General features: G+C 41.2%; 4 protein-coding genes and 1 long non-coding RNA gene across 11 annotated transcripts; 2 read left to right on the top strand and 3 right to left on the bottom strand.

Annotated features, from left to right (window-relative positions):
* The first annotated feature begins 1528 nt into the window (after positions 1-1528).
* RNF138 (ring finger protein 138) lies at positions 1529-6138 on the top strand. 3 transcript variants are annotated; one of them, XM_042833817.1, is made up of 5 exons: positions 1529-1620; positions 1883-2009; positions 2892-3057; positions 4544-4659; positions 5661-6135. In XM_042833817.1, exons 2-5 carry the CDS (start codon positions 1903-1905, stop codon positions 5731-5733), a joined length of 462 nt encoding a protein of 153 aa, XP_042689751.1. In that variant the 5' UTR covers positions 1529-1620; positions 1883-1902; the 3' UTR covers positions 5734-6135. The 3 variants fall into 3 exon arrangements, with proteins under 3 accessions (XP_042689751.1, XP_042689758.1, XP_042689746.1); XM_042833824.1 differs by lacking the exon at positions 1529-1620 and having other exon boundaries at positions 1764-2009; positions 5664-6138; XM_042833812.1 differs by lacking the exon at positions 1529-1620 and having other exon boundaries at positions 1766-2009.
* Positions 6139-16906: 10768 nt separating this feature from the next.
* LOC122155225 lies at positions 16907-26076 on the bottom strand. The gene is made up of 2 exons (XR_006167178.1): positions 25904-26076; positions 16907-17620 (listed from the first exon to the last, which is right to left on the bottom strand). It is a non-coding gene; the product is annotated as an uncharacterized LOC122155225 (long non-coding RNA).
* A 365-nt stretch (positions 26077-26441) lies between these two features.
* MEP1B (meprin A subunit beta) lies at positions 26442-51674 on the top strand. The gene is made up of 15 exons (XM_042839885.1): positions 26442-26545; positions 29704-29722; positions 29908-29958; positions 30047-30090; positions 31108-31186; positions 32799-32916; positions 36471-36649; positions 38056-38274; positions 41455-41607; positions 42731-42946; positions 44841-45308; positions 47503-47685; positions 48175-48502; positions 50876-51089; positions 51481-51674. Exons 1-15 carry the CDS (start codon positions 26486-26488, stop codon positions 51496-51498), a joined length of 2349 nt encoding a protein of 782 aa, XP_042695819.1. The 5' UTR covers positions 26442-26485; the 3' UTR covers positions 51499-51674.
* A 19695-nt stretch (positions 51675-71369) lies between these two features.
* GAREM1 (GRB2 associated regulator of MAPK1 subtype 1) lies at positions 71370-167009 on the bottom strand. 4 transcript variants are annotated; one of them, XM_042839970.1, is made up of 6 exons: positions 166836-167009; positions 146490-146630; positions 91078-91208; positions 82181-83359; positions 76867-77033; positions 71370-73908 (listed from the first exon to the last, which is right to left on the bottom strand). In XM_042839970.1, the coding sequence occupies exons 1-6, from the start codon at positions 166954-166956 to the stop codon at positions 72999-73001; spliced, it is 2649 nt and encodes an 882-aa protein (XP_042695904.1). In that variant the 5' UTR covers positions 166957-167009; the 3' UTR covers positions 71370-72998. The 4 variants fall into 4 exon arrangements, with proteins under 4 accessions (XP_042695904.1, XP_042695905.1, XP_042695906.1 ...); XM_042839971.1 differs by having other exon boundaries at positions 71370-73905; XM_042839972.1 differs by lacking the exons at positions 146490-146630; positions 166836-167009 and adding an exon at positions 114433-114516.
* A 7191-nt stretch (positions 167010-174200) lies between these two features.
* Positions 174201-204681, bottom strand: LOC122155242 (ras-related protein Rab-10-like). 2 transcript variants are annotated; one of them, XM_042809066.1, is made up of 6 exons: positions 204500-204681; positions 198353-198413; positions 197460-197598; positions 188802-188891; positions 183523-183624; positions 174201-174560 (listed from the first exon to the last, which is right to left on the bottom strand). In XM_042809066.1, exons 1-6 carry the CDS (start codon positions 204660-204662, stop codon positions 174486-174488), a joined length of 630 nt encoding a protein of 209 aa, XP_042665000.1. In that variant the 5' UTR covers positions 204663-204681; the 3' UTR covers positions 174201-174485. The 2 variants fall into 2 exon arrangements, with proteins under 2 accessions (XP_042665000.1, XP_042665001.1); XM_042809067.1 differs by lacking the exon at positions 188802-188891.
* Between the last annotated feature and the right edge of the window lie 22630 nt (positions 204682-227311).

The raw sequence follows: 227311 nt of genomic DNA, 5'->3' as shown, positions 1-227311 counted from the left end.
TAGGCTTATACTTTCATTAGGCTGAGGTGCCACAGTCAACTTTCTCAGTATGCCATGCTGCAGCAGCTGCCTAATGTACACCATAGAATAATCTGAGTTGGAAAGGACCCTAAAGATCACCAAGTCCAACTCCCCTGCAATGGACAGGTACACCAACAGCTAGAACAGGTTGCTCAGCGCTCTGTCCAGCCTGACTTTGAATGTCTCCAGGGATGGGCATCCACCTGTCTGGGCAACTTGTACCAGTTTTTCACTATTCTTATTGTAAAACACCTTTCCCTTATAACCAGTCTAAATTTCCTGTTTTAGTTTGAAACCTTATCACAACAGACTTTGCTAACAAGTCTGTTCCCTTCCTTTTTATAGTCCCCCTTTAGAAGGCTATGAGGTCTACCTGGAACCTTCTCCAGGTTGAACAGCCCCAGCTCTCTCAACCTGTCCTCACAGGAGAGGTGTTCCACCCCCTGGATCGTGTGTGCAGCCCTCCTCCTCCAGCAGGTTTATGTTCCTTCTGTACTGTATACCCAATTTAAGTTTCCCAACATGAAGTCCTAAATTTATTAGTGCTAGAAAGGGTAGCAGAAAACATTCACCTAGTTAATAATCAAAGCTTCTGAATGTTGTAACGTATCTTAAGTGTGTTTAATGCTTTGTGAATACCCCCATGTTTGAACCACTACTTTATCATAAAGAAGAGTGCAGAAACGTCGTCACCATTCATGCAGAAGGTGCTTGCAAACACTTTCCTCTGAGTTCATACTGTCAGCAAAAGTCAGACTGTCTGCCTGCTACTGCTACTTGAATGAAAGGTGCCAATGGCTCAGCTGGGTTGGCCATGGACTTGTAATCTCCGAGAGCCTGTACTACATCCACTTGCTAACCTGTAGCACTTCCCCTAGCCACTGTGGGGACCAGCATTTCGTGGCGTTTCTCCACATCTGCATTTGCAGCATTCTCGACATGGGCACGATGACGGGGGACAGGGACATACAGTAGGGCAGGATCGCCAGCAGCACCCGCAGGGCCCCAAGCGGACATCTGGACGTCAAGACCTTTCCCAGATACGGATTCTCTTAATTCTAGAAACTTTGGGAGCCGAGAAGCTTTAACAGCAGTGCAGGATTAGGTGCGGGCGCAGCGCGCTGCCACAGGACCAGGCTCACAGCCGAGCTCTCCCACACGCCGCCACAGAGGTCGCGGCCTCCGACCAGCGGCGCCCGCGGCCGGGCTCGGCGGGACGAAGCTCCCCTCGGTCGGCCGGAGCCAAGCGGGGCGGAGCCGCATCTCGGGGCCGCTACGGCCCGAAACCCAACGCCGTACCGCCACCGGAAGAAGGGAAAGGGAAGAGACACTCAGCCCGCCGCGTCCCTCCTCCGCGGGTACGCCCACGGGACAAGGGAGAGAGAAAGGGGGCGGTGGCGCCGGGCAGGGCGGGGCGAGGCCGCCCCGCGGTATCGTAATAGTCCCGCCGGGCCGGGAGGCGATCGCCATGGAAACACCGGCCCGCCCCGGGCCCGCCCCTGGCCCCCGGGTGACGGCGGCGGCGGGGCCTGGGCGCTGTTTGGCGGCGGTCCGCAGCGGCGGTTGAATCCGCCGATCTCCGTCCGCGGGCTGGGGCAGGTAACAGCAGGGCCGGACGGCGGGAGGGAACGGACGGCGGCGGCGGCGCTCCCCGGGCCGGCGCCAGAGGGGCGGGGCGGGCGGCGCGCAGGCCCGGGCCCCTTCCCCTCCCGTCCCCTCCCCTCCCCCCGCCGTCGCCGCACCCGGCGCCCACCTGGCGCCAGGTGTCCCCGCCATCTTCCTGCAGTCCTCCGGCCCGGCCCCTCGGGAGCGGAGCAGAGCTGGCCGGGTAGAACTGGCGTCTCATCCCCGCTCCGCACAGACAGACCCCGACGTGTTGCCATGGCTGAGGAAGCCGCCGCCGCGCGCTTCAGCGAGGACGACTTTTACTGTCCCATCTGCCAGGAGGTGTTCAAAACGCCCGTGAGGACTATGAACTGCCAGCACGTGTGGGTATCCCTCCTCCCGCCCCCCTCCTTCCTACCGAAGCGCTCGCCTCACCTTCTCCGCCTTCCTGCCTTTATTTATTTCTCTGTCTTCTCCCCCGGTCGGTTTAGCAGGTGCGGGGCCGGGGATGGGACGCAGCGCAGCCTCCGCCGGCCGGCCCGGCTCTTTCCTCGCCTGTTTCTTTTGTAGCGAGCGGGGCCGTCCGTGAGCAGAGGCACGCCCCGGAACGAGCCCCCCGCGTCTCTCCAGCGTCGGGCTGTGCTGCAGTTGGAAGCAACTTCCAAACATGACTGAAATTGCATTTTTAGCTTTATTTATAGCTTCCTACTCGTTTTCAAAGCGATCGTAGCGGAGTTGTCTCCTGCAGTTCCTGCGTTCGTAGTGGAAAGCTGTGCATGCTTTTAGGAACGTGTAATCGCCAAGTGCTGGCTGGTAGAAATGCAAAATAGCTTGGGTGATTGATACATTGCTTCGAGGAAAAGAGGCCAGAGCAGATCCGGGAAGTGAAGTCTTCGCGAAAACGGCAGGAATGCAGCTTTGCAGTATTTTTGGCTCCACTGAAGGACGATAAACAGAAGTTACTCTGATAAGATTTCCAGCACCACGTGTCTACTGCACCATTTAATATCTCATTAATGATCAATCTAGTGTCCGGCTCAGGAATAGTAGATAGATAATAGTCAGTTTTTACCAATAATTCCCCTAATTTCCATATACTTCTTTTTAAGCTGTTATTTAATTTTCCTGATGTTTATCTTGTAAAGATTTTCTGTTTAGTTGGGGGTTAAACCTCCTTTTGAGGTGGTAATCACTCATCCCTTTTCAGGGACAAAGTATCAAATTTTCTTCACTTTACTAATCTGCTTGGTAACTTTTTAATTCAGATTTTGCAGGAAGTGCTTCTTGACAGCTATGCGGGAAAGTGGAACTCATTGTCCTCTCTGCCGGGGGAGTGTGACTAAAAAAGAAAGATCATATCCCAAAAGGGCTCTAGATGTCGAAAACAGTATGAAGAAAGCTTCCGGGGGCTGTAGATGCTGTGAGAAGCAGGTAGAGTAAAACTTTACAGAAGTGGAATAATAATTTTCTTAGTTTTAACCAGATGCTTCTGCTGTGTGCCATTCATGTATTGGGGCTAACATAGCCTATAGTGTTTTTCTTTGTATGGCTTATGCATGTAGCAGGTGCACAGTGCCTGCCATCAGTTATCAGTTGGGTGTGCTTGATGTAGAAGAGGACCTTGAATTCTCTACATGACTGAGTGGAGTGCCAGTTTTCCCCACAACAATGAGAAAACTGCATACAGCTATAAAACTGTTACGAGTGAGTTAGCTTACTGAAAGTGAAAGCTGGAGATATAGGGAAAACCTCAGAAACTTTCACTGTGGAAGTAAAAGCAATCACAGCCACTCTTATTATTTTATTTATATAAATTTATTAAAATTTAATTTTAGGATGACAAACATGAGTTGGTTGCTCTATGTATATCTACGTTCACATGAAGTTTCTCCCTGCCCTGTATTAAATCAGGCTGTTTACTATGCCTTTGTAAAGCAGATATTATTTTCAGAACATTGAGTGAAATTCTGACTCCACTGAGCTCTAGAGTAATCTATCTTCTAATATGATCGGATCCCAGATTTTAGCCACATATTTTATTTACCAGTCCAGGTAGCCTTCCTGTCAGCTTGGTATCACTTAGGGCGTGGGTCTGACAGTTTGGAAAGAGGAGCTTCTTGCCTTGTTCCTAAAGATACATTGTTATGTAAAAGCTGGGAGAAAGAAACACTAACAAGTTGATAAATCAAAAGGGAGAACCAAGCAGATTCCAGGATGAACTCTAGGCCCAGGCTCATGGTGTTGTTTTATTTAGCTTCTAAATCTGTAAGCACTTCTGACAGTGCTACTGAACCTGAAGTTCTGATATGGGCCTTGTCCAGAACATTCAAATTCTGACAAAATGCAGGCAACTCATCACCGTCTTACCTTGCATGTATGTTAGATAGGCATCCTTAAGCTGGTGTTCATTCCCCTCTTTTTTTTTTTTTTTTCCTTTTTTCCTCAAATAGAAAAATTATGTATTATCAGAACACAATATAAAACAATTTTGCTCTGCACAAAATAGGAGTGGACTAGAGAAGGATGAAGGAGCAGTTGTGCATTATCCCATCCTCATGGCCCGTCTCTGTGCTAGCTCCTCAGTGATTGATCTTCAGCGTGAGAGTTTGAAAGTCCTGCAACTTTGTTTCAATCAAATGGAGTTTACAGGCAGGTTTCACAGCTAAGAGCTCTCAAAGTTGTCTGGCTGTTAAGGGTGTGGGGGGTGGGAATGCTCCCCAGTCTCATAGGGTGACAGAAAAGATCTTATCTTTGGGAAGAAGGCATTCATCCTGAGAGGAGAGACAAAAGTTAGTTTTTCTGTTGTGTGTGACGCCTAAATAATCCCTGCACACGTTACTTTCTGTTTGCAGAATTATTTTCCTTCTATCCTTGGATTATTTAGTATAATTTCAGTAATTTGGCATTTCATTTACAGGTTAGGTTTTCGTGGATGAGACAGCATTATAAAACGTGTAAGAAGTATCAGGATGAATACGGTGTTCCTTCTGTTATTCCAAAATTACAGATTACCCAGGATTCAACAGGGAACAGGTAATCATGGTGATTTCTGTGTAACAATGCATTTCTTTCTCCTAGCAGAAATTATTTGTTTGTTTTTGGTGGTGGTGGTTTGTTTGTTTGTTTTTCCAGGACATGTTTTCTTCTATAATGATTATTGTCTGTGTTCTTAGGCTTAAAAAAATGACAGTTTTTCCAGATATTTTTCTTTATTCAGCACACAGAAGAAAACCTTTCTACATGATGGTTTGGAATGTCTTCTAAGGGTCTCTTCTAGAAATGGTATAATATTTCCAGCTTGCTTGCTTTGCTTTGACAGCACTTGAGCAGCTTGCTTTGTAGCAGATCTCATAATATCTTGCCCCAAGGAAGTTCCCTTCTCCTTTTGTTCCTCTCTCTCCTTTCCCAGCTCTGTTTTAGTGGTTATCCTGTTTCAAAACATTATTGTGTAAGCTTCTGTTTTCAGATTGACTTTGCTTAAAGCTGATCCTTTATGAAAAGTATAAGGAACCTTCAGCATATTACACACCATAATTCAGATACCATTTACCAACTTGCTTTCAGACAGTAAGGCTGAAGAACTTTCTTCCTCATACCTTCTTACTGATGTGTTTTGGCTTGGGTATGGGGTTATTATTTTTGTTTGTTTGCTTTTGGTTTATTTTTCAAGACCTTTTTTATATGCTGTTTTCACTGACCTTTTGTTATATATAGATTGTGCTTTATGCACTGTGTTGACAGTCTGTTTTTAGCAGGCTGAACTTCTCTGCAGTTTTCAGCCCATCAGTATATTGCAGAAGTTCATTCAAACTGCTACCAGAACTAGTTGCAGCAGTGCTTAACTGAAACACCTGAATATTGTTATGTGATTAATTAGTGACTACACCATAGCAGAATATTAGTGTTATATGTTTTGTCTTGAAATTCATATTTTCTGGTATTAATGAATTTTAAGAACTTTTGATAGCGAAGTACGATAACACCAGTTTTCTTTTTTTTTTCTCTCTCTTTTTTTTTTTCTCCTTCAAATAAAGTAGCAGGAATGATGCAGTATCAGCTAATGGAGAGATGGCTACTAATCAAATGCGCCAAGGAAATACAAGGTAAGCTGCTTATTTTCCTATAGTTATTATTAAACTAACTATAGTGTAAGCTTATGCTATCTAAAACAAGCAAAACTGCAACAAATTATGTTTTAAAAAAGTATTTAGTTTCTTCTTTGTTTGCATCCATACATTAGGATTTTTCACTACTTTCTTGAAAGATTTGAACGCAGAAGTGTTACCAGCAAGTAAGAACAAGATGCAGCTGCAATTGGATAAAAAATACTTTGTGAATTCCACGTCTCAGTAGGATGCATTTAGACATACAGATAATAAATTTGCTTTAACATTGCTATTTAGAAGTAGTGATGATAGATGCTCTGTTAGGTCTGCTATTAAATCAATAAAAGTGGTCTTTTTTGTTGTTATCAAAATATGGGAAAGTAATGACAAGCTGACAGATGAATTAAGCTTTCTGTAATACTACTTCCAAAACTTTTGTCTTTTTTTTAATAAGTTTTTACTTGTATATAATTCTTTCTATTTTCATTCTGATTATATGAGGGATTTTAAGTGTGCAGCATCTATTCTATATCTTAATAGACCACTGTGATCCGAGAAAGTCATAATACTTAAAGCACTGCATATAAATAGAGGAATGGCTTTCATTTGAAAATGCTTCTTGTCCGGCACCTGATGGGTTTTAGGGCATTTCTCACACAGCTGCCTCATTTAGCTCAATTTGAAACAAACTCAGCTCTTATGCTTGACGTGCACTCCTCTTCTTCATTTGGTAACTGAGTTATGTTTTTATAGGATTCCATTTGTAACATAACTGTTGTTTTATTTGAAACCTACAGTTAGAAAGTAACCTTAAGGTAATCAATAGAAGAAGACGAGGAAAATCTATTTGGTTTTCTATTCTTTTCATCTGTAGAGGATGAGTTTTCTTTATGCTAGCTTGATCATCTCAGGTGCATGAAAATCCTTGTAAACAGTGTCAGATGTAGCAATTACTTCCTTTTCCAAATTTTATACAGCAGGAATTAATAGAGTGGCAGACAGAAGTGTGATAGTCCTCCATTCCTTAGACAAGCACTAACAAACTTGGAAAGCTGTAATGTAATCTTGAATATTACTCCCCTGAGATAAAGAATATCTAAAATGATATTTCTGTGTAACTGTAGTAAGACGTAGTTCTACTTTAGACTGGTTATTCCTGTAGAACGTGTTTTTAATGCATTCTGTATTATTACCAGTAGCTTTTTAAAAATTTCTTTGTTGTGTTTTTTTTTTTTCCCCCCAAATTCAGATCTGTCCTATTTGTGTATCTCTCCCTTGGGCAGATTCTAGCCAGGTTACCAGAAATCTTGTTAGCCATCTAAATCTAAGACACCAGTTTGACTATGGAGAATTTGTGGTAAGCATTTCCTTCTTTGTTAAGCAGGGGAGTAAATGGTAATTTTTTTATTAGAAATACAAATGCTAAAAAAAGAAAATTGGTTATGCACTTTGTTTCTGCTCTGGACAGAAGCTGGAAGTAGTGTTCTTAACTTCCTGCTATCAACATGAAACGTTGCCAGGAGTAGATGTTGCCAGCAGTTAAATAAGCACAACTCCAAGCTGTTAACTTAAGCATTCTCAAGCTGTTAACTTTTCTTTTTTTTCCTGTGACAGTTCATTTTCCTCAGGAGAAGGAATAACATAATGGGTGATACTCTGTTTTATTTGACATTTTTTTTACCTAATGTGGCACCAGAGTTTAAACCATAGTTCTCAGGACTCAAAGTTCAGCTTGAAGAGCTGGTATGCTGCTACACCCTCTCTTCCAATGTGTTGTGAAAGGGGCTGCAACGTAAAAAAGAGGTGTAGAGTTGGTATTCTTTTGGGCTTATTTTGATTAAATGGACATTGAGTGGATTAAAAGCTGCATACCCATATGTAGTCACTGGGTGGATCGTAACTGAAGCCAACCAGTTGAGTCCTACACATGAGCTTAGAGATTTTGGAGAGTTCACTCTGTAGTTTCAAAAGTGTTAACAAAGTTCAGGATATGCTGTGTTAGCCTCGTATAGAAGGAACGTAGTATTTGAGACATAGGCAGCCTCACAGGTTAAGGAAGGCAAAGATTCAGTATGTACTTTGTGGTGAGTCACCTGTGATGAAGGCATGGAAGAGATTGACACAGGGAATTGAGATGTTGAGCTTGAGTGCATCTTGAGTGCTTGAGGATGCAGACCTACTGATTGGAATAATGATTTGGGAAACCTGCCAGAGTTGTACCAAAGAGATGTATTACTCTGTAATTCACTTACAGAGATATAGTAACATCTTAGAATACATCTCTTCAAAAGAAGCAGGATTAACCACACATCTTTTGCGATACATGTGATACAATCTATGATTACTGTAGTCTGGGGATAAGGTTTTATGTCTATTAATGGAAAAGGTTATGGCTAGTTGGGAGCCCAGGTAGAAGAGTTGTGGGATGCAGTCAGCTTTCCTGAGCTGACTGTTCTGCAATGTAACTCAGCCAGGAAGAGTAGGTGGGCCCTTCTGCTCAATGAGCTTATCCTGCTCATCTGAGTTCTCTGTCTCCTGGTTCTTGGTTAAAAAAAGGATACTGTGCAACATAAACAAAGTAAATACTTAGAGAAATAAAGAGCCTGAAGTGGGGAAAATGAGTTATTGAACTAGAGATTGTGGTACCTGATTATTTGACTATTTTAATGACATTTTCATTTTGTTTAAAATTATCAGCTTGATGAAGAAGCCCAGTACCGAAATGCAGTTCAAGAATCCTGTCATGTGAACTTTTAAAGAATGGATTTCTGTCTTACTGGTTATCCTAGAGGAAAAATTACATGATTTCTGTTGATAATCTGAAACCTGTATTAATAACAAATGGCTTAATTTTTTCCATGTTGATAAGAACTTTTTATATATCACAGAATCACCCGGGTTGGAAGGGACCTCAAGGATCATGTAGTTCCAACCCCCCTGCCTAGCAGGGCCACCAAACACACACATTCAGATCAGGTTGCCCAGGACCCCGTCCAACCTGGCCTTGAACACATCCAAGGACGGGGCATCCACAACCTCCCTGGGCAGCCCGTTCCAGGGCCTAACCACTCTCCTTGTATAGAACTTCCCCCTAACATCCAACCTAAATCTTCCCTCCTTCAACTTGGATCCATATATAACCATATATAACCATTACATATGGTTTTACTGAAACTCAAACTTGATATTTTTAATGAGATCAGGCTCTTGGAATCAGAGACCTTCCTGGAACAACTTTGTCTTCATTGTTTCTAACTTCTACTACTCTGTTAATCACACAGTTTCTTTTACTAATGCTGGATATTCTGATTGACCAATAACAACTTTGAAAACAGCATTTTTAGAGATGCGAAGATGCTCTGCACTGTTGAATTTAAGTTCATCTTTTGTCTCTAAGATAGCTGCAGGTTAACAATTTGTGTTGTCCTCCTGCCTGAGGACAAAGTTTTATTTGATGTTGTGATTTGTTCCTTGCCATTACTATGTAAATGAAAACAGTGCCAGTGTAAGAAATCAAAATACTTGTTTTGTATAGATTAGCAATGCAGAGGTTTCTTTCACTAAGAAAGAATGGTGCCATTGCCTGGGAATGATTGCATCTATTTTCTTCCCCTTTTTGAGCATAACTGAAGTAGAACACTTGATTAGACAACTGAATGGAGAGTTTTCTCCATCCTCCTAACTATCAGTGAAGGTAGCTCCCCTGCTATACTTTCTGAGCAATTCATGATGGCATGCAAGAGGTGTACTTTCTTGGTATGTGAGTGTGTGACTAGCTAGTTTTTTGTTTCGTTGGAGGTTTTTAAAAACTTCAGTAGTTTTAGGAATTTAAGTCACCGTCTGTGCTGTCTCTCACAGCAGACTGTGTAAGTAGAGCATTTATTGGCTTTGGACAAATTGGTGCTCAGAAATGAACTTGTTTATTTTGGTAAAGCTGTTTGATATGTGGACATCTGCTGCATTCAAAGGCTTGAAAAAACACTTGAGGAGAATCTTGCTGTAAATTAATTACCAACATTCTGTTATTCTTGATATCCACATTCTCAGCAAGACTGCCATTAAAATTGGTGGGGGGAAAAAAAAAAAAAAAAAAAAGAGAAAACCACCAATTTTGAATTTAAATAGGAAATGCGTTTTTAAAAGAAATTCCAGATCTTTAATATTAACAGGAGGAAGGGGAAATAAAAAAAAATAAGTCATCTGCACAGATGACATTTTTGGGGATTTAGACAGAGACACTTCTGAATGTATACCTTTGAGGACTGAACCTTCATGCTACGTGACTATGACCCAACGTCAAACTGTTCTTAATGTGTACTGTATGTGTGGTGAAGTACACACCTGCTCTTTTTTTTTGTTTTTACTTATGCCTAGTTGGTGATTTATATGTAACGATAACCATTATGCAGAAGTACAACCTCCAAATCCTGTCTGAGTATCCTCACTCAGTCTGTTTTTGTGCTCTTTTGACCACATACCGCTTTGGAGCACTTCACTGAAAGCAGTGAGAAAAGTTTATTTTGATTTTCTTTTTTTTTTTTTTTTTTTCTTTCCCTTTGTTCCTCTGCAAAGCCAACTATAAAACAGGGCAAAGGAATTTCAGTGTAGCCTGATACTGAAGATTGAATTTTTTACAAGAAAATGATCATGGTGTGTATTTTTTATTGCTGTGTAGATTTGCAAATTAATTTAATTAGTTATGTGAAAGTTTGGTTAACTTCTTTAGATTCAGTAAGTTATTTATATAATCTGGCAATAACTGCCTATAGCCAATACAGATTCAGAACACCTCATGGACACTGGAACTGGTTATTTCTGTTACTTGAGCGTACTTGGAAAATTGCAAACGGAATTACATCTGCTTTAAAAGTCTGGGAAGCGAGTTCTTCTATAGCAATAATTAGTTGCCACTTGATACATGGTTGCTGAAGTAGCATTTTGTTTGCATTTAAACAAAGAGGCTTGAATGCATATGTTAAAGCAACAAATGTGTGTCAATGCAATATTAAAAAAAAAAAAAGAAACTTGCACGGTGTTTATTCTCTTTATTTGCATATGGTGATATCTGTATTGGTAGGCACTGCCTTGCTTTTGATATTTTAAACTTATAATATGAAGAGAGTGCATCCAGCACATTCACTAGGTAAGCATTTCTTGAAAATGAAACAGTCTGTTTAAGTACACTGCTTCTGGTCATGATCTTTCTTACTGAAACTCAAACATGCATAAACCATTGTGTATTTGTAATGAGCCATGCTTGTACTCGAAACATAAAACCTCTACTAAGACATTGCTGTTAAATAATATGTTCATGTTGCATTGTGCATAGCTGAAATATGCTACATTATGTTTTAAATTTTTCCTTTATTATTTTTTCTTCTATTAAAGTATCTTATTTTCTATTTGTTTCTTTGTTGCATAATAAAGATGATCAGTCCGTTTGCTGCTATTTCTTTTTCAGATGCTTTTTAAACTCCAGTTCACAGTCATTTATATGCTTTCATAGTTTTAAGTTGTGAAATAGTGTGTATGTTACTGAAACTAATGGTTTGTGGCCTTAGCTCACAATCCTCTCATGTCCTGACAGGCTGCTTTACATCACATCTTAAGATTTTTTCATGAAGCAAAACTAAAAAAAGATGATAGATTGGACAAAACTATTCCTAATACATCTTTTTTCCCTCTCCTGTTAGTATATTGCTGTCCCATGCAAAGTTAATAGAGGTGAACCTCCTAAAAGGAAGAACACTTGCTGCCAATAGCAAATCTTGTTATTTAGTTAGATTTAGTGAGAAGAACTAAGGTGGGCTTTTGTTTGCTTTTTTTCTTTGCTTTTTTTTTCCCTGTGAAAAGAATTTCTGGTTGCATTATTGGACCAGCATGGTGGTATGCAGGTGTTTGTCCTTCTGCCCCTGTGTTTCTGAGCTGAAAAGCCCTTCCACTGTTTTTTGTTTTTTATATTTCTAAGGTCATACGCAGAATAATATGGTTATGAAATTTAAGATCTTGTTTTGAGTGATAGAAGTTGGCAAGATGTATAAATTTACTTTTTGTTATTAGTTTAGTGTTCTTTCTCCTTGTAAGCTCTAAATAGATTATTGTACCACTTTAACAAAGGGCTTGTAACCATGTTTGAGATTCCATTTAATTTTCTTTTACTGTAACAAAGTGTATCCCATTATTTAGAGAGAATGCACTTAGTGTGTTTATTTCTCCTTGGCTGCATATTCATAATACAATAAGTGAGCTCTGTAGAATTCCTCTGTCCTGCTCCAGTCCTTACACAGGATTTCATTCCCAGGAAGAGAAACATCTCTCTGTCTGGGTCATCTTCTGACAAGTAGTCAGGCCTAGAAGGTATCCACATTGCGAAGCATTTTTGGATTCTTGATGTTATTTTTCAGACCAATGAGACTTGAACATATGAGTTTGTTAGAACTACTATAAATATATGTAACATATTTTTAGGGTATATTTTCAGTATTTTTTTGTTTTACTGGGCACAAACTGGAACAGTGGAGGCTCCCTCTGGGCACCAGGCAGCACCTCTGTGTTGTAGGGGTGATGGAGCACTGGCACAGATTGCCTAGAGGTTGTTCATGGGATTTTTTCCTGACCCCGTGCTCTGGGTGTCCCTGCTGGAGCAGCGGTTGGGCCTGGTGAACCCAGAGGTGCCCAGAGTGCCCAGAGAAGCACCTTCCAGGTTCTTTTAGAATTGTTGGAACTAGCAATTTAATGACAGAAACTCCATAGTTTCTTCTCAGTACAGAATGCGTTGAAGCTAGATCTAGATATCAGGTCTCTTCTAGGTCCTGTTACATACACGTTTGAATGTACGTAGAAGACAAAGTTCAGGACGACTACTATAAAAAGGCTTTTGCTGCGTGTTGTGATTGCCACTTTCCAGTGAATTGCCAGCCTGACTTTGCTTTTTTTTTTTTTCTTCATGCATAAAGTTGGTTTGGATTGTTATGGTGCTTAAACTCTATGTCTGCTTTGGGAAGGGCCAACGTTCTCCCTTTCATTTTCTAGCCTTAACCTCCATTGTTTTGTCTGTGAGACTTATTTTTTCCTCATTATCATATATCTCTGTCTTCATGGTCAGATCAGAGCTAAAATAGAATATAATCACTGCCAAATGCATTCAATAGAAAGCATCTAATCCCACTTTACATCTTGAAATCTTCTCTGTATGTTTAAGATGAATTTTTCAGTTCTGTAGAGCTGCAGGCCGTTTTCCAGGGCTTAGTAATACAGTGCTGTTCTTATGCACTTGCTTTAGCCTATGGGAATGCTTAGTCTGAGAAAACTGTTTTCACTATTACTTTATATTCTCTTTCTTTATTTTTGGATTTCTCTCTGTCTCTTTTTTTCCCTCTACATATCCTTCCTTGCAGCAACTCTCATAAGATTTCCCTATCTAAGTATTCTTCCCATTGTCCTTTCTGTTTTTTATTCAGCAATTACACAGATAGGATTTTATTTCTTAACTTGTAAATATTGTCTCCTATTCTGTATACTTCAGAAGCTCCTCTGGCTGTGCCCTCAGTATCTTGGAGCTGATGTGGACCTTAGGAGTAAATAGAATAACTAAGAAATTTAGCATCAACAACTTTCAGGGTTAGCCTGCTAAGGTCTGTTTCCAGGACTGGGGGAGTTTTTATTTCTTAAGATGTCTTACCAGTCAGATTTCATATTCAGAGTTGTTTTCTATCATCTCCTTTCACCTCTTCAAACTGAAAGTATTTGTGTGTGTGTGTGTTTTTCTTGGGAGGATATCCTTTTGGGTTGTGTATGTTAGGATTTTGCTTAAAAACGAACACATTTCATAAAGACCAGCCCATTAGCAGTGACAGGCATGTGTTTTGCAAAAAACCTTGTTCTGAGTGTTCTGTTTCTGCAAGTGTGCATCAAAGGCAAAAAGAAACCAGTGGCTTTTTCCTCAGAATGGCTGAGGCTGGCAGGGTCCTCTGGGCTCAGCCCCTGCTCCATCAGGGACACCGGAGCAGGAGCCCAGGCCCACATCCAGGCAGCTGCTGAAGGTCTCTGAGGAGCAGAGCCCACACACAGCCTCTGGGCAGCCTGTGCCAGCGCTCCATCACCTGCACAGCTCAGAAGGTCTTTAAACTAGGTAAGAAGGGGGAAGGGAACAAAATGAGGGCTGCTGAGGTTGTGCAGGTAGTTCCAGGTTCAAAAGAGAACTTGATTGTTGATGAGGGTGGAGTTTGAAGGGATGGAGTGTGGCAGGGGAATGCTGCTTCCCTGAAGTGTCTATACACTAATGGAAATGTGGGATAGATGAGTGGACAGTGAGGTGGGTTGCAAACTGGCTGACTGGCAGAGCGCAGAGGGTCGTCGTTGGCGGTGCAGAGTCCGGTTGGAGGCCTGTAACCAGCGGTGTTCCTCGGGGGGCAGTGCTGGGTCCAGTCTTGTTCAACATCTTCATCAATGACCTTGATGAGGGGATAATGGCCACCCTCAGCAAGTTTGCTGATGATACGAAGTTGGGAGGATTGGCTGACACACCTGAAGGCTGTGCTGCCATTCAGTGAGATCTGGACAGGCTGGAGAGCTGGACAGAAAAAAAACAGATGAGGTTTAACAAAAGCAAGTGTAGAGTCTTGCATCTGGGGAGGAATAATTGCATGCACCAGTACAGGTTGGGGGATGAGCTGCTGGAGGGGAGCTCTGCGGAGAGGAACCTGGGTGTCCTGGTGGATGACAGGTTGGCCCTGAACCAGCAGTGTGCCCTTGTGGCCAAGAGGGTCAGTGGCGTTCTGGGATGCATTAGAAAGAGTGTGGCCAGCAGGTCGAGGGAGGTGATCCTCCCCCTCTACTCTGCCCTGGTAAGGCCTCATCTGGAGTACTGCGTCCAGTTCTGGGCTCCCCAGTACAAAAAAGACAAGGATCTCTTGGAAAGAGTCCAGCGGAGGGCCACGAAGATGGTGAAGGGCCTGGAGCATCTCTCCTATGAAGAAAGGCAGAGTGAACTGGGTCTGTTCAGCCTTGAGAAAAGAAGACTGAGAGGGGACCTGATCCAGGTCTATAAATATCTAAGGTGTGGGGGGCAGAATGGCGAGGCCAGACTGTTTTCAGTGGTGAGTGGAGACGGGACAAGGGGAAATGGCTGGAAACTGCAGCATAGGAAGTTCTGCACAAATGTGCGCAAGAACTTCTTTACAGTGAGGTGACGGAGCACTGGAACAGGCTGCCCAGGGAGGTGGTGGAGTCTCCTTCTCTGGAGACGTTCAAGACCTGCCTGGATGCCTACCTGTGCGACCTGCTGTAGGGAACCTGCTTTGGCAGGGGGTTGGACTCGATGATCTCTGGAGGTCCCTTCCAACCCCTACAGTTCTGTAATTCTGTGAAGTGCTCCTGATGCTCTGAGGGAACACCCTGTGTTCCAGGTTGTGCCCATTGCCTCTTAGTCTGGCAGTAGGCACCACTACAAAGAGCCTGGCTCTATCCCAGCAGATAGACTTAGCTGGGACCCCTCAGCCTCCTCTTCCATTGGCTGAACAGTCCCAGCTCTCAGTCTCTCCTCACATGCTCTGGGTCTTTCAACAGGCCTTTCTCCAGGGTCATGTTTGTGGCACCAGTGTTGTGGAAGATGTGATGGATGTGCCACCTCAGCTGTGAGACTGTTCAAACTTCAGTAGTTCCTTTTATGATTTTTTCTTCTTTCTTAACGTAAGCCACAAGAGGGCACTGAATATTTTCAGGTTGTCTCTGAGCATAGTACTTAAGAATGCTGATTTAGTCAGTGCTTGCACTCCTTGATACTTTTAGTTGTAGGATATTTCTACTCAAATATTTCATAAAGTGTAATACGTCTTAAATGGTTTAGGGGTTAAGAGACTTTATTGTGGATTGGAATGATCCCAGCAAGAATGTTTCTGATATGCTTTGAAGCCTCAAATGTAAAGCTGTACCTGTGTGTTTTATCTTCGGGACTGTGTCTACCGAGGGAGAAGCGAGTGCTCCCCACTTCCCAGTGGGACACAAAGTGCAACATAGCCATGCAAACTCTTTCTTTGCGATTCCTCTCCTTCCCTAAAAATACTCTTCATAGGTTAAGATGAAAGAGTTGCAGTGCAGCTGGAAATCACCAGGGGGCATCTGAGGACTGTTGCTGTCTGTGCTAGGAGCAATGAGGCTGATGCTGATTTTGACTTCGCGCTTCACGGAGCTGCGCTTTCGCCATCCACCCACCTAACGGCTTAGCTGCTGCAGTGATGAGATGTCAAGTCCAGGTACGCCTCGTCCCTGTGGTCTTATAAGCTTTGAAGTTGCCTCAGGCGTCCGCAATGAAGAGAGAGGTTCCCCTAGTGAAGGCTTCCCCATCTCACATCCCTAGAGTGTGCTCCTGGAGCTGTAGTATGATATGGCCAGCTACAGTTGCTTTGGGGTGCACACTGGTCACAGTTAGTTTCTCAGTGTAAGCCCACTCATAAAACATGATTGTGAGAAAACACGTCAAGTGTAGTTCAGGTTCTAGTGCAGGGGAAGAGGTGTAATCTTGTGAAAGAAATTACCTTGCTTACAAAAGACAGTTTTCTTACATAAATGACAAGATAGCAGTTAAAATACACCTGAAGTGGCAATGGGCAGTAGAGTGTGAAATGCTGTACACCTGAGTTTCCTCTGGTTGTTTTTTTAAGTTGCTTTTTAAATTTACATTTAACTAAGCAGTGGGAGGAAATGGAAGGTTTATTTCCTTTTCTTGATAACTCCTCATCAAAGCAAACATGTCACATTTGCTCCTCTGTAAGAAGGTGGAATCTATTATAATTTTCACTTTATGTTATTTCCTCATGGCTCCTGCAAGATTTGTAAACGTTGGAGTTGTGTAACTTGGCATACATAGGTGTCTGACTTGAAATACCTTGGATTTGATTGAAGGTCTCTTATCTCCTAGGTTTATCTGACTGCTCTTATCTTTACTGGTGCTTGTGCCTCATCAACTAACATGGTAGTTTTGCAGTGTTATCCCCTCTTGTGAAATTAACTGAAAAAAGTGGAACAGATTTGTGTAAGATAACACATGAAGTCTGAGACAGAACAAGGAACATCCAGCTATCTGAGAATGATGGACCACGTGAACATCATCCCGCTTTTTAGAAGCAGATCTGTAAGCACTGCTAAGTGAAGTACATAATGCTCTACAACAGCCAGCAATTTTCAAGATTATTTAATTAATTGATCTCATCTAAGTTCACATTGAAACTCAGTCAGTCAGGTTTCACCTAAATGTCAACAAGCAGTCCTGACTCTCAGTTGCTCACTGCACTATACAGATAGCGAAATTATCAGTGTCTGTGCTGAAGTATAGAACAACAAAACTAGCCAAGTATAAAAGTAGCCACCAAAAATGCTAGAAAATCTTTGTCCATATAGAGCTATTATTTTGACTTCTAAGTGGTTCTTTACAGTTTACCATGAATTTAAGTTGCTCTGACGTCATAAAGAGCATGTGCAAAGATAGAAAGATATTTTAGTGCTCTCCCATACTCTTTTTCTTTTTTTTTTTCCCCAGTATCTCTGCCCAGCATTATTATCCCCTAATATAGCTTTAGTAAGCAGGTGTGGCCTTCTGTCTACACTGGAAAATGCCTGATGAACATTCATTATTCTGCAATAAAGCCACAAGATACAAACTGCAGGATTATTATTACTATACGTGCTACAGTAATGCCCACCTTTGATGGTGCAGACATAAAAAGACAGTGCCTCTTCAAGGGAATGTGTAGCCTACTCTGCATTGCTGCCCATCTGTCTGGTGCTGGAGATCTTCCTGGTCACTGCAGTAGATCTGTAGCAACCTCCACATTGATTTCTAATGTCTTTCCTTGTAATTTCTTGTACTAGCAGCATGGGAATGTGTAGGTCTGCAGAGAAAGAAATTTAAATGACTAGCAAAAGCCTAGATTTTGCAGGTGTCTCTTATATTTACTAGGGCTTATTAGATAGCTTAGCACCCATAAAAGTTGTAAAACATGTTTAAAGGCAAAGAACTGTAAAAATAAATAAATAAATAAATAAATAAAAGAAAGGAGCAACCTGCTAAAGACCTGTTCCTTCTTCTTTGTGTTTAATGTTCTTTTCCCTCAAATATAGAGCTTCTAGTCAGGACACTGGACTCTACTTGCAGGTTAAACTGAAAATGTAAACAACATCCTTGTAATCCACAGGCCCCTGACTGTGTCAAGAGAGAACATGAGTTACTTTTGGCTGTTATAGGTCTTGGTAATTGTAGAATAAATGCACAATTTAAAACTGCCACTCTTTTTATTCATCAGAAAATGCATACTGTGTAATCAATGGATATTAAGATATTACAATCACAAAATAAACAAGAGTTAGGCAAAGCAGACTATGATAATGAAAGAGAATAAATGGAAGGCTTACCCTTATGCTGGGCTCACCCACAAAACACCAGAAAGAGGGATCTCCAGAAGAGACCCTTCCCCTCTGGTAGCCAGCTCTTAAATAGGTCTAGGAGGGGTGGAGCCAGGCTCCACCCCTTCCAGCAGCACAGGTGAATTGCCTTCACCTGTGCTCTTCTGGCTGACTCATGGCTCGCCTCAGGTGATCAGAGGTTCAGGCCATGACTCAGCAGTTCCCATACACTCCACCCCTTCACAGCATGAACCAATGATCAGGTTAACTAAAGGGTAAGCTTTCTCTAATACAGAGATCCGGTATATCGCGACGCTTATACAGTTTTATCGCAACATGTGTTGGTACAATTCAAGACGAGTGATGATCAGTGGATGTCCATATTCTTCTATGGGCCAGTGCTCGATGATGTGACTGGAGACATGAGGTCCTGAGGTGCAGGTCCGTTCTATGTCCCATCAGTCCCATGCAGACCATCACCGGGTGTTGTACGTGATCTGACAGCAACACTGGAACGCTTGATGGCATTTTGTTCCTTCTGGTGGTCCTGAAGGCTCACAGACTCACAGGCAGTAATACAGATGTTTCAGAGGTACTAGGAGGGGGAAGGTCTGCTCTCCAGGGCAAGATACAGGCCGTATTTCTATCCTGGGTCAACACTTCCACCTGTACTGGGGCACATCCTGGCCGCCTGTACCACACCTTCTGGCCGGATGTCTATAGCTGCCTAATGATATCAGGCACCAAAAAAGGTGTCCTGATCTGCCACAGGGACACAATGGGGATCCCTTTAGCGATAAAGATCGGAGTGTTGACCACAATATCAGTAGGCCATGTACCTCTAACTGGAGGGACTACTGAGCCTCCCACCTCCAATAGTCTTCCCCAAGGTGCAAGTAGGCCACACCACTTGGGTCCTACCTGCACCTTCCAGGGCCATTTTATTTTATGGGTACCCAGATCTAAATTCTCAGGGGTAGGGAGCAGAAGATTATTTTTGTTACCAAAGTGGGGTCTTACTTGATGATCAGTGCCCATAATTTGGATCCTAAGCGGGGTGGCCCATGTCATCTGCAACATTCTCAGGGCACTGGGTCTGCCGCCTTGAGGTCTTTCATTCAGGTCCCCCAAGGTTTCATACAGTCTTTTCATCCATCCCTGCAGGGACTGGGAGTCTGTCTTCAGGGCAGCCTTAAGGAATACCGTTATAACGTTCAATGAGGCCTGCTCCTGTTGGATTATACAGCAGGTGGAATCGCTATTCGATGTTATTTTCTTCTGCCCAGCGCTTTATCACTGCACCAGTAAAATGAGTCCCTTGGTCGCTCTCGATGACTTGAGGTGTCCTGTAGGCAGACATCAGTTTAGTGAGTGCCTTGATGGTATATGCCTGGTTTGCTTTCAGTACTGGATAGGCCTGCAGCAGCCCACTTGCAGTGTCGACACAGGTCAGGGCGTATCTTGCTCCTTCGGAACAAGGAAGGGCCCCGATGTAATTGATCTGCCATCACTGGAGAGGATTGTGTCCCCTAGCAAGATGGGCTGTTGTTTTGGGCAACGATCTCAGTCTCATCTTGGAGCAAGCATCGCAATCCTGGCATGCCTGGACGATATCAGATGGTTGTATGGGCAGTCTCCATGCTTTAGCAGCTGCCCACATTGTCTTTTGTCCAGCATGCTGTAGCTTCTGATGTAACCTGCGGGCGATGTTCTCAGACGGTGAATTCTCAATCCATTGAACTCGGGCCAGTGTGTCAGCTTCATCATTTCCAGGTGACTGTAGGGGCTGATGACCAGAAACATGGTAGACATGTACAGTCCTGTGTTTGACCATATTCCATATATCTAACCACATGTCTTTGCCCCAGATCGGTCAGGCGTGGATAGTCCATTCCTGGGTGGCCCACTGTGCAATCCAAAGAGTGAGCCCCCATACACAGCCCAACAATCTGTGCAGATGTTCAGGATACCATCACCAGGTTCCTTGGTTATAACCATCCACACAGCTTACAGTTCTGCCCATTGGCTGCTCTGACCATCCCCCTTGTCAAACCAGATTGTCTCGGTAGAAGGATGGTATGATATTGCTCTCCACTTGCTCGAGTTGCCCTTGCTGGACCCATCTCTGTACCAGGCATCTTCAGGGATAGGATATTTTCCCTCCTGAACGGGACTCTTCTCTGGTGGAGCGACCAGTATTTCTTTTGGTGCATCACTGTGATACGTAACTGGGCCTAGGATCTTCTGGAGTTCTTCTTTCAAGGGTGATGAAGACAGACTTGTCCTTTGGCTGAGGTAGGCGACCCATAGTGCCACTATTTGTGCTTGGGCCAACCCTGTCTTAGGAAGGTGGGTCAGATCTTTCACCCACCCCTGAATTGGCAGAGTGGTCTTGACTATAACTTCAGCTGTTTGAGTTATTGGCTCTACTGCCTGTAATGCCGAATAGGCAGCCAATAACTGTTTTTCAATCATACTGTATCTTTCTTCTGCTCCGTGCCAAACCTGAGACCAGAAACCAATGGGGGTCCAAACAGAGTTCTGGCGTTGCCGCAGGCCCCAACCAAAGCCGTCTTGAGTAACATGAACATCCAACTCAGCTGGGAGGGTAGAACCAAATATACCCAATGCCTGGGCTTGTTTAACTGCCAGTTACGCTTGTTGGAAAGCATCCTGTTCAGTTTTCCCCCAGTCCCATAGCTGCCCCTTTTTTGTGAGTCTGTATAGTGGCCTTAGCAGCTGCGTTAGGTGAGGTATAAAGGAACGCCAGTAACTCAATATACCTAGAAACTCTTGCAGCTGCTTTGATGTTGTAGGGACTGGGAACACCTGAACCTTATCTATAACAGTACTGGGTAGCACTTGGGTCTTTCCTGACCAAACCACCCCCAGGAATTTTACAGACAGGCCTGGACCTTGCACCTTTTGGGGATTTATAGCCCATCCCGTCTGTTGTAAATAGGCGGTTAATGAATCTGCTGCCTGTCCTACTGCATCCAGTGAGTCGGATGTCAGCAGGAGATCATCAATATAATAATATAGGTTAACATCATCAGGTTTTCTCCAATTAGCCAGGTCACGTGCCACTAGATTATGACAATACATTGGTGAATGCACATACCCGTGTGGCAGGACCTGAAAGGTCCACTGCCTGCCTCCCCACGTAAACGCAAACTGATCTTGCGATTCCTCAGCAATTGGGATACTGAAGAATGCATTTGCTAGATCTAGGACACAATGATAGGTTTTTATCTCCCTACTCAATGTGTCCATTAGGGTTATGGAGGCAATATTGGGTACAGCTGCATGAATAGGCAGCGTGACCTTATTTAATTCTCTGTAATCTAATGTCATCCTCCGTGTGCCATCTGAGTTTCGCACTGGCCATATCGGGGAGTTATATGGGCTATGTGCAGGTCTTATAATACCCACTTTTTCTAATTCCTGCAGCGTTCTCGATATTTCATCTTGCCCACCCAGGAGTATATACTGCCTTACATTAGTAATCTGGTGTGGTTTCAGCAGGCAAACAGGCTCATGTTTCGCATGGCCTCTTAATATTGCCTGCACCACCCGGATACCGATACATCTTTGTCGAAGTCTGAACTCTCCCACAGTTGTTTGGAGAGCCAGACCCCACAGAATATCTATGCCCAGGATGTATTCTTGGACTGGGGCAATAGACACCTTGTACTCCCGGGATGGGAGACGCCCAACCCCCAATTTTAACCATGTTTGGGTGACAGGAATAGTCTGTCCCCCAAAGCCACCAATCATCACTCTGTCCCCATCAAATTTCCTTGGATTTCCATAGATAATTGATGTTTCTGCTCCCATGTCTACCAATGCCATAACTCTCTGAATATTTTTCCAGAACCAATAAATCGTTAATTCTACATAGGGCCTCCGGTCCCATCTGCAGGCCCTATGGGGACTAGCATCCCTTGTCACACCATGAACTGTGTTATGGCCAATTCTTTTGCTTCTGGTGGCTCAGGCATTGTGGTCCGAGACATCTGAGGTGGCTTTTTTTTTTTTTTTTCCTATTTGGAACAATAAAATCTTCTAGATTCCATGTTGTTGTTGGTACCCTCTCTATAACCCTCACCCTTGATTTCTTAGGGTAATTCTGGAATTTTTGATTGTCCTTTAGTTGTTTCCAGAGCTGGAGAAGGACATGGTTGGGCTGGCAGTCAGTCTTAGCAATTTGGACCCCAGCCCAAATTAAGTCATTAAACATTTGTTTTCAGGATACCTTTATGGGTCCTGATCGAGGAGCTCGAGTAGCCGGCATTTTGGTTTTATTTACCGGCAGGACCTCTGCTTCTTCTAATAGCCGAATACTGCGCCTAGTCCGCAGGCGTTCTGTTCCTCCCAAGTCGGCAACTAACTGGGCAGCCTGCTGGACTATGGCTTCTGAGGCTACAAGGAGATTTAATATAGAGACTAAGATGCCGTAGAGATGGGAGGGAGCTTGCTGTAAAATTAAGGCTCTCATCCCTGCTGAAAATTTAACCATATCAGGGCCATCAAATGTGTCTTCATAGATAGCCTCTCTTACACCCAGTTCACGGATATAATTTTGAAGGTCCTCCATGGAGGACCACATGCCTGTATGTAAAGGTATGTCCGATTTATTCGGCCACACCATACGGCAGGCCGCCATTAACCATTCTAGTATAGAATGGTTTTCATCACGATGTTGATTACCCACATATAGCCTCTGTCTGAGAGCAGGATGGACAGTCATGGTGGCCAATTTCTGGGCCATTCACCAAGACACTTTCTGCCCCAGAATCCCACAGTCTTAATAACCAAGCCGGCACTTTTTCTCTAGGCTTCTGCCGAAATCACTGTACTAAATCCATTAATTCTGTTGCTCCGTATGGCCGGGCCGTTACTTGTCGATGAGTCTGGGCAGGGGGCCACTGATCAGGCGGCACTCCTGCCGGTCTGCCCTGCACTTTTTTTGTTTTCTGGATTACAACAGGACGGACTTCTAGTTGATCAGTCAGAACTGGATATTCAAGATCTAATTTAGATGTTTTCTTTTCCTGATCAACGAAGTCTGTTGATTCAGGAGTCTGGTCATCGTTTATTGAAATGTCACAAATTTCGCCTACGAGAAGATGTAGAATTGGCTTCTTCCCTGTTAAAACGCCAAGTTCATGCTCCAGTTTTTCAATGCAATCTTTCAAAAGTTGATTTTCAGTCTCTAAAGTATCATTTCTTATATCCGCATGATTTAAGGCACTTAATAGTGGCCATACCACTGCGGAGGCAGCCAGTTGCCTTTCTTTAGTGATGAGCACATCCTTGCTAAGTCCTTGAAAGTAGTCTCCCCGGACATGGGGAGATATTGCCCATAACGTGTTTTTTTTTCATAACACCCATTTTTCAATGATAGCAGCTAACTCCTAATAGGGGGATCCCTCAAATCCTGGGATCCGCCCTGGAATTATTTTCTCTAGAAGAGTATTGTTCTCCCCCTTGACCCATTTATAGAAATTCCAAAGAAAAGACATGATGTAAGTTTTAGTATATTTGGCCTGCCTGGCTCGCCAAGTGTATAATCAATGGATATTAAGATATTACAATCACAAAATAAACAAGAGAGTTAGGCAAAGTAGACTATGATAATGAAAGAGAATAAATGGAAGGCTTACCCTTATGCTGGGCTCACCCACAAAACACCAAAAGGAGGGATCTCTAGATGAGATCCTTCCCCACTGGTAGCCAGCTCTTAAATAGGTCTAGGAGGGGTGGAGCCAGGCTCCACCCCTTCCAGCAGCACAGGTGAATTGCCTTCACCTGTGCTCCTCTGGCTGACTCACTGCTCACCTCAGGTGATCAGAGGTTCAGGCCATGACTCAGCAGTTCCCATACACACACTATCTATTTAAATAGGTTGCACTGTCCTTTATTAATTCATTTCCATTAATTCTCCATTATTTCCTACTGTTTGTATTGGTTTTAGAAGTATGATGTGGCACATAGTTCTTTTATTCTGTAAAGTAAAATACAGATTCAACTCTTAAGTAAAATAAGGGATAGCTATATTGCCTGAACACAATAAGTCAGCGGTAAAACAAAGTGTTGGTCGCTGTAGAGAACACGGTCACAAAAGTAGATAAGCTCCATATAAATGATTGTAAAAACTTCTTTAAACTGCCTGCTTGTTTACTGCCATTGCCTAATCACGTATTAAAAATCCAGTTTGCTACCTCATGGGAGACACCTCACGCAAAGAACTTTCACCATTTTTTTTCACATATTGCTTAATTATCTGTTTGTAATGTTTGCTTATTAGCAGATTGCTGACTGAGATGTCAAAACTGAAACTAGTTGAAAAGCAGAGTAAATAAGGAGAAAAAATGAGTATGGACTGTATAACAATTCAGGGTCAGGTACATTGGTTAACTTCATCTGTACCTTCTCTCTTTGTTCCAATTGTTGGAATTACCAATTCCAACACTTTTTACTGTTTTCTTTGATTAACACATGTTAACAAATGTGTTGATTCTTTTAAATTCTTTGTAAGGTACCTATCAGGTGCTCTAATCACAGAATAATGGATGTAGCCATTGCAGTCTTTTACTTCGGACCAACAGTGCATTTTTCAAACAAGTATTACCACCATCTTCACTTAACATGCTTTAGTTCACATCACAAAGGAGTACTGGTGTTTATGAATTTAATTCCTTTGATATGAAGCTAACAGAGTCTGCTTAATGCAGTCCAGTTGCCACCACTGACTTGCAATCCTTGGGATCAGATCACAGCTTGGCCAAAATAAAACTCTTTGAAATGTGTATGACATAGAAACCAAGTTCTTAGCACCAAATACTTTGATTTACAAATCTGTTCCAGTTAGTAACTGTTACTATAGGCATAGCCAGCCTAACCTAGAGAACCTCTGAAAGGAGAATTACCAGCATCATCCGGTAGTTGCAGAAGGAATAGGGAAGAATTCAAGAACTGGTGAACTTGCAGAAGCAGCTTTGATAAAAAGTCTTTTCAGCCTTCCAAATATCAGTGATTTGGTAAGAACTAGCAGTGTGATTGTTGGATAGAGGATTACATTATTTGCTATTAATTTTTGTAGAAAATGCTATGATGTAGGAACAGTGATATCTACAACTACTGCTTCTCAGTAGTTAAACAGTAAAATAAGCTTGGAATTGGGCAGCTGGAAATTAGTTTGGCAATTGCCTGAGAACAATTAGTTGTTTCTTACCAGCTCCGGTACTTGAAATTTTATGAGAAATGTTATTAATTTTGATACAATCATGTGGAAATCTGTTCTTTGCAATCACCGTACAAAATCCAAATGTCACTTTAGCTTTTCTGAAATTCTAATCAGGCATTGGATCTGGGGAAATAAACAGCTAGCCAAGTCTGATCATAGAGTATCCGCAAGTGTCTTAAATTTAAGCGTAAGAAGAAGCCGGCCAGTTCAGTGCTCACTGGCTGTTAGTAAGTAGGTGACTGAAGTCAAAAGAAACTCAAACTCCACACAGTAACAACAGCAATAATACAAGGGCAAAAGAGACATTTTAAAAATTAATTTGTATGGATTTTTAAAATAATCCAGAAGAATAGCACCACCTGATTTACTGACAAATTACAGTGCTTCATTTTTATCAACAGTATAGATGACATTGCCTTTTCTAAAAGCAAGATTCTGAAATTACATTGGGGGTAGATCTGTGCACATGTTTATTGCTGCCCCTTTCTGCCAAAAAATACATACAAATGTATTAAGGTCTTACCTGCCAAGTGCCTTACGAGCTTTCAGTTTTTCAAAGGGATTTAGTGCCAGCTTTATCCACAGATGTACGCATTGGCTTATGTGGGAAGATGGTTCTGGCGACCCCCTGCTGTGACCCTTGTGCTCAAACAAGGGTCCTCACAGCTGTGACCAGCTGGGTTTTGAATATCTTCAAGAGTGGAGACTCTACAACCATCTAGGCAACTTATTCTGATGTTTAATCACCCTCATTGTAAAAAAAAATAAAAAAATAAAAAAATAAGGTTTTCTTATGTTTATTTGGAATTTTGTATATTTGTATATGTATTCCATTTCTTTTGAATTTCTGTTTTCTTCTGTTCATTTCTTCCTATATTTCAACTTGTGTTCAATACATTTTCTCACAGCAGTGCTTAAAACTGATTGAACTATATGTCAGTTGCCCTAGTGCAGTTACGATGGACTTCACTTTTAAGACAAGGTAGAGGTAGGGAAGTTAATCGTTGATGAAAGGACAAAGGTTTTGGTTTATGATATTTACTCTCTTAAATACCAAGTTGGTCTGAATTCTATCAGTTCACCTGTTTGCTGACTGGATAAAAACATGGACTGGCTTTCTGTGCTTTTGCTCCTAAGCTGTCTTCTTCAGGTGGTCTGGAATCAGGTAAGAAAGCAAATAGTGCATTTTCTTTATGTGCTCAAATAAGCAGTACAGATCGATACGAGTCTGAGAGGAAAAGACTTAAGTATATGATTGTTCCAAAATTAGAATTCTGTTTCTTCTGTGTGGAGAAGAAACAAAGATTTCTGTTTTCCTTGAGCCACTGTTCTTAGTAGGCTTGGGTATGCATTGGAAGAGCATACGTTGTGTTCCTTGCCTAAGCAGAATTTCACTGATATTCAAAGTAATATTACCAGAGTTGTAAATGCAGAGTTAGAACCAAGATAAATATTTAAAAGCATTTTGCTATTCCATATCTGAATGGAATTTATTTATTTATTTGCTATAACTTGAGGTATTTTACATTGAAATCAATATCTTTTTAGCCACTGGATGTACTTTTTAATGGTTGTTTTCTGTTCATTCTGTCCAGCTAAACTATTTATTACCCCCAGAAAATGACACCTTTGAGATTTTGTACTTCATGTCTTTTTTACAGAAAGGTAATATTTTGCTGCTCTTAGGATAATTCATTGTTGAGGCCAGATGTTGGAGTGATATACAGTATAATTAATTTGGAGAATGAAAACCAGTGAGTTGTTTATGCTCACTTCTGTTGTAAATTCATAATGGCTTTGGGGTAACTTACAGAGTAAGGTATTACTTCAAGTGAAACAGTCTTATCTATTTTAATTAATGCAACTTAGCTGTCTGATTCTGGGAATCCAGGTGCAAAATCTTACTGTGACAGTCATAGTCTGTCCCTCTCATACATTCATACACAGCTCATACAGTACATCACCTCTCTAAGTTAGGAGCTCAGACCCAAACCCCAACTTTCCTATAGCTCTCCTGTATCCCCCAAGTTCTGCACTCCATTCCTGTTTCCTCTGTCCATCACAACTCCCTCTTCCCCTGTTCTGAAACTCTTGGAGACTCAATCCTCAGCTTTGTTTACATTCCTCTACAGGCTTTTGTAAAGATGTAATGAGTGGTGCAGACAGCTACCAACATCTACAAGTTATCTCTCCTCAAGCTGACTCACAGTTACTAGCTCCTGTGTGAGGGGGGTGTCTTCAGCACAGTAGGGCTACTTACTTGATTTCCATGTTCATTGTGGCCAGGAAGATCTTCTTTCACATTTCTGGATGCTACTACCAAGAGTTATGTAGTCCGAAGGAAACACCAGTAAGTTAGGAGTTCTCATCCAAACTGGTTGACCATATTCCAGACTATGTCTGTGGTGAGACTGGAAAGTTTTCACTGGGTGATTCATCACATCTTTGAATAGAAGTTCAGTGAGGTCTGTCATCTTTTAGAGATGCCAGGACATTGTGATTGTTCCATAACTATCTTAGAGACAGATCAATTTTGTATGCAATAACTCATTTATTTCTCCACCGATTACCACCAATACCTAATTTTTACAACTAGAATAGGTGAGATGCTTTTCCTGCCTATTTGAGGTGTACGTGAATTATAAGCGAGTTAAACATGCCGGCAAGCCATGGTTTGACCAACCTCCAGTGCAACTTAATTCTCATAAGTCGTGTTGTCTGCCAAAGTTAGGCACTAATATTATAAATTTTGCAGGAAAAAAACAAAAACAAACAAACCAAACAAAACAACCGTACCATTTGGTGTAGATGCATCTAAGTAGCTTTGGTTAGATTAAATCAGTTTCCTCATTGGAATACATCATAGGTGTACTTCCCCTTCATGTGCCTGTGAAATGTGAATCTCTTATTTGTTTGCAAAATTTTCAGAGGCTAGAAATTCAACAAATGGGTCTCAGCTGTCAGGTTGGTGCTAAGACTGAAGCTGTTCCTACTTGAACAAGTAATACACAGATACTTCTTTGGAAACTGAGTAATTTACTATTGAGATTCACATGACTAAAGTTCAAAATAAGTAAAAAGGAATGATGAAAAGAATTCCTTCCATGTATAACATTCAGTGACAATTTTCAGATCCAGGACCAGCCTGGATTTCAATTGATTGCTTTTCTTCGGTAATGGATTTATATTTTGTTTTATACACGTTAGATACCACTGGGCTTAGCTACACTGAGCTCTGAATGCAGATACAGGAGCATTTTTCATGAGCTAGCCAATTTTTACCTTTAGCATAGTTATGTTTTCTGATTAGTAGATATGAGAACATAGAAGTTCGTAATTACTGAAACTACAAAAATGTTTGCTCTCCATTAATCACTGTAAGGCTGTTCAGCATAGAATCAGAGTCATAGAGTATTAGATACGTACATACATAGATAGATACATTCATAGAATGTATTGTGTTGGAAGGGACCTTAACACTCATCTAGCTCCAACCTCCCTACCATGTGCAGAGCTGCACCCCACCAGCTCAGCTGCCCAGGTCTCCATCCTACCTGGTCTTGAATATCTCTAGGGATGGGACATCCACAGCTTCTCTGGGCAGCTGTGCCAGTACCTCACTGCTCCATTAGCTTTCTTTAATAGAAAAGAAAACGTGATTTCAACTTTTTAATATTGCAAGCTTTAATTCTCTGATGGTTTTTTTTTTCTTTCACATTAACAAAATACTGGTGGAAAAGTAGAAATTTAAAACCAAATAAATTCTTGAAAACATGTATTACATACTGAGTAATTTCAGTTTATTTTACCAGCTCCATTTTCATTTCAAATTTTGAGTACATGGACTGGAGACTGTTTTGTAGATATCTTGCGGTAAAGGAAGGTAATGCTAGGACATAAAGGCAATAAAACTTTAGAATGTAAGACAAGACTATTGACACTATGGATTTACAGGGGATTTGTTCCCCAAATACTGCTTTACAATTGAAAGTTAAGCATGCCTTCCATAGGTTCTGGGCAATTTTACTAGTAGCAATATTTGTTTTCACAGAAGTACTAGATTGTGAAAACTTTACAGGAGCAGTACTTGTTGACTTGCCCGTTGGACGGCTTGGCGTGGAGTGGGCAAAAAACTGAAACAAGCAAATGAGCATTTGCAGTCAAATGAGAAGACAGAAGGTCCAATCAGTCCAATACAAGCAATGTGATAAATACTGTTATTTGAGTATAAATGCATCTCTAGTATACTGTAGAGAGAATAATGCTGACTGCATTTCATTGTGTGCCTTTCTAATAATATATCTTTTCCTTTCTTCTCCCCAGCCTGCTCTGGAAACTACTGGTGAGTTCTGTTTAGAAATCAATTTGTATGCATGGGAAGCAATCAACAAAAACAGCTGCTCATAAACATTGCTAGGACAGACACAGATTTATAATTACTGTTATTGTTATTGCATTAATTTTCACACATCATAAAGATAACAGCAAGGGCTCATGTCCTACCTCACTTGTCTTTTTATTTTTCAGAATTAGACATAGATGGAGGAATTGATCAAGACATCTTTGACATCAATGAAGGTTTTTTTTTTAAATTCAGTTTCTCTTTTTCTTGTTGGTAGCTGTAGATCAATATAATAACTTGATGTTAATCTCCTCTTCTCTTTAGCTCTAGGACTGGACCTTTTTGAGGGAGACATCAAACTTGATGGGGTGAGTTTGAATATAAAATATAAAACCAGAACTGTGTCGTTGACTCATGCAGTGTAAAGTATTAGTGGCATGAAATATGACTGATGCATCCTGCTCATACTATCAATAAATGCTGTTTATGTTATGATAAACTGAAAATGTTTGGAGATACATTTCTACAAAGTGTCATAAGCAATGAAAAACTTGGGTGCATTTAAAGAAACATTATCCAGAATTAGGTCAGTTTAGCCAGTAGATCAATATCATTAGCATCTTGTTTTCTTTGCAGTGGGTTTTATATTTGTACTTGTAGGATATTCAGCAGCACAAATCACATCCAGACAGGGTTATATAAAACATTCTTAATTTATCTGTGGAATATGCATGTAAATTATGAACCAATTAACTTTATGGACCAGTGCTGCAAAACTTTCATTGTGTAAACAGATAAACCAAAACCAATAGAAAATTATACCTGTGAGTAATACCACATTTTAAAACATCTGTCCCCTATGCCTGTTCAATCAATAAGAATAAAAAATATTTGCATAGCCAGTTACATCTCAAAGATATGTAGTAGAAGCCCAAAAAATTGTCTTGTGCCCCTGAAAATCAGTGCTGATTTTCTTTTCCTTTTTGGTGAACTGCTTATGCCTGGGCATGTCAGTGGAAGCAAGGAAAGCATTTGTTAATGGCATAGGAGCAAGCCTTTGCATTATGAAAAATGCAGAATTATTGATGTTTGTGCACATCTCAGGACTTTGGAACTTTATGCTTCCCACAGTAGCTGAAGCTCTCCTCAAATATGCATCAAAATCACAAATAATGTACGGAGAAAATGCTGCAGAAATGGGAGACATGGTTAGAAATGTGTTTCACTTCAAACCCAAGCCGTAGGCCTTTCAGTGATCATCTTATCTTTCTTTGATTTCTTATCTTTCTTATATGAACTCATAAGAAACGTAACATTAGCAGTATCTTAGTCTTTGACCCCAGATCATTTTTTACAGAAAACTGCACACTTACTTTCTTCCTCAGGTGCAAGAACGAAACTCCATCATTGGTGATGAATATCGCTGGCCCCATGTCGTCCCCTATGTCCTTGATGATAGCCTGGGTACAGTATTTGTCCTTGACAATGTCTGTATGTTACTTTGATTGAAATATTGATTACAGATCAGTAAAGATCCCTGTCATCCTTCCCTCTTCCTACTGCCATGCTGTTAGTCTAGAGCAGGCCATTTCCCCCAACAGGATTTGGTCTGGATATGCAATAGCAGGATATCTCATCTTGGTCTTGGTATTGGGTCCCACCTCCTCTCTGGATGCTCTTAACCCGATATTGTAATGACCCAGCAGATTGATTTGCTTTGAAAAGCATATGTCCAAGACATGAAACCATAGTAAGATGAAGAAATAAAATGACACCGATGATCTTGTTAAAGCCAGGCAGCTTACTTGGCTGTTTATACCACCTAGAGCACTGCGGGCAAACTGACATTCTGAGTTATAATGCAGTTTGCAGTGGTCTGAGTGAGTGTTCTGGGGTTGGGCTGATCTCCATCCCTTCAGGTACAACCAACTGTGGCTCTGCATGGCAGAGGGGAGTGGTGAAAGAGGGAATTCAAGTTCTCAAAATCATGAAATTGTAGAGTTGGGACGGAGCTCTGGAAATCATCTAGTCCAATCCCCTAGTAAAGCAGGTTCTCTACAGTACATTGCACAGGAGTGTGTCCAGGCAGGCCGTGAATATCTCCAGAGAAGGAGACATCACAACCTCTCTGGGCACCCTGTTCTACTGCTCTGTCACCCTCGTAGTACAGAGGTTCTTTCTCACAGTCGTGGTTTTCACTGCACATGAGGAGACTGTGGGAGGGAGGGAAGGTTTAGGGTGGATGTCAGGGGGAAGTTCTTTACCCAGAGAGTGGTGAGGTGCTGGAATAGGTTGCCCAGAGAGGCTGTGGATGCCCCGTCCCTGGAGGTGTTCAAGGCCAGATTGGGTGGGGCCCTGGGCAGCCTGGTCTGGTATTACATGGGGAGGCTGGTGGCCCTGCATGTGTTGGGGGGCTGGAGATTCATGATCCTTGAGGTCCTAACAACCTTGGCAATTCTGTGATTCAGTGGTTCTGTGGTTCTGTGGTTCTGTGACCGTGCCCTCAACACACAGTGTGAGGTCATTTTTCTGGTCTATGACATGAAAAAAAAAATTACTCATCCCCAGTTTAGGCTAGGATCTAAGATAGTAAAGAATTGAAACCACATAAATTGCTCAGAGTAGATAAGCCAGACATACAGTTAGTATGTTCAAGTCCCAGAGAGTTTCTGTGAGAGATGCGTAGCCTACAGTTAGCCCTAGGTGAAATCTGATGTCGTCATTCACTATCTACTTCATTCATGTTCAAGAAAATCTCAGTGAAGTAAGTGAAAAAAATTACAAAATGAAGAGCCGTGTACTATGTGTATTATATACTCATCATGTTGTGTCTTATACATACATACTACAGAAAAATTACACAGAAACAGAACCAGGTGAAGATAAAATGTCACAAGAGCAATTTGATGGTTTCTAGACCCCTACATAGGTCTTAATCTAGCAAAAAGTTTATTTTGATTAAAGATTGCTGGAGTAAGAGCCACCCTTAAGGTATGGACTCTTTGGACTTGCTCTGTACAGGTAACAGTACAAACCCAGTGGCTCAACACTGACAAAAACACTGTTTACGTTGCAGAAGTTAATGCGAAGGGAGTCATCCTCAAGGCTTTTGAACAATATCGGCTCAAAACCTGTATTGACTTCAAACCTTGGGAAGGAGAGGAGAATTACATATCTGTGTTCAAAGGAAGTGGGTAAGAGGAGAAGTATAAAATAATTCTCTTTTTTTTTTTGGCTACAGACTGTATTCATGTCCAGCATTCTCTCCAAAACTCATCTACCTGACTGTAATTCTCTGGTTTTCTTTGTGTCTATTTTCTGTCTTTTTTTTCTTAACTAGAAAATGTAATATCTTCCAAAGCAAGTATTACATAGTATTAATTAACAATTTCTCACTGATACTTGCTTCTAAATATAATAAGTAATCAGATTCTTGAAGAGAAGAAGATCTGAAACAAGCCCTTTAATTTCTTGACTGATCTTTGGCTATATGGAATGTCACTTTCATGTAATCACAGTAAGCATACCTTAGGTTTTAGGAAAAAAAATCCCATTGAAAATGCAGTAGGTTTAACTCTGGGACAGTACATATGCTTCATTGTAACAAATTGAACTGCATTTGAACAATATCACGTAAGCATCCAGATTATTTTTCAGTGCTGCCTAGCACTGAGACATTACACTAAGATCTCTTTTTATTTGTTTCTATCAGTAGTTATGCTATTTCACCTTAGTTTTCACAAAATAATGTTCTAAGAAAAAAAACAAAATTGTACCAGCTGCTTCCCTCTCTAAGACAGTCTTTATCAAAGCAGTGTAACAGAACAAATATGTTCTGCACACCACGCTGGCCCATTTCTCTCCTGTTAGAAAAGGAGACCAGGGAAACCTTGATAGCATGGTGAGGAAATTTACTTTCAGAATATGATATCCGGATACGAGAAAATGCATTCATAAATGGGGAAAGATTTTCTGCAAGTAGAAATGCTTCCTATTCCCTTTAGCTTGTTCTGAGATATTTATATCAGGTAATTGTTTCAAAAGTTCTTCATTCTCTGACTCTGTATTTTCTACTCTTTGTGCTGTGCACCTGACATTGAAACTCAACCCTAAAAGATGTGTAAGTGGAGACATAGAAAGTAATGTATTTTCCTAGTGTCTGTGAACCAAGTGGAAAACTCAAGGTGAAAAATGCATAAAGCAGCCCATTTCCAGTCTTCTGTTTCTAGATTTCTCCTTATTAGCTAGATCTTCAGTAGCTGCAGGAGAACTCAGTCCAGAGGGCACAGTGCACACAGAAGTGCAAAGTTCCTGGCAGCCCCAACTGTATTCATAAAAATTTATGGCACCAACAAAAAGACAAATTGTCTTTGCATTTCTGATCTGTGTTGCATCTGTGAAACATACAGAAGAAGGTGAGGGAACTTTATTTCAAAAAATGAAAAAAACCTTCTGACTAGTAGGCCAGAATTGTTTGAATTATCTTTTTGAACTCAAAATTAGTCACAAAGGAAATCAGCTGTCAGTTTGTTGGCTACCCTGTATAAAAACAAGCTTGTAGTCTCTGATGAATGTACACAGTGCCATCAAACCCCAAGGAAAGAGCCCTTTCCCCCAAGGAAAGAGCCCTCTCCGTATCCCTATAGTTTATTTAACACATGCCAGGGCTTGGCTACCACTCTACTATATTCATAAATACATATATCACTAAGCAGGTAGCAACTAATTCAAGTCTACACATTAGCTACAGAGGTTAGACTGAAAATCTGTTTAAAGACCTCTTCTTTCCTCCAGTTCCTACAATAAGCAAAATATCTGAGAAATATTTGTGAATGACAGAAGTTCAAGAGCATCAGAAGTGGCACATACCTGCAAACTCATCTAGCAGTCTGGAAAGTGCCATTGCTACCCTTCTCGTGAAGGACAAGGCTCATTCACCAGGAAAACTAGCATGGTATGATAGAGTCAAATAGTTAGCAGACCAGAGAGGACCAGCCCTGTATCATGTATTTCCAGATGGGAAACCAAGTTTTCATGAAGTTTTTCTAAGAGGTCACTTTGGCACTGTGGCATAAGGCAAAGGGTGATCTGGCTTACTGTAAACAGGAATTTGCTAGCAGGATGTGAGTATAAAAACAAGCCTGGAAAAACTGCTGGCTCTTCAAGAACAGCATTGCTACTGATGGCATGTGTCTCCTTATGGTCTGCCTTCCAAAAAGCAGATTGGTAAGATTAGTGAGAACAAATACTACCCCACATCTCTCACCTCTGATGGAGCAACAAACAGCAGAAAGCACTGAATCGACAGAGACAGACTGTAACATATGTGAAGAAGCTGGGATTTTTTTTCATTTTCCTCTTTCCCTGAAGAAAGACATCATTAGTATGTTGTATCTCCAGTTGTCCTTGTCCCACTCACATGGCTTTATTCTCAGCCGTGAGTGACACAGAGTGTGCATTTACTCCCTCTGTGGTTGAAGAATGATGGTATCATAGGCAATTGGCAGAATGAAGGCAAGGGGAAGTCACATCCATTGGTGTTTGAATATTGATTTTACCAAGTGTCCAGGGTGTGCTTGTAGCCTGCTGTGCTCTACACAGCAGCCATGAAGCCAGAGGCATCTGCTGTGGTATGAAGTATACCCAGAACTATAATGGACTTCTTAGATTTTTGTACAACTAGAAAAAGCAGCATAATCAATATGAGGCCTTGCTCAAGGGAAGCCAGTGAAATTATGGAAGCTGTATGTCTCCCTCCCAGGCCCCATGCTGTAATTTTAATGAGTAATCAATAGCTAAGGCTTGTACTGCTTTTTACAAAGAGAAATCCTGTGGAATATGCTTCACTAATAAGTTGCAGGGTCCTACCGTGCCTGGTATGCTTGCTTTTTACATTTCTGGGGTGATAGAACTGCAAATCCTATGGAGTATTTTGTGCCTGATTAATTTTATGGAGTTCATTGGGTAAGTGTTGATTTATTTGCTGTGTAAAACATCAATTTAAATGTGCTTGCTAGTTTGTGGACATGGGGTGCCACTTTATTGGTTTGTGCAGATAGCTCACAGAATTTTTTTATTCTTTAATAAAATCTTCCAGCATAGCTGCAGTTTGGCACTGCCTTGTGAGTGTATGCAGGCAGCAACGGCCCCAGAACTACCTCTCACAAATAGCTAGAAAGAAAAGAGACAAACAAAAGCCCTCTCAGATGTACTGGACTTTCAGAGTATGGTTTCCAGGGGTGACCTGACCTAGCAGTCACAAGCTGTCACCAAAGCAAAAGACCAAAATAGTATGGGGAGGCAGTTGTGATGGTTGAGGTGAGAAGTGGCAAGGCAATGGTTTGTCTGGCACTAAGAGATGTCCAAAGTATGCCCACAGGTAGTTACGATGATCTAGCCAAGGAGCAGCAGCTTGTTAGTTTGCAGTAAATCTTAGGTCTTAAATCATGTGCCCATAATCTTCTTTTTTTTTTTTTTTCAGTCATAGATAGTTCAACTTCTTTTCTGCTAAAGAAAACCCATTAAAAAAAATCCATCTGGAGTGGGAGAACTGATTACTCATTGAAGCAGAGTTTCATATGGGAGAAAAGGATCCAGTAATGAACAGATCAATGAAAAAACACTCATAGCAAAATGTATCTCTAGCGCTGAATGAAAGGCCTGTTTATCAGGCTCATTCTGGATTTATTATGGCATGGCGGAGGCATGTACTTCACAGATTTGTCTTCCAATCTTATTTCCATATTAGTTGCTGGTCCTCAGTGGGAAACCGGAAGCTGGGCTTGCAGCAGCTCTCAATTGGAGACAACTGTGACAGGATTGCAACAGTTGAGCACGAATTCCTTCATGCGCTAGGCTTCTGGCATGAGCAGTCACGGTCCGATAGAGATGACTACGTGTCCATCATCTGGGACAGGATTCAGTCCGGTCAGTCACTCTCCTGATTTCTCACTCAGGCAATGGACATGTTTTGGGTAGGGAGCATCTCTTTCAGACATCCTCCCATTGCTCGAAGATTCCCTCACCTTGAATTAAATTCAAGTTCACCATATCAATAAACAAAACATCCAGTGGCATCTGTTTGGGATGGACAGCCTTATTTGTTGTCACTGCCATTATTACTCATGTCACAGCAGTTCCTAGAGGCTTAACTGGAGATCTGACTCCTGTCTTGTTAAGTACAGTACAGCCCAGCAACAGAAAAGAGTAACTTGGTTTGTTTTAATGAATACTAAACTCACTAATTACTATGGGAGCCTGTAAAAGTAATTAAAAATAATCCCGCCTTACAAAACCCAGTACAACCAAAGCCAGCAGAAAATCTGAAGGGAAGGGATTGACCTTTCTTCTGAGAGAGGGCTCACGGGCCAGAGAGACCTCTTTTGGTGTCCCCATCACACAAGCCATTACTGTGGCAACATGGCTTCCAAGTGCAAGCACCGGCATATTTGTCACAAGCCTGAGTGTGGCATAGGTTTTCCTCAGAGTTGGGATTGATGTCTGCTTGTTCAGCATTCTGTCATCCTCCGTAGTCCCTACACAGTTTGAAAACAGGGATGTGTGCCCAGACATGGTACTGGCCTGGTGCAGGTACACCCTGAGCACCAGACAGTAATTAAATCTTGCATTCGTATTTAGTTCTGATCAATAGCCAGGTGCACACACAAGTATATATTGCAGAAAATGACTTAGAGTCTGTTATTTGATTTCCATTATACTTTGCTGACTTCTTAATAACAAGTTATGCTATCGTTAGCCACTTGCAACTGCTGCAGCTTTTTTATGCTGACCTGAGTCTAGTTACTGTATTTTGGCTAATTGTCATTTAAAACATTTATAACTTTGCCTTACTTTAGAGTTAATATTGCCTTTCACTGATTCTTCAGAAAACATCTATAAAATTAAACTTTGAATTGTTTACCTAACTCCAATTTAAACTTGTTAGAAATGACCAGCAATTAAAATTCGGAGAACATGGATTAGAAATAAAGAGGCATTCCTGCAGGTGCATAACTTGAGCACTGAAATGGCATGTCCACTTTGGGGTATCACAAGCCCATCACAGTTTATGAGTAGATTCATGATGAAAAGATTTCTGATAGGAGAAAGGAGAAGGGCTTCATGCAGCAGAAGTCATCATGTTACATTCTGATAGCTGAAAGAGGAAGCTAAATAAATTTAGGACAGGAATAAATGCCTTTATAGAACAATTACATAAAAATGATTACCAAAAAGTACTTAAGGTTCTAAAAGATTTTCTTTTACTTTGAGCCTGTATCTCAAAGATTGGTAGTCTTTCTGGAAATAAACAATCTTTTATTTTTCCTTTTCAGGTAGAGAACATAATTTCAATAAATACGATGATAAAACATCAGACTCTCTGAATGTTCCCTATGACTATACATCTGTGATGCACTATAGCAAAACTGCTTTCAGGAATGGAACTGAACCAACCATCGTAACAAACATACCGTACTTCATGGATGTAATAGGACAGAGGATGGATTTCAGTGATTATGATCTTCAGAAACTGAATCAGCTGTACAATTGCTGTAAGTTTTTCCACTCATTTTACATTCTTTGCTTCTTATCTTATTATCCAGCCTCAAGTAAAAAAAATACATGTGAATATATTTGGAGAAATGAATTGTGTTAAAAACACCAGAAATAATGGTACAGCTAGAAATAATATAGCCCTCCTGCAGAAACACTGCTGTGTAGTAGAGCTTTCTGTGCAATTTTATTTGACCTTTAGTTAAAAATCAGCTTTGCTCAGTAGATGATTTTTGTTCATCCCTTGGGTGGCTGTTTAAAATGTGTGCTTCTACACCAAGCTTTTTGTTTCTCCCCCTGCATTATTGCACAGCTGCTGCTCTACAGAACTGAGTGTCTTTGCTGTGGCTCTCATACCTGCTCTGCACTCATACAGTCTGTCAGACAGAGCTTGTTCATGCAAACAAGAGACGGATGCTGTTATGAAGAAAAAGTGAGCCTTTAAAATTTTTGGTTTCCATTTCAAACTCAGCCTATTAGCAAAGTGATTGAAACTGTTGCTTTGCTCATATGGAATTCATTCTAGAAAGTTGAGTGAAAATAGGGGTCTGGGGAACATAATTATGTAATTGTGACTATCAGAAGTGTCCTGGCACTCAGAAGATACTTTTACTTCACTGCCTCAGTATACCAAGTAGAGTGTAAGATCTTACATCACGTTTTAAACCTCACTGTAAGTATACTTTAAATAGTAATCAAACACATTTATTGGAACAGTGTCTTTTAATGAGTATACGATTCTGATAAAGGTACTTATCTTCACGTGGGTCTAAAATGAACACACATGCAGTTTTAGGCATTGTAGCATTTGACACACAGTCAATTAGCTCTTACGTAAGTGCTTAAAGCTAAGGATGTCTTTAACAGCAGATAGGGTTCTTCTTCATCTCCATTATCTTATATACTTTCCATCATTCTCACGCAGTATATAAATACTTCTTGACTTCATAACTTTATTCTTATCCAACAGACACGTTTGCTCAGCAAAATAAGCCCCAGTCATGGTGAAATAAGTGATGAAACTCCCATCGCTTTCAGGGCAACCAGAATTTCCCCTACTCCCTGCTCTGTCTCTCGGCATAGCAGGGGTGTATGATATTTGCAGAGCCATAAGTGGTCTTCAGACGATTCACTGTTTGCCCAAGAGGCTCCTGTGCCAGGGAGAAGAGGTGCTTCACAGGTCCCAGCTCTCAGCTGCTGAATGACCCTTCCAGGTTAGAGGAAGGACCAAGAATGACAAACATGCTTTAGGTTGCAGATGTCCTCACAGATGTATCAAAAAACTGCTTTTATTGCTGAGCAGAACTTATGAAAGGCTTTAACCTGAATTCCTGCTGAAAATCTGCGGGGTTAGAAATTGATGATTAAAATTGGAAGCTTCAAAATATTTATATATGACTGGCCATGAGTTTCCTCATTCATTGAAAGTTAGGATTCAGCAGTCATGCTCCTCATACTGCCAGCCTCTCACTAAGCAGTGAGAAACTTACTGGCATTTGGTGCAGATGGAATTCAAAGCCCCCTACTCTTGTCTCAGTATTTAATCTAAGAAATAGATTGTATGCTATTGGGTCTTGCTTCTCTCTCTTCTTGTCCTTCAGTTTTATATGCCATCACTTTTTTACAGCTTTCCTGTTCGGACAAACTGATTTCATATCTCGCTTTATGCTTTGATTTCAAGGAGTTCTTTCATCATCCCCTTTTTTTCCTTACTTTTTTGCTAACATCCTATTTTTTTTTTTAATTTTCTCTAACTGTCAATAGAACAACTACTGTGAAAATCTTTCTTTTCTTGTTTTTTTGCGACATCATACCAAAAACATCTCTTAAAAGGTATCAATTATACAACACTTCCCTGAGCTAGGCTCACTGAAGCATTTAGCATGCTACTGAGGTTGATTTTTGTGATACTCAAGGTTCCTATTATTAGTGCAATGTAACCTTTAAAACTGTCACAATATTTTATACATAGGTTGAGAAGCAATAATCACAAAGCGTTTTATTAACAGTTGTTTTCAAATAATGGCTGGTGTTGCAGAGAGCTCAGATCTAGTATAACAGGAAACAAATCCAAAAATAGGCATAAGCCTGGGTTTATTACTTCTTTTGTTAACTTCTGACTTGTTAATATGAAAACCAGATCTTCAGAGTCTGTATGAGGTGAGATAACCACTGGTTTCAAATGTATCTTTGCCAAATGTGTTTTCAATTCAGCATTTTGAAAATCAAGCAGAATGAGCAAATACTGCAGTCAAATAGCTGCTGCTGTGCTGTATTTTGAAGTTGGTGCTCCGGTAGATGGTCTGGTGAAACTTCTTTCAAAAGCTCTGACTATGTGTGAAGTAAGCCTAAAGAAAGCAGAGGAATCCTCAGACCTTTTGGTTGTGTGAAGTTTGGTAGGTCAGGGCTGGTGTCAGTGCTCCTTTTGTAAACAAAATATAATAGAACCATCGAATGGTTTGTGTTGGAAGGGACCTTAAAGACTATTTGGTTCTAGTTCCCCCTTGCCATGGGCAGGGCTGTTCCCCACCAGCTCAGCTGCTCAGAGCCCCATCCTACCTGGCCTTGAGCACCTCCAGGGATTTAGCACCCACAGCTTCTCTGGGCAACTGTATCAGTGTCTCACTACCCTCTGAGTATAGAATTTCTTTCCAACATCTAACCTAGATCTCCTGACTTTTAGCAAATGCTATTTGCCCTTGTCCTGTCACAATCAGACCATGTAAAAATTTGGTCTTCCTCCTGCTTGTAAGCTCTGGCTGCAATGATGTTTTCCCAGAGCCTTTTCTCCTTGAGACTAAGCAAGCCCAACTTCCCTTACTTTTCTTCATAGGAGAGGTACTCCAGTCCTCTGATCATCTTTGTAGCCTCCTCTGGACCCACTCTAGTCATTTTGCATCTTTCTTGTGCTGGAGGCCTCCCTCCTTGTGCTTGTTAAGTGCACAGAGCTGCTGCCCTGATGATGTCTTACTAGTCAGTGTTAATTTCCAAATGCTTTGAGTTCCTGAATGTTACAGATATAAAAGTTGATGGTGTTTGATGTCACTGATTGTTCTGTGTTTGCATTTCTTAGTGTCTCTGCTCTTGACTTATTTTGTATTTTGTATTAAACACGCGCTTTGTAACAGAGATTCAGAACTTTTTTTTCTTTCTTTTTTTTTTTTTTTTTAATCTTGTAGCCTCCTCCCTAAGTTTCATGGACACGTGCAGTTTTGAACTTGAAAATATCTGTGGCATGATTCAAAGTCCAGATGATAACAGTGATTGGCAACATTTGTCTCACATTTCTGCTGGGCCAAATACTGATCACACTAACATGGGAGAATGTGAAGGTACGGGAAAACATTCTCCTTATCTCTTTGGGAAATATTTTATGCAAAGGCAAGTCAACTGACTTTGCTCTTGGCCTTGTTCTATGTTTATCTGTTGAAGAACCACAGTTAACTTTTGAACTAAGCAATATAAAACTGCATGCTTGGGAAAACCAAGTGACACATTCTGTTTTCTGCTTACTTGAGAAGATTGAATGTTCTTATCCCTTTTGATCTTCTCTAGCCTTAATGTCACATCCTCACAAGAGAATTATGCAAAATGTTCTAAACTACGCATCAGAAATATCAGGCACGTCAGAGATAGTGCTGATTTTCTGAATAATTGCACAGTAATACTTCAGAAAAGACTGGCATTTAGAAATTTCATCTATTCCCAGAGCTCAGATGAACAATTTGTTGAGAATCATAGAACCATGATGTATCCTGAGTTGGAAGGGACCCACAAGGATCACCAAGTCTAGCTTCTGGCTCCACACAGGACCAGTCAAATTCAAGCACTGTGTCTGAGAGCATTGTCCAAATGCTCCCTGAACTGTGACAGCTTGGGGCTGTGCCCACAGCCCTGGGCAGCCTGTTCCATGCCCACCGCCCTCTGGTGCAGACCCTTTCCTTAACCCCCAGCTGCCCCTCCCTGACACAGCTCCATGCTGTTCCCTTGGGCCCTGTTGCTGTCATTAGAGAGCACAAATCACTGCTGCCTCTTCACTCCCCTTGTGAGGAACAGTAGGCTGCCATGAGGCCTCCCCTCAGATCCTCTGCTCTGGGCTGAATAGAATGTAGCTAATTATTTACGAAGCTGTTAAAGAAACTTGTGAGTTCAGGAGCTTACACCAGTCCTCCGAAGAGAATGTCAAATGTGAATTACCAGCACTGCATGAACAGTTTCAAGAGAGCACCCATTGTGTGTAAATTGCTAGAGACAAGCGAAGGAGGAAAAAATGTCCAAGGAGAACAGCAAGTCTTCCTCTGAAGAATGCAGACAGGTAACAGCCCTCAGTCTGAAGATTTGTACAGGATCTAGTTTGCTGTGACCCTTGTGAACTCGACTGTATCTTCTAGCACTGTTACAATATGATGTTAAGAATACATGTTTTACCACTTGCTTCTCTTTTACTTTTGACAGATTCTGGCTATTTCATGCATTTCGACACCAGTGCTGTATCAGAAGGAAGCACAGCTATTCTGGAGAGCAGAATTCTATATCCCAAAAGAGACTTCCAATGCTTGCAATTCTATTTCTATAATAGTGGAAGTGAAAGTGACCAGCTCTATGTCTTGGTCAGGGAGTATTCTGATGCCCATCCAAATGGTACTTTGAGACTAATTGAAGAGATAAAAGGTATGGAATAAATAAAGCTGCATTTTGGTTTAATCTCATAATGCTTTTCAATGTACTGAGGGAAAACGCTGTAGCAAAGTGACTCATCTCCTAGTTTTATTCTTTATCTTCTTCTCTAACAAAATAATTGAATTTCTGCTGGTGGTACTACACTTGATGAATCCTCGGTCAGCCATTTTCCTATAATATGCTAAATTACAACAAATTAAACTCTTGCACTATCAAGATAGTTCTCGTACCAAAATAGGTAAAATTCCATGAACAGTCATTTTAAGTGTTGTAGAATTGCTGGTATCAACAGCAACAGATGAAGTTGGTCATTAGAATAAATTACAATAAATAAGAATGAAAAACAATAAATAAATAAGAATAAATAATAAATAAATAAGAATAAAGATGAATAAAGAAATGGAAAATATAAGTGCCCTGGAATACCCCAAATATCAATTAAAAAAAAAAAAAAAAAAGATGAACAAAATTCGACTTAATTTTTAAGTCACGTTTGGAGTGGCTGAACTGAAATACATGGGCAGCAGAACACAATTTGCATCGTACTTTGAAAAAAAAATCAGTTTTTGTGCCTTTGGGAGCCCACAAAATGAGCAACAGAGGTCTGCTGATGGAGTTAAACTAGAATTGCTGAAGTCACTTAAGATTAAACTATATTCTCAAATATTTAACTATTTGTTGATCTCAATTACAGCTACAAATAATTCAGTCCATTGAATGAAGTAGTCTGAGAAAGTTCTTTTGCATAATAGATATAAAGTCTGCTTCTTTTACCTTTTTTTTGCTCATTAAGGCTCAACTGCTTCTCATGACTGTTTTTCTTTTCTTTTTTCCACTCATTACTTCACTTTGATTCTTTCATCATCTCACTGAACATGAGTCAGAAATGCCAGTCTTGTGTACTATGTTTGCAGCTCAAATAGACATTAGTTAATGCAAAAGTCAGTTTAATAAGATAGTGGGGTGTTCTTGTTTCTGAATTTGTTTTTCCCCTCTCAATTATAACAATAATGAAAAACAGCAAGAAATTATGATTCTTATCTGAAATCCATTGTGCTGTTTTTAGAACAGTTAGGAAAGTGAATTCTGTGCTTGGATTTGGCACTTCCTAGTCCAGAAATACAGCTGAAAGTCTGGCCTTTCATTCAGGGGAACATAAGCCAGACAGCTAAAAGAATTGTTTTGCTGCATGTACTGTTAACAAAGAATGTCCTACTTTCACTTGACTTAAAAGGCCTTTGTGCAGAATTCTTTGTTTTTGTGCAAACTGCTCTTGGAGTCAAGTGGGATTTACTAGTCAGGCATGTCTAGAGGCGGCATCAGCCTTGCACTGGGATTTGGTCACATGTAGTAGGTCTTGCAAATCTCTGGCTTTAATTTTAACTTAGCAGCCATTTGATGGGTGAATAGTGCTTCTGTGGAAGCAAACTTCCACAGTGCTAGGATCCCAGAATTCTCTGCATGTTTTTTTTTCTTTCTTTTTTTTTCTTCCCTTTGAGATATGTTGTTATTCAGTTATAGATACTTGGTGCCAACGGTTTTTTTATATCACAGGTGACAGCCGCCTTTGTGCATTTAATTATCACAACTTTTCAACTATTTTAATGCAGTGTTCTTTAAAACATAAAAGCAAAAGCAGTCTTAGAAACATTAACACTGTTTTCACTCTAATTAAGGAGCTTCTATGCGTATCTGTAATCTGTAGAAAAATTGAACTGGAAAAATATGATCACGCACTGAAAAAGCAACGTCTACAAGAGAAATGTTCCATCATCTCAGTGCTGGTGGAGCTGAGAAATTCTTTCATAGCATTGGAATAGACACTGTGGATGTGTACAGTGTTTGATTGTACTGCTTACTTAGAAATCCCTACCAATGTTTCCAGGTTCACCTGTGAATTACTGGCAGCTCCATCACGTTTCCTTGAATGTCACGAGTAAATTCCGGGTTGTGTTTCAAGGTGTGAGAGGAACTGGCTTATCAAATGGAGGTCTCTCTATTGATGACATCAACTTGTCAGAAACACAATGTCCTCACCATGTCTGGCACATCAGAAACTTCACGGATCTCCTAGACACAAGTCCTGCAGGGACAGAAGGAAAAATATACAGTCCACCCTTTTACTCTAGTAAAGGATACGCTTTTCAGGTTGGCTTGTATATAAATGGTACTGCTGATAACCCACTTAATTTAGCAATATACTTGTACTTGATTTCCGGAGCAAACGATGATCAGCTGCAGTGGCCCTGCCCATGGCAGCAAGTTACCATGATTCTGCTTGACCAGCATGCTGATATTCGTCAACGGATGTCAAACCAAAGAAGTGTAACAACAGACCCTCTGGAATTATCAGGTTAGTTAAAAGCAGATGTACTATCCAGTATGCTTAAAAACAATCAAACAAAAGCAAACATAAGAAAAAGAGGCAAATTTTCTCATTGTATAAATTAGTGCAGCTTTTTTTTTAACTTCTAGAATGGATGATTTCCTTGCAGCAGCAGTATAATTGATCAGACAAGAGAGATTTGAATATATAAGCAAGTTAAACTGGAACCTTTGATTTCAAAGGTGATATGCATGAGAAACAGGTGGATCATTCATGCCTAGCATTTCTTCCACAGGATTGTGAAGATGCATTTATATCTGCTTTAATGTGAATGAAAGCCTTCCAGAAAGCTTGAAACAAACAAACAAACAAAAAATACTAAATTAAGCAGTTGATACCAACTGAAAGTGCAGCTATTAAATACATAGCCTCCTTTCTTGCAAAATGAACTGTGGTGTCAGCGCAAATCACCAGATGGACAAAGTACTGATTTGTGTTACATAATCTATCCTTGTTCAAGGTGTGACAAGATAAGGAGCAATTGTCCACAGTACCTGGGAAAGGAGGCAATTTAGGTGAACGTGTAACTCTGAGAAATGGTAGGAATCTTAGTAAAAAATATTAAAATAAAATCCCATATTCACCATTTGATAAAGATTGAATTAAGCCAAAATAACTTTCTGCATCAAAGGATTTTGCCAAAAGAAACAACCTCCACTACTGAATTAGTTTTGTGGGCTTTCAGGCTATAACATTAATGCAGGAACAAAGGCACTAAAATGTCTATTTCTTGATATATTTTTAAAAAAACCTTGATTTACATAGGTTGCTCCAAAAGTAGTGCCTCCTATTTATTTCCATGGAAACTACAACAGATACAAAGAGCACAGTCACACTATAGATTGAGCAAATTCTCAGCTACAAAACACTATTTTTCAACATAGTCACCACCATTAGCCATGCACCAGCAATGAACAAGAGCCTGCATGCCATGCTCTTAGAAATTTGTTCCAGTAGAGGTGACCCACTGTTTTGCAGCTGCTATGACGACATAATTGCTAGGAAAATGTTCCCCATGCACTCCATCTTTCATCAGCCTGAAGAGATGAAGCCGGAAGGTACCATATCTGAACTATAGGACATGGATTGTCAACATGTCACTGTTGACACTGCTGAAAAGCACCAACCACTACTTCACTGTGCTCACATCCACTGTTTGATCTCCATGAACATTCATAAAGCATCAATGAATGTCAATGTATGCAATTTTTTCTGCATGGAGGAATTCAGTTCCACACCTTTGCTTGATATGCACTTTCACGTCAGACACCATTCTGCCAGACTGCCCCTCTGCTGCTGTCACATGGCAGCAAAATGTAATGAAATATTGGTGGAAAGGTTCAATCTCTACTACCATACCACCAACAATTACTTACAGAACAGTCCTCATACATTCATTTTTTAACGATGTTTTCTACATGAAAAAAATAAAAAAAGTAGTAATCTAGAAAGACCAACTCTGTATTTGAAGGATGATTATGGCAATTTCCCCATGGTTGGCATTTACGCTCTCTACTGTTATGGCCACAGCACTCAACTTGTTTCCTTCTGTGATGCTGAGGACTTGCAGTCTGTTTGTGCTCAGCCACTTCTCCCTTGTTCATGTTTTGCTTGTAGCCTCAGATTCCCAAGATAAGCCTTGTAACTACATCTTTCTCTGACCAGCCGAGATGTTGGAGCAAGCAGTTTCTTCTCCCAGTCACATCTTTCAATACAAAGTCAGGCTCAACTCTGAGATTTATGACAGGATTTGATGGAAGGGATAATAATAGCCTGTGACCAATTGGGTTGTTCAGGTGCTCTCTGTCCTGCATCCCTATCAGCAGATGCTCAGTACCTCAGACGAACTCACACAGATCTTCTTTGTCTTGTGTCCCATTAGTGTGGAATCTCTGTCAAATAAATAAATAAATAAATAAATAAATAAATAAATCTATTTTAGGCAGGTTCAGCACTGTTTCTGCTCCTTGAGTTTCAGGTAATTTATTTCCATCTCCATTATTTCCACGAGCAGAAACAGGCAAGGTTGGAACACAATCTGTCTTGCTTATGGAGAGAGTGCCTAGTATTACTTTGCAGCAAAAATTAGAGAATGAAGGAGCTCTATTGAGAAAAAAAATCTAGAGTAATCCCACACTCACATTCAGTTCATTTTTTTCAGATTCCTCATCAAATTATTTTTGGGATAGGCCAGATAAAGTGGGATCAACAGCTTCTTTCCCAAATGGAACTACATTCATGAGAGGTCCAGGACGTGGAACAAATGCATTCTTAACTCATCAGAGACTTAGAAGCCGTGACTTTATTAAAGAAGGTGGTGCTTATATTCTTTTAACAATGGAAGGTATGTAAACACTGATGATAGCTAATATTCTTTATAATACAGGAAAGTACATAGTGTCACATAGTAAGTCACTGATTCTGTGGATATAAATACACATTATGTACTTTACATTATGAGCAATTCAGGTACTACTCATATATCTAAAGTCAAATTATGTATTTAAATAGATGTGAGGGTAGATACATTCTTTTTTAAATCCATTATCTCATAGGTAGGTTAAAATTTAAATGTATAAAATGATGCTACTCCTGTGGAAATTACTTTGACTAGAGTACTTTGAATAAAATTGTCTGTTTAAATTTTTTTAAAATTACAAGGACCCTTCCAAGATACATAATGTTCCTGAAAGGTAAAAGAAAAGACTATTCATTATAGCAGAGGAATGTAAAACAGTTCAAAAATTCTCTGATCTTTACTATTAGAACTTATCATTAGAATCTAAGATCAAAAAGGAGAGATAAAGCAAAAGCCTTTTTTCTTCTCATGCAGATGTATCACATCTAGTATCAGCTCAGCCAAGCGTGTCACCCACCATTACTGCAGACACTTCTACTGTCAGATCTACCTCTACTGCCACCACCACTACCACTGAGCCCACCACCTCCACCAGGCCCACCACTACCACCAAGCCCATCACCACCAAGCCCACTGTCACCACCAGGCCCACAGATAGTCCTACTGCTACCAAAACACCCATCACAACACCCCCTGTGACCCTGACTGAAGAGCCAGAGACGGATGCACCGGAGGCCTGTCCAGACAACCCTTGTGAAAATGATGGTGTCTGCATTATCGTAGACAGAGAAGCAGTGTGCAGGTAACTGTATTTATTCACTCTCAAATCCAATTTTAACTGGAGTGATGAAAGCTTCTAGTAGAATAACTATTTGTTTCTAACAAAAGGAAGGGACTATAACTAATTGAGGCAAATATTTCCAGCCACTTACTGCAAGTGACATAAGATCAGCTAGGACAAAAAGAAATTCCTATCCGCAATACTTGGAGTACGCTGACTTACCTGTAAGTTATATGTAAATTATATATAAATATACTTCCTATTTTCAGTAATATATTAGTCCAATGTGATAAAATGGGCTGTGCATCTCCACAGATGTCTCTATAGCAAAATAGTTAAATATGAATGTAGCTGAAACAGAGTTCTGATATCAGAAGAAAATATATCAAGAGTTCCCAGGCAGTGTATGTAGGATAACTTTGTTTTAAAATCGTATATAGAAGCATAGAGTATTGCAAATCATGATCATGAATTAACAAAGTACAGTCGCTTGTCTTTGAAACCAGTGATGAAGGCTGAGGACCAAAGCGACTGTTTACCCTGCAGGAAAATATGTAACAACTTCAATTTATTCCTCTGTTGATTCATTTATGCAGCCCACCTGGCTGATTAGCATTGTTCCAGCTCTCAAACAAACTCTGAGGCTGAAGATAGTAACAATGTGCTATGAAGCTGTGCCAAGGCAGGTAGAGCAGGGATGGTAAATGTCCAAAGGCCAAGAGCAATGAGAGCCATGTATGACTCACTGACTGTTCTATCTCCCCATTTAGAAACCTTTTAGAAAACAGTTCTGCAAAGGGGCTTGTGCAGCACGTCAGAGACAGGTCACAAATATCAGAAAATGTCAAGAAGCTGTTCCAAGAAGATGGAAATAAAAGAGTCATGCTGAATGTTATGCTTGATTTTGGAATTATGAAAAGATTTATTTTCTGACATCTCCAGACTATTTGTAGATGTGGCCTACTTTTTATCCAGGAGAAGTGTGTAACCAGCAGTCAGTTTCTGCTCTGATTTTCTATTGGAAAACCAGGGAGGATGTGATACATAAATCCATTTAAGCTTGATCACATTAAATCCCTAAACAGCCTTGCAGTGCACTTCAATGGATTCATTTTCAGGGCCAAACATAGAGTTCCGAACAAATGATTTAGACAGAAACTATAAAAACAGTAACATAAGGAATGACAAAGGTATTGAGAGAGAGGTGCAGATGTGAACTCAGCAGTGTTGCCCATAGATGTTTTTTTTTCAGTTAGATCATTCATAAATTGTTTGAGCTAGTAGTAACTCTGAATAAGGTGAAGGAATCAGGGCTTGGAGGTTGTGTTTAGTGCACAACCAGAAGGTTTCCAGAATGATACTCCAGCCTTCTTTTGGGGGAAGGCAGAGACTGCTCACACAAGTTCTTAAAATTTGAAAACAAACCCCTTCTGGAAATGAGAATGTCTGTTCAGAATTTACCACAGCTACTAACAGAGAATTCCTGAGCGTGGAAAATGCAGTGTGATGGAAGCATCTTCAGCTATGTCTGTCCTAGTATGGTTCAGGTATGATCAGATCACTGATGCCTTGAGGGTCTGCCCTGTGCTCTCCGCTCTATTTATCTTGCCAGTTCAAATTGCTGCAAAGGTGAGAATTAAGAAGGCAAAGAACACAAGAGGAGTCAGTACAGTGAAGTTTCTTGGAGGGTGATAAATGTGGCTTGATGGGATAAAAGCAGCATAAAGCTTCTGGTCTAGCTCCCCATAGATTTTATTCAACTCCTTCTTATAAAAGCTTTTTTAAACGCACTGAATGAATACGGACTGAATAGAAGAGCTTTGTTTAAAAGCTGAGCACGTGAAAAGGCAAATTTGCATCAGGATATGAGGGCAATTAGCATAGTGGAAGCAACTATTACATGATAGTGGCCCTTGGGACAGGTGTCAGTTTTGCGGAGCAGAAAGTGAGTTTTCTATCAACTGAAGTGCTGTAAACACAAAGGAAAAGGAAGCAGGCAAGTGAACTTGGGTTACCCAGAGGGCTTGTGTACTGGTAGCAAAACAGCATTTCCTAGCAGCAGCTGCGGCCAAACCTGAAGCACTCAGAACAATCAGACTGGAGCTCACGTTTTCTGGCAATGGCTCCCTTTGTTTCTTTCAGAGCAGGGACAACCTATAAAACGTGGAAGAAGTGGAAATAGGAAAACCTGTAAAAAGTGGAAAGCTGAAGAAAGGAACCGTATATCCAGATATGTAAGGAGAGTGGGCCACCCAAGGCAACTCTAAAATAGACAACTGTTTTGAGATAACTTCATTATGGTTTGGGAGATAGAAATAGAGCATCAGAAATTAAATATTCTGAGGAGTCCTTTTCATACCTTTGTTTTTAATCACATGTCCCTTTACTTTCTAGATGTCCAGCAGGAAATAACTGGTGGTACATGGGGGAAAAATGTGAAAGGAAAGGCACAACTCAAGAAAATACCGTAATAGCTGTTTCTTCAGCCATAACAGTATTTGTTGTTATGCTAATTGTCACTATCACAACTGTGGTATGCCTTAAAAAGAAACACAGCAAAGGAGAAGGAAAAAAAAAAGAAAAAGTGGAGAACCTAACTCCTGAAGAAGTAAGTATTTCCTCTTTTTAAAGTAAGTAGTCAACTTCGGTAAGAAGTAGATTGGAGGGTCTCAATCAATGTCTTAATCTTGGAAATAGCAAGAATGGCGTAGATTAAAGGGACTCACAAGGGCCAGGAGAAATTCTCTAAGCTAATTGAAAAGGAATAGCCTTCCAGGGAGCAATTTGAATGTGGTCCTAATATCCTTTGTGTGATGACCTGTTGAAGTGCAGTACTTCTTCGCAATGACAGATACTGTCACTGTTACTTTATGTCCTCCCAATATGTTATTTTGATTTATTTGAAAGTAATGCTTCTACATTACACATGTATTTCCTTTCCACACTTCTCTTTTAAGATGTGGGTTTCTTTTTCTTTCTCTTTTTTTTTCCTCGTTTAGAATATAACGTACTTCTGAAGGTAATGCAATCAAGCATCAAAGACATAAAATGAGCATCACTGGAAAACCAAAATTATGCCATCATTCTTTCTGATACTTTTATGTCAGCTGTCATGATAAAGGTTTGTAAAGTCCAGAAAATAATACATCCCCTCTGAAAATATGGCTTATAATAAATTACTGTACTAACATCAGTGAAGTTTCTGGCAATGTTGTGTATTGCTGTGCAATGGAGAAAGATAGAAATGTGTTGTTTGACAGACTTTCCCTGTGTTTTAAGTCTACCTGAACATGAAAAAAATGTGCAAAACTGCATCCTGACATTCATTCAAGACAGAAAAGTCTAGGTTTGCCATTTTAACATGGAGCTGCCCATCATAAAAGAGAACTGGACTCTAATTCAGAGGAATCCAACCATTCTGCAGCAGTTGTCAGTAGAGTAAGAGTGTGTGGACATCTGTTTCATTAAGTCATTTGTGTTCACAGAATCACAGAATTGTAGGGGTTGGAAGGGACCTCCAGAGATCATCGAGTCCAACCCCCCTGCCAAAGCAGGTTCCCTACAGCAGGTCGCACAGGTAGGCATCCAGGCAGGTCTTGAACATCTCCAGAGAAGGAGACTCCACCACCTCCCTGGGCAGCCTGTTCCAGTGTTCGATCCAGTAAATATAAAATAAATAACAAGTAATGAGGAAAGTGCTAAATTAACCATACAGACACACAAGCATGACAGAGATGGTAACGGGGACCCATTGATGATTGCTGGTGATGAAGGAACTGCTAAGGCATATCTTTGAAGAATGTCAACCTGAACTACAAATTGCAGTTGATAAGAAAGGGAAACACAATCAACACAAAAATTATGGGATATTTGAGGCTATTTGGGATATCGGCTATCAGAAGGAAATTGTGGGTTAATGCAAAACTTACTATGGGACATGTAGGAGAAGGGCTAAAGGGTCCATAGGAAAAAGGGTCCATCTGATCATGATGGATCAGAGGGGAAACAAGCGTAGAAAAATGGTGCTAGCAACTGCAGAGACCGACATACAGAAGAGTCAAGCACAGAGATCTTACGGCACCTGGGTCTAGATGTTATCATGTAAAGGGCTGGGAATGCAGGAGGTCTGTGTGCCAGCAACTAGAGGGACTTGGACTGTGTGTCGAGAGGTTCAAGCAACCTGAGGAGATGCCATGGGCATCACAGCCTTAGGTTGAGGTTGGCAGGAACTGGAGATCTTGGGGCACTTGTGGGTAAGTCTAAGTGCAAGCAACTGGATAAACCTATGTTTTTATTTCCCCAGTGAATTTAATTCTGTTCGTGTGTACGAGTAATCTGTTAGAAAACTTCAATCTGAACTAGCTGGTGAGTAGGAGGAAAACCACATCTGGAAAGACTTTTGCTGTGAGACAGTGGTTTAGGTTACTGAACCCAGGGTTCAGTCACGGATATTAAGCAAACCATGAGCTGCTGCCTACAGTGCTCTGCATGCGTAGCAGTCTGTGTGGACAGCTGCACCTGGGACCTGTATGTGTCTGCCTTCCTACAGGCCAGGCCTGCCAGCACAAAGAGCAGCAGCAGCACCCCTGCGACTGGGATGGAGTGATCACCTGGGCCTGGGTCTGCTCCTGGCTGGACACAGCAGCCACGAGGCAGCATCTTGGGTCTTCTAGGTTTGGTGGCAACTCCCCTAGCATTCTTGCTGATGTACCTTACTGTACATCCTTACTATAGCCTTAGGGCTACAAATGTGGTCAGGTTTTAACTGTAGACCAGGCTTGGAGATAGAAGGGTCAGAGGAATTAACTTTTCTTCCCAAAAACACTTTTCAGGGAAGATGTCAGTCAGCATGGCTGAAGATCATCACATTTTACAGTGTGCACAACACAAAGCAACAAATGTGTATGGCTCTGTAATGGCATTACGCATATAGTCTTCCTCTGATTAATATTCACTGAAATGTAGTTATATTTAAAGCTTTCATAGCTGGTTTTATTAGCTTTTGTTGGAACTCAAAGATTCATGAAAACAGCCAGACAAAATTAACTAACAATTGTCAGAGCTAACAAACATCCTGGAGAGGGAGATATCCTACTATAGCTGTCTTTAAATAACTTTCTTATTTTGACATGTCTTCATCAGCAGTTTTCATGCAAATAAATCTCCAAATGTGCCTTCAACTAATATATGCACATAGATTTACATGGAGTTAAGAAGATACAAATGAGACTGTTCATAAATTCAACCCTGGCTAAAATACTTAACATTACAAACAGTAAGCATTTGATCATTTCAAATAGGAGGTTCTGGATTTGTGACTACAGAGGTTGTTTATATTTTTTGAAATACAGACTCTATGGAATGGCATAAATACTACCTGAACTGTAAATGCCTTTGTGCTTTCATTAGGAAAAAAAAGAAGTCTAATGCATTATAACACATTGTATAAGACAAAAATTCCATAGAGTACATCCTGAAATGGCAAACTTCCATGGAAAAAGCCTGTAAGCTTCTGCTTATTCATTTCAAACAGGAACCAGTGAAGAGCATACTTTAAGACTGAACTGTCACAGTTCAAATAACAACTCACTTTTCAGTGCTACGCAGATTTCGTAGAGCCAAAAAGGACTTCTTGATTTTACTAGTGCCATTAACTGACCTAAGGATTTGATCAGTCTGATTTTTTGTGAAAAATAAATAAGCCTGTGAATACCCAAGTAAGGACAGGTGCCAGAGGAAAGTTTCAGCGCAGAAGAATGTCTCAGGAAGTCATGTGCCAGATTCAAATATTGCACTTCATTGCATATCGCAAAAGCTATCCCACTAGCTCAAGTTCCTGAACACCAGAGTCCCTTACAAAAGCGGTAGCAGAATACAGCGATGGCATTTTTCTGTGAAGAGGTGAGATATTTAAAATACACACACAGTTTGGGAATTCAGTGGTTCAGCTGGAGTTTCCTTTACAAGTCAATGCTTTACTCGCATTTGATATTCAACTGGTTGGCCTTGCAATGCTCAGGAATGGTCACCTCTTGTATAAACAGCAAGGAGGATTCGCCAGCCCAGGTCATGAGGCCCCCCTCTGTGCTTCACCAAGACTTTTCCCACACATTTACTAGCATCGTACTTGCTATTTTTAATTAAACAACTTCAGTGTGGAGACATACATATAACGCATTTACAGATAATGTGGATGTTTGCTGCAGATCAGATACTGTGTTGGTCAGCTTGAGAGCTGTACACAAGGTAGCAGTCCTTCACAGGAAGACTGGGTGTCTCTTTTTTTCCTAAAGAAGATTTATTCACAGAATTTTTAGTGTAAGCTTCTCTGTGCAAAATCAATGTGATGATGACAGATGCTAGATGGATAAATACTAATATGGTACAAAACACATTAAATCACCACAAAATTCGACTTCTTTTTCTCGTCCTTTTCACCCTATTTAATGAGTCATACTAAAATTTGTGCAAGGAATTGCTCTGCCTGTATCCCTGGAGTCATGTAAGGCAGGCATACTCTGCTCTCTACTCATCAGGATTTGTGTAAAGTGGATATTAATGGGTGGAAGAAGGGCTTGAGCTGATAACATTGACTCCTCGGTTCAACTACCTTGCTCCTGTCCTTTATCTGAGTGTGAAACTCAGCTGATACCCATTGATGAGCTCCTGGAAGTGACCCCTGTTTAAGTGATGGTGGTCTTCTCTGCTCCTCCTTTCCTGGGCTCCAGTCTGCCTGTGCAGCTGGAGCCAGCAGAGGAAATGCATGCTGCACTGAGAGCTGTGTGCATGACTCATCCCTCAGTCTGTTGGGAGTTACTGCATGGGCTTAAAAATAGATAAATAGGTAAATAAATCAATTTCAAGCCAGCAGCTCAGGTTTGGGGAAGAAAACACACGCATACATACACAAAAGAAACCCAGAAGTAGGTTATCCTGTCTCCTTCTCTGTCTTTCTTTAAGAATCTCAATACTGCAGAAAATCTTTCCGGCACGCCACCTCATATCTATGCTAAACAGTACACACAGCCTCCCACTCCTGTTCTAGGCAAACCAGACCAATTTCATTGCTATTTGCATCACACAGATGGATTAACTTGCTCATCCTAGCTTTTGCACAGGTAGCAAATAGCTGAATCATAATGCTCTGGCTGAAATGGCATTGTCTAAATGCAAAGGGAGAACTGATCCCAGGTGGGCAGGTTCCAGCATGACGGAGTCTGGAAGGGCCATTTTTTCTGTGCAAACAGCCTGTGAGATCAGAACAGAGCAGTGGCATTTCTCCATTTTCACTCTTTGGAGACTTTTCTTAAGGCACAGAAGCCATGCTAAAATGCTTGTTATTTTCTTAAATACGATCTTAATTCTCCTGTGTGCTCAGACTGCATTTTCAGTCTATCTGCCACTGCAGTGAGTGCAGGTAGGCAAGTGTCAGCAGGAGAAGCCAACCACTGAACAAACTGCCTTTTCTAAGAAGCAGTCAACTGCTGTTTCTAAAATCCAGAGCTTGATCTCCGCCTTTGACTTTGCCTCCCATGAAGACGAAATAGCATCAAAGAAGTAGAACTTGAATGTCTGGAGCTTAAAAGAACAAAACCAAACTTCATCATTTCCCAAGGTCGCAGTGCTTAATCATACAATACATAAACATCACTGCTCCTACTGTGAAATACTCACAGGAAAAAAAACAGTTATGCACTTTTATCAGATGTGAATCTTATCTCTGAGCAGTTTGATGGAACATTTAGATTAACATCTTAATGACAGCATTTCTGCTGCGAGGTTCCTGTCACATAACTAGAAGCAGCCATCCTGCTCTGCTAGAGCTCTGTGCACGTGCACTTCCCCTTCACGTTTCTCTTTTACCGCCATCTGGATAGAGGCAGACCATGCTACAGAAAACACAAATCCTGTCAGCAGCACGTCTCCCTCTTCAGCTCCGATTTTGCTTTTTTTCCCATACTTCTCATCATGTTGTAGACACCTGAGGTTGGAGGCAGCTTTCACTCATGCAAATGATGTTGGCTCGTTCAGAGCACTGAGTTATGAGTTCCATGAAATACCATTGGGACTTCGGTTTAGTTTGTTAAGTAAGCTATTAGTTCATTAAATGATGAAGTCATTTAGTAGACTTCACTTCATTAACCATGGTAGGAGTCAGTGTTGCCACTCAGAAGAATCATGCTGCTACTGCATGCCTGTTTCCCTGGCAGATATGTGTCAGGGTGAGGTGGAGGTAAGGAGAGAGGCAGGAGCTGAGAGCATCAATGATCTCAGCTGGTGAAGGGATCATCTCTGTGGGCACTTAAGATAACTGCAGGCTTGCCTTGGCCAAAAGAACAATGATCTTGCCTTTACTTTAACAGCAGTGATTTCATAGCAGTGAAAAAAGAAAAACCATTGGATTAGAAACTTGTTTATTCTTAAGTGACCAAGATCTATAAGAAAAAAAAAAAAAGAAAAAAAAGAGAAAAAAATTAAGATAGAAATCCCCGACTGCGAGTCCTTGCATGGCAGTCTATGACCAATTCTCCCCAGCAGGTGCGCTGTTGGAACATGAGGCGTGAGCAATTTCTGCTGCTCCAGAGCCCAGCCAGCTGCTCCACCTTTCACATGCCCCCACCCCCCGGCTCCTTGGGCCAGCCCTGTCTGCTTGCATGGCTGTTCTGGCCGACACGAGCACTGTGCCCCAGCTACAGCCCTGCCACAGAAGGCAGAAAAGCTACGAATCCTCAACCCTGGAGCACATTTGAATTCCTGAGAAATATAAACAGCTGCAGGCATGTTCATTTTGAACGCGGAACCTCCGTGGTGATTCTGAACTGAATGGTGGGGCAGGGAGGAAAGGAGAGTGATTTACCATTTTCTCCCTAAAATGATTGGGATGAGCACAAAAGCAGCTCTGAACCCGAGAGCAGGGGCTAGGTCTAACAAGTCGCCCATCCCTTTGTGCTGGTGGAGCCATGCATGTGCTCCCAGCTAAGCCACAGCCATACCCCAGTGCCCAGCTGAGGAGGTGCCACTTGCTTTTCCAAGCGCACGGTGTGTTGCCCTCCGCCTGCCTCGCTCTGCACCCACACACACAAACCACTTCTCAGGCCTGTCAGCTCTCTCTCAGGATGGCTGCTCATGGACTTGCTCACATCTCTGCTTTCTGTCTTGCTCCCCACAGCATCTCAGTGATCTGAGTGACAGCCGAGGCCGGTGTCCCGGGCAGAGGCAGTCCATCCATGCTGCCCTCCTTTGGGGCACAAACAGCAATGCAGGTCCAGCAAACCCACCCCTGCGGAACCCTGACTTGTTCCTAGGCTGCACCCCTATGGGGAGGGATTGGTGCTGGTGGCACTGGACATGTCAGTGGAGCCGTGCACCATGGGAGGGCTGCAGGGATCAGGAGATGGAAAGTTTGCTGGCTTTGGAAACGCAAGACTGAGCGTCAGTCTTGTAATCAGCAGTTACAGCTGCTGTTTACTGCCTTCCCTGAGACCCCCTGCTGCCAGTGGAAGCGATGTGGGGGATATTTTGCAATGCAGAGATCACCTCTTAAAGGGGAACGCAGGGCCTTCCGTCACTCTTCAGCTAAAGCCCTGCTCCTGGTTGCCCTGCAGTACCATCTTCCCATAATGGCTGCAGGATTCTATTTCCTGTATTGTTTGAAAACACAACTTCCATACAAATATAATGGGACATCATTTTCAACTTTGGAACAGGAGAAAATACTGAGCAAATTTAATCAGCAGCTTTTGTTACTGCAGGTACAAGAACCTGCCACTTTCCAGGGTCTCCAAAAGAAAGTTCAGCCACTGGAAGAAAAGGCATTATAAAGGTTTGTGAGATTAGCACAATTTAAGCCTTAAAGCTCCCAAAGCTGAATGACACACGTAAGAAATCCTTTGCACTTTAGATTTTTAGTTTGTTTTCCCAGTATTTCCTCCCTAGAATACTCCCAGTTCTTAACAAACTTGAAAATCTTGCACCACAAATTAGCTACTAATTTGCTTTAGCTAGTGATAAGGTTACACCAGTACTACTGGAGTATGAGAAGTATTGCAATTACTCATTTCAGCCTCAAACTGAGAAAAGAGAGAAGCCTGCTTTTCTAAAGCCTATCTATATATAAATAAAAGAAACTCAATTGCTTTCTTAAGGAAAAGCCATATTACTACACTGTTATTACATATACCTACCAGTGCTCCAGACATTACAGATCACAGACATCCCCTGAACTCCTGCTGTTTCACTGATCAGACAGAAATGCTGAAGCTACATATTCTTCAAGTTCTTGCTTCAGGACCCTTGTAGAATAAGCTTCTTTTTCCCTCTTCTTATCTATCTGTCTATCTGTCTATCTATCTATCTATCTATCTATCTATTTATTTTCTTTGGGATCCCATTCCTGGATGTATGCGGCAAGTACAGGCTGCAGATCACCCACGAAAACATCTACCCCTGGGACACACACAACCCGCACCTCAAGCTGCTCTCCTGGTCTTTGCCCTAGACCAGGACAATTGCCTATGTCCATTTTAGCTTCCCATTTTATTACCAGACCACCTTTTGGCATTAACAAGTTAAACAGGTAGAGCTTTGGGTTACACATCCTGGTGAATCTGCATGTCATTGAGAGCCATTACATGATCAAGCTGAGGTTTTTTTTGGCTCTGTATGCACTATATTTGGGTACTCCGTGAGGTAATTCAGCTGCTGGGCAAGCTCTTATGAAATTAAAACTTTGGATCATGACAAATCACAACAGCTCCCACTGTACTGATGTGGCTAGAATACTGGGAGAGCTGTGTGGACAAAGCATTGTCCCAGTGCTGCCAACCAAGTAATGGTGCAAGCAGTCCTCTGCAAGAGAGAGACTGTTTATGCAAGGAGAATCATAGAATCATAGAATCACAGGGTGGCCTGGGTTGAAAAGGACCACAATGATCATCTAGTTTCAAACCCCCTGCTATGTGCAGGGTCTCCAACCACCAGACCAGGCTGCCCAGAGCCACATCCAGCCTGGCCTTGAATGCCTCCAGGGATGGGGCATCCACAGCCTCCTTGGGCAGCCTGTTCCAGTGTGCCGAAGATTATTGTTTTAATTAGTCACTTTTTAAAGTACCTCCTCAACATTTGATTGAATCTCTGCAGAGACTCACTGAGCTTGATGCCTGCAAGAAAGACAATACCTCTTCCAGGAGCATTTCTGCATTGTCAGGTTAATGTAACTTAATTGTGAGTGCTGAAAACAAAGCATTTAGAAATGAAGTAACGACTGAAGAGCTGATGTGCCTACAAGTGACAGAGGCAGAATAGTTCCATCAACTTGAGTGATAAGCTAAAGCCCCTTCATGAAAGCAGTGGGTGTCTCGCCCGAATAAACAGTGCAGGATTGGACTCTATTGCGCTTCGTGCCAGCGCTAGTTAGAAACACACAACAGATGTCAAGCAAATAGGGAAGTGTGGGACAAAACAGAAATAATTGTAAAAATGTGCCCAAGGATAAAATAAATTGATCCTAAGACACTAACAAACATTCTTGTATGAGACAAAATGAGTCTTTGTACTGGTTTAGCTTTTATTTTCTTGCTAATATTGCATAACAGAGCTGTGCTGGCACAACAAGGAGGGGGGATAATAAAATAACTTATCAATGCACTATTAACTCTACACACTCTTACCTAATAATAAGATATGGATGTCTCTTTTAATGCGTGTCGCATTGTCGAGAACTTTCTCATTACCCCGAAGTAGAATACACAAAATGGCTTTTTTAATATACTCATGGCCGTGAGTGTTTGGTGCTAAAGACTTGCTTAAATGGTCAAAGATATCCTATTTAAAAAACAGCAAACACTTACATTGCACATTACCAACATTAGAATGGAATCTCATTATCCATTTGCTGGTATTAGTGCAATTTATAACTTACTTTAGTTTGAGCTTTGCAGAATTTCTTGATCTTTGCCACATCATCAGCTGAGAATGTGGGTGCTGTTTCTTTGCTCATCAGTTTGATATTATCAGCCAGCATTGTTATCCCGGGTATTTTCCTTCAGATTAAGAGAAATGTCACGAGATTAACTATTAAATAGGTTAACTATAACATACAAACCGGACCATTGTTTTCATGACATCAAAAGCTGCTTAGGAAGGAGAACGTGCAAGTGGAATCAAATTGAAAGAAATTATTAGGTTTATCCATTCTATTATGGCTTAGCTAGTGAAATCCACACTAAGAAAGGATTTAACAAAGTTTCAACCCCAGAATTCGGAAGAACCGGAGTGATGCAGTGCAGCTCCATAGCACTGGGGATTTCATTCCTTCTTTACTGCTAAATGCTAGAGACTTGGCTATCTGTGTTTGGTGAAACCAAATACATCCTGGCAAAGGATGTGTTTTGCAGCTAGGGCTGACCTCAGCTTTGGCTCTGGGGAATCATCGGTCTCTGATGGCGTGCAGGATGCAGAGCTGCCTGGGGAGGGGTGGCCAGGCAGAGCACTGCTCACAGGACCAGCGCTTACCCAGCAGGACCCAGCACATCATCGTTCAAGCAGGAAGCAAGCTCCAAAAAACGTGGGGTCTTTCTGAGTGGGTCCTTAAGAAAAAGCTCTTAAGAGGTTTTGGTAATAATTGCAGGAGAAAGCTACAATGGAATTAGGAGTACTTGCAGTCAAGCTAGCAAGCATCTAACTGTTCAGATAAGAATCCCAATCCCACCTATTTGATGCCAAGTTCATTTCAGGCTGGCCCTGCTGGAAGCTGCTTTGCTGGTGTGCTCAGCTGTGCTGCCAGCCAGCAGAGCCCTGGGAAGGGCTGCTTGGACACAGGCACTCAGACTCCAGGAGATGTTTCTGAGCATACGATCCTCCTGGATATTTTCCAAAGTGAATTAATTTTCCTGTAAGTGCCTTCCACACAGTCTTCGCAATATTGCATTAAGAACTGGTTGCTCCCGGGGCTGGTGATATCTGGAGACTTCCATTCTTCGGTCAACAAGGATGGATGTCAATGGCAGTCACCCAACTGCAGGGCAGGGAAGGGAGCACGCAGCCCACAACAATGTTTAAGTTGCTGTATCATGACTTCCATTGCTGCACTCCTCTGAGCTGTGGCTCGCTCCCAAGGAACAGGAAGACCCCAAATGTGAAGAAATGTCCTCCAGTAGGGATGCATGTTGGCTCTGCACCAGGACCCGCAGCCCCAGCAGAGCAGGGGGAGATAACAAAACCCCGCCAAGCAGCACGCACTGCTTTACACAGCTGAGGGGAAAAACACAGACGGAGCTACAACAAAGCTTAAATCCAAAATAATTACATTTTGTCACAACTCCTTCCACACGGCCCAAGCTACCAAGGAAGCAAGCCGCTGGTGTAGGAGGGGAGACACGATCTGCTCCACAGCCTCCTTCAATCCCAACACGACCAGTTCCAAACGTCTGAAACAGGGAGCGACTAAATCTCTTAATGCTCTCTGAAAAGCAATCAGCTCAGCGAACGCATCATTCAACAGCCTCCAATATAAAATAATTAAACCGTGAAAAGCTGCTGCCGTAATCTGACTTTGAAATCCTAAATTGCTTTACATGCGGAGGATCTGATGGCAGCGAGCACAGCCAGGCGCAGGCAGCCAGCATCTCCAGGCTCAGCCTCACGTGCCTCCACTCCCTGAGCAGAGACAGCTTAACTCTGTGAAGATTTGTGGTTGCAGCAGAACTATCTAGGAGATACAGCTAAACCCCAGTGCATTCAGTTCCTCAGCCAAATTATATTTTGATGCAGATCGCCAGGAGCTAATCTTTCATCTCTATTTTTTATAAATGAAAATGAAAAACCAAAAAGGAAAAAAAAAAAAAAAAAGGATTTCAGATTAAACAGCATTTATCATACTAAATAGAATTAAATCAGATGGAAAATTGCATAAAGACGCTCAGTTAAAACAATCAAATTAAAAAGCCCTTTACCTGTGCGAGTAAAGTCTTTGATTTTGTTAGAAGAGAAGCCTGTTATTAAGCAGGCTTGAAAGGGAGGTTCGGGCAGCCCTGTCCCATTCCCTTGCGCTGGAGCTGTCGGGCTGTCCCCTGGCACAGATGGTGCTGCTACCTGTTTGTCAGGCAGGGTCACTGCTTCGCCCTCACCTGCGGGAAGAAGATGCGTTTTCAGTACTGCAGCGGCACAAGGGCTGCATGGTAATTATGCAGCAGGTTTATTCAGCCAGGCATTTTTCTCAGCGACGTGCATACGCACACATCCAGGTGCACACACACACCTGCACTCAGCACTGGAATGCTCTCTTGGCCAAGCAGGGCCAGAGGCTTTCAGCAAGCCATACTGACGTGCTGACTGTTAAAGAGCTCTCACCTTAGATGGCTCCTGGTGAGGGTTAAAATGAAGAAATAGCAAAGCCTTCTTGAAGGAACCTATTTCAAATTATCTCAGAAATAGTATTTCAGTAAAACTGAAGGAATTATAATCCATCTTTTCAAAAAAAACTCCAAGTTATTCTTTCCATCAATTAAAAATGCACTTATGAACTTGGCTTGTGGCAAAACTGAGAGCAAAAAACAGTGGCTGTGATGGAGAACAAATGTCTGGAAACAATTTTTCTGATATATAACATAGGTCTAAGAGGCTCAATAATATCTTTGGCCAGATTTTGCTGATGAACATTGTCCTGGATTCTTGGCTGGAACTCCCTTTGGCTTCAAAAGATCCTATGTCATTTCAGGGTGAGTTTGGTCAGAGCAAGAAATGCAGAAACCCCTGCAGTAAGATTGATTTCATAAAGAACTTGAGAAATGCTGAAGGTTGGAGTCCAAGGCAACATATATGCTATTCCTTGGTATCCAGGGTGTTTCCTTTAGAACCACATGAACGAGTGGGTGTAAAGTGCTCCTCTTGAGAACTGGGACGCTTTTTTGTTCCCAATTATAGAATCATCTGGGTGGAAAAGACTTTCAAGATCACCAAGTCCAGTTGTCAACCTGAGTGCCATCACTTACCCATCTCTCTCATCCACGCACCTCTTGCATACCCCACAGGACAGGGATTCCATCACTCCTCTATGCAGTCCTTTCCAGCCCTTGAGTCAGAATCAAGCATCTTGTAACTGAACATGCTCCACACATTACTGCATGAATCCTCTGCGAGGACCTACAGAAAGCTATAACATGCTTGAAAAGGTTGCATGAACAGTACAGACACAACATGCTAATGCTACTCTCGTGATCTGCTGGGGTCTTTGAATGCATCTGTCATTTACACGTCCAGCTCAGCTTAGTGCTTCTGGATAAAACCCAACTTCTGGGTCTATCAACAGGAGCGATATTCATTTTCAAGGATCGCCTATATAGTTTTACTTCAGGTAGATTTTTTTTTTTTTTTTTTTGGTGAAAGCAACAGTTTAAGAAAATAGGAACACAAGATATTTGGCCAAGGTACAAAAATCAAATGCCATCTGCTAGCTATCACAAATAAGCAAAGCGGTATATGCAGCCAGACAGTAGTTGAGGCTGACTCAGTGTTCCCCAGAGTGGGGAAAAGGCAAACTGCTTTCAGGGCAGTAGGAGAAGAAATAGCAGGCCGTGTTCTGGACTTGGGGATGGGTTGATTTTCACATGAACAGCTGGAACCGTCAACTGGAAGCTTCTTGGCTCTCAGAACAACATTCAAGAAATCAGTAGTAAGGCAAAGGAGCCACAGACCTCCATGAAATCTATGGAGGCAGAGGGCTGCGCTCATCTCTACTGCAATCCCACCAAAGGGAGAGGCACTAACCCAGGACATCTTCCCCAACTGTTTGAGGAATAAGGATATCCATTGTCTTCCAGAGGAAAGAAGGGGCAGCAACAGGGACAGACCTTGTGTTGCCCGCCCAGAGCAGGCACTGCCTGGCACCAGCATCTCTGATCATTTCTAGCTGTCAGATGCTTCTCCTGTTTGCTGAGCTGCAGTTAAACAAATACGATCAGCCAAGATATATGAAGCTCTCCAGAGCTCTTCCAGCCCTCCTGACAGTGCTGACTCATTAGAGTTTCCTCCCACATTCTGCAAGAACACCTGAAACCCAGCCCCGATGGCATGTCTCACTGACCTCTTATTTACTAGAGGTAATTGCTGATGCTGGATAATGGAATGGCAGCAGCACAGTCAAAATAAATGCTTCTTGTGGCAGCACTTTATGGAGCTGGCAGTGAGTCCCAATGAGTTCTTGACCCCATCAGCCGCTGCCGCAGGTCTCCTGTGCCAGCAGCTGGGTGCCAGCCTGACCCAGTGTGGCACAACCAAGTACTGCATGAAGCAAGGACGGCTCCTCCCTGCCACCTCTGAACTTGGCACATTCTATGTGTCCTGTCCTTCCTCCCTGTTTCCCTTTTCTTTTGTTCTTCTTCCTTCCCCTCTTGCACTCCCTCTGAGGAATGGTTTTCATTTAATTCAAGTGTGTTTGGCAACAGATTTCTTTTGTCCCGCCCAGGAGTCAAGGTCATGTTGAGGTCTTGTTGAGCAATATATCAAGATTTGAAGCTTATTTCTGTTGATCTGATGTAGTGCCCTGACTGCCCAGCTTGAGCTTTCCACCTTTGGCATTTCATGGCAGGAATGAAGAGGAGACACCCCTCTGCTAAAGCCACTTCACTCCAATGAGTGGAAATGGGCTGCAGTGCTTTGTCCTGCTTCCAGGCAACCAAATAAAAATATAAATAGTTAAAAAAACAAAACCAAACAACAAAAAAACCCAACTTGCCTTGTTTGAGCATGAGAACCACAGGCCAGGGATAAACAAGAAAGAAATGTATATGCAGAATACAGTTACCTTTGATTTTTTTTTTCAGCAATCATTAGAGTTGGCATTCCAATGCCCACCACAGGGGCAGGGTTAGCAAAGGACACCAGGGCTCCCCTAAAAACCGGGGTAGCATTGGAATCCCTGTCCCTGGAGGTGTTTAAGAGACATGTGGGCATGGCCCTAAGGGATTTGGCTGAGCGGTGGGTCTCAATAGGTCAGCTTGATGGTTGAACTTCATGATCTTGAAGGTCTTTTCCAGCCCTCATGGTTCAATGATTCTGTGATCTGCTCAGGCATGGAGCAAGCAGAGCAGAGCTTCACCCAGGTTTATAGATTTTGGTGGCATGGAGTAAGCAGTTGAGCACAATATATGCACCTGCCAATACCCAGCATACCTGCACCAGGGCAGCAGAGCACAACAAGTGTGCCTCAGGCTGCTGGTGACCTGGGTTGACACAGCTGCAGCCAGCGCTCTGATAGTGAGTCATTGCATCTGTACAACAGCTCAAGCCTGAATGCTGCATCTACTGACCCCAAGGAGCGAGCCCCAGTGAGGCAGAACAGGTATGTAGACATTTGAAGATCCAGAGGAGGCTCAATTAGTGAGCTACGCAAGGAGGGCAGCATGAGGACAAGCAATGAGCTTGCACTTCTCAAAAAGAAGGGAGCTGCATTTTCAGGCTGCTCCTCTGCTGTAATCCTCATCCATATTTACATGTAGCCACAGTGACTACAGGCAGATGGGAGACGTGTTAGGTCTGAACCTAACACACATACATCAGAAGTGCCTTCTTAGCACAGCACTTTCCTGTTGGGGAGGCAGAGGCATTCTGCAGTGGACAGAGACTCTCTTTCCCCTTCATGCATTGAACACTTCCCATCAGAACCTTTCACACAGCCTGGAGCAAACCAACTGCAACCAATTAAATAAATGGAATAGTTTCCTTTCCTTTCTTCAAGGTGTCCTAGACCGCTTTGCTGCTGAGCAGTGGGGTTTTTCTTGACTTCCCACCCCAAGTGTCCTGCTGCTCACCTGCCCCAGATGGGAAAGCTGGAGGAAACCCCATCCACCTCACATCCAGTGGTACTTGCTGTGAGAAATTCCACCCCACTTAGTTTCTCACAAACACAGTCCCAGCAGAAACCCTTCCACAACTCCCGCTGTGCTGGAGAGAACTTCCTTCTGGCCCAGCATTAGTGAGCAGAGCTTGTGCTGAAGGAGGCTTTGGCACAACAGCATCTTGTCTGCATGACTCGTGGATGGTTATAAAAGTGACTTTTTCCCCTATTGCTGACACTGGAGGAAACTTAGGCAGGCAGCCTTGCTGAGAAAATTGCTCCCTCCCATTTTCTGCCCTCTTCAGAGACTTCTTGTCAATCAGAAATACTTACGTGTGGTCTCGTGCTTAAAAATACACCCAAATGACCATTGAATGCATTTCTCTAAAATGGAGATAAGAGGCTGAGGGCTCAGGAAAATACCGTTTCTTTTTTTTCCTGCTGGAATCAGGAAAGCTGTCCGGCAACAAATCCTTTCGGGAACGTACAGCTCTTGCTAAGGGGCACCGGGTGAAACTGCAGGATGGAGAAATCCAGCGCTGTGTGGTGAGAGGTCAAAGGTAGAAGCCTGATGGCTCTTCTCATCTCTCCCCTTTTGGAGGTGGTTATTTCTGACTTACACTGAGATGAGCACGGGGTTAAGTCAATGAAATTACTGAATGAAAAGCCACAATTTTACAGAGCATGTGCAACCCAACCACTCTGGTACAACAAATCCCATACACGCTGGAATTATCATGAAAATAGTGTCTTTAATATACAGTTTATATACTTACAATACGCAGTTTAGATTTGTTCATATACATTAAAAGGAAATTTATTTGCACCTGGTTTAAATAACAATCCGCCTTCAGCCTCTTACACAAACGCCCAGAAGAGCACAGAGTTTCCACAAAACCATGCTTCGTTTCGTAACGGAAATGCACTAAGCTGAAGTTTGAGAGTTCTTTTTTCTTCTTCTTTTTTCTTTTCCCCAAATGTTACTTCTTTTGACCTACCCAAAGTGAATCTAAAGAGCTAAGAACTAACATTACTTTTAACATACTTCAGGAGATTGTCCAAGTCAAGAGAATCACTCTGTAGATTTTTGCTCTGAAAATTTGGTTATTATGCACAGAAATAGTAAAATCTGAGCAACTCCTGGATGAACAGGAGTTTAAGACATAACAAACAAAGAATCATTTATTGCTAGGTCTCAACAAGGAGCCTGAATTTCCATCCTGCCCCGATGCCCCTAACAACGCAACTAAAAGCATTGCTTGGATTACCTTTTCATTCCTACCTTCCACTCTGCACACGGTTGCACTGCAGATTTTGGACATCGAGGAGACGAGGCAGGGGAGCGTGCTCAGCCCTCACCCTGACCTGCTTTGAGGCAGTCTGGCCCCTGGCCCCTGCATACAACTGCTTGGTGCCAGCACGCTTTATGGAGCAGGGAGGCAACTCCAGGAGTCAGTTCAAGAAGAAAACAGGAGAAAACACTTCAAGTATTTACAGACAGATTGGAAGTATGCTGTTTTTGAAACTGTATTGCTATTTACACTGTTTTTTTTTTCTTGAAGCTGTTGTGGAATGAAGTCAGCTAAAGTGGCAAATAAAACTGTTGTATTGGGAAAAAAAAAAAAAAAAAGCATGATGCAGATTTACTTCAAACCCATGCTTCTAGCGGCAAGAACACTTCAAAACACATTTTCCTTGTAAATTTGGAGGGACCAAATGCTTTCTGTCTCCAAATTTCTAGCTGTGGGCAATTTTTACAATACAACAAGAAGGCAAATATGCATTTTCAGTTGATTTCAATACAACTTTGGTTAGCCAGCCAGGCAGCAATACAAAGCTGCAAAGAAGCCCTGTGGGGAAGGTCTCAGCCCTGCAGAGGGCTTGGGCATCCTGGTGGATGAAAAGCTGGACATGAGCTCGCAGTGAGCTCTTGCAGCCCAGAACAACGGTATCCTGGGCTCCACCAAAAGAGGGGTGGCCAGCAGGGAGAGGAGGGGATTGTCTCCCTCTGTCTGCCCTTGTGAGGCCCCACCTGAAGTAGTATGTCCAGGCCCAGAGCCTCCAGCACAAGAAGAATGCAAAACTGTTGCAGTGGGTCCAGAGTATTGCCACAAGATGATCAGAGGGCTGAAGCAACTCTCCTACGAACAAAGGTTGAGAGAGTTGGGCTTGTTCAGCTTGAAGAAGAGAAGGCTCCAGGGAGTCCTCATTGCAGCCTTCCAGTACCTGACAGGTGCTTACAAGCAGGAAGGGAACAAATTTTTACACGGTCTGACAGTGACAGGACAAGAGGTAATGGCTTTAAACTAAAAGACAGGAAATTTAGGCTAGCTGATGGGAAGAATTCTTTACTCAGAGGGACACTGGAACACGTTGCCCAGAGAGGTTGCAGATGCTCCATCCCTTGAGATGCTCAAGGCCAGGTTGGAAGGAGGACCCGGGCAGCTGAGCTGATGGGTGGCAGCCCTGCCCATGGCAGCGGGGTTGGAACTAGGTGATCTTTAAGGTTTCACTCCAACCTAATCCGTTCTGTGATTCTACGATGAAGAATCTCAATCCTAGGCACAGTGAGTGTTTAAAGGAAAGCATTTCCTCTCAAGCTTTCTCCAATCCCTCCTCTTGCCAATTCTGTTTCCATTCTGGAGAAGCACCTGTGCTAGACTGAAATTTTCACAGCTGAAGGCAGCATCAATGCTTTGCCACATGAATACTGCATAGAAAGGATTAATTTCCCAGAGCAGAGTCAAAAGACAATTCCATACATAATGAGAGGCCAGAATTTTTGCTGCCAAAATCCCTAGACAAACAACATCCTCAATGATAGCACACTACTGCAGACTCCACTAGCTAAATAAGCATCAGAGGCCTTGAATTTAAATAACAGGAGAAAGGAAACCCAAAGTTAGGACTGGCCAATATTAGCAAAGCATCTCCAAAAAGTTTTACTTTAGGCCCCCTCTGACATGACATGCATTCTCTGCATTCAATAGCTCCCTTGCTATTAGCAGATAAAATGGACCAGAATTCAATCTTGGATCCCAGCACACCTCACATCAGCCTGGTCAAAGTCCAGACCAAGAGACCAACTCTGCTGCCCCCCAGATGATGGCTCGACTTCACCCACCTTGCTTCCTGGGAACAGTCACTGCTTCCTCAGAGCTAGGCCTGCACCAGAGCCATACATGTGCCCAGGCCAAGGGCACAGCTCAAGGGGCCCAGATTCCAGCACTGCTCAGGTTCCCAGTACAGACGTAAGTGAATGCACAGTTAGACCTTGGGGCCAGTTAGAAAGCAGTGAGTGGTGAGGAAAGGAGCTAGTACCTCTTGCCAATGACAAACTGGAGTCTTTAATACCATCATGAAACTCAGTGGTATTCAACAAATCTGGCTAACACTAGTCTGCATCCTATTTAAGCTCAAAAACACATCAGCAACATGCACATGTGCATGAGTCATTAAATGTCTCCTAAATCATACCACACCTTTAAACACACAAAGCATACCTGCTGCGAACAACACAAGGCGACCAACCAGCTCAGGAGGAAATGAGATTCTGTGGGCATCAGCACTGCCCTATGCTGGCTGCTACATCTAAGTCCAAGCAAGTCATGACACCCCAGCTGTACAATTTGCAATTTGCTCTCCTGATTTCACCAGCACAGACGCTTCTACTCTGCTTGGGCATGCACACAGTGGCTCGATCCTGCAGTCCTCTTATTTACACAAAGGTTAGCAATGCATGAATTGCTATAAAAGGTTTGGAAAGTGAAGGTGATGGGCTGCTCTGGGCTACAGTAAAGGTCAAATGCTAACATATTATGCATAAAAATAAGTAAGCAGTGCTAAGCTAGAATAAGACAACTGGCAGGACATCAGTAGCAAGTTTGCAATTAAGAGGTTTTAGCTGTACTTTTGTACATAAGATCTGCTTCTGAAATCACTGCACATTTCTGCACCTTTCTACAGGCCAGTTCTATTCTGGTCTATGCATACATTATGTTAATGCAGCAAACTTATGAATGCAGATTCCATCACACTCATTTTGTAAGGAAAAAAAAAAAAACAACACAAAAAACATTCCAAGCAGGTAAGCACGGAAACATGGTATATATCCATCTGTAGTCAAAGAACACTATTTTCCCAGGGATGGCAACTTGCAGAAATATTTAACCTCAAGATTGCAGTTCCAAGGAGAGAGAGACCACACACTTTTTCATCCACAATTAACAAGCCAAGCAATAACAAAGAGAGGTACTGGATATTTAAAATTTGCCCCTTTAACAAATGAATGTTCTTTTGACATAATGAGGGTCAAAACCAGCTGATTTGAATTTGCTTGTGCCTACCAACAAGCACACGTATCTGACCGTTACTCTAATTTAATCCAGTCTTAACTGCAGTTAAAATATTTTAGGACACTAATTAAAATGCATTCAGAAGTTACCGATCTGTTCTAAAAGTCAATACATTAACACAGAAGAGTAAGATCATGAATTCTTGGGTTTTTCTATAGGGATATGTTTTGGCTCACTGCCTTCTGGTACCCACATTTAGTTGGGCCTTACTCTCTGGTTAGAAACTGATGGTTTCTATTATTGCAGGACAAACGATGCGTCTTGGCTTCAGTATGGAAACATGACTTAAAATTTGCCCAGGCAACAGAAAGCTTCCTTTGCAAATATGTTTGTTTTAATGAGTCTGTTTTGTTGAGGAAAAAAAGGCAAAACGAGCCTCCCATTTTTGCTCTCAAGATGTGCCTTGAAAGATGCTCTTTGTCCTTCAGAAAGGACAGAGAGGCAGTTGTCAACCCTTTCAACTGCAGGACAAGGGGAAATTTTAGTGTTTTAAGAGGGGAGATTTAGGTTGGATGTCAGGGGGAAATTCTTTACCCAGAGAGTGGTGAGGTGCTGGAACAGGCTGCCCAGAGAGGCTGTGGATGCCCCGTCCCTGGAGGTGTTCAAGGCCAGATTGGGTGGGGCCCTGGGCAGCCTGGTCTGGTATTACATGGGGAGGTTGGTGGCCCTGCCTGTGGCTGGGGGTTGGAGATTCAAGATCCTTGAGGTCCCTTCCAACTCTGGCCATTGTGTGATTCTGTGATGGTCACTCCATGCAGCGCTCTGCTCTGTGGCTGGTGAAGCTGCTCCAGATTCTCTGGCTCTGACTGCCAGAAGGTACTGGACACGCAGCATTGAGGATGGGCTCTACAGGCTTTCCTGAGGACAAATCCTTCCTTCATGACTATGAAGGCAGGGGGACCTCGGGACCTTGGAGTTATTTAGACATTTTTTAGAGCTCTGCCAATGACAAGAACTCAGCAATGGACTACCAATAATGAATCCTACTTCTGACTTCCCACACTTCAATTCAAAAGGTGGCCAGGGGCAGCCTTATGCCTCCTTCCCATCTCTGAGCTCACTTTTGGCTGCTACTTTTGCCTGGCATCTATTGCCGCAAGTTTTTGTAACCAGGCAGTTGAGTTTGCACATCTCAATGAAGCTACTGTCCCTTCCACTTCGACATTCACATTTTCCTAGCCCACTGCAAGTGAAACAGCTGAACTTAAGCACTGCAAGCATTTCCTGAGGCATGGCCCAAACTCTCACTGGGCCCCTTCTTATCTGCGTGGCAGGCACTGCTCCTGGTTCTTTGCACCTCACCAATGTTTTATTTCAAAGGCATCCTGCTGTACTATCACCTTCCCACACAGATCTGACTCCAAGAATAGCACAGCACATTTTCAGATGATGGTAACAACAACAGAGGAAACGTAATGGGTTTCCCTCAGGGCAGAGCAAGGTAAATGGAAGGGCTGAGCTACCAGGCTGCTCAGACTGTCCTTGTGGCTGTGAGGGGCTGGAGCCACTGAGGACAGGGTTTGTGTAGGGAGCTGCATTTCACATAGGAAAGCTGCATGACCCAAACTTGTGCCACTGACTGCAGCTATCTGACTACAAAAGCAACTTTTGAAATCTACAGGTCATAAACTTTTAGTTGGCCAGGTCAGAGCGGCTCAGTAGGAAAATCCCCCTTCTTCCTTCCCTTTGGGCACTAAGCTAAGCAAGCTCTTTTCTCTGAAAGTGAGGTGGAAAACATACCCACAATTATAGGTAGTCATGAAGACACTGTTAATAAAAACAAGCTGCAAGAGTAGTGTATTAGTGGCACTTCACAGCAATTCTTAACATTTTCAGATGTAGTGTCAAAACCACGTTTTTCTATCTCTGACCACGCTTACTGTTAGCAGAAAAGGAAAAAAAAAATCACAGCATGTTGTCAAATATTATTTGAAGAAATACTCCCATAAGAAATACATTTTTTTGCAGTTAACTCAAAACTGTAAACTGGATTGGTGTGTGTGTGTGTCTTTCAGCATCAAATTGTTCAGTAATAAATATGACTAAGTCTTAATAGAGTACAGAGTGAAAGTTCCCTTAGTGTCCAGTTTTTAGCAGCTGTTGAACATTCAGGGATGCACAAGGCACACCTCTGCAGATTCTCTACCATTATTATTGACATACAAAAAAAAACCCCACCGTTCACCACTCAAAAACTTCTATCTGCATAGTTAAGAATTTTTCTATTACTATTTACAGGAAGGGCTCTTAGTGCAAAAAACAGGAAGTGATGTATTAGCTGAAGTGCCTCTAGCACACCTCATACAGTTCCACTGAAAACTAGTCAGCATCACATCTTGGGCCGCCAGCCATTAATGAACTGTAGTATTTTCTTAACCTGCAATTTGCTTAGCTTAAAGTCTTCTGACAGGATTTCTTCCGTTAGCTGAACCAGTAAATTGCCATCAATCTTCTCTGTAACAAAAAATGAGATGACATCTTCAGACAGACCAATAAACCTCAGCGATTTAGACACTTCCTCTATTGAGAGTCCAGAAAGGTCTGTGGGTGGCTGCCAGGGAGAGCCATCCCCACAAGACCTTGGCGCTAACTGAAGGTGGAGGGGAGATGAGAAGGGATAAGACACAGAGAATGTATCTTGCATGCCCTTTTTAACCAGATATTGATCTTCCAGGAGGTCTGGAGAATCCGTTTTTGATTCTTCCTCGGCACCATCTATTTTTAGTGGCAAAGTACACATGTCTGTAACTTGTTTCTCTTCGCTTGACTTTGGTGCCCGAGGAGGTAAGGCAGGACATGAATGACTCTGCTTTGCATTGCTGTCTCCCAGAGTTTTCTCATCAGTGCTGCCTAGAGAGTAACTTGCTGACTTCGGGCAGCTGGAGATGTTGAACTCTGCTGGGGACAGCTGGGAGTACCCCGCAGAGAGCTCACACCCATCGAAGTCAAAAGTCAAAGGTGCTGGGCAGTTCCTCTTTGGCGTGCCTGGAGTCTTCTGTCTGGGGTAACTGTAGCTCCTGCTTGGATCGAGCAGGAAATCACTCCTATTCTGGCCTTCCATAGCTCCTGAAAAATGGTTCGGCCAAGATAATCTGGAAGGCAGAGCTTCAATTGAGGGGCTTCCAAAAGGCATTGTGTTCTCAGGCTCTTTGGATTCAGTTTTCATCATGGTGCAAGGGTAGCATGAAACAGGTGTGCTGCTCTCAGCTGGGTTCGTGCTGTCACTCTCTGTGACGCTGCTTAAGGAACAAAGCAGAAAGGATTTGGTTAGCACCAAAGTAAAACGTGAATAAATACATTAATCATCATACAAAATCAGAAAGTTGTTGTTGTAAGGAAACAATCTTTTTTTCTGCTGTCAGAATGTTTCAGATTTCAATTAACAATACAAACGTAGACGGTTCTTTTCTACAAGCCAGATGAGATGCTGATATACCCCAAAGCCTCACGAGATAGATTCATGTTTTGCTTCTTTAAGCTCAGAAAAAAAAAAACAACAAACAGATGTCTCAATTCTGTTTTGTGTCATCTCCCAAATATTCAGATTTTCACTGTTAAATTCCTGAGGAACATCATCATGGTAAACGAATAGCTTCATGCATACTAGAGGATTTTCTAATCCTGTCTTTTATTTTTAAACACCACAGATGTGTTACAGTATGTAAAAACTCGTAACAGAGGCAGGTCACCACTGCAGTAGTTACAACCTTGGTAGACATAAGAGATGATCAAAAGCCCTTTTGGGGCCAGTATTTTCATTTGCTATGGCACTGCACCAGCGTACAGTACAATAACATGGAACAAATTATTGCTTACTGCCAAAGGAAGATTTTTACCTGGAAGGGTAAGTAGAGAGAGCTGTATTCATTGAAATACCAGATTTTAAACTTAAGCCACAGTAAACTGCTTATTCATATCTTTAAAAAGTTCTGACATAAAGCCCTTGCTTTTCAAAGGCACCTAAAGAAAAGTTATCCTGACCTACTTCCAGGCAGTAAATCAAACTCAGCCTGTCCAAGGAAACTGACTGTTTATATCCAGGCCTTTCCAAAAGACTGAGATGCTAACAAATACATACAATCTGTTACCAGAAGTGAATGTTCTCTGCTTTTATGCCACTTTCTAAAAGAGAGTCTGAAGGATTTGGCTGATGTTCGGAATTCTGGCCAATTAAGCTAGAACACTGCAAAAACAATTAGCAGACTTATAAAATCCTTACCTAATACAGCAGAGGGAAACCAACAGTTGAAATAATTGTTTTAATTACTCACCTCTCTCTTAGAAACTAATTACTCAAGAAAGAAAATAGGCAGTAATTCTGTGGCAGCTCAATGAAAACTGTTTGAGGAGGGAGACAGCTTCTGAATAGGCCACAGTTCTGAATAGATTGCCACAAAAAAATTACTTCCCATGTACTTACAGCGAGTTAAAAAGGAAGCCAACCTAGACTTGCTTAGCAAAAAGTAGATGCATAAATGCAGTTCTAATCTACATCACTGAAAAATCACAGTTCCCTCAGTTTCCCTCTCTGACAACTTGCTCTCCCACTCAGTGATCTCCAAATATTTGTTTTTTTTTTTTTTTTCCCTGCACAAAACTGCCAGTAAAAACAGTTGGATTATAACAATGCCACACTTAAAAAAAACAAAACAACAACAAAAACAAAAAATACCACTCTCATCAAGGATATACCTTCAACTGGTCAATTTACTCAAAAACATTTTTCCAAAAATCAAGACACTGGGCTGTCTAATTCAGAGTAGACAGTCAACAAGCTGTTATGAACAACTGACCATACAGAGGAATTACACTGACTGATCCTGCTTCTGTTCTCTAATCCAATGTTAGAAATAGGAACATTTAAAAGATTAACATTTTAGAAGTTCAAAAGATTAACAGAATTAACAAAAACTGATAAAATATTCACAAACCATTTCCTCATACTGCACTAAAATTAACCTGCCGAGGCTCAGAGCCAGAGGATGCGAGAAAAACCTCCAAATTACAGGGTTTAATAGGCCAAAAAGGAGAAATCATATTGTTCTTTTTTGTTGAAAAACTAGTTGCAACCCTTTAAGATCCAGAAAATAAGATAAAAATGTCAAAACTTGAAAAGTAACTTCACCAGAAATCTGGTTACTCCACATGATGTCTACTTTCCACCTGCTTCCTCAGCAGCTCCAGATCAATGACACCAAATTGGAGATACCCGGTATGGACCCAAGATGTACATTAATTTCATGTGAATTTCCAGGCAAAAAAGTCACCTGCATGAGAAACTACTCATTGTTTTCTTGCTTTCTTGGGAGACAGATGCGTTGTTAGCTATCAAGAAAGAAAACAGCATTTGATGGGCCCCAAATTCTGGGAGGTCTTGTGCTTAATCTCCTACAGAGTAGACTTTTATAGATCTATCCAATAGGCTTCCAGAAAAATAAATGACAAGCCTTGATCTAGAGCGATCATTGCCAGGTACACAACACTTAGCTGAAAATGTGCAGTATGGCTTAGAAAGGCAACTCCAGGAATTATTATACCATTGCACCTAGACAGAACCAATTTCAGCGGCAGTTCTGATCAATCCATAATACCCAGGCAGTACCTTGGAACTTTCTTAGCAACAAAGCTGAAGAGGTACAAAAGAATCATGACATCCAAGTAAAAAAGGAGGTGAAGTTTCAAACGACATACACAGTTTCTAAAGCCAAAGGAAGAACATTGCATTGCAAAGAAAAGGTATGCAGCCAGGAAGTTCAAAATCCAATGTCAACTTCTGACTAGCCTAAACAGATTTTCCAGTCTGTGGTTTAAGTTTGTGCTGAAGTGGGTTTGATCCACAAGCTGCCTGGATCCATTCTGCCTTTTCCTCACTTCATGCTCAGTGGCGTCTTCCAGCTTCACTGCTTTCCATCATACTCACCTGTAGGTTCACATTTGGTTGGCACAAAACATTTCCGGATTACCACACCCTTCTATGCCCCCAGTTATCAAGAGCAGGTAGCACTACACGCGTGTGAGACTGAAATTCCACTTGAAAACTAGCTTTGAGATTATCTGGTTTGAAGATTCAAGCCATTTAAGAATTATACAGAACTGCACAGGATTTTCCAGTCAAACAGTCTCTGCCATCTTACGGTGAGATTACCTATAGCAGTAGGTATTTAATACGAATTGCTATGTCCTATATAATAACATACATGTTGTGCAGTCCTGAAGAATAGTAGGACAGAGTAGGGCTAGGAGAGCGCGTCTGCTGTCGTGCAGGTTTGACTGTGCGAGGAGGGATGGAAGGACTAGTGGAAGATGGTTTTGAACTCCGTGGTGGGACAGGGGGAGCGTTCAGGAGCCTGCATTCCTCTTTTACCTGTTAAAAAAAGGACATGTAAGTAAGCAGCCAGAAAACTCGGGCAACAGTGCTCTCCAACAGATGAAACACATCTGCTTCAGGCTTATTCTGTGAAAGGAAATAATTAAAAAGGGAGGGGAAGAGAGAAATGATGCTAAGTATATACATTTGTAACAGTATGTGGCTGTCATAAGAAAGACAGAAGAATGCTTTACTACCAGTAGAGCTACTACCAATCTTTTAGGGGTGCTTTGCAGTAGTTTGAGATCCACTCATTTATAAGAAGGAACAATGAAACCATATAAAAGAACCTTCCTAACGAAAACAAAACCAGACAGACTGTTCCAGATATTTTATATTCTGTAAGAAGCAATTCATTAGAATCAAACTCCATTAGTGTTGTTTATTTAGATGTAATAAACCAAGCTTATGTAATGAAAAGATCTCAGCAAATCTCGATGTTTCCTGACTTACTTCACCAGTGATACTCACCATCCAGTTCCAGGATAATTCCCCGCTTCCTCCCTCAAGGAACAGTATACATATTGTAGATTTACCAGATGCACCCAGGACACATCTATCTGCAGGAAAGCACTGAACAGAAATGACCTTGGTGGCCACCGCTCCGTCTTTTCCTGGGGGCTACCCAGCAGAGGCCACAGCACCACTGGCCATGCTCCTTCTCCTCAGTATATTTCATGGTGTACATACTTCTAATGCCAGACTTGATAAGGCAGATATGCGGAGTGTTTTTCAATAGATAAATTATAAACAAAAAATCCCCTTCCCTCCTTTTTTTCTCTCCATCCTGTGTGTACAAACTATGAATGGACCACAACCTGGGTTCAGACTGGGAGACTGGAATGCTCTAGCTATCTGAATGCTGGAATTAAAATATGGAGCTTCAGTCCTTATGTCAAAGTAGTCCAGGCTACGGTTAACTACAAAATGTATAAGGTAGAAAGTGCAGAGCAGAAAAAGCTGTTAAGATAATGCATCCATGTAAATGCCAAGCAGACCTCTTGTTACCAGCCACACAAATCTTGTTTCTAGGATCAGAGTAGCAGCAGAAAGGTAACGCAAATGAAATGGGTGGGGGACTACAAGGATAGATCTGGGCATAAAGCAAAAACCATTTATGAGTTGTGTTACAAAAATACAGCATGTCTTCTTTAGCCTACGTTTCCTCAGAGCTGACTTTGATATTAAACACTAACAACAAAGCCAACTGGTCTACTCACTGCAGTCAGCTAACTTTGCAGCTTAAAACACATGACTGTAGCACTGTTTACATTGATTTAGCTTGGTCCTGCCTAGGGAGGAACAACGTACCAAGATAAAGCTCCATCAGAAAAATGATGGACTAAGACCTTAATCTCATCAAGACATACAAGGGAGAGCAACTTGGTGGGACTAGAGATGTGTGAGGCTGCTGAGAACAAGGCTGCCAGGCAAGCCTTTTGAGGACTCACCACTTCCCCAAGGCAGCAGCAGATCTCCATGTTGTCCTCATTTGAAATCATCTCAGATGCACCAGAATAGGAAAATTCTCTTTGTGTTTCAAACTTAGTTTATTTTTAAATTTACCAACACTGCAGAACTAAAAGTTATCTTAGCAGTTTTGCAACACATAATTAGCAATTAAAGTGATTTAATTTATTTAAAAACAAAATAAATGTGGAACCTTTTGCAATCCACTTCAGTGCATTCAGAATGCAACAACCCATTTAGTACTAAAGTAAAATGGAAAACTGGGGACTGGGACATTGTAGTACATTTTTCCCTAATTCAGAACAAGACAAAATTACAGGAAATGCCTGACAGCATAAAATACTGAAATAAATCTTGCTCTAAGGGTTCTTATTTGCTCTTTCAGAAAAAAAAAGGAATCAATTTTATTCATGTTTGTTATTGAATTCAGGCATAAAACTCTTCAACCATTTTAGTGCTGTGCCCCAAGGATGCATAAGGACTTCATTTTTTTTTTTTTTCCAAGTCAGATTAGGCAAAGTTAATACTGCATGCCATGGAACACACACCCATGGGGGTCAGAGACCATTCAGGGGAGCTCTTAGGGCACAGCAGACAGTCATGAGGTTAAAGAAATTCTTTCCTGGGAAGAACAACAGCATTCAAAGGTACTAGCAGACCTAACTACACCCAGCTCCTCTGCTGACCTAGATTGCAGATCAGAAGTGGGCCGTAAATAATACCAGTTTGCAATCCCAGTTGGTCCCTGTCACAAGACTGCGATTACAGCTGCCAGGCACAGCTCTCGGTAAACACAGCAGAGGAACAAAAAGGAGATTTTGCACATTAAACCGACAGCAGCATGGGGAAACTTCACAGGAGATCTGCGCTCGTGGGGAGAACAGCAATGAAACAGTGCGGGAGAGGAGGGGAAGAGTGGCGGTGTGACACAGCGCCTGCCTTGGTGACTTGCTGCTGTTACACAGAAACACTCTTTCACCCAGCAGCGCTAGATGCCACATGCGTGCCAGGGAGAGATAAAGTGCACTTGCAATGAGAGCCCCGGGACATCTCCTCCCACGCTCAAACACTCCTTCCCATGGTAAGCCTGGTAACGGTGACCCCTTCCTTGCATGAGGCGCTGCAAGGATTTTAGGATGCGCTGCAACTCATCTCTCCTGGGGTGATACCACCCATGCAAGCGGCCCTGGCTGTGGTGCCAACCCAACCCCCCTGCTACCAGCACTGCCACCAGCGTAACGCAGCCTGCAGGAGCACCAGCCTCCGGCATGCTCCATCTGGGCATGCTGTAAATCAATCAGGAAAACAGCCCCTGATATTATGCAAATTAGTGTTCTGGGACCAAAGCAATTTCTGTTTTACAGGACTTAATTCAGAGGTCATTTTCTTTCTCTTTTTCCTTCATGCTACTTTGATTTTCTGAAAGGTATTTAGAAAATACACACTGCATCAGAACATTTTGCCCTGTGGGTGAAAAGAAAGACAGAAGAGCTTCTGAAACACCTGAATGTCCTTTTCTCCTACAACCAGCTCCTACACACACACTTTAAATTTAGTGCATGCAAAAACACAATTGCCTGCCAACCTTTATACAGAAACACTATGGAATATCATTCCAGGGGATGTGATGACTAAACCTCATGTTCACCAGCAGCTACTGAGATCCACTTATTCTATAAATACCCTACATGGAAAGCATGCAAGCATCTCGGCCAGCCTCAGCCCACTGATGAGCTCGGCCGGTCACTGAGACTCATTCCAAAGCTGTTCCAGGAAGCCACAAAACTGATTCTAAATCATTATCCCATCTACAGAGAGGCAATTTTTTATTTTTATTTTTCACGAGGTTACACCCTGCCCAGCTCGAAATGCAACCTAATAGCTTTAGCAGAAATTAGTTCTCCTGCATGGTTAGGAAGCCACGCTGAAAATGCTGACAGCACATGGGTGCATTACCTCAGCCCTGCTATGACGGACATGACAAAAATGCACGCTTTTCAAGCTGATAATAAAAGGCAAAACACACACAGGTCCCCCAGAGGCCATGCTGCTGTCCTCAGAAGGGACTCTACTCCACAAAGGTCCTCGAGGCATGACACAGCGGGGAGGCGTGCCCCTTCCTCTCAGCACCCAGGCCGAGTGGGCCTCAAGGACACGGCATTCCCTTCCCCCTTGGCCCACTGTGACAGCAGTCTTCCTCCTCGCCCTCCCCCTGCCTCGGCTCCAGCTCTGTGCTGAAGCGGTCTGGCTCACAGAAATCAGCAGGAAACTAATCGTTTTCCACATCCAGACCTGGCTCCCTGCCCAGGCACAGGAGTGCCAGAGCCAGCACAAAAGGAAAGCCAAGCCCACGTGGCTGGGAGAGGAGAAGGGTGGGAGCAGCCCCATGCCGGTTTACATTTGTGCAGCTCATCCCGATACAGTGCAGTGGGCACTTCTCCAACACACTTTGGACAAAGCGTCGGTGCAAACCTGACCCTGACAGCAAGGAAGTGCTCATGGGTTCCAGCACTCAGACATAACACGTAAACACTCCTTTTGCTAAGACGACGTAATGTCTTGACTTTCCTGTCTTTGCTGAAGCTGCTGTGGCTGCTTTTTGGGAAAGTTTTGAAGGGCTGCAGTTGTGCTTTTCACACCTGTGCCGGCTTATGCCTTCTCTCTCTCCTCGCAGCACCTCCCTAGTGGCTGCATAGCAGCACATCAATCTACTGAAAGCTGACCCAGCTCAAAGAAATCAATCATAGTTGTCAACCAGGCTGTGATCTGACTCATGATGAAAAGGCTCCTGAAACACTGCTGAGACAGGAAGATGGCAATGGCAGAGAGATCACCACCATGTGCTGCAGTTTGGTCTCGGATGAGCCCCAGCTTGCTGTGCAGCCATGGTTTTGAAAACACTGCTCAATTTGCAAGGACATTTTCCTTAATTAAACTTCATTTTAAAAAAACAGCAAAAATGATTAACTGATTTGTTAAATAATAACATAATCAACTATGTATCACTTAATCTTGCTAAAGTTCCCTAGCCACTCTTCCTTGGGCAAGTTTTCTTTTTTCCTGTTTTTAAAATAAGGTGTAGGACTACCTCAAGAGACCATGCAATGGGTGGACTTTCCATCCAACCCACATAAGCTCCTGTAGGAAAAATGTTTGTAATTTTGTCGCTGAAGTCAATTCAAACAGTTCAGGTTTGGAAAAGTGATTTCTCCCAAGAGTTTTTAACCCTGAGACAGAATTCACTCTATTTAAAACTGAGTCTTCTAAAAGGCTCATTTCTAAACTCTGCTGCAGAGTATATATTTAAGCATGAATTCTTTCAATAAGCACTACCAAAACAGAGCTAAATAATCACTCCGTGAAGTCTGGTTGAAGGTGATGAACCTAATAATCTCCACTCTCACTGAAAATATGAGAAAACAGACCACACGTGGAGAGATGATGTCACCTGAAGTATCAGGATTAAGCTACCAGATCAGCTACATTAAATACACTTTGATGAATTTTAGGATGTGACTTACAGTTGCTATGAGGTTAGCTGAAGTTGCACACCTCTTCTCCCTATTTCCCTGCACGTGCTCTACCCCCTCCAAAGTCTTCCCCATAAAGAATTCCCAAGCAAACTTTTCATCTGCTGAAAAAGAAACAAACCAACATAAGCAACCCTGACTTACTGCTTCTGATTTGGGAGGCACTGGAGGTGGAGGTAGGGAAACATCCGCAGACTTTGTTGCTGCATCGACTGTCCCAGGCACAGGAAGAGACGTACTACCACACTTTGATCGGAAGGATCCTCTGTAATTGTCACATTTGTTCTTCTCACTTAGCGAGCGAGTGAGAGGCTGCTCACCAGGCTTTCCAGACCCTTGGTCCAACCACAGCTCTTCGTAAGGAAGTTCTGGTTTCGTAGGCAGAAACATGGACTCTTCACCAACCTCTGGAAAAAGGTAATCACTGCTACTGTCACCAGAATCCTGGTACTGAAGCGCATCGTGAGAAAACAGTGCCCACTCGTTACACAGGTCCCTGCAGCCGTGGAGGTTCACTTCGCTATTGCCATGCAAATTGTTGCCATAAACACACACCGACAGCCGGTGGAAGGACTGCGTGAGTTCGTCCCGTGCATAGCTGAGGGAGTTGGGCACGTGAGTGTGCCCGCTGCACCGGCTCTTCTTTGGGCTCTTGCAGTCTTCGTTCCAGTCTGTTTTCACATCGCGCACGGCCCGGGAATACTCATCTATGTCAAACTGTTCCTGGCATATATTAAACCAATGCTGGATGAGGGATTCGTGCCACAGCTCCCCCTTCACAAGACTGTCAGGTAGAGTAAATTTTGGAAGTGTCAAGTGCAAGGGAAAATGCATGGGAATAATTTTGTTGCCACGAAGCACGCAACAAACCACCACAGTTTTGGTCTGAATGTTGACAAACTTGTATCTGTGCCCTTCGCGGATAAAATGCAGGTCGTAGGGGTTTCTCGGCGTAGGGCTTGGCACAGTCACATTAACAGGCAGCCGGGTTTTTTCTACTATATTACGAATTGTGTGCTCACCTTCTTGCATCTGCACCTCCAATGGGCTGCGGGTGCTAAACTTGCCCTTACACTGGAATGGGAGACTGATGCTTTCATTGGTCCTGTGGTTCATGCAGATGAGGCAGGGCATTTTGCCTCTGCCAAGTTTGCTAATTGAATTAAGTTTACCAATTTTTTTGAAGATGGTGTTGAGTCGTGACTTCTCCTTAGAAGATTTTGCATAAAGGATTTCTGCTTGTCCCATTAAAGTGAGTTCATCCCCAGTACTAAGGGTAATGTTGTAAACCTCAGTGTCTTCATTGCATTCACCTGAAGCTACCTGCAAAACAGTAATGAAATAAATCGTTTTTACCTCGCTGAAAACAACATCACAAATCATATCAAACCTAATGAGATTGGACTTGAAGGTGGTACTTTGGGAGAAAAACACTACTTTTATTTGAACAGCTGAGTAGTCAGACACACGTGAGGTTTAATGTAAAGCTCAGTCAAGTAATCATTTTTTTACTGTTCTGTGTATTCTCTCATCTTATTAGAGGGGAAGCAGCCACTTGGGAATGACAAAGACACGAGAACAAATATAACAAGCTTTAAAATAAAGGACAACTCCCAGCAATTCAAACAACCAGTTGTGTCACACAGCTATGACAGAGCCTGTCTGGATTTGCTCAGATATCTTCTCTTCACTCCTTGTTTTTGCTGTAACTTATTTGTCAGGCTCTTAAAGGAAGCAAACATTCTTCTTCCAGCTTCATCTCCCTGAGGAGCTGAAAAGGTGATCTCATCACTGTGAATGAAACATATCCCTTTGATATAACCTCTTCACAGCTAGGGTGAATGACAGATGACATCTATTCCCTGGAGGACAAGTCAAGAATATTGGTCTATCCCACATGCCCAACTCCCTCTCTGCCTTCAGACTTCCTTCCTCATTTTTTGATCATAATTGCAATTTAAGATATTAAACAACATATGCAAAGCCATGTGTGTGCTTTTCTACTATAGAAATTGTACTGGAATTTAAAAAAAAAAAAAGAAAAAAAAAGAAAAACAGATGTCCAAGGCTCATTTATTCCTGAAGTTATTTCCTTAAGACTGGAATAACTCTTTACGCACAAGACTGTTCTGCTTTCTATTTAAATGGCTTAATGTGAAAGGCCTTTTTCAGGGACCAACCAGAACTTAATGAGCTCTTCTTCGCAGTAGCAGATACTTATTCTTAAAGGAAGGTGCCTCAGCTAACCACGGCAGGCCTGCTACAGACCACTTTGTTCAGGAATACTGAACATATTAAAAAAAAAACCTGCCAAAAATAAGCAAGAATAATATATCCCTGCCCCATCTACATGACTCCTAAAGATTCCACCTAGCTATGTGAAGTTCACATTCCAGCCTTCAGACTTTGTCACAGGACAGCCACTGCATGAAATCAGAGCTGTAATTCCAATTAGTCAGTAATTGAGAAGTGCTGTAAATAATGCTTCCTCTTGTAAGATGTGATCTGCAATTCACTTGTGTTTGTAAAGTCATTATTATCTTCTGGAAACCTCTCTCAGCAAATGGCCAGGCAGCTCAGAAGAGGTGTGCCTTCAGAGTGTTTCAGCTCAGCACTTCCTGACAGGAAGCCATTCAAGCCCTGAATTATCCAAACAAACTCTAATTGGCCTAATCCAGGAAACCACTGGGATTTTATTGTACACAGTAGTCACAGTTTATGCTGCTGGCCAGACAATATAATGAAAAGCTGCAACATGAAAAGAAAGCACTCAGATTTTTCTGCCGATAACACCAGAATGATGCTTATTGCTATTTTCTCTTCAGAACCAATGAATGCTACGTTTGCATTGCTGCTGGTGAGGCCCTGACCTTAGAGGAGCTAAGGGGGCTGAAGACACAGGACTCTGTGCATGTCCCATGTAGTCCATCACATCTCTTCTCGAAAGGGCACGTCCTATAAGAATGTGGGTTTCTATGCAAATCCCCATAAAGGACTTCTTTGGGCAACACTGTCAGACATTTAAATGTGTGACAGCATTATTACAGCTTCTTCTTACCTCCTGCACACTGGGGACAGAAGCGAGGGAGCTGTTATAATCCATGACTGCAGGAGCTGCTGCTTTGACAACCTGCAGCTTCTGAGCGATTTGTGAAAAGCCCATTCTGAAGGACAACATGGTCACTCAGATGTGCAACCACAGCAGGCACTGAGCAAGCACAGTGACACAGTGAGCCATGGTTATGAAAGCAGTTGCTGATTAGTGGCATTGAATTCAACCAATAGCACAAGGATTGTGACATCAGACAGTCACGTTTAAAGACAAAATTACTTTAAATTAAAAAAAAAATTGGAAAATGTTATTTTCTTTTCTTGGAATACAGTAGCAGTGTAATAATAGACAAAACATGGCTGAATCAAAAGAAAAACTATGCTGCTATTCTATTTTGAAACTGAGAAAAATGATGTGTGTGCCTCCTTCTGAATAAATATCTGTAAGGTACCAGTTGCTGTCTAAAATGGTAACGAATTGAAATGGTGAAACCAAAAGTCTTAGGCTGCACAACTGATTTCATTTCTACTCACAAAATCTTACTCTGGGGACATGAAGGCTGCAGGTACACCTCAGCAGGTCAAGTGTATTTTAAATTTTAAGTTCTTAAAATTCAGGTAGCTAACTCCTCTCTTGTATGAGATTAATTCTGTTATTTATTTACCTACTACTTAACATTCACAACAAGTGCATGGCAGTTAAATATTTGGGTGCAGAACATCAGCAACAAACACATACCTTGACCCACTGCCTCTACTCTTGCTACTACAGCCCCACATGCTGCTGTCTGCCCTTTCCACACCTCCAAGTCTTCCTGCCAGGTCTTTTCTGCAAGCTGTTTCCTGGACAGTCTGCCTGCTGCAGGGCTAATCCCACGGCAGGAACAGGGCTCTGTGCTCACTAACGAACCTCAGGGGGCTCCCACCAGTCCGGGAATCACAGAATATCCTGAGCTGGAAGAGACTGACAATGATCATCAAATCCAACTCCTGGCTCCACACAGGACTGCCCAAATTCAAACGTTATGTCCGAGTGTGCTGTCCAAATGCTTCTTGAGCTGTGGCACTTGGGGCTGTGACCACAGCCACGGGCAGCCTGTTCCATGCCCACCACCCTCTGCTGAAGAGCCTTTTTGTAACATCTAATCTGATCCTCCTCCTCCTGAAGCAGCTCTATGCCGTTCCCTTGGGTTCTGTTGCTGTTACCAGAGAGCAGAGCTCAGTGCCATGAGGCCTTCCTCAGCCTCCTCTGCTCTGCAAGTGAAGCAGTCAGACACAGATGCCCGCTGGTTAAAAGTTTCTAGGAACAGATTTGATTCACGCCAAAAAAGATGCTTAAAAACAAAGCGATCTAAGAGAAATCACAAATTATTTCCAAAAGTATATCACAAATTATTTCCAAATGAAATGATGACAGTGACAGGGATAAGACCATGCCCTCTATCTTCCAAGCTTCCAGCACCAGCCCAACAGGATCCATACCTTCAAGCACCACGCCATGTCTTTATACTACCACCTGAAGCATGTAACATACACTGCCTGCTGTGAAATCACTGCAGGGATGTAGCAGAACCCTGGACTATTTCAGACACTTTGAACTGCTGGCAGCACATCTCACAACATACAATTCCTGTACAAGAGAGACAACAGTGCCCTATCTCAGAGTGGCAGTTAAGGTAGCCCAGACTATAGATGGATGCAGACAGATATATGGTCTGTTTTCCCGGCAAACTGCTGGAATCTCCTCATAACTCTGGAAAATATGTAGAGTTACAAAAGGCACCAGAAAGCCTTCATTCAGCTGTATAGCACACCAGGAGGGCTGACAGATCCCAGTGTGACTCCAGCCTGCCCTGCGCTTTCCGCTCGTCTTCCCTTCCTGCTCTGCCCATATTGGAACCATGCTCTTCTCATCTCCTCAATGGCTTTACCAGGCCTGCTTTGAATCTTCAGCTATAAAAACAGGCAGTCTTGCAGCAGGATGGGAGAGCAGCTGAAGGAATGGGGAGAGGAGGAGGGAAGGAGGGAAGGTGAACACATTTTCTTCAAACCTTTCCTCAGTGGGACAGTGCACTTGTTTTAATTTTGTGTATGCTCTCTTTTTACATCTTCTGTTTAAAACACAGGTTCCACACTGGGCAATTTTAGTGCAACAGCCTGCAGCAGTAACTGCCACACATCTCAATGCCATGATAAACACTAAGTTTTATCTAATTATTAGCCTTGGGAGCATCCTGAAGTAACTCCTTCCCCAAACACATTTCTCTTCTTGTTTGTTCTCTCTTAAAGTGCTGCTTTACACATTAAAACAATCAACTCTGTAGCTTTATTCCACCCTCATCCTTCTGTCACTTTCTCATAATAGGTGAGAATAACCAGTGCTTCTAGCTCTGTGAAAGAAGCAGTGTTTGCCACACCATTCTGTAAAAAAAACCTCGCTAGATGTTCAAACTGAACATCTCCCAGTATGAGAGAAGATCCACACAATCAGAAGCAGTCTGCTTCACACTTCACACATACTGATCCATACTAACAGCTCAGTACTGATGCCAGACTGCTGACCAGAAAGGCGGCTGGCTTGCAGACATCTTGTCAAACATGGGGGGGGTTAAGGCATTCTCATGTTTTCAGCTTGCAATTCAATAACCATTCAGAAGCCAGTTATATCTACTGCAGAAGACAGGCATCAGGAAAGTGATGAATGATGATTTAGGCAACATGTTCTTTTGGGAAAATTCAAGCATATTGTAGCATATTGTTTCTTTTGCTTAAGGAAAGGTTAACTCAGAAAAATAGATTCTGATAACACCTGAGTCAATATCCTGTCTCGAGCTCCGATTGTTCTAATTTGTTACAGTTAAGAGGCAGCAGTCCTTAGTCACTTGGGCATGTAGGAACTCCTTATAAAAGTGATTTGTGGCTTCATACAACTTGTTATACCTGCTAGATCTTATTAGAGCAACGCAAGCATTGCATTGCCAGTACAAATTCATAGTTAGAACCTTTTTGAATTTTTTTTTTAAACAGTGAGGCCTCTGATGCATAGTTACTGCATACAGATCCTATTATTAAAGCCAACAGACCAACCAGAACATATATTTTTTTTTTTCCACAAAGTGTAGAAAGTGGATAAAGAGTTTTATTTAATATAAAATAGGGTATCCAGAAGGGTTGTAAGAAGAAAAAAATCATGATTTTTTTTCAAGGAACTTAACTATTTTTTCTTTTAGCCTCCTTGTTTACATAGACTTCTACCTGTGTGGAACCTCAGCACCCAACTGCAGAAACCTATTGCTGCTTCAGCAAAAGCTAGGGCCCTGGAGTAGCAAAACTTTCTTAAGATTTTTCTTCTAAGCATAGAGAGCTAAGCTTATTCTCATCATTGCAATGTAATGCTGTTATATAAACAAAATTATCTGTCACTATGAATTGAATAGTAACATGGAAAAGGCTATAAGATATCTGTTCACTGAAGAATAGACAGAATGCCCACAATTTTCTACTAGGAATAGACTAGATTTTGACTGTAGGCAATCAGCTTATCCTCAGATCACTCAGATTTACTGTGTCTGTAGATACTGCTGGCTACCAGGTACTGAGGTGACCAACAAGGTATACAAGCACAGATACATGCACAAATCAGAAGAAATTAACATAAGTAGTTCTAATCATTACAAAAATTTGGTTTAAACTCAAATTCCTGCTTGCTGTTCTGTGAAAAGTACTCAGGACTCTACCTTCTAGTCCCAGCTCTGCTTTTGATGGCATGCCTTACAACACTCCTTCAAATACAACACAGGCCCTAAATGTTCTGCCTCAGCACACTTCCCAGAAAAGCCACCTAACTGGGAAACAGTAAGGAGGGAAGGGAGATGTCTCCGTGGCCTACCTTAGGGTAAAATTATAGTAACAAGTGAAAACACACAAAGTAAAATAAAACCTCCCTCTTAGAAAAGATGTCATGGCACTTCATTATGAGAAAGCAGCCGTTCTCTAAACTTCTCTAAGCTGCAAAATACTGCCTAAGCAGCAAAGGAATTAGTTGGAGGACAACGTTTGCATGGAGTCAACCTCAGCAGTGGCACACAGCATGCTCAGACAGATCTCAACACAGACAAAATCATACAGGAACAGTCCAGTGAAATTCTGTAACGCTACCAGCTCTTTCTTCAAAACTTATCCACAGCAGTGGATTTTTTAGAATAAGAAAAAAACCCCAGACATCACAATTCCTCCTCATCTTAAGTGCTTTATTAGATATTTTAGACATGTCTTCTTTTTGTATCAGATTAACTAACTTCTGATAATCTTAATTTAAGCAAACACACTGCTTTGGATAGAAATCAACTGCATTCTTCCCTTTGCTCAAATCACTTCGACACCATCTCTCTTACAGAATCGTAGCACACGTCATTCCCTTGTGTATAGTCATTAAACACTTTTAAAAGTCCTGCTAATTCATTTTTCAGAAGATGACAACTTTGGAATAGTCTTCTATGAAACGTGAGAAACAGCCAAGAAAAATACTGCCAAGATATGTTTAACTAGGTTAAACCTGGATTATTACTACTGTTATTTACATTATAGAGTATGACTAAATTATCTTTTAAAATGTATCTGATATATATAATAGTAGGCTATGCTTAATTCTGAGTTTGCTAAATATGACAAAGAGATTGAGAATACTGGTGCTAAACTCAAGACATAATGTTTTATATTTTGAAAAGCCTTCTTCTTCCAAAAATTATAGCTGCATGTTTCACTGTGCCATGCTCTTCATTTGGATACAGATACATTGAGAAACAATGGCACAGCAGTTCTAAGATAATAATGATCTTCTCGGGTAGAAATGGAATTTTCTTGCTTCCTTCATTTGGCTAAATATATCCTAAAAATTCAAGCATTTCATTTTTCTCCTGTAGTTATCATTCCTGAAAGGCTCTGTTGCATGGTTTCAGCTTAATTAATTAATAGCACAAAAGTTAAAAAAAAAAAACAACAAAAAAACAACTTACTGTCCTGAAAGGCAAAAGTTTGTGTATCTAAATGAATTAACTAATGAGCACTTATAGTAGTCTTCAGCAATCTTGTTTCATACCTATAAAAACTGAGTCTAGCTGATGTCTCCCAACTCTAGCAGTGCAAGAAAGAGAAGAAGCCATTAAAAGATACATAGGTTATAAAAAAACCCACACTACTACACCTGGGAATGTACTATACTGGTTTTGCACTAGCAGCATCAGCCAGTCTTTTCTGTACACAATGCAAATATACACCATTGCATCCCATCTCCAGGATGCTGTTGTGCTCATTCACCAGAACTGACCTATCATGCATAGGTGTCCTGCTATGGAAAGAAAGGAAATACAGGTAAGACAAGGGAAATGAACATGCTCTATTACCATTGCTTCATACCATAGAACTGCAGTTTGGTGATGCAAAGCCCTCTTCTGGCATTGTTGTCCCAAAGATGAGCCCAAGAAGTGTGTGCACAAATACACACACACAGAACAAGGCCATATTTTCTATTTTTGTCTTTTATTCACAATGACACTTTCTGTAGTAATTTTGAGAGAAGCAACACCATCATTTCACTCTGCACACTCTCTTAATGAGGCTTTCTGGACAGGGATTTGAGCAGCTGCTGCTTACCAGAAAATAAAATTCAAACTGCTGGAAGTGGGAGGACAAAGGGGGCAACAAACAACATTTGTTTAAAGTCTGGCAGCAACATCCCAATTAGATGAATTATGGGATGCATCATCAGTACTGCTCCCTGAAGTGCCATAGGATAGGAGAGCCCTTCTAGGACGTGTTGATTTAGCACTGCAAAAATGATCCTGAAGAGCACCACCACAGAAGGCAGAACTAAAGACCCGTTTGTCTCAAAAATCACACTTCCCACACAGCGCTGTTGCTCGCTTGCCATGTATATAAAGGTTGTAACAGTTAATCACTGAGACAGAGATAAATATTTATTCAGGGACTACCTTAACGTTGAATGTTATTTCCTCCATGACGTAAACTCGTTCAGGAAATGCTTTAGCCACCTCCTCCACACTGTTAAAATACTGCACTGGCTCCTTAATATCTCGGTCTTGTTCCAGCAGCTTAAACTGCCCTGAAAACAGATGATAAACAGAAGAGTTGTAAGATATTTACATTGGACAACTGTCACTGTGGCAACTGCTGGCTCAACTTCTTCACTGTTTTCCTCGGTCAATTTTTCCGGTTATTTAGCAGCCAAAATACAAAATGAAAGACTGCAAAGAGCCTTCTGAACCTGCCATGAAGGACACACAGTTTCACTAGGGCAGAACAAAAAGAATGTGCAGGAGCTGCAAATTTTAAAAGATCCTTTTATCACATGCTGTCTAGAAACAGTAAATAACTACTGAGGCTTCTGTGTTTATGTACTTCATTTACTGTAATAGTATCTGCACAGATAACATGTTTGGCCCCTAATAATAGAAGTGTTACAGACAGAAAACACACCCAGCACTATAAAACCCCAAACAGTAAACACTTTTTTTTTGAAGTATATATTTCAGCGTCATCAAAAGGCTATGCAAGTATGTGAGGCTACAATCCTTTTCCCCCAGGCTTTCCTAACAGCGGAACAGTGTGGAACAGCATCTAGTGCTTAATTACAAGCTAAGCCCTCTGAGAACTTCAACACTGCAAGAAACAAAACCATACACATATAAAATCCTTTTGAAGGTGGTCAGCCTCAGACAAGCATTAGGAAGAATCATTTGTTGCTTTCTCCCATGTTTTCAGTGTTGTGAGAAGCAAGGGCCAACACCAAGGATTAATTGCTCTTGTACGTAACAAACACCAAGTTTAGAAGTTTGTTGTATAAATGCAGGCATAATGAAAACTCAGTCAGATATGTTGCTGTTTGTGTGACAAATCAGCAGAGCAATCTCCCCGAATTTAGCAATGTTAACTACTAACATTAACTACTACCAGGCTAAAGGATGATCTCAGTGAGAGAACAGCATAGCAAGCCTCCCTGTAAGGAGCAACTCAAGAAAACGAGTAGAAATCCAATTAAAATCTGAGATTTGTGCATCTTCTGTAAAACATATTTTAAAATTAGCAATCCACTCAGGCACTGGCTTATTGCTCACAGCGCTCAACTTCATGAAAATTCATCCAATACATGTCAGCCACCTACAGAAATATTCCCAGTCCTTCAGCACTTTTGTGCACCACACAGTTTCTCCTACATACCCCCATCAGACAGTTCAGAGGATTCACCTGTACGGAATAGCTAAAGATGCTGTCATCTCCCACGTGCTGTTTTGTGACTGTTTAATAAATTACTGCACTTCAAAATTCAGTTCTCAGTGTTTTTCTAACTCTGTGTCTGCTTCAGGACACACCATCATTTGAAGTCCAGCCAAGTCAGCCCAAGTATTTCAAAGATCAATGCTACTGTTCCTGTCGCAGGAACAGGCAAACCTTTGGTCTGACCTGGTGATGTTGTCCCTATAGTGAATCACACTGCTGTCATAGACTGCAAGAGTGGTTTCACCACATCAGACCAAAGCTCTGCCTCAGAACCTGAGGCTCAAGGACGCCCAGAGCGGAGAAAAGGTTTTAGCTTACTAGCTCTAAATTTCTACCTTATAAATTTGTTTCCTCAAGGTATCTTAAAGTTTTAACGTAAACAGACACCCAACCTGAAAAAATGTTGGCATTCTTCTTCCACAGGCTTTATAGTGCTTTCAACATTAAGAGGAGAAATTTCAGGAGTGGCAAAGCTATGCCTGCCAGACACTACAGGTAGCCATAAGAAATCTACAGCAGATGAGTATTTGAAAAGAACACCTTACATACGTAGTAGAAACATATCAGCACTGTGCAGCCCATTTTGATGTAAAGCGATCAAGGAGGAAGCATGCAACTCCATAAAACTTGCTCTGGCTAGAGAAGCTGGAAGTTGTGTTGTTGATAACGGACAGAGAGCGAGAGATAAAGGAAAAACAACTAGGCTTTTTAATCCCCCAGTCGCTACACACAGACAGTGTAGTTCTGGTTGTGAGACTTCCCTGTCAGCCACTTTCTAACTTGGAGAAAGACGCTCTTCCCAGATCTGCAGGTCCTCCTCCCTCCAGACACACAGATCTCCTATGAAGGAATTTCAGGAGAGTGCACGAACCAAGTGAAGGCAGACCTTTACCTATGTGTGCCAAGACATCACACAGCAGCAGAGATTATGCACGGCACCAGGGAGTGATAGCCTGATAGCACAGAGAAACAACCACTCTGGAGCACAGAACCAGTGACAGTATTCGACAGTATTCCACATATAGTCACTGGAGATTAGATGTTTTTACATTTGACAGAAGTTGTCACAGTGTTCCCCATGCGTTAACTACTGGATGTAGCTCACTCCTGCTTGCTTTGGAGTTGCTCTACAGGGAGCACAGTTGCCCCTCTTCAGCTAATGGCACAGCCACCTGGATGCAACTCTACTTGACTGCCCAATTTGGGATCTAGGGGTTTGATCTGTAAGATTCCCAGCTGCAGTCACTATTTGAGGCAAACTGTGATTAGAATTTATAATAGCATTTTACACTTTAAGTCCCCAGAGGAATAAACAAACAAGATTACTGCAAGTTCTAGAAACCTCAGACAGATGTGCTAAACTTAGTGGGGTTTAACACCCTTACCTACAGAATGAAGTTGAATACAATACTGCACAGAAGCTACATAATAGTTGAAAACGGTGATATATTGCGGAGATAACATTTTGCTAGTTCAGAAATAAATAGGGAAATCTTGCTCAGGAGTGGGAATTGAGCTAAGCACAATGACAGGGTATGAATTCGTATGAATAACGGAGAAGAACATCATCTTGAACAATAACATTATCTAAACAAGACTCACCCAGCACTTTGAGTGAGGTCTTTAATTCTAGGTCCTTTAGTTACTCTGTCTGGAAGTGTACTAGCATTATTTTACTATGACTGTGATGTATTTAAAATATGTAGGTCTGGTGGCAACAAAAAGTCAGTCATCCATTACAACTCAAATGTCTACAAAATAGTCCAAAATTCCTCACCACAGAATAAAAGCTTCAGGCTGTCAGCAACCAGAAGGATCTGCTAGCTACTGCAAGCTTGCACAAGTTCTTGTAAAAAAACCAAAAGCATCAGCTGAAGTATTGCTTCGGTACAAAGAGATGCTCAGAACCATCTATGTAGCTGTCTGTGTCATCCTCCCTTCAGCTAAGCTGCACAAACACAAAGCTGTCTGTGCCTTCACTGCTAATGTTCAGCAGTTCATGACGAGGCTGACTACAGAGGAGTACATACAGATCCAAAAGCACATAATAGAAGGGCAGCATTAATCTTCTCCTGTTACGAAATCAAGTATTCTGTGCATGGAAGCTGTCAGGACTGTATGTTAAAATGCTTTTCCTTTGGAATATTCTCTGGATTTTCTATAGACTTTTTTGGAATTTATTTCTTCATTGAGAAAAGCAGACTTTTCTATTGGAAGGAGAGAAAAAGGGCAGAAGAGGGGCCTGCAAGACACTTACAAGCCAGATGTCAAGTAACTAACAGAGAGGAAGCAGACAATTACTTATTATGTTCCTCCCCAGTCTCTCAAATTGCCATAAAAAAAAGAGCATAGCTGAAACACAAGTCAAATGGACATAAGTCTTGACTACAAGCTGAAATGGAATTTATTATCATTCACAATAGACAAGATTCCATCAAGAGACTTTACAAAACTGACAGCAAGCTTCAATACATTACTGTACAATTTAACTGTGCTAATCAGAAATGTGACAAAAAAAAAATGAAGAAAACCTAAAGCTACACCTTTATAGAACTATCCCCCTTTCTTGTGCTGCTACAGAAAGAATAATGAAATATTCCTCTAGTAAATCACGTTCAGAAAGATCAGAGATTCGTTATATTTGCATGGTCCACTGAGCAAGTGTGGTTACTCCTTTGCAGCCAAATGCAAGGGAGTAATGAACGACTACTGCAAGCCTTATATCTCTTTATCTCTCAGTCTGGCCTCTGGCAGACAGAGTATTGGAACAATTTCGTTCTAGTATATATTATCTACACAGATTATGAAGCCTTATTTCTGTGTGAAAGTACTTACAGCAAAGACTATAAATTCACTACTAAAGGAAATGAATCTGGAAAGATAAAATGCAGGGAAAGAATTAAACCAGGGCTCATCCCCCAGTTTATGGAGGTATTTATTAAAAATGAGTAGGAAGATCAGTCCATTCTGCCTCTTGCAAGAAGCCAAACACTTACGAGCAGGATCTGCCCTAGGTCATTAACCAGACCTTTCTGTTCCAGCCTTCTGGCTGCTTCTGCTACTTCCACTGCTCAGGCTCTTGCAAGTTTATGGAGGTACAGAACTGCAATGCATCTCATTAAAGTATTTCTGCAATGTAAGGTCTGCTGGTCTTAGCTGCAATCTCCCCTTCACACCCAAACACCTCAGCTGTTATAAATGTTCTGACTTATCTCCAAAACAAAAAAAAAAATTGGACTATTCTGTAAATAACAAGAGAAAAGTAGCTGTATATCATCAGTAGAAAACATGGAAGATCACCAAAACATCTGCTCAATTGCGTTCACTGCTAGACGTTTCCCTAAGGAGGCAGCAGTTGTATTGTCTTTCAGCAGCTTTGATTACTTAGCAAGTCTCACAAGGCAAAGTCTTGTGCTTCTTCAGAATACGCAGACAGCACAGCGGGGCAGCCAAAGTACTGCAGAGGTTTATGTTTCTTATTATTTGTTGACTGCTGACTGCACTTCAGTATTTCAAAGAATAACAGACTAGAATCAAAGAGAAAAGACTCACTGCTTCCAGATCACCACAACTTAGGAAAAAGACTATTTCTGACTTTCTGTTTTCTATGCATCAAGATGATAGGAAACAACTTTGTCTTCCACTCCAAAAGGGTAATCCTTGATATAACTGAGCAGAGTTGAATAACAGAAACCTAAAGAGTAAATAAGAAACAGTAAAGAGGGCAAACACAGGTAGCTTGCTAGATGCTAGGGAGAATGTCAGTTTATTTCCTCACTTTTCAACTCCATCAACTGTGTCATATGCAAGAGTTGTTCTTCCCTTCCTAATTTTCAGATAATAAAGCCAGTCAAGAACAATCAGTTTTTAATTTGAATTGACATTGCCAAAATGTCACTGCATAGAGCCCACATGTGGCATTTTAGTGTTCCAAAGAGCGCTGGTGTGACACTGGTTGAAGATGCCTAGACCTGAAAGAACGGAGAAAGACCAAAGAACACTCTGAACATGAGAATGTATCACTAAATCAATAACAAATGGTTTGGCAGACATGCAGAAGTAACAGAGAGCAGAAAATTAATGTCTTCCTTTGCTTCTGTCATTTTCCAGCTTGCGGAAATCCAAAGCTTGTTCCCAGCTCTCCACAAGCTAGATATTTACCCTGGAATTTAGGTGTTTAGTAGCAGAAGTGCTCCTGGGTCTCCACTATAGAGAAGACAGTTGAGGCAGGAAAGACTTATAGAGGAAAATGGCAAATACAAATGGTACACTGTTTTTAAGAACACTATTTTCAACAACTAAGGGAGACAGCAGACCTCAAGTCAACTTGTACAGACAAAGGAAAGGACAGGAAAGCCAGTTCCTTGCTCCATCTAGAAGGATTCCTCATCAAATAAGTTACTGGCTTCATCCTGGACTGGAACCTGCCAGCGAAATGACGTGGGTATGATTCTGTGGAAAGTTAATCCCCTCGTCAAATAAAGAGTAAGGAAAACCTTCCTGGTACAGATTCAGCCTTATCTGTCACATCAACAGCTTCTGAGAGCTATATAAAAAAGGCAGAGAGGTAGGGTGCAAAGATGGAAGTTTTTCTGAGTTATTTGTAAGAATTTATTATGTACTGTACCCTGCTAAAAGCTACAGGAGGTTATAAAAGGGCAGAGAATACAGCAGGAAAATACAAGAGTCTAAGCTTCCAAAGGGTAAAGACTGCCCACAAACTAGAAAAGCTACAATTGAATCTTACACTGTAATCACCATGAAATAGCTTTGAAATACTGTCTCTGTTTTTTAAGAGCCGCCTGTCTATACTTCTTCCTTGAGGGGAAAGGGATAGAAGAGTACTTCCCGTGTCCCCATCTGTCCCCAGTCATTTGGAAATGTTGGGAATGAATTAAAAAAAAAAAAAACAACAGATGAAAGATGAACTAGGGACATATCTAAGTAAACATAATACTATCAGAATTCATCAAGTGTACTGGAGTTAAACTTATGGCCCTGTGAAGCAGAGGGCAAGGCACAATGGCACATTCAGTCAGAGATTGTGCAATGTTTCATGGGGAAGGAGCCCTTCAGATGAATAGCTTTACTTCTCAGAAGTATTATCTAGATTTTGAAGCCTTAAATGCCTTTATTCCTCTCCGTGTTATGTCTGCTATACAATACCCGTTCAACCACAGCAGAATGAGTCAAGCATCAGAACCCAGCGAGACATGTTGGAGCAGAGCATCAGCAGGCTGACGCATCACCTGCTCATATGCATACTGGTGGAGAGATCAAGGGAGGGAATGCAACCAAGTTTCCCCACGCAGAAACACAGTGATTGTGCTTCTCATCTAAACCTCTAATCCCGAGCGGCTAAAGCAATGGAGATGATACAGTCTAGCATTCTATTTTCCAAATCTTACTGTTATGACTCTTAAACAGAGTAAAAATGTATCTGATTCTACTGGCAGCATTAGGCAGACAAATCAGTTCAAATGGTGACTGATGATAGTTTGAAGCAGATTTAAGTAACCGATTATGTATGAGAGGGAAATTTAGGTTACTGATTATGTAAAATGACGGACAGGAAACAAGTCTAACCTCTACCCTTTGTTGCATAAGTTATTATCATCACAAATGCTAGATTACCACAATGAAAGGTTTCATTTTATGGGGTCACGTTGGAGTGTCTGGACTAGTAAGAAGTTGACCAGAGTCAACTTAGTCACTGGGTTAACATTCAATCTAACTCATAATTAACATCATTTCATTCCTTTCCCACATGCTACCAGCAGACACCATGAATGCTCCATATGCAGTTTTCTGTCAGCATTCAAGTTCATACACTTAAGAGGCCATGCAGAGCAGACTGGTGACTACTGCAGTCTGACTTTCCTAATTACTACCAAGAAAAGCCATTGCTGGCTTCCTGTTGAACAGTAGATCATTAACACACATGAAGATGGCACGCTCTCCTAGAGAACAGCAGAGCTAATTCAGACTGCAGCACAAGGCAGCAAGAGCAAGAGTAAAGTTACAGTGAGCCCAGCTAAAACAATCCAGAACTTGCCTGATAGTGTTGAGATGACTTTGTTTACAAGCAGATGTCAGATAAAAAGCTTTCCTTACGCGCTTGCTATTCTTTTCAAGCTGCAGTGGAGTGCCACTTACCTCTCAGTTAACAAAATGTTAAGCCACTAAGAGCTAACAACTCTCATTACTGCAGTGGCAACCAGCATCCTTATGAGAACCCTCTGCTGGAAATGCTTGTCACCACTGATGATTTGAAATGAAGGTAAAGCCAATGTGTCCTCCGCCTAACAAATGCCTCCTCCAGAAACTGTCCCCCCTATGAAAGGCTAAAAAAAATATATAGAACCAAATGTGAAAAAGTATGTGACTACAGTCCTTATTGTATTTAAAATCATTTGTCTTTCTGAGCAAATACATCACTTTCACTTACACTTGATACATCAAAGCTGAGTTAGAGTTAAAAATCAGACCTGAAGAGTAGTGATTCAGTTTAGATATATGAAACCAAGTTCAGGATGAAACTTTGCCTTGAACGGCATTCAAGCCCCTTACCTTATTTAGCCCAGGAAATTGAATGTTGATTTCTAGTATTAATACTTATCAATAAGTGTATGCTTTTTGAAATTAAAATTCTAATTTAGTAATAAGTAAATTCTATTTTTTTGGAATTGTTCTAACCCAAGCAGATTTTCCTATTTTATCAAATGGCATTAAATACATTGAAAGTTAAGAAGCAGTACAGGCTTAGTCGGTCTGCAAACATATTCTTATCTACGTGATCTCCTCTCAGATCATCAGTATACATCAGTTTCAAGTCATTACAAGAACAGGGCTGTCTACAATAGATTAACATTTAATTAAGGCACAGAAGAAAGTTATGATGAGAGTAACAGAATAAACCCCTCGTTAACATCTGAAATTAATACTACTAGGTACAAGCAGGTTCAAACAGGCCATATTAGAATACCTGTTACAGATTAACTAGACAGCCTAGAGATTTTGTATCACAGCTGCATCAAAAAATTCTGCCTTCATCATGGATTTCCTCATTAACATCTATTCAGGCTGATGTTGCCACCAGCAATGGTGCAGTTGTAGCTCATAACATGTGACTCCAAGTTCCAAATTCAGCCTAGTCCCTCCCTCAAGAAGACACCTTCTCATGGGAAATCCACATAGGAAGAAGCATTTCTTCCTTTTCACTCTTGGTTGGTATAACAGAGTTAAGTTTCTTGTGCAACTGAAGTACCAATGAAAAACTGAAGTGTTTTTTACGAGCAGCAGTATTCCACATTCCGAGCTCAGTTTGATTAGTCATCTTCTACTTTTGGTGTCTCACTATGTTCGAAAAGGTAAAGAGGGATTGTATATTGACAGTGAGTTAAAGTATATTAAACACAGATTGTACTTACAAACAGTAGTTCAATATACATCCTTATTACTAATGGCCACAAGAAAATGAGGATGTTTATTTGAGGTTAAATAAAAACCAAATGGCATTCAAGAAGAATTCTATCTACCGATGGCAATGGAGAAATCTTATGCAGACAGACGGAAGAGACATCATTCCTAGAAGAATAACTGAATTTGGAAAGAAGGTAATCACTTTAGTGGACCAAAAGTTTACTGCATTGAAGAAAGCAAACTTTTGCAATTTAGAAACCACCAGGTCCCAGTCTCAGTGCCAGGCTTGCTCTGAACCATATCACTTCATTTTGATTTGGAGAGAAGTGCCTCTACGGGAAGAAAATGAAGGTGTGCAGAAATGGAGAAGCACGTTTTTGGATTTCAGAGACTCTAAACAAGCAACTTCTGAATTTGTATCTTATAAGTTGCTGGATTTGGAAGCCATCTTTCAGAACAATCATTTGATAGAACTGAAGTGACTTTTCTAAATGACATCATGCACATTCTTTTACATCTTGTTAAGCCAAAGGTTTTGCTAAAGTAACAGCAATGGCTGCTAAGCTTAATCATTAACTTTGTCTAACTCAGCAGCAGCTTTTATTTATTTCAAAAACACATAATGCTCACCAAAACTCAAGCTATGAGTGCTCCTGCCCCACCGTAAAGACAGGCCTGCACTCAAAAACCCACCACCTCTTTCTGCACTTTTGCTGACAGAACCTTTTCATCTGACTACTCCCACACTAAAATCTCCATTTCTACAGCCTGACTCTAACTGCATTCATTGCTGTCATGCTGCTTGAGTAGCCTTTTGTGCCCTTCAGGTTCTGACCCCGCTCCCCGTTACGCAGGCCATAGTACGAGTGTAGGCCGGTGTGCGGTAGAACAGCCCAGCTGACAAGGACTGCCATGCATGCAGCACTGCTGCTGGCAGGCACGTTCGGTGCAATAAACAAAGCTAAAGAAAAAAAGCATTCACAGAGCAGAAATCTTTAAAATGTATGCAGTCCAATACTGTATATAAAGTGCTTTTGTTTCATGCTCAGGAACAGGTTTTATAATTAACTGAATGGGAAGAGTTTTAAAAACCAGGAACAATGACTGAGTCAGCAGTTCCAGCTTTTGGTAACTCACAGGGCTTTACACGAGGCAGAATGAAATGCATGTTTCATTCAGAGTTAGACATTTTTATCAATGCGGAGAGAGACTTCAGAGCCTGGGCTTGGTAGCCTGAAAGAATGTCTGTGCATTATAGACTGTCTCATTGTTCCATAGCTTGTATCTCATTCACTCACTGAATACACATGGTTCACAGTCCCTAGTGCTGTATTTCCCCACCCTGCCTCTCAACTTAAATCTATTGAAATATTTCATGCAAATTATTAGAAGTCCTGCTGCTCTAATAGCTCCCAATACTTGCGTATCAACAATATAATGGAAAGGCTGTTGGTTTTTTTTAAGCAACTGAGAAGTATTTTGTTAGGAAAAGCTCTTATTTTTTCCTCTCCCTCATTCCCCCTTCTCTCCCCCCCAAAAGCCTGGCACAGGCTGTATCTTAGCCTACGTATTTATAAAATGTTCAAATTGGGTGTGAATGCAATTTATTATAGCTCTGACCACCAGCAATTATGAGCAAATTCTGGAAAAAAAGTTCACTTTACTTCTGGAACAAATTAGACAACGTATTTCAAACTGAAATGAAGCCAATTTCCAAAGAAACTCCTTATTTACACAGTAGATCCAGCTTTGGCAAGAGACCTCAGCTGAATAAGTGTTAAATCTACTTAAGCTACAGCTAAAACTATGTTATCAAAAACTTAAAACAATTGTAATTGTTTAAGTTAATTAAGTTAAATGATAGGCAATCTGAAAAGTCACAAATTAAATACATGTAATAAGTTATGTCCTCAAACTTTTGTTGTCCATAATGCTGGAATATCCAATAAGTCTGCAAAGTCATTTGCAGCAAACATTTCTAGCATTTATTTACAGCCAACGGTCATGTTTACATCATCACCTCAGCTGAGAAGGTGTTTTGTGACCTGTATTCTGCATGCAGTAAGCCATCTTTTCAGTCACTGTGTATAAAGCCGTAAAGTCTGTCAGAATCATTTATCTGGTTTCCAGTACAACCCAACGCTGATTCAAGGTTGTGCAATTTATCTACATAGTCAAGAAAGCTCTCAATAACAGTACAAAATGAATGAAAGCAGCTTTTAAGAATGAACAATTTGGCATACATTCACAGCATATGTGAAAGTGTCACAAAAAAAAAAATAAATCAGACGAGCTGAAAGATGAGTGAATAGAGTTAGTGGATAAGAGCATACTGCTTCAGCATCATCGCCTCATTTAATTTTCATTTCTCCTTAAAAAACCAACAAAGACAATAAATCTAAAATTCAGATCTAAGCAAGATAACATCTTCCTTAGCATCCAGTCGAACACATTGTTTCATGATCTGGTTCAATAAAGTACCTTGACTAAGTTGGTTATCATCTAAAGCCCTCTTTGGCAGTTCAGATGGTTATAGTTGAATCCAAATGGTGAAAAGAAACAGAACACCCAGCCAATTTTTCCCGTTAAGTCTGTCAGCTTACCGAGAGTAAATGAAACCCATTAATAGAGTCTGCCTGGCCTAAAACTGCCTGACAGAAAGTAAACAATACAGACTACACATTTTGTGCTTTAATTTTTGTGTTTCTAGAAGACCACTCAGGTGATTTTGTTTTCTCCATGTAAGTGATAATGAAAAGTTATACTGTGTATTGCTAAGGCTTCCTGAAATTATAGTGAATACCTTAGTTGTGTTTATAGTGAAATCTTTTCTCTAAAACTGGCTTGGGGCATCTCTGGCTAAAAGCCATTTTTGTACCATTTTGCAGCCTTTCATGGAAAGGGCTGTGAAGTGGTAATTATCAAAGTGTCTGGTCTCCTATTCATCTTTGAATGCACGCATGTTTTCACAGATGCTAGACTCGATATGTTAATACACACTAATTTTCAAGTACAGAAGCTAACATTATCAGTGGCAAATGCTCTACAGAAATTCTCTGAAAGACATTCCCATGGAAAAACTTTTCCTCTAAAACAAGGCCATATCAATGCTACCTCTAAGCCTAAAATAATACTAACATCTCTGGATCAAAAAGAAAAGTAATTCATAGAATAATGAAAATAAATCAATACTAGGCAGTTTGTGTGAGCACAAAGATTTAAGGAGGTGAAGAAGCCATGGATGGGATGGGGAGGGACATCAACAAAAAAGACAGCATTTGAAACACTTAGAATTGGTGTACTAGAGAAGCTGTGAGAGAGAGAGAGAGAGACCAGATTATGCTTAGACACCAGAAAGACTGGTAAATCAAGCTGGAAGCAAACTCAAAATACAGAATTGTCAAAAGATCAGTCTCTGGTAATGTTACTACGAAGTACTGCAATAGTTTCCTCACCAGCCTAATGTTACCTATCAAGAAAACAGCTATTTCAGTCGAGTTTTTTGAACACAGGGAGCAGAGCTGCAAAGCTGCAAAAAAGATACAACTTTCAGATGACACAAATTGCACTTCTTGAATCAGTAATTTCATAAAAAATGTCCTCTTCTTCCTTGTTCAACTACACTCTGCATTCCCAGCAAGAGCAAAGCTCATCAGCATAAGCGGCCTCCCCCCAAATACTGAGCCTTCTCCACAGGTACAGGAAAGCATACTACCATGCTGCAGAACACTTGGAGAAGGGTCACTTGCTGGAAATACCCCAGCACTTTCCTCACACTTTCATGGAATCTCAGAATGGTCTGGGTGGGAAGGAATCTTTAATGTTCATCTAGTCCAACCCACCACCCAGGGATGGGACACTTCTCACTGGATTAGACTGCCCAAGGCTCCGTCCAACCTCATCTTGAACACTTCCAAGAATGGGGCAGCCCCAGCTTTTCTGGGCAACGTATTCTCGTGCCTCATCATTCCCACAGTGAAGAACTTGTTCCTTAATCTAAACCTACCTCTTTTAGCTCAAACCTGTCACCCCTTGTCCTATTGCTACATGCCCTTGTAAAAGTCTCTCTGTCTTTCTTAAAAGTCCCCTTTAAGTACTGAAAGGCTGCAATAAACTACCCCCCAAAGCCTTCTCTTCCTCAGGCTGAACAACTCCAACTCTCTCAGCCTGTCTTCACTGGACAAATACTACAGTTCCCAGATTGCACTTGCAGCTGTCGTCTAGACCCAATCTATCAGGTCTGTGTATGTCATGTGCTGAGGGCCTCAGAACTGGACGCAGTCTACCACACTGTGTTGCCCTGAGGGGATCAGACCCTGCCACTGAAAGAGTCTCCCGTAGAAAACTTGGTCAATAATACTTGTGTTCACACAAAGTAGTCATAGGCACAGCTTTCACAGCCTGGACATATGGAGCTATAGCTAATAGGCTTATCAACATACAGTTTCACTGGTCATTTAACTAAACTGATACACAACACATTTAGTTCAGTCCCTGAAAGATAGTGATCAGCTCAGCTAAGTCAGATACAGTCAGATCCCCATGTCACATTATCAGCAGGAGGCTCTCTGATGGATGTCAAAATCCTTAATTTCAGAGTCCTCACCTTTCTTCCTTGCAATTGTTTGTTCTCTGACACAAGCTTTCCCAATGACTCTCAATCCTGAATTATTCGAGTTGCTGAATACCTGAATGGTTATTCAGCAACTTGGGTTATTCTTCATCATACTCAAGGTGTGGTACTCCTGCTTGGCACTTCATGGCTGATCACACAGCTCAGCTGCCGGCTCCAAGAAGATGCAGCTGAGCCAACTTTCAAAAAACTGTATGCCAGCTGACCCAAGATTTTTCTTGGACAGGAGTCAGGAAACCACACTACACTTTCCATCCGATTCACATTAAATGAGCCTTACAATATCCCAACACCACAAAGCGACTAACATCTGCAATACGACAGGAAGGTGGCTACTTTCCACAGAAGAGAAGATGACTGGTGTATCCAAACAGATTGAAGGCGTACAAGCGTCACATACATTATCGCAGACATCTGCCTCCTTCAACCAACAAGCCTGACAGCAGCCATGCAGATAGAGCAGCACAGGGTTTAATCCTCAGCACTGCACTCTGCCTTCCAGAGACTCCAGGCAGGCAAACCTTGGTTGCTGCCACACACTGAGCCACTGCTGCTTCCCTGTTATTGTCACAGCAAGTCAGTACATGCTGTGAGCTTAAGCATTCACTGTGCTGTGTGGGCAGACCTGAAGAGTCTCACTTTCAGGGCTTACCAGAGCGAAGTCTAAAGCTTATCAGAGAGCTGATGTGCGAAACCTACTCTCCTCTTTTCGCAGAGCTGAAGGTTTAGCGTTGCCCTTTATATTATTTCTTCCCTGTCAAACATCACAAGATGCACCAATACCACTGCTGACCCCCTCCCTCACAAAGAATTATATTACTCTGAAGAAAATGAAAAGCAAGCAAACCAATGTGTTGAAAATACCACCTGTGACTCTCTAGAAATAGCACACCTGGAAATCAGTATGACCAACATTTCCTAGTAGAGTATAAAATGCACAGGGAAGAAATCTATGCCACCAGAAATGATTTTTTTTTCTTCTAGCATTAAAAAAGCTTTATAAAAATTAACACGCATTATATTGAGAGTAATAATAATAGAGGATAACTTTGTCTGTGACCATATAGCACATAGCTCCATAATGATCAACAAAAGTAAACTGAACCAGACACTACCTTCAAAAACAGAAAAACTCTATAATTAGCAGCTTACACGTAACAGAAATAACAACCCGCACAATTAACGTCTTCACACAAGATTATAGCAGAAAGCATGAGGGCTAATCCAGGAAATCCAAATAATGTAATGACACTTTCTACTGAAAAATTAAAGCATACATAGAGCTCACAATATCAAGCTTTCTAACATGTTTCCGCTTTACCCAAACTCTGTTTGAAAATGACATCTTCACCTCCCTTTTGAAATCCGATTCCTCCTCCACAGCTGAACTCAAGCAGTGTTGATGGAAATTACATGAGGGAAACTAAGCAAGTACTGGGTTGCCTGATCCATCTTTACCTGAGAGTTCAATCTCTGCATAGTAGCAGCTTGTTAGAATGACAGCTCTTTCCATACAGATGAAGGGACTAGGGTGATAATAATCCATTTCTTTTTACCCCCATTACTGTACTTCTTCAGCTTCTTCTTTAAGGTCCACAGTTGGGATCTCATTGCTCATTGAGCAATTCCTCCAAACCTATATTATGAGCTCACCAGTTTTGGCTGTCTCCTTGAGAAAAACTTGTAGAAGTACTGCACAGATGCAACTTAAAGACATAGAACAGACGGTATTTCTGCTGGATCAGCTCATCCATCATCCTCAGGAGCTGCCCACAGCACTCTGGCTGCCATCAGCTGAACAACTACACTAAGGAGAACAACATGAGTAGGGATTTGATTAAAAAAATCCTTTTTTTTTTTTTTTTTTTTTTTACACACACAAATTTCACCAACAGATTAATTTTCTGAAGAAGAACATAAGCCTGCACACTTCATCTGCTTTTCACTTTACGCTGGCAATTTTCTTGTCAGGTTTTTCTTTTTTTCAGCAGTCCCTTTCCAAAGGATCTTAAACTTCCTATGAAATCTATTTTGCTGAGTGCACAAACTAGTTCTGTGTTCAGCAATTTGATTAAACTTTTCTGCCCCTTGTGTAGATCAGAAGTGTGGGAGTTACTTCTTTTCTGCAGCAGAACTATTCTGAGACGCCTTCTCAGTGCTTTCCATCCACCGAAAAGATGCATGGATAGAGACCCAGGTCTGGTACACAAACTGGTAAGCAACTTGCATTCATACTACACATCTCTTTCATTCGATTCATTTTAGCTGATAATTTAAATCCAGTCTCTCCCAGCTACAGAATCAATCTTTTTGCCCCAGTCAAAATCATATATACATAAAGAAAGAATTGCTCCAAGCAATCCTTGTAGCAGAGCAACTGATTGCACAATGTTATGGCCAGGGAACCATGAAGATGGGAAGCAAGATGGAAGTCCAAACTTCAAATCCAGTAGGGCAAGAGATGTACATGCTTGCAGCCACCATTTATTGGGTGGTACCATTCTCCATTTTCACTGTGGATTTGAGAAGTCTTTCAATTAAAAAAAAAAAAAAAAAAACACAAAAAACCAACAAAAACAACCAAAAAATATCAACACCAAAAACCAACCAACCAAAAGCAAACCAAGAAAACTCTTCAAACTGAATTCTGTCAATGTAACAGAGAAAAATTAACCTGCATCCCTCTGGTTAAAGAAATGTTTCATCAATACAAGTCAGGCAGCAGGATCTGGAGCTATGCATACGTTCTTTTAATGACTTCCAAGTAGTGTTTGCTCATTACAATAATTAAAATAATAGCTCAATTCTTTCAGGGTCGATAATTTTCTAAAAATTAAACTACTTTATTTCAGCATTCACCATGCAGAGTAGGAAATCATTCTTATACCAGAAGGGGGTTCCTTCTCACCACGCAATTTACAGGATAAGCCTTGATTTTGCAGTTGTGGAGAAGGCAGCCAGCACAAGGGGGGGTATTGTTAGAACCCCCTGCCTTGCATGGGCATGCTGCCTGCCCCTAGGGCAAGGTTCAAAGCCTTACACAAAGCTGTGGAAGGGGCAAGCCACAATTCATTGTCTGCCCTGGTTTTCTCCTTGCCCTGGGTGCCAGAGCTGATGCCTTGGAGACAGATCTCAAGGAGCTCGGACTTGGCTTACTGGCTTTCTTGACAAAATCTCTTGTGAGATTTTGTCAAGGCTGGTGAGAGCTATGCTGCAACTTACCCCTGCAGGAGCAGAGACGTGGTTATGCTGTTACGTGCATGGGAGTTCTGTTTCATTTGGCATCAGGACTGATAGGAAGAATCAAAAGGAGGATCGGAGTAAAGATTTATTTGTACATCAAGAGGAAAAGCCAGAAGCCACTGAAATAGCTTAAAGGGGGCTGGAAGAGTAGTACGAAGATCAAACATTACACTGACAGATATGCAGATGGCATTTGTAGGCAAACCTCAACAATTTTACACCAGCTAAATTTCAGTAACATTTAGGTACCTCTTCAGAATTTTACTTCAAATATTTAAGTACCACTAAATTAAGGAAGTTTTAGGGAAATGTGCATCACTGTGACTGACTGCCCCACTCCCTCCACATCAGCAATGTTTTACAAGAATTACATTGATTTACCACATTTTATTCTTTAAATGTTGAGGAAAAAAAATGTTTGGGGAGCAAGCCTACTGCAGTCACAACTGCAGGGGAAAAAACAGCAACTCAGGAATATAGACAGAGGGGAACAGAGTAGAAGGAAGAACTAAAGGATGCTGATGTGAATTCTTAAAGCTTCTGTGTTACATGGGGTCACTGCAGAGTTTCTCATTCTCAGGAACAGGTTATGTGAAATTCTGGAAAAGGCCAAGCGCAGACATAGCAGGGGAAAACAAATCCATCCATGCCTTTTATACAATCATTCAATTCTTCCCACATAAATTCACCCTTGCAATTTCCCTTGTCATTTGAGAGCCTCATGCCTAGAAGAATGATGACAAATGAGAGCAAAGCATGTAATCTTACCAGGTGCGAGAGCAAATCAGAAGGATGAGTAAAAGATTTTCAATAGTCTGTGGGCTCTCTCCTCAGTGGGAATCACAGCACAGCTATACAAACCTAAGACAAACAGCCATGAAAGCTTGAAATATCCATTCAGAATTTGTACAAATTAAGAGTTTACCAGGCAAACTCTTTCCACAGCCTCATTTTGTGGTTTTCTTCACTTCTGTACCACTGCATTACACACTACAACACTGAAAGGTTTTCTTAGGCACTAGGTATGGATAGCATACAAATACTTTTACATTTTTCCTATCCTTAATTATAGACACTTACTCATTTGCACTTGTCTAAGATCTATATACCAGATATGTTTGATGCTGTCGTTTCTCCATAAATAAACAAATAAAAACAACAAAAATCACCGCAAAATGTTGAGGGGGTGACAGGGAGAAGAACAGGAAGTTTTTTAGTCCAACTTTTTGGCTTTGAGTGTATTCCACATGTATTCCACAGACCTGAATCCCAGCAGGATGGTCTGCACATCCAAGAGTACCAGTGTGCATGCTAGCAGCAGCTTGAGACATCAGAGAAGGCTGCTGCCAATATGTGCATTAGAGCACTCAAACACCCCCTGCCAACGCATGCAGAGCTGCAAACTGAATCTTCCTAGGCAAGAGGTAGGAAAGGATAAAGCAGCAGCACTGAATCCTTTGCTTTTGTGTAATGGCACTAAAGCTAAAAATAGATTTATACAACATTCATAATCCTTAATCTCCCTTCAAATCAAAATGATTGCTAGATTTATTAGTGATTAGAGACCCCAAGAGATTTATTTGTAAATGGCTGGCTCAGACTCTGCTAAATCCTTCTTGCTTTTGTTTAGCCAGTTTGCTGACCTGGTAACTATGCAAAGCATAAATTTTAATAAGAAAAACATCCAACCACCTCCTGCACATTAAACCTTCGTAAAGAAAACCAACCAAACAAAAAAACATCATGAAGAGAAAAAAAAGGTGTGGGGTCACAAACAGTGGTGGGGGAAGGGAGATCTTTTCATAAGTAGATGAATGCTATGTTCAAAAAAGGTCCAAATCTTCCATATAGACAACGTATTTAGTGGTTCCCTGCACAACCAATCTGTTGTTACTCATTCTTTTTTGCTCAGTATAGATGGACCCTGTGTAGCAGGGAACAGGCTTTGGAGAACAGCCCTCATTTTGTTCAGCACAATACAGCCTTCTAAAGCCTCTGCTGCCACTTGAACTATCAAGTTGTATACAGGCGATAGAAGGACAATTTTGAAATGAATAAAGCAAATAACTGGTTTTAGTCCCACTAGGATATAACACTGCATCCCTGCTAAGGGCCAGTGCAACTCTGTACGTGGTATTTTCCACTCTTGGGATATTTCTTAGCTTTTCAGGAGAGAGACAGTTACTAGCACAGGGAGCATACCTACAGTTGGATGTTGGGTGAAGGTTGGCAATAAAGGCACAAAGTAGGCTGCTCATCAGCACCCACAGCAGCTTAAGGGCCAGTTGCATTCATATCATCACAAGGTTTTAAGGTTCAGAGACATTTCAGATCACAGCCCATGAAAGCTTGCTGATCTGCCACGACTCACCCAGATTTATATTCCCCCTTACAAATTTGGTAATACAGAAAGAAATATAAAACACCTATGGTATTCCAGAAAAAAATTCCCACCAAAAATCATTTTTGTTGGACGACGGTATTTTCATATCACAACACCCAAGAATCCAATTCACATACTAAATGTATTCCACTAAAAGTTTTAACATACTTGTATTCATCAGGGCCAAGAGAAATGCAAGCACAATTCCCAGATGATGAAGGAATTCTCATTCTCAGAGTTAGAAGTGAAAGGAGTGGGCTGAAAAGGGAAGTGTCCATAGATACAATTGCCAAGGAGTCTCCAAGAGTGAAAACGCACTGCCTGACCTGAACCTATTCCAGTTTCAGACAGTTTGAGAACAGAACATTTGTTTTCAGGAAAAAAAAAAAGAAAAAAGAAAAAAGAAAAAAAAGTGTGTTCCCATGGCTTTTCTAGGTATTTGAATTTGTTTTCAGGGAATTTTTAACAAAATGGTTCAGATAATATTAAATAGTTCAGAGTACTTCTATAGGTGGTAAATGATAAAGCTGTAAGATTTTTGGCTCACTAAAATAACACTTTTATTGTACAACAAATAGAAAAAAATCCCCTCTTAATTTCAATCAATCAATGACCATCATCAGCACGAGATTTCCGACGATTAAACAGAATGGAGCTTATTGCTCAATTAAAAAAAAATCACAATGTTGCATTTTTGCCACTTCTTACATTCCATGTAAGAAGTTTGCCTTCTTGAAGTGGTACTTGGGAGCTTCAGGCTGCAGAGTCCAAATGTGCCAGAGTACAGACTTGGCACTCTACAAACTCCACCGAGGAGAACGTATGAGTGATCCCTCCCACAAGAACACCTGTGCTGAGCTATGGGACAGGGGTCAGAAAATGTGCAGAAGTGCAGAAAATTCTGCACTAACAGAGATTTTAACATTTTTTTGGCAACTGTTATTACCAGCACTATAACAAAAATTGCAGAAAGTAAAAAAGGGGAAAAAAAGAAATCAAGATCAATCATATTGTTATATGCAGCAAGGAATTAAATTCACAAACTACAATCCTTACTGTGAAGCTTAGAGATAGTGGTCCTTTAGCTAGAAAAAAGGCAAGTCTACACCGCAGCAGCAGTGCATCCATCATATCCCAAGAAACAGGGCTATAAGAGAGGTGAGGATTCAGGGGAAGCCATTTGGCATCTCTCCCAGACAGTCACTAAGTCTTCTCATTCCACTTCTGCCTGAAGCCCCAGTTCACCAACTTGCTCCCGAAGAACTAAATTATGACCTGGCTTAAGGGAAATATAGAAGAGAACATACCGCAAAGGAAACGAGTAGCTCAAACTCAGAATTACTGCATCAGACCACAGGAATGATTGAAGGCACGGATATTTGGGGGGAGATATGAAAAATCTGCAAAAAATCTGTGATAATTCGTACAAAGTCTTAGACTACAGAGCTTAGTTTTTCCTTTTACCTCTTGAAAAACTGAGTGGATACTTGACTAAATTAAGAGGCAACCAGCAGGCAGGTGGCAAAAATTTCCTGTATGGGAGAAAACAAGAGGTTGAACGAGGAAGAAATTATGCACACCAGAACAACCACTCAGATGTGTGCGATTACTTCCAATTTGGGCGCCTGAGGACTTGAACCAGCAGGATCCAGTTTTCACAAGTTAACAGCCATGAGCACTGAGACCTTTGAGAGAAAAGGGAAAAGAGGGGGAGGAAAACAGGCAAGTTAGCCAAGGAAGGCCATCTGGTAAGTGAACTTAGGCTATGAACTCAAGACCTGCCCATACTAGGCTCAAACATCAATAGGATGCCCCGGAAACACCAACAGCTAATGGAGAAAAATTCCTTTACTTCATCAAAACTCACTAAAAATTGAAGTGTCTAATTTAAAATAATTTCACTATGTGCAATAGCCAATTAGTCACAAATTACATACAAAATAAACCTCACAACAAACTACAAAATGAGAACATTCTTAGTATTTTTGAAAGCATATTCTCATCAGTTAGGAATAAGTGAACAGTAAAATCACATGGAAATGCCAAATTATCTTCTGGCAGCATTTGTAAACTTTAGAAAGCAAGGATGCAAGGAAGAAGAGGGAGGGGGAGAAAAAACTCCCACACAAATTCCCAGCTCCTAGCATAAATGGAGAACAAAATGAATTTGACAACAAGCCATGGCCCTGGAGACATTCAAGGCCAAACCAGACCAGGCTCTGAGCAACCTGATCTAGCAGTGGAGGTCCGTGTTCACTGCAGGGGAGTTGGACTAGATGACCTTTAAAGGCCTGTTCCATCTCCAAGGATTCTATGACTCTCGTTCTCTAATTCAGAAGGTAGGGAAACAGAAACATGAGAAACCTAATGACTTCTATCCTTAACATGACACCTTGAAGTATCTCATACAGCTTCCTTTTCAAGGAAAAGGAAAACAAAATAAAACTTCACCAGTGTATGGTAGACAATAAGAGAAGGTTCATTCCTTTTCTCATCTTGCTGTTTAATTCCTAATATCTTCTTACAAAATAACTCTCACAAGAATTGGAATAAAACTTTCAATTTTAAAACTAAGGTTTCAGTAGTACAGGATCAGCTTTTAATCATAAGCAGAAGAGGAATTCTAACACTAAGAAGAAATTTTTCCATAGTCCTTAAAGAACTGTACAATTGGATTTGGAAGGGAGCTCTGGAAGTCATGATGTCTGAACTTTTGATCAAAGCAGGACTAAACTCAAAGGTGGATTCCACTACCTTGTTCCACCAAAGTTTGAATGTGTCCAAGGATGGAGAACCCACTGTGTCTCTAGAAAATCTGCCTCAGGGCTTAACCGCCATCACGGCAATGCAGTTTTTCCTTACATCCAAGTAGAGTTTTCCCCATCAGATATTGCATGCTTTCCTTTCTGACTTGTCTTCCAGAGCCTGAACTGCCTTTCCTATTACTCCATCTGGTTGGTGGAGGACCACTCCCCACCTTTTCCTTCTCCAGGCTGAATTTCCTCCAGCTTCCCTCATACATCATCAACTAAAGCCCCATAACCATTTCACCGACCTCTTGCTGGACTCAGGGGATCACCAATTCCAGACATACTAAAATTTGCAGAGAACTTCGGGATCAAAGTTTATGAACAAAATCATCTTGAAGTCACTCTTTCATCACCACCTAGTTCCCTTTATGCAGTATATTGTTGCAACTTCCCTCAATATCTAAGTGTTGATAGTTTCATGGTCTTCTCTGTAAAGGGTTAACAAATACTGGAAATAAAAGCCAAGCCTCCTCTACTCTCAAAATAAGTCACAATATATGTAACATGAGAAATATCCATACCACCAACTGCTTGGTTCCAGTTTTTCTTCCTTAGTTCTTTTTTATTACTATTATTATTAAAGCTTTCAGGATGCATTCAAATAGTATCTTCTCACTTTTCTTTAATAAGAATGAAATAAAGTTGAATTGGCTCCAGAAACTGTAGTGTTAGGCAAAGTAATTAATTAAACAATTATCCAAACAAAATAAATAATAGTAAGAGTTGATAGAAATTCCTGATGGTAACTTGCTACCCCCTCCTTGCTCCAAGAACAAAAGAGCTAAAAGATGTTCCTCTGACATCACAATCGATAATAAGATTAATTACCTTAAAGAACAGGCAGAAAGACCAAAACAGACACTTTCAAAGAGATATTACAAAATGCCAGTCATGGGAAAACCCTTATTTCACTCCCATGAGAGCTGCTAATCTCTCATTTAACTTCCCCAACATTTTGCAACATAAATCATGAAACCAGAAGGAGCCAACATAATCATCTAAGCCTAATCTCTTTGATAGTAGAAGCCATAGGACTGCAATGAACTATTTCTTTTGAGTTATGTTGCATTGCCTACTACAGAGTTAATGCTTATGGATTTGTGCTTTTTCCAAAAGGGAGAAAAATTTCCAACTTCAATCTTGATTGAAATATTCCCAGGGAAGGAAGTTCAACCCACAAATTCACATTTTTTTTTTCTCATATTCACTGCTAACTTTTTGTTTGCTTTCATTGCTAGCTCTGTCATGACCTGGTCTAGCAGGCATGCTCAGTTCTTACATTACATAGCTTAATTCCACAATTTTGATAAGGTAAAGCTCTCGGAGACCACAGATGAATAAAACTAACTTCCCTTCCAAACCCCTGGAGTTTGCGAGCAACGCATTATTTTTGAGCCCATCATTTTTATGCTTATTCTAGAAACTCTGCTTTACCACTAACTGCTTTAGTGAAAACCAACCACAAATTGTATGGTTGCTGTCGCATCAGTCACAAAGAGAAAAAGATTTGTACATGCTTCTGTTTTATACATCCATTGATTGCATTAGGACCACTTACCACAGAAATCAGACAATCTCACAGCGGGTAATCCAGACATTTTCAGAGCTAGTGTTTCTTAAAATAGCATTCCACTATAAGCATAACTTGTATTTCTCCGTTCCTGGACATGCAGTTTTTATTTTGGTCTGCTTTGAAGTAAATATCATTTTACAGCAGATCAATTTGTAGCCTGGTTTCATTTACTTCTTATGTTCTGTTTGCCAGACGTTTAATTCATTCATAAAAATACTAAAAACACAAAGATGAAAAAGAAGAGATATAAACTCATTTTATACAGCTTATTCTTAAACAATATTCTATTCTTAAACAATAGAAACCAGATGTCCAGAGCTTCTCTTTAAATCCCTTCTCTTCCCTCCCTTTTCTCACTTCCAGTAAAGAACTTACTGTCTTTGCACCAATTTTGGCAAATGTTGGACCTCTTCTAAAAAACATCCAAACCATCTGCCTAGGCAGTTTTTGCCAGTACGTCACATCCTCATATTTGGTAAAGTTTCTGGAATAGTTGGAATAACTTGTTTCCATATGCCTTGCTAGAATTTAAGTCCCCTGTTTTGTCACAGCAGACTGAGGGCGTAATTCATTTGTCACACTTGATGCCTCTGAACTACTTCTCCTTTTCTAGAAGGTGCAAACCAATGTTTCCTTCGAGTGTTGCATTACCTATGCTGTGATTATTTCTGCTGCTTTGATCTGGACGTTAAGGCTCCATGCAGACAATGAAGATTCTACTGAGCTGACTGATGCCTTACCAAGTGCAAAGAGAGCAGAATGATATCATCCTACAAACGAAAAGCTTTCTCAGACACTTCACCCCTCCCCTTTCCTTGAGGCAACATCGTGACACTAATGACTCATGTTCAGATTTATAAACAGAAGTAAACTATTAGAGAACTTGTTTTCCATACTTAAATTTTCAGCTTAAAATAAGGTCTTTGATGTCTGTTGCCAGCAATGTGCTTGAAGCCTCCCTTTCAACCTTTTTTCACACTCTGGTTTTAAAGTGGATTCGCTTTCAGCTGTCAACAATTTTCCAACTGTAACCATCAGTGACTGGGATGGCTGATTTTCAGACATATCAGAAGGTCATTTTCTAAATAAATACAGACATAACATAGTGGTAGATATAGACCATAAATACTATTTGCTTGAATGCCAATTCTCTGTGCGGGTGTAAGGAAAGGCTTTCATTTTGGTTATTGCCAACTACCTTCCAACATAGCAGTTCAGCATGGACAATGTCTCTGCTGTATTTTCAGGAAAATATACCATAAAAAAAAAACAATAACCAACGAAGACGGTATGAAAAAAGTGAATTTTTTTTTTCATAGATAAACTACGAAACTCTAGAACAAAAACAAAAAACACCGAAAGAAAACGTGCAACAGAAAAAGAAGCATGTTCTTTATTTACCCTATTCTTTGAAGTTACAACGAGGTAGAACATCTTAGATAACTGGACCATAACTAGGAAAGAATCACTTGCAATAATCACTCAGTTAAACAACCAGAAGGCTCAGTTTTACGCATTGATTTCTTTCTCTGTAGCAATACAAAAACAGTCTGGGAAAATCCCAGCAAGGAAACACTCAGACTGCAACTCTAAAACATCCCTTAGTTTAGACAGCTTCTTTATGTATAAAAACAACTGCCTTCATCTTCTCTGTTTTAAATAGTTACAAAATTTACTTCTGAACTGTGCTCAGTTTAGAGCATTTGATGGAATAGATGACATCCTTGATGAATACTGCTACAGTAGTTTTCCAAATGGACTGCTGAAATACAAATCAGCAAGGACAGTGCAAAATGTGCACTGAGCTGAAGGGGAGTCAAAGTAAGAGGAGAGGGCAGAGAGGAGCCTCAGGAAGTCAGAGTCCTGAAACTGTGGAGGAATAACCACAAGCTTTAGTACAAGTTAGGCACCAATCTGCTGAAAAGGAGCTCTGAGGAGAAGCACCTGGGTGTCCTGGTGGACAGCAGGTTGACCATGAGGCAGCAGTGTGCCCTTGTGGCCAAGAAGGCCAATGGGGTACTGGGATGCATTAACAAGAGCGTGGCCAGCAGGTCGAAGGAGGTGATCTTCCCCTTTCTACACACTGCTCTTGGTGAGGCCACATTTAAACTACTGTGACCAGTTCTGGTCTCCTAAGTTCAAGAAAGGCAGGGAACCTCTAGAGAGAGTCCAGTGGAGGATCCCAAAGATAATGAGGGGTCTGGTCCCTTATGAGAAAAGGCTGAGGGAGCTGGGACAGTTCAGACTGGAGAAAGACAAAGGAGATCTTATTGATACTTAGAAATATCTAGAGGGTGCGTGTCACAAGGGTGTGACCAATCTCTTCTTGGTGGTACCCAGTGACAGGACAAGGGGCAATAGGTACAAACCGAAACACAGCAAATTCCATATGAACTTGATAAAAATGTCTTCACTGTGAGGATGACAGAGCACTGGAATAGGCTGCTCAGAGAGATTATGGATTCTCCTTCCCTGGGGGTATTCAAAACCCACCTGGATGCTTTCCTGTGTAACCTACTGTAAGGAACCTAGATTGGATGGTCTCCAGAGATTCCCTCCAACCTTATAATTCTATGAGAAGTGTTTTAAATATGCAAAGCAATAGCCAGGAGAGATATTACGCACACTTAAATGGGAGAGTCTTAACTTTCTAATTTTTTTTAAATGCAATTGGACAGATGGCCAGGTAGTGAGTGACAATCTGCTGCTTGAAGATTTTACTCGCCCTTACTTTCTTTCTACTAGTTATCTCCTAAGACAGCTTAAAGTTCTGATTCAGGCCTTGAATTCCTTAAGCTTAATTAATAGAAGAAACTAAGAAAACAAAGAAGCTTCTTTTAATACCCTCCTTCTGAAAGGTGTCAGGAAAACATGCTTTCCCATTCCTCCTACGGAAGTCACAAGAAGCATTAATAATACATAAAAGTTTATTTCTATAAACACTGAAGTAATACTGTAAAAGGGAGATATAACCTAGAAAATTAAGAACTACAAAACAGGACATCTCAGTGATAACTCCCAAACAACAGTTAGTATTTTCCCTTCCTTATTTATCTTACAAGTTCTGGAAGTTTCTCTATGCCAGGCCTTCTTTCTGGAAAGAAACAAAATCCTTGGCTTTCTCTTTTAAAAGCAGCAAGACACAGTAGCAGGAAGGAGTTCAAGTAAGTTAATGTACTTTGTACACTGAGTGCAGAGGCCATCCTTAGAACAGTTTGCATCTTGAAAGCTGCTTTCAAGTATTAGCAATTATAAAGAACTAGTTTCCTGGCCACAGAAAGGTAGATCACTTAAGAAACAGCTTGGCTTGGATGGTTTTCTCAATGGCTAATTAGGACAAACTTTACTGAGTATCTCCAAGCAGAGTATTTCATAACAACATTTAAATCTAACAGGGTAGGGAAGTACTTTTAAAAGTAATGGTAGTAAATACCATTAAAACTTTGCTCATTCATAATGAAAGATGCTACTGGCTTGCATTGCTACTGGCTTGCATGAGAGCAACAGACGTGAGTTGTACTTTCTGTCAATGAACATTGTTTAGCCTTTCCTTCAGGTTTAGTTTCCCACATTCAAACACAGTTTTCCACTACAAACATCATTTTCCAATTTGCCTTTTGCACTCCCATGCTCAGCCGGAGTAAAGAAATGGCCTTACTTAAGATTTCAGTCCTTCACAGAAGCAATGTTATTTTACCAAGTATACCAAGAGAAACACTTAGCCAATTTCAACAGCAAGCCTTGTCTGGCAACAATGTATTTCTAAATCAAAGTATGTAATTATTTATAATGACAGCCAGTATTCTTGTAAATTAAACAATTAGACCCCCTGTTCCCAACTTCTTTTGCCCCGAAATCCATCAACACCAAACATCATTAGGAAGCTTTTGGCTCATCTGATGTTTCAGGATGCTGTCTAAAATTCAGTTTAACTAAACCTACTATTTTCCAGTGAAGATTAATGAAAGAAATCTAGAAAGGTCAAATACTTGCTTTACTGAAACAGATGCACTGCTGTGCTTTTCACTACATGGTTATTAAGCAGCTCTATATGCCTGCATGGCATCTATACACAATCCAACGTACCATATTTGATTTTATTCTCTCCCAGCTGATGTTTATTGTGACTAGTGTTCAGCATCTGAATTAAACCAGAAGGAAAGCAGCAGTAAAGCATTATTTAGAGAGTTAAAATTTTCTTATAGTAGACTTCAGATCTATTAGAAGACGCCCACAGGACTTTCAACATGGTTAAACTGCCTAAATTAAACTGTGGTCTGTAATTCAGATTAATCAACAAATGATTAACCATATGCAGTATAAGATCATGAGTTTGCTCTCTGAACCCTTCTTTTAGTGGCAGCTAGTGAGTGAATATTTTTGAGAAGTCCTTGCAGAACATAAGTCATCTTTCAGCCATTCTCAGTCAGAAAGTGCAAAACAACACTGAAAAAAAACCCATCCTCAATTTTCTACAGGACAAGCTGAGATTAGTTTAATAAAGCACATCCAGTTTGATAGGCACAGATTGCAGTTCAGAGATGCACTATTTCCTTCCCCACTGACCCTCCCCCCAAAAAAAAACAAAACACCCCACCACTATCAGAATTAGTATTTCAAAAACATCTCTAACCGCAAAAAAGAATGTGGTTATTTCTAAGAAATCATTGCATTTTGCTGCCACAGCCACTGGTTCCAGACCCTACAACATCCTTCATTTTCTGCTGTACATCACTACACACATCTTCCCATTTCTTCCTTTCAAGGACTCTGTGTGCCTCATCCCACCCATGTAGTGCAAAAATAGCTGCTCCTCCCTAATGACTGTAAGCCCAAAAGTCTGCCTGCCTTTTCCAACTATATCTGAAATTCCAACTGGTCTAACAAAAATATTATGCCTCACTATGTAAATTGTTGCAGAGAAACAACAGGCATACGAACACTACAGCTACCAGCCCGCTGCACTTGAATTTTTCCTTATTTCTCACTTTTTCCACGGAGAAAGAAAAAATAAGTCATTCCCGGTTATCCACATTTTAAATTTATCACGGCTTTGGCTGCTATGCAAAGAGCTGTCAGTCATCTGACTTAGAGAGAAAGCACCCAAACTGCTGAGAGCGCTACCCAAAGGCCTTGTACCTGCCGATACCTCAGGCACCCCCTGGCATTTGGCATCAGCTAGATGTAGCACCCGCAGAAATACAGGGCTCATAGGGCCACCTGAGCCATTAAGTTCAGATCACTGAAAGACCCCCAAGAGCAGTGCAGCATCAGCTCTGCAGCCTACTGAGATTTCCAAGATCTCCAGCCCGCATTAGTTTTCTCATTTTGAGCACAGGCACTGGAAGATACAGCTCTCAGATGGCCTCAGTTGGGAAGCGGCTCAGATTTCAGAAGTGTGTGCCCCCATGTTCTCCCAAGCACTGCCTTTGCTTTATAGAGAGGAACAGCATCCTCCCTGACTTCACAGCCAGCACAATGGACACTGATTTCTACAACACAAACACCGTGTGACCCTTCAGAAGAAGGAGCTAGCCAGGTTTGGACACCCAGTGCTCACAACAAAATGTCAATGTGTAATTGGCACTGCCTGGGCAGAAACTGGGACACAGGGAAGGTGCAGAGCAGTGCCAACTGAAGGCATTCTATGCATTTTGATACATTAGCTAAACACAGTCCTGCAGACAGAAAAATATTCCATTTTGATAAAGGAATTCGAGAATAGGTTTCAATATTTAAAAAAAAAAAAATTAAAATCATCCTTTCTTTTGGTTTACTTGTGACTTCATTTTCAGCTGACATAAATAAAAACTGTGAAATTTCAAATGGAACGTACAGAGTTACAATCAGACACTCAACTCAAAAGTCTGACCATGTCTCTTTACCAGACTTCAATAAGCTCTCTCTTAGCAGAGAGAAATATCCCTTGCTTCACAACCAAGCCTTGTTCGTGACACTGCTTTTTGGCAAGTATGTACATTTGCAAACAATTGCTTTCAAGGATGAAGTACAGGAAGATTAAAAACACTTTGAGAACTCACTAAGAACTGCAGCCACTGCCACCAAACCAGAGTGATGTGTTTCACACAAGCTGAGCCATATACCCCAACTGTTTTACATTTGGTTGTTCTCTTCCTTTTATGCTTTAGTAGGGAAATATATGTTAAAGAAGTAGTTCTGATTCATACATTTACTATATTATATATTTTGTATGTGGCCTGAGACAATTCCTCTTCACTCAATACAGCCCAGGCAAGCCAAAAGGTTGGACACCCATGAACTAGGTCAATTAACAGAAATCTGTCACCAACTGGAAGTAACAGTCCTACAAGTAAAGCCAGAGACTTTCCTGTGATCACACAAGGCCACCTCATCTCTTCCAGTGTGGTGCTGGCACCCATTGAAAGCCAGTTTTCCTTTGAACAATATACCCTGTGGGCCACATTTCTTGATTTGGCTCACCTGGATGGGATTTCCAGCCTAAGTGCATGAACTGCTGCTTCCCATGTAAGCCATGAGCTGCTCATTTCAGTTCAGACTGAGGACAATCTGTGAATTTTAGCTTATTTCAGATGCTCTAACAATGATACTGACATTTATCCACCCATGCAAAATTGTCAGGCACCTTTCTTAGTTGCGGCAAAACAATTGTAATTACCTCTAAACCTTAGGTCCTCAAAGAGAATTTAATTAAGCATGTTTATAAAATGATTTACAAGACTACAGACACCATCTGAATCTCCAGGAAAGCTCTTAGCAAGTATTTAGTGAAGTAAGAGAACTCAAAAACAAAATCACAACTGGAAAAAAAACAAACCAGAAAACAGTATTTTCACTGGCTTCCAACAATTATTTTCATTTCAGCAACCAAGATTTACCACAGACTGCCTTGGAAGGTGATAAGGCCAATCCAGGAGTCAGAAGTAAAACTGAAATGAAGGTGAGATAGGAAATGTGCCTTTCTCCATTCTTGTTAAGCAAACACTAATACATGCTAAAAAAAAAAAAAAAAAAAAAATTATGCTGCAGAGCACTGATGACAAAAATCAAGCCTTTGGTATTCTAAAGGTATTCTTGATGACTGTGGAAGTAATACACAAATACTTAAATATGGTATAGTGTCATCTCAATCAGCGAGCATAACTGAGTCAATATGCAATCAGGAGCACTCATAAACAAAAGTTTCACGATCTGAGTCTAGTGTGCTCCTTTTCCTGATGTAAGCACATTTCAGTCTGCATAGTAGCTACAGTTTTCACATATAAAGCAACCTGAAAAAGAGTGAACTCTCTACATACTACTCATGCTAGAGAAGAATGAGACTGGGGAACTTGACAGCAAACAACATATTTAGTGACTGAAGCCTGGTTCCTTTCTCCTACTCTGCCAGGTTTTATATTTTGACATGACAGACATCAGTATTCATCAGACAACAGTATTTACTACTGTCAAGTATGCTCCATCTCCATCACTATTTCAACTTGATTTTCATTTGATTTCTTACTTCAATATAACACCTTAGTAAAAATATAATCAACAGACGCATCTGGGGAAGATTTTCAGGCTGTCTAATGCTAAGTAGCTTACACATACAACAGGAAGCCTTCCATCCATACCTTTTAACTAGCTGCCAGACAAATTGATGAGTACCACACCACCTAAAGTACTTGGTTCATGCAGACTTAATCGCTGCAGTGGTGACCCTTAATTTTTGCTTTGTATTTAATTTTCTACCAACTGCATTACATCTTCCTGCAGAGGCTTACAGAAGATACACCTGATGGGAGTTACGAACAGTTCAGTACACAAGCAAGTTATAAAGGAAAGGGAAGATTTCCAAGTTTGCTCCATATGCAACCAAGGCTTTCAATAGTCCATGATTACATTTAAATTTTGAAGAACAGGTTTTTTGTGTGTCATTAGGGCCTATACTGGCCACAGAAATAGGAGGATCTTCACTGGAAAAAAAAAAAAAAAAAAAAAAGATGGGTCAACAAACATCAACCAACACGAATATGCTGTAGCAAGACAGCCTCCTGGGTAGCAGCAATAGGTGTGACGAAGGATGCCTTTCCTTAGCAGGGAAGAAAGGCCATCCAAAAAGGCATTACCACCAATAGGAATAAAATTATACACAGAAAAACTCAAACAAATGATTAGCTAGATTGGGGAACAGTGTAAAAAGGCCTTAAAATAGTAAAACAGGCAATGCCACAGAACAGACAGTTGCTGAATGAAGAAAATTACCACAGAACATTTTCATATCACTACTACATACGTAGGTCACTCCAAAAGTAATGCCTCCTATTTATTTCCACAGAAGCTACAATAGATGCAAAGAGCACAATAACACTACTTGATAGAGCAAATCCTCAGCTACAGAACACATTTTTCAACACAGGCACCGCTCTTAGTGCAGCGCAACTGCACCAGCCATGAACAAGAGTGTGCATGCTGTGATCATAAAAATCTGCATTACCATCTGAAATGTGGCTTGTTCTATATACACTGCTGTTGCCACTGCTGAAACACATCGCCCACCACCTCACTGTGCTTATGTCACAGCAACATGTAACAGAATACTAGCAGGAAGGTTCAATCTCTACTACCATGCTGCCAATATGTGCCTCTGACATTGTGAGCCAATATAATAGGAGGCATTACTTTTGTGGTAGCCCCTGTAGAACACAGCAAGCACAGCTGCTACTTACAAGCAATGAGGTAACAGCTTTTACTTTTATTGTGGGAATGAGGAGCAGCACAGTGTCACTATGCTGATGGTTATACACAGACCAACAAGGGGTCCCATAGGCTGTAACCCAAAAGCTTTCTGCTTTGGAACTGATACCTCCCAGAGCCAGTTAACTTGGCAAGATTTGTCAAGCGTAGCAAGGAATCAGTGAAGTCTAAGACACCTAGTTCTCCACATAAGCATAATTAATGTGTCCAACTATCATGCTTACGACTGACGTTGTCTTGGAAAATCTCCAAGGGTCACAGGCATGGTACAGGAAAGGAAGCTACAGAAGGAGCTACTGTATTTCCCTAATAAATCTACTGCACAGACTGCTGTCAGTGGATTTTGTTCCAAGAAACTGTACAAACAAAACAGCCTTTACAGACAGAGGAGAAAGAAGGGGGCGGGAGAGAGGCAAGAAGGATCTGATCTCGTGATCTCTAACAAAGATGAACAGCTGAACCATTCACAGACAATGTCTGTGGAACTCACGAGTTTTCTGAATTACTGTGACAAACTTCAAGTTTACAATCTAGAGATGAAGGCAAAGCTAAGTTTTATCTCAACTTTTTTTCTCTTTAAAGAAGCCAAAGAAGTGCCACAGTTTGTCATATAAAGTGTGAGACTGCCAATGAAGATATCACTTGTCTTTTATTAAGTCATTACATTCTTCGGTAACTTTTCCATCTTTCTTGGAGTTGGAACACATTCACATACTGACCATCCATATTAGATTTTCTAATAAAAAAAAAAAAACAGATCACGTTTTACACAGTCACCTTTTCACCAGAGAACCTCAAATATAAATTAACATTTGAGTTTTCACATAAATTTCTCAAATCAGCTTAATTTAACTAGAAGGCTTAAACTATGTCCTCTCTGCAAAGACAAGTAAATGACAAGCATAAAAAAAGGTGCAACTTCATAACAACTTTGCCTTAATTTAAAGCCATGCTTACCAGAAATGTAATGGTAACTTACATTTTTTTTTTTACAAGTAGTATTTTGTCATTCAACTGTAGGAATGGAAGAAGTGTTAAAGGGTAATCAGTTCAGCCATGCTGCCCTTCAGTTAGGTTTAGCTAGTACACCCAAAAGCTGCTACTTCCATATCAGACTGGAAAGTCTGCAGAGTCTCTGAAAGAGAACCTGAAACAGAGCCTTTAGCTAATTATGTACAAATAGGATAAGCACTAATAACTCTCCCAAAGTTGTTCTGTTTTAGATATATTATAGACATACTCAGAAGTTCCAGTAGATGGAAGAATACTGTATACTGCCAATTATTAAATGAGGCTTACTTTAAGAAATAATCTCATATATGTGTCTTTTGTAACTTGCGACTTACAACTAGGCTTTAGTGTGTTATTCTGGCAGTGAGTGCCTCCCAAACAAGTTTAATTCTGCAGAAATACTTCTTTCCTTCACTTGTTATTATCAAGGAAGCTTAGTACTGTAACACTTATTGTACAGCTCTCCGTAACAAAAATTTGGTCCTCAGTGGAAGCATCACACAACTTGCAACTGCTAAGAGTCACTAAAAGATGGCAGTTACTAGTAAACATAGTCGTAAATATAAAAATGCACAAACTTTTATATGTGTATATATATAAAATATAGAAATACGTATTTGCACGTTTAAAGAAAAAACAAAAACACAGACCTCACCTTTCAACCAAAAATCTCACTTCAAAAACTCCTTAATAGAAATCCCCCCATTTTCCCATATCCACACCCACGGCAATACACTTAAAGCACGCCTAGATGTCAGAACAGCATATCCCTCCCTCCTTCAACACATATCCCTGACCCACTTCGCAGCAGAAAGCTAGTGAGACAGGCTCCAAGTATTTCGCTCTGCAGCTGGTCGTTAAGCCCTAATAACCGAGGGAGGTTGAAGTCACTCCCTAATCTCCTAATGTGTAAGAATCAACAGAGCTCCCCTTTGAGCACCCAGCCTACGCTGGAGCACAGAACAGATTGTGTCAAATGACAGCTGCTTTCTGGCAGAACACACGATTCCCTACCAAGAAAGGGAGGCAGGAAGCATCACTCAGTTGTTGAAAAGGTTGCCAGCTTAAAAAAAAAAATCAAATCAAATCATATAGCCATTCAAATAAGATCTGTGCAGCATCCAGAGTATGTACTAAATTTAAACATTCTGCTGCCATCTCCTCTCCCTCTCGCCTACCACGTGCCTGTGGGAGGGTAGAAGTTTCCCACCTCCAGGGCTGTTTGCCTCTGTATCAGAGTGGTGCTTTAGATAATGGTCCTCCATAAGGATTATTTGCCTATGTAACCAAATGGTCCTTAAGATGCTAGAGCTGTCCAACAAAGCTACCCAATTCAAACAACTTAAACACAGTTTGAGATCAAGTATTTCATTCAGGTGATCACTTTTGTTAGAAAGGAGAGCTGATAGAATAGTGATCTGCAGCCTGCCAACTGATCACAGACAGCACTGAATGCATGCACACTACCACATGTGAGCATATCTTGTAAACCTAGTAGGTCATGTGTAACCTAGACTCTACCCATTGCAACAGAGGGCATACAAACAATTACAAATGGTTTCATAGCTCCATCTCCTCCCCCACTTGTGCAAGTATTATTTTAATTCGGAAGTTGCCACTTAATACTTTAATTAAACTGCAACCAGTCTTAAGCCATAGGTGAGAAGTTTCTGAAGTTAGATAACCATTTTTTCCCCTAGGTGTTCTGAATCATCTTTAGCACAAGGCTAGAGTTTTTCATACATTGTTTCTGAAAAACAGTGTCTGGAATTGTTTTTTTAAAAAACTTCTGAGCATACTAGCTTGTAAATTGAAAGGAATAAAATCTGGACCAACCACCCTTCCTGTTAAAGAAACCTTCTATTTTCTGTTGAAGAAAAAGAAGTAAAAAGCTCGCCAACAAAAACTTCCTAGCAAATCCACAACTGACTTTTTAAAAGGATCATTAAGATCATTTATCTTTTTATTTATTATATTTAAAAAAGGATAATTTTCAGGTGGCCAAGAAGGCCAATGACATGCTGGCTTGTATCAGGAATGGTGTAGTGAGCAGGACTAGGGAGGAAATCCTGCCCTTGTACTCAGCACTGGTGAGGCCTCACCTTGAATACTGTGTTCAGTTTTGGGCACCTCAGTACAGAAGGGACATCGAGGTGCTGGAGCAGGTCCAAGGAAGGGCAACAAGGCTTGTGAAGGGCTTGAAAACGTGCCCTATGAGGAGTGACTGAAGGAACTGAGACTGTTTAGCCTGGGGAAGAGGCTGAGAGGAAACCTTATTGCTCTCTTCAAACACCTGAAAGGTATTTACAGAGAAAGCGAGGTTTTTCTCTTCTCACTGGTGACAGGATGAGGGGAAATGGCCTCAAGTCGCGCCAGGGTAAGTTTAGGTTGGATATCAGGACAAACTTCTTTACAGAAAGGGTTGTTAAGCACTGGAATAGGCTGCCCAGGGAGGTGGTTGAGTCACCATCCCTGGATGTGTTTAAAAACTGTTTGGATGTGGTGCTCAGGGACATGATTTAGCAGAGGGTTGTTAGAGTCAGGGTGGTATCATCAGGTTGCGGTTCAACTTGATGATCTTTAAGGTCTTTTCCAACCTGAGAAATTCTATGATTCTAAGAAATTATGACTACAACTTAATAAATTTTGCTTTCATAAACTTCAGCTGTATTATTTAAGCTCTCATTAGCTAGATTTTAGTACTGCTTAAAACCTTTGTCAATATGTTTGGCATAAGACATGTCGTAACAAACTCCTATGTGAAATCTACACTTTGTGTAAGCAATAATATACAGATCAAAGGCTTCTCACTGGCCAGCCCCAGCAGAATGAAGAAAACGGAAGGGTACAGAATTCAGTATTTTTAGAGGAAACTGATAATCCAGATGAAAGAAAAATGTCATAAACCAGACTCAAAGCAATTCTGATACAATACTGTCAGCAGACAATGTTAAAATGCAGACTGCAATCCTCCAAGAACTCAAAAAATGGCAAATGGGTGTAACTTAAACACACCAGACATTAACAGTTTAATTTGTGGATGAAAGAAAAGTTCCAGCCCTTACGAGTAAACACATCCACAAACAGATGCCGTAATAGGAACAGTTTTGCAACACAAGATAATACTAATAAAACAGGAAACACGGTTACAACATCCCCTCTTGTAAGCGTCTCGATTACATCATGAAGTTAGGATTATAAATTATTGCTTTTACTACTTCCTGCAGTGATTTACGTTTCGTTTACTGAACAGAAACGGCACATGAGGGCTCTGTGACAGGTGTCCTCCGCCCTCGCCCTCTGGCAGCTGTGTCCCTGTGCCAGCAGAAGGGCAGTGCCTTGCACCAGCTGCTCCAGCCCAGGATGGCTGTGCAGATGAGGCACAGCTGGGGCACAGGGCTGGAGCTCAGATCCAGTGCTTCCAAAAGCCATGGCTACTTGCGAGATGTCAGTGGCTGGACAATGTTTTCCACTGCAGCTACATGATGGTTTTGCATCTACATCCACTAACACTCTGCAACTCAGCACCAAATCTCACAAATATCACCCTCTACTCAGATCACAGAATCATAGAAGCACCTGGGTTGAAAAGGACCACAATGACCGTTGAGTTTCAACCCCCTGCTATGTGCAGGGTCACCAACTACCAGACCAGGCTGCCCAGAGCCACATCCAGCCTGGCCTTGAATGCCTCCAGGGATGGGGCATCCACAGCCTCTTTGGGTTAACCTGTTACAGCGTGCCACCACTCTCTGTGTGAAAGACTTCCTCCTAATATTTGATCTAAACCTCCCCTGTCTCAGCTTAATACCATTCCCCCTTGTTCTGTCACTATCCACCCTCATAAACAGTTGTTCCCCCTCCTGTTTATATGCTCCTTTCAAATACTGGAAGGCCACACAGTGAGGTCTCCCTGGAGCCTTCTCTTCTCCAAGCTAAACAAGACCAGTTCCCCCAACCTTTCTTCACAGGAGAGGTGCTCCAGCCCTCTGATCATCTTAGTGGCCCTCCCCTGGACCTGTTCCAAGAGCTCTGCAACAAGAACAACACTCCGCCTTACCTTCACATGGCTGCAGCCACATAAAGCTTCTTCCTGGAAAGCTCCGCAGAGCTAACAAATCATAGGAAACCTGCCGACACCCTGGACATGAGCAGGCTTCATTCTAACTCAAAGCAGCCTTCAACGCTGTATCCCTGTAATTTTTTAAGGAAGTAATAATGACCTTAGTCTAAATAACATACAAGTCTTCTTAATTGTACAGTGAAAGAGGGAAGCGTTGAAGCATTCAAAGTGGCCAAAAAAATATTCAGATTTAGCAGCTATTCAAAAAAATCATTAAAAATTCTGCTAATTCATAAAAGCATAAAGATATTTTTTAAACTATTACTTTTCACAGTTTTCTTAAAAGGTAAACATTACAGTATTGAATTTGCAGGACAATCAGAGTAATTTCAAAATAAACAGGAGAGAACAATTTAAAAGTGACTTTGCTATATTTAGGAATAGCACAATCAATACAATACAGACATCAACTCCAAAAATATAACTCAGGTCAGTCACCAACGCCTGAAGCAAAAACATACAGGAAAAAAAAAAAAAGAATTCAATCTGAAAGTATAAAAGTTGCAAAGCTTTTTTATTGTAATTTTTCCAAGTGTTAAGTTCTTTCAGGGGATTTTTACCCAATTTCTACACAACCATAGCAATCTCTTAGCAATTTTTCATGTGTTTGCTTTAGTTTTGTGTTAGATAACATGAGGCTGTTGTGCAGTTAAAACATTCAGGTGATACCACATGTGCTCACAACGACAGGAAAAAGAAGAGTCTTCTGAGAACATAACCCTGACTCTGCAGCTCTAAGAGAGATGTTACATCATAACCCAGATGCAATCAGATTTCTGATAGGTTTGTAAATCACTGTCGGTTGTTTACAATACTTAAAAGAATACTGGTATTGACAAAAATAGTCAAGTACTGTATCTGTTAAGTATTCTCAAGCTGTAATTCTGAAAAATAACTCCAATGTAGAAAAGTTTGCGAGTGAAACAAAAAAATACCAAAATCTCCATGGAAAGATCTACCACCAGACTGAAAGAAGTCTACTGAAGCCCTTCAGTGAGACTTCATATTTACTGTCTCAAGGACTTACATATCAAATACATTCCAGTCATGATGAAAAATTCTATGAATTTACATGGCCATCAAAGCAAGCTACCTATGTAAAGCAAAAATTCAGGTGTAGTTTTGTGGGTTTTTTTCCCTGAAGTAAAAAGATATACAGAATTCATCTTTACCAACTAGCTTTTATATCTGCAATTGCATCCACTGGAATGGAAGAATAGAGAAACAACAGGCGAGTGCATCTGTTTCTAAATATTTGATTGGATATGGTTTACTCTGCAGCCCAATCCTTACAAGATGAAGTACTATTAGTAAATAATAGAAGTCATTTGTACTTGCTGTTGCACCTCTTCTTTTTAGTAGAAAACACATTTATATTGTTCTTTACTCCTATGTTTCCTAGACATCAGAGCTGTGAGTAAGGAATCTAGATGCAGCGCTCCCATGGCTGTGGGTGGTGGGGAATGAGTAATTTGGTATATTTTAATGAATTTGTAGGTAGGCATTTTTTATTGTGTTGCCATTCTATTCGAACTATATTTACCATGAAATCAGCTAAACAAACGCATGCATACTTTCTTACCTGCATTAACTACATGCTCCCTTATGTACTAGATTGATTTATATGACATTTATATGACATTTACTTCTGCATGGATAGATATTCTTTTGTAGCCTTCAGATCAGTTTAAGTTGCACAGTTTAAGGCAGTACCTTCTTAACTCTTACTGAGAAAGATTCACACTTCAATAACTCCTACCCGCTCTCATGGCAACAAGCCCCTAGGTCCATGGCAGTTCAAACAGCTACAAGGCATCCATTCTCATCACTTACTTACGTTTCTCAGGTTTTGAGCCACAGTAGTAGCAGCAGAATGGCAGAGAACACAAGTATCTTTAAATAATTAAAAGTAAACTCTTCTGAAGAGCCCTTAACAGTAATCTAACTCTGCTCCCAGGGAGTTCAGTAGTACTTCTATCACACTTACGAAAAAATCCATGGCTCAGCTCAGGAAACATTACATACTTCTGCGAAACTACTTATGAGAGAGAGAGAATAGAGAGAGCTTTCTTCTAACCCGAAATGCCAGTTAAAAGCTTGGTCTAATCACTCCCTGATGCTGCTTGTTTCCTCACTTACTTCAATATTACCCAGAAGTTCTGACGTGAAGGATGAGGCGTGACCGTTCTCCTACGGAAGGAAAAGAATCTCTTCCAGTGAGGAATTACCAAGATGAAAGACTAATGAGCTTTTGACACGAAAACTATAGTTGGTGAAGGACTCCCCAGTGAGAGCTAGAAAGTCCTGAAACTACAAAAGTGATTATTCAAGACAAATTTCTGAATTGCAGCATTTGTTAACCATAAGCAAAATTCATTTGTGAGACTTGTCTGGCCTAGAAGCCGTGACATGGTACAGCATGTGCAATCATGCAGTGCAGGGCTGTAGCTACATACAGGGAACAGACCTCAAATATAAGAAATCGCTACACAAGGTTATTTATACCAAATTCAGAAAGAAAATGTTTGAAGATGTAAGTACACGTTTATATTCTTTTTAATGATTCCTCACATAAAAGGAAACATCTTTACAAACATTTTTGTTTATTTAGTACAAAGAATTCCTGGATGGGAGACCAACATTTATAGCAACACTAGTCAAAGTGTTCTTAGTTCCCAAGATCAACCCTCCAACCAAGGAGAACAACAAACAAAACACTCATCTGCCAAAACCAGCCAAAGTCATTTCTATTGTTGATTTCTTTTGAAGTCAATGATACTGCAGCCTAGGGCAAACATTAGCCAATCAGATTCCACCCTGTAGTTTTCCAAATAGCTATCCATGCGCAATTTTGAGCTTTTTAGCCATCTAAATCAGCCTTTAAAAAGAGTTTGCTTTTAACTGATCCAACTGAGCTATGAGTGTGATCGAGTATTACTCAAGGGCTGCCTTTCCAAATGCAGCAGTTGAAACTTTGAATTCAGATTTTGAAGAGCCAGAATTACAGCTGTTCAAGATAAGACTGCAATCAATAACCTCTCCATTCTCCTCCGCATTATTTTATAAACGTGACTAAAGATTGCTGTGACTGGACCATTAAATTGAAGTACTTAAATAAATAAATAAATAAATAAATAAATAAATAAATAAATCAGTGCTACCCATCAATACACACAACACTGACCATGGGTTTCTATGATGCCAATCTCCCAAAAACATAGCTGTTAACTTATTTCTAAGAACTTAAAACAAAAAACTTAGAATATTTTGCTATTAATGCATTTCAGGATTGCATTCAACTCCAGGAGTCCAAAGAACTGTAGTTGTTTTTTTTTTTGAAAGCTGCATATAAAAAAGAACCGTCTTTTGTCTGAGTAACCACAGACACCAAAAATTAAAAAGCCTGTTTTTATGTTGCATTAAATTTATCCTACCCTTTTATGGATGAATTTAGGACAGTGCAAATAAACTAGATTCCTGAATAGCTTATTCCCAGAAAGAAAAGAATCAGTCACTATTGTTACTTTCTACTGCTTGATATACAGCCAATAGGATGCATCAACTGCTTATTCAACTTACCTTTCTATCAAAGTGTGAGTTCCCCTTACAGTGGAATAACAAACTTTGTTTTATAATAATTTAAAAAAAAATAGTAATCCCTGCACACATCCCAGCAAAGAGCACTGCTCAGCTCAGCTACACTGGCAAAATCAGTATTGCTTTTTCAGTTACTTGTCCATGAAGGAAGAGTGAAACTTCCTTAAGAACAGATTTACCTATGTTTCCCTCTCCCCTCTCCCCAAAATATATATAGTGGCTATTACTCACACCTTACTACAGTAACATGACTTGGCAAACAGAGTGCCAAATGCCATCTCTCCCCTCACCCCATGCTGCAGGGCTATAATTGGGCACCAGCCATTGAAACAGAAACGGCTGCGTGCATACACACAGCTGGCCCATGCCCAGGCCAGGTTGGGGAGGGAGAGCTGTGCAGCATGCAATAGTCACGGCGCTGAGAAGGCCTGCAGGGCTGCAGATTAACAGCCCCAAAAAGAACAAAAACAAAAAACAACATCCAAACATTGCTGGCCAGCTGAAATCTTGTACTCAGATTTCAGCCTGGTCTGCCAGCCACCAGACCTGGCAGCATCCAAGCAGAGCTGTGCCACTCCTCTTCCACTCCGCTTAGATAAGAATGGGCTCAAAGAGGTTATTTTAAGCTGCAATAGCTAGTTCATATCTTATCAGAAGGGCTTGATGTGCACAATCGTTGCTGTTAATTGCTTCCCATCCTCTTCTGAAAGAGCAAAGAATTTTATTCATGGCACCAGGAGATAGAGCAAACAGCACCGAGGTAAAGCACTATATGCGCTCTGTTGCTGCACTGTGACAGTGAACTCCAGCACTTCTCATTCCTCTTGCAAGAAGTCCTGCTGAGATATGTCTGATGGTTTGAACCATGCTTCTCTTTTCTTGCAGAAACGCTTAACCTGGCCCTTCCTTATTGTGACACAGGGCTCAGCTGCGCTCAGTGTGGCAGCACTGCTTAAAGCCGCAGCCTGCAGAAGCAGCAGTCTCTCTGCAGCTATGAGTTGGGTATTTGCACACAGGAGGTAGCGAAGCACTTCACTTTCTGAACACAGACCCTAAACAGCAGGAAGAAATCCTAGGAACCACAGCAGGAAAAAATGGCACAGCTGTACCTGGGATGAGCAGCACAGTGGCAAGAAAGTACTTCTCACTTGCTACATACAAATTGCACTTTGAGAACAAACCTCAGATCCAGTACCAAATGTGATTGCCACAGCACTGAGTAATCCTCACTGGGCAAGGTTAAGTGTTGAAGGACAGCCTGACCTTGCCACAAGTTCATCTAAGAAGGAAGTTGGGCATAAATAACTGGATATGTTGTTATTCACATGACTCCTTGTGCAGCTACACCTTGGCACTGGACTGCTCTTGGATCAGTCAGACAGCTGTCACCAGCAGCACAGACTGGTCACAGTAAATCTCATGCTCCCAGACTAGTGGTACCTACGGCTTAGGAACAATGCTCCCCCCCTCAATCCTCCACACCCACTACTGTCCACTGAAAACAGTATTTTCCATTGAATGTGCCATGAATTAATTTTAACACGATTTTATACACCAGCTCCAATCACACTCTTGCCTTTGGACTGATGTGACATTCAGAAGTCAGACATTATGTCACTTATTTATCATTAGAAAACTCTGGATGCTGTGAAAAGGCACACATGGTAACAATCACCAGCAAGAGGTAAAAGAACAGGTGCATTCCTGCTCCCTAAACTACATTCTGGAACATTTCCTTATAGTTTGGGTAAGAAAGTGTGGAGAAAGGTAATGCAAAGCTTTGTTTTCCTGCAACACTTCATTATGACCTGTCCCCCCATTTCTCCAAAGAAAACCTACCAAAAGGTTGCAGGATTTTTTTTTCCTGGCAGTAAGATGTTGCTCTAACACTGTGCCACACACAAACTGGATGAGCAGCCAACTGCTGAGTGGGAGGCTCATTAAAAAGGGCCATTTGCTTGCCATATGTCTCTTTCTTCTGGACGAGACTAATTCTAGTCATTAGACTTTCAACCAGAAATACAAATCAGCAAAGCCACTCCTTTGCTAAAATGGTACCAAGAAAGAACCCTCAGACCCATCACCTCCTCCTGTTCTCCCCACCCAGAATGCTGCTGTTGCCTCCTGCCTCACCCTGCATCATCACCTCCTTTTCATCCTTCTCCCTCCCCAGCACCACCATAGCATTTCTCCTGCTCGTTCCCACAATCAGTGCAACGACTGCAGGAGGGCAAGCTGACTGAGATGCCTGCTTGCTACTTCAGCCTGAGAAAGCAACACAAACATGTTTGCTCCTGACCCTACACCCAGAGCAGCCCTGTTGACCTCCAGCCCCACAACAGCATCTTCAGCAGTATAGGCACCACATCAATAGAGAAACACAGGTAACATACAGGCAGCCATAGGGCCTGTGGCCAGAATGGACACACAACCATCACCACCAAAAAACGCATCTTAGGATTTCAAGTGCAGCTCTAAGCCTCTTTTTTAGAATAAGGTAGTTTTCCAGATAGGAACATACGCACACAAGATCTTATTATAAATGTCAGCCTCTTCTATTTACATCCTGTTTTAAGACATTGACAGTCTGAAGTCAAATTCAGGTTCTCCATCAGTTCTTAGTTGGCAAGTTTGTCTCAATTCATGCTGTTTCTATAGCAACAGTCCTCCTGAAGATCTGAAAGCGTTTCACAGAAAGACTGGATACCACCACCAGTCACAAGAAATGGCCAACTCACCCACCTACCACATCAGTGCTTAAGGGGGGGTGTGGGAGCAATGGGATAATAAATCAAACTCAAGAGTTTCTCATTGCACAGCAGTCACACCACAGTCCTTGCCCTCTGCTGTGTTTGAAACACACCCCTCACAGCAGCTGGTTCTGGGTTTCCAAGTCACCCTCACAAGAATCAATCAACTCAGACACTCAGGTCAAACACAGCACTATTTTATTTTGGTCAATGCCATGTGTATAGCAAGTATCATAATATCTCCCCTTTAAGCCCCAGTAATCAACAGGAACATAGCAATTACAAAACTGGATTACACAAGCCATCCTTTGCACCATCTTGCCATTTTCCCTATCAACTTCAAAAGGAGTCCCCCTTGCCCTACACAGCCCTTATTTACACTGCAGAGGCCCATGACGTATTTTATCAGATGGCTTTTCCCAGTTGCTACTTCCTCCTGCACTCCCTTTTCTCTACAGATACACATCTCACACTTGTGTTTACAAGTTTATTAATGAAAAAAAAAGAAAAAGATCCACCACAAACAACAAACAAACAAAACCACCAACTATTATTTTTCTTCTGGCAGAAGATGACAAATGCGGTTTCCATCATTTTGATGAAGACCTTCAAAAACCTTCAGGTGTGATCATGCATCCTCTCATTCTCTTCTTCCTTTCTCCTGCACACATGCAGTCACTGTGACAAAAATTGGACCTTGCACATAAAGAACTGGTCCCCAGGCACACTGGGAGAGGGATCAGGTGAGCACCAAAGCTACAACAAATGGACACAGCCAGTGTGAGCTGTTCCAGATACCCATACACAGCCACCCCAGCTAACTATTCTTAGTCTAGCACAACATGGAATCTGTGTGAGGTGAACCAGAATTAGTTAAACCAGTGACAAATATTTAAAGAATGCTGTGAAGGTAACTCCTCTGAAAAACCTTCTTAGCAGCTAGATTTAAAAGGTCTTGCTCTACATAGGGTATGGCAGCTCACCAGGCAGCCAGTCCTCGTTTGGGGACACTCATGAGCACTATGAGCGTATTCACATATGCTCTGTATCTTTGTCCCAACTTTGTCTGCCTTCAGGAATAACCCAGGCACTCTGCTTCACAGGGAAAGCTGGGTCTCAGCTGCAGTGAAGAGAACAGGTAGGAGAAACAGAACTTCATGGCTGCACCTGATGCAAATAAGGCACAGGCTTCTGTTTCCATCTGTTCTAATTCTGAAGGACCTAAAGCAAAATACCCAAGTTTCTTCTAGCCAGGTAAAAGTGGCCACATTACCATTAAATAGCTTCCACCCTTTCTCACACACACTGAAATGAATTAAACCCTTCCACTCGAGAATGGAGTCTCTGCACAGTCATTCAGAAAAAAAAAAAGCCATTTCTTCCACTCTGAAGTTTCAAAGCCCACAGAAGTACCATCCCCAGACTGACACAGCAAAACTACCATATTGGATCACAGGCTAAATTAAACGCACAAATTACATTCCCTATATAAACAGACTTATGCATGGCTTAAATAGCAGGGTTTTATTTTCCTGTTGGCACCAATGGGTACAGTAGCTCAGCTGAAGCTTAAGATGTCTGTGATGTCAGTCGCTTTAATAGGCAGCACTGACGTGACTGGCTTTCGTTCCCAGACGTGAAGTGTGCTGGTTTCCATGGGGAGGATGCTGCCTCAAGAATTCCTACCACACTTCCCATCAGTTGCTTTGCGCACCAAATACCAGCTCCAGGGAAAAAATGTCTGCTCGGGCATCCAAAAATTCACAGTATGACATCATCCCATGCAGCACACTTCCCCACGGCTATCCCCACAGAGAAACACAACCTATATGGAACCCTGCTGCAGACTCCTGTCAGCTGGGTTTGTGTATTTAGGGAAGCGAAAGACACTGGAAATTTCTGCCTTACTTGTTTGCCACTAAGCTCATACAACAGACACCCTTCCAACTCTGAGGAGCAAAAGGACACTCAGTCTGAGAGATTTCTTAGACTAATCAAAAAGCCTCATACCAATTTCTTCCCCTCCCAAATTCCCATGCAGATTTAGAGGCGGCTGAATAAAGTTGGTTTGTTTTTTTTTTTAAGGGTATGCAGTAAGCCGTACCAAAATCCCCTAAACACTCAGAGCTGCAACTTTTCTCCGAAAATCTTCATCTGCTATTAGCACACACTACAATCACAGAATCACAGAATCACCCGGGTTGGAAGGGACCTCAAGGATCATGTAGTTCCAACCCCCCTGCCTAGCAGGGCCACCAAACACACACATTCAGATCAGATCAGATCACATTCAATCCATGTAAGATCACGAGTCACGAGACAGTCAAAGTGGGGACTACACCATTCTTTGCAAGAGTTTTATAGCAGTCACTTGTGCTCCCTTTTTTCATTCTGCATCTATTACTGTTCATACAAAAACACAAGACCCTACTTCACACACCAGAGTTCAGGCTAGCAAAGAAAATCATTACCATTATCAACTATCAACTTGAAACACACCAGTTTTCAGCTGGAGCAGTCTTATGAAAGTTCAAGTTTTGCAGAGAAGAGAAGGCATGTAAGTTTTGCTGTGCCCTTCCAACTGACTTCTCTTCATTCTCTTCTCCCATCAAGAGTCAACTCTGAGGCCAAATGGATCATAGAATGAATCACAGAATGGCCTGGGTTGAAAAGGACCACAATGATCATTGAGTTTCAACCCCTCTGCTATGTGCAGGGTTGCCAGCCACCAGCCCAGGCTGCCTAGTGCCACATTCAGCCTGGCTTTGAATGCATCCAGAGGCATCCAACAGCCTCCTTGGGCAACCTGTTCCAGTGTGTCACCACCCTCTGAGTGGAAAACTTCCTCCTATCATCTAACCTAAACCTCCCCTGTCTCAGCTTAAAACCATTTCCCCCTTTTCCTATCAAATGATCATATTAGACCTGTTACAATTAGGTGAGTATATATATATGCACATGCACACACACCCTTATAAAAACAGATAAAGAGTTCCAGACTTGCAATTACAGACTACAGGCTAATAGATCCTCTCTGAGCTCCTAATTACCCATCAAGCTTTTTAACAGTATTGTTTTCTACCTCCCTACAAATCTACTTTAGGGCATGAAAAGATGAAGCAGCTTTACACTTAATTCATACCTTATTCCACAGACGATGCCTGAAACCAGACTGTTCTTCCACCTATCCCACTTCCAGGATACAGAAGGGAGGTACTCAAGCAAAAAACATAGGGTCCTGCTTTACAGGTGTGCCTTCATCTCCAGCCGTCCTATCTAGAAACTTCTGCAAGTACAGAAGTGCCCATTCCTGCCCTAGCTTCACTGGCACAAGCTTTCAGTGCCAGACCATTCAGGTACATCCTCCCTTATAATGCCTTAGGTTGCATCTCATGGAAGAAGAGAATATCATCCTCTTGGAAACACAGGAGCCATATTCCCCACTTCCTCACAGATAGGACATTCTCAAGTGGTCAGAAACGTGGGAGCAGACCGGAACCTCAAAAGTAGCCCTAAATAGACGTGCAGCTCCCAAGGTGACTCAGACTTATCCCTAGAGCTTCCTAGCAGTTATGTCAGGCAGCTTTTAAGAGCCTTCTCCCAAGCACTTCACCCCAATGCTCCACCATACCAGCCAAGAGCTAAGGCAAAACAATTCAAGCAACAGTGAGCAAATCCTGCATAATTTAGCCCACCTCTTCTGAGAAAGCATTTTCTGGCTGCTATTCAACCTTCCTTCAATTACAATCTTTTTGAAAGTCTTCCTCATCAGTTAATTTCTTTTGTACGAGCCTCTAGAGCTTATCTTAATTGATGCAACTGCTATCAGCTTCTTTGCAAACAGAAAAAAAAACACCTTACAGTGAATGCATATAAGGTCACAGCTGAATTTCAGCAGGCTGCGTATTTGCAGACTTGGTGTAAGAGCCAAGAACCATGTCTGAGAAGAACATGTGATACTTCAAATCAGCAGCTAAAAAATTACTAATTTTCCTCTCTCCTCCTACTTGCTGTCCTTTCTCACCAGTAAAACAAAGTTCTGTGCTGAAGCAAATCTTAAGCTTTTTAACAAGGGTAAGGTTGCAGTGACGTGGAAGTCAAAACAGAGAAAATTAACTGTGTCTAAAATCATACATTTTTCTGCCAAGTACATCACTGAGATAGCACTGAAAGATACCAGGCAGCAGGACTGAATGCAGAGGGGAGCTTGAATGGTTGAATGGAGCATCACCAGAACACTGAATACAAAATCTGATACTTCCACTGGCCTCTGAAAGTTGAGCAAAATCTGCAAATTCCATAGATAGGAGACTCCCAAAAATGTCTCCTAGACTTAAGGCCGTGAAAATATACAAATGAAGAAGTCTGTTTTTCAGTTTGCTGATTTTCCTTTATGAGGATGATAACTTTAAGAAAACTGGACACCACAAAAAAAGGCTGACTCAAGAGCTGTGAAGCTGTAAATACGTGAGAAGACCCTCAGAGGCTCAACCTGATAAGAGTTGCACATTTATTTTTTGCCAGAATCTAGCTAGACTTCAGCCACCTCCCCATACAGAAAGGTATTCCTGATCCATAGCCTGCATCCTAGGAAGCTACTAGCAGATAATCCTAGAAAGTAAGTCCTGTACATACTCAGAACAAACTCCCTGAGCTCAGGACATACTACTGGTGCTAGGAGAAAATCCGGTCAGCAGGCAAGCAACAATAATGGGAACACATGCACATATTCCGTAATAGGTTAAAAAATAGTACAAGAGATTCTCCAATACAGATGAACTTACAAAAGGGGAATATTTAATAAAACTTACGTAAAATGCTGCTACATCATCTGACTCGGCAATGGTGGGCAGGGGAAAAATGAAGGAACAGGAAGAATATGATCCCAAAGGTGCAAGAGAAATAAACAATTTTTGCCAGCATTTCCAGTGCCTGCATTTTTATCTTATGATTTGATATTGAGCTGTAGGCCAGCAGAGATGCATCTGCCAAAGTTTAAACAGACACGGGAACTGAAATAACAGATAGGGCCATGGGGAATCATGGGAAGTCTGACATCAGCTAAACTTGGTGGTAAGTTTATGGAAGGAAAAAGCACCACACAAATTAAGAATACAGAGATTTGTTCATGTATGGAAGAGTAGTCCATCCACTGTTTTCAGGTTTTAAAAATCCAGGAATATGAAGACAGTTGCCAGACAAAGCCTTGATTCCTGCAAACAGAAAAACAGCTGGTGGTAGCAGATGAAAAAAAGTAGTATCACAGAATAGCTTGGGTTAGATGAGACCTTAAAGCACACTCAGTTCCAACTCCCCTGCTGTAAGCAGGGTTGCAAAGCACCGAATCAGCTGCTCTGTGCCTCAATCAACATGGCCTTGAACATCTCTAAGGATGAGACATCACCACCTTCTCCGGGGAGCCCGTGCCAGTGCCCCACTGCCCCCTGAGAGAATTTCTTCCTAGCATCTATTTTAGATCTCCCCTCTTTTAGTCTTAAACCATTCCCCTTTGTTCTCCTACTATGATACCATGTAAAAATTAGTCTCTCTCTTGCTTATTAGCTCCCTTAAAGTACTGGAAGGCTGCAAAGAGGTTGTCCCAGAGCCTCCTCTTCTCTATGCTGAACAAGCCCAGCTCCCTCAACCTTTCTTCACAGGAGAGGTGCTTCAGCCCTTTGATCATCTTCATGATCCTCTTCCTTTCACCAGCAATCACCACCCTCTCCCTGCTGGCTACTTCTCTTTTCATGCAGTCCAGGATACAGCTGGAGTTAACAAAAAATGAGTAGATAAATAGAGATTAAGATGTGGTCACGTCCCCAACAGAGAAAGCAGGGAATGACAATCCATGGACAATTTAAACTGCTTTGGACATTACTATTCTCAAGATTTCTGAACTATGGAGGGAACCTGTAACACCCAGGCACTGTTCCATGACAACACCTCTAAACTGATACTGAAGATACATTTTTTTATGGGGAGAAAAGTCTTGCAATTCTCAGGAAACTTGACAGAATCAAGTGTTTAGTGTTATAAACGTAGTTCTGCATGAAAACTATGAAGGCCATATGCTAGTGGCAGCGCTTTTATTAGCAGTACACATGAGGTAAAGCTTTCACTCCTCTGACTGCTTTTAAGATTAAAAAAAAAAAACCTTTTAAAGAAAGCACAACAAAAACAAAATTAAGAGTACCAGGGGCTAAATATGGGGGCTGTTTTCTGTCTTGGGTTTCTTTTGAGGACATATATTCATTAATCATTTACCAGCCCCTACACATGACAGCCCGCAGTCTTTCAGAAACACTGAATTCAGGCTGTTTTGTGCAGTCATACAGCACAAAAGCCCTAGGAGAACTATGTGATAGTTGGGTGCCAGGTAAAGTTAAAAGCAAAACACAAATTAAAATGCAAAACACATTTCATATCAGGGAGTGGTGTACCTGTTTGCTAGAGAGGACTCACCTAAATAAGCTCTCTGCTCCAAAGCAGCGTCCCTCCCTGCTTCAGATCTCACCCACTTCTTTGAACTTTAAAGTTCCTCCACCAGAGCTGTGCTCCTTCACATACACAAAAGAGCAAACTTAGCTCTTCACAAAACCATAGTTAATTTGTAGTGAGGTAAAACTCAGCAAAAGGGGTCTTCTTCATCTACCTCTACCCTCCCTAACTAGCAGACGGTACTGAGCTATCCCCACAGAAATGAAAATACTAAGCTGAACAGAAGAAAGTAAAGTACCCCTTCTCCAAAGTAATGTAAGTTGGCAACAGCTACTATAAAGTCACTGAGAACGAGCATTTGTTTGTCCATATAACGTCTGCTCCTCTCTCCAAGGCCACAAGGTAAGCATACTCTGAAAAAAGCTAACATACTGCTAAACATCTAACAGTGTTCTGCATTGCCACTCTCCTACACATCTCAGATGGAAGAGATACAAGGGCGATCAACAGCTGCTGTTGCCAACATCTGAAGACAGATGGGAGATGCCATACTTGCACCATACTTCAGCACCCTCCTCCGTTTGTCCAACTTGTGAGTATCCCAGAGCAGGCAACAGTGGGACTGCTAGCACTGCATAGTTGTATTAGAGACAGGAGATGGAAACTGCTGCTGCTGCATGCTATTAATGTCTCCTGCTCCTCAGCTGCACAGGCAAGTTCTCTCTTGAGAAGACCCGCAGAGTATCTTCCTCCTCATTAACAGGATGCAGCGAGGAACAGGCCTATCAGGCACTGCTCTGCGATTAACAAATCCAACTAGTAGAAACAGGTTTCAGTAGGATGTTCATTTACTGGTTCTAAAAAGCAGAGACAAGATTTCTGACTCATTCTCACCAGCTGCCCCACCTGGGGAGGGCTCACATGACAAGGTCTTATATTTCTTCATTTTAAAGACATTAAGAAAGCTATTGGTATACTTAGGTAAGCAACCAGACAGGGCACAAGTGATTGCTCTGTATTAGTAATCAAACACCTTCACTTTGTGGCTGGGAGGCATGAGGTCACAGGAAGAGTATTTCCAACACCCCAGATATGTTACAACAGGGTACACCCTGCAATAGGGTGTTACTTTCTAGTGTCTTAATAGAAGTATTTTCTTTACTAGTTGATTTTCTTTACTAGTTGCTTCACATAAACATACCAACAGTAGCACTGATGCAAGAGCTGTTTGCCTCCAAACCCTGGACAAAGCTGATTAGAAAAAAAAAAGTAGAGAGAGTGTCAATTTTATTTAGACAATACTAACAAGCAACAATACTAATAACAATCATTTAGAGGGAACAGCTTTGCTCTTAGGAGGGAAAAAGCCTCCAACAGACAACACAAGAGTGGAAATAAACTATGAGTCGCAAAACAGAGATAAAGTGCTAAAAGCAATAGTAAGATCTTGTTGCGAAGTGATTAAAAACTGGAGCAAATATCTGGGGCAAAGGAACTCCAATGCTGCCAACTCATCCCAAAGCATTTTTTCTATCACTGCATCTGCTCTGCTCACAAACAACAGTACAGCCTTTGGAAGAAAATGCTGTGCTACACAGGCAACATTGAAAGCACACTGGCTTGCTGCACAGCCCTTTGAGCTGCTTTTCCTGTACTGCAAGTTTCAGAAACCACAGCCAGCTCCATCCCACTGCAAAGCATTGATCTGCCCCCAGAACAAGCTGCAGTCAGTCACATAGCGCAAACATACACAACTGCCAGAACTCAGCCTCTTCGGACAGAGCAGAAGATCTCTGTGGCTTGGGCTGATAAAACCTCCCAAACACTTTTCTCAGTTTCAAACTCTATAACTCTGGAATGTAACACAAGGGTTAGAAAACACCTGAGGGGCATGGTGTTCAAGCCCTGTGCTGAAGGCAGCTTCAATCACTTTCAGTTACGGTAGCATACATGTGAAAAGCGGTCACGAATGCCTGCATCTTTCCACACAGCTACAGAGGAACATGAGACATCACCTCCACAAGAAGCAGCACAGTGAAGTTTAATTCTGCAAGATATCAAATTCAGATCATACCATATTTTCCAGAGGTTATTGAAGGAGACACTCATCAAGATAATGTTCACAGCATGGCCTAAATCAAAACCAATGGCAGCATTTGAAGAGTGTAGATGATGCTCACTCTTTTCTAGAACAGAAATTTGATATTAGGAAAATAGTACCAGAAACACAAAGCTAGCTCTCTCAGCTGAGAGCAGGTAAGATGTATTTGTTAGATGTATCAAATGTCAATAAATAGGCCTTGACAAAAGGAAAGGACACTTGAGCCTGTAAGCAGCAATGGTTTACTTGGGAGGCCTTTGACATCTGCGTTCTTATCATAGAATCATTAAGATTGGAAAAGACCTCTAAGATCATCTAATCTCTTACACCAAGACAGGACACTGTCAGGACAATAACTTTGATCTACTTTTCATCCTAAGTACAAGATGACCTCTTCTGCTGTAGGAACCAGAAATACATTAACCACTTGTTTTTAATTACATGAAAATTTAACTCAATGCTACATTAACTTTAGCTAAAGAGAAACAGACTGGAAAGAGTATTCAAGAGAGAATACTCTAAGACTAACAGCTGTCATATATGAGTGTTATCTGACAGGAATAGCAAAAATTAACCATGTCAGACATCCCACTGAACAGCAACAAACAGGGTAGTAGCTTCCTGCTAACAGTGCTACAGAACAGAGGTTGCTGTAATGAGATTTCACATAAATGTAAAATACAGCCTTTTCCTTCTTTAACTAGGCTTTATTGCATTTAGGTTTAATAAGTGTATCAAAATCTGATTTTATTAAGTAGCAAAATCAGATTTATGCTATACTAGTATTCATATATGTGAGTGATGACTTTGCAGTATGTAAACACAGACCTCAGAAGAATAAAATCAGTTTCAAATTCCCTTTCTATTCAACAAGAGCAATCAAAATCATGCTGAAATCTGCTACTTTAAAACTTCACTGTGGGGGGAAAAGAAAAAGTTTATTTCATTAAAACTGAAAAAATCATTTTCATGAACAGTTATGTTCAAACTCCGCAGACCTTTCTGGATAGCAGTATCAGAAGCAATGCCAATTACATGTTCACAAAATTGTCTTACTTGACAGAAGTTTAAAGTTACTACCTGGAAAAGAAGCAGCAGCAATACAATCCAAAACTTGTCAGTAAATAAGTAAATATGTCCTCAGACAGCAATGACGTTTACAAATAAAATCCTACCTGTAAAACCAAAAACTTAGGGCTGACCTCCATAAATACAGTCTGTCAGTTGTTCTACTTGTGTGTTCTACAAAGATGGAAAGTTCTTGGATGCAAATGGAGAGCTGTGCCAGCAAGTTCCTAGGGCCCTGGCCAGCTGAACAGCCTACCTTTTGGCAGCAGCACATCCTCCTCTGAGAAGCTAATGATTCTGGAGCGCTCCCATCGCCCAGACTTCTAAACTGCTTACAGCACAGCAGATGCCCAAGGTAGTTCCTGAGCTGGAAGTATAACTGCATCAGGGAGTACAAGTCTAACACTGAAGACTGTCGTCTTCACACGGGGTTCTGAGTTACAACAGCATGCCATGAGGCACAATGCAGCGCTGCGCCACCTCACACAGCTGTATCAGGCATCATGTCAGCATAAATTTGTTTTTTGGTACACAGAAGATCTCCCAAAATGCTTTTAGATGTTAGCATCCAAGCACTAGTTTGAAGTACTTTTCTAGCTAAGCCTTCACATCCTTATGTAAGTCTCTCCTTTCTCACAGCTAACCTATTTCACGAGCTCTGACACTGCAAGTTAGCACCCATCAGTCTTGTGAAGTTCCCTTGGCAGCAGAGTCCATCAGATATTTACTAAGTATCTTCACTAAACAGCAATTTGTGAACTTGCCTGTATTTTCATCTCATTAGTGAGGTGTTTAACGTCACAGAACCTTCTAGAGATGATTGTTTGACAGCAAAATGCATTCTGTCAACTAAATACACACCCTCGTCCTGTGTTAACAGAAGTCAAGAAGAAAAGTACATCAAGGTACTTGCAGTATCGTAGGGGACAGGTTTTGAATTTGTATAGATATCTTTAAAAATTAATAACAAAGCTTAAGAAACCTTTTAAGAGTCCAATCTTCCTCCATGCCAACAACCAGGTTATTTGCTGCTCTCCTTCCACAGGCCAATGAGGATTTTATAAAGCACCATTCAGTCTGAAGGAAGTGAAGTGTTTATCTGCCCATGGCACTGAAGTTTATGGAGTCAGGAGAAGTAAAAAACGCTGTTACTACAAACAAGCTCTAGAAACTACTTATACTGAAGAAGTTAAATGTTAATGTCACTGGTCTGAAATCTTAGAATCTTAGAATTAAGCTTCCAGAAGTCAGCTCAAAAAAGGAACAACATTAAGTTCCATCACTGCAATATGGTGCTGTTGTAGCAGCACTGTGATTAAAACATCTCAGTCATCTCTTGTACAATTCAGCCCAACCTCTTTACAGCGGGATTTAAAATGAGACAATAACAGAGCTATGTAGATTACTCAACTGACAAGTGGCTATTCAGAAGACAAAGTGAAAGCAGAGTACTAAGCCCACATACTTCCTTTATAGCCAGCTCTTTTACTTACAAAAATTTTAAAAGCTCAAGTGTGCATTGTAACTGCAGCAGGGCAGGTACTTCCCATTCATTTAGTACTGTTATATTTAGCATGTGAATAAGGATACTAAGCAGTGAGAAACAGTACTAAAATAAAAATGAATAAAATACTTTCTTTGGAAAGTAAAGCTAATTTTTTAAGTTACAAAATAAACATTGATGAGCTATATATCTGCCATATATCTAACCATACCTGCCTACTTTGAACAACGGTACTACTGCACTATCCAAAAAGGCAGACAGCAACAAAGAACTAATGAAAAGCACCAATGTAATACTGCGCTGCTGATCTGAAAGCTCTTGGGCTTTCAACACAGAAACATTAAAACCTCCCTCCAGCTTGAGTATGTAATTAAGTGCAAACTTCATTCCATCTCTGATTGATCATTTCAAAGCATTTTCAAACTTCCCCTACCATGTTCACAGATGACAAAGGCTGGCAATTTGTTATACTCAAAACTGAGATTCTTCTACATTGCTGTGCATTCTGTCAACATGCTGCCCAATGAAACATCTGTTTAATAGCCCTGGGTGTATACCACTATCTCTTGAGCTCTGCAGTGTTACTAAAAAGATAATTCACAGTCACTGATACTGAAGATTTAGTTTCACTCTACCCACTAAAGTGATTAACTTAAGTGGTAGGCAATTCATTCTCTTGAAATTTGTTTTTCAGGTTAACAGCAGCTTTACCTGCATAATGTACAGGGATTTCTATCTTTGGCCCTATGACGTAGTGGCCCTCCTCCAGACTGTGAGCTGTAATTGTTGTCCACTGCCGACACGAATGAATCAGGAGGTAATCACTCTCTCGAAGGCCTTCTACAGTTTCTCCTGAAAAACAGACATATGATTTTAAAATTACACTTTTTGTCTACAGAATTAGGAAGACTTCACAACAAGCATTGTGTTCTTACTACTATTTACTTTTCAGAAATCCGATTTAAATAAGTTAAGAAATCCAGTTAACTAAGTTGCAATTCTAAACAGTACTCATTTTGCAAGGTAAGCACTTTATCTTAAAGAGCACAAACATAAACCAACCCACTGTCTGAATACAAAGTACCAGAGATGTGCTGTTGATCATTCAGCAGTGGCTTTTAGCTTGCTTTTTCAGATTTCTGCTTAAACAGATTTCTCACATTCCTCTTTATGTCTGTCTATCTTTCTTAATACACATACTTGAGAGCTCTTAATCTTTAAATAAAGGAAATCCACACACAAATCGGTTATTACACTTTGGAGGTATCAGAAAAGCATATTTCCATACGTTAAAGGACCAGCACTTCACTAACCTAAAGCCACCTAAGGCCAAATTCTGCTTGTCACTATTAAGCAGCTGAGTACTTCACCTGCAGACAGAGATTTCAGCTCTTTTTATCCCTTTGCAAGCTACTAGGTAAATAGCTATTCCTGTACAAATAAACTTAATCCTATTGCTTGTGAAGAAAAAGTTAATACACTACAATCATCACTCACAGCAGGCTGCTCTTACATTCATACAGTCCTGTTTGTATACACAGAGAAAACAGCCTTCCTCAAGGTGTCTTGAAACCAGTCAAATGAACTATCAGCAACACCTAGCAGACACCAAACACAAGTCAGAATGACCAGAGAGGCTGCGGAGTCTCCTCTGAAGATACTTAAAACCTACCTGTACACTTTCCTATGTCACCTACAGCAGGGAACCTGCTTTAGCAAGGGGTTGGGCTTGATTATCTCCAGAGGTCCCTTCCAACCCCCTGCGATGAACCCAAGAGATGGACCTCACGTGGTCTACTGCCCCATGAGCTATTAAATCCATTTAAAAAAAGTATTTTGACAGCAAGCAGGCACACTTTCAAGTAGGCACAGCATTTCAAGACCAAGGCAGTCCAGCCAGGCAGGCAGTCTGCTAAGCACCAGCTCCTACTCACTGACTTCGAGCATCTTCTGTTCTCTGCTCAAAAGACAACTCACAATAGGCACAAAAATTCTTTTCAGCTTACTCCAGTGAACAGTTATAATTCTGGAGGGAAACATAATGATAATATATGGTCTATTTGAAACTCAAGTTTCAGTTCAGAGTCTTAACCTCATGCTTTCTATAGCCCATGGCAACAAGCAATTATTCCATCCCACAGCAAAATAAAAACAATGACACCTAAGGGAAGAACTAGTATTTTACTAGTTTCATTGACAATAGCAAACAGATTTTGAAGAAAAGCCAAAGCACCGCTGATACGTTCTACTGTGCCTTACAATTTGTAGTTATAATTTCAGATCATTACCTAAAGAAAGCCCGAATTCTACATCCAGGATTTGCAGGGAAATAATTACAGTATAGATCGTTCTTGAGGAGTCTGAGAAAGATGTTTTCAGTAAAAATAAATAACATACACACATAACAAAAAGGAGCTTCCAGCCATGGCTCACAAGCCACGATCTGTTAAACAGGTTACTCCTAAAACTGGGTGGGACAGGTGAGTGTAAAAAGGTATTATGAAGGCAGGCCCAACAGTGACTACCTAATTAACTCTGCAGCTGGAAGTAGTAATTTTTAAGCAGAGTCTTGGAAACCACAACTCTTGCTACAACAACCATTCCCTGGAAGAGATTAAATTGGAAACAAATTCCGTATTTCTCTCTGGAAGCTGGAGCAGAGCAGAAAGGTGGATGTACACAACAGGCAGGCCTGGCACCTGCATGTCCTTTGCTTCTGCAGCCTAGGGTGAGTAGAGTTCCTGGGGTTGCTTTAGACGAAGCTGCTCCTCGTAGGGATTAATGGATTAGCAAAAAACCTGGCTAACAACAGCCTCCACACTATGGGGAAATACAAGGAAGCATCAAATATGAACGGGAACAGCATGTGGTGATACACGTTCTTTCTAATTCCTTCCACTGACTTGTCCAGTGCCTTTAGACCAGCCTCCTCTCTTCAGGCTGGGGACACGTTCAAACCAGGCTACGCTTCTCAGGATCTGGCCCAAGCACACCCAGATGTAGCCCTTCATACTTTTCCCAGCAACCCATACCTTGCAACACAGCCACATGCATCCAATCTGATTTTCCCCCATCTCAGTAACACAGGTTATGCAAGCCTTTCATTAATCACATTTTAGCTATGTGGGAGAGAAGTCAGCAGCCTTCACATCCACAAACTATGCATCTTGGCTCTCACCTATTCAACATACTCCTACACTACTGCTTACATAAAATCAAACTCCATGAGAAAACAGAATACAGGTCACTCGTCTTTACTAACAATTTTGTCTCTTGTGATCAAATATGGATTAGCTGTATCTCGCCCTCTCCTCCCCACCCCAAATGCCTGCAATGTAATTATACCACTACAAAGAATCTACAGGTAAATACTTGAGTTCATTCTTTCCCCTAAATAAAAGTCAGAAGCAAGGAATTATCACGTTTCCTCACACCTCCCTAAGTCCATTACACTTTTCCAAAGCCTGAGTCAACTTTATTCATAATAATGCCCAAGACTAAGAAGCCCATGCTTTGCTAACAGCACGTAAATCCTAATAAAGCACTGACACCCCTCCTTACCTTACAGTAAAAGTCTCACACCTCCACACGGTGAAGAAAGCCAGCGTATTCCTAAGCAAGCCGTCATCCTGCGAGCACTGTGACCAAGACACAGGCTACTTCACCACCCATCACTGAAGCAGTGCTTTAACAGCTACTCATGTGTTCTTTCTCAATCAGATATCATCATTTTTTAGTTACATGATTGGCAAAACTTCATATCCATGCAACTCTTAAGAACTACAAACAAAAGCCCGCTGTTGTTCAAAAGCAATTGCAGAGAGAATGATGACAATGAAAGGAAAATTCTTCAAACGTTGGTAGTTAAAAAACAACAAAAAGATAATTGCCTCATCAAGATTCTTATGCTTATTAAATGCCACCTACATTAAATGCCGATACTCCTTTCACAATTCTTTCTAGTCCTAGAACTTGTAATCCAATCTTGGCTCAGTCACTGTGCACATTCCAATTTCAGATGAACAGTTAAAAACTGCAGCAAGGCCAGGAGCAGGATACCTCAATTTCCAAGCTCAGAGATGAATTTCTGTTCTCACTTGCTGTGTTCCAGAACCAGATGAGAAAATAGTGGCTGGCTATGCGCCAGGACAGAGCTTATCCACGGCAAAGCCATGGCACACAGGCACACTTCTCTTGAAGCAAGGACTGACATCCCCATGAGCTGTCACTACCACTTCCTGAGAAAGGTACTTGCATTTCTCAATTCTCAAACATCTAAGGTAAAGACCCCGTTATAACTGTAGACCTTCCAGTTCTGAAGGCACTGAGCTCTCCCATCTCCTGTTCACCTCCTAGATCAACAATTAAAGCTTGGCCCATTCATTCCCATACAAGAGAATTCAAGATGGTTCCACATACTCTCATTTGCCAAAGATAGAAGTGACTTTTCAACACCAACCGCTAAAGAAAAATAATGAAACAAATGGAAAAAAAACAAACAAGACAAACTTTCAGGATTCTCATTCTAGTTTTGAGAAGCTGATGTTCAAGTTACTGCAAAACATGTAGACCAACATGACTCATTCACTCACAGAAACTACACTGCTAAAAATAAGCAGCCATCTACAGGAATATAAACATTTTAAAATGCCACACACTTTGTCATCCTGGTTAAGAGTTTGTATCACTCCCTTAAAGCCTAAGCTTTGTGTCTAGGGAGATAAGAATAGAAAGAGGAAGTCCACACAAGGTACCAGCAACGTAACAGATACCATTCGCACATTCTAGACGAACTGGATACCATCTCCTCCTGCCAGGAGGATGGTTAGGGAGACATTCCTCTTATCCCATTCATTACAGAAGACTGTAAAGAGAACTAAATGCTGTCCCTTGCACGTTAGATCAAGCAAGCAGAATTTGTTCTTCCTGGAACAAAAAGAAAATACAGAAAACTAAACTCATGTCAAAAGTAAGACTGCTGCTGTAAAATAGCTGGTGAAGAAGATGCCTGCTGAACCCCAGAGACAATTCATCTAGATTTCATACCATGTGTTTTCATCAAGTCTGAACTGTCTGCAGCCAGGTAACAGCTGCTGTACAATTAAGTGCATCACCCAGGCTTCCTTGATGAGTTAAGCAGGTGGTGGGCTTTAATTATCCCACCTAATGTTCTAAGTCACATAACAAATCATTACAGAGGAAAACCTCAGCAACATGAGAAATCCTTTCAGTGGACACTCAGCCAGGTAATTACAAAAGCCCCACACAAATGAGTAACTTCAACTTTCCTCCCACTCAAGCTTGTACTAATGCTTGCTAAGAATGAAGGGTTAACTCGAGGAGCAGCAGAGGCAGCTGCCCAGGCAGGTGAGCTCTGTGGAAGGAGCAGGAAGACCTGTCAACACGTGGCTGGTCTTAAAAGGGAAGACAAGGGAAGACTAGCAGACAAGGTTTGCTTTGCAATGACCAGAAGCTAACAGAAAGCAGAGTGATGAGAAAAACTGGAGAAGAGAGAATTGAGGTTCTTATTTATTCAACATGATATCACAGCACTGGGGAGCCTTCCTTACTTATGTGGTATCTGCTGCACAAGCAGCAGATTCTTTTCCCGGCTAAGGGCCAAACAAGCCATGCATTAAGACACACCTCAACATCATCCTACAGTAAGCACAGCTCCAGCCAGGATGAAATGAAATTATAATCCATTCTTAATAAAGACAGTATTATGTGTTATGGCCTTCATGGCTCTGTGCAGGGAGACATTTCAGGTCAGAGGGAGGTCACACTGCTAACACAAATAAATGCCAACACTGCTCTTCCACATTAAAAGAAAGAATCTGTAACACTGTACACTAGTCAATTAGTAAGAGTTGTCTTGTTTTTTTGAGAAAGTTAACTTATGTCTCTACAAACATTTGCTAGTCATAGTTCCTATAGGGGTAGCATCCTAGGGTGAAGTACTTTTTTAGCTTGCTGGAAGATTCACCACAGGTATAAGCTGGAGCTCCTCTTGTAACACAAGCACAGAGGTTCATGTATAAAAATGGGAATTAGAGGGGCCCAGCATTGATGAGACAGCACACCTGAAGAGACAAGGGCAGGTCAGAAACACCCAACTGTCCCCAGCACACCCATTAACTTTGGCACTATGCACACAGACTTCAGCTTGCCTGGCAAAGAGGACCTGTGAGCATCACAGGTGGCTGCAGCCTTCCCAACGCAGCCTCTGAAGTATCAGCAGCCCTTAGGGCCAGGTGATGAGCACAGCATCCTTTTGCCTTTAAGAAGACAATCATTAAACTATGAAACTCCAGGTAGTTCATTTTCTAGTACCTCCAATGCTTAGCACCTGGAGTCTAAACTGGAGTTTAAATTAAGAGCAGTATGAATGATTTCACTCAGGAAACAAGGCTGCACTCCTAAACAATCTTCCCTGGTTTTAATATGTGCAATGGAGGAGAAGCAAAGGAAGTGAGTATGTGACAACTCAAACTCAATTACATTCTACTAGTTAATCAAATACCTGCAGTGCTGTTACGCATGGCCGTCCAAAGACAGTTGTCATCAAGGCCAGGAAGGGAACACATGGGCAATTTTTTTTTCCTTCAGAAGTATCAGCTTCACCTAAAATCACCTCATGGTCATTCTGTTTCAGACAGACTGAAGCTGTACCAGCGCATAGGACAGATGCACCAGACCCACGACCTGCCCCAATGCTAACACCATCTGGTCTTTCATCTCCAACTTGCTGTTGTGTTACCCTAGCAGAACAGCTGCCTCTTCTCCCACAGGTTAAAGCTTTCTTCTAACACTGAGTCTGGAATTTACATTTCAGGAAATAAAACACAAACTTCTTGTTAACTCTGAATACGAACTTTATTTTTTATTTTTATATATCAGATCATACAAGCCTGCCCAAAGCCCTCCTCATGGCAAGTAACTTGCATATGAACTCTGAAGGAGGGTGAAAGAAGAAATTAAACCTTTTTCTTTTCCCCTGCATGCTGCATCATACTCCAGAGTACCTGTTGGGTACACACCTACAGAGATATCTCAGCAAATGTCAAAAACTAAGTGTTGCTAGGGTCATTTGCTTGCTTATCCTTTTGTGGTGTGTTTGGTTACTGAGTCAACTCTCAATGAGCTGTTCAGCCTGCTAGTGCTATTGCTTCAGCAAAAATAAGAATTGCCCTGGTCTAAATGTAGGTCAGAGAGAAGTTCAACAGGATGAGAACAACATCCAAATTTTCCATTGTGAAGCTGCAAAGGTTTTGTATGAAAAAAGACTACTGCAATTTTTCTTAACCAATGAATGAAAGAAAACCTCACAATTAATTTGACATGTGAAGTATCCCACTTACAGTAACAAAACAGATACACAGTAATTGAAAATGTTGGTCTTTCGTCACTAAGACTGAACAGATGCTTGGAAGAGTTACTGTTGCATAAAATGTGCAATGGAAGAGAAGTAAAAAGAGCACTGAGTTGTAGAAAATACTGCTACTGCCAGAAAAGCACACAAAAGCCCTTCCTTGAAGGTCTCCCCACGTTATCAGTCTCACTATGTCATTCCATACAGACATTAAAAAACAGCATAAGAATTATCTAGCTGATCAGAAACATTTCTTTGGTTAAAGAAAAGCAAAACAATTTGCACAGGGGTGGATCACATGAAACCTAAATGCAGGCAGCCAGTGACTTAGAAGGGTCAAGACTGTAATCTCTAGGAGCAACGTGGGGGAAAAAAAAAAGCATTAACATTTAATCATCTCTGGGCTATACAGAACAGTATGCTAAATTTTTAATTTGAAGTGAGCCAACTCATTCTGAAAGCCTAACGGTGGTCTTATCTGTATCTGAGCACAGCGGATGGAAGTAGAAGACTTTGTCCACGGCTACACAACCTTGTGGATAGACACAAAGATTGGGAATAAAAATCACAGTTACAGTTGAGACTACTGACAACACATCTCACTTTCTAGCCTTACTTCTCCATTTGCTGAGTAGTTTTAAATATGTTTCTAACTGTTTAATTCCAGCAGCACATCCATTGGTGCTGGTTCCCATCACCCGGGTGAGCCAGTATTTGGCATGAGTGAAACTCCCCAACGCTCCTTTTTTGGAAGAAATACAATGTGACATTGATTTGAAGCACCATCAATTGAATAGACTCCACATCTTCCAGTAGATGAAAGGCTTACCAGACAGTACGAAAGTTTTGATTTTTAAAACAAATTCATTTCTTTGCCAAAATTAAGGTAAAAATAGCAACTCAAGCAGGGGAAAGCAGGTAAAATTAGTACAAGTGTGCTGTCTCCAAGCTAAGATTCAGCCTGTTGTCCTCCAGAGGCAGGGCAATGGGATCAGCCCAGCCCATGACACTGGGTCACCAGTCCTGCCCTTCTACAGCACATCCCTTACCAGCTCCCTCAAAGAAGTTTTCTCCAGATGAAACAACTGTTGCTGTCTACACCTGACCACACTGGAACAGTTTTCAGTGGTGACTGAATAGTAGGACTTCCATTTTGCTTAACTGACCACATCTGCAAACAAGGGGCAATGACAGCCTTACCCACAGACTAGAATCACTACTTGCAGTGCTTTGTTCATCTCTGCAATCCTTCAGCCTCACAGCACTGTGATCAAACACCGCTTTGGGTGACCACTAAATATTTCACAATCAAGAGAAAGTAGACAAGCCTTTGCTTCTGCAATTTCAATCCTTCTGCAAAAGCCAGATACAATCAAATTGCTTCAATACATCTGATGCTGAACTCCAGCTACCATCCGCTAATACCCAGCAAGAGAAACAACTCCCATCCCCCTATTCTTTCTACGCTTGCCAGGAAGAACACAGATTTATTTCTTTAGGATTAAGATTTTGCCATTGGAACAACTGGATATACCAGTACTGTTGCAACAAATCAGCATAAACCCTAATCTTGTTATAAGGCTATGGGACAGATTAACCCACTGAAAAATCCGGTTTGTTCCAATACAAGCTTTTCTCTAGCTGCCAATGCACAGACATCATCTCAGCAGTCTCAGAAAACCTGTTCAACCCACTGCAGGAAGGAGGAGCACAAATATTTTACGTCAGTGCCGAATGGTGCCACTGCCTTCAATGGGGAATGCTCCACTGACTTCAGCAACTTTGGCATCTTGATGCGTGTTCATATGAAAGTTGGTGGGAAAAAAAGAATAAGGCTAACAACTCAGATTTCACTGAGCTTTGTTTGCATTCATTTCAGGCCTTCAAAACAAACAACCCAGAACGAGAAACCTTACTTTTTATGATCTCAAGCCAAGCAAGTCAAAGCACATCTTTCAACACAGCCTGCTCTCCACTCCTACACAGGGAAAAAAACAACAGTACCTTCACATTTGCATCCCAAAACACAGCGATTTTCTGTCACTGTTATAGTTACTCTTATTAATGCTGAACATTATCAGATGTAACTACAGATTTATCCACTTTATAGATTTAGCTGTAAGATTGGTCCAACAAGACAATCCATTAACCCAGTTACTTACAAACCACTGCAGAAAGACCCAACAATTCTTTAAACTACTTCAGTACCCTACAACATGTGAACCAGTGCCCATTATCATTTTTCATCTATCATGGTATCTTAAAGGAGAAAAAAAGATACTTGATCAGAGAATCATCATTAATTAAAAAAAAAAAAAAAAACAAAAAAAACAACTGAGATTCTCAGGGAAAAGAAATCCATTCTGAAGTGACCTAAGAACACAGATCCGAAGCACTAAGAATCTCACATTAATGACACTTAGAATGATTACAAATCCAGAGTACCACGAATGAGAAAGCTTAACTTTTCATTGCAGGCAACACAGGTTCCAATCTACTTTAGTGCTACTGTAGAGAGACAGGAAATAATGTGTAGATTCAGTTTGTTTTCCATTTTGAATTCTCATTGCCAAAGTCACAGAAAAGAAGGTTCAAGCATTTATTTGTCCTTTGCAACCAGAGCACCAAGCCTAGAAATTAAGACCAAAAACTGCTTGGTAGTGATAAAGGGAATAACAGAACTACCTGACCAAAAGAAAACCATAGCATTAATGGGGTTTCTGAGCAGCGTGCTGCCATCCCAATCAGCTCCTTTATATACCTCAGTAAGAGAGCTGAGGTTTCCCCATACCAGAGGCAAGCACTCCTTATGCTAGAAAGCTCCTTCTCAGAAGCATCTGTAAATACTATGTGGGCCACCAGAGGATACATTTCCAAGAACCTGTTTAACATCAGCTGCCTAGCTGGACAAGCTTAATACTTAAAGGGTGGGAAGTCAGCAGTTAGCATTGCACTGTGCGCTTCTATTGGCCTCCTGTTTATTTCCAAGCACAGCAACAAAATGGTTGCTTTAACTGACAAGCCAAATTTTAGCTGCTCCAAGGAGCCCTTCTTCCAAGGTGCATCGTTTGGAGTCTGGTCAGGAAGGTCTGGCTGCTGCTCCCTGGATTCAAGATGCCCACAAAAAAACCTTTGACCCTGCCAACCCCATAGCTGTGAGATCCAGAACGTGATTCTAGATTGCCCTGGCAGACAGAAAAGCAGCCTATTCATTCAGACTTTTCCTGGGCACAGCATGAGAGCTGGGGAGCTGCCTATTGTCAATGATTTATAATTAGATGATTTTTTTAAACAGTAGCCAAGCAAGCATGCTCAGCCTTCTCATTATACTGCCCAAGTCCTAAAGAGACACTGTACTCCTTTGTGCTGCATGGCAGTGATCCCCGTCTGAACTTAGGGCATCTTGGACAAACTCCCAATTAAAAATAAAGTAGCCAAAAATGCAGGAGCTCCTCAAGGATAGTTTTCTTTGGCTTTGCAAGAGCTCATCATTGCACTTTAATTTGCCTGCGATTTCTGCAGCATGGTAGGGACGTAATAAAAACAGCTGGGAGCAAGCAGAAGTTCAGCTCTGCTCTCCAGCCAGGATGCCCGCTGGCTGCTCTCCGAGCTGCCTGGCTCGGCTCCCCACGCTGTCAGATGCAGAGCAGGCGCTAATTGATGCGCACTAATTGATGCTGGGGGGCTGCTCTCTGGATGGCAGCTCCAGCAGTGCCACCTCTCCAGTTCCACCTTGTAAAATCCAAGCGCCACTAATGACAGGGTAAGGCCTCTTCAAACACAGGCTGACCACATACACGCACAGAAATTGTAGGTGTTCAAGGGTAATTAGGCACATGCTTGATTTGGTTACGTTCTGTACAGCAAGAGTATCTGAGCAGTATGGGAATATCAACATGAGAAATGCAAGCAGGACTGCACCTTGTTTCTTCCCGACCAAGAACAATCCTAATCCTGAGTGCAATTAATTCTCATTGTTTCAGGGAAATCTGCACAAACTGAAAGGTACAAAAAGAACACCTTTGTTTTAAAAGAAAAAACAACACATAAGGGATAAGAGGGTAATGTCCCTTTGAAACTTTGATATCGTCTTAGGAATGCACAAAAAGAAGAAAGTACCTCCCGCAAAGAGGGAAAGCTGCTTTCAGTGAGCAGCATACAGAAATGACAGTGAAGGAAAACCCATCATGCTTCACTTTCCCCTTGAGGAATAATTTATCTTTGCCCACAGGCTATTCAGTCTCAAGATATTTTGTTCCATATTGACAGGAACACAAATGATATTTGACAATACAACCCATAAAGCGCACAACAGGGATGATCCGATCTCTGGACTGCCCTACATTCAGTTGCAATGGTATAGCAGCTTTGCTACTCATCTCCAGCCACATCCTGGGTTCAGTGATTGCAAAAACATACATGTAAAAAGTCACATTTTGTTTATTCATATAGAACCCTAATATCTCCCTGATTCACATGCACACCAATGCTTTCTATATTCTTCTCCTATGAATATAATGTAGAGTCATATCTGGAGACCAGGGTAGAAAAAAAGCCTGCCATAACAAAATGATAAATATCTCAGACATGATCACATAAATTAGCCAAGACACATTTTTATAGCTTCCTTTAGAGAGGAAAAGGGCTATTTTGACTTTTTACTAAATAGAAGCCTGAACAGGACTGTTAAGATAGAAAAAGAATGAATCTAATGAATGAATCTAATGTTCTAATAACTAATCTCTCAGCTAAGACAGAAATCAGTTTACACACACTGAATTCTTCTCCCAGCTAGTCACATTCCATAACAAGTGGGATGTCTTTGGGACAACCTCCCAAACAAGGATTACTAAAAGCTCACTCACCCTCTGTAAGTCAAGCAAGAATCTGGTGCCAGTTAAGAGGAAGCATTAGAAGAAAAACCTACCAAATCATGTTCAAGTCCTGCCAGCAAAACCCACTTCAACGAAGCTAAACCAACAGCATGTCAACATAAGAAAAAGAGTACAGGATGAGAGAGATCCCATGCTACCTGCATGGATACACGCCTCCTCTCTGCATCAGGGTCCAAAAACACCTGCTTACATTGCACAGCAACTAGCTGCGTGTAGAATTTCTGGTCTCAGTGTCCAACACGGCTGTCCCTGCCTGCTTCCTCACCTTTGGTGGCAAATTCAGCTATCACTCCTGGTACGCATACTGCCAAAGACCACATGCTGTCCGGTCTAAGAAACAAGTTCTTGATCCCCATCCCCAATTTCCTCATAGCCAGAGGTTCTTTTCACTTAGAGCAGAAAGAAGAATCATCTGTCTGGGAGCAACAGGACAGAAACAACAGCAGTGCACCAGAAACACTGAAGAGGCAGAAGGGAGGACTGTACTATTTCAACACAAGGGAGGATAAAAGAAAACCTGGAGATAGCACCATCTGCTATTGCTAGGTGGTCCTGGGTGTTTTACCTTCGAACACCCCTGGAAATACCTCTAGATAACCGGTGTTCTGTTCAGGTCCAACAGCACAATAGGAGGCTCAACAGCTGAGCAAAGGGCACAGACTCCCAGTAAGGCCAGCAGGAACAGCTTGGAAGTGACTGCCTAAGATACACACAGCTACCTTTCTCCGCTTGTACTTTCAGGTCAATCTTGGACATGCAGTCTCTTTTCAGGAAAGAGGCAATAAAGTTTTAAAGCAAACATTTTTAAAAGGCGAATTCATGTTGCGAGAAGATTCTCTGAGTCTGAGAAGCTGATCATTTCTTCAGTCTCTTTCTAGTGCGCTCTGGAGAAATCATCCTGTAAAAAGGCCAGCAGCACGCAACACTACAGCACCTCCACAAACACCTGACCCAAGACTGCACAACATGAATAGTTTAATTTACTGCTCTTATAATCCAGAGGAGCTATTCACTCTCCACCTGTAAGAGTTGAGAATATGTTCTTGAACTGCCCTTGAGAATGAGAGCTATTACACAGTTACGGGTCACTCCTTGTGGTTAACAGTACTTGCCCAGAAGATAGCAGGCAACTCTTTCAACCACTCTGGTTGATGACCCTTCAAATATCCTGTCCCTGAGAGGCACCTATTATGCACTGCTCAAACAGCAACCTAAAACCCAAGAAAAGAAACAAAAACAAGAGTGAGAGAACACATTCTTTTATCTTCTCCGAATTCTCAAGGCCTCACAACAAATCCCTACGCTATCCTTCAGAAGAAAATAGCTTATTCCTTTTTTTTTTTTTTTTTTCTCTCCATATCAGCAGTGCAAAAAACATCTTGTGAATAAACAGGTTAAGGCCACTGCTCCCTAGGCTCTCCAGTCAGTTACATACTCCTTCAACTGCCCCAGGTGCTCTAACATACAGAGAGGAGCCAAGGCCTCGCACAATATGCCCTTCCACAGCACCACACATGGGCCACTGCTGCTCATGCCACAGACTCAGGTCATCTTTGTTAAAACTGCTGCCCAGCAAGTTACCTTCTCACCCAGAACACACGGGAGTTTTGTCATGATCACAAAGACACAAAGCAGAGCAGAGCATGATGCATACAGCCCTGTCAGAGGGGCTTTTCAGTCCATCACTTCACCAAAAGCCACTCAGTGCCCTGCTCTAGGCAGGGACATCTCCCACCAGCTCAGGCTGCCCAGAGCCAATCCAACCTGGCCATGAACACCTCCAGGGATGGAGCATCCACAGATTCTCCGGGTAGCCTGTGCCAGTTTGGGAGCAGGGGATGAAAACAGGGAGACAATGCCAGAAGGGGAATTGACTCACATCCTCCCACACTGCAAAGCCTGGAGAGCAGAAAGCACAGGTCTTTGTTTACTCTTGTCTACAGCAAAACTCCTGACAGCGATTTGTGCACCATCTCACCTGCCACAATGAGGCTTGCTGTTTTTCACAGGCAAGTCACCATGGGTTCCTTTGCTGAGATCTCCCAAACCCACAACCCCAGCAGGTCCTAGGGCTCAGTGCAGGCCTGTGCCATGGCTCAAACCAGGGGCTGCTTGCATTTCACAAGGCTCAGACTCACTGCTCTCCACACAAGGGACCTGGTCTGGGAACCAGATGTCAGCCTTCTCATTCCTCCTTCAAACAAACCAAACACCAAGACAGAGCACAGGAGATGGCAGGCCTCCACGCTCAGCCCTCCCCAGCAGGGCCCCTCAGCCCCAGTCCCAATGGGGCCATGCCGGAGGCTCTGAGGCAGGGTAGCTCTGCAGGCTGGTGCTAGGCCTCAGCCTCCTGTGCCAGTGCACCGGCAAGGCCCCAGTGTTAGGAATTTTACGTTGATGTACACCAACACAAAGACCCCAAGGCAGACATGGCCCCGTTCTCAGCAGATGCACTCTTCAATGTGCTCACACAGAACAGAAATATAAAGTTGAGCTACGTCTTTAAGTTACGGTGTCAGTTGCTCAAATCAGCAGATGTGCCTCACAGATGAAGGCACGGTGAAGTACACCCCACAGATTTTTCATTCTACAAATGACATGAAGAAAACTGGCCGCAAACGTTACATGAAATTCATTCCAAAGGAGAAAACCACTCAGAGCACAAATTTCAGATTCAAAGTATTGACTCACTGAGTTTTAGGCAGGTTGCTCTTTGAGTCATACGCAATGCACACTAATATGATGCATACTTTCCTATAGGGGAGGAACTTAAGCTTCCCTAAACCAGCCGACTTGTTACTCCTAATGCCAAGAGGAAACACAGCAACACCCATGCCCTGTGCTGCTGACAAACCACTGCAGGAATGATGGGAACAAACTGCTCATGACATGCACAGAATCCTGGGGCATCACACCACGGTGTCCAACTCCTCCTGCACTGCTTCCTGGCACGCTCCCTTGGGTTGCCTTCACAGTGCTGTTACAGAGAGCACCAACCCATGCAGTCATTGCAGCAGGAACACCTAGTCCCAGAACAGCACCTACAAAGCTTAAGAAACAAAGCCCTTCTTTCTTACACATGTATCACTCATTCCTCAACACCACATTTTGCAACAAGAGCATGTGATTCACTGCACCTCTCTTCTAAGATCAAGAGTTTCATTGTTTAGGACAGCTTAATTTTTTTTGATTTTATCTACATCTTGTGCCATATCTAAAAGCTACACATAATTGAAGCTTAAAAAGCCAAGACACTAAGATTCCCCTAGGATTCTGCCCCTGTGGTTAAAATTGCAGATCTTGAATTCCAGTTATAAAAAGACAGATGTTGTTTCATCACCTAATACCTGAACTACAGAACTGCATAGGAAGTTTGCTCTGCTACATACATAGAAGCTTTGCCTAACAGAGTCAGAAATTTAGAAGCAGGAACCACAATCTAGAATTTCTACATCCTGCACAGTAGCAAGAAATCTGAACATTTATTAAGTGTGCAATAAATGAGGGGATGGTAATTACCTGCATCTTAGCTGCCCTATAGCAGCACTACCACGGCTCTAGTGTAGTGCAAACAGCACACAGGTCACAGAACACACAATATACACAAAACCACTGCAAAATATGAAAGTAGCTAAAAAAAAAAACAAATGGATTTTAGGTGTAAAGCAGGTACGCTGCTGAACTGTTATTTGTCTCATTTGAAGCCAGTGGTACTCCTGGGAGCAGGTGTTGCCAAGCTACTGGACTACATCTCCAGCAGGGCGCTGTAATCTTCACAGACACCGTTTGGTAGCTGCAGATTTTAAATGAATTAAAAGCTTTTTCACTAAAACGTTCCTGGAACACACCTCTGCCAACAGGGGAAAAAGAAAAACAATGACAAAAGACAACAACCAGTACCAGTGGTTAGCAACCTGTCAATTGTATCTTCATTTGATTATCTTGGTGGAAATACAGCAGACCATAAGGCAAAGGAGGAAACAAGAGAAAGCAAGATGTTTCTAATATTTTACTACAGTGGCAGAACATACAGAACAAGCAACTGGTATTTCAAAGTTGCTCAGCACCTAAGGAAGAAATCAAGCCATGTGGCTATAACATATTTCAGGATGGATAGGTTACAAAAAAAAAAAAAAAAAAAAAAAAATTTATTTTAGTCTACCTGCACAGCGCACAACAACTGTAACCTACCAACACAGCACACAGCAGCCAGCCATACCATGAGTGGGAGGTCAGATCACAGCATCTGCTCAAAGCCTCAGCACATCTGAAGTCCCTTTTCTGGTCTACTTGAAAGCCACGTCCCACCCCCACGTGATTCACACCCCCTCACACCAACAGCAGGCTACAGAGGAGCTCTGCAGCAGTTTCTTGAGAGGAAGAGGTCATTCAGGACAATCAAAGCAGGGGCAGCAGCACCCAGAATAAAAAGAACAAGATTCTTTGTAGTTTCCAAGCATTGTCTGGCCACACAGACAACCCGCATTTGTGGACTGACGCAATATGGAATTGTCATTATGTACACGGCCAAGATGTTCTCTCCAGTACGACAGTCTTTGATAAGCTGCAAGGGCGCTCGGTTTCAACTTATTTACAACTGGAATAAGCCCCACAGTAACGTGCTGCAGGAAACAACAGGCCACTGAGACTGCTGGAGCAGAAGGATGTCAAAGGGAAAGGCTGTAAAAAGGAGAGCGAAAAAGAGTACCTGAATACTTACAATAAATAAAATCTTTGCCCCAGGAGCAGTAGTAGCACAAACTCACTGTTCACCCCACCGCTGCTCTTCACTAGAGTTCTGCCAGGACTAAGGAATCACTTTTATAAAAAGATTGCTGCCTATTACATAGATCTTTCCTTCTTTCTGGCCACTATTTCTGTCATTTCACTTTAAAGTAACCACACATTTACAGAAAAGAATACCCTTCTGAGTCTTAATGGCTTGTAATGATCCTCCAGAAAAAGATCACTGTTGTTTTTACATAGCACACAGCAGGGAATCACTTCTCCACCAGCTGAGGACTTCCCCCAACCCAGCCAAGTGCCACATCTGATCTCTACAGCATATTTCCCTAAAACATTATTAGAGCACGCACAAATGTGCTCATCCCTTGCGGAAAAAAAAAAAAAGAAGTTGCACCAGAGGATCACATGCCCTCTTAATCCCAGAAACTTCAGTCTTCATACACAAGGCCTGGATTTCTGTGAACTCTTTGCAGCCAAACTGTGGGTCACAGCTCTCAGCTGGCAGCCTGCTTCTTGGCTGCACAGCAGCAGGGTGAAAGGGAGTCCCACCAAGCACAAGGGCAAGCAGTGAGCTTACACAGGAATGCTCGGCCTGAAGGTCAGCTCTATGCAAAACAGCATTTTCCAGATCTTAACCTGAATAGCACTTCTCTTTTACCCTCCAAAGTTATCCTAGAAAAACAATCACCAGGAAAGCAAAGTGTTGAAATAATCACACTCAGCATCACTGTACCTGTACAAATTAGGAGAAAACTGTCATGTTTTCAGTTTTTGCCTTCACTACTCTTTATCCAAAAACAGCCACCCCGAGCCTCTTTGTGCATCCGCCTGCATGTTCTCAGTCCAACTATGCACACCTCTAGCCATAAGGCTACAGCCAGGCTCAGACATGAGCCCTTTCTGCTGCAGGTTCCCAGTGCTAAGTACTCTTTCAGTAGCTTTGTGTTTGAGTTGCCCTCTGGAAACATTCAGGCTGGAAAAGCATTCTTCTCAGAGCAACACCATTTGCTCTACTTGTTCAGTCAACGTTAACAGTATTCACCAGGAAAATATTAAAACACAAAGCTGACTAAAGCAAACACACAGGCATTAGCCTTCTTCAAAATGGCCATCTCAAAAACTTAACTTGGCATACAAAAGGATAACTGGAACCCAACCAAACAGTCCTAGAATTTCACCTGAGAACTAGATACTAACAAAGTTATCATTTAAGGATAGATAAGGTAGGCACTGCTGCTTAACTGCTCCACCTTGATGCAGCGAGAGACTACCTCCTTCCAGCCCTCCTTTATCCCATGCCATCCAGAAAAATCCTCCCTTCTTGCAGAGGACCGAATTTAGTGCACATCAATATTTCATAACTTCATCCTGTCAAGAAATCAAACAGAAATACTTAAGGGCACTCTTCCAGGAGATGCACATCTTAACTCCAAGCATGAAACCACATTCATCATAGCCCTTCTCCCCCTTCCAAATACAAGGCCTGAAGGTGAGGCAGCAGTGAAAAACATGAGATCTTGTATGCATATAATGTAAGAGCATTACCCATGGTGCACTACCTCCATTAAAAAAATGCAGAAACAATGCAGCAAAGCTGGTCTCCTGTGAAGAAAATATACCTCCAGCATTTCAGCCCCCCTTTACCTCCTGGTGCTACACAAGAAATGAACTCCATCCCAGCACTTCACGATGATCAGATACCCAGCCTGAAAAACAATCAGCTGCTAGGACAGAGCAGCCAGCCATGAAGACACAGGATCACTGAACGCCTTGGTTTGGAAGAGACCTCAAAGATCATACTGGTCTAACCCCCTTTGCTATAGGCAGGGCTGTCCCCCACCAGCTCAAGCTGCCCAGGGCCCCATCCAATCTGACCTGAACAACTCCAAGGATGGGGCATGCACTGTTTCTCTGGACATCCAGTGCCAGTACCTCACCCACTTCTGAGAAAAGAATTTCCTCCTAACATCTAATCTAACTCTCCCCTCTTTTAGTTTAAAACTGCCTCCTCTTTTCCTATCAAGTCAGAAGGTGCCTGAAGACAGATAATACCATGTGCAGTGCATGCAGCTCCCACCAACCTCAACAGGAGCTCAGCTCTTCAGGAACAGAACAGGCCACTTCCACACCATTACTGCTCCAATGTGCTGGTGACTACCTGCAAGCTGTACCTTCAGAGACGTGGAGATGAGAGCTTTACCCTAACCTGCCTTAGGCAGTGGCATAGGATTACACACATTTGGAACAGATTTTGCACTTCCTTCAGAACCACATCAAGAAATTCTGACAGAGCTCTACTTGGCAGCTTTGCAGGACAAAGACAGGCACACAAGGCAAGCTCCCAGGACAAGAGTTGCTCAAGTTACCTGTCAACACACTGCATGTTCCCTGCTTATCTCCTCAGGACACCATGCACTGATTCATGACTCTTGTTCCTCTTGATGCAAGACAGCTTCCCTTGAAGATAGGAAAAGCATCCTCTTCGTACCACTGAGACCGGCGTCTGAGTTCTTTATAAAATATTGATCTGTCTGCCATCTGCAGTCCCTTAAGTTAAAAGGTACATCTGCACGATGAGGGAAGGCAGGCCTGAGAGCCTTTGTCTGTTCCCTGCGCAGCTGCCTCTGTCTGGGCATCCCAGGACATGGTCACACAGAGCCCAGGACTGCCCACGTCCACCTACGTAGTGATGTGCTTCAGGTGTGAGCAGGCGACAAGCAGCCCTTGAAAAAAGCCATCAGTACTTCTGTCTCTGCAACGTTCTTCTCACCTGGTCTGGCACAAGACACCCCCCAGAAAACACCCAGAGAAGGGGAGGAGGGGAAAAGATTGCTCACCTCCGAACATCCACAGAGCTCTCTCATCTCCCTCCAGAGGGAGCAATTCTAAAGGGAGCAGAGAGGCTGAGAAGGAGCCTGACATACAGAGAAGGAAATCAGTAAGTCATCAATACATGTGCCCTGTTAGAGCCTGAACCGCTGCCAGGAATTGCAAGTGAATTGACAGCCTTAAGTGCAGTGACTGGAGGCCATCTTGGCTGCTTCAGGGACAGGAGGTACTACCACAGGAGGAACTCCTTCACACAGCAGCTTTACCATTATTGCAGGACAACATCGGTTTGGCAGCACGAAGAACAGCCAGCTGCAGCTAAAATGGCAGAGCAGCTTTCACCAGCCTGCTCCAGCATGGCAGCTCTGGGCAAAGGCTGGGAAGCGTGCCGCACAACCAAGGGACAAAGTCAAAAAGCCCTGGCTAGGATTGCTGCAGGGTTATGGGAGCTGCAGTTAAGCAATAACCCAGTCCCAGTCCTGCCTAGCACACGGGGAGTCACAGCACACAGCACTCACGCTCCTTTCTCACTTTTCAAACCAACAGAAAACTTTGTGAGAGCTCCGATCTGTTCCAGCAAGCAACTACAAGGCCACTTCATATACTAACAAAACGCACAGCCCAGACACGTTTCCAAATTTTGAGTTATCCTCTGCATTCCGTCAGGGATGGGAAAGCAGGACGGTTTCAGGGAGCCACGATGCAACGCCATCGCGAAGCAGCAGTGCGAGCCTCCGGAGAAACCCCTGCGCTGCCCAAGCACCGAGCGCTGCCTCCTCAGCGGGCACCGCCGCCACCCAGGCTGGCTCCTCATCCCCTGGGCTGGAGGCACACGCACACCGATTGGTGCAGGTGGGCGCCCAACGGAACAGCAGTACGAAGTTGTCCGGGAGCAGGCACCTCGCGTCACCCCTGGTTCTCACAGCTCCGCCGCTTTCCTAGCAAGCTGTGACAGGCGACGAGCCCGGCTCCGCCGTGCAATATTCCCCCTCCTCGGCCCTGCTGCAGCATCGCGCCACCGCACCGGCTCTCCTCTCACACCGCTCTAACCTGGGCTGGCGGCGAGCAGCCTCCCGCACCCCGTCACGCTTCGCTCAGTCGCGAGCCCGAGCCCCGCGGCACTGCCGACACCGGAGCCCCGGGGCCTCGCGGCCGCCCCCTGCACGGCTGAGAGCGGCCCGACCCCCGCGCGGCCCCGCCGCCCGCCCCACGCACCGCTGTCCAGCCGGGCGATCTGCGGGAGGCGGTAGGTGCTGACGAGCAGGTCCAGAGGGACGGCCACCGCGCTCCACTTCACGTCCTTCAGGCTGAAGCCCAGCGAGGAGCCGGGGTCCATCTTCCCGCCTGGCCCGGGCAGGGCAGCGGCGCGGAGGGAAGGGAACCGGGCGGGCAGCGCAGGCGGGGGTCGCTCCCACCCGGCGGGACGGCGGCGTAAGGGAGGGAAAGGGAGAGGGAGGGAGGGAAGCGGGGAGGCAGCTCGCCGCGCTCAGCGCCGGCTACCGCCGCGGGACATGCTGGGCTAAGCAGAGGGGGAGGCCCGCCGAGCGGCCGACGCTGCTCCCGCCGCCCCACGGCACCGGCTGGGGCCGCCCGCCGCCGCGCCTGGCCCAGGAAGCGCCATCCCAGCACTGACTAATCAACAGGGTGCGAGCAACGCCTGCGCAGCTGCCGCTCCTCCCCGCTCCGAAAAGGAAAGTGCCGGGCTGCCCGCCCGGCGGGGCGCGCCGCCGCCCGGCCCGGCCCTCTCACTCCACCCTCCGACCGCTCGCCCGACGTGCAGGGGCGGGGCGGCCGCCTCGGGCTGCAGGTGGGCGCGGGCGCTGGGCGACCCCGCACCTGGAACTGCCGCCCAGAGCCGTGGGGCGGTAAGGCTGCGGGTTCGGGGCTCGCGTCAGGCACAGAGCTAACACCAGACCGCGGGGCTCTGCGTGTGCGTTTATGCTTCGTTATCAGTCCGCCTGTTTAGCGTAGCGAAGTTCCATCCTACATTAAAAAACAAACAAACAAACAAAATTAATTATGTACTAACTTTATTATTTTATTTTTCACTCATCAACCACAAGTGGAGTTTCAAGAGTGGAGAGCAGTACACAGGCACTGGAAGAAGATCTCTGGTGTATTTATACTGCTGTCACTGCAGGCATAGGTATTGTGTACCCTATTCAGTTCTCGTAACAAAACTGAAAATCAGCTGCTCGTTCTCCTTTCTCAATGCTCTCTGTGCTTGAGCCCCTCATAAGAAGTACACTGAGGCCCCAGAGTGCATCCAGAGAAGGGTAATGAGTCTGTGAGGGGTCTGGAGCACAAGTGTGATGGGGAGCAGCTGAGAGAACCGGGACTGCTCAGTCAGGAGGCTCAGAGGAAACCTTATTGCTCCTTATAGCCCCCTGAAAAGAGGTTGCGGGAACTGGGAGTCAGCCTCTTCTCCCAGGTTAACAGTGATAGGACAAGAGGTGATGGCCTTAAGTTGCACAAGGGGAGGTTCAAGCTGGATATCAGGAAAAATTTCTTCTCCAAAAGAGTGCTGAAGCACTGGCATAGGATCCCCAGGCAGGTGGTGCAGTTACTGTCCCTGCAGGTGTTCACAAACTGTGTGGACGTGGCACTGAGAGCCGTGGTTAGTGGGCATGGTGGGAATGACGGTTGGTCTAGGTGATATTAGTGGTCTTTTCCAACATTAATGATTCTGTGATGCAGTGAAGTCTTGTGTGATCTCGACAAGGTCAAACTGGGTGTTAGGAAAAGGTTTTTCACCAGAGAGTGATCAGGCAGTGGAACAGGCTCCCCAGGGCTATGGCACCGAGCTGCCAGAGTTCAAGGAGTGCTGCACAACACACTCAAAGGGTTTGGATTTGGGTGGTTCTGCGTGGAACCAGGGGTTGGACTTAGTGATCCATGTGGATCCCTCCCAACTCTGGATACTTTTTGATAAAACAAAATGTTTTTCTACCCCCCATAGCTCCTTATCTGCCTGCAGCCCCCACACCCCTCGCTCTTCCTGTCCTGTATCAGGCCCAGCCATAGCTGTGTGCTATGTGGCTGCTGCCAGCAGTACTACAAGAACAAGGAGAGCTGAGACAGATCCGCTCTTGTTCTGCTTAGCTGCAGACAGACTTGTCCATGCTCTAAGATGAAATGACCACTATGGAAGCCAGAGGGAGTGAACAAACTCAAGTTAACTTGCTTTAAAGGGGTCTGGGTAGGGGTTTCCCACCCCTATGAAAGTCCTTCATTCTCTGAACTCGGTCCTGGTGATGTTAGATTCCACTTACTGGAATTGCTAGATTCACAAATGTGAGACAATGGATTTTATTTTTTTTTCAAAGTAGCTTCCTTTTTATGAAGTTTGCAGAACGCTTTGAACTACTTCAGTGAATTAAGCTATTGAAGTGCAAAGTGATATAATAGCTAAAAGCACTGCTGTCAAAATATGGAAAGCCAAAGTATGGTTTTAACTTGCTTAGTTTTGCAAAGGTTTTTATGCGTGAGGCGAAGCAGATCAGGTCAGACTGGGATTCACTGAGACCAGGAGCACGGGTCTGTCAAGAAGTGGCTTTAAAAGCAACCTACGTTAATTTCAGGACAGACACAGCCTCACCTCACAGGCTTCTCTCAGACATCACACAGCACTGCTGATTGGGCAGAAACATTTCTCCCACAGAATCACAGAACCGTAGAGACCTCTGGGTATCATGAAGTCCAACCTCCTGCTAAAGCAGGTTCCCTACAATAGGTTGCCCCTTGGTTACTGCTAATTTTTCTTTACAGATTACTTTCTCCTTCAGTTTTAGGTGTGTCATACATCTATTAAGCCTGTCTTCATATACAGCCATGCCAGTGTCATCTTCCATCAGTAGAAACCCAACTTCTTGTTACCCATTCCACTGGAACAGGATGCATATTTTTAAATGCAACTTAGAGATACCATTTAAATTTAATTTAGTTATTTACAAGCAAAAATAAATTGTAAAGCCTATTATTATTTAACTGTTCTACTGGAGCTCTAAAATTGACTTTGTAATATGTCCTACCTGTACTGCAGCTGAACCTTCTTGAAGTATGTTTTACTACTGCATACAAAGTATTCAAATCACTAGAACATAGAATCTCACAACTCTTTCTTGTGTTAACTGTACCTTATGCATAATTAACACTTCAGATATAACCATTTCTCTGATGTTTAGCAATGCCTCAGTCATTCAGTGATCTCTTACCCAAGTCTCCTGCTGGTGCTGCAAAATACTAACAAAGCCGCCAGATCTTTAGAGAAATGAATGTTGTCACATCTGCTCCAGGACTGGGGCCTCAGTTATGCTGTATCACAGTTTTTGTGCATGTACCTTCCAGGCAGCAGAGACTTTTTTTTTCTTCTATGTATGTATGGAAAATTGTAGCCACAAAGCCACATGGAGTGGCAAAAGGGACTCAATAACTCCAAAACCTATTCTTCAAAGCATTCTGAACTGACTGGATCTCATGTTGATTTCTTAACATATTCATGTACCAGGAAGAAAAAAAAAAAACAAACAAACAACACAGTATTTATTCAATTGCCAAAAAAATGATTTTTAAAGCATTTAGGGTGATCATCAGTTCATATCTACACAAACGATGGAAATGGAGCTGTATTAAACAAACTAAGTTTAACGTGAATCTTCTAGCTTGCTTTATACTGTAGAAAGCATACACTAAATGGATTTCCAAGCCTCATTCTGTAAGATTCGTGTGAAGCCATTTATGTCAGCATTTCTTTCATCACCTATGAAATGGCATTCCTTCTTCCCTCATGACTTTCCCCTTTATCAAAGGCCCGATTAGCTGAATTTACAGGTATGGTGGAAAACAATAGGAGATGCTTTGGTCATTTCAGAATCAGATGCTAAATGCCAACCTTTCTCTGAGGTGAGCGGGGAGCTCAAAGAGAACAACATTTGATATAGTTGACAACTGTGAATCTCTTGTTTTGAAAGAGAATGCTATTCCTGCTCTATTGATAAAAATCTTTCCTCATGCAAAGTATTCTGAAGAGATTTGAGCAACCTGATACATTTGTTGTTGTTTGGGAACGTAAATATTTCACCTCCCTAAGATGAGCCAGTGACCGGATAGCACCTAAGCCAATGTAACAGAAAACCCAGTAAAATTAAATGACGTATGGAAGGAATTCCTATTATACAGAGAAACAACAAAACCCCTACTGCCCAACCTGGCCCTCTTTTATTGATTTATATTCATTGTTGGGAAGAGGATGAAGAACCAAATAGAGACACAAACTCCAAGAACCAGTAGCAAAACTTGTGTGAGTTCAGGTCAGCTTAAAGTTCAGAACTGCTGAAGGCAGAACGGCAGAATTTGGTCAGTACAGAAGATGGCAAGGAAGTGAACTAACTCGGCTGGATCATGAGATTTTTCAATGACATGAAAGAAAACAGAAAGCAGGTCAAATTACTGAATTATGAATAAACATGTTAAACAACTGGAATTAAAAGATAACAAGGAAGCTGGAAGAAAAAGTGCAGTGAGAAGACCAAGGAAATAACTGGTCTGTTATTCTACAGAGGGAGACATCTATTTAATTATCACATAATCACTGATGACACTGAGACACCCTAATGTCTTAAACCTTTGTCTTCAGTTAAAGGCAGATGTGATTTTACTACTAGCACCACTGACAAAGGACTAACAGCTTAAGCAGAAGAATGAAGAAATATCATGGAAAATACTTGTATAAATAAAAGATTTTTGATAGAGTGGATATGATGAAATTCCCAGAGGGTACAAGCCGTGTTAGAGCTGCAAACGATTAACACCAAGGATAAATACAGAATGAGTGAGATTCCACAAAACTGGAAAAGGAAAAAATGTGGAAAGGAAAAAGCACTACAAGCTGATTCTCTTTATTTCTACTCTTAAAAAAATCCTGGTTTCATAGAATCATAGAATTGCTCTGGTCGGAAAAGACATTAAAGATCATCAAGTCCAACCACAACCTAACCAGAACTACCCTAACTCTAACAACCCTCTGCTAAATCATGTCCCTGAGCCACATCCAAACGGTTTTTAAACATACCCAGGGATGGTGACTTAACCACCTCCCTGGGCAGCCTATTCCAGTGCTTAGCAACCCTTTCTGTAAAGAAGTGTTTCCTGATATCCAACCTAAACTTACCCTGGTGGAACTTGAGGCCATTTCCCCTCATCCTGTCACCTGCCACCAGTGAGAAGAGACCAGCCCTGCTCTTGCTGTAAGCACCTTTCAGATATTGGAAGAGAGCAATAAGGTCTCCCCTCAGCCTCCTTTTCCCCAGAAAATTTGAAAAAAAATTGAACAGGCAATCCAACCATTTTTAAGCATATTGAAAGTAAATACATGAGAAGTAACAGCATGGGTTTGTCAGTAACAACCAACACCAGATCAACCTAGATCACTTCTAGCAGATGGTAACAGGCTTTGTGAATAGGCTGGAAAAAGGGAGGGTCATAGGGTTGCATTTAAGTTGCTCTTAACTGAAAGGAAAAAATAAGGTCTAGAGAAGTATACAGCATTAGTGCATAATTATACTGAAATATTTGGTACTCCCAAGTTGAAAGGATGTATTGACTGCGACTTCACTGAGATCTGTCTTGAATCCAGAGCTATTTGATATTTCCATCAACATCTTGGATGACTAAACAGAATACACTTATTCACATGCAAAGGCTTTATATACAGGCAAAGGTTCCTGCTATGCTGGAGCGCAGCATGACAATTGAGAAGGATGCTGACATATTGGAAAAGATGAAATGACACTAAATAAGGAGAAACAGAAAGTTCTACATACACAGAGGAATAATCCACTGCACAAATAAGTGCCAGGACAGAAAACAATTACTTAGAGGAGAGATTACACATCACACACGCTAAACAGTTAGAAACGTTAAGCTATCTTACATTATGCTGATACTGGAATGCATAAGTAGGGAGATCTTCGGTAAGATAATGAAAAAAAAATCAGTTTAACCTCACCAGCTGTGGTTATTTAAACTGGAGTAGTCTGGTAACTTCTCAGTTCTACACTCCAGGATAGCTGAGAAGCAACTCAAAAATAAGAAGCAGCGCACTGAAAATGGCAAAAAAAGAGTTCTCTGGCCTAAAAAAAGGAGGACACAGAAAGGTATGTACGTACATAAAGAGGAAAGAGAAAACCTGCTTTCCATGTACAGCAGTTAGGCGAGGTTATTAGGAAACTTCCTGCCTGCAAAACCAGTTCAGTAAGGATTGTACATTACTCAGGGAGACATTGAAATCCCCTCCTTCACCGCAGGTCTTTAAACATCTTCCTGGAATACAGCAGGGACAGCTGATCTGAGAAAGATAAGAGGAGGAACTAGACAGCCTTTCAAAATCGCTTCCAGCACTATTTTCTTCATCTGCCATGGCTGTAATTAAGGCAGGGATTATCCTTTGTTCTTTAAGATTGTGCTCTAAATGCTGGTTTAAATGACTGGCTAGGAGAGTAGTCTCAGGATCAGCTGTAAATAAGTCAACCTTCTTGTCTTCCACTCCCCTTTTGCAAGCACACTGAATAACTGGTGGCACAGTAACCTGAAAGAACGCTCTGGCATATTTGGTCCCACATCCTTCAGAAAGTACCTGAGAGCTGAGGTCACTGTCTCAACACTAAATATGATTGAAAAGACAAGCTGAAGAAAGACTTCAGAAAGGAAGCAGGCCCACTTCACATAATGGCATTCCAAAACACTAAGCCAATGGAGTTCATTATTCTGGATAGCTTACCACACAGTCTTGCACAGTACTATTAGTACTACTATTCTTCTGCAAATGGTGGTAGAATGACTAAATTTAATAATCAAGAACCACATCTCCCAGTCAAAACAAAAAAGACAATATAACCACAACAATTCCCAGCTTGCATTTGTTTTCTGTGTGTCCTGCTTGCTTCTAACTGAAGAAAAAGAAAATTGCATCTTTATTCTGCTCTCATTCAAATTTAACTAAAATGTGATATCCTCCCCTGAAATTAAAGCTATTATGTATCAATATAAAACAGATCCAAATGAGCAGAGTCAGATCCCTAATGTATTTATACTCTAAGAAAATAATATAAATCAAATAAACACTGCATACATTTTTAACACAGTAATCATTTACGACAAAAAGAACTCTTGGAAATGCAGGTATGATGCTAAACCCCAATGTGAATGTTTGTATGGAACAATAAGGCTATATGAGCACGGTAATTATTACTGAATGCACTCTATTGTTTTATGTTTTCTACTTTCTAAGGGAGGCTCAGCAACCCACAGATACTGTGGTGTATGGTATATTCTTCTATCTCAGCCATCATCTCTGCAACTTCCCTGTTCAAAAGTTTTCCAGTAAGACATACATTTCTGAAATGGATATCAAAGAAACAAAACCAAAAATCTGCAGAAAATCATCTTACAGGACTACACTGAGCATAAGCTGATTAAACATATGTTATCTCGTGGACAGTGTAAATGATTTCATGTATTGAAAGGTTGCCTGTGTGATGCCAATGTTCATGAAAATTAAAAATCTAATACAAATAGCACAAAAAATGTTAAAGTACATGTTTTTAATACGAGAAAAATAGTACATTTAGATTTCACCTGTGCAACCATTTGTATGCAAATGATTCAAACATCAGATGATTGTTTTAAATTCACATTAAAAATAAAAAAATATAAACATGTCAAAATATTTGCCAGCAACATTTCTGTAATAAAAAGGATGCCTAAATTCTGTGCTTTGGGATTACAGACTCCCTTTTAATTTTTTTTTTATGTTCCCTTGTAATAGTTAATATTCTCTGAAGAGGAAATGAAATAATAAACAATATTTCAGAATGCACAGCAGGTTCTCTTCTTACTTTCATTTAGATCCACAACATCTAAGTCATATAATACCCAGGACTTCTGTAAAACAAATAAAAGCAAACATTTAATTAAGATAACTGGAAAGCAGTAGTTGAAAAACTTGAATTTTCACATATTTTAATATGTAAAAGACCTGATGAAGCCACTAGATACACTTTCCCTTTACATATTTAAATAAGAGATTAGAGTTTTCTAATAAATTAAAGGGAGACTGATGCTCCCACAAGTTACAGCTTGGTGTATTTACATTCTACAGGTGCCTCAAACATCTCTTCTAACTCTGAAGGTGGCAGAGGATGTAATGTCTTCTGAGGAGACACTAGAAACCATCATGTAAATACTTATATGAATTGGTCAAGATATACCAGTTCTTCTGTTGACTGAACTAATTTTCACAGATTTGTTATTAATTACCTTAATCTTTGAAGTATTAGGCATGAGATGCAAAGATCTAGTTGAAATAAATAGAGAAATACAGGTCAAGAGTACCCATTAGAAAAAGGCATAAACTATTACTTGATAAAAAATATATTGCATTTTGTGAAATTCACTACAGTTGCTGTATTTTCTTAAATCCATTACAAAAAAAAAAAAAAAAAACACAAAAAAACACAAACATAAATAGTCTCAAATGGAAGCAACTCAGTCTTTATCACAATAGAATTATCATAGCAGCTCTCTGTCCTGGTAAAACATTTATTTGCAGATTGCAAAAGCAGATTTAAAAACTAAAATCAGCAAAACCAGAACTCTTCCTTTCGGCAATAAACACAACTAGATAATTACTGCTGCTGACCAGAGAAATAATCAAAACCAGTTGTGCAATACAGTGCTAGTAAATGTTGCATCTTTGAACTCTAAAAATATGAACATCGAAACCTGAACTCAAACACAATGACATAAAGATTCATTGTCCCCCGCCTTGGAAAAAAAAAAAGTCTGAACTCTACTTGCCATTCTTGTGTATCCCTCTTGGTAGGTTAACCAAGTATGCAGTGATATACAGAAAAGTGAGTGCAACCACTGGAATCACCACATTCCTCTCTCAACCCAAACCCAACAGTCATAAACTACCACTTCTCACAATACAGAGAAGCTTCCAGAAAGGACAGCTGTCCCAGCTGGAATCTGCGATATCCAAAATGCAGGGAAAAAAGGGGGGAAGAAGAAAGTGGCATAATGTAGTCCAATGCTAGTCATTATTTAAAATCCAGTAATTACACAGAATCACAGAATCACAGAATTATCTGACTATATTCAGAAAGGTTCAGCTAAAATTACTTAGATGAATCTAAATGCGGGGAAAATAAATGTTTTCTAATGTTAAAGTAAGTCTTATGCCCCTTCAGTTCTTCACACGACCTAAAATTCTGGAGAAGATGCATGAAATCATTTTTTTCCTGCTTTGTAAGACGCTTGAATACAAGTAGCTGCCATTAGAACTTGTGCTACATGGAGACAGTATTTTATGGTCTTTGAGCAGTGACTGTAAATACAAAGCATGATATCCTTTCCAAAAAAATCAAACCAAACATAACCCTTTGTCACTTCAAGAACGTGACGTCACTCTGGTTCAGAGATAAGACACTGAGGAAAAAAAAATCCGGAAGATAATGGTGCAAAAAGAAATTCAGAATGCACTTTTGTTGAGACCAAGAAGCAATACTGAGCGCTGATTACCGCAGACATAAGCTGAGGAGCTTGCATTTCACATCTGCTTTTTCTTAAGAAAAAAAATATCAGTTCAAGTAGTAAGAGTGTTACAGAAAAATATAGAAAAAATTCTGAAACAATTTCTGAATTCATGATGAATTTATTTAACTTTAAAGGAAAGAGACAATTTTAAAGTGTTACAGGTTATAAGTAATTTCAAAGAATCATAGAACGATTTGAGTTGGAAGGGACCTCTAAGATCATCTAGTTCCAACCCCCTGCTATAAGCAGGGCTACCTCCCTGTAGATCAGGTTGCTCAAAGCCTCATCCAGTCTAGCCTTGAATGTTTTCATTTAATGCTTTCAGTTAAAGGACAATAAGTTGTGTATTCCTTGAATGCTTATGATTTTTATTTGCAAATATTTTACTGCAGAATAGTGCTTTTAGGCAGCCAGTAAACCACTCCTGTATAGATACAGCAAGGATCCTTAGCACTATAGGTGATTAATAACGGCAAAACCTACTTGACAACAAAGTTGTTCATACTGTCTGTAAAATCATTACCTGCTAGTACTTAACAACAAATTACCTGGGACAGAAAGACAAGAACTATCTCTCCACAAATAAAGAATAGGTAATCGTTTGTTTTAATAGGCACGTAAATGTTGAAGACTTAAAATATCACTTCAGTTTGATTAGCCTTTCGTACAGGTTCTTCATCAGGCAGATAAGGGCTTGGGATTCATTTAAGCAGATGTGCTTTGCACACATTTAAGTGCATAATCACAACCTGAAGAGATGCTACGAGTCCTGCATGAAGAGCTGAAGCAATGAGTGCAATCCCACATAGTGCTGTGAAGGAGCCCTGAAGAGCTGCAGCACTTTCCTCACATGAAATTAAAGAGGGGAAGTATGCAAATTTTGCCCATCTCAGAGAACAAGGCAGGCAACATTCCACGCTCAGGGCTCTCTCCTAGCTCACATTTCAGCTCAGTCTAAGAAACTCTTCCCTTGCAAGGCATCCAACAAACAAAACAGCAGAAAGGTGAAAGGAACCAAAGTGGTATGAAGCTCAATTTTTCACTTCAGCATCATGGACAAAGTGAAATCTTGAAAATAAAGCTGAAGAAATAGATGCTATTCTACCCAGTAGTGATTCTAGTAAGACATTGCAATCTACTGCTAAAATACTAGTTCAGCACAGCAGACTGTCTCACCAAATAGACAGGCATCTGTTTAAGCATTCTAAGCTCCCTGCAGAATCAGTGGAGAAAATCAGATAGGATCAGCTACTCCCCACAGCCATCTGGTCTCATCACCAGCTCTAAGGCAGAAGTTGTGTCACTATCTTACAATAGATACCCAACTTGTAGATAGACTGTGATGACTGGTATCCCTCTAATTATTATTTTTTAACCAGGTGAATAAAGCTAAGTTTGTATACAAAGAGAAATAGAATCAGAAAATAAGGGAAGTTCTTTGAATGGTTTCTAACGTAATAAATTCATACAGCTCAATTAAGATCAGCAGCCTGGTCCTTGCTGGAAATCTTTTCAGATTAGCAGTATTAAGCCAAGCTGGATTTACCTACTGTGGCACCAGTTCTCAGTATTTTTATATATTTTGGAGACACAGTTCACCACTGGTTTGGTAGAATTTTTCTCTATACATTTAAATGCCCCACCCAGAGTGGAGGCAAACCCAGAGTGCCTGCTGGAAAGCTACCGGTTTTAGAGAAATAACCAGAAGAGACTGTAACTGAAGCTACTACTTCTTATAACTTCTCTAAACTCTGGGGAATGTATCCTCTCTAAATACAAAATTATTGTGGTTAATGACTGCAGTCTTTCTGTTTATATTTAATAGTGATGGTTGACAAAGTTCAGCTGGCAGAGGACCTTGTGTGATGAATATCAAGGGACTTCCGCACCTGCACCGCCAGAAGACAACAGCTCAATTATTAAGATCACTCCTACAATTTCCTTGCGTCCTACTTTCTCTGTATTCTGTAATACTAGGCTTGAAATTGTTCAAAATACAAGCCAGTCCTTTCCCAACAAGGCACAAGCAGTATCAGATTGTTAGCAGGGAAGGTGATAACTTCTGGGGCAGTGATAGGAGTAGGAGAGGATTAAGAGAAGACAACACTGCTGCAAAACACCTTCTTCAATAGATAGGAATGGAAGTCTTTGTTCCCAAAACCTGCTATTCCACAATGTTTAAGACATCTAACCCACTAACAAAGCACGGGTCTCTATCTCCCTCTCCTGTTAATAACATGTGACTATGACAACATTGTACTGCAGTTTTTCTACAAACTTAAGAAAAAAACTATGCTTTAAAAAACTCCAACACTACTGATCATTTGATTAAAGTCAGGATCAAAGTCAAGGTTGAAAGAGCTGGGCTTGCTTAGCTTAAAGAAGAGAAGGCTCTGGGGAGACCTCATTGCAGCCTTCTAGTACTTGAAGGGAGCACATACACAGGGGGGAGAACGGCTGTTTACGAGGGTGGATATTGATAGGACAAGGGGAATGTTTTTAAACTGAGACAAGGGAGGTTTAGTTTAGATATTAGGAGGAAGCTTTTCACACAGAGGGTGGTGATGCACAGAAACAGGTTGCCCACAGAGGATGTGGATGCCCCATCCCTGGAGGCATTCAAGGCCAGGCTGGATGTGGATCTGGGCAGCCTGCTCTGGTGGCTGGCAACCCTGCACATAGCAGGGGGATTGAAACTAGACGATCTTTGAGGTCCTTCTCAACCCAGGCCATGCTATGATTCTTTCAGAGTCAGTCAATGCCAGAAGCAAGTCAACTGTGTTCACTTAGTTTGGTCTTGAACTTATTTAACTTTTGTAAAACCAGAAAGGCTGCTATACAGTCCTCTATTATCAGTGGAGAGAGAAAGGCACCTCCAGAACAGAGTATCATCTGACATGTTTCTTTCCATTGACTGTAGGTGGTTCCAGGCAACTACATCAGCCTAGTCATTTTTGCTGGCTAAGGTTGCACACTAAGAAGAATCTCATCCTGCATACTCAAACATTATGATTTACTTTTGATTTACATGGCCTAATTGTATGTTACTGTTTCCAGAACAATGTCTGGCCTATTCAATGTTCAGAACAGATTTTTTTGAATTAAACAAGATTGTATAGTAAAATTAGGCCCTACATTGTTGCAACTCTATGTGAGTTGGTACCACTTATCCTTTTTGCTTTAATGTCTGTTCCACAGTTCCCATGTGTGCAATGCTGAACGTACTACTTAGTGTTAATAGGAAGGTTACGAAGCTAAAAATCTAAAACAGATCTAAAATACAGCATTATGAGCATTATGAAAAACCTTATGAAGAATTAATATTCTGTGGTCAGTACAAGATAAGTAAAGGACAAATAAAGCCAGGGGCTTCATACATGACTAAGGATAATAAACAAATACTGAATGCGCACTGCTTAAGATAGGGATCTTTTGGACAAACTACAATTCCCAGAACCATGGCAATAATGAATACTGATTTCCTATGGATTTGTGTCTTGCAGTGCATTAAATTTGGTATCTGCGCTGCAAGCTCCAGCTGGAGTGGCTGGTTGAAGCAATTTTCTGTCTCTGTGTAGTTATCTCTGTCTAATGTAGTATGAACTAATGCTGGAGACTTTCTATCTGCAGAGTATTCTGGGACATACTGTGTTATCTCAAAAATCTTGTTGCCTTGGAAGGGAAGTTAAAGAGATCAAGGAAAAACAGAACTGAGGTCTGCTATTTTCATTTCATCTCAAATTACATCCAACTGTTAAACTTTAAATGTTAACCTAAACAGTACTGGAAAGTTCTTAAATGAATTTTGACTCTACTCTGAAGATCTGTATTTATTTAATATAATATTAAAATAATCTTAGCAGTTGATCACTCTTGGGAGGTAGACAGAATTTAAGGTTTGGTTAGTTTTATAGCTGTCTTCAGAAGAGAGCAAGAACTTCAGTTGGTTGTTTTGGTTTTTTTCCTTTTGTTGACTATAGTTTCCATCCTTCTGCTCCCAGTTTAGAAAAATACCAGCCACTGCACCCACAAAGAGAAATACAAAGGCTTGCAAGACTTTTTAAAAAGCTGATTGAGAAGAATACTGCTTGTCAGCCATGAAGCCAAACCACACTAAACTGCAAATAGTAACTGCATTCTTAGTGGTAATTTGGGGGGTTTGGTTGTTTTTTTTGAGGACTGAATCACAGGTACAAATAGTTCACTGGCAACAAGAAACACTGCTAAGGAACAGCTGTCATCAATTAATAAGCAAGTTTAGGCCTCTCTGAGACTCGTAAGAATTATGAATTAAAATGTTATTTGTCAACAGGTCTAAGAAAACCTCTAGGAAAGGCTTTAAGTGCCATTAACATTCATTTCCACTACAGCACTTCCAATAAGATAAAAAAACAGTTATTAGTAGCTGTTATGATTGAAAACTGAGCTAACTATTCTCAAAATCTGGTATAACTCCACAGCTGTTACCAGTGTAAGTTCTCAAATAACATCTGATTGTTTTAATGAGGCTACCCATGCAATTTAGAGCTGTGGCATTGAGGCTCATCAGAGAATGGTTTTCACAGACTATAAATATCTGAAAAATTAAATAGTGCTTCAGTTATCTGAATCACTGAGATACAGAAGTAATCTTCCTCTCTTAAGCCCAATAAAAGTAAAGCCTCAAAAGTAGAGATAGCAGTGTCTTATAAAAGTAACATGCTCTACTGATTTAAATCTATTCTACAAATAGAAAAAGGGCACAAAATGATGATAAAACAAATCTACCTTTTAGTTCCAATAGGGAATACTCATTTGAACCACAACTTGTTCTAAATCTCAAAGGAATCAAGAAACTCACTATTTCAGTATGACCTCTATAACTCCAGATGCTGATTTTCCCCATCTACACGTTTGCTATTAAAAGTAGTTAAAAAAATGCCCATGGTAGATAGCAAACAAGGCTGCATATAAAAAATCCAGAATGTCCTGAGATTAATGTAGATACAATGCATCTGAAAATGGTTTACTGTCTGCCAGCTTGCCTGTCTGCCTATCTTCTCAGTGACTTCAACCTACCTCCAAAAAGCAAGGCCGCACTGAATTTCCAAGAAATTCTTTAAAACAAGTTTCCTCTATGGGACTAGTAAAGCAATGACAAGCTTGCACCACTGAAGCATCTCATTAGCCTAGAATAGATGATCCTACTGCAGAAGTAAATGAGATACAGTATCCTGCTACCAAAGACATAACTGTCATAGAATCATAGAATCACCAAGGTTGGAAAGACCTTCAAGATCACCCAGTCCAACCGTTCACCTATTCCCAATAGCTCCTACTAAACCATGTCCCTCAACACAACATCCAGCCTTTCCTTGAACACCCCCAGGCTCGGGGGCTGTCTTGTGCCAAAGCGCTGTGTAACGCTGTATGAACATATCTGACTAGTGCAGAGTGAATGTGTGACTGAAGTGATCTAGACTAGCATCTGTCGTGTCATTTTTTCACAGTTACTAGTCACACTTCCTACCACATTTTTTCTTCTTCACAATTTCATCAGTTACAGGAAGTTAAAATTTAAGTGGTATATTCAGATTTCACAGTTTTATGAACAAGCAAATTATTTTGTTGAACCTGATAACCATGATGAAACTGTATGATGGATTTTTCTTTTTTTCTCTGAACTCCTTCTCAGGCCAGTGGCAGAACCAACTGGGCTAAAGAATTTCTTGTTTAAATCAACACATTCCTTTCACAAACAGTTGCAAATTATACACCAAAGTAATCATAAATGAGGCCCCAATATGGATTGCAAATATTTCTGGAGTGAAATATTACTGCAGACAAAAATTCCCAAGGACGTATTTTCCAAACACAAATGCATGCATGTAGACTGTACGACTGCATTATCAAGCAGTTCTAATAATTATACTCCATGCTGGAGTATAATGGTCTAAATTTGTTTGCATGGCCACACTAAAACCCTATTGATTTTCATGAAGATTAGTAGGAATACTAACGCTCCACTTAAAGTAAAATGAATGCAAGCAATCTTGGAGTGAGAAATGCCCAAACACCATTTCTGAATGCTTCAGACAATTCTCTCAGATCTTACTAAATGCACTGTGCAGAGATTATAGCTTCACAGATATTTGTCTTTGCAGCAGCTATGATCATAGCTTTTGGTTTGTAGTTTTCATGCTTCATACTACAAATATATTATTTATTTACAGTAGAAAATATCTTTTTAATTTACAAGAAAACTCAGAGTTATCTTATTTTTTATTTTTTTTCCAGCTATTCAAAGACTTGTCATTGTCCTCATCATCTAAATAACATTTGGCAGTTAAGTTGCCAAGTTTATTTTCATGCCAAGGGAACCAAAATCATATATATCAAAAACAAAACACAACAACCCAATAAACTAAAGTTTGTGTTATTGTATGATAGAATAAGACCCTCATTTAGAAGCAGTCCAGCCCGCAGCTACTATCCTGACCATCCCCTATGGCTATTTAATGAAAACACTGCAAGTTGTGACTTTGTCAGTAATTTTGCTCGTTTATCTTTATTATGACTTCAAGAGTATTCAGAATGGAAGGCTAGTTTTGTATAACAGATATTGGTGATGAATGGCAGTGATAATGCACTGCATGAAGAACATCCATTAATGTCTAAAATAATATTCTACTGTCTAAAAATAAATTGTGATGCAAAACATTTTCATAGCTAATTAACAGTAATTCAGTCCCACACAAGATTTTTTGTACGGAAACCCTGAGTAGCAAGGACCTTTTTCACCAACACAAACTAGGTAGTTAAAGATGCTGATTGCGACAGCTACAGTATTGATTCTACTACTAATTAACTCAGCTCTTTAGATTCTAGTAACTTCAAAAGCATTAGTGTAAATCAACCAAACAAACAGCTATGATTTCTGGATGAAACATTTAATTGTTGAAGATAAAATGTCCACTCCTTTCATGAATATGTTGCCTCATAACAGTGCACACATTCTGACAAAACTTAAAGAAAAAAGGGAATTATGCTGGCACAGAAATGGAATTATCCTGTAACCCCTTAGTATGAAGTATGGAAAGAAAAGCCACAAATGCAGCTTTCCTGAGTTTTTATCTTCTCCTTGAGCAATATTGTACCTGTTCTCCTCTGTTCTCTTACAATTCTTTCTCTGTATGTCTCTCCCCGTATGTCTACAGCTACAGGATCCTCCCAAATATCACTGCAAGACCAGCACTAGTTGTTCTTCACTAAAGCTATCCTGTACTTCCACCCCTGAAATCTTCCTTTTAATTTTTTCTCATCCTACCTTTTCCAGTATTTCCTTAGTCAAAACTGAAAATGCATCCTCAATGTTCACGTTATCTTTGGCACTGGTTTCAAAAAATGGTATCCCGTGTTCCCAAGCAAGCTGGAGGAAAAAAAAAAAAAAGTTGGCAATGGGATGAATAGTCTTTAGAAAAATAGAAAAAAAAAATTGTTAATACTAGTAGCAATAGATGTGTAGGTGCTTCTGACAGTTCTTAAAAATAAACGTTGACTAAGAAAATGTCAGCTCAATAAATTACACTGTATTTATTTCAGTTTATAAATTTCAGATATGTCTTAAATATTTTTTTTTAATTTATGTATTTTCCAAATGAGTTACTCGCTTTGAAACTTGTTACTTGCAAGTAAGGATACACTCTACTGGATCTTTTCTCAAGGTCTTCATTTGTTTAGAAAATGAATCACTTCCTAGGCAAGTATTTACAGGAAATTAACAGAATGCTTGCAGAAAAGGACAGGTAAAAATTTGAGAAAAGATACAGAAAAGCGGGCATGATGGAATAAAAAAAAAAGAGATGCAACTTTTCACCAAATAGAGAGAAAAGGGCAGAGATAACAAACATGCAAAGAACAGATGTGCATGTGAAAATATATTATGGTAATAGGTGAATAATGAAAATGCTTAGAGGAAATTGGCAGCATAGATTTTATATTGGCTAATTTTATTTAATTTGCTTGTTTTCGCTCAATTCCAGTGTTCCTCTCTTACAGTTGGTTAGGTAGTACATTGGCATAAAGAATAAAAAAAAAACTCTACAAAAATCACAGCTTTTCCAGGTCTTGAACTTATTTTAATTTATACAGTTAAAAACATGGAGAAAAAACAGCTGACTCTTGCCTCCCAAGGGAGAAGACCAAGGTGGGAGGAATATCCACCAGAAGAACCATAACGGGAGTGTCTATTTACTGCCTTTGCAATACCCTCTTGGTACACATCTGGAGAAAGCAATCCCAATCAAGGAAAACACTCCTACTGCTCACAATGTATACTAACCACTTAATTTGTTTGGAAGGCTCTTCATTAGGGTAAAAAGTCTAATATCACTTGCCCAGAGAAGCCATGGATGCTCCATCCCTGGAGGTATTTAAGGCTAGGTTGGATGGGGGCCCTGGGCACCCAGGTCTGGTGGATGGCAACCCTGCACATGGCAGGGGGTTGGAATTAGATGGTCTTTAAGGTCTCTTCAAGCCTAAGCCATTCTACAATTGCCAGTTATGATTGCTTTCAATGAACTTTAGAAATAACCTAAAAAATTTAAAAAAAAAATAAAAATAAACTTGGCACTTTACGAGAATTCAAAAATAAGATATGCAAGTACAAGAATTTGAGTGTAATATTTTAATTAAAACATTGTAAGAATGATATTAAGGTAGGAAAAAAGCAAGCAAAATGGTTTATTTTCCAAAATACTATAATGAAATATAATTTTGAAAATGAAGAAGCTACCTGATACATTTCTTAAGAGAGACTATTTCTAAACTCAAGTTGACTGCAGTGAACATCGTGTTCTATCATCAGGTCACTGATGTTGAATAATCTGGGTCCTACCATAGACCTCTGCTGTACTCTGTCCTTTACTAGCCACCAACTAGACACATGACCTTAAATTGCTACCCATTACATCAAGTAGTCCAGCCAATTTTCATTCCATCTCGTGGCCCATTTGTCCTGCTCACATTTCCTGGCTTCCAAGTGCCATGTGAAAGTGACAAAAGCCAAAATTCAAAATATATTACAAACCACCATTATTCCTCTGTTCACACACATTTTCTGGTCTTATAAAAGGCAATCAGCTGGCAACGCAAAATTTACCCTCTGTTGTTTCTGCCAAATCATCTTTTTGTCCTTTAAATGGATGGAAAAGGATTTGATGACACAATCCTTCTCATGGATTGAAGGCTGACTGACCGTAGTTCTGCGAACCCTCCTTCTTTCCCTTCTGTTTCAAACATATATGTCATACTAGCATTTGTTTAGTTAACAAGCATCATGATTGTTCAGAAATGATTGAGAGGCCTCAATCTTATTTATCAGCTTCTTCAGCACAGTTGGGTAAACTTCATCATGCCGTAGACAAACTCAACTTTCCTAAGCAGTTTCTAACCCCGTGCTCTCCTGCTGATGGCTGATCTGCTTCCTCTCTAAGCCCCACCAGTACACAGAGAAGTCTGGGAAGAAGGTCCAATGTAAAGACCAACACAAAAGAAAAAAATAACATTAAGTACATGAGCCTTCTGAGGTTGTCAAATACATCTATCAATGCACTCCTATTTTCTCCATCTGTGCACGATGTTGGACAAAGAATATTAATCACAGAATCATGGACTAGTTGACAAGAACCTGTGTGTCCACCTGACTCAACCCCTGCTCAAGCTGGGACACCCAAAGCACGTTGCCCAGGACCATGTCCAGGCAGCTTTTGAGTATCTCCAATGAGGAAAGCTCCAGAAATATATGTATTAATATACGTACTATTAAATTCACTTTGCAGACTGGTAAATACTGTGGCAAGCAAGTTATCTCCAAGTTTGAATAGATAAAAAAAATAATAAAATCAGTGTTAATGCAGTTGTAAGTATGAGCACAGCTTTATCTAATTCACCTCAAAGAAACTGGAAAGGCACATTCAAAGAATATTTTTTCTTGCCTTTGGGAACCTGTGTGTTGTGTATACCTGTAAATAAAATACATACACGTACAAACTGAAGGCAATAATGCTACTTGGAAATTTTATGTCATCCTTGAAGAACTGTTGGAGAGCTCACATGAAATAAGATTATATCTTACTTACAATAAGAAAATAAATAACGCCATAATCTTTTCCAAAGCACAGTTTTATTCTAATGTTTTTATCTCAAAATATACTACTTCCTAAAAATCCTGCTATGGTTCCTTAGTGTAGAATCAGAGAGATGTAACTGGAACATTCCTAGCACTGTATCACTGTGGAGTGCTTTTTCAGTCATATTGTAGACGTAATCTAAGTTGTAAAGTCAAGCATGCGAAGATGAGAAAAGGAAAACGAACAAAAGCCAACATTTTATTTGACTATTTCTGTTAGAAAGATGTGACAAGAGGAAAATGGACACATTCTAAAATGTCATATAATCTTCAATATTTATACTTATTTTTCAGTAAGTAATACATTTATATATTGATTTGGGGAGAGAGGAGCGGAGGAGCTCATAAAGGCTGAGTTCAAACATTTCAAATTATTAATACAAAAAAATCCCTTGCAGAGTTAAAATGAGCAATCAAAATCATGCAATTACAATTTTTTTTTTTTAGTAATTTCTTTGTTTTAGTTTATATACTGGTATATCATGGCTGCTCAGTTACAACAGATTACTATAGAAATGCCAATATACACAGTAAGATTCCCAGAAAATCCTTTGATCTTCCTTGCAAGACTCTGAGCAGAACAATACTCACAGCTTATATTCACAGGGTACCATGGAATGAATTATTATGTGGCAGAGTTTGCTGCAAACCATTTTTCTTTTTAATATGGATATTTTCATCTTCGAAGTGAGATTACGAGATTATTAGCTCACTCTCTGCTAATGCAATCTTTCTCCAGCCGTCTCAGTAAGATTCTTTGGCATTTCAAAATCACATTAAAGAACAAAACAGTGTAACTGAGGAGTTGTCTCAGAACACAGAAGAAATCTAGAAGGCAGACTCATTGGTAAAGAGGTGAAGACTTGTTCCTCAAAAAATAAAATAAAAAAAAGACGACTACATAAAGAGAAGCTTTGATTGTGATTAAGGATGCATCAAATGTCACTGTTAATACCACATGCAAAACCCTAATACTGCCCTCTTGTGCACACGTGTCCAGTGAGTATTCAGATTTCTGATAGTGTATCCTTTGAGTGAAACTATACCTGTATCTTTCAGCAACCTTTTTCCATGTACACATACACATTACACTTTATGCTACTTCTAAAATTTTCCTAATCTGTACTTATATAATCAGAAAGAAATGATCAGCATGCTAATCCTCAAACACAGTATAATGTGCCTGACTCAACTATCTGACTGCATACTTGAAGGGCTCATTCCAAGATTATTTTTCCTGTTTTTCAAAAGAGGTACCATGCTTAGTTGCGCTTTTTTTTGAGTGATGAAAACCAGCCTGCATGCCACACACTAAAAATCTGCATGCCCATCCTGAACATGGCTTATCTTTCACACTGCTGTCACTGCTGCCAAAATGCATCACCCACATCACCTTCACTGTGCTCACATCCACTGTTTGGGCTCTGTAAACATTCAGCAACTGCCGATGAAGGCCAATGAGTGCCATTTTTCTCTACGTGGAGGAATTCAACCTTTGCTTCATAAACACTCCCTTGCCAAACACCATTCTGTCACACTGCCCCTCTGCTGCCATCAGCCATCATAGCAACAAAACATAATGGAATACTGGCGAGAAGACAACCTCTACTGCCATACCACCAACATCTGCCTCTGGCATTATGGCCCAGTATAGTAATATAGGAGGCATTGTTTCCGGAGCACCACACACACAGTCTACACAATCTAAATGTCAATTGTAACATTTAATCAGTATCACAATTTCTTCTTCCATTGAACGGCTCCTGGATCTCCTCAGGTTTTCAGTGATGGTAATATTTGCCTTTAAAACAGTACTCCTCACTTAACACTAGTTCTTCTTCTATAGTCTAATTTATACTGTAGCCTCAGCTGCGTAACCTATGGTTTCAACTAGAGGACCTGAATGTCCCCAAAATGTACATGTCCAGTGTTCTTCAGGATTACTTATAGATAATTAAGATCACAATGTGCAAGCTGCCACAATAGTTCTATATGGTTAGGCTATTGCAAAAAAAAAAAAAAAAAAAAAAGCCATTGATGAGTGCCATCAGGTATCATGAAGTGATGCAAAAAGTGCCATGTATTATATGCTAGCACTTCATACTAGAACATTGCTCTGAAAATGCAGATTTTAAAATACTTCAAATTATAATTTGAAAAATAATTATAATGCCTGAAACTATTTAAGATCATTTTAACTTTCAAAATAAAAATCAGTACTCTGAAGAGAGCAGCCAGGCATTATTTAATGTATTTCTGTTTATATGCTAAAAACAAACAAACAAAACCACTGTTCTTTTGGAGCAATTCCTAACAGAATTTTTGGAATTCAGGAGCCTTTTTTCATTGTCAGGTGAACAGCTCATAGTCACACACACTCAGGAGAACCCAAAGAAAGCATCAGTGATTAATGGTACCTTTTCTCCTTTATGTTTTGGAACTACACGTTCTGATTCCTTATCACACTTGTTGCCCAGCAGTATTATGTCCACTTCATCACCTGCTTTCTAAAAGAGGACCAGCATTAATAAGTATCAAGTTAACAAAAAAAAAATATATATATATATCAAACAACATAACTTCAACTCACACAAACCATCAACACAATTCCCTTGAAAGTAAAGGCTATGTTTCCTCTTGATCTTTTCATCTGTAGAAATTTTTTTCATCAGTTACCAAGATCCTGAGAAAAATGGGAGGACTGCAAAGAGCAAGAAAAAGCCACTTAAAAGTAAAAGGTATAATTTGGAACACCCTTCATGAGGAATAAAGTATATGGTGCATGGGTTTCATCTTCTGATGAATGCTTGATGTTGAGGCTTCAAAGTGACTGGAAATGCTCCAAAGTCACAGACGCTGCCCTCCCTGAAGTAATGAGATTATGGATTAGCATGTTAGTCAGGTCTGCATCCAGCACTGAAGAGAAAAAACTAAGGAATTTGCTACACCTGAAAGAGTACCTCTCCATACTTCACTTTTGCACAAAGACAGCAAAATTACAGTCCAAGTGCTCAATCTCAGCATAAAAGTTGGATTATTCCAAGAGACTTGGAAGAAGGCAATATATTTTTTAATGAAGTAAAATTTTAAAAACCTCATTGACTTCAAAAGGAGGAAAAATGCTAGCATTCTGACCTTGTCTCCATCCTTCGTTCCACTAATCCAGTTACATACAGGACGACTGTGAAATGCACTGGATGCTTTACATCAGTGTTATTTTAAGATAAGCTATTGTAACTATAGATGACTGCAATCATGACAAGGAAATGGAACAGTGGAAATTGCAAACTGACGTTTGCTGTTAAAAACATAGTATTTAAAGCCACTTTTGTAGCCTAAATGGAAAAAATGTCTCTGTCTAGAGACGAGTAACTCAAATATAATCTGTTTCCACAATGTACTTTGAAAGCAAATGCTCACACAGCTTCTCTGATGACTCAGAAGGTTTGATCTAAGGCTGCTGATCTCTCTGCAATGCTGCTGATGAAATCTCTGGTCTCCAATAAAGTCTTAATTTTTATAACACCAATCAAGCTGTAGGGTCTCTCTATATCTCTTCCAGAGAGAATTAAAGCTACCTCATATCTTCAAAAGTTTTCTGGGGAGAGACTGAAAGGGAGAGACATGCACAAACACATCTACCTATTCAATATCACAGAATATGACAGAAGATGCCTCTTCTCAGAGAGAAAAAAAAAAAAAAAAAAAAAAAAACCAAAACAAAATAAAAAAAAAAAAAAAAAAAAGCACACTGATAATTCATCACTACAGCTGCAGAAGCAGGCCAGGCTGAGAGTCACTGCTCTGCTGTCACCTGTGCTATGACTGAACAACTTCGACACCTCAAACCTGATTCTCAGAATCTGTACAAACTCAGGTGAAGACACGTCAGTTCCCCAGAGCACACACAGATGCGCGTGGACACAAGTATCTCCTTTCAGAGAAAGTGAAGGAAAGATCTCTATTCACTAAGGGATGACAGAATCATTATTTTCAGTCTGTTTGCTCTTTCACAACTACTTGTTTCATTTGAGGAGTACAGCAGCAGGCACAATTTATTATTAAGGAATGCCATTTCATTTTTTTAATCCACTCTCATTTTAGAGTCAGCTAATCTCATTTTATAACCACAGCTGATGTTCAAGATAATGTAGTATTAAAATGAAGTAAGCTCATCATAAGAGTATAAAGTACAGGCCTGAAATAATCAATCAGTCTAACCTGGATTAATAGATCAAAATGCATTGGAGCTTTACCCATTAAGGTCAGTGGTCCTCCTACATCAATAGATACACACACACGCATATATGTATATACACACACATCAGTCCTTAAAATAGAGTAAATAGACAATTTAATCTGATCACGCAATCAACAATTTATTTGAAAGACTGTTGTATGTAGCAGGGCTTCACCAGCGACATTTGACTTTACTCTGAAGTGAAATGTCAAAGGGAAATACTGGCATCCTTTCTGTACAAAAACATGAAATTCATACTGCTAATTTATTTCTGCACAAAGAGCAAGAATTTTAGAAGCAGGAATGTTCCTTCTACACTACTTCAAATACTAACAAAATTTAAAGGCTAGAGACATCTTGCCTTTCAGTAAATATATATTCATACATTAATAAAATTTAATAATTAGTTTCCACTTTAATTGGATTTTTAAGATGTTAAATTTAGTTTCTTCTTTTTAGAAAACTAAAGGATATACACAAAATGACCTTCATTCTGAAAACTGATTCTGCAGGTGAGCTCTTAAAAGATTAACTCAGCATGACTATGCACAAGTCTGACCATGTACTCAGCTGGCATAAAAACTGCAGAGGTATACTGATTCAAATGGGCCAAAAATATGGCTGTTCACTGCTTCTAAAAGCTGATTGTGTATTTCCATCCTCTTTTATTTATAGCTCAGAAATAAGCCTTCCAAACGCTGAATCTATGGCTAAAAAAAAAGTGATTATTTTACAGTCGTTAAGATGCTATTAGGTACTCCAGCATTCACCAGCTAACAGAGTCAGGAAACATTTTTCCCATGTCATGGAAAAGTATAAAAATGTAATCAAGGCAAAAAGGGAAAAAAAAGTACATTTCATTGAACACTGGTAATAAAAATAAGGAAAACGTTTTGCCTTGGTATCTCTCAAAAGTACATCAGAGTTTTGGTTACTTTCCTGAGTTTTTACTCTGCTTTTAACCTTTAAAGTCCACATTTTACTGAAGATTTGTATAAAAAGAGAAAACCTAACCCATCTTTTTGGAAAATTTCCAAAACGGCAATATCAGCTCTATACTTTTTTTCCCCCCCCAAAAAAAAAAGTGGAAGTCGTGAAATTCCTTGGGGCTGCCCATGTTTGTTGAGCAGTTTGGTGGAGTTTGGATCCATCAGGTTTGGGCTCACTGCTGGGCTGCTGTGACGGGTGGCCACATGAGGGAGCAGCACCATAGGCTCCAGACCCTTCCTTCTATAAAACTCAATCAGCGAAGTGAGGTTCTCCTCCAGAAACACCACCTTGCCTTCCACCATATTTCCACAGCGCAGTTATTCAGGGCCACGCTATTTTTATGATCACTGATTACATTTGAAATGGGAACAAAGTTTGTTTTGGGGTGCAAATGGTGAACCTGAGAACACAAGTCTGATAAATATGCTATTTTAATGCTACGAAATCTAATGACTGTAGTAGAGGGAAAAGTGCAGCATTATTTTTCAGAAACAAAGATGAGACAGAAATACATATTGGCATATTGCGAGATAAAGGCAAAGCTGGAGAAGGTCACAAAGCCTGGAAGTTTCTTCCTCTGGCTCGCTAGACAATAACACCAGAAATGCATCCATTGTACTAATGAAGAATAATTTGTTAGGAATACCTTGTCCCCACAGCATCACATGTAGCATTCATACATAATGATTCTCACAGATACATCTTCCCATGTACTTTTCCAATAGCCACATTAAGATCTCAATTACAAATGTCCCGTTTCCAGGACTTCAGTGGAATTGTACAAGTGATGGAATTTGTCTCTTAGTAAACTTTGACTTGATAAGAACAATTTATCCTCAAACAAATCTGGGTTTAGAGACATACCAATTTAGTAAGGTGACAAGGACAAGAAATTTTCAGGTCCACTAAAAGTGCTAACAATAAAACCCACCTACGAATTGGAACAATTCAATCCTTCTGGCACCAAGCTTTCCCATCTGAGAAATTAAAACTCAGAACAGTTTGAAGTCAGATTAATTTATATTTGCAAAGCACTTTGCTGTAGTGCTTTTATTTAAGCATAATGCAGAAATACTGTCACAGATCCCAACTCTCAGCTACACTGAATTGCACAGAAGCAGAAAATGGCACAATGCAAAATAAGCAGTAACATTTAATACCCTGGTTAACGGGTCACTTCTTTTAGAAACCACAAGAAAGCTAATATATTCCACAGCAGTACATTACGTCAGCAAGTGCTTGCAGAAAATTTCCAGCATAGTGGTAATCATTAGGATATCATAATGCCAGCTTCATGGCCATATTAGCACATCGAAAACCAGCCCAATGAATTTGAAAAACATCTACAGCCTCTCATCTATGTTAGTTTCTGGTGACCCAGACACCATGTGTGAATCATGTGAGCATTTAGGTTAGCAAGGACTTATGGAAGTCATCTGGTCTAACTCTGTGCTCAAAGTAGGGCCAACTTTAAAGTTATGACAGTTGCTCAAGGCCTTGCTGAACTGAGTTTTCAGCGTCTTCATGGGTGGAGATCCGGATCCTCTCTTGTGCCTCTTTGTGCATTTGACCACTACCACATAAAATGTTTTTGCCAGTATGTAAGCTTCCTCAACACATCTTGGAAAGAACTGCTTTCTGCAACTGGATTTGGCACATGGTTAATTGCATTTGATTTTTAATGGCCAAATAGGATCAGCCTTTTAGAACAGCTGCATTCAATAGCTAAAAACCATGTTAACAGACAAGAGGGACACCTTAATAAATAAGACATCAACTATGAATAATGAACAGCTTCAGTCTCTATAATAATTTTCCTACAGCAATTGTGCTCCTAATGAGTGCATTACGAATCTAGTATGCCTGTACTGGATTTGTCAATGAAGTCCTAAGATACTCAGCTGAAAGCGTATTTTTCTAGTAAGCATTTTTATAAACAATCCTATTAGTTTCTTCTAATGCTGAATACAAGTGGTAGAATAAGGCATCTGCTACCATGTATTTCTGTCTTGAACATCCTTAATAATTAATTTTTAATAGGAAAGAGCTGTATTCCACATTAAAATAATTGAAATATGTTCTTCATATTTCAATTAGTTCCTCCCCCTTACCTTATGAGAACATTGCTGGTAATCTCACAGCACTAAGCATTAAAAACTAGCAAGTTTTTAAGAAATCAATGGATTTTCTAGGAATGGTGAATTGCTAAGATTTTTCCAACAGTTGAAAATAGCAACAGCTTTTGCACTGAAGAGATTTTTTAAATTTTTTTCCATTTAAAATCTCTGTGTATGGAATTAAAAGAAGAAAGTGCAGTATAATTACTGACTCGTTTAAAAAAATCCTGTTTGATTGGTTCAGGTGTAAACTTCATCAGTCTGGCATTTAATAAAACTGGTCTCTGTTTCCTTTCTTGATTTATTTTTTTTTTAAACCCTTGCACATTTTTAAGGGTGCTGTAACAGCAGCCACTCTAATATTGGTCATTTCTGGGCTATGAAATACTGGTTTGCATTTACAGATCAAAGCAAATGCAGGGAACATCACCATCCTGAAGCAAGTAATTAATTTTCATGATACGCCCTGTGTTTTAACAGTTATTGCTTAAAAACATTTCTTTTGCAATGAATGGTCCCATATATTTTCACCAAGACACTTCAGAAATTGATATCACACTTGGCCTAAATTAAATTTTTTATTATTATCTAGCTTCATTACAACATTCACTAATTGCTAGCTTTGAGATTGGAACAATCAATCATGCAATTTACATTCCTAGAAATTGCCTAAATTGAGTATTTCTGCATGTTTATAATATTTTAAACTAAGGTAGTACTTTCAGGCAGAAAGATTAAACAAATCTAGTATCAATAACTTGAGTATTCTTACATGGAAACTTTTAAGCACCAAAAACAGAAAAAAGGGTCACGCAGGTATGATTTCCTGATTGAGTTATGCTGATTTAATCTAAGCCTCTTCAGCACTGTGGCCACGAGGGCCAGTCCCATCCTTCCCTCCACCCCAGCCTCATAGCCCAGCTGTAGTGTGTTTATGCTTGCACGTAGTAGCCCAGTGACTCAACCATTCCATTTTTGTAATTAAAGACGATAGGACAAAAATGACCCCTCCAATGACTGCATGAAGTCAGGGCTATATTTCATACAATACGCGTGTGGGCTGCTCCAAAAGTAACACCTCCTATTTGATTATATTGGCCCATGACATCAGAGATCAAAGTTTCCCATCAATATTCCGTCACATTTTGTTACCATCTGACAGACAGCAGAAGAGGAGCAGTCTGACAAAATAGCAACTGATACAGAAATGTGTATGAAGCAATAACGCGTCACTGAAGTCCTGCAAGGGGAAAAAATTGCACCTACTGATATTCACCGACGCTGAATATTTTTGGAGAGCCAACAGTGGATGTGAGCACAGTGAGGTGGTGTGTGGTGTGTTTTCAGCAGTAGCGATGGTAGATCACCTCCACTGGCGCAGATTTTTATGAGCATGACATACAGAATCTTGCTCATCACTGCTGAAAATGCAGAGCTAGTGGTGGCAACTGTCAAAAAATAGTGTTTTGTAGCTGTCTATCCTATGAAGCAGCAAAACTGCTTCTGACAAGTTCTCTGCAATACAAGGTAAAGTACTGTTAGGTATACAAATAGTCATACACAGGGAAAAAAAGATGACTCACTCAGCTAGTGACGAGGATCTCTGGCTGTAAAACGCTCTTGAAAAAAGCAACCTTTATCCACGAAATGTTCTCCATTCAGAGCATAGCCCTTAAATGAGCCTAGGAGGAAGGGAGGGGGAGGGGGGAGCCATAAACCCCCTTCTGGTCACATGGGAAGCACAGGTAAATTGTTTGCACCTGTGCTTCCTGGGCCAGCCACCCCCTTCACCAGGTGCTCCATCATCAGTTCAGGTTATGACCTAACAGCTCCCCTGCAGTAGCTGAATACTTGCTTTATTGAACAGTGCTACTGCATTCTTTCTATCTGTTATTTCAATGGAAATAAATAGGAGGCATTACTTCCAGAATATAGCTATGTATATCCATATACATGCTATATATGTATATATCATCTCAGGGGATATACATGGGTAATCTACACTTTCAGCTACTATCGTGCTGAGTGCTGAGTTAAATTGTAGCTAATCATGAAACCATACCACATTAGCAACAGTAATGGGAGGACAGTTGGACTAGATGATCTTGTAGGTCCTTTTTAACCTTGTGATTCTATGATTCTACGACTTGTTGGTTTGTCTGACAGAAGGGCATGCACTTTTCTTAACAAAATGATAAAACACGTGTTTTAGGTTGAAGTGCGTTCAGACAAGTCAGTAAGAATATTTTATCATCAGGTTTCCTTTGTAGCACATTATTGAAGTTACGCTCTGTTGACACTAAGACTTCCAAGATAGCTGTAAGGTCAGGGATAATGATGCACTACATTACCATAGTAATGTTCTTCATACTGAAGTAATGTATATGCAATGTCTTACCAACAGCATTAATATCCTAAGTATATATTATTGGATATATGACTGTGTGTTGTTCATTAATTCATCTGCATACTGAATGGGTGACAAGAAAAAAGGATTAAATTTGATGGTTTTTTTCTGAACCTGCTTTCTGAAATGGGCTCTTCCACTCATTACATCATATTCAGAGGAGGTTGTTAAGTATTGTTAAAAAAAAAACACCTGTCTGCATGTTTTTTTTATTTTAATCAACAACAAGCATTATCTTATTTGGAATCATATACAATCATAGTAACTACAAACTTTCATGTTATTACTTAGAAAATGGACCTGTCTCTATCCAATGGAAAACATATCAAGAGGGACTGAGTAATACAGGCTCAGCATACTGGGATCAGCTCAAGGACCTGATGCCTGAAGGCTTGTCAGCTCCTCCCTCCTCAGTTCCTTCCTCACATTGTTCCCACGCATTATTCTCCTGGCCTTCTTGTTCCTCCCCCTTACCTTATGCCAAGTCTAATATCTGTCAGACCTTTCTGTGAACCTCATAAACCCAGTAATGCAGTGGAAACCTACCCAACCGTTTTGGCTGTTAATTTTCCACCACGTTAGAGAGGTGCAGTGAAGCTCTGGGAGATCTGACAGGCTCCAGAAGCAGAGCAGGAGAAAATATTCAGACCCAGGACAAAGTAGGTGGGAACTAACACCTTGTCTGGCAGCCACGTACCGCTGAATCACTTCCTATGTCACCTGAAACCACATTTCCCTGGCTGCAGTGCTACAGGTAGCTGAGCTAAGCCACCAAAAAACGATGGTCCTTTTTGTCAGTTTCTCCACCTTGAAACCATCCTCTGAAAGGGAATATCCAGAAAGGGGAAATAAGATCTTTCATTTGATTTGTTTAATTTGATTTTTGGGATGAAGCAACTATGCAAAAATAATGGAATTAGGAATGGGAAATCACTGGTTAATTTTGACACTGAAGCTAGTTAAAATCCTTGGATGAGCTCATGGAGATTGGCTTGTTGGTGTTATGAACGGTCACGCTGGTGACAAAAGCACTTTAACTCAGTATGTGCAAAACTGGATTAAGAGATTTATTTTCAATTTATTTCAAAAAAGCACTGCTGCATCAGTAAGGGCTTGTTCTGGATAATCTACGCAGTCTTTCAGTTTCACATAACAGTAATCCTACTATCATACTATATGCTGAGTTAGAAGTAAGAAATCGTGGTTAGGAACTTACAGCTCAAGGAATAATGATAAATTTCATGCAGTCACTTAAAACATAAACTGCATTAACTCACTGATTACCTTCATTAAAAGATCGACCACTGTTAGATTTATTTACCTCATGTATGTCTTTCATCCAGCTTGTTACACCTTGAAAACTGTCCAGATTTGTGATGTCATATACAAGAACAAAGCCTTGTGCTCCACGAAAATAGCTTGTACTGAGTGTATGGAATCGTTCCTGGCCTGCAGTATCCCTGAAAGAAATCACAAAAAGTCCCCAATAAAGAAATAAATTTGATACCAATGAACAAACTGTAGAATGGTAGCATTCTGTAAACTGTGACACAGACAGGAAGCTGGTTTAGGTGGAAGATAAGTTTGGGGAAAAAGACACAATGTAAGAGGATGCAGAGATTCCATCTGCAATTATGCTTTAAGAAAGCTGCCAACAAGCCTTCAAGATTTTTGTACTAAAACCTGAGGTGGAGCAACTTAAGGTCTAATACTGGTTGGTGAATTCATGTACACTTACTTCTCAAGATGTTAGATACTTGTAAATATAGGTAATCTTCTGTATGGGATACCTGTAGGCATGGCTGTCAGCATTCCTAAATACCCTTTCGAAAAGCTTCAAAACAAACAAACAAAAATAGTGTAGGTTCTCAAAGATCCATCAAAATAGTTTTCTCTTGGCAGGCTTTTGAGTATGCACTTGTTCATTAATGAAATACAGAATTTTCTTGCTTTCTCACTTCCACAGTGTTCTGATACAATTAAAAATAATTAATGTGGTTTGTAGATCTGCATTGTTTGCATGCTGGAAAAGTAGAATTTTGCTAAAGCGACCTAGTAACAATTTTCTTTTTAACTTACTAAATTCAAATTTTAAAATGACCTACAACATAATATTTGCTCTTTACAAAGGCATGCGATTAAAAACAGACGAGATTTTTTCATGTTGTAATGTACATTAGTTGGCTTTCATTTGTGACATAGATTAAAACTTACCATATTTGAAGTTTCACTCTTGTACCACTCAGTGTTATACACTTCACTTTAAAATCAATGCCTAGAAGAAAGAAGAAAATCTGTAACATTTCTGATAATAGCACGGATTTCCATTTGAAGAATGTTTTTCAATTCTAGTTATCGTGCAGTTTAAAACAGAAAATGAAAAGGAATCATATCAAACAAAGAATAAGGAACCATGCGCCTTCAAAATGGAAGTCGGAAAGAAAATTATTCAGTGGTGAAAACGGTTGTGTGTCAATACATTACAATAAAAGCAATGGATGGGCTTGTCAAAGCAAAAGATATTCTGACACTACGTGTACATGTACATATTCCATTCATAGGCATGTGGCAGGACAGCAGCCTTATGGGTTAGGCGCATTAATACTAGGCAAATGCAGTGGTGATTTCAGTTGCTTACAGTTTCATCACAGAACAGCTATAGTTAGCAATAAATGCTTACAAAGCTGTTACATGCAAAGTGCCATTTTTCTGTTTTTACTTACAAATTCCTAAAAAAATAATCTAGGGTAGCATGAACAGGAACAGAAATTAGCTTATTAATTAAATGCAAAGATGAGCATACACTGAAATTCATTCAAATCAACAACATCTGTCTCTACAGTCTTAATCTCTCTTTATCCCAAATACAGGGTGTTAATGCTAAAATCAGGCATTAGCACTTTAAAACAGTGCCATACATTGTCTCTACATACATTACACATCTTTCCTTAAAGATACTTCTTACTATTTGTAGTGTTCTCATCTACTCTACTGTCCAGTTACTATTCCAGTTGTGGTAAATGATTCCTGGATTTGTAGGCTGTTGCAGCTCCAAAATAAGGCTGGAATCTGCATGCTATCACTGCTGCCTTAGAGGAACAATGTTCCTCTCCAATTACTCTACTGCTGAATATTTGAAATACTTTTGAAATACTTTTTACTGGTTTCTCTGCTCAGATTTTCCCCCTACAATTTATGAAGGTTATTTCTGTCAGTTACGTTAAGTAAAGGTAAGGTATCATTGCCATAGCAGGTAGCACAGCCTTCCCCATGGTCAAGAATCCACAAGGTCAAAGTACAGCCACATAACTTCAGGACAGCTTGTCACCCATAGTGATGCCATTTGAAACAACTACAAAAACTGAAAAAGCAGTGTTACTGCTAAATGGCTTTTGCTGGCAACAAAATAAAAATGCAATGAAAAATACTTTCCCTGCCTTTTTTTTTTTTTTTTTTTTTTAAATTTCTGAATGTATTGCGTGCAAAATGTTGAAAAGTATGTGCTCTCATACAAGATTCCAAGGGTAACAACATTTTTGGGTATATGTGGTAAAAGAGTTTAAAATTATTATGATAATCATGTCCTTCATTTGATGAATTTTTACTGAAGCTTCCATGACAAGGGAAGATGAAATTATATAATCAGTGTCTGTAATTAATATCACACAAAGCTTCCTTGATGGAATTAAGAATGTTAGCTGGAAATGAAATTTAAGCCAGATTTGTCTGTGTGCTTGTGTAAGTTGAGATTTGAACGTTATGGAAAACATTTGCTCCTGAAATTCGCACAGTTTTGTTTAATTATCTGCATAGCTTTCTACAATTGATATCAGAGCACTTGAGAGGGACCAAGCAAGCACTGGAAGGCTGGAATGTCACTTTCAAACGATGCATTGGGAACACAGAGAAAAACTATATTCCAGAGAGGGATCCCCAGCCCTATAGGAAACAGTTCTGATTTGATGTACATTTTAATAATAAATTGATATAAGCTTTTTTTTGTTTATAAGAAGGGAAGCAGAGTGCTGAATCAGGCTAAACCTTAATCTAAATTAAAATAAGGCATATTGACTTCTTAAGTCAACTTCAAAATTTATTGACCTAGAAGGTCAATGAATGTTAGTGAAAAACAGAAGTCGATACGTTCTGCATGCATGAATTGTTCATGTCTTTATATGAAATTTCATGCAAACTTAGCAAATTGAAAAGACAAAAAAGAAAAATGAGAAATACAATGCCAAAGAGACAGCTCACAGATTTCAGATGCATTTAAGCCCACGTACTATGTAAGATGAACAACATAACAATGCTAGCATTGATTACTGCTCTTGAGATAAACATAATTTGAATGCAGCAGCTTGTACTTGCTTCTCTTAACCTGTCAAATTATACAAAGAATGGGTACACTGGGTAAAAACTCAAATTCTAGTTGTTATGTCCAAGTTTTATAACCATGACATTAATTTATTTTCTTTATACTTAAAATATTAAGTATGCCCACATGAGGACTGAAGCACTTTAAATACTGCAAGGCCTAAGAAGCATTAAAATAGTCAGCCATATAGGAATTCAGTTGTGAATTGCCCATCCCCTCCCTCAATATCTATGAAACAGTCTCTGATTGTCTATAGAAGTCCTCTTCCAAGCGGTTTTGTGCAGCCTGCCTACTAAACAGTGGGCTCTGATGAACCTAAAGAGGTTCAATAAATCGAAGTGCAAGGTCTTGCAGCTGGGTCATGGCAGCCCCTGCTAATAGTACAACTTGGGCGATGTAAGGATGGAGCACAGGCCTGCCAAAAAGGACTTGAGGTACTGGTGGGTGGTAAGCTGGACATGACCCAGCAGTGTGCCCTCACAGCTCAGAAAGCCGACTGTATCCTGGGCTGCATCAAAAGAAGCGTGGCCAGCAGGGTGAGGGAGGTGATCCTGCCCCTCTGTTCTGTGCTGGTGAGGCCTCACCCGGATGCATCCAGATGTGGAGCCCTCAGTACAGGAAGCATGTGGAGCTTTTAGAGTGTGTGCAGAGGAGGGCCACACAAATGTTGCAAGGGATGGAATATCATTCCTATGAGGACAGGCTGAGAGAGCTGCAGCTGTTGAGCCTGGAAAAGAGAAGGCTCTGTGGAGATCCAATAGTGGCCCTCCAGTATATAAAGGGGGGCTATAAGAGGGAAGTGGACAGACTCCTTAGCAGAGCCTGTAAGGACAGGACAAGGAGTAACAGTTTCAAACTAAAAGAGGAGAGATTTAGTGTGGACAAAAGGAAGAAGTTTTTTACAGTTCGGGTGGTGAGACACTGGAACAAGTTGCCCAAATTAATGGTGGATGCCTCATCCTTGGAGACATTCAAGGTCAGGCTGAACAGGGCTCTGAGCAACATGACTGAGCAACATGACAGCTGTGGGTGTCCCTGTTCATTTCAGGGGAACGAGACTACATGACCTTTAAGGTGCCTCCAACTCAAAAGATACTATGATTCTACGAAAACCACAACACACTTTTCACCCTGATACATCTGAGATGGTCCTGATATAAAATGCCCAAAAATATTCCTGTCCAGATGGAAAGGGAGTTTGAGCAATTCAGCAGAATGCTGAGATCCTGGTGAGATGTCCTGCACAGCAATAGCCAGGGCAGAGCTGATAGGAAGAGCTGGAAGCTCCTGGCAAGCATGAGACTTAATAACTAGGTTGCTGTTGTAATGATCTCATCATCTAACAGCAGCTGGTGAAAAGAAATCCACTGATGTGTTGTGAGTGCTCATGACTGGTGGTGGACTTCAGCCCATGAAACAGCTGGGACTCACTTTTCTGGCCCCAGAGCCACCTTACCTGAATCGAGTATCAACTGTGATTCTCCTATCCAGCACTGAGCCCTTACCATGTTGGTGCATCACTTCAACCAGACACTTCCTTCCTCTGCACATCAAGGAATATCTGAATGTGAGTAGTATCTGAATGGTCACAAACACCAAAAATCACTGTTTTGCTAAGAAAAACAACTCACGGGAGAAGATAGCTTGCTAAGGAAGAGTGCAGAAATCCAATCACAAAATAAACAAAAAAAAAATTAAGATGAGGATTACAACTAGGATATAATTAATTTTTGCTGACAAATTCTATTTCCTGAGTAAGTATTGGGGTATTCACAGAGATCACAGAATTTTAGGGGTTGGAATGGACCTCAGGAGTTCATCAAGTCCAACCCCTTGCTAATGCAGGTTCCCTACAGTAGGTTAGGGAGGATTTACACCTCTACAGACTTTCCCACAGAAACCATGCCTTTGGGACCACAGTCCAGCAAAATAAAAGCCTTACAGACTGTGAGGTCATGAACCTACAAACCTATTCACTTATATCCAAGAGGGCTTTTTCTGTTCATAAACTTTCCCTGTGGCGTTATATGCAATGCCATTGTTTAAACAAAAACATTTATTCTTTATAGCCTACTACAACCTACCATTCACAACGCAATGCATCTGCCTTATGATGCGTATAAGTTTAATTAGAAAACTTTAACTGCTTATAATTTGCCCAAACTGCATAATTGAGGAGGAGGAAGGGCACCCATCCTTGAGTGTTTAAGTGTCACATAAAGGGCTTTCAATGAAAATTTACTGTGGACACTTTTTTTTTTTTTTTTTCATAAAATACATAATTTAGAAAATTTCACTACCGGAGCCTAGCTGGATTTTTTTTTTCCTGCAATAAGACTCAGATTTTTTCTAGTAGCACAAACCCGTGACTCATGACAATACAGGATTCTTCACAGCCGCAAGACAACCTTTCAGCTTCTTTAGCTGTGACCCTTTGCCGCTGATGGTGGTGGTGACATACAATTTTGTCAGGAAATGCAGATGTTTGAACAGTCTGGATAAGCTTTCCGCTACTCTTAAAAGTGTTCCAGCTGGACAACAGGTAGAGGGAAAGCATCAGATGAGCGCTCAATAGGCTGCACAGCAGATAGGGCTCACTGGGCTGAGCCTGTGTGAAACTGGCATGCAGTTGAAAACATTTATTTTGATAGCGTCGACAAAGAGGAATAAGACACGATGATTAAAAAATATCTGAACTGTGGCAATGCATCTTCTTCCTTTACACCATTACTGACCACAGCTGTGCTGCAAAGACTGAAACTTCCATTTTCTCAGCTGTGTCTGTCCTTGAGAGCACAGAACTTCTACCTTCAACATGACTATTGTGGAAACCATATGCTAAACAAGTTTTTAAATCACTCAATAGGAACAGTAATAGGAACAGTAATAAAACTATGTAAGGTTATGTTTGGTCCACAAAACAGTTTTATCTTTGTTACTCTTTAAACTCTTTCAACCTACAATAGTACAAACATATTCTCGGCGTCATCAGTACATCAGAGTTTTTGACTCTATGGTCGTCTGAATTAAAAATAAAAAGAATCCGTTTCAAAATAATAATCTCAAGGCTAGGAATGCAAGTTCTAATACAAAGTGTATTGTTAAAGGTGGTGTTTATTTTCATGGATCTTCCTTGAGAGTCCTTGTTAAAGTTCATAATAGACTGCCTGCTTAAGGACCCATTTCACTATGCTTTTGTTTGTGATGGTTTCAGAAGATGCTTTGTAAGAAGGTTCAGGAGAACGGGAAGCAGTTTAAACCCTGACGTGAGGAAGTCTCTATATACTTAAAAAATGAAGACTTCCCACTCAGAAATCCATAAAATGTCTGTATCATGCATGCTGAGGGTCAGCTCTCCATTCTGAGGGTAACAAAGGATGGGGCAGTGGAAAGCTGGCCGCCACCTCAGGGCTGCTGGGGTGCTGGATGGGGAACGCTCCATCCTCTGCATTCAATGGGGATGATCATTTCCAACTGAACAGTGGTTCTGCTTCAGCAGTGACATATGTAGCTACTTATAGCAAACGATCTTTGACTTTACACCATCAAAACGCATTAACACAAAGTCAACACAGGAAAGACGGAGGAACTGGGAGTCTTATTGAAATCCGAGAGCTCTTTGAAGTAGAGGCAATTTTCCCTGCAGGCACAGCGGTGTGCCACAGCCAAGCCTCCAGCTGGAGCCACGAGCACCAGCACAACACAAAACAATTGCCTCCGCACAGGAAAAGCACAGTGACAGGAGCTGGAGCGAAGCGCTTTTGGAGCCAGAAGCACGAGCACTGCCGTGCGCCCTCACACCCCGGCCAGCCCACCCGGCAGTACCGCTCCAGGCACCCACACGACGCTGGCACCGGGCACCTGCAGCAAAGCCGGGCAGGCACGGACAGCCTAAGGAGAGAAGGAGTGAAAGGGGAGCGGGAGGGACGGAGCCAGGGCTGCGGGAGAGCGCGGGCAGGGCCGGCCCGCGGGGAGCCGGCACTCACCGATCGTGGGCAGGTAGGAGGAGGAGGAGGAGAAGGCGGCAGCCGCGTTGGGCTCCGTGTACCTCCGCACGATGGAGGTTTTCCCCACGCAGGACTCCCCGGCCATCACGACTTTCAGAAGCAGCGCCGACCTCCCCTCCGCGCCCTGTCCCGGCACCGCCATGACGGGCGGGAGGCACGAAGGGCCGGGCCGGGCTGGGACCTCAGCGCCGCGGCCGCCCCGATGTCACGCGGTAGGCGCCGCCTCCGCCCGCGGGGCCGCCAGCCCTGCGGGGCCGTGCTGAGAGAGCGAGGCAGTGCCGTTCGCTAGCTGGCTTCCCCTTTTGAGGCGGGCTGCGGCGGAGGGGAGCGGCTCGGAGTGGCTGGAGGCCACAGGAGCACAGGAATACGCAGTCTGCTTCTTTACTTCCTAGCGCTAAAAAACGAGACAGAGGAAAAGAGCTTGAAGAATTTCCTCTTTTTCACTTTTGATTTGTAATTGACTGTCACGGTGACCTGCGGCATGAAAACCAAACGAACATGTATCTGCCGTGTCTGGTGTTTTTAGTGGAATTCCACAGTGTCCCCTAGCCATCTGTTGATGTGCACTCTGAACTCATCTGACATGAGGGATTTAGGAATGGGGCGTAATTTGAATTCAAAGTATGAATAGGTATTTACAAATGTTTGTCTAACTCTGCAATGACTCTCATGACATTTCCATCTTCAACCCTTCAAACAGCTCTTCCATCAGTTCATATAGACAGAGCAGCGGGTTTGACACGCTATGTGGAGAACCCTGGAGTTCCACTTATCACAGTTAGGGAAGTCCTCTTATCAGATGCCCCATCACTCCCTTCTCAGCCACATACAAACCCGCATCTCAATATGAAACTGGTTAGCCACAAAGCACTTTGTGGTGGCAGATTTCCGAAGGATAGCATCAGCTTGTTTCTAAATCAGCGCAGCTTCCTACATGGTTGGGAAAAAAAAATCCGCAATAAATTGGTGAATAATCACTACAAATGAAGGGTGAGATCACTAGTGGGTTAGCTCATCTTCTCAGGATATCTGTGAGACATTACAGTGTAAAAAAACCCACTACTGCCAAAGAAGATATCGGTCAAAGTATTCCCACTGGGGACAGAGAAATACTGTGCACTGATAAGACTAAAAGACTAAAAACATTGATTTTATGGGAGCACTTAGGGAGCTCTTCCTGTACAGTGAAGCTGTTAGTGTGTGGCTCACTTACTTCAACAAAATGAAGGCTCAGAGGAACAGCATTGCTGTCTATCACGGATTAAACAGTGAGAAGAAAAAGGTATTTAAACAAAAGAATAAGGGAAGGAATAGATATACAGTGACCATGAATATATCTGAGCTATGAATTATGAGGTTTCTAGTGGCATTTCAGAACGTTCATTCAGTTGAGACAATCAAGAGACAAATCTTGATAAAGACGTAACATGATGAATTGGTTAGGGAAGCTATGACTGACTGCCTGCTGCAGGGAAGGACTGACTTTGTAAACCAGAATACTTCCTATGAGAAATGTCCCCTAATTTCTAAGCAGTTCTAGAAAGTTCTGCTTCCTCATGCAGAAATGTGAAGCTGCTGTTGATTATCCCGGATCTGAGGTATGAAAGTTCTGGCATCTTCTGGTAGTTCTTATGGATCAGAGATGATGATTCGTACGGACAATCTGTAATATTTATGGATAATTTAACATTTGAAACAACAGCTATGTCTCCAGTCAGCTATGAATCAATACCCCTCCAGTCACTGAAGCTCTCTCCAGTTCTCTTCTCTGCATATGTTTTTCACAAAACTGCCTTCTTCAAATGAGGGCAACGCTGCAGCTGCCTAGAGCAGTTAGGTTTAGATGACAGTGTGGACTGATGGTATTATCAGAGATTATACTGAGACATTAGCTCAGTCTTTACCCTGTGTTGTTTGTTGGGCAACCAATTTAAATTAAAAGGACCTCTAGATATTTTGTACATTCATTTTTTTTTATTATTCATGAGCAGTATATAAGGCAGAATTCTAATTAATTTCTTAATGAAGCTCCTAATGCCCAAGTTAACTGTTGCTATCAGTAAGATACGATATCACTTTCCTCATATTCCTATCCACAAGGGGACAGTGTTTCCATCTGTTACCACTGACTACAGCAATTTAAAAATTAGCTCCTTGAAAAGCTACCATTCAATGAATCAAATTCACTTGTTTTAAGACACGTTTCATGATTGCAAAAAAAATTCCCATCTTTCTAACCTATGTGAAGTTACTGAATTTACAGAACTAAATAAACTTAAGTTAATGAAGCCGATTACTTGAAAATGATGAGTGTGTGGCTACAAGAAAATCAGTGCAAAACACAAAATAAAGTTACCATGATGTACATTGATATAGTCTTGGAAAAAGGTTTCCTTGCTTCTTATTTATCTTTTTTTTATATATCAACTGTTTGCATATCTTTGTCTCTCTTTTTCCAGTAACATGATAAATAGTAATAATAATATCATCAGCAGGATTGTAGTCATATTTTAATGGGATATCTTTTCATTTCAACGCAGAAAAATGACTAGAATTATTAGAAACTAGTTTTATAAGGAGATTATTATGACATTGTGTTTGACATTATGACATTGTTACGACATTTTTCATTGAATACTTGTGAATGGTTAGTATTACTTTTGTACGTACAGAACTTATATTTTTTCTTATATGAAATGTACAGTTTAGGAGTGTGTTAGTTTACTCTTACAGGAACAGCAGTTTTCTGGCATTTTTTCTCTGAATGCTTACCCAAGTTTTGGAATTCAGCTCCTATTAGACAGAATATGCACTAATTGCAGAATCACTGAATCACAGACTGCTTGAGGTTGGAAGGGGCCTTTGAAGATTACTTGGCCCAACACCCTGCTCAAGCAGAGTCCCCTACAACACATTACTGAGGATTGTGTCCAGTCAGCATTTGAATAACCCCAGTGAAAGAGACTCCACAGCCTCTGGGCAACCTGCGCCAATGCTCCATCACCTACACAGCACAGAAATACAGCCTTATGTTCAGAGGGAGTCTTTTGTGTTCTGGTTTGTTCCCATTTCCTCTCATCCTATTGCTAGGAGCCACTGTAAAAAGTCTGGAACCTTCCTCTTGCCACCTGCCATTCAGATCCATGTGGACATTGATCAGTATCCCCCAAACCTTCTCCAGGCTGGACAAGCCCAGCTCCCTCAGCCTTTCCTCAAAGGAGTGGAACTTCAGTTCTTTCATTATTTTAGTAACCCATCACTGGACTCTCTTCAGTAGCCTCACATCTCTCTGAGCAGCCCCGAACTGAACACAGTAGTCTCTATACGGCTTCACAGATGTGGCAGAGTAGAGGGGGGATCACCTCCCTTGACCTCCTGGCCACACTCTTGTTAATGCATCCCAGCATCCCATTGGCCTTCTTGACCACAAGGGCACACTGCTGGCTCATGGCCAGCCTGCTGTTCACCAGACACCCAGGTCCTTCTCCTCACTGTTCCTTTCCAGCATATCAGCCCCTAAACTGTACTGATACATGTGGTTATTCCTCCCTGGGTGCAAGACCTTCTCTTACCTTTGTTGAATTTCAAGGTGTTCATCTCTAATCTCCCCAGACTGTCAGGATCCTTCTGGATGGCAGCACAGCACTCCAGGGTATCAGTCACTCCCTCTCAGTTTTGTATCAGCAAACTGGCTGAAGAGGCACTCTATTATTTCACCCATGTCAGTGATGAGTAAGTTAAACAATACTAGTCCAAGTATTGACCCCTGGGGGAAACCACTAGCTACAGGCCTCCAACCAGACTCTGTGACGCTAATCATGACCCTCTGAGCTCTGCCAGCCAGCCAGTTCATAAATCAAACTATCTGTACACTCATCCAGTCGACACTTCAAGCTTGCCTATGAGAATATAATGGAAGACAGACAATGCTGAAGTCCAGCACTAAACTCTGATGATACATCGATGAATTGTTACAGCAGCTGATTTTTCGTATCACCAAATCCCTGCAAAAAGTGGATTTACTCGTCACTGCAGTCATGAAAAGTACTGTAAATTACTCTGAATGCATTAAGAAACTGGAAATATTCTTCAGCAGTATATTTCATGCCAATCATTCAGCATAATCTTGTCTCTGAGCTTGCTTTGGATATTCTTGAAAGTGACCATTATAAAAAAAAAAAAAAAACAGTGAAAGAGACCAAAATAACTATAAGCCAAGCCTCAGAAAACTGCAGCTTTCAAGTAAAGCACTGATTATGAAACATGATGAATACATTACAGATGCCACAGACCTCCTTAATGAAATAAATCTTACCAAATATTGCAAAGTGGTTAAATACAATTCCATTTGACATTATTTTGGTGAAATATTAGAATACTAATTAAGTTAAAACTGTTAGTAGCATCTTCATTTACATTTTCCTGAACTGAATGGTATAAGCTGAAAACGGTAATGAGCAGAAAGAGTAAGGTTTAATATGGGTTTTAAATTCTCAGTTATAAGTCACTGGTCATGCCAAAATTACTCACTGAATAGATTCTGTTAAGTGACAAAAGTTAAACTCTTTGGTTTCATTAGTGTTAAGATAAAATTACTTCCGAGTGGACAAAAGTGAGGCAAATCATTCATGTTAGGCAAAACAGGGTTCACTAATCCCTAAATGAATTTCTAGGCCAACCATAAAGTATTTTCGTTATTTAAGAGACAGGATTCAGTGTTAAACTGGAGTATAATTGGAGTGTAATTTTAAGAATGTTAGCAGAGGAGAGTGCATCTCTCTGAATTGGAATAATTCAAGTGTGAGATTGCAGATGAATACTCTTTGTTGAAGAAATGATTTCAATAAGATACATATTCTTTTTAGTTGTTCATGACCCTTTTTGGAGTTGTATGGGCTTTTAACTTTTGGTACCTATTGGTTCAAAGTGACATTTCTTGCCTAGTGATAAGAAGGTCAAATATTAGCAGAACAAAATAAAATCTTGTAAGCCCTACATCAGGGGTTCTGTCTGCTTCAAAAACTCAGAATTGAAACCAAAGAATGTTGCACTCAGGTCTGTCTCAGCATCATTGCTCTTGGGCCCACAAAGGTTGCTAGCTACAAGTTGCTGTCAGCAGCTTCAAGAACACCTCTCTTCAACAAAAGTATTATGTTTTCTATGATGGAAAAATTGGTCTTTCTTCTGCATCTCTTCTTGTGTTGTACGATTTTTTTTTTTCTGAATCTGAAGCAGCAGAAGGAATTTTAGGGGAGTATCATATCTGCCATCTGTATAGGTAATAAAATCCTGATTATACCTGAAGTTCACTCAGAAAAAATCACAACATTATGCCAGAGGTGCAAATGTTATTTTCTTCGTTAGCTTGCACCTACATCATCTCTAATACTGAAATATCAGTAGCCCAGGTATCTCAGGGATGAACAGCTGTCAGTCATCCATTGTCAGCCTTGCTTACTGAGCAGCCTAAGAAATATGAACTTCAAATACTCTTCTTCCAGTCACGTGGACTTCCCTGAACTCTAAACTGTGCTTTTTGGGGGCCATTAGTTAGTTAGCCATGAAAAAAAAATTCAAAATCATTATTTAATGTTTCATTTCTAAATTAATTTTAGGAATCTAAAAGGTTATCCAGCTGCACAAATGCTAAATGGAAGCTGCTGGATACTCACAAATTCTGAAATTAATTTTGTTGCCTACATACAGAAACTTAGAAAATTACATATTAGAAGCTGATTCCTTTGAAAATGTGTTTGCCCTCTATGTATTTCATAGAAATCGCTGTAACATATTTTTATCAGAAACATTGGAAATGTTGTCTAACCCATCAATGTTACCTAACCTTCAGTTTCTGTCGCTTGGATTTTGGCAGGAGTGAAACCAAACTCAGCATTTTGCTGTAGTATGTGTGCCCTGCTGTGGCCAGTCCTGCCAGCTGCCATGTCTGGTCGTCTCCTTGCTCAGCAACATGTACTCTGCCCAGGTCCCTTCTCAGTAGTGCTGCCAAGTGGCAGCTGCTGGTGAGATGCCTAGCTGAGGTGGGGAAGCCATGGTCAGGATGAGCCAACTTCTAAACCGAGGCTGCATGAAAGGCCAGCCAGGTCCTTGTCCTCTCAGCGTGGTGCTTGAGATGGATTGTCACTCCAGCCTCAAGGTGACTCTTTTGCTGTGGCAGGCCGCAGCTTTGTTGTCAGTTGTGGAGCAGCATTTTTCTAATAGTGATGCCTGTATCTACTGGAGATGCCTTTCTCTGCCCCTCATGTAACAAGCAGGTCAGCAGGTGGCAAGAAGGTAATCTTTCTGGGTCTGAGAGAATACAGCTGCCCCCAGACTTTACTCAAAGTGCAACATGAGCTTGCATCCCTTCACTTTTGGCCAGAAAGAAATGATGCTGTCAATCAAAGAGACCTCACGTTAGGTCTGCACCACACAAAGGTGAAATGGACAGGTTCCACCGACTGTCAGAGCAGCTGCACCCATCTCCAGTCCTTGATAGTCGTGAAAAGGGAAGAAGGAAAGCGGGGATTGGACAGGATACATTCAAAGCTGGCATTTTCTGGGCTTCTTTTTCAAAAGCTTGTGTGATTTGAAATCACCTTCTCATGTTGTTATAGTGGTCTTGATCAGTGCAGGCTGTCTGAATGGCTGTCTGGAGCATGGAGTACTTTTTATTTTGAGGTGACTGTTCTCTGATTTAATACAGGCTGCTGTTTTTACGCCCGTGTTTACCAGTCGGACTGTATTTTCCTATATATCAAAAGCACACATTTGTGGTTAGACCTTTTTAACGTACCATATAAATCTATTTAAGTGAATAAATAAATAAACACTGCCACGATGGATTAAGAGTGAAAGATTGCATTGATGATATTTGAAGTAAAAATGTTTTGGAAGTACCACTACCCAGTCATCTGTGAAAATGCCATATAGGCACATGCACACACAGTACTCTCGCAGTTTTTTTCTTCAGATAAATGTCAAGAATGCAGAAGTCTGCTTTCACGTAAGTGTATGACATGTTCTTCAAATCCACAGTGCACTTGGCAGACACCAAAGCATCTTCCATTAATCCTTAAAAAATAAAATAGCAGTTTATTTAGCATTCTAAAAAGAACAGTGTAAGGTTCTTCCTAGAAAAGGCTTCTGTAAGAATAAGGCTGAATCAGTAGCAGCTAAATCTGTTGTAGATAATATAATTTATGTTGCTATGTATCATGTCAACGACTCTAAAACAATGTGCACATTACATTTTTTTTTCATTTGCAATTTAGAATTCTCAGCATAAGAGATGCAAAGACGAGGATAACCCACGTTTTCCATGAGAGATTCATGAAAACTGAAAAATAAGGTCTTTTAATAGTTCATGATAACTGTTTTTCTTGGTTTAAGTGTAGGTTTTAAAAAATGGTGCTCATTGTTTTGCTTGTAGTTCTTTCACGCATGGACAATCATGCTGATGATGCATTTACTTCAAGTGAATTTTCCAATTGAAAAAGTGCTCTTGAGCAGTTTAAGTACTATGAATCACCAAAAACTCATCTAAGTCCCATAAAAGCACTGACTGCAAAAACCAGCCCTGGAAAGAAGACATATTGGGATTGTTCTGCATGATTCAGCTAAACAGAAATGCATTTTGTCATCACAGAGGAATTTGAAGAATTTGACAGTTCTGTAAAAATGAAATTATAATCTGATAGAAAGATAGAAATTAACTCTTCTGGAACCCCCCAGTTATATCCCTCAGTCATTCCTCACTGGTCTGAAGCAGAGGTCCTGGGTGTGAGAAGTTCCCCCTTTGAAATACATTTTTGTATTTGTGTGGAACATATTTAATTCCTCTTTCGTTTTTGTTCTGGTATTGTCTCCCTTCTTTCCTAGTTAGGTTTGGCTGTTTGGGGGTTCTCTTTTTCTCTGTAATCACCACCTGCACCATTTGGACAATTGATATTTCTGAGACAGTGCCTTGTTAGCGAGAACAAACGCAATCACTTCACTTCATGTATGATAACATTTGCGTTGAAACAACTTTAAGTCGCAAGTATTTCCCAGGGAGCCATTATTGATTTTAAAGTCATTATTCAGTTCCTAGGTAATTTTTATTTAAAGCTACCTGTAGAAGCAGATAGAACGAACTACTAAGCTTCTTAAAGCTGTAAAATATCTATTGATAATTTCTAAATGTTAATCTATTGTCTTAGATTTTTTTGTTTTAACTTACAAAATGACATAAAGTTGCAAGTTGAAAAAAAATAATGTAGGTATGCTGAGCATTTTTTAAAAATGGATGTAGCTTTCTGTATGTCACATAACTATGTGTTGCTTGCAATGAGCAGCGCAAGTGCAGGGATCTTGTGTTTGGAATTCTGTCAGGGTTACAGGCCTCGGGCTCTGATTCATATGCAGGTTGCTGAGCCACTGTGGTGCTCCAGTAACAGTTGAGAGGGTCACTGGTCCCAGCATCTTTTGTTCTTGCTGTCCTTTATGCAGCTGTACTGGCTAGAGCCAGTGCCTAGGATAGGGGATTGCCTCCATCTTGCCCTGGTGAAATGCAATAATGTTGCACACATTCATCCATGTCAAATATTTTCTTTCTGATTCTGTTCCCAAGACCCATTTGGATACCTTGTCAGGTTGTCAAATGGGAGCTAGCAGGATGTACATGGTAATGCTGCCAGAGTTAAGAGCAAGACTGTGGCAGTAACTGCAGGGTTGTGTCAGTGAAGGGGATTGAGCTGCCATGACCTGATTTTGGGGACTGTGCTGAATCCTTGACGTTCTTTAGGTCGTGAAATACAACCCCACAGAAAGGCAGCTCTCAGTCATGATGTGGTGGTACTGCTGCAGGGACTGTTGCAGTAGGCAGGGCACACTGCGGGTGCATCCCTGTACGACACAGTGTTCTGAGGGGTTTGATCCATGGCACGCTGTCAAAGGGAGCACAGGAGGTGGGTAGACAACCAACTGGAGGCAAGGAGCTGGATCTCATCAACTGTGTTAAGCCCAGCCTCACAGAAAAGGACTGAACCCCAGCTGAGTTGGGGCAGACCTCTTCCACAAAAAGATTTTCAAGCCAGTATTTGCTGTAGATGACTTTTTGATGATTGTTCAAATAGCCAGGAACAGACTAGAGGAAACTTTGGAACTGAACAATGTAGAAATTTGGCTAGGCAGTTCTAGTATCCAGACTTCCAGAGTCTCCCAGATTTCCTCAGTTCCAAAGTCTCAAATTCTGGGAGTCTGGTTACCTTTTCTTGGGAATCTGGAGTAAAAGTGCCTGGAATATTCTTTGGGAGCAGGTGGAAGATGAAGATGTTCACTCCATGTCATATTTTTTGTAACACTGATTCACAGGCTGGTTAGCCTTACTTTGGGTATCAACATTCTCATACTGTTCTTTGAAATGAAATGACTTTGTGAACGTGAAATGTAATTAAGGATCTCACACTCTCTGATGAGCTATTTGAACAGTAACTGTAGAACAAGCAAGAATAAATATACAGTCTTTTGGCTTCTACAGCTTCATAAGAAACACAGTTGTTATCTTCCCCTTCCCCTCTAAAAAAAAGGTAAAAAAAAACCTTGCGGGAAAGTGTGGAGAGGAAGAAAACTATATGAACTTGAACATTTAGTACCCATTGAAGAGACAGACATAACAGGGACGCATTTGTGTCACAAAGATATGAAGTGATCAGTGCTCAGTTCTAACTCAGTTCTTCATCTAACAGTTCTTCATCATCTTGAAGACATGCCTCTCACAAGTAGAAGCTCTGTTTTAAAGAACGTTTGCTCTGATTTAGAATCAAAACAAATGAAAACACCATCCAGGTCTACACACACCCACAAAAAAAAAAAAAAAAGAAGTGGAAGAGTGATTTGGCGCATCATTTGAAATACTGAATAAACAATTGAATGCTATTTGGAGAGAAGGCAAAAAAAATGTTGACAAAGGCCCATGTGGATTGTTCTACAAAACAGAATCCCACAGTGGGTCAAAGAGATTGTGCAACTGTGTGACATGCTCACTTCCCTTTCCAACATAAAGCAAATAATTAAGTTTACATTTCAAAAATATTTCCACTTGCAATTTACCTGGGCATTTTTAATATTGCCACAGAATATTCCAAAAGTATCAAACTGATGCTTTCAAAGGGAAAACCATTCAATTTTTCATGCCTTTGGTGATTAGGAATTTCAGAGTCACTGTTTAAAGGAGAATGGACAAGGGGGCTGATGTAGTGCTGCTCAGTTGTGTGCATTTCCTCTCTTTGCTGCTCTGTACAACTCTGCTTATGCTGTTTTCACAGCTGCCTCATCTGTCATCTTTCACCCCTTCCTGGAGCATTTACCCTGCTTATCTCTCCAACATCGTGCTGCACAAGGCTGAGGTAGGACTGGGTGTTTGCACTGTGCTGAGTGCATGATTTTCTTCAATTAAATCAAGATCTGAGGCCCGCCTAAAGGTGACTTCAAAATTTTGAGATTGTGGCTCTTTAGGTTGAGAAACAGAAGTATCTCAGACTGCTGCTGGTTGTGGCTAACCAAAGCAGTGCTGACAAGCTGATGGTGGAGATGTGGTTTGTGGAGACTGAGGCAAATGAGCTGCTTATCCGCCGTATTTTCAAATGAAATAATCACAGTTAGCAATAACTATTGGAGAGAGAGCTCCAAAGCTCTTATGGAGCTATTGATCACCCGCATTTCAAAGCACATAAAAGTTCCAGTTTAAAAGGGTGCTGAGGAGATGTTGACCAGATCTCGCCTTCATAATGAGCTAGGGATGAAAACAAGTATTGGAATGTGTGACACATAAGTAACACTAGATAAGCCTGGAAAATGATAAATATAATGCTTCTCTTTGGAAAGCAGGGAAAGGAAGAGACTTATAGAACAAATAATCAAACTAGCTGCAAGGGCAAATTGGATTTGTCAAGTACAAATTGCATTAAACCAGCCTAATTTCCTTCTATGACAGGATAACAGGACTTGGGGATTAGGGAAGAAGGAATAGAGTCCATAAATCACAGCACTGGGGAGTCTTTTGTCATTGCTACATACTGAATCCCCTTGAGTAAATAAAGAAAATATAGTCTAGATAAGAGAGTTCAAAACCATTCTGAAAAACAGCTGGAGTGGTTGATAGTGGTCACTGCCAAGCTGGAGCCTGTTTCAGAGGGGAATAGCCCAGTGGTCTGTCACAAACCTGGTAATATTGAGCGTTGAATATTTGTGTAGAATAAATTTCAACAATCACATTGCTGATGAAATAAAGAGCTCTTGTTAAACTTGCAGAAGACCACAAGCTGAGAGAACTCCAACACTCTGAAAGTCAGAATTAGGACCCAGACTATACTGATGTCTTGGAGAAGGAGTGAGAACAAAATACTCTGCAGGGTCGTAAGGAAAATCTCCACACTTTTCAAGGAAAATCTGCACTCCAGAACCCACAAAACTGGGAATTATTGTTAAAACACAAAAGCTATGGAGAAGATCTTGAAGTTAAAGATGCATGTTACAGCAAAAAGATAAACACTGTACCGGTCTGTATATAAAAAAGAGCTCTTTGTCTGCAATATATATGATGTTTTCTCCCTCTGCTCAATGCAGATGTGTCAGCTGGAGAACAGTGTCTGGTGTTGAGCCCACGCAGGTGAAGGGAGCTAGGTCCAGCCTTTTTCTTGTTTTTGTTTTTTTTCTTTTTTTTTTTTTGTCTCTATGTCATGATTAAAGGAACTTGGTTTGCTCTGTCTAAAGAAAAGAGGAACTGAAGCAAGCACATAAACTATCTTTAAAAAGCACATAAACGATTATAACTGGCAAAGAGGGCAGGAAAAAATCTAAAACGGCAAAAATAAAGTCAACAAGCAGTAAGTAGTCTACCTGCATTATGGGAGATTTAGTTTTCATATTAAGAAATATCTGAAAGCAACAGCTATGAGACAGTATCATAAGTCATCTAGGAAGATACTGACTTCTTCATTGTTGGGATTAGGATCTGGTTGGAAAAGATTGCTCAGGAATGATTAGGTGTAGCTGATGAGTGGATTGACAGCCTTTCCAAATCCCTTTTAGTTTATAATAGCGTTAGGACACCAAACCCAGCAAAACAGCCCAATCCTGCTATCTCCTGCTTACTCCTAGAAACTCAGTTTGGAGAGGGCAAGGTAGCTGCATCCAGCTTATGTTGGTTGAAGGACCCTTCCATCACCGCTGTCCTCTGGAATAAGAGAGCGTAACAGAACCTTGGCTCCAATCCAGCACTGTCCTTTTCTTTCCCTTTCCTATTCCTGAGGCAGGATTAGAAATGTGCTTGTATTATGTTGAGAAGCCTGTGCCATCCTTACAGAAATGAGAGATACTGCTCTTAGTAAACCTTCTGTGATTATCTCAGCAGTACAAATTCAGCAATTCTTTGGCTAGTCATCTTTGTCTAGGGAATACAGACATCTCAAGAGAGAATTTGAGGATGTATAATGAAGTCCTTGTGATCATCTGTTATGAGCCAACTGGATTGTGAATTGAAGATAATTGGATGCACTGATATAATGAGTTGAAAACCCATATGACAATTAATAATTCTATCTAAATAAAGTCCTAATTCAATATTTTTTGTAATGTTATAGTAAATGTAATAGAAGAGAATAATATCTTCCTTCTCAGCTTTTCACAAAGGATAAAGGTTAAACTAGCCCTGCAAACTCATGCCTGTGTGCTCATCCGGACTTCTGCCAGGCTGTTTGCAGGTATGTGAGCTTAGGTGGATGAACAGGCATGGAGTTACTGTCAGGTTTCAGTACAGCAAGAAAAACACATGCTCATGTCTTGTAGTGTTTCAACAGTCATATAACTGTGTAGCCCCTTTGCACTCCCCATTTTGATCAGAGATGCAAGTCATCATACATACAGTAGACTTGCTTGAAGGCTGGTACCACTGAGCAGTCACCCTAGCACCTCTCATCTCTAAACAAGGTGAAGGCTTTTCAACAGACTTCTTTCTTGTCTCGTAGCCACAGATATGGTTCATGTTTGTAATGCAATCATATGGTACTCCTTGTGCCAGAGTATTGCAGTGAAGGATTGAAAAACTGCTGAAGCCTTATGGTTCCTCTGTGTCCCTGGTGGACAAACAAAAAGTTGAAAGCTGGGATTGATTTTAGATTTCTGAGGGACTTATCTGGTGATTAAAGATTTTAGGTCTTTACTAAAATTTTGGATAATATTTCTAACATCAAAACTCTCTGGGAAAGACTGATTTGTTATGGATCTATAAGAGGAATGAGCTTTGCAGTCACATGTTAAAGATGAAGTGGAGATATTTCTATCAAAACATTTCTTTTGAGAAACTCCTTAGTCACTTTGCTGCTGTCCCATCATTAATAATTAAATATAAATAACATAGATGCTTCTCTCATGCAAAAAGTACCCCAAATGCATGTTAAGGCTCCCCAATATTCAGTTCCCATCTTCTGTCTTTTTCTGTGCCGTATGAATAGATTCTACTCCACCAAAATACAAGGTTGAACACGTACAGGCCACAGTTCAAAAATGATCTGAGGTACATCCTTCATACCCAACTTTTGGACTCCTGAAGAATATTCCTTACGGTAGACACAGGTCTGCCACATTAAGACATGTGCTAAATAGTAGCAGTGTTGAAGCTGTAATGGTCTACAGATATGACAGACTAAATTTTGGCTAGGATGGAATTGTTTTCTTCAGGGTGTCTGTTATGTTGCTATGTTTTGATTATAGGAGAAAAACAGTGCTGATAACATACTGATGTTTGTAGTAACTGCTAAGTAGTGTTGTACCGAGCCAAGGCATTTCCAGTTTCTCAGTTCATACTAAAAAAGGCTGGGAGGGGGACTGAATTAGGACAGCTGGCTTACAAAGGGACGTTCCATGCCATATACTACCATGCAAGGAGAGCTTTGAAGGGGGTGGGAGTTCACATGGCTCTCTTCTGCTCACTAAGGGCTAGGTGGCATCAATTAGGGAGTGGTGAGCAATTGCTTGTGCAACACTTGTTATGTACATTTATATACATGTCATATATATATATATATATATATACAGTTATAACTATTATCCTTTCCCTTTTCTCTATCCTAATAAATAGTTTTATCCCATGAGTTCTACTTTGGATTTTTCTTTTTATCTTCTTCCCCCACCCTCCTGGAAGATGGGGAATGAGCGAACAATTGTATGGTGCTTAGTCACCTGCAGGGTTAAACCACAACACAGGCAAAGGCTTCTGGAAGAAGTAATACCTTTTTGAAGAAAAAATAAAATAAAATAAAATAAAATAAAATAAAATAAAATAAAATAAAATAAAATAAAATAAAATAAAATAAAATAAAATAATTACTGAGATCTGGAAAAATAGCCCCGTTTTCAGGCACAAGTTCAAATTTTGTGTTACTTTTCTTTGCAATTTTGAACTAATCTCGCAGTTGGTTTTAAGTTGCCTGCTTCCTTTGAGTGCTCTGTGCTTTCACCTTCTGAACACATAGCTCAAGTCAGAAAATCATAGAATCATAGAATGGCTTAGGTTGGAGGAGACCTCACAGATCATCTAGTTCCAACCCCCCTGCCATGGGCAGTGTTGCCAGTCAGTAGATCAGACTGTCCCATCCCATCCAGAATCCCATCCAACCTGGCCTTGAATATCTTCAGAGGTGGGGCATCCACAACTTCTCTGGGCAACGTGTTCCAGTGCCTCACCATCCTCTAAGGAATTTCTTCCTAACATCTAACCTGAATCTCCCCTCTTTAAATTTAAAGCCATTCTCTCTTGTTCTATCACTATCAGACCATGTAAAAGATTGGTCTCCATCCTGCAGTACCTCCCCTCAGGTACTGGAAGGTTGCCATGAAGTCTCCCTGGAGCCTTCTTTTCTTTAAGCTGAACAAGCCCAACACTTGATTGTAGAAGGGCACCAGATCTGTCAGGCATGATCTGCCCTTGTCGAAGCTGTGCTGGCTGTCTTGGATCACCTCCTAATCTTGCTTGTGCCTTGATACCTCTTCCAGGAGGTTCTGCTCCATGATCTTCTCAGAGGTGAGGATCACCAGCCTTTAGTTCTCCGGGTCTTCATTTCTCCCTTTCTTGAATATGGGAATTATGTTTCTCTTTTTCAGTCACCAGGGACTTCATCTGACAGACACGATTCTTCAAATATGGTGGAAAGTAGCTTGGCAACCACGTCAGCCAGTTCCTTCAGAACCTTGGAATGCACGCCATTTGGCCCCATAGACCTGTATGCATTCAAACTCATGCGATTGTCTCAAACTTGTTCCACTCTTATGCTGGGAATGATTTTCACCTGCTTCAGGGGCACAAGATGTGTGACGAAGACTGAGGAAAAAAGAACTCATTAGGAATCTCAGCCTTCTCCGTGTCTGAGGAGACCAGGTCTCACTTTTTATTTATCAGAAGGGGTGCTCTTCTTTGCCTGTTTTTTCTGCACAATGTATCTAAAGAAACCCTTCTTGGTGCTTTTCACATCTCTTGTCAAATTCAGTTCCATCTACACTTTGGCTCTACTGATCCCATCCCTGCACATCCCAACAATATCTTTATATTCTTCCCAGGCCCCCTGTTCCTGCTTCCACTGCTTATACTTTTCCTTTTATATCCTTCACTCTGCCCAGAAGAAGCACTTCAGATCCTGCATTAAGCAGACTTTATTTCCACAAAATACAGTCTACATGTCCCTTTTTTGACCTCTTTTCTAAATTTAGTCAGACTTGAACTTGTGCTAAAAGCAGAAGTGGGAAAATTTTCAGTGCTGAGTCAAATTCATAATGAGGAAAATAACAAAAGCTGTAAGAGGAAGAGTCCTCCCTATGGTTCCTTTTGTGGTAAGGCCCTTTACAGTAAGGACAGGGTGTAAATTGTAAGGAGGACGTGACACTGCTGTTCTGTGGTGAGTCTGTATGGGGACTGCAGCTGGTGCACACAGAACTATTTCATTCTGGAGCTGCTTCCACCCCTGTTGTTTGTTCCCTGTGCACTGTTCTGGGTCATAGCACAAAAGCATCAGTTTGTACAGCAAGCTGGTGTCAGAGGAGCCAGGCATTTTCCAAGATGGTGATGGTACTCAGAAGGCTGTGCTCCCTGGGGGCTGCTTTTTTTAGAGCAAAAAGTGTCAGTCTGTGCCCAAAGCAAGGACTTTGCCTTGCACCAGAGCAGTTGCCTCGGCCCTCCTATTATAGGACGCCAAAGTAATATTGCTCTCCGCTGGTCCTGAAACTAGTTTAGCTGCTAATGTAAAATCATTGTCAGTCTCACCAGGGACACTCTGGAAGCCAGGCTGGAGATCCTGAGTTGTACAGGTGCTGCTGTCTCTGCTAGGAGCTCTCACTGCCCAGCAGCACCTACGGCAGGGCCATGGCATGGGAGTGAGCTGAGACCCAACCATGTGCTGCAGAAACCTGCACTCTGCAGGAGGAATTTGGTCAGTGAATTTATTGCTCCACTTCTGCCCAGGGCAGGGGGAAGCTTTCCTCAGTGTGAGCTCCATCATTGACCAGCTAGGTGATTGAGGTCCCTTCCAACCCAAGCTATTCTGTGATTCTATGAACAAAGGCCTCCCTAAGTAATGGAGTGTCTCAGGAAAAACCCGCAGATCTCCTTAACATTTCAGGTCGCTAGAGCCTGCATCATTACATACATCCACGTTTTCATGTATTGTATCTGCGCTGGTAAGGAGGAGGTGGGGAACTTGGGAAACCTTTGGAGCTCACCCCTCCAGCACTGGCTCCAAGACACTGAGTAGGGCCAGCATCAGCCCATCCTTTTGGCTCTGTGCAATTCCTGAGTAATACGAAGCAGAATATATCCAAATATGAACATCCACCAGTTTCATACTTAGGTCAAGGGAGGTTAAATGTTTCCCATGTGGTACCTGCGCCTTTCTCTTGCTTGCTGGTGACGCTGGGGATATGTGCTAGTTAGGCACTCTTGGGGTACTGCAGTGGAGTGATTAAATGTCCTGGCATTTAGGTGGTCATAATTAGGCTTTCTGAGAACAGCCCTTGCAGATAAATAATAGAAATTCACACCAATCTTGCTCCTGCAGGTTTTTTTTCACCCTGTTTGGAGGCAGACTTAATGTGAGAGTGGGAAATTAGGTGTGTAAATCTTCTTAAGTGCTTTGAGCAATTGCCAATTGCCTTCAGGAGCTCTGGAAGTTGCTACCTTGGCTTCCCTAGCTCAGTCTTTTAACTTGCTGTTCTCAGCATCACTTCTGGAAATAAAACCATTGCTGGCATGCAGTGCGGCTTCCTGAAGAGCTGTTCATCTAAACACACAGATCTTAGTCATAGAATCACAGAACCATTAAGGTTGGAAAAGACCTCTAAGATCATCTAGTCCAACTGCCAACCCACCACCATGCCCACTAACTTCCATCCAAGCATGACTGCTCCTGAGCATGGAATATCAGTGGGAAGTAAGTTCAAGACCACAGTGGCTGGCTGAAATGCAAAAGTTTTTAATAGCAATGCTCTTAGTGAAAATCACCCTACATAAGAATAACTTATTTGATTTCCACCATCATTTTTTAATTCAATGAAGTTTGAAGAGATGCATGAGAGCAGCTTGGATTCCAGAGAGCTTTCTTGCAGAGTTAAGGACTTAATTTTAGAATAATTTCCAGTAAGTCACTGGAAAAGATTATGGGCTGTGAGGTTTTGCAGGGTATTAAGAATTATATTGCCCTTTCCAACGTTATCTGCAAATCCTGCGTTGGTGTGATAAATAACCTCGTGGTTAACAGAAGACAGGGAGCAACAAATGTCCTTGTGAAGTAGGAGAGATCTGTTTTCCAGACTGTGAGGTAGTAAGAGCTACAGTTGTTGTTCTAATGCTGTTAATGGGCGACAGTATGCTAATTAGTCAGATTAACTAAGCGGGTGAGTCATGCACTAACCCCTTCTTGAAAGAAAGTGCCCATTTTGAGATGCTAAATGAGAACATAAATGCAATCAGGCATACAATTCTTGAAAGATAAGACGAGTGCAGACCTGCTTGTTAATGTAGCCAGTAAAATTAATGCTGTTCTGAAGCGGGGTGCACTTTTTCTCATTCAGGGTTCATTTTAACAGAAAGGGTAGGAAACCTTCAGATACATGCAGTACATTTCACTTTGGTCTAAGTATCTCGAATGACCTAGCATTTCAAGGTGTTTCTGATATTCTTTGCTGGGTATTTCTGATATTCTTTGCACCTTTGGGCAGAATTCTTTTTATTTTTATTTTTTTTTTAATTAGAGGCATTCAAATGTTTCAAATGAAGACAAAACTATAATATTCTGAAAAGAAAAAAAACAAAAAACAAAAACACCCACAAAGCCTTTCATCTATAATTGAAGAAAAAAAATCTTAGAAATGTTTATTGCAAATGCTCAAGAACTTACACTACATGATTGCCATCTCCTACATTTGAAAATATAGCGCTGATGTGTGAAGGGACCATAGATGTGGTACTGCCATGGGACAAAGTGCCCTTTTATGGAGGTTGGTGCTGCTTTTTGTGTGAGATACAGCCATAATTGGTGGCCACCTTCTATGTGTGTGTTAGCCTACTGTAGCGTTTCTCTCTTCATCACTCATGGAACCACAGAATCACAGAACCGTGAACTCAGCAAGGGGCCATTAAGCCCAGCCCCTGCTCAGTCAGGGACACTTAGTGCCCAGATCCACATCCAGGCGGATCTGAAGATCTCCAAGAAAGAGAATGCACAGCCTCTGGGCAACTTGTTCCAGTGAAGCAGGATTCTGTAAGCTTACTCTTCGCAGTGCCCTACCCTCACTATTACAGTGATAAGTGGTCAGAGTCTCTATCAACCCCACAGGTAGCCCAGGGTCAAGGTGTGTACCAGCCCCCCCTACAGCTACAGGTACGGAGACAAAATTGTTTGTCTTATCTGGAGTCCATTTTGTCCAAACGGCCTGCTCAGGCAGCCCCTGAGTACAGCGCTCTGGCAAGAGCCTGGCCCCAACCTCTCTGTTCCTCCCTTCAGGTATTCAGGTGTATGGATGGTATCCCCTTGAGCCTCCTCATCTCAAGCTGAGCAGTCCCAGCTCTCAGCCTCTCTGCACAGAAGTATTCCAGGCCCTTTAGCATCTTAGCAGCCCTCTGGACTCTCTCTTATGTGACCAGGTCAGTCTTGCAGAGGAAAGTCCAGCTCTGGACCCAGCACTTCAGACGTGGCTTCCTCAGATCTAAGCACAAGGACAGGATCTGTCCCAGACATGCTGTCAGCACTTGACCTCATGCAGCCCAAGACACCATTTGCCTTAGTTTCCAGTTTCTTAGTTTCATTGCTGGCTCAGTTCAATTTGGAGTCCAGTAGGACTGCTAGATCCTTTCCAGCTCAGTAGCCACAGCATGTCATGGTGCCTGGGGTTGTTCCTCCCCAGGTGAAGGAATTTGCCCTTCCCCTCACTGAGGCCTTTGGGGGTTCCTGTCAAAGAAGAAGTACAGGAAGGGTAAGATTTCATAAAAAATCTCTGGCAAACATCTTGAGAATTCACGAAGATCTGCAGGCACCACCACTGAACCTGGATGATGTGTTAATTTCACAAAAACGGTCACCTATCTCACTGGTTTTATGTTGTGTCGCTCTCTTTTGTTCTAATAAAAAATATTTTAAAATAAGCTTTGTTAATTATGTACATTAACTATATTACGTATTTTTCACGAGGCCTAAGACAGTTCCTCTTCATTCAGTGTTGCCCAGGAAAGCCAAAAGGTTGGATGCTCAACCTTCTGATAGAGATGCTTTGGTCCTATACTAAACATGGTGTCCAGACTGAAATCTGTGCCAGCTTTCCAAATGTCTGACATGGACAATGGTATTTGTGAGGTGTATGTGGCCGTCAGGACTCTGAGAAGAAAATACAGGCCTCCCCACAGCTCACGTGGGTACTGAATTCACGAGGCTGGTTTTCTATGTCTCACACTTGTTTTCAAATCCACTCTGTTAACTCATAATTGGCTTGAACTGGTAATTTTTCTTAACGATTTCCTTCACCTCCAGTCTGATTCCAAGGCAGCTCCTGGGCAGTAGGATTGCAGAAATGTCGACTCCATCAGTCTTCCTTCCCTGCTAACCCAAAAGATTTCCAGTGCTATTGCAGTGGCTGCTGTTTCCACCCTAAAGGTGGCTGCACTTAGGTGACTGGTGAAGTGATCCCCGTATATATTTGCAATTCTCTGAAGTGCCTCGAGGCTTGCAAAAGGCACTATATAAATCAATTAATAACAATATCAGAGGTCAGTCAGCCAATAAGAATACAATTTAGTTTAATGAGAGATAAATAAGACAGACAGAGTGAGAGGGGAAGGGAACCACAATGCTCCTCGCTCTGTGCCAGGCTCAGAATATGCCAGCTCCTCGCTTTATCACAGTGATCATCAGAAACACGAAAGATAATTGTGTCATTGCCATTTCTTAGTCCAGTGTAATATCTATTACTGGTTTTGATGTCTTACTCAGCGCTGTACCAGTTTGATTTTAGGAAGAGTGTACATTATTTTCATGAAAACAAATATGAGCGTGAGGAAGCATTTTTCCCTTGCGTGCAATTCCTACTAAAGAATTTACATTCTTCTAATTTACTGGTTTACTGCACCACTTAGTGCACTCCTGAGATGTGCAGAATGTCCTCGCCGTTAAGAATGTGCAGATGAAATTTACCCTTTTTGCACTGAATCACTCACTCTTCCCTTGGAAGTCACCATGCTCTTTCCTCCCTCTAAATCTCCTTTAACCATTCTAATAAAAGAGTAGATCATTCTGCACAGTTACAAAATAGATCCCGAACACTGGCTAGCAATTTATGTGGATTTTAGGACCTTGGTGTTTTTGTGACCACTCTTGTTTTAAGCAGGTGGATGGAACGACATTGCTTTACATTTGATTCTTCCTATTAGGTGAGACTACAGATGTAGAAATGAAAACTGTCCAATGTAGCCCTGAACAGAAGGCTGGGCTGCTGTCTTCAACAGCAGTATTTGATAGCTTGCCAGAAGATGCGGAGGACATGGGGAGATATCCCTTAATGGATAGGGGAGGGGATGGAGGAGTCCTATGTGGAAAGAAGCAGATGTGTTTTGTGCTTGTGCCCTACACAAGCTGCAATGCCTCTTGTTGTGTCTGTGTCCACATAGACATGGTGGGATGCACTGGGTGATGCTGGAGGTGGCAGCTCCTGCCCAGCCCCTGCATGGGCCCTTCCTGGGGTCCCCCAGGGTCTTGATGGAGCATCCTCGTGAATGCAGGGAACTGAGGAAAGTTCCAAGGCTTGGCTTTACAGAAAAGGCCATTAGTAGCAAATCATGAAATATGTGTCTGAAGCAGAGTAAAGCAGCATGAATCACTCCCAGCAAGTGAGCTCATAGCTGTACTCGGGTTAAAATCTGACACGGTTTAGTGTAGCACCATTATGTGCAGAATCTGCTCACCTGGCTGCTTCCCAACACCTCTGCCCCTCACTGCATCTGCACACTGTGTCTGGCAGTTGCCCGTACCCTGTGCTAGTGTGGTTCTTCAGACCTCAGGCCCTACAGCATGGCTGAAGGATGCGAATGCGGTGGAAGAGATGTTCTTAAATCTTTCTGGCAAAAGCTGAGGCCAAACGGAGCTGACCGTGCACATCGGCACATCCAAGATTGCATCCCCAAAAGTGCCACTTACATTTTTGTGTGCCTTTGAATAATTGCCTGTGCAAATCTGGGGCTGTCTGCTTTACACTTCCTTAATCCACATGCAGCAGCTCGGATCTGGACATGAAAGCATTGCTTCTGCAAGAGGGGCTGTTCTTTGTTCTCTCCTCCATCTCCCCCCAGAAGCCCCAGCCCTGAAAAGCCTAACAAAAGATTAGCTCAGGCTGTGATGTAAATAGCCAGACAGAGAACAGAATGGCTTCTTTTATCAAACTTAACATCCCAAAGCTCTACTGATTTCATTGTCATTATGGTAGTGATTAATTTGACCCAAAGTACTGCCACCCACTGTTAAAGCCTTCGCTGCATCCCTGTTGATAGCTCTCATGACAGAGATTACAGTCTGCCACTGGCTTGTCCATAATTAGTACTTGTCAAAATGAGATTTCCTATGGTAGCCCACTGCCCATGAGAAACCCATTCAAAATTATAACACGCTTTGGAAAATAGAGGACAGTTCATCCTCTAATTGGAACCAATGAGTAGAGGATGTCATCCATCGAGTGTTGCTCCAGATTTAAAAGATGATTCTCGGAGTCCTCTCTGTCAGTACCTGTCCTGTGGCCCAGGGAACACTGGGGTGAGCTGCACACTGCAGACAGTGGAGGAGGGAAGAGAGTGGGAAGCCACACAGTGCTGAGCTGTCTGATTACACTCTATTTACACTCTGAACTATAGAGCCAGTGCATGGCATTTGCCAACATGAAACATGCAACGAGGCAGAAGTATCTGGTCTTGCCATTGCCAGATCAAGAAGTGGCAATGTTAAGGAGGAACAAAGAAGGGGAAACAGGTCTGGGGAAATGAGGTGTTGGCAGCGGCTGTGCTAGGGGCTTTATTTGCACCATGGCAGTACTATAACCAATCAATCATAGAATGGCCTGAGCTGAAAAGGACCTCAAAAATTATCTGGTTTCAACCCCCCTGCCGTGGGCAGGGTTACCAACCATTAGACCAGGCTGCCCATTATACATTTCATAGGATGAATTTGGGATGGGCACAGACATGGTAAACACTATCAGAATAAACAACCACACTGGAATCAACCAAGGTTCATC

Source organism: Centrocercus urophasianus, unplaced genomic scaffold (genome assembly GCF_019232065.1).
Source record: "Centrocercus urophasianus isolate 14NV4802_14NV808 unplaced genomic scaffold, USGS_Curo_1.0 seq_11, whole genome shotgun sequence".
In the NCBI taxonomy this organism is placed as follows: Eukaryota; Metazoa; Chordata; class Aves; order Galliformes; family Phasianidae; genus Centrocercus; species Centrocercus urophasianus.
The sequence above is the reverse complement of the archived record's forward strand: the minus strand, read 5'-3'. Positions and strand labels throughout refer to the sequence as shown.

Bases quoted from the DNA above. Each gene is read 5' to 3' on its own strand.
- RNF138 (XM_042833817.1), top strand. From the start codon at position 1,903: ATGGCTGAGGAAGCCGCCGCCGCGCGCTTCAGCGAGGACGACTTTTAC. The intron at 3,058-4,543 runs GTAGAGTAAAAC...TTTCATTTACAG, and splicing joins GTAGATGCTGTGAGAAGCAG to GTTAGGTTTTCGTGGATGAG. The intron at 4,660-5,660 runs GTAATCATGGTG...CTTCAAATAAAG, and splicing joins CAGGATTCAACAGGGAACAG to TAGCAGGAATGATGCAGTAT.
- GAREM1 (XM_042839970.1), bottom strand. From the start codon at position 166,956: ATGGACCCCGGCTCCTCGCTGGGCTTCAGCCTGAAGGACGTGAAGTGG. The intron at 146,631-166,835 runs GTGCGTGGGGCG...TCTGTTTTTCAG, and splicing joins GATCGCCCGGCTGGACAGCG to GAGAAACTGTAGAAGGCCTT. The intron at 91,209-146,489 runs GTAAAGCTGCTG...ATCTGTTTTCAG, and splicing joins AATCCCTGTACATTATGCAG to GGCAGTTTAAGCTGCTGGAA.
- LOC122155242 (XM_042809066.1), bottom strand. From the start codon at position 204,662: ATGGCGGTGCCGGGACAGGGCGCGGAGGGGAGGTCGGCGCTGCTTCTG. The intron at 198,414-204,499 runs GTGAGTGCCGGC...TCTTTCTTCTAG, and splicing joins CTCCTACCTGCCCACGATCG to GCATTGATTTTAAAGTGAAG. The intron at 174,561-183,522 runs GTAGGATGAGAA...TTTGTTTTACAG, and splicing joins CTAAGGAAATACTGGAAAAG to AAGTCCTGGGTATTATATGA.
- MEP1B (XM_042839885.1), top strand. From the start codon at position 26,486: ATGGACTGGCTTTCTGTGCTTTTGCTCCTAAGCTGTCTTCTTCAGGTG. The intron at 36,650-38,055 runs GTCAGTCACTCT...TTTCCTTTTCAG, and splicing joins CTGGGACAGGATTCAGTCCG to GTAGAGAACATAATTTCAAT. The intron at 48,503-50,875 runs GTAACTGTATTT...TTTACTTTCTAG, and splicing joins GACAGAGAAGCAGTGTGCAG to ATGTCCAGCAGGAAATAACT.